Source organism: Giraffa tippelskirchi, chromosome 8 (genome assembly GCF_054371585.1).
Source record: "Giraffa tippelskirchi isolate mGirTip1 chromosome 8, T2T-mGirTip1v1.2.pri, whole genome shotgun sequence".
In the NCBI taxonomy this organism is placed as follows: Eukaryota; Metazoa; Chordata; class Mammalia; order Artiodactyla; family Giraffidae; genus Giraffa; species Giraffa tippelskirchi.
This window is the reverse complement of record NC_137282.1, coordinates 5,309,135-5,525,351: the sequence shown is the minus strand read 5'-3', so window position 1 is coordinate 5,525,351 and position 216,217 is coordinate 5,309,135. Positions and strand designations below refer to the sequence as shown.

The 216,217-nt window shown below is 43.1% G+C and overlaps 3 protein-coding genes and 1 long non-coding RNA gene across 33 annotated transcripts; 2 read left to right on the top strand and 2 right to left on the bottom strand.

Annotated features, from left to right (window-relative positions):
* Positions 1-14,118: 14,118 nt before the first annotated feature.
* On the bottom strand, positions 14,119-101,219 carry LOC145517840 (uncharacterized). 10 transcript variants are annotated; one of them, XM_081521094.1, is made up of 6 exons: positions 100,140-100,257; positions 99,885-99,944; positions 99,315-99,384; positions 92,965-93,086; positions 90,831-90,868; positions 90,419-90,724 (listed from the first exon to the last, which is right to left on the bottom strand). In XM_081521094.1, the coding sequence occupies exons 3-6, from the start codon at positions 99,372-99,374 to the stop codon at positions 90,531-90,533; spliced, it is 414 nt and encodes a 137-aa protein (XP_081377220.1). In that variant the 5' UTR covers positions 99,375-99,384; positions 99,885-99,944; positions 100,140-100,257; the 3' UTR covers positions 90,419-90,530. The 10 variants fall into 10 exon arrangements, 2 of the variants coding, with proteins under 2 accessions (XP_081377220.1, XP_081377221.1); XM_081521095.1 differs by having other exon boundaries at positions 99,892-99,944; positions 100,140-100,256; XR_014062370.1 differs by lacking the exons at positions 90,419-90,724; positions 90,831-90,868; positions 92,965-93,086; positions 99,885-99,944 and adding exons at positions 14,119-14,830; positions 16,256-16,496 and having other exon boundaries at positions 100,140-100,287.
* Positions 101,220-108,140: 6,921 nt separating this feature from the next.
* OXSM (3-oxoacyl-ACP synthase, mitochondrial) lies at positions 108,141-111,604 on the bottom strand. 4 transcript variants are annotated; one of them, XM_081521060.1, is made up of 3 exons: positions 110,174-111,604; positions 109,871-109,924; positions 108,141-108,637 (listed from the first exon to the last, which is right to left on the bottom strand). In XM_081521060.1, exons 1-3 carry the CDS (start codon positions 110,848-110,850, stop codon positions 108,235-108,237), a joined length of 1,134 nt encoding a protein of 377 aa, XP_081377186.1. In that variant the 5' UTR covers positions 110,851-111,604; the 3' UTR covers positions 108,141-108,234. The 4 variants fall into 4 exon arrangements, with proteins under 4 accessions (XP_081377186.1, XP_081377184.1, XP_081377185.1 ...); XM_081521058.1 differs by having other exon boundaries at positions 109,871-110,988; positions 111,536-111,604; XM_081521059.1 differs by having other exon boundaries at positions 109,871-110,878; positions 111,536-111,604.
* A 10,253-nt stretch (positions 111,605-121,857) lies between these two features.
* NGLY1 (N-glycanase 1) lies at positions 121,858-179,071 on the top strand. 18 transcript variants are annotated; one of them, XM_081521046.1, is made up of 13 exons: positions 122,365-122,531; positions 130,163-130,277; positions 130,556-130,622; positions 136,793-137,038; positions 151,422-151,587; positions 159,009-159,231; positions 162,295-162,416; positions 163,567-163,712; positions 165,376-165,486; positions 167,122-167,286; positions 171,798-171,983; positions 177,596-177,773; positions 178,147-179,071. In XM_081521046.1, exons 2-13 carry the CDS (start codon positions 130,171-130,173, stop codon positions 178,320-178,322), a joined length of 1,893 nt encoding a protein of 630 aa, XP_081377172.1. In that variant the 5' UTR covers positions 122,365-122,531; positions 130,163-130,170; the 3' UTR covers positions 178,323-179,071. The 18 variants fall into 18 exon arrangements, with proteins under 18 accessions (XP_081377166.1, XP_081377164.1, XP_081377167.1 ...); XM_081521043.1 differs by having other exon boundaries at positions 151,422-151,590; XM_081521044.1 differs by lacking the exon at positions 122,365-122,531 and adding an exon at positions 123,343-123,543.
* Positions 124,677-128,043, top strand: LOC145517843 (uncharacterized). Its single transcript, XR_014062380.1, has 2 exons — positions 124,677-127,284; positions 127,421-128,043. It is a non-coding gene; the product is annotated as an uncharacterized LOC145517843 (long non-coding RNA).
* Positions 179,072-216,217: the final 37,146 nt, after the last annotated feature.

Below are 216,217 nucleotides of genomic sequence, written 5' to 3'. Positions count from 1 at the left end.
ACAAATGCTGGAGGGGGTATGGAGAAAGGGAAACCCTCCGACAGTTGGTGGGGATGTAAACTGGTGCAACGACTATGGAAAACAGTATGGAAGTTCCTAAAAAACCCAAAAACAGAGCTACCATATGACCCAGCAATCCCACTCCTGAGCATATACCTAGACAAAACTGTAATTGGAAGAGACACAAGCACCCAAATGTTCATAGCAGCAGTGTTAATATTTACAATAGCCCATCATGGAAATAACCTAAGTGTCTGTTAACAGATGAATGGAGAATGGATAACGAAGATATTATATATATATATATATGTTGTCTTTTTAGTGGCTAAGGCATGTCCAACTCTTTTGTGACCCCATGGACTGTTGCCCACCAGACATCTCTGTTCATGGGATTCTCCAGGCAAGAATACTAGAGTAGGTTGCCATGTCCTTCTCCAGGAGATCTTTCTGACCCAGGGATCAAACCAGCATCCGTTGTATCTCCTGCATTGGCAGGCGGATCCTTTACCACTAGTACCACATAGGAAGCCCATATATGTATATGAAGTGAAAGTATTAGTCCTTCAGTCGTGTCTCTTTGCCACCCCATAAAGTGTAGCCCGCCAGACTTCTCTGTCCATGGAATTCTCCAGGCAAGAATACTGCAGGCAGATTCTTTACTGTCTGAGCCACCAGTATTTATATATATATATATATATATATATATATATATATATATATATATAATGGATTATTACTCAACCATAAAAAATGAAATAATGCCATTTGGAGCCAAATGGGTGGACCTAGAGATTATCATACTAAGTGAAGTAAGTCAGAGAGAGAAAGACAAATAGCATATGATATCACTTACATGTGGAATCTAAAATATAACAAAAGGAATTCCTCAGTGGTCCAGTGGTTAGGGCTCTATGTTCTCACTGCTGAGGGCCCAGGTTCAGTTCCTGGTGGGGGAACTAAAATCCCACAAGCCTTGTGGTATAGCAAACACACACACAAATGAACATATCTATAAAACAAAAACAAACTCACTTTGGGGAACAGACTTGTGGTTGCCAAGGGGGAGAAGAGGTGGGAGAGGGAAGGAGTTTGGGATCAGCAGATGTAAGCTATTATGTCCAGAATGGATAAACAAGACCTTACCGTGTAGCACAGGGAACTATATTCAATAGCCTGTGATAAACCATAATGGAAAAGAAAAAGAATGTGTGTGTGTGTGTGTGTGTGTGTGTATACACATATATATATGTATATGTATAGCTGAGTCACTTTGGTATACAGCAGAAATGAACATAACACTATAAATCAACTACACGTCAACAAAAATTTTTAAAAGATTGTTTTCTAAGCTTTTGTAAAACAAGTTCCAAAATAAAGTGTGTGCAAAAAAAAAAATCTCTCCATTGTGATCACGGCTTTATTCCAAGAATTTTACAAGCCATATCACAAATGTCCAATTTATTCATTATTTCTACAAGCAAAATACAGCATGCAAAATCTTCCCAAACTTGCAAGACCACACTTAGAAACTCTTACAAGACAAGATTTCCACATATATTATTTATCCTGACAGTTCATCCCTTTTCAATACAGCAAACTCTCCTGATCAGAATTTCCAGTGTCATATAGACATCCTCAGACTCCAGCACCGCAGATATCACTTTATTAAGTGAGTTGTCTTCCATGATCCTAGTTTTTCCAACCTGAAAAAAAAAAATGCTGTGCACACATTTGTCAACCGCTATTCAAGAGCCTAGCATGTGCTTAGCAATGTAAAAGATACTGGAGATTTGAAGATGAAGAAAATATGCTTGCATATCACCAGGGATTTACTGTTTAGTATAGAAAATGGGTTATAAACAGGAGTCTATATAGCCTGCTGCTGAAGTAGTGCTCCGAACAAGTCTTTATATAGAGAAAAGTGCTCCGAACAAGTCTATATATAACAAGAACTCTGAAGATGTCAGGGGAGTCTTGCAAGTTTGGGAATATTTTGCATGCTGTATTTTGCTCGTAGAAGTAATGAATAAATTGGACTCAGCAGACTCCAGGTCCTCAGTCTGTACTCGGCGCTCTGATGGGCAGCATGAAGGCTACAAGAGAAATAAAATGTTCTAGCCTCGTCCTTGGTGAGTACATCAACCCCATTCGTAGAGCTATAATGTGCGCTGCAAGGCCATGTATGTGAGTGTCGCAACTCAGTGAAAAGAGATATTAATGATGCCAAAGACGAGGTAAGCTTCCTGGGGGAGGTCAGATCTGCAGCTGAACCTTGAAGACTTGTTTTGACTTGGATAGGAGTTGTGCGTGAAACAACTGGATTTTCAGACAAAGGAAAGAAATAGAGTGGGAGAGATCAGGCAAAAGACAGTCAGGATGTGCCTGAAACAGTCAGTAGATTAATCTTTCTGGAGTAAAAGGAATTAGTAGATTTTAATGGAGGAGAGTATGAGAGCAGCTGGAGTCAAACCTTAGGAGCTGAATAGATGAGATAAGATTTAATGAGAATACTTTTTTAATGAACTATTCCATGCCTTGGGGGAGGCTTCTGTAATTCCAAATTAGGATAACCTTTCATGTAAAACATTTCTATTAAGGGAACATATCACCTCTGCAGATGGCAGAGCATCAAAATTTCCTGTTTTTCAGTATTTGGGAGACACAAATATTAATGCTTCAACACTGTTCTTCCTTTGCTAGTGAAAGTGAAAGTGCTAGTCGCTCAGCTGTGTCCGACTCTTTGCGACCCCATGGACTGTAGCTCACCAGGCTCCTCTGTCCATGGGATTCTCCAGGCAAGAATATTGGAATGGGTTGCCATTCCCTTCTCCAGGGGATCTTCCTGACTCAGGGATCGAACCCGGGTCTCCTGCATTGCAGGCAGATTCTTTACCATCTGAGCCACTAGGGAAGCCCTAGTAAAGGCAGATTATTTGTATATATTTGGCATTGTAAACAATATTTGGGAAATATTTTTACCTTTCCTCTAGAAATATTAAAGAAAATCAGAATCCTTGAATCCTAAAAGGGATCTTGTTAATAACATTTATTAGTGATGCTCTTATACACTTACAATTACCAGCCCAAAGCCTAAAATCTTCAAATGGCCTTCTTTCAATCAATTGGCACTCCAAGATTTATAATTTTATATTTCACTGGATGTTGTTTTATTTTCCATGTTATATTGTAATTTTGAAATTTGCTGTTCAGATATTCTCTGAGCAATTATGTTTAAATACACCTTTTAAAATCAAATAAATTACATCAAACCTGATATAATAGTATGAAAAAAGATTATATGCATATAAATTAAGGGACTGTTGGAGCCTTATGAGGAGAGAGACGATTTGATAAAAGCAGACACCCCTGAACTTGTAATGCCCTGATTCCTAAACACTTGTGAACTTCTAACCTGTACATATTCTTTACTTTGAAGAGTTAGGAAGCATGGGTGCTGGCCTGGGTTCTGTCTTGAATGGTCTCACTTTGATCCTCTGGGTTCCTGAAGTCAATATGCAATTGAAAATCAGACACATCCTAAGAAGGGTACAGTTAAAATCTCCCCAAATTTATCATGCTGTTTTCTAAATTATTTAATGAGGTCTCCATGTGGAAATCTATCATAGTTCTCCTGAAACTGCTTATGTCATATTTCCCCCTTTCTGTTCTCATAAGAACAACTTTCCACCTCTATTTTTTAAAGAAATTTGATAGGGTTTTAGTTTGTTTTAAAAAGTTATTTTTACTCCAAATCTGATCACCTTCTAAGGAGATGCAAGTTGATTTCCTGTACTCCTCAGCTTGTCCTGCTGGGCACAACAGGTTGGTATCTCCAGTGAAATGTACTCCTTTTACATAATCCACAACCCTTAGGACTCTAAATGATCTATTTAAAAATCAGACTTTTTTTTCTTTACAAGCAAAACTGTACATATGGACTGGGGCTCCCAAAACAAATCCCTTCAGGATGCTGCTTTTTCTTAGTCCTACCAATTCGGTTGAAATGCCTACAGAAGTAAACCATGTAATGTGCATGAATGAAAGATTGCTCATATTGTTAAAAAAAAAAAAAAACAGGGAGAACTCAACAAGGAACGGCAAAAGCCAGAGTCCAGCCATGAGAAGAAAGGAGGAACGAGAAGGCCTGTGCAAAAGTCATTTTCACGCCCCTTCTAACAGAGCAGCAGCTGCTGAGCTCTGGCTTAGCATCTCCTTGCAAGCATGTTCAGCATTTCCAGATATTCTCATTTTTCGAGAGATGATAGCAGTCAGATTTTTATATAAAACCTCTCAATTTTTTAATTCTGGCAATCACATCATTGTTTTTGCCCAATAGCCATTACTGATCCACCTAACCATTTCCCTCTTCCCTTTGTAAAGGCTGAAAAACCAAGGACCTCACTTTCCAGACTCCCTGCTTCTACAAATGGCCACGTGATCCAGTTCTGGCCTTTGAGATGTAAAGAAAAATTTTTTGGAAAGATTTTTTTTTTCCTTCCCTGATAAAAGAGGAGAGGGACATGAGAAGAAATCACATTCAGCATCCTGGCAATCACTCAGTTTGTTTCCCTTCATTAAAATCAGTTCAGTGGGGCTTCCATGGCGGCTCAGTGGTAAAGAATCCTCCTGCCAATGAAGGAGACACGGGTTCAATCCCTGGCCCAGGAAGATCTCACATGCTGCAGAGCAACTAAACCTGTGCACCACAACTACTGAGGCCTAGAGCCCATGCTCCACAACAGTAGAAGCCACCTCAATGAGAAGCCCTTGCACCACAACTAGAGAGTAGCCCCCATGGTCTGCAAGTAGAGAAAAGCCCTTGCAGCAACAGAGACCCAGCACAGCCTAAATAACATAAATAAATGCTTAAAAAAAAACCACTTCTGTGGTGTGCTGTGCGGGCTGGTGGTCATTTTGCAACCATAGTAGGAAGGACAAGAGAATGATGGAAACTGAGAATTTGGTCAACTCTGGTCAGTTTGGTTAATTATGGCCAACTGAGAATTCTGCATTAGTCATAACAAAATACCATAGGTGGCTTAACAGAAATTTATTTCTTATAGTTCTGGCAGCTTGAAAGTCCAAGGTCAAGGTGCCAGCTAGGCAGGCTTCATTCCGAGGGCCCTTCTCTGGGCTTGAGGATGTCCGTCATCCTACCGTGTATTCACATAACCTCTTTTTTGTTCTCACTCCAGGAGAGAGAGACAATGAACTCTCTGATGTCTCTTCTCATTAGGGCACTAATCCCATCACAAGGCCCCATCCTCACGAACTCCTCTAAACTTAATTATCTCTCAAAGACTCCATCTCAGATACCATCAGACTTTGGGTGAGGGCTTCACAAGATGGATCTTAAAGAGACACATTCAGTCCAGAACAAGGTCTGATGTGGTTGAACCCCTGAGAGAACTCTAGAAACATCTACCTCTACCCTTTGTTATATGAGATAACAAAATGCACTTATTATTTAAACCACTATTAAGTAGGTAGTCGGTAAACACAACTGAAAAATATCCCTAACCGAGATAAAAAAATTTTTAGCTCAACATTGTGTAGAATTTGTTTATAATCTCTCATCCTCACAACACAAGAATTCCTAGCTATGAATCAGGATTGCTAAAGATTCAAAGTCTGATATCCTCCAAAAAGCCCCATCACTTAGGCTGAGCACCATCTGCTTGGAACACTTTTGGTCACTGTGTTATGGGTGGTAATTATAAGCTGTTGGACAGTGAGTTCCTTTATGTCAGTTCCTCTGGGAAGGAGCCATGAGTCACAGCGAGTGGAGACTCTTTCATCACGATGTCCAGTTCACATGCTGGTGCTATAGCTCAGGGTGAAAAGAGTGAAACCCTGTGAGAATCTAATGAAAGATTTGTAATTTCACCTCAGAAAAAAGTGCACTTACCAATATCACACTAAGGTCAAAGTATACTTCTACGAGTTTCCTGGGCTTCCTCCTCTCCCCAAATCACTTCTTGGGTGCCAAATGAAAAACAATGTCTCAAGCCCTAGGTAGGAGGAAATTTATTAAAGTCAGACCTGGAAAACAGTGGCCAGGGACTACAAAAAAATCAGAAGGAAACCGTTTGAGAATGGAGGATGATCATCTCTGTAGAGAAATGGAGCTATGGCCATTTGAGATGAATGCCATATGAATTGGTACCACAACCATGGAAAACAGTATGGAGGTTCCTTAAAAAAACTAAAAATAGAGTTACCGTATGATCCAGCAAGCCCACTCCTGGGCATACATCCTGACAAAACCATAATTCAAAAAGGTACATGCACCTAATATTCACAGCAGCCAAGACATGAAAGCAGCCTAAATGTCCATCGACAGATGGATGAATAAAGAAGATGTGGTCCATACATACAGTGGCATATTACTCAGCCATAAAAAAAGAATGAAATAATGCCATTTGCAACAACACAGATGAACCTAGAGATTATCACACTAAGTGAAGTAAGTCAGACAGAGAAAGACAAATAACATGCTATCACTTATATGTAGAATCTAAAAAATGATACAGATGAATTTATTCACAAAACAGAAACAAATTCACAGATTTAGAGAATGAATTTATGGTTATCAGGGGGGATGGGTTGGAAGAGGGATAGAGCAGAAGTTTAGCACTCACCTATACTCACCACTATATGTAAAATAGATAACCAGCAAGGACCTCCTGTATAGCACAGGGAACTCTGCACAATATTTTGTGATAACCTAAATGGGAAAAGAATTTGAAAAAGAATAGATGCATGTATATGTATAACAATCACATTGTTCTACACCTGCAACTAACACAGCATTATAAAGCAAGTATACTCCAACATAAAACAAAAACTGGATTTAAAAAAAAAAAAGAAAGGCACTGTGGCCGTTTGAGATGAACACCACGCCAGGGGCTGCTCACGGTCTGGAAGCCACAGGCCTTCCGTGAGAAGCTGATATCTGTCTTTGCACACAGATACAGCCTCCAAAAGGCAAACCTTACATTACTTCACCCTCTCCACCTGGATCCTAAGTATAATATACAGCACACCTCAGCAGAAATAAGCCAACAGCAAGGAGATGGGGGAAGGGGGCTCCTGGCTTGCTTCAATCCAGGCCCCAGACTTTTGACACAATAATCACTGGGCAATGCATCCATATGCCTCTATCTGGAAGGAATCTTCAACACAGGTTTCCTTTTCTTCTTAATAATTTTATTTATTTTTATTTTGGGCTGCGTTGGGTTTTCGTTGCTGCATGGGCTTTTCTCCAGTTGCAGTGGGTGGGGGCTCCTCTTCATGGCAGTGCACGGGCTTCTCACTGCCGCGGCTTCTCTGGTTGCAGAGCACGGGCTTTGAGCGCTGGCTCAGTGGCTGTGATGCAGGGCCTTAGTTGGTCCACGGCACGTGTGATCATCCCAGACCCAGGGATCAAAACCGTGTCTCCTGCATTGGCAGGCGGATTCTTACGCACTGTGCCATCAGGAAAGCCCAACATGGACTTCGAAGTAAAGTTTTAATGTTAGCAACTTGTTAGGACTGGTTTTCTCTTTGATTCTCTGAGCCTAACTTTTATGCTTCTGTGTTGATTGGTGTCAAAATGAATAGCAAGAATTTTACTGCAGCATGGGTGCAGGACAGACTCTGCTCTGTGAAACCAACGATTCTCGTGGGCAAAGCTCCCAAAATTCTCTTGGCACAGCCGACCAGCCAAGCAGTATGCAACTCTGCGGTAATCTGAACATTTTCGTTTTTAAAAGTTACAATTCACAACAGTATTTTTCTTTATCTACCTTTTCCTCGCTTGAATTTCAGATATCTTTTTTTTTTTTTTCAGATATCTTTTTTTTTAAGTAAGGAATATCTAGCAGTCCTGTTAAAAAATGGGAAAGCTAATCATTTTAGATCAACAATATTAATTTTCTTTAGTCCTAAATTCTTCTGAAGGAAAAAAATGTAAATGCAGACATATCTTCAAATATCTGGAGACTATTTCTGCTTGAGTTTATCAAATTTTATGGTCAGTATTTTGAGTTTGGCTAGTGATGAGAAGGGCTTCCCAGGTGGCTCAGTGGTAAAGATTCTTGCTCCTTAGAAGGAAAGCTATGACAAACCTAGACAGCATATTAACAAGCAGAGACATCACTTTGCCAACAGAGGTCCATCTAGTCAAAGCTATGTTTTTTCCAGTAGTCATGTACAGATATGAAAGTTGGACCCTAAAGAAGGCTGAGTGCCGAAGAACTGATGATCTCAGATTGTGGTGCTGGAGAAGACTCTTGGGAGTCCCTTGGACTGCAAGGAGATCAAACCAGTCAATCCTAAAGGAAATCAGTCCTGAATAGTCATTGGAAGGACTGATGTTGAAGCTGAAGCTCCAATATTTGGCCACCTGATGCAAACAGCCAACTCATTGGAAAAGACCCTGATGTTGGGAAAGACTGAAGACAAAAGGAGAAAGGGACGACAGAGGATGAGATGGTTAGACAGCATCATTGGCTCAATGCACATGAATCTGAGCAAACTCTGAAAGACAGTGGAGGACAGAGGAGCCTGGAGTGCTGCAGTCCATGGGGTCACAAAGAGTCGAACACAACTTAGTGACTAAACAACAGCAAGTGATGAGAAATTGCCTCTCTCAGATAAAGCCAATAAAATCCGAGCCTTGGTTATAGTTTTCAGTCTACAGAGACAAAATAATTTTCTAAATAAAAGAAGAAATTTCAGGAAAGAAATTACTACATCAAATGTGTTTAGGGGGTTCCCTGGTTGTCCAGTGGTTAAGATTCCATGGCTTCACTGCTGAAGTTTGGGTTCAACCCTAGTTGGGAAACTAAGATCCCGTAAGCCACATGGCATGGCCCAAAAAAGAAAAAAGCTTTTAAAATGTGTATAAACAATTTTTAGAGTCAATGTTAAAGACCTTCTGGTGTCATGTATGGGCCAGTGAGCACAAGATTAAATGCTGAGTGAACAAGAGCTCAACTATGCATTTCCATCTCTTATATATGCCTTTCGGTTCTGTGGAAGCAAAAGATGACTTTGTGAAAAATAATTCACTAAAGCCACCCCATTTAACATGGTACATAAGATGTAGATTGTTTCCAACAAACTTATCATAGACTGTGGCCATTCAACAGCATTGCCCCAGGACTAGCTCGGTCTCATCTGGTTGGTAGTGTGTACCCATCTTTCACAAAACCCCAGAACACACAGACGTCCTGGAAAAAGAGAGTGGAAGCCTAGATTCTGACCTCTTCAGCTGGATTAGTAGTTGATGACATTCCGAGAGCTTTGACTATGAAATCCACTAGAGAATGTGAATCCTCCACCTAAATGTGGTACCCACTGCCTGCCTGTTCAGTCGCTTCAGTCATGTCCAACTCTTTTGCAAGCCTATGGACTGTATCCCACCAGGCTCCTCTGTCCATGGGATTCTCCCAGCAGGAACACTGGAGTGAATTGCCATTTCCTTTTCTGATAGGAGGCACCTAGTACAGTCAAACTCATACAGTCAGAAAGTATGCTGGTAGATGCCAAAGGCTGGGGGTGGGGAGCATAGGGGGTGGGGTGTTAGTGTTTAAAGGGGACAGGGTTTCCATTTAGGGAGGTGAAAAATTCGGGAGACGGGTGATGGTGAGAGTCGCACAACAAGGTGAATGTAGTTAGTGCTGCTGACCTGCACAGTTAAACATGGTGAAAAGAGTATGTTTTATATTATGTGACCTTTATCACAATAAAAAAAGTCACATCAAGTTTAATAAAAACAAAAATGTCCACAAAAACAGAAAAATGTGAATCCTCAAAGATGTGCCTGCCTGTCAATGGGATCCGGTTAAGGACAACACAGAAAAAAACGCCTTGAGTGCTAGGTCTCACCTCTGCTAATCACTGTAACCCCAGCTTGTCATCGTCACCTAGACTCTGAACAACCAGTTTAACATCATGTGTGTGGATGGGTTTATAAAATCCAAAACAAGTTAGATTTGGCTGCATAACAAACTATCCCAAAATTTAGCGGCCTAAACCAACCTGAGGTAGTTCCCTGGCGGTCGAGTGGTTAGGATTCGGGGCTTTGCCTGTCATGGCTGGGGTTCAGCCCCCGGTCAGGGAGCTGAGATCCTGAGAGCCACAAGGTGCAGCCAAAACGTACGTACACTTAAGATTTTTTTAAAAAACCTTTACGACAACTCACCGCCTTAGTAGAACTAGCACTTACAAGAATCTAGGCAATTCTACTGATCTGGGCCAGGCCTGACGGGTCTTGGCTGAGCTCTTTCACATGTCCAAGACCTCTCCTGGGAAACTGGCATGACTCTGCCCCGGTCCGCATGGCACCTCCTTCTCCATGTGGCTGTACCGGCCTGCTCCCACGAGGGCTGGCAGTGTCCCAAGAGAAAGAGAGGAGGTACACAGGGTCTCCTGAGGTCAGGCTCCTAGCTCATACATAGGTACTTTGCTGCATTCTATTTGCCAAACAACGCTGCCACCCAGCCCAAGTTCAAGGTTTGGAGAAACGGACTTTGCCTCTTTATGGGAGAAGCTGCAAAGTTTCCCGTTGCAAGGGGAGAGGTTGGGAGTGGTGGCTGTATTTGCAGTCTGCCACAGAGACCAGCAACCCTTCTAAGCCAAATGTTTCTTTGTGTGGAGTTAAATTTGAAGTGCGAGAAACTCTTTCCAACACTGTGCAGATGTCTAGTTGCTCAGTCATGTCCGACTCTTTGCAACCCCACAGACTGTAGCCCACCAGGCTCCTCTGTCCATGGGATTTCCCAAGCAAGAATACTGGAGTGGGTTGCCATTTCCTTCTCCAGGTCATCTACCTGACCCAGGGATCAAATCCACGTCTCCTGCATTGGCATGTGGATTCTTTACCACTGAGCCACCTGGGGAATCCCTTCCAATGTTAAAAGGTTTGTTAAAAGGTTTTTACAAACCTAAGCATATTCACCAGGTTAAAGCAGGTGCACAGTTGACCCAAATCACCAGTTTTCCCCTCTGGGTTCTGCCACTAGACACTCCCTCTCCCATCAAGTCATGATTCAGCTCACTCCCAGGAAGAAGGGTGTGGAGGACAGTGTTTGTTGAAAAGTAATTCAGGCAGTCTCTGACCTGGAAAGCACCCACTGAACTGGAAGATTCAGGAACTACAAAAATAAAATGCTTGACAGACAAATGAATGCCTGGCCCCTTCTCACAGAGGGAACTGAGGAGCAGAGGGACTGCCAGAAAAGGTCAGAAGAAGAACAGACTCATCAGAACCTTCGCCCAGTTTCCGCCAAGTCCCATTGAGGCCAGAGGGGGGGAGAGGGAAGACCCCTCGCAGAGGGCACAGCAGAGCCGTGAGAAGCAAAGTGGAAAAGATGAGAGAACACAGAGGCAACAGGAGGGCCAAAAATAAAATGCCCTGAGTGTTAACAAAGTTCAAAAATAGTCGTCTTGCTGGAAAATGAATCACTAGCAGACGTGCCAGTTTGCCTGTGGCGTGTCTGTGGTGTGTGGGAAGACAGCAGCAAACACAAACAGCTCCTTGGTCTGGAAGGGCTTTACTCCCAAGCTGCGGGTGATCTGGTCCCCTCGCTTTCCCTCTTGCCCTCGCCTTCAGCCCACGATCCTTTGTCAGGCAAACAGAGGCGTAAAATTCACTAATGAAAGGAAAGAGTGGGGAATTTTAAAAATTACTGACTGCTATATAAGGGAGGACTTCTCTGATGGCTCAGCCTGCAATGCAGGAGACACAGGAGACCGGGGTTCGATCCCTGGGTCAGGAAGATCCCCCGCAGGAGGGCATGGCAAGCCACTCCAGTCTTCTTGCCTGGAGAATCACATGGACAGAGGAGTCTGGCGGGCTATAGCCCATGGGGTCGCACAGAGTCAGACACGACTGAACACATGGCACATATAAGAGAAACTTCATGAATGTTAGCATCCTAACAGCCCAGAGAGGAAGGTGTCATTATAACCCTCTGACAAGCTGAAAACTGTAGGATTAAACTAGCTTCCGCAGTGACCCATGTCTTCAGCATGCCCAGTTTATGTCCATCTCTGCCCGACTCCAAAGCCCAGGCCCTTAACAAGGGTCCTTACAACTCTGAGACCAAGCAAAGGTCTTAGTTTGAGTGATGGGCACCCAAGACCAGCGTGCTCTGCTGAGCTGCCAAGATGAACCCATGTCCTGGGTTAATGACAGATTTAGGCTTGAACCGGTTCTGCCACCTTCTGTTCCAGGGCTCCCCCTTACATCACTCTCTGAAGGAGAAACGATCAATCAATGAATTTATTCATTTATTCCAAGCCTGGGTATGGAGCAGCTGCTATGCTTCAGATCCTGTGGGGGGACACAGTGCCAACAGCGCTCAGAGGTCCCAGCCCCGGCGGAACTTACCACCCAGCAGCTGCAAGAGAAAGGCTCGGCTGGGAGGGAGCCTGAATCCGAGGACAAAGGGAAGCTTGGGGACTTGACGGTGCGGACTATTCTCCTTTTTCCTCCGCTCTCCTTCGGTTCATCTTTCCCTCATCATCCATTCGCGGAGCTGTAGAGCAGCGGTGCTTCACCAGCATTCTTCAACGGTTCCAGAAGGACCTGTGGAGCTCCCGTTCCCCGCGTGTGGGACTTTTTTCCACAATTAAAGGATTGGAAGAAACACCAAACACGACAGCTCTGACACTTTATATGTTCTGAGCATATTGACTCCCATCATAGGAGCCTCTTAATCCTTCCAGTGTGGTGAAACTTCCAGGAATTTTCTGCTTAGCATGTCACTGAAATTTCTCCTTTCTCTCTGTTTTTTTGAAGGAACAATATTTAATTAAGGTTAAAACAGAAATGAACCAGTTAGAAAACGAAAAGCCAAGAGAAGCAGTAAAAAAAAAAAAAAAAAAAGGAAAGAAAAACCATTAACAAAACTAAACAAAAATAAAATAACAAGAGGAAAAACTAAGTACAGAAAATTAGCAATCACGTGAGAGACATAATCATCAAAAGAGAGTTAACTGAAACAAATCTTAAGAGACTGCTTTGTACACCTCAGTGTGAAAGTCTAGACAAATTAACATCCATCAACATGAATGAACAAAGAAAAAATATATATATATATTATACACATATACATGTTGCTTTCTTCATATATGGAGATTATCATATTTTACATTATATTAATAGACTGAAATATCTCCTGCAGTAGTTTCTTTAGCATGACACTAAAACGCCTTGGGGGAAATTGTTGTTTTTGTTCTTCAGTTGCTAAAGAGGGTCCAATTCTTTTGCAACCCTATGGACTGCAGCCCTCCAGGCTCCTCTGTCCATGGGATTCACCAGGCAAGAATACTGGGGTGGGTTGCCATTTCCCTCTCCAGTAGAGGAAGTTAGGCTAGGTAATATCTCCAGAAAGCAAAGCTTGAGGCAAGGGCTGGAGTGTGGATGCTTCTATGGGAAAAGCAAGCAGAACTGAGGGAGTGGGAAATGCCAGACGGGCGAGTGAGCAAAGACAGCAAAGTGGTGTGCTGGTTCCCTCTGGGGGCAACCAGAGCTCACGTCTGCCAAGGAACCTGTGTGCAAGTGTGTGGGCCACACCTCAACCTTGTCCCACCGGAGGACGAGCAGCCCAGGACGCTGGGGCACTGACTCCTACCGGCCGGGGGCAGAACTGCCCCCAGAGGGCACTAACCCCCACCCACTCCCAGGTCCTGTCTCTCTGGCTGACCAGCCTTCTGTTCCTTCACTTCCTCCGCTTGAAGAAGGATGCTGGGACCTCTGGAAATGCCTCCTGCAGCCGCATTAGAATCAGGTGAGCTAACAGGATATCACACAGTGCATCATAAGTAGCTACTAGAAGTAATGCTACTGGTTTTGAAATAGAAATACTTAGAGATACTATTGGGTACCTTATAATTTACAAAGCGCTCTTCACACACACAATTTCATTTAGTCCTCATAGTAGCCATCCTGTGAGACTGGGGTTATTATTATTATCACATTTTCCTCCTGAAGTTCAGAGGATCAGGGATGCTGACAGGGGCAAGAATATCCCCTCTTAGTGAGAGTTCTAGTTGGCTGCCTCAGTTAGAATGAGCCTAATCAGAGCATCTTCATTTGAATAATCAATACACCCTACATCTTCTCACTTTCTGGAAATGCGAAACAGGATTTTTAATTTTCAAATCATTTCAGAACCGCGAACACCTGGCCTCATAGTACTCCAGAGCACAGCTGTCAACAACTCACACTTTTCTAATCCTCCAATACATAAATTAGAACTACAGAGTCCAAGAAATAATTAACAGATTCCACTGTATCTTAAAATAGCCCCCAACATAACTCAGATGGCAATTCCAGCGATATGAACGTTTATCCTTGTTGCCAAAATCCTCTGTAGAAATCTGTTGCTGAAAACATTATGTGGCCTCATTCCCATCTGCAGAGATGCTTGTTTTTCTCTGTTCCATGCCAGAATACTTAATCCAGTCATCATAATAAATTGCTGTTTTCTCTGCCCTCTTTATACAATCATTAGTGAATGTAGCTGAAAGAATCTTGAGATCATAACAACAGAGGAAACTCAACCAGAAATGTTAATAGAATCACTCTCACATTTCACTCCTCTGACCTTTGCTTTTTCAAAAAGTAGGCAGATGATTATATTTTTTTATGAAATGTCACTGTGCATTTAAAAAAAAAAAGATTTCAAATGATATTTATTTTTGTCTGTAGTCAAGTCTTACTCAGCAAATTTTAGATTTTGATGATACAAACAACCATATTTCCATCTGCTTTGCCTACTGGCAGGTAGACACGTACTGACAGGGTCGCAAAATGACACTCTGAGACAGGCACTCACTGTAAGAGAGCAGAGGAATTAATGTAAAGAACGTGAGTTTATGTCAAAAAGCAGTAAAATTACAACAAAATTGCTGAGAAAATAGATATAGTCTATAGATCTACCTGTGCTGCGCTATGCTTAGTCACTCAGTCACGTCTGACTCTGCGACCCCGTGGACTGTAGCCCTCCAGGCTCCTCTGTCCATGGGGATTCTCCAGGCAAGAATATTGGAGTGTGTTGCCAGGACCTCCTCCAGGGGATCTTCCCAACCCAGGGATCAAACCCAGGTCTCCTGCTTGCAGGCAGATTCTTTACCAACTGAGCTACCAGAGAAGACCAAGAATACTGGAGTGGATAGCCCACCCCTTCTCCATGGGATCCCCAGGAAATGAACCAGGGTCTCCTGCATTGCGGGCAGATTCTTTACCAGCTGAGCTACCAGGGAAGCCCCCATAGATCTGCCTACTTGACATAAAACTAAAAGATAAAATTATTCCTGGTTCTTTTCAATAATAAAATTAATTTATTACTGGTCTCAACTATTCTTGTTAAGTGGTATGATTGTGTAATATTCCCACCAAAAGAAAACTGTGTATGTGCTACAATTTTCAATTTTTAGTTATTACTCCTTATTGTTCTCCTTTCATGTATTTTTTTCAACCACATCAAGGCCAGAGAACCTCCTACCAATTTCCTCCCAGTGTTTACAGAGGGTTTTCTGTTTCTCTTCATCCTTTGATATGAGAAAGGTTCTGTCTATGAAACTGGGAGGATTAAAAGGCTGCTTATTAAGAAACTGTTAATAGCGAAGTTCTGAGTGAAACTTCACAGCAAGTTTGACAGATCTGTACATGCCCCGTAAAATATTTGCTCAACTGCAAAGAAATGTTTCACCCAAGAAAGTAACTCATTAAAATCTTCTAAAGACTAAATGGTTTTTATTTTAGACTAACCTAATGAGAAGCAGTTGTTTTCCCACAATATGCATGAAAACCTCAAGTGTTGCTTGTAGAAGTTAGATTTGGATCTTCTGGTCCACCTCAAATCCTTCTGGGATATGAAGACTTCCAATAGTGTTGCAAACTAGCCTCTCATCATCTCTCAGCTTCACTTCCCTGTGCAGACTCAAAGCCCAGACAAGCTTCCCCTTCATGGTGCAAGATGAGTGGCCATAGATCTAGGCTTACATTGTAGCTTGTCAATAATCTCAATAAAAATGTTTCTTCCCTCCTGATAGGTCTGCAAAAGCCTTGAGGTTGGGATTCATTGTGTCCAATAGACTCATTCAATCCTGTGGTACTATGGTCAAGAGGATGTGACACTCTGATTGGCCAGACCTAGATCACAAGTCTACTCCTGGAGCCAAATGTAAAGGGATCTTCACTCAAGCCAAACGGACAAAGTGGAGAAGGTAGGGACCCTTGACACAAGCAAAGACTCACCACAGAAAGCAGCGGAACAGAAACAAGGCGGTGGATCCAGGGCACACCCAAAACACGTGACTGCTCCTGGGCGGGTGTGGCAGCTGCAGGGGTTCGACATGGCTAGGGTGAAGCAGGTAGTCCAGGAAGACAGGAGGTCTGCTCGCAAAACGGCGGCAATAGATTATGAAGAAGGCTTTACAGTGTCCCTCGTGAGTCAGGAGATAAAAGACCAGAACTCCTCCAGTTAATCATTAGTGTCCTGACAACACAAAAGAATCAGATACTTCCCCTAGGATTTAATCTGGGTATTAAAGCAACTCCCTCCTTGGGTCAAAATTTTTTGAATTATGTTTTAATTCTAAAATACATTGCTATATAGCGTGGTTCACAGTAGCCAAGAAATGGAAGTAATCTAAATGCCCATAGACAGATGAATAGATAAAGATGTGGTACACATACACAGTGGAATTATTCAGCCATAACAAGAACAAAATAATGTTTTCTGCAGCAACATGGATGCAACTAGAGATTATCACACTAAGTGAAAGAAGTCAGACAGAAAGACAATTAACATATGATGCTACATTCATGGAATCTAAAATAAGACACAAATGAACCTAACTATGAAACAGAAAGAGACCCACAGACATAGAGAACAGACAGGTGGGAGAAGGGAGGTGGGGGAGGCTGGAGTGGGAGGCTGGGTTAGCATATATAATCTCTTACATAAAGAATGGATAGACAAGGTCCTATATGTAGCACAGAATAGTCTATGATAAACTATAAAGAATATTTTTAAAAAGAATGTATAAATAGATATACATATGCATAACTGGGTCACTCTGTTGTACAACAGAAATTAACACAACATTGTAAATCAACTATTCTTTTTTCTAAAAAAAAATGCCATAATCTATAAGATATCTTTGTTTTAACATGTTTTTATGTTTCATTTCCGTTAAGAAATTAACGATCCAGGAATTGTCAGCTTTCAGGAAAGGGGCTGGTTTTCTGCTATTCATCCTTGAGTTTGCACACCCACAGAACAGGTATTTATTGAGCATCTATTAGGTGTCCAGCCCTCTTTGGACAGGCACACCCCCACGGACCCTAGTCATAATCCTTTTGTGTCTTCTCCCTAGTCTATTTTTAATACTAGCCAGTAAGAGTCAATGACTCTATAGGAGTTGTTTGGACTTGCTTCGTGTGTGTGTGTGTGTGTGTGTGTGTGTGTGTGTGTGTGCGCGTGCGTGTGCATGCTTAGTCATGTCTGACTCTTTGCGACCCCATGGACTATAATCTGCAACCTGCCAGTTTCCTCTGTCCATGAAATTTTCCAGGCAAGAATACTGGAGTGGGCTGCCATTTCCTCCTGCAGGGGATCTTCCCAACCCAGGAACTGAACTCTAGTCTCCTACAACTCCTGCATCGACAGGCAAATTTTTTACCGCTGAGTCACCTGGGAAGTCTGCCTGGACTGGCTTAATCTCTTCTAATATGGAACCACTGTGAACGTCTTACCACCAGGCAACCACATACCCAGAGGAAGAGCCTTGGCTTGTGAGGCTGCTATCCACAAGTTCAGCTTGCACCGAATGGGTGTGAAAGGGTTGATCCAGGAGACACCACTGGGGGCTCCATATACATTAACATTCCCTGACCAGGCACTGAACAGATCTACTCTAAACCCTCAGGGAAGTGGTATTAGGCAGGAAATGGGTCTGCTCCCTGTTGTATTAGGACCTGCTTTTCCCAAAAGAATCTTTGCCTAAATCCAACAAAGGGGTGGAGGTGCATAATTACACAGAGTAGGTATTACGCACGGCTTCCCAGGTGGCGCTAGTGGTAAAGAACCCGCCTGCCAATGCAGGAGATGTAAAAGACATGGCTTCGATCCCTGGGTCGGGAAGATCCCTTGGAGGAGGGCATGGCACCCCATTCCAGTCTTCTTGCCTGGAGAATCCAATGGACAGAGGAGCCTGGTGGGCTACAGTCCATAGGGTCTCACAGAGTGAGACAGGACTGAAGTGATTTAGCATGCATCCAGGTATTATGCAGCTATTTAGCACCCAGAACAGAGATCTGCACCAATCACACGGTAGTGTGTTTGAGAATAGTATTAGTCAGGGTTCTCCGGAGAAACAGGACCCATAAGATATTAGAGAGAAAGATTTAAGAGACTGGGTCATGTGATTGTTGAAGCTGACAGGCTGGAGACCCAGGGAAGAATGGCAACTGGGTTCCAAAGACCATCTGCTGGAAGAGTTTCCTCTTTACCGGGGAGGGTTAGTCTGTTCCTTAAGGTTTTCAAGTGATGGAATGGCCTTCAACTCACTCACATTGTGGGAAGTAATCTGCTTTATTCAAAGCCTACTGACTTAAATATTAATTTTATCCTAAAAAACATCTTACAGAAACATCTAGAATAATATTTGACAAAGTATTTGAGTACAGTGACCTAGCCAAATTGACACACAAGATTAACTGTCACTGCTATTAAGATATAACAGATATTATATTTAGGGAAAAACATGGTTCAAAAAAATACAGGCACCCCGATGTTCATTTCAGCACTGTTTGCAATAGCCAAGGCATGGAAGCAATCTAAATGTCCACTGGTAGATGAATGGATCAAGAAGATGCGGTACATATATACATAATGTAATATTACTCAGTCATTCAGTTCAGTGCAGTCGCTCAGTCGTGTCCGACTCTTTGTGACCCCATGAACCATAGCAAGCCAGGCCTCCCTGTCCATCACCAACTCCCAGAGTCCACCCAAACCCATGTCCATTGAGTCGGTGATGCCATCCAGCCATCTCATCCTCTGTCGTCCCCTTCTCCTCCTGCCCTCAACCTTTCCCAGCATCAGCATCTTTTCAAATGAGTCAGCTCTTCACATCAGGTGGCCAAAGTACTGGAGTTTCAGCTTCAACATCAGTCCTACCAATGAACACCCAGGACTGATCTCCTTTGGGATGGACTGGTTGGATCTCCTTGCAGTCCAAGGGACTCTCAAGAGTCTTCTCCAACACCACAGTTCAAAAGCATCAATTCTTTGGCACTCAGCTTTCTTTAGAGTCCAACTCTCACATCCATACATGACCACTCAAAAACCATAACCTTGACTAGACGGACCTTTGTTGGCAAAGTAATGTCTCTGCTTTTTAATATGCTGTCTAGGTTGGTCATAACTTTCCTTCCAAGGAGTAAGCGTCTTTTAATTTCATGGCTGAAATCACCATCTGCAGTGACTTTGGAGCCCCCCAAAATAAAGTCAGCCACTGTTTCCACTGTTTCCCCATCTATTTGCCATGAAGTGATGGGACCAGATGTCATGATATTAGTTTTCTGAATGTTGAGCTTTAAGCCAACTTTTTCACTCTCCTCTCTCACTTTCATCAAGAGGCTCTTTAGTTCTTCTTCACTTTGTGCCATAAGGGTGGTGTCATCTGCATATCTGAGGTTATTGATATTTCTCCTGGCAATCTTGATTCCAGCTTGTGCTTCCTCCAGCCCAGCATTTCTCATGATGTACCCTGCATATAAGTTAAATAAGCAGGGTGACAATATACAGCCTTGACCTACTCCTTTTCCTATTTGGAACCAGTCTGTTGTTCCATGTCCAGTTCTAACTGGACTTACAACAGTTAGAACTCAGTCATTAAAAAGAATGAAATAATGTCATTTGCAGCAATGTAGATGGGCCTGGAGATGATCATACTAATTGAATTAAGTAATCCAGAGAAAGAAAAATATCATATGATATCATTTATATGTGGAATCTAAAAAAAAAAATGATACAAATCAACTTATTTACAAAACAGAAATAGACTCACAGGCTTAGAGAACAAGCTTATGGTTATGGGGGGAAGGGAAGGGGAGCAGGATAGATTGGGAGACTGGGGTTGACATAGACACATTATGATACATAAAACAGATAACCAACAAGGACCTACTGTACAGCACAGGGAGCTCTGCTAGGGATTCTGTAATAACCTAAATGGGAAAAGAATTTTAAGAAGAATAGATACATATGTATGTATGATTGAATCACCTTGCTACACACACCTGAAACTAACAAAATATTGTTAATCAACTATGCTCCAGAGCATATAAATTGAAAATAAAAATTTCAAAGTAACTGTCACTACTATTAAGATATAAAAGATGCTACATCAAACTAATCCCATACTTGTATATTAATTTTCATATAATAAAAAGTTAATATAAACATTATCATGTTTTTCCATACCAGGACTGGTTTGGGTTTGGTTTTAGCCTTTCAATATGAGTTAGGGTTCTTGAACGCAAGCAACAGAAATTGACTCTGGTTGTCTGAATCAAAAGATAATTTACTGGAAAGCCATGAAGTTGTGACAGAAGCAACAAAAATATGGAAGACCAGGACTGCAAAATGGAAAGGAAGCAAGATAGTTTCCAGCAACCAGGATTCCACCTCCCTGTAAGACAATGCAGCTGCCCGTCCCTAGATGGCGCTATGCCCAAGTGACTATTGAATCAGTGACTTCAATTGAATTGAATAGTCAATGCCATAATCTTTATGTTATTCAACAAAGACTTAAAGTCTTGAGGAAATATTAGATCGTCCAAGTCTGGGTCACATGCCCACTCTTCACCCTCACCTCAGGTAGAAAGAATAGTGAACCTTTCTGGCTTCCCTCGTAAGAGATAACCCCCTGCCTTCAATAAGACTGCAGTCTGTAGATTCCCACTAAATGAGATCGTTCAGTGCTGTAGCCAAAGAATGAGAAATAACTATGAAGCCAGAAGCACCAGGGCTACTTTGTTGTTGCTGTTCAGTCGCTCAGTCGTGTCCGACTCTTTGTGACCCCCTGGACTGCAGCACGCCAGGCTTCCCTGTCCTTCACCATCCCCCAGAGCTTGCTCAAACTCATGTCCATTGAGTCGGTGATGCCATCCCACCATCTCATCCTCTGTCGTCCCCTTCTCCTCCTGCCTTCAATCTTTTCCAGCATCAGGGTCTTTTCAAATGAGTCAGCTCTTAGCATCAGGTGGCCAAAGTATTGGAGTTTCAGCTTCAGCATCAGTCCTTCCGATGAATATTCAGGACTGATCTCCTTTAGGATTGACTAGTTTAATCTCCTTGCAGTCCAAGGGACTCTTAGGAGTCTTCTCCAACTACTGACACAGTCTAGTCTATTTGTGTGCACCTCTTTCTCTACTCTGAACAAATTTCAAGGAAAACATGGAGATTTCAAAGGGATTCTAACTGGGTAGCTGTGACCCAGAGTGCTTAGCTCTCTCATCTGCCCCTTCATCGCTGTCCCATAGTGAGGCCAGAAAATCCACTCAAGGGGATAAGCAGGGGATGGCCAAGAATACAAATTCACAGAGCAGGTAATTTCCCTGCCTTTGTAAGCGGGTATGTCTGTCTTTCTCATTGAATAAATGCTGCCACCAGAGTAACTTGTAAAATGTATCCAACTCTGTGCAACCCCATGGACAGAGCTCCTCTGTCCATGAGATTCTCTGGTCAAAAATATGGGAGTGGGTTGGTATGCCCTCCTTCAGGGGATCTTCTGGATCTAGGGATGAAACCAACATCTCTTGTGTCTCCTGCATTGGCAGGTGGATTCTTTACATTGGCACCACCGGAGAAACCCAACTGATAAAATAGGGACCCTCTTTCCCTAAGATTGTCACACAGAATGAAATGCCATCCCCTGCCCCAATGGGCACTGCACAACTCTAAAACAGAAGAATGAAACTAGAGAAATGAAATGGGAAACCCACCCTATTAACTCAAGGCAGACTCCTTAACCCTTTCAAGCGTTTAAGAAACCCTAGAAGAAGAACTTGTCAAAAGTTGAATCCAGAATGGAATCGGACCCCTGGAGCTCATAAGGCACACCGGGTTATTAATACTTGTTCCAAATGCACTTTTTGCAGACCTCCAACAGAGCAAACATAAAAGTGAAAACATGAAAACATAAAAAACAAAAAGCTTGCTTCTCTTACGGCAGGAGTCGGACCCTGGGCCCTACTTACTGGGTTTTCCTCTTATCCATGTGCTGGAGAGAAAAAAGTCTTCCTAAGGTCCCTGGTTGGGTCTGAAAATTAAGCTGACAATGATTAACAGAAGACAAGCATACACATATATTTATGTTTTTCTTGACCCGGGGCTTCCCTGGTGGCTCAGATGATAAAGAATCTGCCTGCCATGCAGGAGACCCAGGTTCTATCCTTGGGTGTGGAAGATCCCCTGGAGGACGGCACAGCAATCCACTTCAGTATTCTTGCCTGCAGAATCCCACGGACAGAGGAGCCTGGTGGGCTACAGTCCAGGGGGTCACAGAGAGTCAGACACGACTGAGCGACTAACACTTTCACTTTCGCTTACTTGACACTGGGAACCTTCACAAGGAAACGAAGGCCTAAAGAACTGGCTGACCCAGAGTATCTGTCTGTTATGTTTGATGGAGAGTGGGCTGTCTTGGAGGAATTTGATAGGTTGGGAGTATGAGGAATGTGACGAAAGTGCACCTGGGCGTGAACCTGAGCAAACTCTGGAGACACAGGGGACAGAGGCCGGGCTTGCTGTGCCCACGGGGTTGCGCACAGTCAGACACGACGCAGCGACTGAACAAGAACAACAAGCGGAAAGTGCAGTGAACCAGCGGAGCGTCTCGAGGCCTGTTTGTTGACTTCTTCTCGGCCTCCTTTGTCTTCAGAGACGAGGACGCTCCTTCCCTCTCAATATAGGGAGGGCCCTTCACACAGGAGGCTTTTATGACCTGTTTCAAGGTCACAAAAAAGGTAAGTGGGAGGGAGAAGGGCAGTGTGGCCTTCCTCCTTCTGCCCTTTTCTCCGACTTCTGTGGCTTAAAATAGTCAATATGCCAAGCTGTCGTATTCTCGGGGAGGATTTCCTGAACCTTATCACAAGTTTAGTGGCCACTGAGGACATCATTCAAGGGCCCCCGGTTTGAAAGTAAGGTCAAGTTGAGTCTTCATTTTGAATAATGACCTGCCTGACCCAAGCCCAGTTTATGGCACAACTAAAGCCAAAACTCGTAGCTCAGTCAATAAAGAATCTGCCTACAATGCAGGAGATCCAGGTTCAATTCCTGGCTTGGGAATATCCCCTGGAGAAGGCAACAGCAACCCACTCCAGTATTCTTGCCTGGAGAATCCCATGGACAGAGGAGCCTGGTGGGCTACAGTCCATGGGGTCACAAATGGAAGGGCTTCCGTGGCTTTCATTATCAAAGAAATGCAGACTGTAATTGTTAGAGATTAGTTCTGAAGAAAGTTAGAAGCAATTAAAAGAGATTAGTAAAACCACACAACCATCTTTCTGAAAATGATTCTGTCCCTCACATCTTTTTCACATGATTGTATCCTCTGTTAGAGGTAACCTAGTTCACTGGTCTAAGTTTAACCGCTGAAAAAGAGGCCTCAGGTCAGTAAGCAGCAGGGAGTCTTCAACTTTAGAATTCATGAGAATCACAGTGAAATGCAGATTCCTGGGTCAGGCTGCCCTGAGAGCCCCAGAATCTGCATTGTTCATAAGCTGCTTTGATAAACAAGACAGTTACGTGCATACTTCGAGTGCCCTAAATCATGAATATTATGTGAAACCATATTTTCTCTAGAGGTGGCTCTAGAGATGGCAGTAAATGATCTTTTCTTTCTTTGTCTAGGCAGCCACCTCTATATTATTACTATATAAACAGAAACAGAGGGAGATATCTTACTAGATGTATGTATTTTAATTTTTTTTTAACTAACAGTATTGAACATTCCCCAATATGCTAGGCATAGTGTTAGAGAGTTTCACATTTATGGTTGCAAGAAAGTTCATGTCAATGAGTCTAACTCATTAAGACCTCGGTAGGGTCAAGAGTATTTTCACTGGTTTGAGGCATGATGCCATTATAAAATGTAACATGTCAGCTTTCTAACAATATATACAAAACTCTTTGAATAATTGCCATCTTGGAAATACAGAATGAAACAAGGGATAGATGTGCTTTATTATAAAAATAACAGGAGCATGGCACTCCGAAGAAAACCCAAGGAAATAATGAATGGAAGCTGAAAACAAACTTGCCCGACTGTACAAGGGTCTGTAGTCTTGGTCAGGCTTGACTGATTGGCTTGTTCACCGATAAGCTAACGGGTCCCTAGTTTGACCTAACTCCTTACAACCTGTGGTCTCTCTCTCCCGACACACTCAGGGCTCCCCATTCTGGTATACAGGATTTCTATTTACTTCAGGTCAGAGAAGAAAGAAAATTGAATGTATTTTTAATGCAGTCATCTTAATCATAAAAATACATGATCTTAGCCAAAAGGCAAAGAAGTGATTACCTACTCCAGGGCATGTATTCAGACAAAACTCTAATCCAAAAGGATACATGCAGCTTTATGTTCATAGCAACACTGTTCACAGTAGCCAAGACATGGAAGAAACCTAAATGTCCATCGGACGAACAGATGGATCAAGATGTAATGCACATATACAGTAGAATACCACTCAGCCATAAAAAGGATGAAATAATGCCATTTGGAGCAACATGGATGGACCTAGAGATGATCATACAAAGTGAAGTAAGTCAGACAGAGAAAGACAGACACTACGGGCTATCACTTATATATGGAATCTATGACATGAATGAACCTGTCTATGAAACAGAAACGGACTCACAGACATAGAGAAGAGCTTGGTGGTTACCGGGAGGGAGGCGGGAAGGACTGGAGCGGGAGGCCGGGATTAGCAGGTGTGAGCCTTCATATATAGAATGGATAAACAACAGGGTCCTACGGTATAGCGCTGGGAACTATATTTAGTATGCAGTGATAAACCACATGGAAAACTAAAGGTATAATATATAAAACTAAATATATAATATATAACTAAATCACTTTACTGTACATCAGAAATTAACACAACATTGTAAATCAACTATACTCCAGTTAAAAAATAATTACATAAAAAATAAATAAAAATAAGCATTCAAAAAATCTTAATAAAGACAGTAAGTGTATATACTTTGATGGTATGGTCACAAAGTTCCTCCTTTCATTTGTGAAAATACAGCAGAAAACATTTCCATTGTGTCATCCATATTTTGGATGGCAACTCAATTTTTAAACAGGCAAATTTGTGCTTTGAAGATTCTAGAAGAAAAAAATTTAATGGATTGTTGTTAACATACGTGTGGTAGAAATTATATCATTTCCATTTCTCAAGCATCTTTCTTTTAAAATTCAGACCAAGGTATACAATAGGTCTCTAGTCCTCTTTGCCAATAGATTGCTGTAATTCCACAAGACCTTATACTCAGTCATGATACAGGTAAGGCCGGCTGTTTTGAAATCTGAATATGATTATTTTACACTCAGAAAACTCACTGTGGAATTGAAACACTTCTGAGAAAAGCTCTAGCTAGATGTGTTATAGTTTAACTTCATCACTTTAGCTAGCAAAACGTAAGATTGTTTACCTAGGTTACAGATTAGCTAAATTATTGAGTAACTTGAGGTTTAAAAGAATCTTATGCCTATTAAATTATGGAGGGAGTTGGGCAGAGTGTGATAATTACTAAGTAACAATTCTATTTCTTCTATCACTTAACTGGTTATAGGAAAAACACTATAATTGCTTTTTGTGTATTGTGTTGCCAAAAAAAAGTTTCATTCCCAAATCATATGCTTAGCTCTAGGCTAGAGTTTAATTGGCAGCAAAGGCAGCAAACAATAGTTTGCTGGAAATTAATTCTCCTTTAGATGTTTCTCTGAATACTCCATGACTTTGGGGACCAAAGGGAGGAACTTCCAAATAGACCTTCAGAATCATTAAGTCAAGGGAATCATTTCAAAGATGCCACCTGCTTGTATAGCTGAGATGAAGAATTTTACTGTCTTTGGTGCTATGGAGTCCCACGGAAGAGTCACTAAGATGCTGAAATATTTATGAAGTGTAAACAGTATGAGAGAAAGAAAGAAATGAGAGAGAGGGAGGGAAGGAAGGAGGGAGGGTGAAAGGAAAATAGAAAAGATAAAATCTAGAATATTTTGAGGAATCTGCTAGATTGTGTTCCACTACCCCATCATCTCAGACAAACATTTAAGCTACAGAAGATGTGAGAAGAAATACCCTAACGTGTGTCCCTCTTCCTCACTTGGCAGTCAAGAATTCTTCTAGTGTTCCACTTGATTCAAACTGTCCTAAGCCAATTTTCCCTTCAACAGCTGCTCAGCACTTTGTTGGTAAACGCCAGTAGCTTCCACTTATTAAAGGCAGGCGAGGACTTTGTTTCCTCTCCGCTGGACTTTGCCAGGTGACAAGTTACAAGGAAAGTTAAATCTTGGGCTAAATCCTGCCACTCACACAAACATTTATTAACAAGGAGCAACCACAGGGCTTCCCTGGTGGCTCAGATGGCAAGGAATCTGCCTGCAGTACAGGAGACCTGGGTTCGATCCCTGGGTGGGGAAGATCCCCTGGAGGAGGGCATGGCAACCCACTCCAGTATTCTGGCCTGGAGAATCCCATGGACAGAGGAGCCTGGCGGGCTACAGTCCATGGGGTCACAAACAGTCAGAGACGACTGAATGGCTAACACACAGCAACAACAGACCAAGTTATCAGCCTGTGGTAGCCACGTGCTGTTACCAGATGTTTCCAACTATCTGCCCTCTGAACCCAGGTGAGGGTGTACGTGCCAATACAAGCCCTTCCAGAGGGAGCTCCCCTTTTCTTTCCCCCGAGATGGTCTGCAAGTTTCCAGCTGGTGGCTGCTCTGCCGGTCAGGGGCTGAGTGATGACAATAAACCTTTGTTTTTTCAAGCTGCTGAGAGTGCAGCTGTTGCTTGTTCCTGCGGCACAGTCTGGCTATCCTGACCAATACATGATGATCACTGTAAGCTCAGTGAAATTCCCCCTTTCTTGGTCCTTTTTTCATTCCAGTAAGTATTCTGAATGAAAGTTTCACTCTGAAGTAAATGCAATCATATTTACAGTAGAATCAACTAATCTTCTAAAATTACAGGAGACTGAATTCTCCATGCTTGATGTGAAGGAAGGTACAAAGTGGGGTGTAGCTAAATGTTCTACCTTAGAAGCTATTCTGAAGTTAAGTGCTGAGACTCACGGGATTTTCACTCATTCATACAATGACAAGGTACCTTTACAACCATTTTTGCCAACCTCATAGTTTAAAAAACCTTTATCTTATTAATTGAAAAGTGTTTCTAACACCATATTCACCAACTGTCTCTATGAGTCACATCTCCTAGATACCAAAGAGACCCCAGGGGACCAGATGTCCTGCAGGCTCAAGACACAGGTTTCTAATCTCCTTGTCACTATTATCTCCTGATGTCCTTTCAGTCTCTGATCATAGGATGTGAAGCCAAATGCAGCCTCTGTACCCTAACACCGAATTAAATCTCAGAGACAGAGTTTTGGGTGCAGTAGAAAAGAACAGCTTCATTGCTTTGACAGCCAAAGGGACCACTGCAGGCTTGCTGCTGTTGTTGTTGAGTCACTCAGTCATGTCCTACTCTCTGCAACCCCATGGACTGCAGCACACCGGGCTTCCCTGTCCTTCACTGTCCCCCAGAGTTTGCTCAAACTCATGTCCATTGCGTCGATGATGCCATCCAACCATCTCATCCTCTGTCATCCTCTTCTCCCCCCGCCTTCGATCTTTCCCAGCATCAGGGTCTTTTCCAAGGAGTCAGTTCTTCACATCAGGTGGCCAAAGTATTGGAGCTTCAGCTTCAGCATCGGTCTTTCCAATGACTATTCAGGGTTGATTTCCCTTAGGACTGACTGGTTGGGTCTCCTTGCAGTCCAAGGGTCTGTCAAGAGTCTTCTCTGGCACAATTTGAAAGCATAAATTCTTTGGCATTCAGCCTTCTTTATGGTCCAACTCTCACAGTTGTACATGACTACTGGAAAAACCATAGCTTTGACTACATGGATCTTTGTCGACAAAGTGATATATCTGCTTTTTAATACACTGTCTAGGTTTGTCATAGCTTTCCTTCCAAGGAGCAAGCATCTTTCAATTTCATAGCTGCAGTCACCATCTGCAGTGATTTTGGAGCCTAAGAAAGTAAAATCTGTGCTGTTTCCACCTTTTCCCCTTCTATTTGCCACGAAGTGATGGAACTGGATGCCATGATCTTAGTTTTTTTGAATGTTGAGTTTTAAGCCAGCTTTTTCACTCTCCTTTTTTTCCCTAATCAAGAGGTTCTTTAGTTCCTCTTAGCTTTCCACCATTAAAGTGGTATCATATGTATATCTGAAGTTGCTGATATTTCTCCCAGCAATCTTGATTCCAGTTTGTGATTCATTCACCTCAGCATTTCGCATGATGTACTCTGCATATAAGTCAAATAAGCAGGTCCCTCGAAACTGTGTGTCCCATCCCAACCTAGGGGGAGTTGTGAGGAGTTTTATAGTCAAGGGTGGGGTTGCTGACAAGGATCAGGGTACGTGCAGGGCGCTCACACCTTCAATCCAGAAATTCCCTGGAGTCAGGTGACAATGGGGAACTGTGACCTTCTCTGAAATGAAGAGTGTTTCATCAAGTAGTTAACATCTTCCATTTTGTGGGGGCTTAGTTCTACAGAAGACCTCGAAGGTACTGCTACGTGTACCCCTTGAGAGAGAACCGGGATCCTGCCCCAAGGCTGCACTATTGTTTCCTGTCTCTGCGTCCCTCCCCTTCCCTGATTAACAGCTGTTTGAATCTGCCCCTTGGAGCTCAAGGAAGTTTATGGAGGCTGAATGCAGCCTGTTTCCTGTAATCAAGAAACAGGGGATCCAGGAAGGTTTTTGTGCCCAGGAGCCCCATAGAGTCCTGCTCCGTTTCAGGACCATGTCAAGACTTTAAACTCCATGAGTCAGAGACCAAACCTCACAGTTTTCTGAAGCTCTCATTAGTGCCTGCAAGAGCGATCCCATTTTCAAAGACTCTTGATATTTGTTGTTGTTGTTATTGTATCAGAGAAGGCAATCTGGTTTTATCAGAGGCATATTCCATTTAGAGCAAAATTAACATGTAAAACTGCACATTTATAACAGATAAATTAGTAGGTGATTTTATGTCTACCTAGAGAATTTCATGCTATTATTTGGGGATACATCAATTGCACCAAGAAGTGATGCTAAGCTGATATTCTCAAAACAATTATCAATAAGTCAGAAACATATCTGACAATCAGGACTTCTTTCAGAACCAAAAAATAAATAACTATTATTTCTCCAAAGAATACATACCATGTGCCAAAAAGCACATGAAAATGTGCTCAACATCATTAGTCATCAGGGAAATAAAGTCACAATGAGATATCACTTCACATCCACTAGGAAAGTAACAAATATTAGCAAGGATGTGAGGAAATAGAACTACCCACATAGCTGGTGGGGATGTAAAACAGTGCAGCCATTATGGAAGACAGTTTGGCAATTTTTCAAAAAGTTAAACTTGGAATTACCATATAATCCACCAATGCCACTTCTAGTTATATCCTCAAAAGAATTAAAAGCAGAAATTCAGATATGTATGACAATGTTCAGCATGTTCACAAAAGCCAAATTGTGGCAACAATTCAAGCATCTACCAACGGTGAATGAATAAAGAAAATGTGGTATAGACACACAATAGAATGTTATTAATCCTTGAAAGTGAATGAGTGAAATTCTTACACAGGTGACAAATGGATGAACTTTGAAAGCATTATGCTAAGTGAAATAAACCAGATATGAAAGAATGAATATTGTGTAATTCTAGTTATATGTGTATATTAGTCAGTTTGGGCTGCTTTAACAAAATGCCATAGACTACATGATTTGAACAACAGAAACGTATTTCTCATGGTTCTGGAGGTTGAAAAGACCAAGACGAGAACACACGTCCTGGTTTGCACACTGCTGTGTGTTCACATGGTGGAAAGAGACCATCTCTCACTTTTCTTCTAATAAGGGCACTAATTCCTCTATTGAAGCCTCCACCCTTATGACAGTCACCTGCCAAAGGCCCCCCTCCAGGTGGCATCACATTGGGGTTTAGGGCTTTGACGTATGGGAAGCCAGGGGTTGGAAGAGAGGGGAATGGGAGTTACTTTTTAATGGATACAGAGTTCTATTGGGGACATTAAAAAAACTTCTAGAAATGGATAGTGCTGTTGGTTGTACATCATTATAAGCATATTTAATGCGTCTGAATTGAACAAGTATAAGGGGGCCACCTGATGTGAAGATCTGACTCACTGGAAAAGACCCTGATGCTGGGAAAGATTGAAGGCAGGAGGAGAAGGGGACAACAGAGGATAAGATGGTTGCACGGCATCGCTGACTCAATGGACATGAGTTTGAGTAAGTTCCAGAAGTTGGTGATGGACAGGGAGGCCTGGCATGCTGCAGTCCATGGGGTCACAGAGAGTCGGACATGACTAAGCGGCTGAACTTTTGACTGAACTGAGACGGTTAAAATGGTAAATTTTGTGTTATGTGTATTTTACCATAATTTTTAAAAAACTAATTGCTCTTTAAATTCTCTAGACTACTGCTTCCCATCCACTCCCAATTTATGCTAATAACTGAGTAGTATTGGACAGATACAATTTAACAGAATTTGAGTTCTAAACTAGCCTTCAAAGTTGCCATCTTGTCACAGGCATTAGAGTGTATAAGAACGTAAGATTTAAGTAACAAGGCAAGTCATTGAAAACTGTATTATTCCTTTCATTGGTAAAAGACATCCAAAATGTCATAAGCCCAAAGACTAGAAAAGAGTATTATTAAAATGTTTAAAGAAAGTCTACAAATTTGGTCCCAGGATAACACATAGAAATTTGAAGGTTGTGTTAAAACTTAGCACAAAGCTCTAAAACGTGACTGAAATCATGCAACAATTCAAAAATACAAGAGTATCTTAGAGAAACCGTGTCCATCTTGAAGTCCAACAGAAAAAAAAGGTAAATCTTAATCAAGCCTCACAATTTTGCTGCAGTGAGAGCAGATAACCTCCGTCTATCAGAGATCCCTTCCAAAAACTTGTAGCTGAAGAAGTGCTGAAACTTGTGCCCACCCCGCTCCGGCTCGTTTCCACTTTCTTGTTTGCGGAGGTTCCCTGAGTTCCAAAGGGCAGATTCCAGCAGTTATCAGTTAGGCGGGGGATGTGATGAAACACACAGGTGATGAAATAGAAACAAAGGAGACACACTCAGGAAACAATAGTGCAGCCACGGGGCAGGGCCAGCTCCTCTTCAGGGAATATACATATTAATATCTGTGAGTTCTTGTGCAGAAACTCCCACCCAGGTGGAAGACGGTGACTTCAGGCTGAGCGTGAGATCCCTGTTTCCTCACCACCAACCAATCAGAAGAGAGTCACACACCCTGTAACCCTCACTCCAAATTTTGCCTTTGAAAATACTTGCCCCTAAAGCATCAGGGAGTTCGGGCCTTTTGAGCATGAACCATCTGTTTTTCTTGCTTGGTCCTGCCATAAACCTTTCTCTGCTCCAAACTCTGACATTTCAGTCTGTCTGGACTCACTGTGCATCAGGCATATTGAACTTGAGCTGAACGACAGTGCCAGAGCAGTTCATTATATGACAGGTTCAACAGTCAAGGTGGTGCCCCTCTATCGACTCCAAGAGCAACAGTGTTCAGTAAGGTTCCACAAAGCTTTACCCAAGTTATGCTCAGTCTGAAAACCCATAGCACTAAGATCAAAGTCACAATTTCTTTGGGTTTAATTCAGCATCTTAACTTTTGATGAGAATGACCATTGTTGGATTGGCCTGTTCAAAGTAAAAGTAATTCTAGCTGATCAATGCTCACCCTCCAAGCTCCCTCATAGTTCCACCATATTTTGATTCTAATACTATTGTTGAATACATGTTCCTGTGACCCACACACAGTGAGGCTAAATAAACCAAACCGTCAGAATTTGGAGCAAAGTTTATTGCAAGGGCTAAGGAAAGAGTACAGGCAGGTGGCTCACACTCAAAAGACCCAAACTCCCTGACGAGGTTCAGGAAAAGGTTTTTAAAAGGTCAGGGGAGGGAGGGGAGTCACAGTGTTTGTGACCAGCTTGTGCACAATTCTCTGATTGGTTGATGATAAGGTAGCAGGGCAGTGTCACAAGAGTCACCATCACGAACCTCAGGCTCAGTAGGCCTGTGGGCGATGTCACGGTAATCAAGTGGTTAACTTCTTCCATTTAGTGGGGGGTTAGTATCTGCAACACAACTCAGGTATGCGCATCAGACACTGCAACCCATGTCCTTCAGGGAGGAACTAATGATTCTGTTCACTGCTATATGACTGATCTATTGTTTAAATTGTCACCAGTTCCCCTGGCCCAAGTGCTAATTTTTGTTACTACATGTTCACATCCTTTCAATTATTAGTTCTTGAGCTATGTTTTTGTGACTCAGTGGAGGCCTGGTAGACAAGCAGCTTTTCTACAAACAAGAGGCAGGCAGAGGATATGGGGTGGGGGTAGGGGGTAGGGTCTGTCCCCAAAAGGCCTCACAGGGTCTGTCCTCGTAAAGTCCTCATTATTGCAAAAATTGCTGAAATATCCAGCTCTTCCCATCTAAAGACTATTAATTTGGGGACAACGTGTACCCACAGTCTTGAGCTTATGATGACTACTTAACTCAATGCTTAATAAGATATTAGCAACTGTCAATTAAGCTTTAATGATAGTATTAAAATGCAAGCTAGAATAATTCATATACTTTTCTGTGACTTAGAAACAGAACTTTTGTTCCACAGAGCAAAATCTATTGAAACAGCTTTTATGCATAAATCCAAACAGAATAATTTGCATGAAACTGATAATAATTAACTCACATTTGCATAGGGCTTTAAGATTTACAAAGTGTTTTAACATTCATTTCCTCATTTAATCCTCATTACTATGTTGTTTTGTGGGCTATAAACTGAATATTTAAATTTCCTGTTACACAATCTGAAATAGAAACAATGCAAATAGTAGTGGCTCTAAGAGTGAGCTGAGGACTAACTTAAATTTACTAGAAGAAACCTCACAATTTTTTTTCTTGATAAAACCAGCAACAATTTCCTTGAAACTAGAATTATAATGTTTAATGATTCTCGAGCTTAAATTACAGGTTCAAACTGTTCAATAACATTACATTATGTAGGCAAGTGCTGTTCAAATGCAAAGATAAAAATGAATAAGTAGGTATAAGTCCAGTCAAGCCCTTCACCACCACAAAAAGACAAACAAGAAAGGTTGAAGATCTGCTGTTCAAAATAAGTGTGAAATAACCCTAAACTGTTTTAGAAGGATTTCAGTTTCTAAAATTAATTTGCTCTCCTTATGTTTTAAGGACTTTTTGGTTCCAAACATATGACAACAATAAATAAAATATTTTAAAAGAGCATTTAAAATTATGACATTTGAAACTGAGATAACCAACTCTAAGGAGCAAATGAAAACATTCAATACTGCACAGCACATCTGAGGGCCTATGGTTCTCTGTGTACATGAGTAGGCAGAGAATTGGGGGAATCTGATGAAGAACAGATTGGCATGGGATCATGCACTCTTGAAAGCAATAGGAATAGATGCTGTCAGCTGTTGCCTGTGGCTGCTGCTTATATGAGCCTCATGCCTAGAGAAGCAGGTGAACACTCATGTCACCTGGCAACAAGATGCTGAGCCAAGCCACCCCCATCATCACTGAGGGACAAGAGCCAAGAACCACCAGAAGGAGACAGGATTCTGGATCAGAGCCCCAGGGTGGTCAAGTGGGAGGCAGGAGGATGGAACCTCAAAATGACTAAGCAGGGAGAAATAAGTACAGAGAAAGAGATAACAACCCTCAACACACGATGAGCCTGCAAAATAAAAAATAAACAAATTAAACTATAGCTAAGAGAGACCATCCATAAATCAGAATATAAATCAATGCCAATCAAATTGCTTGGTGTGCTCAAAGGGATAAGTAAACCATGGTACCCATACAAATAAACCAGAAATCCAAAGCAGCTAACAATAAAATAAGAACAGATGATGGTAAATAAAAATTAGTAAAATTAAATCTACGAGTGTTGAAACTAAAGCACAATAAATAGACAAGCTAAAGCCCTGGTTGGAACTAAAGAGAAAAAGGAACTAGTAACTGGGAAGAAAACAGCCTGAAGAATGCACTCAGAATGCAGCAGCGAGAGACAGAGATTCTAGAGATACCTACATCCATACGGACACACAGAGAGAAACACACACTCAGCGGCATCACCGGCTCGACGGACGTGAGTTTGAGCAAGCTCAGCGAGTTGGTGATGGACAGGGAAGCCTGGCGTAGTGCAGCCCATGGGGTCGCAAAGAGGCAGACACGACGGAGCGACTGCACTGCAATGAACAGAGAGAGGCTCAAGGAACACCTACGAGTAGTACCATAAGAACAGAATGAAGGAAATGGATGACGGAGAAGAAATCTTTTCAAAGGTAATTGCTCAGATTTTCCAGAATTGACAAGAACATGCCAATGAATTTTAAAGTTAGATAAAATGAAAGTTTTACTAGCGCAGTATAAAAACATTGAATGTGACTCAAGAAAAAAGGTAATTCCTGAATAAACAGCCATTAAAGAAAGTGAATTAATCTTTCAAAATCTTTATGAAAAGAGGACCCTAATTCCCCACAATATACAAGTACATTTACCCCATCTTCAAGGAATAATTTCTGTTACATAAAATGATAAGTTAATGCAAAGACTATTATTAAGCCCTAGCAATTAAATGGTGTGGGGCTTATGCAGGAATGGAAAAATGTCTGAAACAGTAACATCAATATATTAATATTGAAACAGAGATGTCCCTGTAAATCAATAGAGAAAGGGCAGGCTAATTAATAAACATCCTGGGACAATAACCATGGAAACACATAGTTAAACATATGGGAAAAAATGAGACCCCTACCTTATGTCATACTCAAAATACATTTCAGATACATTAAACATCAAAAAGGGGAAATTATTTTAACATTAAAACTTTCAGAAATAAAAGCAGGATATTTTTATAATGTTTATGGATAGAGTACAAACCCCTGGGGATAAAATTATTTTAAAAATTCCAAGTTAAACCTTAAAGTGTCTATGTCTCAAAGAGCATCCTTTTAAAAAGTTAAAATTTGAGTCATATACTGGGTGAAGATAGCATGGAACCACTAAAAGATGAACATCCAGAATATCAAAGGAAGTTCTCCAATTCAAAAAGAGACAAACCACCCAGCGGCAAAAAATACAAACAGACAATTTACAAAGAACCACATATCTGAAAAGATGCTTCAGTTCAGTTCAGTCACTCAGTCGTGTTTGACTCTTTGCGACCCCATGGACTGTAGCATGCCAGGCCTCCCTGTCCATCACCAGTTCCCGGAGTTTACTCAAACTCATGTCCATCGAGTCGGCGAAGCCATCCAGCCATCTCACCCTCTGTCATCCCCTTCTCGGAAAAGGCAATGGCAACCCACTCCAGTACTCTTGCCTGGAAAATCCCATGGATGGAGGAGCCTGGTAGGCTGCAGTCCATGGGATCGTGAAGAGTTGGACACGACTGAGCGACTTCACTTTCACTTTTCACTTTCATGCATTGGAGAAGGAAATGGCAACCCACTCCAGTGTTCTTGCCTGGAGAGTCCCAGGAACGGGGGAGCCTGGTGGGCTGCCGTCTATGGGGTCGCACAGAGTCGGACACAACTGAAGCGACTTAGCAGCAGCAGCAGCAGCAGCATCCCCTTCTCCTCCTGCCTTCAATCTTTCCCAGCATCATGGTCTTTTCAAATGAGTCGGCTCTTCGCATCAGGTGGCCAAAGTATTGGAGTTTCAGCTTCAACATCAGTCCTTCCAATGAACACCCAGGACTGATCTCCTTTAGGATGGACTGGCTGGATCTCCTTGCAGTCCAAGGGACTCTCAAGAGTCTTCTCCAGCACCACAGTTCAAAAGCATCAATTCTTCTGTGCTCAGCTTTCTTTATAGTCCAACTCTCACATTCATACATGACTACTGAAAAAACCATAGCTTCAACTAGATGGACCTTTGTCGGTAAAGTAATGTCTCTGCTTTTTAATATGCTGTCTAGGTTGATATCTTTATCAGGCATCCCTAGATATAGGCATTGAAAATTATACATATGCACGAGAACAGATAGAAAGTTAGAGGTTTGTGTGTGTGTGTGTGCGTGTACATACACACATGTGTAAATGTAGCCAGTTCATATCTTGTCCCTGAAGTTCGTCTGCTCCATACCTACCTACCTACTTGCCTGCCTACATACACGCACAGCCTTTCATTGCATTATGACTTGTAATAGAAAAAAAAAAAAAGCTTAAGGCAGAAACCATCTAAGTATCCACAATTGAAAAACAGACAAAGCACTGTTTAATAATAATACGGAGTAGTATAGAACAGTCTAAATGGGTAAATAAGAACTAAGAGCATTGTAATATATAAATCTGGAAAATAAAGTTGAGAGAAAGAAGTCTAGTTGCCAAATCACACACACAGTTCAATTTCATACGTTTAAAAACAGACAAAATGAGGACTTCCCTGGTGATCCAGTGGCTAAGATGCTGCACTCCCAACACAGGGGGCCTGAGTGTGACCACTGGTCAGGGAGCTAGATCTCACGTACAGCAGCTCAGAGTTCACGTGCCTCAACTAAAGATCCCACGTACCATAAATAAGACTTTGGCAGGATCTCAGTTCCCTGACCAGCAACCAAACCTATGCCCCCTTCTGGGGAAGCACAGAGCTCTAACCACTAGACCGCCAGGGAAGTCCCAGGAGGCGTATACTTGTCATGAGAGTTGCACAGAAGCGCATGGGGAACACAAGAGAGTGACGGGATTTAGGAGGCGTGCGACACAGATGCAAACACTGAACTAAAGTAAATGTGGGGGATATTGACTAGAACTGAGATGCTGATACAAGCCTGTGTGTTACGTAACTGTGTTTGAATATTCTCTAATAAAAATATGCCTTCAATAACTTGTATCAGAATATTCCAAACAAAAGTTAATTGACAAAAAGTCGGTTGACTAAAAGAAAGCAGAACTCTTAATTCACAAATAATATCGATAAAAATGGCCAAGACTTTCAGGCCAAGTGTCATTTATTAAATAAAAATAAATAATAATTTGTAATTAGTGGAGCATGTCTTCAGTAAAAAAAAAAAAAAAAAGAAAGTCTATGAATGAGCTACTGTTTTCTTAGAAATGTAATCCGTAAACTCTTGCAGCTGGTTATAAAAACCTACAAGTGTGTCGTGATGTAATTTCAAGGTTTTATTTTACATCCCTTCTATAGAAACCAGTCTTTGAGAGCTCGTTTGGAGGTTCTAGCAGGGGAGCGCAGCTACGCCTACACCTCTGACCAAACAACAGGCCTCCTCTGTCCGGGAAGGTGGCCCTCTCCCACCGAATGCCCACCTTTGTGGGGGGTGCAAGTGGAGCAGGCAGGGAGGAAGGGGACACCCGCCTGCCGGCCAGACCAGCCAAACCAGCCCCGGCCATCAGTGGGGTGACAGCTGTCGCAGCCAGGTCGCTCTCACATCCAGAAATCACTCTCTCTCCTCAAACATGTGTTCCAAAATCTGCGGAGCCACAGAAACAGCAGCACAGTGGCAGCTCCAAGCCAGAGCCCCAGATCGGCCGGGTCCTTGCCTTACCGGGTCCCATCCAGGTACAGGGGCTCCTCAAGCCCTGCTCAGCCCTGAGTCAGCTCTAACCAAGGTTTCAATTCTAAAAACCGTCACTCCGTGGGCTCTAAGCTCCATCTTACTGCGCTCAACAACCTGACCTTCCAACCCAGACCACCACGGTGGGTGTCTAAAGCGCCGCTCTCTCCTACACTGAATAGATGTGGAAGCCCCACCGGCCCTGTAAGCAAGCATCCCACATGGGCTGCAGTGTTGGCTGTGTTCCAGCATCACCCTCCTAACCCCAGAGGCTCCCATTCTTGTTCCACCGTGACATTCCTGAGTCTTTACTCCAGCGCCGACACGACACGGAAACACCTCCAGGACTGGTTACTCCTCCCTGCATTCCGGTCCTTATTTTCTCTTCAAGTAAATTTTGTTTATTTATTTTTAATATTTACTTCTAGAGAAGGAAATGGCAACCCCCTCCAGTATTCTTGCCTGGAGAATCCCATGGACAGAGGAGCCTGCTGGGTTACTGTTCATGGCGTCACAAAGACTCAGACACGACTGAGTGACTAAGCAAACGCAATATTTATTTATTTTATTTGACCGTGCTGGGTCCTAGTGGTGGCTCGTGGCCTCTTTAGTTGCGGCACGTGAACTCAGTTGGGGCATGTGCGGTCTGGTTCCCTGACCAGGGATCGAACCTGGGCCCCCTGCATTGGGAGCACAGAGTCTTAGCTGCCGGACCACCAAGGAAGTCCCCAGCCCTTACTTTTTTGCCTTTGCCTGCTCCTCTCTTTCAGATACTTCCAATTGTCTAAAGTAAACTTTCTCCTCACCCTTTGGACATCCTGACTCCAGTTCTTCCCACATTCTAGCCTCTCACCAAGCAGTCCAAGCTGGGGTGAGTTTCTAGGGTGCTGAGCAAGGGGAGCCTCTCAGGTTCCCCTTCACCTCCCCGTTCTCCAAAAATGAGGCCCGTGGCCCCAGCCTCAGACCTGCGATCAAGCTTCCATTTAGGTTTGCTGGTTTGCTATCCAATTTCCCTTTCTGGAGTAAAAGCCCTGCCTTGCAAAATTAATCACAAGAACAGTAGCTACGTTTAGCTGCTGCCAAGATGAAGGCAGGAAAGCTGAAGCTGCCATGTGTATTCCAGGAAGAAGGATTTTAATAGAAGGATTCAGAGGTTTCCGTACCTGTTGGAAGAGCCCGGGGAGAGAGCGTTGGGAAGTCCCCACCAGCTGTCTTGGCCCAAGCAGTGATGTGGGTGATTCTTGGGGGTCCCCTGGGAAGTTCTGGGAGCCTCTCTGTCCATGTTTCAGCTGCAACAGCCCCCAAAGCACAGGACCTCCTTCTCTTAGCTCCCAAGTCTCACCCAAGTGTTTGTCTTGGAAACTGCCGCACCCACATGGGGATGGAGAAGCTGAGACAAGGAAGGGCTGCCCCTCCTCTCCTCTGGCAGGTGCAGACCTCAGGGGGAGAGGTACCAACACCTCGCGAAATTACATCATTTAATCCTTCCAACAATTCTACGACTTGAGCAGTTTTTTTTTTCCAAGAACAGAAAGAGAAACAGTATTCAGAACAGTGGAGGAGTAAAAGGTTACACAGCTAGAAGATGGCTCAATTACGATTTGAACCCAGGTCACCTGACTGCAAAATCCCATGACTCAACCACCTTGTTAAATGGTCTTGGAAACTTATCCTTTTTTTTTTTTTTTTTTGAGTTTTAAGACTCTTTTGCTTAATGAAGAAAAATGGCAGTTTATTACTTCTTCAAATTACAACTATCAATCTGAATATTGTTACCCATGACAACCAAGTAGCACAGAAGGACTTTAGAGTTGAAAGCACGCATTCCATAAAAACTGCATGGAGTCCAGAGACCTCTAAGAGGGGCTTTTCATCAACTTACAAAGGGATTTTCAACAGGATTTTGAACCCTATCCTTCTGATTAGAACATCTGAATGAACTAATCCTTGCTAGAACCCTCCACCCCTAGTTGAAGATTGATCCAACACCTCCAACCTCTGCCTGGGGTCCTATTTCAAATTGGATAAAACCTTCCAGAAACAAGCCAGTTCCTCCCAGATGACCCAGTTTTCTTGCTGCCTGAAGTTTCCCAGAACTAAGGCTCTTGAGGACCAAGACGGGCAAACTAAGACATGCACTGGCCACTTTCCTCTGACAGCAAGAGTCTCTCAAGAACGACGTTATTTCCACACTAGTTCACTAGACCTAGGCTGGTTCCTCCTCCCACTTATTACCCTCTCCTACCAACTCAGCATCCTCCAAGCCCAAACCATACATGTTAAAACAGCAAGCCGATTCTGTATGGTTCTTGGGTCTAACTGGAAATCCTGAACTCCTCACCACGCACATACTATGAACACGCTTCCCAATTCAAGTTAGACAACAGGCCTAACATGGTACAACATGTTCAGTAGCCATTATGGCCTACAGAATAACATACACATCCACAGCATAGGTAAACCATTCCCCAAAGGCTCAGACCTACCCCTCTAGTCCCACAGCCCGTTATTTCCCTAAATACACCTTTTATCTTGTCAAAACTCGCCCAGCTACCGTTTCTCTGAAAGAACCTTTGTGGACCTCCGTTCAAGGTGTTCTTTCCACTTAGAAAACCTTGTTTCCTCCGCAGTCACTCCTGGCAAATTATAGCCTATTTCTCAAGGCACATCAGGAACGGTGCCTAACAAATATTATGCTTCTCGATAACAAACATCCCACGGTGCTTGTATCCTGGCTATTTGGGTGAGCGTGTTACCTCTTCTATCAGATGAAAGTCACTGAGGGTATGAACAATTTGTCTTAAGGATGTCTCTCACCCACATCTTCATAGACACCCACAGTGGCCTAAGAACACAATAGAAACTCAATTTTAAAAATCTTTCATATTCAACTTAGGAGTTGAAGGAAGGTCAAGAAAACTATTACCTAATAAATTAGAGTATTTCCTGTTTTGCTAAATTGGAAAAGACAAATTATATATTCTATACATTAATTTCTAGCTAAACAAAATAGGGGCCTCCCTGGTGGCTCAGACAGTAAAGAACCTGCCTGCAATGTGGGAGACCCAGGTTTGATCCCTGGGTTGGGAAGATCCTCTGCAGAAGGGATATAGGCTACCCACTCCAGTATTCTGGCCTTGAGAATTGGCTTCCCTGTTGGCTCAGCTGGTAAAGTCTCTGCCTGCAATGCAGGAGACCCCAGTTGTATCCCTGGGTTGAGAAGATCCCCTGAAGAGGGGAATGGCTACCCACTCTAGTATTCTGGCCTGGAGAATTCCGTGGACTGTATAGTCCATGGGGTCACAAAGAGTTGGACACAACTGAGCAAACTTCACTTCACTTCATATAAAATAGAGACTTTAGATTATACAAGCATAAATAAATTTAAGAAGAAACCACCAAAGGGGAAATTCCCCAGGGTGGGAGGTATCTAGTTTCCAGTTACTAATGGATTTTAACTATCATCCCATCCCAAAGTTGGTGACCCTGAGGAATCAGCACATACACATCATAACTTCTGACCATTAATATAATTATGTTCCATTTCTCTAGTTATTTTCAGCCCAATACTTATTCAAATGCTTGGGGTTCCCCACCTCCCTTCCTAAAAGTATTTCCTTCAATATGCTAAATGTGTAAAAGAAACTTTTGCTGAATCCTTGCCAGAACACACTCAGGCTAGAGGCTGGAGGCTAAAGCTAATATATCTCCTGAGTCATTCAAGTACAGGAATATCCAACATCTAGAGAGAATAACAGCCTAATAATATAGGAAGCCTCAAGGACGGAAGGCACTGGGAAGTCTTAAGGCACTGCAACTAAACATTCTGCAGCAAGGAATCTTTGTTTTCTCCTGAAGGGAAAAATTCTAACTCCACCCTGCTGGAGGTAGACACCAATGGGACCAGGCTGATAAAATTAAAAACCTGAAGAAGCCTGGGTAAAAAGTCAGGCTGAGATAGGAAAGCTGAATATTAAGATTTAGACTGCATCAGAGGCAAGGGTCGGTAAGCCAGGAGGTAATGGCAGAAGCTACACAACCTCAGCTAGCAGTTATCAGGAGTAATCCACAGGTCTGGGAGCCAAACTTGGAAGACAGAGGTGATGGGTCTTGGGGATCAGGACCAAGCCAAGCAATGGAAACACAAAAAGGTCAAAGCAGAGGAAAGGAGGACAACAGGATTTCAGTGACCAAGATAGATACAAACAGAGCATTCTGAACGTCACATTGATCAAGACATGGGTACCAAGAATAAAAATGCAAGAGTCTGATTTGTGAAAGAAAAATAATTGATTTCTGAAACTGACACTCTCTGACTTCCTTTATGCATTTTACTAATTGTGAATCATTCTGAGTTTACAGGTAGATGAAGAAAGTAATTAAACAAGCTGGAGTCCACGACCCTTCGGATACAGGTGAATTCTCCTGGCAGCTGGAACAGGAGTAGTTGAGCAATGCTCATCACAACATCTCCCACCGAACTTGCTCTTCTGTAGTTTGATCTTACCATTTCCCTACCAAGAATCCAAGTCTCAATACCCTGTGGGAGTGGCTTGCTTGACCTATTAAACAAATGTGGCAGGAGAGACACGCTGAGGCTTTTGAGAGAGGATCATGGGAAACCTTGCAGCTTCCACCAGGACCTCTTAGAAAGCCTCTCTTGGACTGCTCCCCCTGAGAATCGCTCTATGCTAGGAGAGCTCTAAGCCATGTGGAAAGGCCATAGGTAGGTGCTGGGGGCAGGGGCAGACAGCCTTGGTGGAGCTCTCAGCCGTCAGCCTCAGCTGCCATTCAGGGGACGTCCCACACCAGAGGAAGCTTAAGATCAATATAGCCTCAGCCTCCACCTGACTTCAGTTGCTTGCACAAGACTAAGAGAGAGAATAAATTGCTTTAAGCCACATGTTATAATGTAGCAATAAGTAATCAGTAGCTGGCGATTAGGTGGCCTTTCAAGGATGATTTAGAACATGACTCCCTCTTTAACTGGTGATGTTGGGGCCATGTCATTTAGAATGATCACCTCCAGCAGACTGAGAAGTTCACTCAGTGCCCCCATCCCACCTCTCTTGATGTTCTAATGAAAAGTTTGGTGGAGGGAGAATTTGAAAGTTAAAATGAGACATGGGGTTATTTGGGAAGTTTGAGTTGCAGCGTCTCCATTATGCCTGTTGCTGCACATACCTGAGATTTGACTAGAGCTGGAAACTGCTGAAAATGTGATGCAGTCTGTATTAAAAGGCTAGGATGGAGAGTGAGCACTGGAGGTAACTGAGTGATTGCCAAGCAACCTAAGAGAATCAACTTTAGTGATACTTAACATATGCAGGGGGGATTTTTTCAGATGTTTCTCAAACAGTTAATACCAGTGACCATGCTGCTGGTTACTTTGTTGCATTTCCTCTGGAAATAGTACAGGTGACACACGATTTCATTTACCTCCAGCCCTTCACTTACTCAGGCAACCTGAGACCAGGACCTTCCCGGGGTGTTCCCGAGCACAGAAGCCTCTCTGTGTCCCTTGTTTCTTGTTCTAGGGAACAGACTCCAGGCTCCAAGACCTTCCCTGAGATCCAAAGGGCAAGTTCAAATGGTTGCTAATTAGGGAAGGGAGGGGATGCAGAGACAAGGGAGGAGCAGCCTTGAAACAACAGTGCGGCCTTAGGGCAGCCATGAAATTCAAAGACGCTTGCTCCTTGGAAGAAAAGCTATGACCAACCTAGACAGCATATTAAAAAGCAGAGACATGACTTTGTCAATAAAGGTCCATCTAGTCAAATCTATGGTTTTTCCCGTAGTCATGTATGGATGTGAGAGTTGGACTATAAAGAAGGCTGAGCGCCGAAGAATTGATGCTTTTGAACTGTGGTGTTGGAGAAGACTCTTGAGGGTCCCTTGGACTGCAAGGAGATCCAACCAGTCCATCCTAAAGGAGATCAGTCCTGAATGTTCATTGGAAGGACTGATGTTGAAGCTGAAATTCTAATACTTTGGCCACCTGATACGAAGAACTGACTCATTGGAAAAGACCCTGACGCTGGGAAAGATTGAGGGCAGAAGGAGAAGGGGACGACAGAGGATGAGACAGTTGTATGGCATCACCACCGACTCAATGGACATGAGTTTGAGCAAGTTCCGGAAGTTGGTGATGGACAGGGAAATCTGGCGTGCCACAGTCCATGGGGCTGCAAAGAGTTGGACACAACTGAGTGACTGAACTAAAATTGAACATCACAACTAATTTCTTTGAAACCTAAACATTCAAACACCTCCCATAAAGATTTGGGCTGGGTGAAAGGAGCACAAAAGAAAACTTTTATAAATTGCCTTCTGTGTATACATTGCTTTACATATGTTATCTAATTTAATCCCTACAGCAACTCTGTGAGGTTATCCTCACTTACAGAAAAAGAAACGGAGGCTCAGAGAGATCAACTTGGTTTGCTTCCTCCCCTTACTTTGGTGCTTAACATTAGAAATATGAGTATAAACTCTAGAGTCAAATAGGTTTGGATTAATGCTCTGTTTTCTTCAGAATGTTTCCATTAGAACTGTTTTTTTAATGTAGACCTCATCTCCGTTTTTATATGGCAGTTTCTCTATGACTTAGCTTTCAGAAAAGTTATGTTTTTCTTAAATGACCTAGTATCTACTTCCTTTAACTCCTGACTTAACCTATCTCGTAAACACCCAGTGTTGGAGGTAAACAGATGACCATTTAATTCAAACAGTAGCAGCATCGTGCACTAAAACAAAACCGGGCAAGAATACAAGTCATTTTCAAAGGCACAGAGGTGTAATTCTGTGGTTGCAACGTTACTGTGCCATTTGGTCGCTGCTTGTACTTGAACACAATAAAGAATGGAAACACCATGAAACATCCACCAAAAAAGGGAGAAAGAGTCAAGAGTAGATAACAGTCAGGAGCGGTAAGGATTTGGGGAATGCCCCGTTTTCCCCCTTTGATCCCGCCGATCAAAGGAGGACCAGGTTGTTTCCCCCCTCCCTCACGAACAAACTCTTTGAACTCCTTTGAGAACAAAGGACTTTGTAAGGTATAAAAAGGCAGGCCTCCAGACTCGAGCCGAGGTCCCCCCCACGCACGGACGTGTGTAGTGGACGGCGTTCCTGCTGGGGATCTGGTGCGCTGACCGTGGGACGTCCCAGCTGCTACAGCCAGAGGGAGGCGCTTCCCCCAGGCTGGGGAGACTCAGTTACTAGTGCTATTGCCAATTTGCTTCTTTCCCTTCGCTTTGATCCTTGATTCTTACAGCCTCAATAGTTAATAAACTGATGTCTGCTACCATCTTGTGGACTGCATCTCAAATTCTTTAAAAGAACCACTGAAGCAAAGCAAAATAAGAGGCCACGTGACCTGGAATTCTTTGACGTTTTCTCCTTGTTCTCAAAACTACAAGTCTACTGGCCACTGTATCCTGAGTTATATTTGGAAAACATGGCACCCTGGTACAGAGAGGAAAAGTAGCCCCAGAATAGCAGTGCTAACTGTTCGGGGCAGGGGGCAGGGGTGGCCTTTTGCCAACAGGCCTTTAATGTGGATCTGTAGCTTCCTGCCAATTTTGCTTCAATTTTTTTACATGCAACACAGGACGGAAATATAAATGGTCTGTCATGCAACTTGCAATTGCTACCTATTAAAAACTTTGTGGCGGTGAGTTTTTCACTAACTAAGAGACCTTAACTCTAGGCCAATGGCTCTAATTCTCTCTCAGTAATGTGCTTTTACCCTGGTTCCTTAATTCCTGACAGCTGTAATTAAGCAAAGACTTGAGTTTCATTCTACAGAATGACAATCTTATGGGAACACTAGGAGGTAAATAAAAAGTTAGTCTACAATGTCTCATAGACTAAAAATCATAAAAGCATCTGCAGGCATCATGAAGATGCAACAGTAGAATGCAGAGGGTTGTAAATCAGACTGAACACAGACTATGCTGAAGAGTAAGTAACGATAGAGCACAAATTAACTTCAGCAGTAATCCTGAAGGAACGCATCTTACTGGGGCAACATCAATCCTGGCATAAAGCAGGCAGGAAGGGAAGAAGCAAATGAAGGATTCAGAGTCCCGAACAAACAGGTATAATCTCTAAAATAAGGTAAAGGAAAACATTAGATCTAACTTTTTTCAGTCTAAATGAAAGTGGGAAGAAATTTAAATTGTCTGTCACTGATAACTAATCAGCCAGAATTGTTTATCAACCCAGAGACAAGTAAAAAAAAAAAACAAACAACAAGCAAAGACAGCACATTATTTGATACTGATAATCAAATAAATATGAAAGAAAAAGTAAGATGTTTGAAAAATTGAGAAAAGCCATTTAGAAAATAAGACTCATTGAAGTAAACTTACCAGGGACGTCTAGATAACTGGTAGATTGATATGAACCACTTTCCCATTACAGGATGAGACTAAGCAGGACCCTGTGGGGCCCGCCCCAGCACAAAAGACTTTCCATGTGCCCCATTTCCTGCTTGTAAGAAAAAGGTTTTGGCCTCCTAGACCTTATCTGCATTCCAAAGAGCAGATTCAAACAGTCGCTAATTAAAAGAGCAAGGACATGCAGAAATAGAGGGAAAGCAGATAGGAAAAAACAGTGCAGTGATAAGGCAGAGTCCTAGTTCCTCCTCAAGGGACATATACACACAGTCTGACACAGATCTCTGAGTCCTTCTGTTGGAGCAAAGGCCCCCATCCAGGTGGAAGATGGTGACTTCAGGCTGAGCACAAGCACGTGGACCCCAGAAGCCTGGAACCAGAAGGCTGGTGATTGAGATTCCCAGAACATCACCCTGTTACCTCCTCAACAACCAATCAGAGGAACAGGGCTTCACAGATCCTGAAGCCCTCCCCTCAAATTTTTCCTATAAAAATTGTTCCAAAAAACCACTGGGGAATTTGGGGGTTTTAAAATGTAGTCACCCATACTCCTTGTCGGGTGCCCTGCAGTAAATGTTGCGCTTTGCTTCACTTTGACCCAATGTCAGTAAATTTAGCTTTACTGCTCGAGTGTGCATACCCACGTTTGGTTTGGTAACAAAACTATAAAAGCTCAAGACGTGGGTGGGAAATAGCTCAACCAGACACTCCAGCAGCCCAGAGTGGTATTGAAACCAGAGAGAAGAAGGCAGGGCACAACCTTTGAAAGAATGACGTAGCAGGTGAGGAAAAAGAGCGAAAACCGCTGAGAACCAACTAGGTCCAAGACGATGGCAGATGTGACTTCCGATGGACCTTGAGCCTCGTTATCTGTTCACTGTAACACGGTGGTAAATGACACACCCACAGGTGCCAGGGCAGTTCTGAGGCTGACCATGAAAAAGACAAAAAGCGGGCAGTGGCCCAGTTCCTGGAAATCTCTGCCCTTCCTCCAAAATAATTGGAATACTCCTCCTATACATTAGCCTATGAAATTACCCAGTCCACGAAAGCTAACCACCCCATATGTGGGGGCCTCTTGCCTTCTGAGATGGCCCACGCACCATCCGTGGAGTGTGTTTCTCCCAAAGCTATTCTCGCCTTTTGAGACACACCACGTTCTGTCTATGGAATGTGTGTCTCTCTAAATAAACCCACTCCTTATCTATCACTTTGTCTCTCACTAAATTCTTTCTGCGATGAGACATAAAGAACCTGAGCTTCACTAAGTCCTGAGACCAGGTGTGTGATGCAAAGGACAATTGGTCTCAGTCTCAATCTGATCTGTGCAGCTTCAGTGTTAGACCCAAATAAAAGGTCTAGGAGATTTTACTGGCCTGAATGGAACTCAGGAGGGGAGACTGATGCTCAAAATGGTATATGTCCAGGGGACTCCCTGGCAGTTCAATGGCTAGGACTTGGCACTTTTACACGTTCACTGCTGTGGCCTGGATTCTATCCCTGGTTGGGAAACTAAGATCCTGAAAGCTGCAAAGTGTGGCCAAAATAAACTAAATAAGTAAAAAAGGAGCAGGATGCATCCAGAAAACCAGAACCCAGGAATCCAGTCCACAGAATAGCAACTAGAGGGACTCTGTCCCCGTAGAAGGCAAAGTGTCAGGGAGACTTGCCTTCTGGATGGGAAAAAAAAAAAAAAAGATTCCTGGAAAAAACAAAAAAGTGAAAACCCAGGCTTGCTCCAGTCACATGTGAAAGATAATAATAATAAATTGTTGTCTTAGTTATAGTTCTGGGGATAGCTCATTATACAGCAGAAGGTAATCAGTATCTAGAATTACAGGAATGATTTTATACTTCTTTCACTGGGCTGGAATTTCAAGCAAAGAAATTAACACTGGTCTGAAACTGATGAAACCCCTGAAGTAAACAAACCCACAAACAGAAGCAAACAAAACCACATGGAAGAGATGTGTCCAACTCATTGCAATTCACACACTGGCAGCTCAATATAAAGATAAGCTCCCAGTGAAAAACAAAATGACAGTTGTTGGGGGGTGAAATAGGTGATGGGGATTGAGGTATCAGTCTCCAGTTATGTAATAAGAGGATGTAATATATAATATACGGCCTAAGGAATATGGTCAATAATACAGTAATATCTTCCTATGGGGACAAACAGTTACCAGACTTCTCATGGCGATCATTTCATAGTGTATGTAAATGTCAACTCATTGTGCAGATTGCTTAAAACTAACATAATAATGTACATCAACTATATTTCAATTTTGAAAATTGCAAATCACTTAAGGAAATAAACAACCATAAGAGATAGCAAACAGAAAGAAATACAGAAAACTTTACACACAGGGAACTCTACTCAGGACTCTGTAATGACCTATATGGGAAAAGAATCTTAAAAAGAGTGGATATATGTATATGTATAACTGATTCACTTTGCCGTACAGCAGAAACTAATACAACATTGTAAACCAACTATACTCCAATAAGATTTTTAAAAAAGGAAAGAAACCTTTACAACCTAAAGACAGGAGTTTATAAGTTATGTATTTCAAATTATTAAAATTTTAAATAATGCACATCTTAGCTACTTCTTAATTTCTGAACCATATCTTCATTCCTTTTGTAACACTGGCAGTAAACTCTGTTTCCTTTATCTGAAAATGGGGGTGGGAAGAGGGAATTAACTAAAAAGGGCACAAGGGAACTTTGGGGTGATGAAAATATTCTATGACTTGACTGCTGTAGGATTACAAAACTGTGTTTTGTCAAAATTTGTATGCATTTTACTTTAAAAGGGTGAATCTTACTCTATGTAAATTAAAACCTCAGTGCATGACACTTGAAAAATCACTCAGTCTCCTGCCTCAGTCTCAGGCAGACAGAAAACAGAATGAAATAGACACTCACTCAGTGAAAAAGAATTTTTGCAAAGATTCCCCATGAAATAATCCCACCCAAACAAGCAAAGTCACGGGAAAAGATTGGATTCAAGTCCTATGGAGGGCTTACGTATTTAAGTCAGTGAAGACTGACCTAAATACCAGGCCCCCAAAGCTGGTGAGGGTCAGAGAGTGTCACCAGGAACCTGCTTCCCTGGTGAGATTCAGGATCAACTTCCGGACACACACATTTTTTAAAAATGTGTAACAGAGACATTTACATTCCTTTACAGCCCTGAAAAAAATAATAATTAAGTCTTTAGGAAACAGGTTTTTCACTGAAAAGTGACTCAGAACACATGAAATCATTCAAACTCAGACTTTGCCAGTAATAAATAATATAACCTTGCACCAAATACATCATTTCTCCTTATGTTTGTGGTCATAAAAGGAACGAACCAGCAGCTCCCTCTGGTCCTGTCCTGCCTTTATGACCCAAAAGTTTATAACACGCTGGACTTAGGCAAGGAGCCACCAAAACTTCAAAGTCACAATATTCAGTTGGAGAAAAATTAGAGACCTGTAAATTCTAACTGCCATGACAGATTAAAGCTGTACCATTTCAGAGACTTGTAAAATCAGGCTTTCCTCAAAATCTCCATTTGAGCGGAGGGGTTTGCTGTGGAAACTAATTTCTCACAGATGCAAACAGAAGGAAAATGTTAATATTTATATGAAGTTTAAGAAGAATTAGAAAGTGAGTCTCATACATCATGTTCCGTTCCTTCTAAGTTCTATTTTAACTTTTGTAAGAGATTATTTATGTTGCAGCCCAATTCAGCCAGTGTAAACAAAACTTGGATTCTATTAGAAAATTACCAGCCTTTTTGCATGATTTATTTGGACTTCCCTTGTGGCTCAGCTGGTAAAGAATCTGCCTGCAATGCGAGAGACTTGGGTTCAATCCCGGAAGATGGTTGGGAAGATCTCCTGGAGAAGGGAACAGCTAGTTACCCACTCCAATATTCTGGTCTGGAGAATTCCATGGACTGTATAGTCCACGGGGTCACAAAGAGTGGGACACGACCGAGTGACTTTCATTTTCATGCTAATTTCTAGGGTAAGCTTTCTTTCATCCCCTCAAATCTACATTATTCCACAGTCAGACTGTGATTTCAAAGAATTGTCTATTTGGTCAGATCTAACCACGCAGATCAGTGATGCTTGTTGTATCTTCAGCTCGCTGAGCATATATTTACTCCCTGGGAAAACAAACCCGCATTCTCAATGTCCTAAGTGCTCCGAGCTTCTCTGTAGCGCTGGATTCCATTTCTGTGTTAGAAACTCTGCTGTCAGGATTGTGACCGTTGTATAGCACAGTCTGTGCTAAGCTGGTGGAGAAGCTTCATTTCTCCCTTCACCCTATGAACCAATTTCTGGTAGTTTCATCTTTTTTCTACATGTCAGCAAACAAACATTTTTAAAGACAAAAAAAGAAAGAAAAGTACCAACCAATCGTATGGAAACCCAGGGCAGGAAGACTAGCCAACCTTCAGAAGGTGCTGAAAGGGGGAACATCAGAGCTGAGGTTCCTCTTGATTACTCTGGAGCTTATTCTGGCACCAACTGGTATACCGCAATTAAAGCCTGGCACCTAAGGGACCAAGCAGGACCCTGTGGGGCTCCTGGGCACAGAAGCCTTGCTGTGTCTTCCATCCCTTGTTTGTCAGGAATAGGCTTCAGCCTCCACGACCTTCCCTGAGTTCCAAAGGACAGGTTCAGACACTTGCTAATCAGAGAAGGGAGGGGATTCAGAGACAAGGGAAGAGCCGCCAAGAAACAACAGTGACCCTGGGGCAGGTCCTGGTTCCCCCTCCAGGGACACACAGTTTTGAGGACATTATCCCACTGTCTGGCATTATCCCCTCTGGCTGGCAAAGCAAGAAAGCTATTCTTGCTACTTTACCCAAAACTCTGTCGTTAAGATTCAATTTGGCACCAGTAAACAGAGGCTGAGTTTTCAGCATAACTAACTTTCTGGAATTAGTACAGAACCCAGAGGTAAAGCCTCAGGCCTCCACAAGACTCCCCTCATGTCAATTCCCACGGAACATTTGGGCCCCACCATTACCTGCATGTATGAAAGGCTGGCTATCAATTCAGTGCCGTGCTGAACTGCACAGTCATGTCCAATTCTTTGAGACCCCATGGACTGTAGCCCACCAGGCTCCTCTGTCCATGGGATTCTCCAGGTAAGAATACTGGAGTGGGTTGCCATGCCCTCCTCCAGGGAATCTTCCCAACTCAGGAATCGAACCCAAGGCTGCTGCCTTGTAGGTGGATTTTTTACCATCTGAGGCACCATGGAAGCCCTTCCATTTGTGACCCCATGGACCATAGCCCACCAGGCTCCTCTGTCCATGGGGATTCTCCAGGCAGGAATACTGGAGTGGGTTTCCGTGTCCTCCTCCAGGGGATCTTCCTGACCCAGGGATGGAACTCAGTTCTCTCTCCCGCATTGCAGGTGGATTCTTTACTGTATGAGTCCCCAGGGAGGCCCAGGGGCTCCCACAAACCCCTCAGCCTTGAAAATCTGCTAGGCTGACTCACAGAATTAAGGAAGCACTATACTTGTGATTATAGTCTTATTGTGGAGGATACAGATCAGGATGAGTCAAAGGAAGAGACACAAAAGCCAAGGTTTGGGAGAGCTCTGAACACATAGTTTCCATATGCTCTTCCTATGGAATCAGGACATGCCACTCCTCTGACATATAAATGTGTTCATCTACCAGGACGCTCCACTGAGCGCCTGAGTCCAAGTGTTGGCTGGCTTTCACAATGGAGCAGTATCAATTAGATGATCAGTCCTGTGACTGAGCTCCATCTCCAGCCCTTCTCCCCTTCCTACAGGTCAGACTGGCCCACAGTCTCAACCCTCCAATCATGTTCTTGTTGTTCAGTCGCTGAGCTGTGTTTGACTCTTTGCAACCCCATGGACTGCAGCACGCCAGGCTTCCCTGTCCTTCACCATCTCCCAGAGCTTGCTCAAACTCATGTCCTTTGAGTTGATGATACCCTCCAACTACGCCATCCTCTATCACCCCCTTCTCCTCCTGCCTTCAATCTTTCCCAGAATTGGTCTTTTCTAAAGAGTCGGCTTTTCGTATCAGGTGGTCAAAGTATTGGAGTTTCAGCTTCAGCATCAATCTTTCCAGTGAGTATTTAGAGTTGATTTCTAATCATGTAGGTGGTCTTTCTGCTGGCCAGCCCCCCACCCTGAAGCTATATTTAAAGACTGACTTTGAGGCATTTCATTAGTATAAATTCAAGTGTGATCCAAGGGGCTTATGAATAACAAAGACATTTCCACCACTTAGGAAATCTCAGGAGTTTTAGAAGCTCTAAGTAAGGAACCTAGAATAAAGATCAGATGAATTCTTCATTACACAACACAGCTCATCTCTGATTCTCTCTGTGCAATCTTTTTTAATAGTCTTTCTCTGCACACAGGTATTTCTGGCTTCCAGATGCTGGTGGATCATGACCATCCCAGTAGCAGAGCTCCAACTACCAAACATCCCTAGGATACTATTTTAAATCTCTGGAGGAGAAAATCCAAGTGCCCCAGCTTGAGTTAAGAGTCCATTGGCCTAACAAGCTGTGAACAGAAGGGCTAAGTCATAGGATGCTTCAAGTTGGGTTGACAATTCTCAGAGACTGATGCCAAAAACTCAGCCTCTGTACACCGTGCTGAATTGACTCTCAGAGACAGAGTTTGGGATGAAGCAAAAAGAATAGCTTTATTGCTTTGCCAGGCAAAGGGGGACACAGAAGGCTCATGCCCTCAAAACTGTATCCCAACCCAGGGGGATTTGGTAAGAAATTTTATGGTGATGGTTCAAGGGTGGGGTTGCTAATAAGGATCAGGGTGTTTGCAGGGCCTGCGCTCCTTTAATCTGGCCTCAGGTGATCTCCAGATGAGATTCTGTGGTTCTTGAGGTTATCAAATTTTGACCTTCTCTCTGGAATGAGTTCAGTTCAGTTCAGTTCAGTTCGGTCGCTCAGTCATGTCCAACTCTTTGCGACCCCATGAACCGCAGCACGCCAGGCCTCCCTGTCCATCACCAACCCCCAGAGCTCACTCAAACTCATGTCCATCGAGCTGGTGATGCCATCCAACCATCTCATCCTCTGTCATCCCCTTCTCCTCTCGCCTTCAATCCGCATCCCCTCCCTTCCCTGATTAGCAGCTGTTTGAACCTACCCTTTGAGACTCAGGGAAGGTGAAGGAAGCCGGTATCTGTTCCCTACAAACAAGAAACAGGGAACACAGAAAGGCTTCCATGCCCTGGAGCCCCACTTGGTCTTGCTTGGTTTCAAGACCAGACATGGATTTTGAAAGGCATCAGACAACGTATCTAAGTATAAGCTTCAGGAGAAGCACAGGATCTGCTCAAAGAGAATTAAAGGAACCAAGCTCCAGGACTGTGGCCTTCCTTCCTACACTCTCTGGGTAAAATAGGTACAGAAATAGTTTGGTTTAGCTTTATACAGATAGGATGTCATTAAGACTAACATTCAAGGTAGGCAAACCCAAGTCGGACCTGTTCTTTTTCTCATACAAATGGTGCTATTTGACTTCAGAAAAGCATTGTAAATGGAGAGTGTAGTTTGTAGAGAATGGGAGAAAAAGAAATTCTATTTGGGAATCAAAATACAGAGAGCCAACAGAAAGCTTAGATAAAAGTTAACCAAACAGTACATATTTGAGCTAAAAGAGAAAAACATAAAGTCTCTTTAGCTGCATATGAAGGAAGCTAATTAAATCTAGATTAAGAAAAATGAGACTGTGTCATAAACAATGTGAAAAAAAATTTTCTTATTTTATGGCAAGACAAGAAATGCTTAAACACAAAAAAATTCTTCTCTGCCCTTTCTTCTCCCGTCTGCCCTCACTGCAGCGTGCGTCTGCATTCTGCATAGACCAAACCCCCCCATCAGCACGAATACCTGCTCAGCCACAGGAGCAACATTCTCCCAGCACCAACAAGATAACTCCTTAAAGATAACATTCTTTCCTGATCTCATAAAGGGCCATGATAACCCACCAGAATGACGCTTAGATCTGGATTATGTAAGCTGTCAATAATACAGCATTCGATGTACAGCCCTCTGTCTCAAGAGCTGTATGCAACTGTACCCTGACTCTGAACAGGTGGAGCAGTTCTCAGAGCTTTCTGAGATGCTCTTCCCAAATTATAATCCTCAAGTTTGTCTTGAGTAAAATTTTCCATTTCTTTCTTGGATTAACTGACTAACTTTTTGTTGACAGGGATGAAGAGATGATTCATGAACTCCAAGTGCATAAATACAATGTGGTCTCCTCACAGCCCTCGCGGTTGCTCTCTGCAGGGTCTGCCCTTCTCTCTCTCTAGCCAGCATTCTCAATTTGCTGTTTCTCAGGCCGCACAACTGTGCCCAGTGGCCACGTCACCTGAGTTTACTCTCCTGTCTGAAAGTCCAGACTAGAGGAAGCTCAAATCCCTTAGGTTCCAGATCTTTAGCTCCAGGACACATTGCCTGGGTGACCCCCCCTGCTTCAATCTGTAATGGCCCAATGCGCAGGGAACCTATAGTGCAAACATGGTGCCAGAGCTATCTGAAAACTGGCTTTGCCTCTTGCTGATGTCAAGTCAATAGATACAACCCAACCAAAGATGGGGAGAAGGCAGGATTTATTACCTGCAGCAAGTAAGGCAAACACCGGGGATCTCTCCTAGAGCAGTTCAGTTCAGTTCAGTTCAGTTCAGTTGCTCAGTCGTGTCCAACTCTTTGCGACCCCATGGACTGCAGCACGCCAGGCCTCCCTGTCCATCACCAACTCCCAGAGGTTACTCAAACTCATGTCTATCAAGTCAGTGATGCCATCCAACCATCTCATCCTCTGTCATCCCCTTCTCCTCCTGCCCTCAATCTTTCCCAGCATCAGGGTCTTTTCAAATGAGTCAGTTCTTCGCACCAGGTGGCCAAAGTATTGGAGTTTCAGCTTCAACATCAGTCCTTCCAATGAACACCCAGGACTGATCTCCTTTAGGATGGACTGGCTGGATCTCCTTGCAGTCCAAGGGACTCTCAAGAGTCTTCTCCAACACCACAGTTCAAAAACATCAATTCTTCGGCGCTCAGCTTTCTTTTTATAGTCCAACTCTCACATCCATACATGACTACTGGAAAAACCATAGCTTTGACTAGACGGACCTTTCTCAGCAAAGTAATGTCTCTGCTTTTTAATATGTTACTTCCAAGGAGTAACTGTCTTTTAATTTCATGGCTGCAGTCACCATCTGCAGTGATTTTGGAGCCCCCCCAAAATAAAGTCCCTCACTGTTTCCACTGTTCCCCATCTATTTGCCGTGAAGTGATGGAACCGGATGCCATGCTCTGAATTTTCTGAATGTTGAGTTTTAAGCCAACTTTTTCACTCTCCTCTTTCACTTTCATTAAGAGGCTCTTTAGTACTTCTCCGCTTTCTGCCATAAGGGTGGTGTCATCTGCATATCTGAGGTTATTGATATTTCTCCAGGCAATCTTGATTCCAGCTTGTGCTTCATACAACTCAGCATTTCGCATGATGTACTCTGCATATAAATTAAATAAGCAGGATGACAATATATAGCCTTGATGTACTCCTTTCCCGATTTGGAACCAATCTGTTGTTCCATGTCCAGTTCTAACTGTTGCTTTTTGACCTGCATACAGATTTCTCAGGAGGCAGGTCAAATGGTCTGGTATTCCCATCTCTTTAAGAATTTTCCACAGTCTGTTGTGATCCACACAGTCAAAGGTATTGGCATAGTTAATAAAGCAGAAGTAGATGTTTTTCTGGAACTCTCTTGCCTTTTCAATGATCCAACAGATGTTGGCAATTTAATTTCTGGTTTCTCTACCTTTTCTAAATCCAGCTTGAACATCTGGAAGTTCACAGTTCACATACTGTTGAAGCCTGGCTTGGAGAATTTTGAGCATTACTTTGCTAGCGTGTGAGATGAGTGCAATTGAACATTCTTTGAAATTGCCTTTCTTTGGGATTGGAATGAAAACTGACATTTTCCAGTCCTGTGGCCACTGCTGAGTTTTCCAAATTTGCTGGCATATTGAATGCAGCACTTTCACAGCATCATCTTTTAGGATTTGTAATAGCTCAACTGGAATTCCATCACCTCTACTAGCTTTGTTCATAGTGATGCTTCCTGAGGCTCATTTGACTTCACTCCTAGAGCAATGTTCTCCCCAAATAAGAAAATCAGGGATGCTCTAAGCTAAGGGTACGTGCATATTCATGAAGAGGCTTGAGCAGAGGAGAATTAAGCATAAAATTGGGCTAAGGTCCACAGAGACCGAGCTTAAACTGATTGAGGTCACCAGGGTCAACATCATCATTCCATTCTCCGCTGGTTAGGGACCTCAGTTCCTGCAGAATTCAAAGATATTTTTACATGCATCCCTTGAGGAGGAACTAGGACTCTGCTTTGTCACTGAGCTATTGTCTGACTGGGTTTTCCCTAGTCCTGCTTGCCTTGGTTCCCTTAAGATCCCTTAATTACTGAGAACTGTTCTAGGGCGAGCATTGTGGCCAGGCTTGGACCACAAAATGGCTTAGGCCAGAAATGGCTTCTTTTATATCAAGAAAGCCCTGCCTGGTTCTCTTTCTCTGGGGACCTTCTAATCTATCTGCTTATACAAGGACCTCATGAGCTGAGAAGTCCCAGAAAGAGGTTCTGACATTATTTCACTTAGTTTAGAAGAAAACAGCATTTGCCCTGGATAAATGACAATGTCCATATCTCTCCAATCTACATAATAGTTTCCAGAATCAGTATTTTAATAAATTATGTGAAGAGTAAATGCTTAAAAAAAAAAAAAAACTCCTCACATTTGCAGATAAACAAGGATCTCTGGAGTTTAAGTAAGCCAAGGTGATGAGAATAAAATGCCAACAAACAGACCTCAGTGAGTGTCAGTGAAACTGACACTGGACCCTGTGGAGCCTTCCTGGACACAGAAGCCTCTCCCTGTCCCCCTTTTTTATTTCTAGGGGAATCCTTCAGCTTTCCCGGCCTTCCCTGCGTTCCCAGAGGGCTAGGGCTAGGGTTAGTCAGGGAAGTGCGAGAATGCAGAAAGAAACAATAGTGCAGCCATGAGGCAGTGTCCTGCTTCCTGCTCCATGAACAGACAGAACCGTATCTTTGAGTCCTTCTGCCGGAACCGAGACCCTCACCCTGGGGGAGGATGACAACTTCAGCTGAGCACGAGACGCCTGGAACAGCGCCCCGTCACCTCACCACCAAACCATCAGAGGAAAGCCACGGCCCCTGCAGCCCTCACCCCAGATTCCCCCTATAAGGATTTTCCCTCGAAACCATCAAGGATTTGGAGTCTTTTTGAACATTAGCCATCCTCTTTCCTTTCTTGGCCCTTCAGTAAGAATTTCTCTGCTCCAAACTCATGTTTTGTTTTGTTTGGCTTCCCTGCGTGTCAGCCACAGGGACTTGCATTTGACAACAAAAGGTGAAGGTGATAAACTCAGGGCAAAGTAAATCCAAAGTATCTAAATCCACTGATTATAAAAAGTCAAAGGAACATGATTTTGGATGCACTGAAGAGAAGTTTCGACAGATAAAGACCTGAGATAATCCAAGACCTGAAATATTAATGGGAGCGTTTATTATTGAATAATTTCTAGGTCTCAAGAGCTGTTACTCATTTACTACTGCAGCAGAAATATAGAGGCAGGGAGTGAGAGGGAAGAAGGGAGGAAGAGAAGCAATGGAAAGAGAAGGAAGGCAGGAAAGGAAGATGGAAGAACACAGGACACATCACAGGTCCCTCAGGAGGCGAGTGTTATCAACATCAGGGAGCATTAAAGCAGCTCAGTGAAAACTGTCGGATAATAAAGTTTTTAAACACTGCCTAAGAGACTGAATATGGGACAATACCCCATTTGGAGCCAGAGTAAGATACTAAAAGAAGGTAAATAAGTTTCTCTACCTACCTACACTTGTACCCCAGAAACGCTGCCCTGTTTACTGGCTAGGGCCTAAAATTTTCAAGAAGAAAATTTTGGTCACAGATAAAATAAAAAAAAATAGCCAAACCCCAAAACAAAGAAGAAATGTTGAAGAAAAATGGATACATCACATGACAGAAAAATTTAAAGAAAGTTATAGGAAAATGATACCAAAAATAAAGCTAAACTAGAAATCATACTTGTAAAACAGATGATAGCTACAATTCTTAAAAACTAAAGGGCTCATACAATAAGAAAGGAGTAAAAAGCCTCAGCAGGAAAAGGGCAAAACCAAAATGTCTGTCGACGGATGAGTGGACAAAGATGTGGTACACATATATCCAACACAGCAGGACCCAATGGTCTCTGTCCCCCATGTCCTCAGCCCGCATTTTCCTGTGGAAAAACTTTAGCCAAAGAATAAATTTAATCAGGGAAGTGAGACTATGCAGAAAAAGGGAAACAGTAAAAAAAAAAAAAAAAGACCAAATAATAAGAGTTTAGTCATTAAGCAAAGTCAAGGACCTTTAATTCTCTCTCAAGGCTACAGATAATATCCTGAGCCATCTCCTGTGAGCTCTCTTATAGAGACTGGAGCCCCTAACAGGTAGAAGAAGTTAACTACATGATGACCAGACTGTGGGCATGACATGAGCCACCACAATGCCAAGGGCTGGCCTCAAGGAAATGGGCACACACTGACCCTGGACCTGAAGACTAACTGTACTGAAAACAACCAAGGTGACTCTCAGAACTGACTGTGCTGTCTCTGCATGGAGCCACTCCCTGCATCCAGAAAAGCTCTTCTCCACTGACATTCACTGGAGGAGTCGGCCTCGGGAGCGGACCTCCCCACTTCCCCCGTGCCAGCACCCAAAATGAAGCAGGCTTTCCTTTCCCCCAACCTTACCTCTCTATTGGCTTTAGGGTAGTGGGAAACTGGACCCCCACTTTAAGTAACATATGGAACACTACTCAACCATAAAAAAGAAAGAGGGCCATTGGCAGCAACATGGATGATCCTAGAGATTATCATACTAAGGGAAGTAAGTCAGACAGAGAGAAACAAATACCATATGGTGTCACTTATATATGGAATCTAAACTGCGATACAAAGGAACTTATTTACAAACTAGAAACAGACTCTCAAACATAGAAAACGGATTCATGGTTACAAAGGAGATAGTGGGAGGAGACAAACTCGGAGTTTGACATTTTATGTGGAGTAGGTAATTTACTATATGTAAAACAGATAAACAACAAAGTCCTAGTGATTAGCACGGGGAACTATATTCAATATCTTAATAAACCATAATGAAAAGAGAAAGAAAAAGGGCAAATGACTAGAAGAGAAGCACATGTGGCAAATAAAATTATAAAAAATGTCAGTCCTTACTAGTCGCCCCACTATTTGTCTATCCAATTGCAGCTTTTCTCTCTCTCTCTTTTTAATGACAGCATCCAGGGTAGTATATGTTATAGTGAAGTGTGCGTTCTTGAATATTGCAGATGAGTGTTTAGAAGGTTACACATTTTCTGTAACATAATTAGTCATCAAAAATTCAGACACCTGACTACCTTTGATGCAACACTTGTACTTCTAGAAATGCATTCTAAGATTAAACAGCAATATGTTCATACAAAAGTATTGACAAAAACTAAGAACAACCAAATGTCCAATGATAGCAACTGCTTAAAGAAAGTTGATCCATCCACAGGTTAACATTCTCTGCAACCATGGGAAAGTATGCTAGAACAGAATAGTAGTGTTCTGAATAATCAAGTGAAAAGAGCAAATAATGAGATTGTCTATGCTTATCTATACAATTTTAGATACAGAACATTACATCTATAACACATATTATCTATAATAACATCTATAGCGCATATTATTATCTATAAGTTATAGGTACATATTTAGATAATTTTAAATACTCATCAGATATACACCAAAATAGTAACAGTGGCTATTTCTAGGTAGTAGGGTTATAGGAGATTTTTACTTTTTATAATACATTGTTCTCTGTTTTTCACAGTTTCCATAATAAATTAAGCTGCATTATTTTTATAGTCAGAAAACAATCATTTTTAAAAGTGCAGACTCTTCAAAGAGGGAGGCACCAGTTCTGCCCATCTTGTTTGTGTGAGAGATGAATTCGGTTTTCAGTCCTCTCTGAGGCGGTCACAAAGGTGGGAGCGTGACTTGGGTAGCTGCATCTGAACTCTGTGTTCTCCACAAACTTGTGGAAAGTTTAAACATTCCTTCCCAAAGCAAAACATAAACATACATTTCTAAGAAGAGTAATTTGGTTTTGATGATGATTTCCTACCAGAATAATCAAGCCATTATTCAGAATCTTCCAAAGCAATAATACAAACAATAACAGCATCATAAAACATATGATGAAAAGCCTAAAACACAAAACCAAAACAAGATCATCTCATTAAATAATACAAGAGATTCCTGTTAAAAATGTCTAGGCTCTTGCAGCTTCCCTGGCGGTCCAGCAGTTAGGACTCTGGGCTTCTACTGCAGGAAGCAAGGGTTCAATCCCTGCTCAGGGAACTAAGATCCCTGCAAGCCATGTGGCACGACCAAGGGGGGAAATGCTATCTAGACTCTCACTGAAAGGAAATTTCCTCAATAATAGTTTTGATTTAGGAATGACAACACCAAAATGCCTTTGTTTTCCTCTCTTCGTGGTGCTTTCATGGACATGTTTGGGTGCCTCTGAGGGCACTCAAGGGCTGTCTGCTAAGAAAAGTGTGATTAGTGGGAGAGGAAATGTATTGTTTGCACTGTTCAAAAGCAAAACAGACCATGTGCTTATGATTCTTCGTGTATTTTTATCTCCTATAAGTACAGCATAAATTGAGTTTAAACAAGTCCACCTCTCTCTCTGTCTCTCCTCTTCTCTCTTTCCCAAATATTTCTCCCACTTCATGCCAAGGTGGCCAAAATACACCACTATTAAGTTACTTCCTGGATCCTGAAAGCATTTACTTTATGAGGAATCTCTCATTTACAAACAAATACTCCCCAAGCCAAATTCAGCTCATTCTTGATTAGATGCAGTCATCTGAGAGTAAGAAAGTGACCAGAAAGGTTGTACCAGGTGAGGGGACTGTATGCCAAGGACGCTTATGTGGGGAGGCACATGGAAGCAAAAGGCAAAGTGAAAGGATCCTAAATGCAAGCACTGTGAATTATCCACACATAGACGATGGATACAAGAATTAAATTCCAGGAAGAAAATGGATGTACTTTTAAAACCTGATAGCTCAGTTGGTAAAGAATCTGCCTGCAAGGCAGGAGACCCCAGTTTGATTCCTGGGTCAGAAGATCCACTGGAGAAGGGATAGGCTACCCACTCCAGTATTCTTGGGCTTCTCTGGTATCTCACCTGGTAAAGACTCCTCCTGCAATGCTGGAGACCGGGGTTCGATCCCTGGGTTGGGAAGATCCCCTGGAGAAGGGAAAGGCTACCCACTCCAGTATTCTGGTCTAGAGACTGTATAGTCCATGGGGTCACAAACAGTTGGACACGACTGAGCGACTTTCACTTTCGCTTTTAAAACCAAGGCAACATCCACTTTCTCTTGTTCTCAGTCACTCAGTTGTGTCCAACTCCTTGCGACCCCACTGACTATAACCCATCAGGCTCCTCTGTCCATGGGATTTTTCAGACAAGAGCACTGGAGTGGGTTGCCATTTCCTTCTCCGGGGGATCTTCCTGACCCGGGGATCGAACCGACGTCTCCTGCGTCTCCTGCCTTGCAGGCGGATTCTTTACCACTGAGCCACCTAGAAAGCCCCTTCACAGGTACTAATTCCTAACAAATATCTTGCACCATAAACTGCATCTCTATGTCTCCTTCCAGAGAACACAACCAGCAACAATGCAAAGATAAATAGCTCAGATCATCTGACAATGGCAGGCCATTAAATCATTTGGAATACTTAGCTTTTGCTTTTGCACACATCTGTACTTCAGATGTTTTCACTGAATTACCATGTATTCATTTATTCAATAAATGAATGCCTTGCATGAGCTGGGCATTGTGCTTAGTGGAGGATGCATGAAAAATGTCTGAAAGGCAGGCCCAGTATGAGAAGTGAAGCAGCCCTCTTGTTAACTGAAACTGAAAGTGACGGTCAAGGGGGTGGGGAGCAGAGGAGAGACCCAGAAATAGCCTCCATGGAGCAGTGATGACTGCTCAGGAGTGCCTATCACTGGCCTTCCGTTCTTTCTATTTGGGGTTTCTACTACATGCAGTGGAACAAGGGCTAACTGAAGGAAACCCCACCACTAGTTGGCACTTACTAGTGCCTGAGGCAATATCATGTCTCAGCCATTGTTTGTTAACTTATTAATTGACTAAATGAACAGATGCATGGTGCACCTTCAGTCGTGTCCAACTCATTTGTGACCCAGTGGACTGTAGCCCACCAGGCTTCTCTGTCCAGGGAATTTCCCAGGCAAGAATACTGGAGTGGGTTGCCATTTCCTTCTCCAAGGTATCTTTCCAACTCAAGGATCAAATCCAGGTCTCCTGCATTGCAGTCAGTTTCTTTACCACTGAGCCACCAGGGAAGCCCAAATGCATGGTAGTCCTCTTACTATTATTCTACCCTGTGTTCCCTGGTCAAACCCAGACAGACAGCCAGCAGTAAGGAGTGAAGAGGAGCCTAGTCCCTGCTTGCCCACCTCCTGGCCCAAATCTGCTCACCTCTTCTTTCCTTTTTCATTTCAAAAACATACCGGTATTATTCCTGTTTTGGTATTACCACATGAAAATGAACAACAAACAAAGCATTTCTCCAGTTATGAGATCAATTTGACACATTTTCATTCTATATCTCACATCAGAAGGAGAGGGTTGCATAAACGTATAGCATATTGTTTAACTGCTTCAGTTTTAGAGGACTCAGAGATAAATGGCATGTCTATAATTATCCCTCCACCATCGGTAAGCTTCAAATTACTAGCTGCTCTCAAAGGTAGAGAAAATTTTTAAGTATTTTTTATGAAATTTTAGAAGTTGCGTATTCAGTAATTTGCTGTTTCATGGAGTTACAGACAAGGAGATGTCTTAGAGATTCTACTTACCTGAAGGGAGATTTTTCAATCAACCTATCTGACTGGGATATAAAAGACCACCAAGCAAAGCCTGACCACCAAGTAAATGCAAAGTCTTTGAGGTGCACAAAAGCATTCCACCAAATGCGTTTAGTTGAACTGTCTGGGCTATTTAGGCATTTAAGTTCTGATTCTTGTTTTTAAAACTGATCTCCCCAAAGTCAAGAAGATCATAAAAGGAGGCACATTTATAATGCCATGAAGAACCACCAACTTTTAAAATGAGGCATCACAGAAATGTAGAGCTGGAAGGGGCCTCAGAAATCATGCAACTGGCTTCATTATTGCAGGTAAGGGACGGAGGCCCAGCTGGTCACACTTTAAACAGATCAGAGTTGCATCTCCCAATGCCCAATATGGGTCTTATGCCATCCACAGAGTGGTCCAAGAACATGTGTCTGCAACAAACTTTGCAATTGGTCAGTTTCATGGCCATTCAATGACTTCCCCATCCCTAGTGTTTTGAAAACCTTTTTTTAAATCTAAATATTAAGAAAATACAGGGCTTCCCTGGTGGCTCAGACAATAAAGAATCTGCCTGAAATGCAGGAAACCTGAGTTTGATCCCTGGATCGAGAAGATCTCCTGGAGAAGGGAATGGTTATACACTCCAGCATTATTGCCTGGAGAATTCCATGGACACAGCAGTCTGGTGGGCTATAGTCCTTGGGGTCGCAAAGAGTTGGACACTACTGAGTGACTAGGCACAACACACACACACACATAATCACCATAACCTAAGAAAATTCACCCAAGAAATCTCGAACTCAGGAAAAAATATTTGGCATTTTTCTTTACATCGCTCTACTCTTTTTTCATATGCAAAATTTTACATATGCCAATTTTTCATATTGGCATCATAATGTTAATAACATAGTAAATTCCAGTTGTTCACATAATGAGTCCAAGCATTATGCCAAATTACTAAATAGGCTTCATGGTGACTATTTAAGATTCTTTTGTACTCTGTCATTATTTACTTAATCTTTTCTCACGTGCTGGACATTTGGGAATTTTCCAGTGATTTACCATGATAAATAATGCTGCAATGAATGTCATTCTCCTCTTTACTTTTATAGGAGTATTTTCTTGTGATATCCCCAGAAGGAGGATTACCAGATAAAAGGATACTAACACTCTTTAATTATTAAAATGCTTTGGAAATTTCCTTCAAAAAAGTTATACTGAAGCAGAATTTTTATTAGTGTAGGGTTAAAACACTGGCCCGTGCAGCAGCCTAGTGCCATTATTGATTCCTGTGTGACCTTGGGAAAGCCCCTTCTATTAAGCTTCAACTTCCCCATCTGTCAAAAGAGGAAAATAATCTATGTTTTCCAGTGAGGATTAAAACAGATAATGTATGTAAGAGTGACCCATAATAAGCAACTTCCTAATACTAGTGAAGATGCTGTGATGATGATGAAGGTGATCATGAGGAGATGGTGATAATGATGATGAAATGATGGTGATGATAAAGGTGATGGTGGTGATGATGAACTTCAGCTTATTTATAAAGAACTAACCTTCAGACTTCAAACTAAGCTCATGGCATCTGGTCCCATCACTTCATGGCAAATAGATGGGGAAACAATGGAAACAGTGAGAGACTACTTTCGGGGGCTCCAAAATCACTGCAGATGGTGACTGCAGTCATGAAATTAAAAGACGCTTGCTCCTTGGAAGAAAAATTATGACCAACCTAGACAGAGACATTACTTTGCTGACAAAGGTCCGTCTAGTCAAGGCTATGGTTTTTCCAGTAGTCATGTATGGATGTGAAAGCTGAGTGCCGAAGAATTGATGCTTTTGAACTGTGGTGTTGGAGAAGACTCTTGAGAGTCTCTTGGACTGCAAGGAAATCCAACCAGTCCATCCTAAAGGAGATCAGTTCTGAATATTCATTGGAAGGACTAATGCTGAAGCTGAAACTCCAATACTTTGGCCACCTGATGTGAAGAACTGACTCATTTGAAAAGACCCTGATGCTGGGCAGGAGGAGAAGGGGACGACAGACGATGAAATGGTTCGATGGCATCACCGACTCAATGGACATGAGTTTGAGTAAGCTCTGGGAGTTGGTGATGGACAGGGAAGCCTGGCGTGCTGCAGTCCATGGGGTTGCAAAGAGTTGGGGGAGACTGAACAGAAAGTGCAGACTTAAGTGTCTCACCGAATGTCACAAAATTAGGGAATAACACCTCAAACTCTAACTCATGCCTTTGGCTGTTTCTTTTTGACGGCACCCAAGGATCGCCTATGATTTTGAATATATAAATGGTTTTGATTTCTTGTTTGTTCTTTTCATTTGCAGACCGACTTCTAAGTACCAGGCACCAGCTCATCTCTTCCTTCTGCATCTGAGGACCCTGTTGGTCCATCTCTAACCTGTTACACAAATCCGGAAATGAGGCTTTGTTCCTTTTTATTTTTTTAATTAAACAAGTAACAAATGAGCATTATGTGATATAACATTTGCACCTTCAAGCCCTCACATCAGCCTAGTCACCAAACTTGCCACACATCCCTCCCCTCCCAACAGCACTTAGATGGCTATTTAAAGCAGGTGTCAACAAACCTAACTCAGAGTTCATTTATATTCATAACCCTTTATCTACAAGCCGATATTTCAAGGTTAATGACATCAGGACTTCTGAAACTGATAACATCCAAGAAGAATTCATATATGAAAAATGTATTACTTCATCCTCTTCTTCTCCTTTTACATAAATATCAAAATTGTAGAGTCAATTAAAACATGAGAATTGTGACAAAACCTATAATCTTTGTCTATCTAATATTCTGAATAGGACACAAAAATGGAGTCTAGAAGCTTTCTTGACAGCTTTTGCCATGCTTAATCAATCCCCGTGAGATGTTTTCTGTAAGTTTATTCACTGATACAGTTGTGTTTCTCAGTGTTGCTTGCACTTGGTAGCAACTTTTATTTAAAATGTTTGAGACAGATCCAGTTCTAGGAATTAATGACACTTGTGGTTACAGATTGGGGAAAATTAGGAGTTCAGTGAATAAGTGACCCCTTCTTGGGTCTTCAGGGTGTGCTAAAAACTCTCTCTATTATCATATTAAATGAATAAATCAGAGAAAGACTGATATCACTTCATCTTTAAAAAATTCTTTAAAAATGATAAAAATGAACTTATTTACAAAACAGAATAGATTCACAGACATAGAAGACAAATTTATGGTTACTGAAGGAGAATGGGAAGAGTTTGGGGTTAACATAAACATACTACTATATATAAACCAGATAAACAACAAGGACCTACAGAATAGCACAGGGAACTTTACTCAATATTCTATAATAACCTATATGAGAAAAAAATCTGAAAAAGAGTGGATATATGTATATGTATAATTGAATCACTTTGCTGTACCACTTGAAACTAACACAACATTGTAAATCAAATATACTCCAATATAAATAAAAATTAAATTTAAAAAATAATAAAAAACGTTAAGAATCATTACAGCAAATAAAATCAAAATTATATCTCTTAATAGTTACAAATTTTTATACTCCATGCTTTTTGTCAATAAAAACTGGCTATTTAATTTGTAAAAGATGAAGACTTTGGCCAACAGTTGGTTCCAGCTATCATTAATTCCTTTTTGCAATCATTGTGACAGCAAATATTAATTTAGTATCTACTGTGTATAGGGTGGATTTCCTTGGTGGCTTAGCGGTAAAGAATCCATCTGCAATGCAGGGGACACTGGTACGATCCACGGGTTGGGAAGATCTCCTGGAGAAGAGAATGGCAACCCACTCCAGTATTCTTGCCTGGGAAATCCTAATGACAGAAGATCCTGGCGGGCCACAGTCCATGGAGTCGCAAGAGTCAGACATGCCTTCTACAGCTAAACTACCACCACTACCATGGAAAGGGAGCAGAACTTCCTCTAAACAATCATCTCAAAAGTTGCGTTGAGATATCTGCATTTACCTTTATAAATATCTTCCAGTCCCATGGGGAAATTTTCTCTAAGAAATGGGAATGTTATTATATACAGATGCTACTGGTCTCATTCTTAAATTTAAAAAATATGGAATTGTATCTCTCTTTTGTACAACTCAGACAATGTATTCCTTGTGGGTTAGAAAACTCCAATTTTATGAGTATAAAATCACAAGAACTAAGTCGGGTCTACCTGTTGACTTAAGAAACCGACTAGAATATAACACATTACTTTGAAAATACAAAAAGAATTATTTATGCTGCATAAATTTGTTTTTCAAAGTAAAATAACAAAGCCACAGTGGCAACATTTCTATAGAAGAAGGAATTTCTATAGAAGCTGCTCTGAAAGCCATACTAACTACCAAGGTTTTGGCACCATCATGTGGCCATTTAGATTTAGCCACTGAAAACTAAAGTACTGCCCTTACCTGCATGGCAACTCCACACAAATCATAACCGATATCTGGAAATAGAGAAGAGACTCTTCAAAACAGTATTTCAATCCACCCTCTTCTCTGTCTGACAGGGGACAAAAGATTATCATAATTAAATTACTGTGTGATATATAAAGGTAGCTTGCTGATTTCGAATCCAGTTACTGTCGAGTCCCGTGGAATTTACTGACCAGATGTGACCTGCCTCTTCTCTCTTCTGTCCCTGCTGCCACCTCCCGAGGGCAGACCCTTCAGTGGGTCTCTCTCTGGACCTGTCTCCTGGGCTCCTAAAGCAATGCCCCTCTAGAGTCCCTCCTGCCATTCTCCACGCTGCTGCCACAGGGACGTGTGTTAAAACAAAACCGATCCTGCCACTCCTAAAGCCCACTTAAAACCCTTCGATAACATCCCACTTCTCCCAGGAAACAAGTCCAGTTCTAACTCAGCCTGCAGGCCACCAGCTCTGCGCAATACAGGAGCCTCCAGCCACGGGTGGTCCCTGAGCACTTGAAAGGTGGCTTGTGCAGATGAACTGCGCTGTGAGTGCAAAAAGCACCCCAGACTTTGAAGACTTCAAACATAAAAAAAAGAATGTCAGTTACCTTATTAATAATTTTAGAGTAAAATGAGAATATTTTGGACATTATGGGTTAAATAGAGTATTTAAATTTTTTTTAATATAATTTTTAAAGGCTACTTTCTGTGTACATTTACTACAAAATATTGGCTAAATTCCCCATGTTGTACAATATATCCTTGAACCTATCTTTCAGCAACTAGTCTGTAGCTCCCCTTCCCTCACCCTTGTATGGCCCCTGCTCCCCCCTTGTAACCACTAGCTTGCTCTCTATGTCTGTGAGTCTGCTTCTTCTATAATACAGTATATTGTTAAACTTATTTCCACCTGTCTCTTTTAACTCTTACAGTTTGGACCCACAACCTGGGGATACAGGGAAGCAAGGAAGCAAAGTGCCTTTCCCTGTGGAGTTTCCCAATCTCCTGGGAGAAACGGAAGACAGACAGCACAGGACAGGAGACGGTACAAGCAAGATAGTAATCCCCGCTGAGGAGAAGGGGCTTCCCTGGCGGCTCAGGCGGTAAAGAATCCGCCTGCCGATGCAGGAGGCTCAGGTTCAATCCCAGGGTCGGGAAGATCCCCTGGAGAAGGGAATGGATACCCACCCCAGTATTCTTGCCTAGAGAATCCCATGGACAGGGGAGCCTGGCGGGCTACAATATAGTCCTTGGGGTCGCAAAGAGTCACTCAGGACTGAGCACACAGCACAGGAAGGGAGTAGGAGCCAGGACGGGTGGGTGACTTGCAGGCAAGCGACCTGAGGCAAGGCACCATCGAGTAGGTGATTTTTGAGTCTTAATGAAAGTGAGGCAAGCCATGCAGAAAAACCACTAGAGGCCGAGAAGACAGCAAGGGGGAGGCGGTAAGGCAGGAGCAGCCTTGGCTTATGTCAGACAAAGTCAGAGGTCAGGGAGGCCAAAGCTTCCCTGAGCAAGAGGAGAAAGAGGAAGTGGGGGTCGGGGAAGCGAAAGGACACATCCCTGAGGAGGACGGGAAAGGGGTCGGGAAGGGACAGGGCGCGTCCCTGAGGAGGACGGGAAAGGGGCCAGGAACTGACAGGACACATCCCTGAGGAGGACGGGAAAGGGGTCGGGAAGGGACAGGGCGCAACCCTGAGGAGGACGGGAAAGGGGTCGGGAAGGGACAGGACGCGTCCCTGAGGAGGACGGGAAAGGGGCCAGGAAGCGACAGGGCGCATCCCTGAGGAGGAAGGGAAAAGGGCCAGGAAGGGCCAGGACGCATCCCTGAGGAGGACGGGAAAGGGGTCGGGAAGGGACAGGACGCGTCCCTGAGGAGGACGGGAAAGGGGTCGGGAAGGGACAGGGCGCATCCCTGAGGAGGACGGGAAAGGGGTCGGGAAGGGACAGGACGCGTCCCTGAGGAGGACGGGAAAGAGGCCGGGAAGCGACAGGACGCGTCCCTGAGGAGGACGGGAAAGGGGTCGGGAAGGGACAGGGCGCATCCCTGAGGAGGACGGGAAAGGGGTCGGGAAGGGACAGGGCGCGTCCCTGAGGAGGACGGGAAAGGGGTCGGGAAGGGACAGGACGCGTCCCTGAGGAGGACGGGAAAGGGGCCGGGAAGCGACAGGACACATCCCTGAGGAGGACGGGAAAGGGGCCGGGAAGTGACAGGACGCATCCCTGAGGAGGACGGGAAAGGGGCCGGGAAGGGACAGGGCGCATCCCTGAGGAGGACGGGAAAGGGGCCGGGAAGGGACAGGGCGCATCCCTGAGGAGGACGGGAAGGGGGTCAGGAAGGGACAGGACGCATCCCTGAGGAGGATGGAAAAGGGGCCAGGAAGTGACAGGACGCATCCCTGAGGAGGACGGGAAAGGGGCCAGGAAGGGACAGGGTGCATCCCTGAGGAGGACGGGAAAGGGGTCGGGAAGGGACAGGGTGCATCCCTGAGGAGGACGGGAAGGGGGTCGGGAAGCGACAGGGCGCGTCCCTGAGGAGGACGGGAAAGAGGCCGGGAAGCGACAGGGCGCATCCCTGAGGAGGACGGGAAAGAGGCCGGGAAGGGACAGGACGCGTCCCTGAGGAGGACGGGAAAGAGGCCGGGAAGGGACAGGACACATCCCTGAGGAGGACGGGAAAGGGGTCGGGAAGGGACAGGACGCGTCCCTGAGGAGGACGGGAAAGGGGTCGGGAAGGGACAGGACGCGTCCCTGAGGAGGACGGGAAAGGGGTCGGGAAGGGACAGGACGCGTCCCTGAGGAGGACGGGAAAGGGGCCGGGAAGGTACAGGGCGCGTCCCCGAGGAGGAAGGGAAAGGGGTCGGGAAGGGACAGGGCGCATCCCTGAGGAGGACGGGAAGGGGGTCGGGAAGGGACAGGACGCGTCCCTGAGGAGGACGGGAAAGGGGTCGGGAAGGGACAGGGCGCGTCCCTGAGGAGGAAGGGAAAGGGGTCGGGAAGGGACAGGGCGCATCCCTGAGGAGGACGGGAAGGGGGTCGGGAAGCGACAGGGTGCATCCCTGAGGAGGACGGGAAAGAGGCCGGGAAGCGACAGGGCGCATCCCTGAGGAGGACGGGAAAGAGGCCGGGAAGCGACAGGGCGCGTCCCTGAGGAGGACGGGAAAGAGGCCGGGAAGGGACAGGACGCGTCCCTGAGGAGGACGGGAAAGAGGCCGGGAAGGGACAGGACACATCCCTGAGGAGGACGGGAAAGGGGTCGGGAAGGGACAGGACGCGTCCCTGAGGAGGACGGGAAAGAGGCCGGGAAGCGACAGGGCGCGTCCCTGAGGAGGACGGGAAAGAGGCCGGGAAGGGACAGGACGCGTCCCTGAGGAGGACGGGAAAGAGGCCGGGAAGGGACAGGACACGTCCCTGAGGAGGACGGGAAAGGGGTCGGGAAGGGATAGGGTGCATCCCTGAGGAGGACGGGAAAGGGGCCAGGAAGTGACAGGACACATCCCTGAGGAGGACGGGAAAGGGGTCGGGAAGCGACAGGACGCGTCCCTGAGGAGGACGGGAAAGGGGCCAGGAAGCGACAGGGCGCATCCCTGAGGAGGAAGGGAAAAGGGCCAGGAAGGGCCAGGACGCATCCCTGAGGAGGACGGGAAAGGGGTCGGGAAGGGACAGGACGCGTCCCTGAGGAGGACGGGAAAGGGGTCGGGAAGGGACAGGGCGCGTCCCTGAGGAGGACGGGAAAGGGGTCGGGAAGGGACAGGACGCGTCCCTGAGGAGGATGGGAAAGGGGCCGGGAAGGGACAGGGCGCGTCCCTGAGGAGGACGGGAAAGGGGTCGGCAAGGGACAGGTCGCGTCCCTGAGGAGGACGGGAAAAGGGCCGGAAAGGGACAGGACGCATCCCTGAGGAGGACGGGAAAGGGGTCGGGGAGCGACAGGGCGCGTCCCTGAGGAGGATGGGAAAGGGGCCGGGAAGGGACAGGGCGCGTCCCTGAGGAGGACGGGAAAGGGGTCGGGAAGTGACAGGACACATCCCTGAGGCTCTTAGAGGAGGGAGGAAGGACTTCAGCTGAGGAGGACAGGAACCACCAGAGGCCTCAGACATCACAGGCAGGCTGACTGAGAAAGCTGTGTTTCCGGCTCCAACTCTTTCCCTGACTCCAACCCATATACCGAAGCGCTCCACTCCGCTTTTTGTCTAAAAGCTCTTTCTGACGTGACCAATTCCTGACGTGCCACCCCAAGACCGGCTCCTCACCCAGGAATCCTTGTCCTAACCATATCTACATGCACCTACATAGCACTTAAATAGAAGGCATTTGCAGTAAAAAGTCTTCTGTCGTCAGCTCCAACATGTAAAAAGATTAGAAGGCATCACTCTTTTCTTACGAAGAGAAAAAGGCGAAAAAACTGAAAACTCAACAACTTCTCTTAGACCTGTCAGAAAACTGAGAGGGCAGGGCAAAGAGCACCCCGAAGTCTGGAGAGACAGGTGAACCCAGAGGGTCACAGTCAAGGCCAGCGGAAGCCACCAGAGGCAGAAATTGGCAGCCACAGTCGCCACATGGCAGCTACAATTAGGTTGAGAATTTGACTCCCAGGCACCTGGCAGGTGTCAATGGCTCTTCTGAGTAAGAAATGAAAACCAAAAGTGAAACAACTGCGCGAAACTTAAAAATAGGTTTTGATTATGTATGTAAAAATGAAGAACCTCTGTACAACAAAAAGGAAGAAAAGTTTAAAAATGACTAGGACACTGGAGGGTTTATTTGCAGCGTAGGTAACAAAAGATCAATGCCCATAACACATAAACAGCACCTGAGTATGAGCAAGTTCCTGAAGCTTCCCAGGTGGCTCAGTGGTAAAGAATCCACCTGCCAATGCAGGAGATGCAGGAGACGCGGGTTCGATCCCTGGGACGGGAAGATCCCCTGGAGGAGAAAATGGCAACCCACTCCAGTGTTCCTGCCTGGAAGATTCCATGGACAGAGGAGCCTGGAGGGTTACAGTCTATGGGGTGGCAAGGAGTCAGATATGACCGAGCGACTGAGTACTCATGCACACACACACACACACGCACACACACACACACACACACACAAGTTCTTGAAACATTGTTTCCAATATAGAAAACCTGGACTATATTCACCCTAAGCAGGGTATAGCCATTCAATAAGGTTCTATGCAATTGATAAAAAAATGGACTGTTACCTTCTGTCTTAGCAAAATATCCATGATTTGTATTTAAATAACATAAGCATGATAAATATTGAAAGTCTTATCTCAAAACAAAGTATGTAATTTATTCAAGACTTTCTTTTATGGTCCCACAATGGAGTTTTCTTCCAAAAGTCCTTTGCACTTTTCATTAGGTTAATTTTCTGGATATTTTCCGTTTCATGATGCCAATATGAATGGAATATATTCACCCATAAGATTTCCTATTTATATTTCTATACAGTTCATATAAAACTTGCTCATGTTTTTATATGAGAAATCTGCTAAATTTCAGATATTAATTTATAATTGGACTCCTTAATGAATTTTCTTGTTGTTTCTAACAGCTTAATAACTATGCCTACCCATTCTGTTTCTTATGTTTCCTCCTCTATACCCAAGAGGAACTGTTAAATATGACTGCAGTTCAGGGGAATTTTACTGCTGAACACCTGGGAACCATAAAGTTGCTCATATTTGAAAACAGAACAGTTTTGCAAAATCGAGTAAGTATGTGGTCCCTACACTAAGGTTCCTAAAGTCTTTCTCAGTCTGGGAAGCAGTGACCACACAGTCTTCAGGCAAGCAGCTCAATCTCCAAATGAAACCTCGAGCAGGAAGGAGCCCGAAACCTAAAACTGAGCTTATGTGATTGACATTGGGCTGCAGCATGCTAGGCGAAAGAGGAAGCTGTCTGAACCCTTGAGAGACTTCCCAGAATAGTGCCCTGAGCACTGAGAACCCCTGCGCTCTCACTTCCCCTTCATCCCTGAGGACTGCTCTCCAAACCCTTTTCTTCCCTAGTCCCCGTCTCTCAAAATTATATTTCTCTTCTGCCATAAAACTTATTCTTTTTCAATGCATGGGGGCCCCAAGATAACTTCTGGACACAAATATAGGGCATTTTCTTACAGCGCCAATGAAATGTTCCACGACCGCCTAGAATATTCGGGAATTTGACTTGACTTCAAGGAAGCAGAAGACAAAATATTGAGCATGATGACTCTTTGCTTTGAAACTCATGCAACTGTTTCTTGAGAATTCCTGCCTGTTGACCTTAAAAACATGCCAAGTGAGTGATTAAAATTCCATTGTTTAAAACAAAAAAACTCCAGTGTTTCTGCTGATTTTATGTTTTTATGATGGTTATTAATTTAACAAAGGTCTGAATGCCCACAGCTGCTTTAGGAGAGAAAACTTCTCCACAAATCAGGAGAATCAAACAAATCAAAACAAAACTGAAAAGGAAGCCAAAAAAAAAAAAAAAAAAAACTTTAAAAATATTCTAAACCCCAGATAGGACTTTGAACAGCAGGGCTTTAACCCAAAACAGTGCCTGGTACAAATTGTTCTTCACGTTCCATTTACTTGACTGGCAGACGGACAGGTCTTCAGTCCAGCAAGCTCTCACCAGCATGCACTGGGGAATCTGGTTCCTCCAGCCCCTGCTCCACAGAGCTGGCTGCTGTGCTTGGAAGCTCCTTGCCCCATCCTGGCATACATCTGTGTGCATTGGCATAAAATTCCATCTGTGCTGTAGGCTGATTGTAATTACAAGACTGGATCTGGCAAGTAGATGAGAGAATGCAACGAAAGTTTTCCACATGATGAAACTGCATCTTCTGGCATTTTACTTTTAGATTAGCTGATGAGGTCAAATTACAATGCTTCTGAGCAAAAGCCTTTCTACTGAAATCATGTCTTATGGGAGAAGGAGCTATCAAGAGCTGAGCCATGGCACTGACCAGAAGGGTCTCTCTAAAGTAAACTGCTAGAGGCTCTATAGAAAGGAATTAAATGAAGAGCTCTGATATCTATTCGGCCACATGTGATACAAAGAGAACAACTACACAGCTGAGGAAAATCACAGGTAGCCAGACTCACAGTATTTAATTAGCTTGGCCACAACTGAACCACCTATTTCCACTTCTCTTTCTTACAAGTTTACTGTGTTCATCTCCAGACTTAGGCTGAATGCTTAGTTTTCTATCTCAGTTAAAGTCTAGATGTGTAAGCTGCAGGAAACCACACTCTTCTCATGATGCATGTGTGAATTCTACTGGTGCCCATTTCTTTCTGTCCACAGAGCCCTGTCATTGATTCTCAATCTACTGCACATTGGTTTTACACATCTAGTATCGCTGATAAAAAGCCCCATATCATTCTGATTTTCTCTCCTCTTGTAGGTAATTTGGTTTTTATCCTTCAGGATTTTCTTTTTATGTCAACTGTTTTGAAGTTTCATGCCAAGGTATTAATTTTTGTGAATGGTGTAAGGTCTGTGTCTAGGTTCACTTTTTTTTTTATTTTAAAAGAAAAAAATTTAGTTGAATAAATGTGATATGTAACATTGTGTAAATTTAAGGTGTGCCTTGTGTTACTTTGATACATTTAAATATTATAACATGCCTGTCATTGTAGTGATGCTTATCAGCATTATTTAATTATAGTACAATATTATTGAGTATGTTCGTTGTACTGTGTATTAGATCTCTAGGGCTTATTTACTACTGGTTACAAGTTTGTGCCCCTAAACTCCATCAGTCTTATCCCCTCAGCCTTCATCCCCTGATAACCACAATTTTGCATTCTGTTTTTCACAAGTTTGACTTTTCTAGATTCCACATATAAGTGTTAGAGTACAACAGGTTCAGTTTTTGCTTCTGGCCTTCCAGTTATTCCAGCGCCATTTGTTGAAAAGGTTGTTCTTTCACTATTGAGTTGCCCTGGCTCATTTGTCAAAGACCTGTTAGGGTTTATTTCTTAGCTCCTTAATCTGTGTCATTGATCTGTATCAATCTACATGTCTGTCACCAATATCCTGCTATCAGCTTGTCCTGCAAGAAAGGTTTACCAATATGCCCTCCCAACAACAATGTTTTACTTTTCTCCATACATCCATCAATAGTGAATGTTATCTGTCTTTTTAAATATTTTTCCAATCCACTGGACTTCCGCCCCAAACTGTTACTTTTTCAAAATGCCTAATAAATTGTTTTGGTTTAATGATTTGTCAATACTATTTACATATTATAGATATTGACCTTGTGTTACCAATATTGAAAATAGTTTCCTAATTTTCTTTTAACTTTGTTTCCCTTTTATCACACAGAGGTTCTGCATTTCTATGTAGTCAACCAGTCTCTTAAGTTTCATGGCTTGGGTAAATGTTTTACTTCTGTATTTCATTTCTTACTTAGAAAAGCCTTTGACACCTGTCAGGTCCCTAGGAGTCAAATTCTCAATCTAATTGTAGCAATCATGTGGTACCTGTCATTTACATATTTTCATTTGAAATTTTTGCTGTCTCATATCATCATTCTAGTTTTCTTAAAGTTATCTAATATTAAATGGAGCTAATACATCTAATATTACCTCAAAACAAATGTTTGTGTCTTACATGAAATACAAATAAAGTGGATAAAAATAAATGTACATTTCACTCTTAGGTACATACCTAGAATAATTGAAACCATGTGTTCAAAGAGAAACTTGTGCACAGCTGTACATACAGCACTGTTTACAAGAACCAAAAGGAGGAAACACGCCAAATGTCCATCAAATGAGGAACAGATGCTAGAAACTATCATACTAAGTGAAGTAACCCAGAGAAACTCAAATATCATATGATATCACTCATATGTGGAGTCTAAAATATGACACAAATGAACTTATTTACAAAACAGAAACAGGCTCACAGGCTTAGAAAACAAACTTATGGCTACCAAAGGGGAAAGTGGGGGCTGGAAGGGATAAATTAGGAGACTGATATTAACATACACACGCTACTATATATAAAATAGATAATCAACAAGGACCTGCTGTACAGCACAGAGAACTCTACTCAACATTCTATAATAACCTACAGGGGAAAAAAATCTAAACAAAAAATGGATATATGTATAACTGAACACTTTGCTGTACACTTGAAACTGACACAACATTGCAAATCAACAATTAGCATGCGTGCACACTAAGTTGCTTCAGTCATGTCCAACTCTTTGTTAATCTGTGGACTGTAGCCCGCCAGGCTCTTCTCTCCACGGAATTCACCAGGCAAGAATATTGGAGTAGATTGTGGTGCCCTCCTCCAGGGGATCTTCCTGACCCAGAGATCAAACCCTTGGCTCTTCTGTTTCCTATACTTCAATATAAAATTAAATTTAAAAAAATGATGACGAAATGTGGTATACCATACATGGGAATAGCACTAGGAGTGAAATACTAATATATAATGAGCCTGAAAAACCTTATGCTATGGAAAAATAAGTCAGACACAAAAGTTCTCATATTATGTGACTCCATTTATAGGAAATATCAAGAATAAGTAAATCCAAAGAGACAAAAAACAGATTAGTAATTGCCAGGGACTGGGGAAAGGCAGCAGGGTTAATAGAAATTGACTGTGTAATGAGTGTGGGGTTTCCTTATGGGAAAATGAAAATGCTTTGAAACTAGAGAGAGGCAATGGTTGTACAGCATTTGCGAATATACTAAATCCCATTGAGTTGTACGCTTTAAATGGTTACATTTATATCATGTATGGAGAAGGAAGTGGCAACCCACTCCAGTGTTCTGGCCTAGAAAATCCCATGGACAGAGGAGCCTGGTGGGCTGCTACAGTCCATGGGGTCACAAAGAGTAGGACACGGCTTAGTGACTAAACAAGGCAACAATATCATGTATTTTTTACCTGAGTTTTTTTTTTAACGTACAGATACATCAATAAATGTTTCTTTCTAATGTGAAGATCTTAATCTCTATCCAATGCAAATGACTGTTATAATTCTGAGATGAAGGAACTTTTTACTTGCCCCAATATTAGCATAGAACTACATCATGACCAAATATTGGGGTGACTAAAAAGTTCCTTCAGTTTTTAAGTAAAAACAAAAGACATATTTTCCTTTTCACCAAGAACTTTATTGAACAACATATTCACCATCTTGTTCTACCTTCTACCATTTTTCAGGCAACTACATAATTCCATCTTCCCAAAACTTTCTGTTTTTTGGAGCAAAAAATTGTCCCAGATGCCTTTTACAGTCTTCCAGGGAATTGGAATTTTTTTCATTAAGAGAATTTTGTAGAGAGCAAAATAAGTTGACATCTGAAGTTGTAGTATCTGGTGGATACAGCAGATGAATCAGAGCTTCCCAGCCAAGCTGTAACATTTTTGCCTGGTCATCAAAGAAACATGTGGGCTTGCATTATCCTGATGGAAGATTATGCATTTTCCGTTGACTAATTCTGGACCCTTTTCATCAAGTGCTGCTTTCAGTTGGTCTAATTGGGAGCAGGACTTGCTGGAATTAATCGTTTGGTTTTCTGGAAGAAGCTTGTAATAGAGGACTGCCTTCCAATCCCACAGCATCACCGTCTTCAGATGAAGACCGGCCTTTTGCGTGGTGGTGGTGGTTCATGGCACTTGTCCCAGATTGATGGGTTGTGCCACTGGCTGCATTTTCCCTGCCTGGTTTTCCTGCCCTTTGCCATGTAACCTTTCAGCTTTCTCCCATGGTGGGCAGCTCTAGTCTCCGATGGCTGGCTTTGGCCAGGGGCTGTTAAAAATGGGATGCAGAGAGGGTCCAGGAAAATCATTGTGCAACTGAGCTTGGGCCATTCCTAGCTGGCCTGCTGGTTCCAGAAGGTCAGTGAAAACAGGACTGCCCCAGTTAAACTGATTCAGTAAAGCTCTGAATAAATCAGCCAGCCATCTGAACCCCAGCGTGGCAGAAGACACCATACCCACTCTTAAGAATTTATCCAAGGAAATGTTTTAACAAGATAAAAATAAAATGATGCACAAGAATGTTCAGCAACATATTGATTACAATACGGGAAAACCAGAAACCTAAATATCCATGAATGGGGGTCTTTTTAAACACATCATGATATAAGAGAATGAAAACTTATGCAGCTATAAAAATTGAAATAGACATTTTGCTTCTTTAAATGGGAAGATACCCACTACATATTATAGAATAGAAAGGGTGAAAACAACTTAGAGAATAGAATGACTGACATGAACTCATTCATGTAGAATGTGTGCATATTTCCACATATGTTACATACATGAGAAATATCTGAAACAATGTTATCCGAGGTTTCCTCCCAATTGCCAGCATTTAGGTGTTCTTTTTCTCTGCATCATTTGACTTTAAAAGTGTACATGAGTAATTTTTACAGAAGCAGTGAAGTGTTCAAAAGCAAGTAAATTACTCATCTTTAACACTAAATATATGGGAACCGAGGAAGGGATAAAGAAGATGTGGTACATAGATACGATGGAAAACCACCCAACCATAAAAAGAGAATGAAATTTTGTCATTTGCAACAACATGGATAGACGGGTGGTATTATGTTAAGTGAAAAAAGTCAGACAGAGAAAGACAAAAACCATATGTCATCATTTATATGTGGATCTAAAACCTACAACAAACTAGTGAATATAACAAAAAAGCAGACTCACAGATACAGGGAACAAAGCAGCGGCTACCAGTGGGGAGAGGGGAGGTGGGGAGGGGCAAGAGAGGGGCAGGTATTAACAGGTACAAACTGCTGTGTATCAAATAAGCTGCAAGGATAGACCGTACAACACAGGGAATGCAGCCAATAATTTATAGTAACTAAATGTAGCATAACCTTTAAAAATTGCGAATCATCATGTTGCATACCTAAAACCTATATAATCTTGTACACAAACTACACTTTAACTTTTAAAAAGAGATTAAATATAGGAGAAAATAGACCTGTGCTCTTAACTTAATTCCTGATTCATTGTCAAGATTCATACTGGAAGTTCCAGTTTTTCTGCACACACAAAAAAGAGCAACTACTCATTTTAAAACAAGTTTAATTTTTTTTTATTAAAATTGGGTGGGAAGTACAAAGGTGTTTGTTATGTTATGCTTTGTACCTTTCTGTACGTCTTATTTCATAAATATTTTTGGAAACATGTAAAACCTGTTTCATTGCTCAATGTATTTTATCACAAAAGCAATTTTTTTAGTTCTGAGCCTCTTAATATTCAGATTTAAGACGATTTTTAATAATTTTCTCAAAGCCTGTAAGAAATAAGCACCTGAAATCCCAGTACTTTGGCCACCTGAGGCAAAGAGCTGACTCATTTGAAACTCTGATGCTGGGAAAGATTGAGGGCAGGAAGAGAAGGGGACGACAGAAGATGATGGTTGGATGGCATCGCCGACTTGATGGACATGGGTTTGGGTGGACTCAGAGAGTTGGTGATGGATAGGGAGGCCTGGTGTGCTGCGGTTCATGGGGTCGCAAAGAGTCAGACATAACTGAGTGACTGAACTGAACTGAATAAAGTTATGATTTACTGAACTCCTACTATAATCAGTACACTATATCAAGGCCATGGGAATTTTTTTTTAAGTACATGACAAAAAGTCAACTTATAAGAGGCAAAAACTTCATATTTTGAAGAATGTTCTTCTAGTAGGATATGATACAAAGAATTTCTGCCTCTAAAATTATCTAAATGTCAAAGCTAGATTTCTTGGAGAAGATGAATCTCATGCATGAGACTCTCAGAATAGACAGCATAGATGTTCTAGGCCCATGCTTCCATCAGCTTAAAACTTGGCTCCAAAAACTGGACAGTCAATAGCTAACTTTAATTACACCCCAGTTAAAAGCATCCTAGCCACAGGGTACCGAAAGGAATACATTCTAAAGAAAAAAAACAAAAACAGTGATATTAAATGGCAAACTTAGATCAGCAACCCAAAATTGGCCAATGTCTCAAGCTGACTGTTCTCCAAGACTACTTGAAGTTGCTGAAAAATGGTTTGTTGTCAAAAAGACTCTAACGTATATACCTCAGTCTTGGCTTTGTATGTACACACAAATTCAGCTGTGCCATTTTCAACTCATTTCCTCTACTTTCTACCAAAAATGAGGACTCAGCTATTTGTAAGAGCTTTGCATCATTGTCAAGGGATATACTGCAGCCAGACTTCTCAGCAGAGGACTGAATTGGTATTATACTCATTTTAGTTCTTCAACACCAAATACCTGCTAGAGGTAATATGTGTTTCTTTAAGCCCCTGCCGGTGATTCTCCAGTATAATAGCACTTAATGCTGATTTGCATTTAATGCATTTTCCCTTGGGTCCTGCCTTCCCTCACTGTCTGTATATCCCTAAAAGTCAAAAACAGCACCTACTCATCCCTGAAAGCCCAGGACACCTACGATCTGTCTGGTAAAGAGTGGTCCCTCAATCAGTCGGTCAGTTCAGTTGCTCATTCGTGTCCGACCCTTTGCGACCCCACGGACAATAGCACTCCAGGCTTCCCTGTCCATCACCAACTTCCAGAGCTTGCTCAAACTCATGTCCATGAGTCAGTGATGCCATCCAACCACCTCAACCTTCATCATCCCCTTCTCCTCCTTCCTTGAATCTTTCCCAGCATCAGGGTCTTTTCAAATGAATCCGTTCGCATCAGGTGGCCAAAGGATTGGAGTTTCAGCTTCAGCATCAGTCCTTCCAATGAACACCCAGGACTGATCTCCTTTAGGATGGACTGGTTGGATCTCCTTGCAATCCAAGGGACTTTCAAGAGTCTTCTCCAACACCACGGTTCAAAAGCATCAATTCTTTGGCACTCAGCTTTCTTCATAGTCCAGCTCTCACATCCCTACATGACTACTAGAAAACCATAGCCTTGACTAGACGGACCTTTGTTGGCAAAGTCATGTCTCTGCTTTTTAATATGCTGTCTAGGTTGGTCATAGCTTTTCTTTCAAGGAGCAAGTGTCTTTTAATTTCATGGCTGCAGTCACCATCTGCAGTGATTTTGGAGCCCCAAAAAATAAAGTCTGTCACTGTTTCCATGGCTTCTCCATCTATTTGCCATGAAGTGATGGGACCAGATGCCATGATCTTATTTTTCTTAATGTTGAGTTTTAAGCCAACTTTTTCCACTCTCCTCTTTCACTCTCATCAAGAGGCTCTTTAGTTCTTCTTTGCTTTCTGCCATAAGGGTGGTGTCATCTGCATATCTGAGGTTATTGATATTTCTCCCAGCAATCAGCCCCTCAATAAGCAGTTCTTTTCAAAGACTTTTTGGATCATATTTATTGATTTATTTTTGGCTGCGCTGGGTCTTCATTGCTGTGTGTGGGCTCTTTCTAGTTGCAGTAAGCTGGTGCTGCTCTCTAGTCTCACTATGGGCTTTTCTTTGTGGTGGCTTCTTGCTGCAGAGGGCGGGCTCTAGGGTGCACAGCTTCAGTAGCTGTGGGCTCGATAGTTGAAGTTCTCGGGCTCTAGAGCACAGGCTCAATAGTTGTAGTGCCCAGGCCTAATTCCTCCGTGGCATATGGGTGATCTTCTTGGACCAGGGATTGAATCCATGTCTCCTGGATTGGCAGGTAGATTCTTTACCACTGAGCCACCAGGGAAGGCCAAAGATTTTGTTGTTGTTGTTGTTGTGGACCATTTTTTAAAGTCTGTATTGAATTTGTTACAATATTATTTCTGTTTTATGTTTCTGGTTTTTTGGCCATGAGGCAGGTAGGGGTCTTAGCTCCCCAACCAGGGATCAGACCTGCACCCCCTAACTGGAAAGCAAAATATCTGAACCACTGGACAGCCAGGGAAGTCCCAAACAGTGGTTTCTTAATCAATTAATACATTCTAAGCCTGTTTCTAATTCTGAGCAATAAAATTAAATCTGATGAGATACAATAAAAAGGGCACTGGATCTTAAGTACAGAGATATAGTAGATACTATTGATTATCATCTCCATATTCACTTTACAATACTGTCATCCCTTATGGCAAAATCTACTTCCCATGACTGAGACTAAAAATGCCAGATATTCATTTTCCCTGCCCTTTCTGCAGTTAGAGATAATAAATGTAACCAAACTCTAGCCGTACCAATACACTGGGAAATCTTAGGAGAACTATTTCTTGGAAAGATGTGAAAGTGAAAGTCGCTCAGCCACGTCTGACTCTTTGCAACCCCGCAGACTATCCAGTCCATGGAATTCTCCAGGCCAGAATACTGGAGTGGGTAGCCTTTCCCTTCTCCAGGGGATCTTCCCAACCCAGGGATGGAACCCAGGTCTCCCACATTGCAGGCGGATTCTTTGCCAGCTGAGCTATCAGGGAAGAGGTACCTCCTAATTAAAACAGGGGGAGAAGGAAAGAACGTGAAAGAGAGAAAGAAGACAAAAGAGATGGAAAAGGAGAAAGGAAGGGAGAAGTAGATGAAGTCAGGCAAGAAGGAGGGAGGGGGACAGAGGGAAGCACAAAGGCAGAAATGGGCAGGAAAGGAAGGAGAAACGAAGAGGGAGGAGCAAAGAGAGAGAGAGATCCTGCCTCTCTCTTCTGCTTTGGATTGATTCTATAATGTGAAGACGTGACGGCTGGAGCTGGTGCAATCATCCTGTGGCCTTAAGGAGCAGGTCAAGAGAATCAAAGAGACACAAGCCTGGCTCCCAGTCTTCTGTTTATGGGAGATTGCTAATGTCTTTTGTGATTAAGCCACTATGATCCAGGTACCTGGTCACACGTAGCCAAAAGCATCCTTATCTGATATAGAAAACATGGGTTTCAGAACCAGGTCTGTCACTTACTATCTGTATGACCTTAGAAAACCTTCTTAATATCTCTGATTCTCCATTTCTCTATCCACAGCCTTCCTCACAGGAATGGTATCATGAATGGTTATGAAAACTATTTTAACTACACATTGAAGCTAATGATATCCTCACTTTATGTCAATGATTGTTGACAGACCATGTCCTCAAATCTCAAAATCAACAGGTAAAGAAAAACATACCATAGAAACAAGATCAGTCTGCTGACGAGCAGAAGCAATTAAATTTCTCACATCTCCAGATTATCTTCTTTTCAAAGAGAATTCCCAGAGACTCATTTGACCCATCCCAAGAATTAGTTGTTGGGTTTTTTTTCATGCAACGCTATACCATGATTTAAAATAACACAGATTTTAGTCTTCTTAAAATATGTTGAATGTGGGCTGAGAAACATTTTTCTGGAATGTAATTATTACAAACATGCACTAATTACAGGAGCAACCTAAGGGCTGTTTTTCTGTACAGTTTGTATATACTCACTCGCTGTGGGTAATGGCTCAGTCACTTAGAGAAGCATATAATTGCTCAGCACTTACAGTTAAGTCTTTTCTATACTTTTACTAAGTGAAACCATGTAAATACTGTAAGACTCGGAGGCAAGCAAACGGTTCAGGAAAAGCGTAAGTGTTTTCCATGCAGATCACTTAGTCTCTGATTCAGGATGGTTTGTGCTCTAGACGCACACATTCCTGTGGGTAAACTGCAGCCTGCTGACAATCAATCAAGCAGAAGTACAACCTGCCCTTGAAATAAAAGGCTTGGGTTTGAAGACTTCCTGCTGATGATAGTAGACTGTAGAACTACTCTTCTTTCTGCTCCACACATACACACTTCTCTCTCTCCCTTCTTCTAGTAACAAACTCTCCCCACCAGTCACAGGCTTTGGCATGTGACCCAATCAAACTGGATCATCATCACACTGGGACTACATCCTCCTGTGTGACCCCAGAGATTGGTTCAGGGATGCGCATGTACAGCCAATCAGAATCCTTTCCTGGGTTCCCTGTATGAATGTTAGGAAAACCCCATCTCCAATAAGAGAGGCTCTGCTGGGACCCAGAAAGGACTAGTTTCATCATCTGAGTCAGGCTTTTAGCTTCTGCACACTGGTAGGCTGTCAATCCACAGGACTTCTGGCAAAAATTCTCTGATTAATTCAAAGACGTGACTCAACTGCTCCTAGAAATAGTAGCAATTTAAAAGTGGGTGGCAAAGTCAGCCATCATCTGAGCTCAGAAAAGTCTTGACTGAGCTGTACCACTGGACACAGTGATTAACATGACAAGCAGAAACAGAGGGTAACTAATAGTAAAGATTAACTGATCCAGAGAAGAATCGAGAGCACCACCATGTAATAGAATCATGTGAGCCACTCATAATTTTAAATCCTCTAGCAGCTATGTTTTGGAAAGTAAAATGAAAGGTGAAAATAATTGAAACAATTTGTTTAACATAGGCAAATCTTATTATTATTTCAACATGCAATTGATATAAAATTATTGGTAAGACATTTTGCTTTCTTTTTTTTTAGTTGTGAGTCTTGAAATCCTGTGCATTTTTTTTTTAATTTACTTATTTATTTTTGGCGGTGCTGGGTCTTCACTGTTGCGTGGGGGCTTTCTGTGAATTGTGGTGAGTGGGGGCTATGCTCTAGTTGTGGCACACGGGCTTCTCACTGCAGCGGCTTCTCTTGTTGTTGGGCACAGACGGTGGTGCATGGGCTTCCGTGGTTGTGGCACACAGGCTTTGTTGCCCAGTGGCATGTGGGATCTTCCCAGACCAGAGATCAAACCTGCACTGTACCCTGCATCAGCAGGTGGATTCTGAAGCACTGGGCTGCTCGGGAAACCCTGTGTGTATTTTATACTCACAGCTCATCTCCATTCAGACTAGCAGTATTCTATGTGCTCAGTAACCTCCTGTGGCTGGTGGTTATCATCCTAGATGATGAAGTTCCAAAGAATAAGATAACCTGGTTTTTAACTTTTGCTGACAGTTCCCTAATATCTGTTTGAGCTGGGAATCAGTGATTCCCCTAGATCCAAAGCCTCATTTACCAGCAAAATACATAGAATCTCCATGTTGAGTATTATAGATGGCAAATTCAAGATTTCATGTGGGTGTGGGTACACCCAAGTGTGTGTGTCAAGAATCTGAAACAGCCTGCGTGGACTATGACACCTGCTCAGCGAAAATGCAACTAGGGATCATCCCTCCTGCACTCACACCCAGGCTGTTGAGCAACTCTCTTGGAGAGAACGCACGTCACTTGGAGCACTGGTACCATTACAAATGCGAGGCTTTAAACCTCAACTGGAAACTCAGTTCTACCCAGAAATTCTGTCCCTGGTCCATCCCCTTCCCCACCGTCCTCAACAGCTCTTTCACACTTTCATGATTTTCCTTAAGCCTATTACCTCGACATACCACCTTCCTCTGTCAGTTTCCCATGGATAACTCTAACCTTCCTTCACAGAGAAACAGAAGCTTCATGTAAGAATTGCATTTCCCTAAACCTATCTCTCCTTCAGATTTCAGACTTCAGCTTTTATCCATCCTTTTCTGCCTCTTGTCTGACTCCTGTCACCTCCCCACTTCTTCAGGGCTTGCTCCAATCTACTGTCCTACTTCTTGCCTTTCTTTGGCCTTTCTTCTCCACTTCCTCTTTCTTTTTTAATGTATTTTGCATTTTTAGTGTATTTTGTATTTTTATTTTATATTGAAATATAGTTAATGAGGGGCTTCTCAGCTGGCTCAGAGGTAAAAATCATGCCTGCCAATGCAGGAGACGTGGGTTTGATCCCTGGGTCTGAAAGATCCCCTGAGAAGGAAATGGCAACCCAGTCCAGTATTCTTGCCTGGAGAATCCCATGGACAGAGGAGCCTGGGGGGCTAACTTAGCAACTAAACAACAATGACAAATAGTTGACTAACAATATCCTCGTAGTCACAGGTGTGCGGCAAAGTGACTCAGTGATACATGTACACCCTTTTTCAAATTCTTTTCCCATTTAGGTTGTTATGCATAATATATCTGCTTCTTCTTTCTCTTCAGTATATAAACGTGTTCAAATTTCTATTGTATTGAAAATTATATACAGCCAACGATTGCTCTTGCTTCCTTTCTCTTCATCCTTTCTAAGAAATCTGTCCTTCTTACTCCATGAAAATGGCCCTAAGATCATCAGAGATACCTTTTCCTGGAGAATCCAAAACAGCCTGCTCTTGGTTACTGTCTCTCAGCAGTCTTTGAGTTGAACACGCTCTCTCTCTTGAAAATCTTCCCACCATTCACTCCGTGACACAATAACTCTCCTGATTTCTTCCATTTCTAGCTACTCTTCACAGTCTCTTTGCAGCTTTCTCCCCCTTTGCCTATTATTTAAAAATCGTAGCTCCTTAAGTTTCAATCATCTATGCCCTTGTTTTTCCAAGCGTGTTCTATGAAACAGTAGCATCGCCATCCTCTGGACCATGATGGAAATTCAGAATCGTGGGCTTTGTCCCAGGCCTTCTGAATCAGAATCGGCATTTGAACAGGATTCCCAGGGGATTTATGCGCACATTCCAGGCTGAGAAGTGCTGCTTTCCCTGGCCTCTTCTCATCCTACGCGTTTCTCCCAAGATATCTCATCTGCCCTTACAACTTTCATCAGTACCCATGCACCCATGATGCAAACATGCCTCTCCAGCCCAGCTCTCTCCTCTGACCTCCTTGCATGTTTATGGGTTCTGTTTGTTTTTTGTTTGGGCTAAGCCATGGGGCATACAGAATCTTAATGCCCTGACCGGGGATCAAACCCATGCCACCTGCAGTGGAAGCAGGTGTCTTGACCACTGGACCACCCAGGAAGTCTCCCCTTACACTTTTATAAAATTGCTGTCAGGATATCTGCCTGGTTTATGTAACTGGGATATTAAATTTGTACGATTCCATGGGCAGATTTGATCCCATGTGTTCAAATAAGGGGAAGATCGTGAGAGAGGAGTAATCAAGGACCTCACCTTGGAGCTGGCATTAAAGTTGACCTGAACCCAGGAAACTCCAATACTTTGGGCACCTCATGTGGAGGGTTGACTCATTGGAAAAGACCCTAATGCTGGGTAGGATTGGAGGCGGGAGGAGAAGGGGACGACAGAGGATGAGATGGTTGGATGGCATCACCGACTCGATGGACATGGGTTTGGGTAGACTCCAGGAGTTGGTGATGGACAGAGAGGCCTGGCGTGCTGCAATTCATGGGGTCGCAAAGAGTCGGACATGACTGAGCGACTGAACTGAACTGAACTGAACCCAGGAAAATGGGGCGGCAGGGATTCAGATAAAGGGCGAGTGAAAGGAAACATAAAGCACGTGTGTCTTTATAACTGATGTGTGACGCTTCCTCCCAAGGCAGTCGCCTCCTGCCAGGAAGTTTAAGGAAGAGGCAGCTGTTCAGGACGTCTTCAACTGGGGTGAGAATTCGCCTAGGTCTCTTGGTTTCTCTCCTCTTCCAATTTCTTTTTATTCATTGAACAGATGTCTACTGAGTTCCTATTATGTTTCAGTACTGTTCTAGGTGCTAGAGATAAAGTAATGAACAAAATGCAAAAATTGTTGCCCTCACATTCTTCATAGAAATATTTATTTTCTCCCCTTAATGAGTCATTTAAAAAAGAGATGATCATACGAGTTGAGTCCTTCAGTGACCAAGCTCCAGGACTCAGGAAGAAATCCAACACATCACATGAAATACTTGAAGGGAAAGGCTCTCCATTTGTGAAACCTACCAGTAAGAGTGAATACACAAAAACGGCCTGGATCCCTCATGTTCCCATTGGCCCTACAGAAAGGCTTGATGGAAGCTGAGCCCCTGGTAAGCCAAAATGACTGATGCATTTATTCAGTGCTTATCTATGCTAGACTCTGAGGTCACAAAGAAAAATAACAGCTCTGCTCTCTAGGAGGGATGGGAGGTGAACTGTGAATGGAACAGTGCAAATCCATCACATCTGAGAAAACTTTTCCAAGTAGATTAATAGATTTATCCGTGTAAATCAAAACACTGTGAGACATCCTGCTGCATCTCCTGTTTAGCACAGATTTCACTTGTGACACAGTCCCCATTCTTTGGACAGGCTAATTAAAACCAGCACTCTAGTCCAATGACAATAGTACATCAAAATATTAACTAATGAAACACACCCACAAAAGTGAAGGGTAGTCTAGCAGAGTTCAGCTATGAGCAGAAAAACATTGATAACAAAACACTAAATCACAGCCAATCTACAGTGGAATTGTAGATTAACTGCAAAAATGGAAAGTTCCCCTGATAGTTTCATAGACTGATCATTTCCTCAAATCCCAAAGACCATGGCCTTAATTAAGTTTGATAATTGCAAAAGTCTGCCACACTTACATCTTCACATTTTTCTCTTTATATTGTATGTCAGTGCTTGTCAGCTACAAATTGGCACTTGCCATGGGCACTTGCCATCTCCCTCTGATTTACAAGGATTTACAAGGATTAAATCATGAGCCGCAGTCAAAGCTACTGACCTTCAACACCTTCTGAAAGGAGCTCAAGGTGGAGAACAGAAATGTTGCACTCTGTGCTCTGGGGAAAATGGGCAGAACAGGCCTTCAGATAGTTATATATTTTCAAGAGAAGATTTTAGGAGCCCAATTCTTGCATCTACTCTCATCTAGAAAGCACTGAAACCCTTATGGTGACGTCTGCTCCTCATGACTAGCAGAAACCTTCTGCAAAAAAAATATGTGTTTCATTGTGTGTACCCACCCCCCTCACCAAAATCACATGTGTCCTGACCTTCCCTCCTGCCTCTGTGGAGCAGTTTCTCAGAGCTATCTGAGCTGCTCTCTTCCAGGCTATAGTCTTCTTTTTGCCCCCAATGAAACTCAACTCACAACTCTTCCATTGTACACTTTTTTTTAAGTTGGCATGCTGATAGAATAGGGAAGAGAAAAGTAGAACTTTGATGATAGGCCTCTTACCGTTTTGATCTCAATCCCAATATCATATATTTCTAGAAATACACAATAGTGCATAATAGGCTTCTCTATCTTGAGTTGGGATTGCTGTACGTTAGCCATCATTGCAAAATTATTGTGTCTCCTACATGGAGACTAAAATTCCAGACGATGGTTACTGACAAATTTCTCTACAGTTCACTGATTCCTCAAAGAAAATGGATTTTCTACCCAGCTACAATTAATTATCATTGTTATAGAAATCAGAATGTATCGGACAGCTTGAACAGAAAACACTGCATGCTCCCCTTTCCGCTGTATTATATCAGTAATCACATTCTCCAAAACCAATCTGTATCCTAGAATCTTTCTAAAGAAATAACTACCCACTATATAAGCTAACTGTGGAAAAGTAAGGCACAAAAAATATCTCCTGAACTGTGGGGACACATTATGGGGCAATTAGAGAAGGCATCAGCAAACAGCAAATGTTTTATCATCTCTTGTTCATCCCAAGAATGTGGAGGAGCTGGGAAAGTGATGCTATGGTACCAGGCAGCCCAAGATGGGATGATCCAGGGTGTTTAAGTTAGTACTTCTGCCTAACATGCCACCCAAAACTTGATGCCTTAAAACAGCAGCCACAACAACAAAGTCCTTCTGTAGAGCACAAAGAACTATATTCAATATCTTATGATAAACCATCATGGAAAAGAATACCAAAAAAAAAAGAATATATATATTTATATATATATAAAGAATACACGTATATATCTGAATCACTTTGTTGTACAGCAGAAACTAACACATTGTAAGCAACTATACTTCAACTAAAAACCAGCACCGTGTAGTACTCCCACCCGTGCATGGGTCAGCCATGCAGCCGGTGGATCTGAGCACACTCCTGTCTGCCGCCAGCTGGCAAGTTGGCTATGCTCTGGCTGACCAGTAGTGGCTTCAGCAGAGACTCTGCCCCAAGTAGTCTTCTCATCTCTCAGCCCGCTCGCCTGGGCTCGTTCTCGTGCTGGTGGAAGGAGAGAACAGAAGCATGCAAGGCCCATGATGACTGGGATTGGCCAAAGCAAGCCACCGGCCAACCCAGATTCCAGGGACAGGGGAACAGACCTTACCTCCAGACCAGAAGAGCCTCAGAGTCACTGGCAAAGGGCTACAACACAGGGACAGAACATTATGGGAGTGTCTTGGCTTTAAGAATAACATCCCTGGGAAACCCCTTGCTAGCCTCCTTAGATATCCCCTTTCTACCTGGCACATCCTTGGGCACCTGTCCTTGCTGAGACTTTACCTTACTGGGACCCTGTCTTGCAGTTGCTCAGTTGCTGTTCCCCTCTAAAGGGCAAGTCGGAGGAGTCAGGGCAAGAGGGGAAGAGGAAGACGCTGCCTGTGTCTGCAGGGCTTTACCACCTCTCGACTTGGACAAGAAACACATCCAAACCCGTGCTCTGGCCCCTGATGGGTGAAGCAAGCTTCCCTGCCCCTCAGCTTTGGGACAGTAGTGTGCCTTGCTTTGGCTGATGAGACGTGCCACCAGCAAAGACTGAACATGTGCTTATGCATTACGCTTATACTATTGTGCTTGAGTCTTTGCCATGAGAAAAGCATACCCTGGGTAGACGTTGCCTCTTCAGCATGCAGCAGACCAGCCCAGCTCACCCAGAGTGTATGAGCCAAAAATAAATGTTTGTAGTTGCATGAAACTGAAATTGGCTGAGTTATTGACAAACTGAACTGAGTAGATGAAGTTGATTTGCAATGTTGTGCCAATCTCTGCTGTAGAGCAAAGCGGCTCAGTTATACACATATGCACATTCTTTTTTTAATATTCTTTTCCACTTCGGTTTATCCCAGGAGACTGGATATGGGTCCCTGTGCTGTGCGGTAGGACCTTGTCCATCCATTCTCAATGGAAGAGTTTGCATTCACCACCTTCATGAAAAGACTTACCGTTATTAAATCTGCCGTTTTTTATTTAAAAAAAAATAATAGAAGAAATGAAGAAGACAAGGAGGAAAACAGGAATTCTGAAGGCAAGAAACCAGCAAAGAGGTGATGAAATCACCATCTTTAATGGGTTTATTCAACACATGAATTTTCTGGAAAGAAGTCATACAGAGTTGTTTTTGCTCACTGAATATTACAAGCATTAAACCAAGAGCATCTTTTCTATCTCTCTGTGTGTATGTGTGTGTGTGCATGTGTACTTCTTGTTTTAATGGTAAGTGCTGCTTGTGACTAATCATTAAGAGAGAACTTTCTATCATTTTCATAAGCATAACGGGATACACTGGTGTTTGTTAAAGATCTGTCCCATATTCCCCCATCTGTGAAATAGAGATGAATATGCTAAGATGCCTCTAGGGTTTTATTTTCTGGGGATTTTTTTTCCCCTAAAGAATAATGGAAAAGATAATTAAAAAAATTTAAGGAAATACAAAGCGTTATAAACACTAAATAATAATTACTTGTAAGAATTGAAATGAGAATTGCTTTGCCAAGAATCTTGAGTAAGATTACAGCTCCATTATTTGCGAGGAACAGCTAATGAGAATCCTCATTAAAATTTCTAATTTTCTACTGACCGACTCTTTACCGGGTCGAAATTATTAGCAAATCCCTATCAAGCATCATGAAACAGAAAGATATTCAGGGCAAGCAGCTTAATTTCCTTTTGGGATACGGTTGACCAGGGTTGTCAGAAGTCACAAAGCCATTGCAGAAAGACACAGTACTTCCAGTTAGAGAGGAAAAGGATCATTCCCAGCAGATAAGGCTTCACAAAGATATTAGGCTGCGGCTCTTAGTCAGTTAGTTGGAATGCTAACTGGTGTGATATTTGTATGCTACCATTCCAGACGACTCACTGCTGATCACTCATGTACACCAGTAATCATAATAACAATAATAATGGCTACTACTTATTCAACAGCAAGTATATGCCAGGAACTTCAAACTATCGTATCCTTGACACTTACCATGTACGCTTCTTTATGTATAAAAGATGCCAATAAATGCTCCAAAAGTGAATGAATATTTATAAGTACTGTTGGCGCCTTAGCTCCTTCTTATAGACAGGAAAGAAATAATTCGGGTGGTAAATGACAGAGCCACTTTTTTGAGTCCAAAGCCTGTTCTCTTTCCATAACATCTCACTTCCTCTCCCACGTGGACAGGAAGAACAGAATGGAAATGAACAGAACCCTTGCTCTTTAGACATTTCCCGTCTCAACCAGGTGGAGACATTACCTGCCACATCCTGAGTCAGGCTGAGTCCATCCTGCAGGTGAGGTGGAAGGCCACGGCCCCAAGCTCCGGTGCCTCTGAGGCTGTGCCCTCTGGAAATCGGTTTGAGGAAAGGTATCCAGGTCCTTCCAAACAAAGAGTCCAGCCAGTAGGGCTCCCAACATCACCCCTGCCCTAACTCTCCTCATTTGTCCCCACCCTGCCAAAGGACTGACCTGCCCCTGGTAATCAAACATGGCCCTGTTGCCCCACAGCAGGAGAACACTTGGGCAAGTCTGGGCCTCCAAGACTCCTTCCTTTTTCTGTCCAACTTTTCTCTTATCTACCGAGCAGAACATCACCCGTCCCCCATCATCCCCACCCCATCCCACTCAGCACCACATGCCGCTCTAGTGTTAACTAAGTTTCATGGGCATAAAGTTTGAAGCCAGAAATCTTGGCTCTGCCATTTACTAACTGACTTTCAGAATGTCACAACATCATCTAAGGCTTGGTTTTCTCATCTATAAAGCGGGGGCCAATCTAAACATTTTTTAAAAGTACTTAAAGGCAGGCCTTTCAAATCTCACCAAAGGTGGCATTAATCCAGGTACTTCAGATGGGCTGTCAAAACAAGTTTGGGTGAAGAAGAATGATTTTTTAAAATTTAATGAAGGGTAGTTGATTTACAACGTTGTGTTAATTTCTTCTGTACAGCAAGCGTTAGTTGCTCAGTCATGCCTGACTCTCTGTGACCCCATGGACTGTAGCCCACCAGGCTTCTCTGTCCATGGGATTTCCCAGGCAAGAATACTGGAGTGGGTTGCCTTTCTCTTCTCCAGGGGATCTTCCTGACCCAGGGATTGAACCCAGGTCTCCTGCATTGCAGGCAGATTCTTTACCATCTGAGCCACCAGGGAAGACCCTGTACAGCAAAGTAACTCAGTTATCATATTATCATATACATTCATTTGACATCTGAGCAAAGGCTTGAAGAAGGTAAGAGAATTGATCATGTGGGAATCTGGGAGAAGGGCACTACAGGTAAAAAGAACAGCCAGAGCAAAGGCCCTGTGAAGGGATATGACAGGTGCATTTAAAAACCTGCAAAGGAAGCAACCTAAGTGTCTGAAAACAGATGAATAGATAAAGAAGTGTGGTACATATATACAATCGAATACTGGGGAAAAAAGAGTGAAAGTGTTAGTCGCTCAGTTGTGTCTGACTCTTTGTAACCCTATGGACTGTAGCCTGCCAGGCTCCTCTGTCCATGGGATTTTCCAAGCAAGAATACTAGAGAGGGTAGCCATTTTCCTCCCCAGGGGGTCTTCCCGTCCCAGGGATTGAACCCTGCTCTCCTGCATTGCAGGTAGATTCTTTACCATCTGAGCCACCATCAACAAGATAAAGGATAAAGATGTGGTGCATGTATACAATGGAACATTACTCAACCACAAAAAAGAAATAATGCCATTTGCAGCAACATGGAGGGACCTGGAGATTATCATGCTAAGTGAAGTAAGTCAGAAAGAGAAAGACAAATATCAAATGATATGGCTTATATGTGGAATCTAAAAATATGGTACAAATGAACTTATTTACAAAACAGAAATAGAACCACAGATATATAGAAAACAAACTTATGATACCAAGGGGGAAGAGGGAGAGGCAAAAATTGGAGTTCAGGATTGACATATACACACTACTATACGTAAAGTAGATAAACAACAAGGACCTACTGTATAGCACAGGGAACTCTACTCAATAACCGGTAATACCCTACATAGGAAAAGAATCTAAGAAAGAGTGGAGATGTGTATTTGGATAAGTGCTTCACTTTGTTCTACTCCTGAAACTAACACAACCGTCTAAATCAATTATATTCCAATAAAAATTAATTTAAAATAATAATAAAGATCTGCCAAGCACTAAAACAAGGCTGGAGTAAAGTGAGGTAAAGTGCTGTAGATTATTTAGAAGCTTTTGAACCACTGCAAGGACTTCAATACTTATTCTGAAAGGGTTTGAGCAAAGGAGTTGTGTGAATGGCTTAGGTTTTATAAGGATTATTCTGGCTGTTGGGTTTGAAAACAGGTGACAGGGGCTCAAGGAGAGAATCAGGGAGACTTACTACAAGGCCACTACAGCCGTGTGGACAGGAGAGGGCAGTGACATGGACCAGGGAGGCAGAACCTGGGAGATGACAGAAAGGGGACAGATCCAGATATATTTTAAGGTTATCAGAATGGGTAGAAGTCTGCAAGGTGCAGCCAAAAATAAAGAAAGAAAGAAGCAAAACAAAAAGGAACATGATTCAAAAAGGTGTCTTATCTTTATAGTCTGGGACTGATAAACCTTAATAGGGGAAGAAAGGACACATATTGGAAAACAAACGACTTTCAGGAAAGATAAATGGCCCCTCCGGAGAACAGATGACAGGTACGGTTTTGTGACAATGTCTGTTTAGATGTGGCTCCAACTTCTCGTATGAGTGATGAGTCCATCTTCCCTGGTTGTGCATTCCTGGAAATTTTACCACCATTGAGTTCTTCTGAGAGTCTCTGCTCTTAGGCAGATAAAAAAGAGTTCAGGGGGAAAAAAATGTTTATTCTCAAATGACTTCATTTCAAAATAATATTTATGCCTCAATGGCATATTCTGAACCCTACCACTGTGTTCTGCTACCTTTATTTTAGAGATACATACTGGAATATTTCAAAGTCAAATGTAGGAATGTAATCCGTTTCAAAATAATCAAGAAGAAGTAAGAGAAGTGAATGGGCATTGGGTAAGACAAGATTGCTTGTAAATGGGTAACTGCTGATGAATACACGGGGGTTATTATATTTCTCTCCAAATATTTTTAAAAATTTAAAATTTTTCCATCATAAAAAGTACAGAGGGACTACCCTGATGGTCCAGTGGTTAAGGCTCCACGCTTCCATTGCAGTGGGGCTCAGATTTGATCCCTGGGATAAGACCCCACAAGCCACATGGTGCAGCAAAATAGAAAAAGAAAAAAAGAAGTAAAGAAGCAAAACAAAAAAGAAACAAAATAAAGCACAATAGTACATATGATTTTTAATTAATTGCTATTATTGAACACGTATTCCAGGCACCATGCTGACCACTTCACATCTATTACCTCTTCAATCTTCCCAACACCCCTGAGAAGTAGGTTCTATCATTATTCCCATTTTATAGATGAGAAGCACAAGGTACATTGCCAAGAACACAAAGTCCTTTGGAGGTCAGAACTAGTGTCTGAACCCTCCTAGGCTGGTCCAGAGCCTATTCTAGACAAGTTACTTATTAGGTCCATGCGGCTTACCAATCTGGGAACTTTATTCTCAGCTACAAAGCCTCTTTCCTAGTTAATATGCTGCTCTGGTGATATCTTTCTGGGGCGGTCACCTCCCAGGTCTTTGTATTCTACGTTATTATTCATTCCTTTTTCTCACCCACAATATAAAAATTAGGCTTAGTTAAATCCTTCTGTATCTGAATGCATTTTTTATCAAGCTTCTCCTTTCTGCTTTAGTCCAAAATATAACAATAACAAGAAATCTTTTAGAGGAGAAGAAAAAGACCCAATGGCTTGTATAAAACATGAGCATTTGAGTCCTGTTAATCCCCAGCATACAATTTTAACTAGGCAGGGACAGATTCAGGTCAGGAGCCAGTATTTTTAACCGTCACTGTGTACAAAGGATTTTACATCGGCAGTATTAGCATAATCTTTAAACAGACATCAGAAAACAAAACCACAAGCTACAAGGAACCTTGAGAGGTCATCTCATCCCCCGCTGCTCTAGGAAGGGGTGGGCCTGAGCCAGCCAAGAGCGGCAACTTTCTAATCTTCATCTCTTCAGAAGGAATGTCTTAAGGTTCTTTGTTAATGCTTTATGCTTTACACTGCTTATTTTAGGGGAATTAATGTCTGGATATGGCATTTTTTACCTTGACAAAGCTTTGCTCCTATTTAATAATAGGTCACATGGATGACACTTTAATAGTAATTGTAATAATAATAGTATTAATAAACCTATATAGATTTAGAAATATGAAAATAATAAAATCCAAACCAGTTGAATTTTCTGGATTTAGCAACCAAGCTCCTAGAGAATTCATTAATGGAAAAGCCCACATTCATCTGTTAACAAAATAGCCACTCTCTGTATAGAGCAGGCACTTAAATATATTGATAACCTTATTTGGAGTTAAAACCATTGTTGGACGGGTAATATTATTGACTCTGAAACCAAGCAGCACCCTGTGGGGCCCTCCTGGGTACAAAAGCTCCTCTGTGCCCCCATCTGTTGGTTATAGAAAAAGACTTGAGTCTCTTAGACCTTCCTTAAGTTCCAAAGAAAAGGCAGGTGCGGTTACTAATTAGGGAAGCATGAGATTCCAGAAACAAAAGAAAGCACCTAAAGAGGAAAAAGAGTGACAATGGTACAGTGATAAAACAGTCCTACTTTCCTCCTCAGGAAAAACACACAACAATCTGACGCATACTGATGCTTTTGAACTCTGGTGTTGGAGAAGACTCTTGAGAGTCCCTTGGACTGCAAGGAGATCCAACCAGTCCATCCTAAAGGAGATCAGTCCTGGGTGTTCATTGGAGGGACTGATGCTGAAGCTGAAACTCCAATCCTTTGGCCACCTGATGCGAAGAACTGACTCATTGGAAAAGATCCTGATGCTGGGAAAGATTGAAGACAGGAGGAGAAGGGGACGACAGAGGATGAGATGGTTGGATGGCGTCACCGACTCGATGGACATGAGTTTGAGTAACCTCTGAGAGGTGGTGATGGACAGGGAGGCCTGGCATGCTGCAGTCCATGGGGTTGCAAAGAATGAGTGACTGAACTGATGCATATCTCTGAGTAGTTCTGCAGGAACTAAGACCTCCCCCAACCCAGGTGGAGGATGTCACTATAGGCTGAACACAAGCTGGAGAGCCCAGATTGGCTGGAACCAGAATGCTGATGATTAAGATCCCTGAAACATCACCCTGCCACCTCCCACAAACCAATCAGAAGAAAGTCATGCACCCTGCAGCCCTGCCTTCAAAGGCTGCCTTTAAAAGCCTTCCCCGGAAGACCATCAGGGAGTCTGGGCCCTTTGAGCATGAGCTGCCTGTACTCCTTGCTAGGTGCCCTGCCATAAGCACTGCATTTTCCTTTCACCACAACCCAGTGTCAGTAAATTGGTTTTGCTGTGAGATGGAAAGTCGACCCAAGTTTGTTCCAGTAACAACTCCATTTATGGATGAGAAAAAGGAGGGTTTTTTCTCCTTTTTCTTAAATAATGACTGAAAGCAATCAGAGGGGTGGTGCATGAGCTGATCACAAAAACTGCAACTCCCCTCCCACATCTGACCTTTAAAATTGCTTTCCTGAAACCCATCAGGAAGTCTGGGCTTCCAGAGAACTAGCTGCCCCTGGACTCCTTGTCTGATGCCCTGAAATAGAGACCGTACTTTCCTTCACCAGAGCCTGGTGTCAGCAGATTGGCTTTAACCGGGCACTCAGGCAGGTGGACCCAAGTTCAGTAACATCGTGAGGATGAAGTTAGAAGATGTTAAGAAAAGTACTTGAAATACTGCCCCACTGCCTCATGTACTACATAAGCACTGTTGTTGTTGTTCAGGCACCAAGGCATGTCCAACCCCGTGACCCCATGGACTGCAGCACTCCAGGCTTCCCTGTCCCCCACCATCTCCCGGAGTTTGCCCACGATCATGTTCATTGAATCGGTGATGCCATGCAACCATCTCATCCTCTGTCGCATCAGCTATTGCTATTACAATTATTGTTACTATTTCAGTCCCCAAATCCAGCTTTCTAAATTTATGCTGCAAAGTTTCTGGATCGCCTACTGGCACAGAAAGACTAGCTGGCTAAACATCTCTGAAAATGCACTTCCTTGAAGACTTAGAGCAGGAATTATGCAACTACAGTCCACTGACCAACTCTGCCTCCCCACTTCCAACTTCCCCTCCCGGTCACGCCCTGCCATGGCCACTTGCTTAGGTATTGTTTATAGCTGCCTTTGCACTAGAAGGGCAGAACTGAGAAGCAGCAATTGAGACCATATGGCCCATAAAGCCAAAAATATTAACTCTCCAGCTCTTTACAAAAAAAAACTGGCTGAATCCCAAGCTAAAGGCATTTTTGTTCAAAACAACATAATGAGGCTTTCAAAATTCAAGGTACACTGCTTTCAAGCAATTCTAAAGAAACTACCAAGATACCTATGACCCTTCCTCCTTGGTCCCAGAGATCAAAGCTGAGCCTCAAATAACTAGACAGAGAAAAGCATAACAGCCTCTGCTAACCACAGCCAAGAGTACCACCCCCTGTACTTACTGCTGACGGTAAAAACAACTCTCTTGGTTTTTCCAAGGTCATGAACAAACTGCTCTTCATTGCTGTCTTCCTGAAACAGAGATATTTTAAGTCACTATTACAGCTAACATTTTTCTGTTTGTATTGGTGTGTGTGTGTGCTGACGTGTGTGTGCCGCGTGCTTGGCTGGATTCTGGGAACACAATTTTTGTTCCCAAGATCAATAAGATTTCTCTTCTCATAAAGTTTACATTCTAACAGAGGAACTTAAATGCTCATAAAAAGATATTTTTAGAAGGAGATCATTTCTAATAGTGATAAGAGATATGAAGAAAAGAAAACAGAGCTCTGGGATGGAGAGAGATGGGGGGGTCTCCCTTCGACCGGGAGCTAGGGAAGGCTCCCTCAGGAGGCGGCATTTTGCCGAAACCTGGATGACAGGAGGAAGCCAGTCTGCACACAAATGAAAAAGGTTGGAGCAGAGCAAATACAGAGGCGGGAAGGAGCTTGATGTGTCTGAGGAGGAAAAAGCACCCAGTGCGGCTTGAATGCAAGCGGTATGAGGCGGGACGGAGCGGGGCCGATGCTTGCCTTCCACCCGCTCTCAGGTGGGCCGCCACGGGCAGCCTTCCCACGGAGAAAAGACACGATCTGATTTACATCGGAAAAAGATCAATTCAGTCAACAGTGACTAAAATTGTGGCAGGCCCTTCTGGGGCCCCAGAGTGGGCTCCTGTCTAACACTCAGAAATTAATTTTCTGAGGAGACACACGTGCTGACAAAGCAAGAGATTTTACTGGCAAGGGGCACCCGGGGGAGAGGGCAGGGGAACCCAGGAGAACTGCCCTGCTACATGGCTCACAGTCGCAGGCTTAACAGTGATGGTTTAGTTTTGGGGTTGTCTCTGGCCAGTCATCTTGGCCCATATTTGTTCTGACTCAGGGTCCTTCCTGGTGGTGAGTGCTTCTCTCAGCCAAGATGGACTCCAGTGCAAAGGATTCTGGGAGGTTGGCAGGACATATTATGGGTTGGCACCTTCTCCCTCCTTTTGTTCCCTCTGAATTCTCCTGGTTAGTTTCCAGGGGCAGCTTCTTGTCGGGGCCTCCTGTTGGGAGACAACTCATGCCAGGGGTCATCATCATGCCTGAGCAAGGCACATAGTTTCAATCAACAGTTCCCTAACAAAATGAATGGTCCTTGGGAAGCAATGGGAAGTGGAGGCAGGGAGACCAGAAATTTGGCTCTTGCAGGAACTCGGGGAGAGTGTCAGCTGTAGTGGAGGTGAAGGACAGGGCTGTGCAGGGGATATTTGGGGGATACAATCAGGTTAAGTTTTGGAAGGAGGAGCTGTGGGAAAGCAAACAGGGGAAGAATCATGGGTGCTTCCTACTAGTCTTACGGTTGGTGGAGTAATTTTCTGAGATCTACTCGTTTGTTCATTCAACAAGTGTTTATCAGGAGCACACTTGGTGCCAGGTACTGTTCTAGACACCAGGGATCATAGCAGAAAATGAGCAGCAAAAATCCCTACTCTGGGGACTTTCCTGGTGGTCCAGCGGTTAGGAATCTGCACTTCAGCTGCCACTGGCCCGGGTTTGACCCCTGGTCAGCTAACTAAGATCACGCATGCCAAGCAGTACAACCAAAAAAAAATCCTACTTTGGTGGAATTTAAGCTCTAGGAGGGAGTAGAAAATTCAGAGGATTAGAGAGGAAGCAAAGACTTTGGGAAGGAAGACGAGGGGAATCATTTACCAAATCCTTCAATTCTCCAATTCTGTCTCGTAAACGTTCCTTGCAGTAGTTCAAGCTGAAAACAGATGGCATTAAAGCCGTATTCAGGGTGTTAATCAAATAGGAAGCTGTTAGACTGATATGGCTCCAATGTCCTGGCAGCCTGAGTCAGCAAAGCAAAATCTAAGGCTGAAATGCCTCAAGGTTATTAAATCGAAACTAAGGACAGCCAATCACATTCAGCCAGCCGGGCTTTAAGCTGTATCCAACCAGCAGGTCCCTCCCTGCCTTGCTTCCTACAAGCCAGTCTCTGAGCTCCAGCTGGGGAAGCCACCTAAATACAGTTTGGTGCTGGCTGAGTTGAATCAAAAAATGGTTCAAATATACTCTTAAAATATTTGAAATGCCTAAGCTTATCTTTCAACACAGAGCATACTTGAAAGACACTGAGAGGGGAAACTTCCCACTGGGCAGAGCTGCAAACAATGCCTCTGGTCGTTCACTTTGGACAGAAGTGAGACTGTATCAGTATTCCTGGACAGTAGCCAAAGGTCTGGGCTTTAGTCAGGGGTCTGGAAAGAAAAAACCTGGAAGATCAGAGACGAGACGATCTGGAGTGGAGGTGCGCAGAGGCACACACAGATCCTCCATGGAGAGTACAGACTTGCGTATCACACACTCACACCCACCAGGAAACAGCCACGTGGTACACGGGTTATTCATCCACTGAACGACCGAGGAGACGAAACGACTCAGTCAGCTGACACCGTCAGCCACTGTCACTGGCCACCTAGAACTTACACAAAAGGTGCGTGGCAGAAGTAGTTACCGTGCCAGAGATGGGGGCCATAGATGGCCCCGCACTGTGGACTCCCACTTACCAAGATGGATCAGCTGCCACTGTCTCTGCGTGTCCCAGCAAGCTGCAAAAGCAGGGCCTGTGGCCCATCCTCTAGGTGTTGGGACTTCCCTCGTGGTCCAGTGGTTAAAACTCTGCGCTGTCCACACAGGGCACAGACACGGGTTTGATCCTTGATCAGGGAACTAAGATCCCACATGTCGTGCAGCATGGCCAAAAAAAAGGCATCCTCACAGGTGAGGATTCCAATTCCAGGGATGGGTTTGCCTTTCCTGCCACTGAGCCTCTACCAGCTCAGCGGTCTGCAGTTCCCCGGACCCCTTATAACGCAGCTTCTGAGTGCTGACTCAAAAACTCAGGAGTTTCCTGGGGGAAATCTGAAGCTGGCCCCCAACACTGAAGGCAAGGAGGAACCAAAGCCAGGCAGGTAGGTGGCAGACAGTAAGCAAGGGCACTTACATGGGAGGACTGTCTTGGGTGCTGCAAGACCAGGAGGTGTCTCCACCCCCCGCCACATCTTAACCTTCATGCAGAGACCTTAACCAGTTCCGTCGTGTGTTCAGTCCAGATGGTCTCAACACCACACTGCTCTCTCTCAAAGTTGAGTCCTTGCAAATGGCTCCCGCTGTGGGAAGGGAGGGCAGAAGGTACATTTCAAGGTCGGGGAGGGAGTGAGGAGCCTCCGATTGCCTGGGGGCAGCTCAAGGGTCAGTCCAAGGTCGCATCCTCTTTAAGACCCCCCTCGACACTCCAGGCCTCCCCAGTGGCTCCCCCAACCCCACTTGCACCCCCATCCCCTACAACGGGCTCTGAGAGGTCAGCAAGCCATTTCACCAGCATCAAGATGGATTGTAGCTTGTTTGGCAGCAATAGGCATATGAAGAGAAAACAGAGATCAGAGCGATTTCCAAATTAAGTAACACCTTTTCCCTATCAAGAGCCACAGGATCCAAACCACGGATTTACCAAAGTTCCCGTGGCTGGGGGTGGATCACTCAAGGTGTACGCTTGTGTCTCCATGTGACTTTAATAAAGAAGACACTCACAGATCCATCAGGTGTGAACATGCAACATCTCGTTTAGACGATAGACACACAGGCACCTCCTTGTGAAACAGTGAGAACGTCCCAGGCCATTTTAATTTGGAGGACGGCTTTTCTCCCTAGAGGCATTTTGGTATACAGGGAGGTCTGGCTTTGCCAGCTACTGTTCAAGGCTTGCTGGGTGAACTGGGGAAGGGCTTCTACGTGGGCTAAAATAGCATCCAGGCCAATGGAGGGATGAAGAGAACAGGCCCGCCTGTCCTCAAGGAGGGGGAGTTGGCAGCTTTAGGAGCTGACCTGGTTGAGCACACCACACATGCTGGCCGGGGGAGGCAGCCCTGCCAGGTGTGAGATGGACTGGGGTGGCGTACACCAGACCAGGACCCCAGTCTCAGTGGGTACACATTCCACCCCAGGAATACTGCATTTCCACAGCCAGCTGGCAGCACCACAAGGGGTCTGGCGGAGACTGAGAAGTTCCCCCGGACACGGGAGTAGGAAGCAACCCTCCTACCTGGGTGGGACATCCCACTGCAGATCCCTGTGGATGCCACCTGTCCCGGGCGTGGGGGCTTGGTGCTCCCAGCAGCACAGCCCATTGACCTGGTGGGAGTCAGGGCACTGCCGTCTGCTGACACTTCAATACTTCCCGGGGTTGAGATTTTCAGCAGGGTCCCCAGGCTGGCCTAGGGGCAACAGTCCCTGCCGGTTGGTCACTCAAGTGCTTAAAGTCTGGGACAGCGTCTTAGTCCACCCAGGCAAGGTGGTTGGACCTGTTAGTGATTTAATCTGCTGCCTGCGGGCTCGAGGGGAGAGGGAACCTCCTTTCAACATCATGCTCCTTTGCTAGTCTTGCACATCCTGGCCTTTGACACATGACCCCCATCACTGATTGACGAGGGAGTCAGTTCATGGCACTCTGCTTCTCTGATCCCCCAAGGGTGGCGGCCTGGTTCAGGTGGTGACAGGAAAGCTTGTGTTAGGCCAGAAGCAGTGTCCACGCAAATTAAGTCATATTTAGGACCCTCACTTAGTTGATATAATCCGATTGCCAACCCAGTCGATGGTGGGGAACTCCCGGGGGTGGCCCTGGATCCTCTGGCAGCTGCCATGGGCACTGTTTGGAACAGGACATGCTGATGCTGCATTAACCAACTCATTGTATTTCAAGGGCAATCCAGGGTCCTGGCAACATGCCACCTCATCCTGGTGCTGCAGCGGATGCCCTTCCTGCACATCCCACCGACTGAGGATTCTACTGAAGGGCCAGTAACCAGGGCTGGTACCTGGACTGGGGCATCAGCCTCACGATCGCCAGAGGTGTCAGCGCCTCATGAGCGGGGACATGGAAGACAAGTGAGGTGCCCGGGCTCTTGCAGGGGGACGCAAACATTCATGAACATCTGCTTCTGGGTCCCCCGTTGTCCAAACCACCAGTTTACTCCCTTTCGAACAGCCCAGCTGTCAGGACAAAGGGCAAACGGCCAGGGCTCAGAAGTGACCATCAGCTCAGTGCTGGCTTCAGCCCCCAGCTGCTGCAGTTCAGCCCCATGACAAGAACAGATTCTTATTGAATTTATGCAAATAACTGTATTGCCATGAAAATAAGAATACTGGTTCTAAGATTTTTCTCAGTTCTGGAGAGATCAAGTAGGGAGAAAAAGATAAATGTTTCATCTTTCTTCCCAAGGGTAGAAATCAACAAATTGCTGATAGTTTCAAAGACAAATGGTTTTCTTAAATCTGGAGAAAACAAAACACTAAAGAATCAACAATGTTTCCAATAAAGAGTCATAAAAATTATAGTCATCCTCGGCAGTTTTCTATCAGAACTCTGTGAATCCATATTCAGTTCAGTGGTGTGATCTTAGTTATCAGAAAGCTATGAAATGAAGTGAAAGTCACTCAGTGGTGTCCGACTCTTTGCGACCCCATGGACTATACAGTCCATGGAATTCTCCAGGCTAGAATACTGGAGTGAGTAGCCTTTCCCTTCTCCAGGGGATCTTCCCAACCCAGGGATCGAACCCAAGTCTCCCGCATTGCAGGTGGATTTTTTTACCAGCTGAGCCACAAGGGAAGCCCATGAATACTGGAGTGGGTAGCCTATCCCTTCTCCAGTGGATCTTCCTGACCCAGGAATTGAACTGGGCTCGATTCTTTACCAACTGAGCTATGAGGGAAGCCCTTCAGAAAAATATACTTTTCCACAAACCTTGAAGCAATGCTTCAGGATTCTTCTTACAGGAACACTTTTGCAAAACCATCAGAGCGTGATGAACATCTGTAAATGACAGGACTTTAAAATGGCCACGGATGAAGATCTGATGAGAGTTCATTATAGCACAATTGGCAAGGAAATCTGGTCATCTCCTTGATTTGCATCCTCCTGATGACCTCCTCCAACACTGAGCAGAGGACTGCTTCGCAGCAAAGATGTGCTATGGGCAAAGGCCAAGGACACAGGATCCCTGGGTTGTGTGACACGCCCTGCCACACAGAAGCAGCCGGCCTCCCAGAAGGCCGAACTGCCTTCCAAAGGGACTGTGAATCACCAGCTTAGAGGCAACCTCCTGAAGGGATGTGGCGCCCATCCTAAGGATGCAGCATATGCTTGAATCAAAGACTTATCTCCCTCTCTCGAATTGTTAACTCGTGTCCGACTCTTGGGACCTCATGGACTATAGCCCACCAGGCTCCTCTATCCATGGCATTCTCTAGGCAACAATACTGGAGTGTGTTGCCGTTTCCTTCTCCAGGGGACCTTCCCCACCCAGGAATCAAACCTGGGCCTCCTGCATTACAGGAAGATTATCAACTGAGCTATGAGGAATTCTGTATGGGGCTAAGTCCCCAGTAAGAAGAACACTTGGGTACAGAAAGGAGCGTGGGGAATGGGAGTGACCCACTTACCATCAGTCCCACTGATCTAATCACAATGAGGAACTTCATGCTTTTCATCCTTGCCACCCTGAGCTCCGCAGGGTTAAAGCTCTGATCTCCAAAGAGGACACATTCTCCAGCCAGGGCACACAGCCAGTGACTTACTACAGCCAGGATACTCTGGCCTCCCAGTGCCCAGGGACCAGAAAGTCAGCATACTGGCCATGGGATTTGACCCCGACCAGCTAGGGGAGGTGGTGCTTCTTTGCGGTGGGACGGGGAGATGTGGACGCAGTCCTGGCAGCCCACTTGGGTGCCTCCTGGTGCCCCCAGGCTTCCTGATGTCAGGGCTCTCTGACCCTGCAGCAACTGCTGTCTGAGAAGGGTGTGTGGTGGGACTGCCAAGGGCTGGCTGCCAGGAGTAAAGGTTTGAGCCACCAGGCAAGCCGCCAAGTCCTGCCAACATAATGGCTGAGGGTGAGGGGAATTTAGAAAGAACAGTGGCTTAGGGAGAGGGTGGCTCCTGACCAGGGCGCGCCTGAAAACAGACGCAGGGCCAGGGGCTGCTGCTGATCCCACTGACTGTCCTTTTCCGAATTTTCCTGCAGAAAGAGAGGCCTGCAGGAACCAGAAGGAGCTGCCCCCTAAACCAGCTGGGAATAGACCCCTGTGGTACAAGGGGTGCAGCACAGTGGCCACGAGACATGAGCAGCTCAGGAACCAAGGAGCATTCTATAGGACTCCATTTATATAAAATTTAGAAAAGGCAAATCTTATCTACAGTGACAGTAAGCTCTTCTGGAGGTAGGGAGACTGATTGCAAAGGGGCACAGGGACATTTTTGCAGGGATGGAAATGCTCTATGTTCTTTTATCTTAAATTCTCAGGGTTCTCTTTATTTTATTGTTTTTGGCTGTGCTGCATGGCTTGCAGAATCTTGTTTCCCCAACCAGGGATGGAACCCGTGCCCTGTGCAGCTGAAGCGTGGAGTCCTAACCACTGGACCAGCAGGGAATTCCTGGAAAAGCCCTATATTCTGATTGAGGCAGCAGTTCCACAAGTGGAACTATTTTTATCAAACTTATTTGACTGTATACTTGAAATGGGTGCAATTTACTGCACGTAAATTATGCCTCAATTTACAGGCTTAGCTGCCGCCTCACCTCAAGGTTGTCAGCCAACAAAGCCACAATCCATGTGAGCTACAAAATCATTGCTGTTTCCCCTGCACCCTGCAAATCTCCTACAAGAATCTCTCAGGGCCAGCCCTGACCAAACATACGGGAAAGCAAATTCTGGGAAATGTATTCACAGTTCAGCCTAGCCAACTTGACACGTTACAGAACCATCATAACACCCCAAACATTCAATGGCTTCCACCTATTCTCAGTGCCTTAACAAAACTTATGAGGTTCTGGGACTTCCCTAGGGGTCCACTGGCTAAGACACCGTGCTCGCAATGCAGGGGGCCCAGGTTCGATCCTTGCTCAGGGAACTAGATCCCACATGCTGCAGCTAAGATCTCACATGCTGTAATGAAGACCCAGTGCAGCCAAATAAATAAATAAATAATATATATATATGTATAATGTATATGAAAGAACAAAATATATATGATAATATATATAATTCATAATATATATGAAAGAAGAACAAAATTATTTTTAAAATGTTAATGTTCTTTGTGACCTGATTTCCATCAGACCTTCTGGCTTTCCCTCCTACCCCTTCTCAGGCTACATGTATTGACATCCAGAGCTGACGCTCTTTCTAAATTTCCCAGTCTTTCCACACTATGCCTCGTGGCTGGAATACTCTTCCTTCCGTCCCCCTATCCTGGCTGAGACCTGTTCACGCTTAAGGCCTCAGCTGCTTTTAGGGAACCTTCCCTGATGTACCACTTTATCCTGGGTGGCCAGTTCACAAAACCACGTCCACAGCTGGCTCCTAATAAACTTCAACTGAACAAACTGTGTGCCAGTGAGCATTACGACTGAGGGTCAGTGAAAGAACATGGCTGGAGACTCAGGCACATAGGAGATAAAGTGCTATGGTCAGTGGGAAGGTAACACACGCAGCCTGTTAGCATCCCACTTCTGTGCCCCCAGCCGCCCAGGAAACGTGGCCGTGCCGAGAGACATTTCTGGTTGTCACTGCTGGGAAAGGAGGGGGCACTGGAATCTAGTGAGTGGGGACTCAGACGCTGCAAAGCATCATATGATGTACAGGACAGGCCCCCCCTTTCCTCAACAAAGAAGTACCCTGCGCAAAACATCCACGGTGCCAAAGCTAAGAAACCCGGACGAGAATAAAGGGTGCCTGGGTATCGTTATATAAAAATATGCATTTATATAAATGTATTATTTCTCAATGCAGTTTATAACAATTAAAAACTTCAATATTTAAAAACAAATGATTTGTCCTACACGCCAGCAATACACAGTGTTGCATTGGTACCACCGAAACCAAAGGAATTGGTGAGTGCAATTCGTCTGTTCTCAGCTTTCCATTCCTGTGCTTTGAGTGGCACGTAATTAAGATCAAACTGCGGCTCTGTGCAGTCCAGGTTTAGAGTAGGCGGCAGTTTCTGATGGTAACAAGCCAGGGCGGTGAAGGCGGCCTCGGCTGCCCCAGCAGCCCCCAGGAGGTGCCCCGTGGCCCCCTTGGTGGAGGAGACGGCAAGGGCGTGTGCGTGGTCTTTGAAAAGCTGTTTGATGGCTTTGTTTTCAGCAGCATCTCCCAAAGGTGTGGAAGTAGCATGTGCGTTGATGTAGGATACCTCTTCAGGTTGGATGCCTGCATCTTTTACAGCAGCGGCCATGCATCTAATAAATAAGAAAAAAGCAGTTGAACTCATCAGAACGACGTTTCATTTTAACAAGGTATTCATCATCTGTGGGCTTCTCCAGTGGTTCAGCGGTAAAGAACCCACCTGCCGACGCAGGAGACACGGGTTCAATCCCTAGGTCGGAAAGATCCCCTGGAGAAGGAAATGGCAACCCACTGCAGTATTCTTGCCTGGAGAATCCCCATGGACAGAGAAAACTAGTGGGCTACGGTCCATGGGGTTGCAAAGAGTCAGACACGACTGAACGACTGAACACGCACTCATTGTCCGTATGACTACAGACAATGGCTACAGAAATATCCAAGTACATTGGATGAAAAGAACCCTTTACGTTCCCATAACAGAACAGCATCTTGGATTACCACGTGCACTAGAATGCCGTCTGCATGGGAATACCAAGGCACCCCCAGTACCCTGGACTGATTCATCTCTGTGACATAAACATATAAGCCTATGGATTTTATAATCTGTGATAAAACGTATTTCTATTTTATTTGAACTGTCCTTTATTCCTGGAGGAAAAAGCCAATGTAGACTCAACCCCAGAATAATTTTTCTTTGTGGAATTTCTTATCAGTGGAGTATGCATACAAAGTTAAAATAAGGAGAAAAGATTTATAAGTATGTTTTAATTTTTTCTTTCACATTTAAATGTAAAGCTTTGCATATTTCCTAATAATCTAAAAAAAATGTCCATGCCATCACTTTAATGCTTCAAATATCTTTCAAAACCGTCTTATTCGGGCCATAAGAATTCTAAGTGAATGAAGAAATACAAAGCCAAACCTCCAGACAGACAATTTTAAAAATAAAATATTTCAAAAAAATAAAATAATAAAACATTTCTCTGGGAAAACCTTTGAAAATCTCATGGGTGTTAACAGCTCCTTTTTCAGTTCTGGGCTGCCTCGATTTCCTTAAGAGGTAGCTCAGAGTATAATCTGAAGTGTGATGAAGGGTTTCAGCGAAACACGACTATCTCCCCACCCAGCTGGCTGCTACGCTTGACATTTCCAGGACCAGCAACTACTCAACAAAACTCAAAAGGATATTCAAACGTTTTCAAATATTTCAAACATGGTAAAGCAAAGAAAACACTGTTCAGTCTAAAACAACAGACAGCACATCAAGGCCGGATACGACCATTTCCGCTAAGCTGAGACTCCAACAGTCTTATCTGAAGAAATGGGAACTAAGGCGCAGTCTTTACCTGAAGGCACCCTCTCCTCCAGGGTCGGGGGCGGTGATGTGCCCGGCATCCCCGGAGAGTCCGTAGCCCACAATCTCTGCGTAGACCCGGGCTCCTCTGCGGAGCGCATGACCGTGTTCTTCCAGGACCAGCACGGCCGCGCCTTCTCCCATTACAAACCCGTCCCTCTGGGGGTGAAACGGTCGACAGGCGGACTTCGGATCCGCGTTTGTGCTCAGAGCACGGGCTCTGGCGAACCCAGCAAGGGACAGGGGGCTGATGCAAGAGTCCGTCCCCCCGGCCACCATCACGTCCGCATCTCCGTGGGCTACGAACCTGAACGAGTCTCCCACCGCGTGAGCCCCGGTGGTGCAGGCCGTGGAGACCGCGTGGTTAGGGCCCTTGAGCTTATGGCGGATGCTGACCTGGCCTGCTGCCATGTTGACCAGAATCTTAGGGACGAAGAATGGGCTGACTTTACTGTACCCTTTGGTCTGAAACGTCAAAGAGGTTTCGGAAATCACTTCAAGAGGAACCATTCCCATGCCGATTGCGACGCCAGTAGCCGCCCGGTCAGCTTCTGATCGAGGGTGCCAGCCTGCATCTTTTAAGGCTAACTCAGCGGCCGCGATGGCCATCACCGTGGGAGGAGACATGGCCTTGGTATCTGACTTGGGCACAAAGTTTTGCTCGTTGAACTGCCCTTCATCACAGCCTCTTGGCACGTAAGCGGCAACGCTGCACGGGATGCCCTGGTACTCGTCGCCAACCAGGGAGACGATTCCACTCTCTCCCTGGACAAGGCGGTCCCACACCAGCTGAGTTCCAACGCCAAGAGGGGTCACTAAACCGATGCCGGTGACGACGACTCGCCGACGCAATCCGGGTGCTGGCGCGGTTGCCAAGAACCGCCTTTCGTTTACTAATCTCTGGCATGATCCTGCACGTATCAGATTACGTTTGGTAATCCTTAGGAAACTCTGCAAGCCGTGTGACAGCATGGTTGAGATTCAGAGGGCTAGCACTTTCCTGTAACAGACCACAACACGCCCAGCAGGTATATGCACTGTGGTTTAAAACACCTTAAAAGGTCTAAGAAACAACATCCAGGGTGTGGTTTTCAGGCGCTCGGTTGTGAGCTGTTAAGGGAACGCAGGGGAAATAACGTTACGCCACTTTAATTTATACTTATCATCGAACCACCTGTTTGGACGCAGGCCTTTTCAGACTCCAATTACCCTAAGATATTCGCAGACAAAGGGGTGAAACGACGATTCATTCGAATCACAGAAACAGAACTTGACTATGGAAAACACACGGGCACTCCTGGCCTGATACACAGGCTGCGGAAAGCATCCTTTTTCAGGATGGCCGGGGCTGTATTGCACTTAATGCTTCTGGTGTTAGCGGCGTAAACCACATTTCGGGGCGTAGTCTTCGAAGTAAGGGTGAGAGGGACTTTTTGGATCATCAGCACGGAGAGAACCAGGATTTCTGAGACCGCGAAGGTCAAGGGGGAGGGGAGGCCGGGGACAAGGGACTGTGGCCAATTCCCAGCACCGCCCCAAACACCCGGGGAGAGCGTGGAGAGAGGAGCAGACAGCAGGCCCCGGTCCTCCACGCCGCTCTCCGCAGCCGCCCCCGACCCGATGCGGCGAAAGCCAAAGAGGGGCGAGCGGCCACTACCTGCACCGGTGCGGCCCGCGCAGCCGCGGTCCCCGACGCCAGGCGGGCGATGCGCACGCGCACACGCACGTCCGGGCTCGCTGGCGCACGCGCACAGGCACGTCCGCGAGGGCGCGCGCGCATGAACGCGAGGGCGCGTGCGTGTGCGTGCATGCCCCCGGCGCGCGCGCCCGCCGGGCCGAGCGCCCTTCCCCCGCGTCCCCTTGGCGAAGGTCAGACCTTCCTGGAGGCGGATCCCGGCTCGGTCCTGCGGCCACCTTGCCGCTCCAAGACAAGCTGGAACGCGCACGAAACGCAGAAAGAGACCATTTTGCCCGTCAAGAGGGAATTTTTTACTTTTTTCTAATAATGCCCAAATATTCTCCTGTTGTGGGGGAATGGGGCACCGTCAGATTCTGCTGGACTCCTGGAGAAGCGTTCAAGACGTTCCTGTGTCCTTCCAGTGATTTCTGGATCGCCCACAGCTGTTTGTAGTAGCACAGTAGGCCGAAATAAAATGCCTAGCAGCAGGAAGTCGGCTGTGAGTTTTGTTGTTGTTCAGTCAGTACATCCTGTCCGACTCTTTCCGACCCCATGGACTGCTTTGTGGCACACCTAAATGCTGTGCAGCCACTTAAAATACTTCTGTGTGTGACTATTAACGTAGGGCTTCCTGGGTGCTCGGTGGTAAGGGCTTGCCGGTGCAGGAGACACGGGGTTCCATCCCTCGAGAAGGAAATGGCAACCCACTCCAGTGTTCTTGCCTGGGAAATCCCATGGACAGAGGAGCCTGGAGGGCTACAGTCCATGGGGTCCCCAAAGAGGCGCGATTTGGGGGCTAAACAGCAGCATTTAATAATGTGGAAAGCCGTTGATACTTTGTTAGAAGATCCAAGTCGTAGCTTGAATTTTTACTTTTTAAAGAGGATTTTGGGGGCGGGCAGGGATGGGAGGAGGTTGTCTGCAAAGTTTGTACAATAATAGTGATGTCCCTCCCACATACACCTTTTTTTTCCAGCGGTGCAGAGAGACTTGAGGGATCTTGGTTCCCCCTCCAGGGGTGGAACCCAGGCCCACCCGCAGTGGAAGTAATGAGCCCCACTGGACCTCCAGGGAATTTCCTCCCACCCTTCTTTTTGCTTAGTTTTGTTTCCTATCTTGTCTACAATATACAAATAAGCCTTTCCAATAATAATAAACTTAGGTTTACTTTTTAAAATCTATTTTCAGATCTTGGGTGGTGCTCAAAATATCACACCCAGTGTCTGACAAGAATGGAGACAGGAACAGAACAAAGAAAAATGTAGACATTTGTTTCTAAGTCTTCGAAAAATTCACCAACTTACTTGCCCAGAGCTGACTGAATTTATCAAGGGAAAAATAACATGAGCGTACTTTTAAAAATGCCAGAAGTCAGCAAGGTAGTATTTATTCGAAGAGCCAACTCATTGGAAAAGACCCGGATGCTGGGAAACATTGAAGGCAAAAGCAGAAGGGGGGAGACCGAGGATGAGATGGTTGGATGGAATCATTGACTCAATGGACATGCATTTGTACATACTCTGGGAGATAGCGAAGGACAGAGGAGCCTGGCGTGTCGCAGTCCACGGTTCCCCATGGACTACGCCCCGAAATGTGTTTTACGCCGCTAACACCAGAAGCATTAAATGCAATACGGTCTCGGCCATCCTGAAAAAGGATGCTTTCCGCAGCCTGTGTATCAGGCCAGGAGTGCCTGTGTGTTTTCCGTAGTCAAGTTCTGTTTCTGTGATTCAAATGAATCGTCATTTCACCAAAGAGTCAGACCCGACTTAGGGACTGAACAACTACAGCTCACGTGCTGTCCCAGGTGAGGTTTGTGTCCTTTTTCCTTTTTCGGTTTTTGCTCCTGCTGGGCAGCTTGCAGGATCTTAGTCCTCCAACTAGGGATTGAATCTGCACCCTCACCCCTTAGTAATGAAAGCATGGGGCCCTAACCACTGGACTGCCGCTGAATTCCCTGTCCTTTTCTCTCCTTTAGATAAAGGGTTGACTAGATACTCTGCATCTGAACCTGTCAGCATATTGCTTCTTTCTGGGCAATGTCTCTTGAAGCATTTTTTTCCAAGTAGAGTGCTTTGCCGTCTTTCCCAGCTCTAGAGGATTTGGGAGAAACTTAGCTTTTCCTGGTTAGTAATGGATTTAAATGTGTCTGGAAATACACTTTTTCTAAAATTGTTCCCTAATATGACCTTGAGTCATCCTTGATCCAAAGCCTAGTCCATTACTTCTTAGTACAACCTTCTTTCAATGATAGTAGAGTTACTTTAAGAGAAATTAAAACAAACGTGGTTATAAAATACAACTAAAACTTAACGAGTGAGAAGTACCCAAATCTGCTCTCTCCTCTCTTCATTGATATACAGTGTTTCCAAGTCACAGTGTGAAAAGACCTAAAATATATTTTATGAAGCCAAACTCATATGCAATATACAGTTTTAACATGGTGTTCTTTTTTCTTTTGTACATCACAAAATTATCTTGGATAAGAAGTGACAAGTTGATTAAAATACTGTAGAAAAGTAAAGCCACCGATAAGTCATTTCATTTTCATTTCTCCCTCTGATCTTTCCTTTGGTCTGGAAAGGGGTGAGAAATTTTGTGATATTCTGATAGCTGCATATGATTTAGTACCATGTGTCTGCATGTGGTTAGTCACTCAATCGTGTCTGACTCTTTGCGACCCTATGGACTGTAGCCCGCCATGCTCCTCTGTCCATGGGGATTCTCCAGGCAGGAATACTGGGTTGCCAGTGGGTTGCCATTCCCTACTCCACGGGATCTGCCCAACCCAGGGATCAAACCCAGGTCTCCTCGCATTGCAGGTCGATTCTTTACCATTTGAGCCACCAGGGAAGCCCTTTAGTACCATATTCCTTGCCAAAATACATTGGTATTTTATCTAAAATAAAAACCTTCAAAACGGCCCCACTTACCATAGTCTCTTGTTCAGCCATAGGTTTACTTAAATTTTTGTGATTTGGTTCAAAACTGCATTTTGAGGTATAGTTCCCACTCTCTGTTAAAATAGATTTCCACCCAAGATGACTGTTCTCTTGCTCTGCTCAACTAGAGTCTGCTTCACCTACATCTGTTCACGTGACTGCATATTTGCCTCAGCCCCAGCTAGTGATTGTTCTAATCTTTAGATCAGAACCCCCTAACGTGACAGTTTATCAGAGGGGCTATGAGGGGTATGCCCCTCTGCTGACTTCTCCTGGTAACCTATGAGCTAGCCTGATGTCAACCTGGGCCCCCTCCCACCGGAAGCAAAGACCCCTGCACGTCTTGCCCACCTGCCCACTGTCTGCAGCACACGTGTAAGATCCCTCTGTCCATTAAACCATTGATGTCTCTGTCACTGACCCTGGACTCTTTTTTCCGTCTTGAAGCTGGGCGAGTACAGGGTTTGCAGGCCTACGGGGTGCAGACCAACACCCAGCAAAACTGAGCTTATCACCTCTAGATGGACTTCAGCTTCTCTTTTTTCATCTCTGTATCTTTGCTTGTACTTTCTTTTCTTCAACATTTCTGCCTAACCTGAGCCAGAAACTGGCACATGAAAACGAATAGGGTATGGTTCTTGCTTTCAAGAAGTACATTGTCTAGTAGAAGGAAATAGCCGTGAAGACAAATACGTGCAAAGTACTGAAACAGGTGCTATAACAGAAGAATATAACAGAATTATAATAATATTAAAGAGACGATATAATACTATGGGTCAGTACTACCTTCCAAAGTCAGGAAAGTCTTCCTAAAAGTTGACCTTTGAACTGCATCCTGAAGATGAGTAAATGTCTAGAATCTTGGTGGGAAAGGGCATCCTGCCAGGCAGAACTGAACAAACTTCTGAGACCTGGTATCTTGTACAACCTGCTGGTAGTAGTTCCGTGTGGCCAACACTGGATTTGAAGTGTGGGACAAAGCAACAGGGAAAGTCTGAGAGTGAAGAATGGGCTGATGGGAACAAGTCTTGGATTTTGTGCAAAAGACTTTGGATTATTCCTGTAGGTCAGAGATGATATGTGGGCAGGCCCAGTCTGCAACCTAAGCACTGCTGCTGCTGCTGCTGCTGCTAAGTCGCTTCAGTCGTGTCCGACTCTGTGTGACCCCATGGACGGCAGCTCACCAGGCTCCGCCGTCCCTAGGATTCTCCAGGCAAGAATATTGGAGTGGGTTGCCATTTCCTTCTCCAGTGCATGAAAGGGAAAAGTGAAAGTGAAGTCGCTCAGTCGTGTCCGACTCTTAGCGACCCCATGGACTGTAGCCTACCAGGCTCCTCCATCCATGGGATTTTCCAGGCAAGAGTACTGGAGTGGGGTGCCATTGCCTTCTCCACTAAGCACTGCAACCTTCTTTTATTGAATCTAAATTCCTCTATGAAGGAAATGGTACACTCTCTCATTCCCTACCCCAGGCCCTCTGCTACTCCTTTTTGTCTTGAACAAAGCCACTTACGTTCAAATTTCTTGCCTAATTCCTGACATCACTTGACTGTAGAAAGTGTGCTGAATTGCTGAAATTTGGTCTCTGTACACTAGTGCTGGATTAAATCTCGGGGACAAGATTCTGAGTAAAACAAAAATAGCTTTACTGCTCTGCTGGGCAAAGGGGGTCATAGTGGGCAAATGCCCTCAAGACTGTGTGTCTTGCCCTAGAAGGGGTAGTGAGGAATCATGGTGTTCAAGGAGCAGGGCGTGGTCAGCTTGTGGATATCCTCCTGATTGGTTTGTGGTGAGGTAATCCAGAGTCAGCATCATCAGCCCTTTCTGGTTCCAACTGGTCTGGGGTCTACCTGCTTGTGGGCAGCATGCAATTAACTTCTCCACCTGGTGGGGGTTTCAGACTCTGCAAAACAGCTCACAGGCCAAGGCTCAGAATATTATCTATAGTCCTTGAGAAAGAACTAAAGGTCCTTGACTTTGTTTAATGGCCAAAGTATTGTTTTGTCTAGCTTGCCTGTTTCCCTTTGACTAAAGTCTTTCTACAGACAGAAGGCAGGTGGAGGACATGGGTGTTGGGGGCGGGGAGTCTATTCCGGGAAGGCTTTATAAGGGTCTTGCTCAGTTACATGTGGGCAAGGGGTAGCCACAGAAGACTTCTCAGCAGAAGAATAACATGATCAGAGGGGTGGTTTAGAAAGAGCATCATTGCAGTATGGGCAGGGGGATTGGAGGATGTGGGAATGGCCATGGGGAAGAGAGTGCAGACTGGTGGGGCCCGAGCGAGGGCAATGGCAAAGAGGAGAGATTGCTAGGATGCTGTCCTTAAGTGTGTGTGTGTTTGGGGGGGGTGGGGGGTAGTCTCCCACAGCTGGGATGTTGGCCCCTTCCTCACATCATTAACCTCCAAATTTAAGGATTCTGTTCAAATTCTTCCTCTTCCATGAAACTTCAGAAACAGTGAAATTTTCCTTCCTCGAAATGAATAGTTCTCAAACTTGACTGGGCACCTGAAAGGCTTACTGCACAGATCGCTGGGTCTCACCTGTAAAGATGGGGCTTGAGGGCTTCCCAGGTGGCTCAGTGGTAAAGAATCCGACTGCCAATGCGGGAGATGGGTTCAATCCCTGGTCCGGGAAGATCCCACGTGCCCCCGAGCAACTCAGCCTATGTGCCACAACTACTGAGCTTGTGCTCTAGACCCCCTGAGCTGCCACTGCTGAAGCCCAAGCACCCTCAAGCCGTGCTCTGCAGCAAGAAGAGCTCCTGCCAGGAGAGGCCTGCACAAGACAGGGAGAGAGGAGCCCCACTCGCCACAACCAGAGAGAAGCCTGTGCAGCAGTGAGGACACAGCACAGCCAAAAATGAATAAAATTATGAAGGGAATAAAAGATGGGGCTTTGAGAACATCCTGATGAATTTCCTGGTGATGCTGCTGCTGGTCCAACCACTGAGCAGACTCACAGGGACTCCAGTGAAGCCACTGGGCCTCTGCTCATCTCCACTGCTTCAGTGTGCAGCACAGCACCTTTAGTAGCCACTGCATAACTATTTGGTGAGTGAATGGATTATAGGATGAATGAATAAACACATATGCATATGCGTACCCCACTTGGTGCATTTCTTACCAAGTGGTTTTTTCACAGCAACTCTTGTTGTTTCATTAACTAAACGGCTATCTGTGTATAAGGTATTATTATTCATCTTGTCCTTCCGACTAGATGAAATGTTTCTTATGTCACTCATCTCAGGCTGCTTTGCATAGTGCGTGCTCAATAAATAGTAATTGGTTATATACGTAATATCATACGATAGTGACTCATCACATACTCCTGAAAGGCTTCAACCCCTCTCCTTGCCGGTAGTCTTCGTTTAGGTCAACATTTTCATGTTTTATGACAAAACCTGTCCCAGAGAAATTTTAGTGAGTCGTATCTTTATTTCATCTAAGAATAGTGCCACCATATGTCATATGTCACCTAAAGATGGTGTTCTTAATAAAGCTGGAATCCTAAAAGGAAATTCATTATTCTGAAGCAAAAAAAAAAAAAATCAAGTGAAAGAACAGAAAGTTCAAACCTGATTTAATACTAGAATATCCTTTTATGTGTTTGAAGCAGTGGTGGGTATAAAGAGATTAAGAGTAGCTTAATATCTTCGATTTTTCTACAGGAAATTGAAAAATCAAAATATTTTCAACTTACGGAAGCAGAAGAAGCAGACAAGGAAAAGAATGAGTCAAGTCCTTTATTATAATAAATTCCTTAATAGCTCCATAAATGGTATCCTAGAGAGATTTTAGTTACTCAAAGTAAAGAGTAATTGGGAAGGAGTAAAATTTCAGATGAATTAAAATAAACAATAACTCAGTGAATTACCCTTGAAATGAGGATTTTTATGACTTTATGGACTGTATGGTATTATAATAGCATTAATTTTGTAGCACTGGTTTTCACACTGTGATTGAATGTTTCCCTTAGAAGCAACCCAAGACCAACAGCTGCCAAGGGAAAAGCTGAGCTGCTAATACTCTGTTCCTCCCCACACCACACGTGCATTCCTGCTTCAATCCTAGAGTGCCTCCACTTTGGTGTTTTATATATACTAGGTTTTCTCCTAAGATTTTATTTGGGAAAAAAAAAAAAGGTGTTCTAGATCTTTAAAAAAAAAAATCCTAACTATTAGATAGTATATGGTAACCTTATATGATTATTATAGAATAAATAAGTTGATGGAAAAAGAAACTCCAGGGGAATACAGCTTGTGATAGAGACAGCTTAACCCCAACCCCCACCCCCATCCTCCCTGCTTGAAGGTTGTGGGTGCTCCCTTTCCAGCTAAGGACTACATTTCCCAGCCTCCCACCCTCCCCAACCCCAGCTGACTTTTACCTAGTTGGGGCTTCCTTTTCACCAGTGATACAGTAAAGAAAATGCTGTTTGTCATTTCTGGGCCCATGAAGCAGATATGCCTTCTTTGTGCCCAGCCACTAAGTAAATGAAGAAGTCTCTGAGGCCATATAGCAGTAGTTAACAAACCACAAGCTAAATCCAGAAGGCTGCTTGTTTTTGTAAATAGTTTCTTTGGAACATAGCCATACCCATTCATTCTAAAGTACAGCTGACTCTTGAACAACATGGGTTTGAACTACCTGGGTTCACTTAATACGTGGATTTTTTTCAATATTAAATGCTACAGTGCTACCTGGTCTGCTGTTGGTTAAATCCTCAGATTCAAAACTACTCAATACGATCTACAAGCTACAGTGGAACCTCACATATATACAGAGGAAGTTATTCACAGAATTTGACTGCCAGGGAGTGTTGGTGACCATAACACCCCATGCTGTTCACCCTAACACCCATGTTAGGAGTGTTAAGAGCAAACTCTACTGTTTGCTGCAGAGGCAGAGTAGTTAAACGGTTGAAACAGAGACCCTATGGCCACAAAGCCTTAAACATTTACTAAATGGCAACCCATTCCAGTATTCTTGCCTGGAAAATTCCATGGACAGAGGAGCCTGGCAGGGTACAGTCCATGGGGTCGCAGAGTCGGATACAACTGAGCAACGGAGCATGCATGCATATGCCCCTTTATAAAGAATGTTTGTTGATCTCTATGCTATGGGATGAAAGGAGCCTGGGGCCCTGAATCATTACACGGAGGAACTGACAAATGAGAACTGCATTGTTAAACTGTTGTGTGAACAAGAAAGATACTTCTTATGTTAAATCATGGAAATCTTTAGTTACAGCAGCTAACAACAAATTATCAGTTAAACACACTATTCTTGGAACCTGGTCCAAGAGTATTATATTTATTAATATATAAATAAATATTATATTTATTAATATATAAATATTACATATTTATTAAAATCTTCTCACATATATCTGGCAATTGAACAATAATTGAAATAGGTAGTTTAGCTCAGGGCCTTGCTCAGAGATACTGGAAGAAAATTTCGAACTTAAAAAGCAAACTGAAGATAAAGCATCAATAAAATTTGAAGAAACTAACTTAGACAAAAATTTACCTTTAAAATCTATTGTCGAGAAATAATACTTATTGAGGTTTGGAAAGGAATTTCTGCAAAGAAAGGAGGCATTGGTAAAGCACATTTTCAAAGGCATGGAGAGGCAGAGCATGGATTAAAGAGGTTAGAATCCATCTTCTAAGAGGAATAGAGGACACTCATCACAGCCTCTACCTGTACAACAAAGTCACAAATTGATACATACTCTTATTATATGGGATGCATAACTTGCTGTCTCTCCTTTCCCCTCTATCCTATTCTGTCATTATTGGGTATGTGTTTTATTTTGGTCAATAGAGTCCACCACCTGCAACCTACAGTTTCGAGAAACACTTCTTTACAGAAGCATCATACTATCTGGGCTGGGAATGATGCAAGAGATTTTCAGTCATTTATCTAGTTCTAAAAGGAATCCATAGAGGGGAATCCCAGCAGAGTTCATAGCCATGCCTTTGGTTTTGAAAACTGTTTGCTCCTTCCTCCTGGGGTCTTTCATCCCCATTTATTTAGGAAAGCCTGACAACCTGCGAGGAGGAAGCTGTAAGATATTTTCATTTGGGAAAAAGCTGGCGGTTGGAGTACAAGGAGTTTCCCCACCATCTTGGCTGGATCTATTGAGGCCAACCTTGGGACACAGAAGAACCCAGGTTTCTGCACTGTACCAGCCAGCACCCACTAGCCCTGGCCAAAGCCCGCCGCCCCACCCCTGGCCCAGACTACTGAGTCAATTCCCAGTCAGGTTGATAAGAAGCTTTCTCTGTCTCATTTCATACTTTAATGAGACTCTGTTACACAAAAGCTCTTGAGTGATCAAGCCTGGTCCCTGGTCCTGAAGCTAAATCTTTGGAGATCACGAATCCGACATGTTCACTGGAAGCTATCACTACCAGACTGCTACTGCTGCTGCTAAGTCACTCAGTCCTGTCCGACTCTTTGCGACCCCATAGACTGTAGGACTCCATAGACTGCAGGACCCCATAGACTGTAGGACCCCATAGACTGCAGGACCCCATAGACTGTATCCTGCCAGGCTCCTCTGTCCATGGGATTCTCCAGGCAAGAACACTAGAGTGGGTTGCCTTTTTCTCCTCCAGGGAATCTTCCCAGCCCAGGATCGAACTCGCCTCTGCTGCATGGCAGGCGGATTGTTTACAGCTGAGCCACTAGGGACGCCCAACACCCCTGGGCAAAGCCCCTTGTTCTGGAGGATCAAGACCCCGTCCCTGTCTGGTCGAAGCTCCCTGGGCCCTGACCACCAGGTTTCTCTCGGCCCAAAACCTCAAAGCTCCCAAACAGCCCCCAGCAAGCGAGGACAAGGCCCCCGCCCCAGCCTAGACGACCCGTCCCTGGAGACCAGCCCCCAGCTCTGGAGACCAGTCCCCTAACACCGCGCCCGGTCAGAGCCCCCGCCCCTGAAGACCGGTCCTCTGCCCTGGAGACCAGCCCCCTCCCCTGGAGACCAGCCCCCACCCCTGGACACCCCAACCCCTGGAGACCAGCCTCTCAACACTGCGCCCGGGCAGAGCCCCCGCCCCTGAAGACCAGCCCTGCCCCGCCCCCCCGCCCCAGCCCCCCAGCCCCCCAGCCCCCCAGCCCCCCAGCCCCCCAGTCCCCCTCCCCCCGCCCCAGCCCTCCCGTCCCCCTCCCCCCGCCCCAGCCCTCCCGTCCCCCTCCCCCCGCCCCAGCCCTCCCGTCCCCTTCCCCCCGCTCCTCCCCTCCCCCCGCCCTCCGGGCCGGCCGGGGGCGCGGCGTGCCGGGGCGCCTGCTCAGAGCGCGCGCGGCGCGGGGCGGGAGCGGACGGCGCGGGGCGGGGCTCGGCCGCGCTCGAGCATGGCGGCGGCGGCGGCGGCGCTGGGCGGCTCCGCCGGCTCCGCGTCCCCGGCCGTGGCCGAGCTCTGTCAGAACACCCCGGAGACCTTCCTGGAGGCCTCCAGGTTGCTGCTCACCTACGCGGACAACATCCTCAGGTGCGGGCCGGCAGGCGGGGCGCGGCGCCCGCTCGGCCCGGGCTTGGGGGGGCGCCCGGCCGGTGGTGCCGGGGCGGGGGGAGGGTCGCCGGTCCCGGGCCCCCCAGACGGAGACCCGGCCCGCCCAGCCCCGCCGGAGGGGAGGCGGCGTCCTGACCTGACCCCTGGCGTCGCGCGGGGCGGGGACGGGGAGACGCGCCCGGGACTTCGGCCGTTGAACCGTCTTCCGAGTCCGGACAGAAGCGGCGACAAGCGTCTCACCCCCCCCCGCAGGCGTTTTACCCGCCGGGCGCCTTCAGCTGCCACAGGCGGCTGAGAAGTTCGTCAGGGGCGCGCCGTCTTCACGCGCGTCTTCACGCCACCGTCGTGTCCGCGAGGGCACCCCTGGCCGGGGGCGCTTTGTTCACCCCTCCGAGGGACCTCGCGGCTTGGGGGCGTCGGAAAGTGGAGTTTGGACGACTTCCCTCGGCTCTTAGTTCCCACGACGTGGTGCCCAGAGGGACCTGAGGTGGGGGCGGGAGACCGGACCTGAGGTGAGGGGCAGAGGGGACCTGAGGTGGGGGCGAGAGGGCACCTGAGGTATGAGGCAGAGGGGACCTGAGGTGGGGGCGAGAGGGCACCTGAGGTATGAGGCAGAGGGGACCTGAGGTGAGGGGCAGAGGGGCCCCAGTGAAGGCCCCCCCCCACCCCCGGCCCCTGGTGCGCTGTGTGTTGGCATGAAGTCTGAAAAGGAGATTCCATCTCAGCTTCAAGGCTCTAGATTTCACCTGACCTGATTTTGGAGACGTTAGTTGTGAATGTAGTGTTTTAAGTCATGGCAGTTTCAATGCTCTTCTTATGAAAGTGAAAGGCGCTCAGTCGTGTCCGATTCTTTGCGACCCCACGGACTATCCAGTCCATGGAATTCTCCAGGCCAGAATACTGGAGTGGGTAGCCGTTCCCTTCTCCAGGGGATCTTCCCTACCCAGGGATCGAACCCAGGTCTCCCTCATCCGTTGGTGGATTCTTTACTAGCTGAGCCACCAGGGAAGCCAAAGAATACTGGAGTGGATTGCCATTCCCTTCTCCAGGGAATCTTCCCGACTCAGGGTCGAACCGGGGTCTCCTGCTTTGCAGGCGGAGTCTTTACCAGCTGAACCACCAGGGAAGCTCTTCATACAGGTTACCTTAATGACTTTTAAAGTGAATCAAAGGAACAACACGTGGAGCCCTTGTCCCGAGCCAGGTGCTCTGAGGGTTGCAGTGTGCACAGCGGCACGATTGTGACCTATGTGGAGGCTGTCTCCCTCCTCTGTGACATCTTCTCGGCTCGCCTTCCTACCCCAGAAGGTCGAGCAGCTCTTCAGAGCGCAAGGCTGATGCCGGAGGACTCTGTCCTGAGTGAACCCCGAGGCAGAGTTCTCCAGAGCCCATCCGCCACCGGGACCTCCCACCTGAGGAGCCACCCAGCTGTTCAAACCCCGTTATTCGAAACAGGGAGTTGGCCTTACAATGAGGATTCACTTCTGCTTTCAACCCAGTGAAACCACAGATGCTGAGATCAAGGTGTTGTGAGGAACGAAATCCTTTTGCATCACAGTCATTGCTATGAATGTTTACCAGACTCACAGACGAAACTTGGCGTACTGTTCATGCATGTTATAGTCTTTACCGTGGCTTATGTTTTCTATCTTAAAAAATGTTTGTCTAAAAAAAGAAATTAGAAGTTGAACTCCTGTAAGTGGAGATGGTGTGAAAAACGACCTGTTCTAGTTTGTCTTAAGTAGTAATATTAGTTCCCTGCTTTCGTACTCTTACAGTTAAAACTCCTTTGGTCTTGGTGGGGGCGGGGGACCCACGTTTTCTTCCCCTTCCAAGCTAGTAACAACTAGCTTACTTGTTAACAGGAAAGCCCCAGACTTCTTGAGCCCTTAGCCTTTCTGCACTACAGATATGCTAGAGAACAGAAGAGACCACAGTTCTCTGTTTGTTTTGATGCTTTAGGAAATCCATTAGTCTTAGAGATAAGGGGGGGTGTTGTCTTGATATCCCTTACAACTACCTCAGGGTAGTTATTTTTTAGTATTTTATAGGGTGAATGATGAAATGAGAATTTCATTTGCAGTTTGTTTTTAAATAGCAGTATTTGTCACTACACACAGGTGAAAATGATACTTTGGGTTAAGTTTTAAATTTCTGCTTCAGATGATGCTTATTCTGTTACCCAACTAAGAGTCATAAAGTTCGTGAAATTATAGAATGAAGTATATGCTAATTTGCATGCACAGTATACCATGGGTTAGAACCATTTTTTTCAGTTCACTAACTTCTAGATAAAAATCCGCAGTCCTCAGTATCTACCTTTCAAGAATCTGTAATAGTTTTACTGACATTCCACATGGGCTCCCTAGAAAATTTGCTTCATTCATTCTTTAAAAAACATATTTTATTTCCCACTAATTTCCTTTGCAAACTGCACAGTTACTTGTTATGAACTGCTCTGGGTATGATTGGGAAGGGCTATGAATGGAAAATGGTTTCTTTCTTCAAAGAAAAGAATGTCTAGAAGAAAGACACAGATACAGAAAATAGCCATAGCATACTATCTGGAGGACAATTCGAGGACAATGTTTAAATGCTTACATATTTCTATAAGAGGAGATAGCAGGGACCTGATGTGGAAAGGTTTTGAGAAGAAAGGTTTATGTGATAGGCGACAGAAAACACTTGTAGTTTATAGACTCAAAGCATAATGAGAGATTCGTGTAGAATGATGATGTAAGAAGACATGGGCATGGGTTTCACGTCTAAAGTTGTTGCAGCCAGCATGTGCGTAACTGGATGAATGGAGAGAGAACTGTAGGCAGGGGCTGGCAATCCTTGAATGACTGAGTGCCAGGGGTACAGCTGATAACGGGAGGAGACAGAACGTCTGCAATAACTTCAGATTTCTCATCTGAGTTACCACTGACACCTGGAGAAACTGAGCCAGGCAGTTAACGGAGAATGGATGAGTTTGTTGGCATCTGTATGGTGGAGAGTGTTTGTAATCAAACCAGTGAGTGGGTTTAAGTCCCAGTCAGCCGTTTCCTAGGAATGTGATTATAGGTGATTTATGTAAGCTCTGGGTATCAATTTCCTCATGTTTAACAACTTATTGACCAGAGATGTATTAATACATCTTTTGTTGCCCAGATGTTCTTGACCAGAGTGTTTGAGTACTCAACTACATAAATCATTGGCCACCGGTGCTAGTGTCTACAAAAATCCCCTGGTCAATAATGTGTTAACAGGACAGAACAATACTTAAATTATAAAACTGTCGCAGAAGATAGAAATAAATAAAGGACATGGCACACATGTTGTTTGTTTCTCTCATTCAGGTTTTCATGTTAAGCTGAGTTACGTGCACATGTTTCCCATGTTGTCAGCTACAGAGAATGGTAAAGTTAGAGCCAGAGTTGGTTCCCAGATGATTCTAAAGGCAGAGTTGTTCTTGAAATTTCACATGTAGGTCAGAATAACAGTTTTTCAGAAGGACTAAGAAATAGTGTTTCAAATGACCTACAAAAAGACTTCTGTGATCAGTGATAAAAATGCAAGATTATAGAATGCATTCATGTACTAAGTTTCCATTTGTGAGAAGTCTTTCTGGGATTGTGCATTCCAAAGAAGAAGAGGACAAGTAAATTGTTCAGATATACTTAATTCCTAGCATTTCAGAAATTCTAAAGTAGAAACATTTAAGTTTTTCTTTTCTGAGAAAAGGAAAGCTGTGACTCAGTGGGAGGCTTTTTGCTAACATGTCTTAAAATCTTAGAAATGCAGTTGATTATGACTTTTAGGGTGAAAAGCAGGGCTTTTTCCTATTACTCAGTTGTAAATTGTTGTTCAGTTGCTAAGTCAGCAGGCTCCTCTGGCCTCCATTATCCCCCAGAGTTTGCTCAAATGTCAGTGATGCTATCTAACCATCTCATCCTCTGCCGCCCCCTTCTCCTCCTGCCTTCAGTCTTTCCCAGCATCAGGGTCTTTTCCAATGAGTAGGCTCTTTGCATCAGATGGCCAAAGTATTGGAGCTTCAGCATCAGTCTTTCCAATGAATATTCATGGTCAGTTTCCTTTAGGATTGACTGGTTTGATCTTCTTGCAGTTCAAGGGACTGTCAAGAGTCTTCCCCAGCCCTACAAGTTGAAAGCATCGATTCTTTGTCACTCAGCCTTCTTTATGGTCCAACATCCAAACGTGACTACTGGGAAAACCATAGCTTTGACTGTATGGACCTTTATTGTCAAAGAGATGTCACTGCTTTTTAATATACTGGCTAGGTTTGTCATAGCTTTCCTTCCGAGGAGCAAACATCTTTGAATTTCATGGCTGCAGTCACTGTCCACAGTGATTTTGGAGCCCAAGAAAATAAAATCTGTTTCTGTTTCCACTTTTTCTTCTTCTGTCTTCCATGAAGTGATGGGACCAGATGCCATGATCTTAGTTTTTTTTTAATGTTAAATTTCAGGACAGCTTTTTCACTCTCCTCTTTCACCCTCATCAAGAGGCTCTGTAGTTTCTCTTTGTTTTCTGCCATTAGTGGTGTCATCTACAGGTCTGAGGTTATTGATACTTCTCCCAGAAATCTTGATTCCAGCTTGTGAGTCCTCCAGCCCAACATTTCGCATGAAGTTATCTGCATATAAATTAAATAATCAGGGTGACAATATACAGCCTTGACGTACTCCTTTCCCAATTTTGAACTAGTTGATTGTTCCATGTCCACTACTGTTGCTTCTTGAACTGTGTACAGCGGACCACATTTTGTGAGAACTTTTCACTATGACCTGTCTGTCTTGGGTGGCCCTGTATGGCATGACTCAACTTCATTGAGTTATGCAAGATCCGTTGCCGCGTCATGGCTGTGTGATACATGAAGGGGTCAGTTGTAAGTACAAAGACTAATTTTTCTATAGATGAAACAATTTGGTGATACCTGTGGGTAAGACAACTCACAAGACACCAAAATGTGTTCAGAGTGACTGTTGAGTGAGATTCAGGAAATTTTGCTGCCCTTTCAAGCCCCTTCTCTTCAACAGCATCATCCAGCAACCAGAAGAAACCTCAAGCTAAGGTACAAAATAATTGCTAACAAGCAAGATAAATACTGGAAGTCATAGAAGTAATTAATGGTCAGCAGAGATAAGAAGAAAAACATCAAAGAGTTATTAGCACAAAAAATTTGAGAAAAATCTGCAGAGAATTAACGGAAGATCAGACAAAACTGAAGGTGATCCTTAGGGCTGCTTTAGACGCCACAGGGTAAGGAGAGTAGTAATGAGCTCAAGTAGAGTGCCTGGAAAATCCCATAGACAGAGGAGCCTGGTAGGCTACAGTCCATGGGGTCGCTAAGAGTCAGACATGACTGAGCGACTTCACTTTCACTTTTCCCTTTCAGGCACTGAAGAAGGAAATGGCAACCCACTCCAGTGTTCTTGCCTGGAGAATCCCAGGGACGGCGGAGCCTGGTGGGCTGCCGTCTATGGGGTTGCACAGAGTTGGACACGACTGAAGCGACTTAGCAGCAGAGTGGCTGCACAAGGCTTAAACTGTGAAGCTAGATGTCTAGGCGTGTGTGTGTGTGTGTGTGTGTGGTGCTTTTCCAAAGGCAGGAAATGGGAGCTGATGGATTTGAGATCTGAAGGTCCTGGAGCCAAGTTCTCTAAGCCTTTGAGGGCTTCAGAGGTTGACTTTCACATCAGTCTATACTCACAACTATGGCTGGTCTGCTCAACACATTTTAAAAGAGGAAGATAGGATTTGGGTAACTGAATGTTATTGCCATCTTTTTTTGTTTGCAATATGCATTGAATGAGAAAAACAGATGAATAATATGTGAGGTTCATAGATAGTGTACAAAGATAGGAAATTGCCTGTTAGATGCTAGAGAGGAAAATCTAAACTGTACAAAGCCCGTATCAAAGATGCTGCGTCGACAGTTACTCTGAAACACATCAAAATAATAAGCTATATCAGAACAGCTCACGTAAGTTTATAAGAATTTTTAAACACTAGTGGAAAGGGGAAGAAAAATTAGAAAATTAAGCAGAGTAAAAGACTTTGATTATGTAGAAATCTGGGAACTGTTGGGAAAAAGTAGATTAAGAGCTCTGGCACTTTGCACCAGTGGAATGTACCTTCCTGGTGGTACTGCTTTGTTTATCACCCTGTGGGATGTGTTGAGAATCATGAAAAGATGCCTCATTTTATCTGTAACCAGCTTTGATAAAGGTAGGGTTATGCTGTCGTTTAATGTTTACATTGTAAGAAAGAGTAGCACACTTGTGACGTAGTGCAGCAGAGAAGCCAGGGATGCTAAACGTTTTGCTGTGCCCAGGGCAGCCCCCACAACAAAGGCCAAAGGTCAGTATTGCCAAGATTTAGAAACTCTGATCTAATACACAGAATAAAATAGTAAGGCACCTGTCTCTTGTGTTTCTGTCATTTTATGGCAGAAAATGACAGTTATGTGTCATTTTCAGATGACCTGCAGTGAAGAACAGTGCTTTTGTTTTTAATTTCCAATCCTTTGTGGACCTATAACTTTTGTAAAATACACTGAAAATTTCATGACGATGTCAAGTTACTGTAATAAATAATAATTGAATGCTCTCAATTTCTGTATTCCTCATGGATGAATAGCAAAGAGTAGATTAGCACCAATCTGGACACTTTAAAGAACACTATTTTAGAGCTTTTGTCTCTGAATATTCTGTAATAAACTTGTGTAGTTATTGAAATTAAGGAAAAGAGGTTTAAAAAAAAGTTTCACGGAGTGTTTATGACAGTTTAGCAACAGGAGCTGCTCGATGTAAAACAAATGTGAAATTTGTTGAAACTTCCACAATTAAAAATCCCTATTTTGGTTTTGTTTTTATATCACAGTATCTAGAGAACATGTGTAAGTTTAGGACTAAGGTGGCTGGTTATCTGTTAGCATTTGGCCACCCTGCCATTCCAGACCCCAGACTGATGGCCTCAGTACTCCCTCTGTGGACACCTGACTCAGCCACAGAAATCGTAATGTCATGCTGATGGAAGCCACTACCATTGGACTTCCCTGGTGGCTCAAGACGGTTAAGAGTCTGCGTGCAATGCAGGGGACCTGGATTCAATCCCTGGGTCAGGAAGATCCCCTGGAGAAGGGAATGGCAACCCACTCCACTATTCTTGTCTGGAGAATTCTACAGACAGAGGATACAACCCATGCGATCACATAGAGTCGGGCACGACTGAGTGACTAACACCATTTTTAAGGGTGTCACTGTCAGATATGAAACCTACTTACCCTAAATTATGTTCAGAAGGCCTTTTTGAGTATAATACCATGATTGTCTTTAACCTTTTTTTTCTTTTTCTTTTTTTTTTTAACAATCTTTCTGGTTTATCAAGATTACTAAAACTCTCACAGATATTTCATGTGTTGGTCTCACCCCATGTATAATATTCAAAATCTTAATCATTGTAAAAGAAATTCATATCTTCATTTTATATTTTTACCATACTTATTGTGACAAAAATATATCTTGAGCTGAAACAAGACTTGTAGTAAAAACAACCATTGGCCTAGGGAAGGAAGAAAAATCAGAGGACTGTTAAGTTATAACTAGGTTCATGTTTGTCATAAGTAAAGTCTTTGAGGAACTTTGGTTCATTTTTATGTAACTTCTTAGTTTCTTGTATTCATTCATTTCACAACCATTTATTAATTTTTAATAAACTATAAATTATTAACACCATCTACATGTCAGGTGTTATCGTTGATGATTACGATCCGTCAGAACAAAACAGGCAAAACTTTCTGCCCCTGTCTGGAGCTTGCATGAGTTTTTTTTCTTAGCAGCCCCAACGCTCGTAAAGGTCTCTAGTTTTAACAGCACAGAAGTAGAAAGTTGCATGTATTTCCCTCCTGGCAGCATTAATATGTTCAGCTGTGAAGGTAAACAGTGATGTTGTGCTAAGTGTGCCCTGAAGGAAGAATCGCCAGATCAGGGTGTCCTTCTATACCAGCTGTCTGTAAAGTCAGGATCTCTCCTGCCTTGAGGGAATATAGCCAGTATAAAACGTAGAAAGAATGTAAAAACATGGTGAAAATTATAAATTGTTATATATAATCAGACTTTTTTTTTTTTTAAATCAGAAACCCTAATGATGAAAAATATAGATCTATCCGGATTGGAAACACAACTTTTTCTACTCGACTCTTGCCTGTCAGAGGAGCTGTTGAATGTTTATTTGAAATGGGATTTGAAGAGGTAAGTGTGTTCGTGGCTTTCTCTGCAGTTTATGTACAGAGCATTCATTGTAGTGTTGATCAGTGATTTCTAAACAAGATAATATTTTTTAATTGATTCATTCTGGAAAGCTGTGGAACTAGTTATTTCTTCACTTATTCGACATTGAAAAATCACAGTAAATATACTTTAAACTCACAGTAAAATATAACTGCTCTCCCACGGGCAGAATTCTTACTATCTCAGTCCTTTAATCTTGCAACCCAAGGACTAAATTGTGGCTCTCTTTAAACTTCTAGCCAAATCTGCTATGTGAGCACAGAGGAATGGCCTCCAACCCCCTGTCTCCAGGAAGAAATGAAAAGGGTAAAAACAGAAAGGTTGAGTTTAGCTGCCACACGTAAGGATTCTCTCTGTGACGGGAGAGAAGACTCTCAGTGTTTTGTGTTTGTTTTTATTTTTAGGTCAGACAAAAAGTTTGGTGTTTCCATCTTGTGGAGTCTGTGGCATAGTTTAATTTTATGACACAGGAAAGTAGCTGTCCAGATGACGAGTTTTCTGTGTGTATGTCTATGCTTAGCCATTTCTAGTTTATGGAGTACTGAAAGACATCAAACCTGGTTCTAGAGATTGAGTGATCAGTAGCAGTCAGAGCTGGCAAGGTTGTGGCCGCTGTTCAGGATGTACGCTCACTGAGTGGCCCTGGGTGCACTTGCCTCCCCACCTCTCTGCTTCCCTCCCCCCATCTGCTTCAAGCCTTAGGAACCAGTGGTGAAGAGGTAACAGATCCCATCTCACGTGGACCTTGCATTACAATAAGGCAGACAGACGTGAAAACATAGATGAAGTAAAGCTTGAAAAGACATCATAAGCCACTGTAGTTGGGGCAGCCATGTAAGGAAGAGTGGTCAGGGAGGCCCCGGAGATCTCGTTTGAGCTGGGACCTGAGCGAGGAGAAGCAGTTCAGGTCCCTGACGCTCTCAGGTGAGGGCTTTCCAGTCACGGAGATTCGCCCGTGCAGAGGACTGCTAGTAGGTGTAGCTTTGGCACAGAAAGTAGCCCCAGAGGCAGGCAGAGGTGTGGGCGTGGATTTTAGGGAACTGTGGTAAAGACAACTTGGTGACAAGTGGAATGGAAAGCCAGTGAAAGGTTTTAAGCAGGGAAGAATATTTTTAGAGATTGCTCTAGCCATTGTAGAGAGAATATTCTGAATGTTCTGCATGAGGGTGAGGGATAAGCCCAGAGGCCAGTTAGAAAGCTTATTGTTTTCGTCTCTCTGAGAAATGGCAGTGGTTTGTGTGAGTTCTGTGAGGGCGGGCTTTCCGTCTGTGTTGTTCCCTGTGCTCTGGCTCCTGGGGAAGGACCAGTACGCATAGGCACTCAGTAAATATTTGCTGGATTAAAGATCGACAGCAACGGAGATGAGGGAGTGGAAGGATCCCGGATTTCTTTTTGGAGCAGAGCCTGTGGGACTTGCTGATGAATTAGATGTGGAGTATGAGGGAAAGGAAGAAGTCAGGGTGACATCTAGGTTTTGGTTTGAGCAACTGCATGGATGGGAGTTCCATTCATTGAGACAGAAAAGTCCTGGAGGGTAGCAGGTGTCAGAGGAGGAAAAACTACTAGCTGTCTTTTGGATAATTGTAACTGGTACACTGTTAAATATTCAAGTAGAGGTATCAGGGAGAGTGAAGAAGGCTATGATGATTTCAAAGGAGAGGGCACTGTCAATTATTGTGTCATCCGTTTGTAGCTGCTCACAGGCATCTGAACATAAAGAAGTTAAAACCATAGACAGGGGAAATTGCTGATTTTGTTCAAGGAAATGCAAATTTTTGAGTCAGATGACAGGAAAATTAAGTAAATGATTCCTCGGTCAGGAAGATCCCCTGGAAAAGGGATAGGCTACCCACTCCAGTATGCTTGGGCTTTCCTGGTGGATCAGCTGATAAAGAATCTGCCTGCGGACAAAGAATTAATTTCCAAAATACACAAGCAGCTCATACAACTCAATACCGGAAAAACAAACCCAATCAAAAAGTGGGGGAAAGACTCAAACAGACATTTCTCCAAAGACAAACAGATGACTAACAAACACATGAAAAGATGCTCAACATTGCTCGTTACTCAGTTCAGTTCAGTTGCTCAGTCGTGTCCGACTCTTTGCAACCCCATGAACTGCAGCACGCCAGGCCTCTCTGTCCATCACCAACTCTCAGAGTCTACCCAAACCCATGTCCATCGAGTCAGTGATGCCATCCAACCATCTCATCCTCTGTCGTCCCCTTCTCCTCCTGCCCCCAATCCTACCCAACATTAGGGTAGGATTTTCCAATGAGTTAACTCTTCGCATGAGGTGGCCAAAGTATTGGAGTTTCAGCTTCAACATCAGTCCTTCCAGTGAACACCCAGGATTGATCTCCTTTAGGATGGTTTGATTGGATCTCCTTGCAGTCCAAGGGACTCTCAAGAGTCTTCTCCAACACCACAGTTCAAAAGCATCAATTCTGTAGCACTCAGCTTTCTTCACCGTCCAACTCTCATATCCATACATGACCACTGGAAAAACCATAGTCTTGATGAGACGGACTTTTGTTGGCAAAGTAACGTCTCTGCTTTTAAATATGCTATCTAGATTGGCCATAACCTTCCTTCCAAGGAGTAAGCGTCTTTTAATTTCATGGCTGCAATCACCATCAGCAGTGATTTTGGAGCCCAAAAAAATAAAGTCTGACACTGTTTCCACTGTTTCCCCATCTATTTTCCATGAAGTGATGGGACCAGATGCCATGTTCTTAGTTTTCTGAACGTTGAGCATGAAGCCAACTTTTTCACTCTCCTCTTTCACTTTCATCAAGAGGCTCTTTAGTTCTTCTTCACTTTCTGCCATAAGGGTGGTGTCATCCGCATATCTGAGGTTATTGATATTTCTCCCAGCAATCTTGATTCCAGCTTGTGTTTCTTCCAGCCCAGCGTTTCTCATGATGTACTCTGCATATAAGTTAAATAAGCAGGGTGACAATATACAGCCTTGACGTACTCCTTTTCCTATTTGGAAAACCACAATGAGATATCACCTCACACCAGTCAGAATGGCCATCATCAAAAAGTCTACAAACAATAAATGCTGAAGAGGGTCTGGAGAAAAGGGAATGCTCTTGCACTGTTGGTGGGAATGTAAACTGATACAGCCACTATGGAAGATGGTATGGAGATTCCTTAAAAAGCAGGAATAAAACCACCATATGACCCAGCAATCCCACTCCTAGGTATATACCCTGAGGAAACCAAAATTGAAAGAGACACATGTACCCCATTGTTCATTGCAGCACTATTTACAATAGTTAGAACATGGAGGCAACCTAGATGTCTATCGACAGATGAATGGATAAAGAACTTGTGGTACATATACACAATGGAATATTAGCCATAAAAAGGAACACATTTGAGTCAGTTCTAATCAGGTGGATGAACCTAGAACCTATTATACAGAGTGAAGTAAATCAGAAAGAGAAAGGTAAATATCGTATATCATATCATAAATTATATGATATAAATATATATAAATCATAAATATCGTAATGCATATATATGGAATCTAGAAAAATGGTAAGAATTTATTTACACAGCAGCAGTGGAGAAATAGACATAGAGAATAGACTTATGGACATGGGGAGAGGGGAAGAGAGGGTGAGATATATGGAAAGAGTAACATGGAAACTTATATTACAATATGTAAAATAGATAGCCAACGGGAATTTGCTGTATGGCTCAGGAAACGCAAACAGGGGTCTGTATCAACCTAGAGGGGTGGGATGGGAAGGGATATGGGAGGGAGGTTCAAAAGGGAGGAGATCTATGTATACCTGTGGCTGATTCATGTTGAGGCTTCACAGAAAGCAGCAAAATTCTGTAAAGCATTTATCCTTCAATAAAAGTAAATTAACTAAAAAAAAAAAAGAATCTGCCTGGGATGTGGGAGACCTGGGCTCGATCCATGGGTTAGGAAGATCCCCCGGAGAATGGAAAGACTACCCACTCCAGTATTCCTGCCTGGAGAATCCCGTGGACTCTGTAGTCATGGGGTTGTAAAGAGTCGGACACGACTGTGACTTTCACTTTCAAGTAAATGACAACTAGAGACTACTGGTTTTTTATTGTTTAAGTTTATTGTTAAAAATTCAGTGGAATCAGATTTATCCTTCACTCAGCAGATATTTGAGTTCCAGGAGAGGTGGCCAGCTGTTGCAGTTGCCTGGGAATGTACTGGTTTTAGCAGTGAAATCCCACACCGCAGACAACCCCTCCACCCCAGGCGGACTTGTTGTAGGTTGGTTATACCAGTACCAGGTGACAAGCCAGGTTGAGACTTGGAGTAGTATTTGACACAAATGGAATCACAATCTCAGAAAAGATTATCATGTTTTCAGACTAATTTATATTTAGAGTTACTGGATGGCTTTGGACTTCACACTTCAGGACCTATAGAAGTAAATGTTTTATCAGTGTTAGTCAGTAGAACTGAAACTGAACTTTGCCTCCAGAAAGAAACTTGGTGGGCTTTGAGGTGCAGTGGGAATCCAAGACCTATCCTGAAATTTTCAGTTGTTCATTAAAATCCTGACACCTTTGGGATCACTTGACTCTGAGACTATACTTTTTTATGAAAATTCTGAGGAGGAGGTGGAGAAAGACTGGGATTCACAGGGTGGGTGACCCATCAGGCCAGCTTAGAGGAGTGGTTCTCACCAGGAGCCGTACTCCCCCCCAGGGAGGAGTGGGCATCATAGTTTTGGTTGTCTGGGTGACTGGACGATGTCACCAGCATTTATTGGGCAGGGACTGGGTTGACTCACACCCAGCAGTGAGAATTGTCTCAGCAAGAATGAGTTGAGAAACACAGATTTTGTCAAATACTGGAATCCTGGTTGGTTTCTTAAAATGTTGTTTGATCTCATGCATTAAGCCTGTAGTTTTGTCCTTTTACAAAAATGAAGTGCTGTTGATTAAACTTGTGGGTACAGACACTTTGTTCGTAATCACACATTCTTTCAGGACTGGTCCTGAGAAGATGGAAGGGGTGGCACCCCCCACCGTATTAGGGAGGCCTCTCTGAGGTGTGGGCCAGGCAGACCACTGCCTGTGGGGCTCCCCTTTGCCTGTCCATGGTGTCATCTGCTTTGCTCTGTGTTGCCCTGCTCACTGTGCGAGATCAGAGGCCTCCTTGTTTGGTTTTAAACCAGGAGTCTGGTTTCTCTTTCCAGACCTTGTCATAGATAGGAGGTGGTTCCTTTCTCATGTTGGAAAATTCATTGTGTTTCAGTTTGTGCCAATCACAGTGTGTGTAATCATCGCAACTGTCGTAATACTTTGCTCTACCCTTCCACCTATTTGTACTGGCTGTGGGATTTGATCTCTGTTCAGTCTGAGATGGAGGTAGTTACAGCGTAGCAATTACGGTTATGTGAATCCTTTCACTGATGGTTATTCAGAACATCAAGCAGGTTATTTAACTTCTCTGAGCTTTCATATTTTCATATGAAAAGTGGGGCTAAACCTAGTACCTACCTTTCAAGGTGGCTATAAGAATTCTTTAGATAATGTATGCACAGTACCTAGAAACACATAAATGCAATAAATGATAGTGATCTTTTTTAATGGCTATTTTGGGTAATATATGGAGATTGCTGGCCTCTCCCAGCTTTTTAAAAAGGATTCACTTGGAATTAATCTTCATGTCATTATTGACTAAGGTCTTGGTCAGCTGATTTCTGTAGATCTGCCATCAGCAGGGAAATATAGTCATTCAACACCTTAAACCTTGATTGAATATATTTTCATTTTACTTTTTGTTTTTGTTTTGGAATTTGCTGACTGTTTTACATTGTGAGCTTTGTTGTAATGTTTATTGTACCTTAGAGCACTCTGTATTATGTGAATTCATTAAATGAGTCACTTCTTAAAGAATTGGATTTTTATTGTTTGTTTGTTTGGATCACCTTTGTATTACTAAATAGCAATCTGTAGTTTTGAAATGACCATCAGGGTGTAATTTTTGTTATCTTGGAAGAATTAGTGGACCCCATAGACTTCTAATCATGCAACTATTCTTAAAGACTTGAGAAGATTCAAAGGTTGTTATATAACTTCTTCATTTTGTGTGACCAGTGATCATTTTGAATGGCCGTATCTATAGTATCATTATCTTGTAGGAAATTTCATGTAGAATAGTTGTATCATATCCTATTACAGAGAAGATAGAAATGTGCTTTTTTTGCAGTCTTTAGGAGGCTTTCTGACTTATTACAGTATTCCTAAAAGATAGAATATTTTTAAAGGTCTTTTGAACCAATAAGATAGGCTAAACATCTGATGCTAAAAAGGAGACGGATTTTCTTAATTTTCTGGTACACCTTTTCCTGTATTTTTTTTTTTTAAGTGCCATAATGGTACAAAGAGAATGATTGTTAAAGTATGATGTATTCTATAGTATTGGCTCCATTTGATATATATTTCCCTAATTTTTTAAACTCCAGGGAGAAACACATCTTATCTTTCCTAAAAAAGCTTCAGTGGAGCAGCTGCAAAAAATCCGTGACCTGATTGCCATGGAGAGAAGTAGCAGATTGGATAGATCAGAGAAGAGCCACAAACCAGAATCCTCCCAGCACCTTGCAGCCAGCTCCCAGCTTCCTACAGCACCATCTTCACACCCTGAGGGGGTGACCCAGCCTCCAGGGAACAGTGAAGGGCAGGCATCCAGACCCCCGTTGGCTTCAATGGTAATGTTACAGTTAACCCTTCCTTGACTTGTTCCTTTCAAAGTGTTGAAACAGCAGAAGCTTTACTTAGATGTCTTCATTTAATAGGAAATTATCCAGCTTACAAAAATCCTTTGTAATAAAGGTCCTTAAGCATTTTACTTATAAATTTTCACTGTCAGAAAAATTGTCATGGTTTTTCTGTAGTACTTTTATCAGTAGCCAACTTAAACTCATGTCCTGTTTTAATTTTGTAAAACACCTTGTCACTTTCCTCAATACAACGGAACCTCACATATAGAGTCAGTTGTTAAATCTATTTTTCTCCAGCTGAATGATTCCAGCCTTTAACCTCACTTCCCTGGTAGTCAGGTGATGGCAGTCATCCCTTAGTGTGGGCTAGGAGTGTCCTAAGCTTGTCTCTGAAAAATAAAGAATAAAGGTGGTAGGGGCCACCAGAGGAAGAGACAGGGTAGAGACTGTTCTTTTATACAATTCCTGATGAGTGGTTTCCCAACTCTTTTTTTTTCAAGAAGACTAACTCTTCTAAAGCATATTCTTTTGTGCCTCAGTTGACTTAGGTTAACCTTTAAGTCTTTATAATATTTTCCCCTCTCATGAGCTTCACAGCTAATATTTATTTATAATAATAAACATAACTTTGTTGATGAATGCTTCCAAGAAGTGGTTACTGTGTAGTATTGAATCAACTGAATCAACTAGTAATGATATTAAGTGGTTGTGGGGGTCAGGTGATAGGGCATGTGTGAAAGCTTAAAAGACTGTGAAGGGCTTAAAGATTTGCCCTTGGTGACAATAATTCCTTCTATAAAGTAACTCAGCTGGTTCATTTAGCACAGAGTTATCATAAGTAACAGAAAAGAGGGACCACCTGTCTCTAGTGGAACAGAATAGTAACCCTAGTCAGTCTGGTCCTTAGAACACTGATTTCCACTCTTTTGTTGGTTGCACATCTTACCAGTGACAGTGTTGAATACATAACCGAATAAGTGTCTCTCTACTCACGAGTCCCGTACTTCTGTGTGTATATGTTAATATACCTTAAACAGGAGTCATGTACAGGATTAAAGCATGTCATTCCCTACACTTGGGGTAACTGGGGTCTTCATCAGTTTTGCAGTTCAGGTTGATACAGGTATAGAAGCATGTTTAACTTCTTTCTTGGTTTTTAGCACCTTATGAGATTTCTAATTAAAGTGTGAAATATATCTTTTAAGATTCCCCACTTTATCTTTTGTTGAATCTCAGTATTACAGTTTAAAATGCACAGTATTGACCAGTCTTAGAGAAAAACATAAAATACAGTAAGATATTTTATTTTACAAAATAGCTCTTTGCTGGACTAGTTAGAATTTCTTTTTTACAAGTGTTCTGGCTCAGAAAATCCATTCAGATTTTCTAAACCTTCTTTAACCTCTTTCCTTTTTTTAAAATTTTTAACTTCAAAATTCAGTTATAGTTTGAGGTCTTTAGAAATCTGCTAATTGCCAGAAAACGTATGGATACTACACTGAAAACAAAATGGCATTCTATTGTCAAAGCAAATGCAGAGTTTAGACGCAGTAAACTTCAAACACATATGCTCTTAGAAGGCTGTTGAATATTTACTCTTATTTCTCTAGTTCCTGGGATATAGTATCTTTTCCTGTGTTTCTTAAGGGAGTTGGGAGAAATTAGGATGGATCTTATATATATATATATATAATTTTATTTATGCATTTTTGTCTGTGCTAGGTCTTTGTTGCTGTGCAGGCCTTCCTCTAGTCGTGGAGCAGGGGCTGCTCACCACAGTGGTTTCTCACGTGGAGCGCGAGCTCTCGGGTGCACAGGCTTCAGTGGTTGTGGCAGGCGGGATCTTCCCAGACCAGGGATCAGACCCGTGTCTCTGGCATTGGCCGGCAGATTCTTTACCACTGAGCTACCAGAAAAGCCCTAGAATGAGTCTTGTTTTTTATAGCCAACTCCTAGTTCTATGGATCACTGAAACACACTGTTCTTAAAAGTATTTTGTTACTTAAGCTCTATCACTGTTAATTGCTATACTACAGAGTTTGATAGTTATGTTCTCCTGCCTTTCTCATTTTGAGTGCAGATATTAACTGAATTAAAATGGACCAAGTCAAACAGCGGGAGAGAGGTTAACAAAGCATTTAACTGCATATAAACTAGACATGTGCTGGGTATTGATGAGCTTCTTAACTAATATTTCTCTGGTTGAAACTATATCAAGTAAAAATTTTGAAATATAAGGCAAGGTGATAGTCACTGATGTAAGATGTAAAATATTGGAATATATTGGTGCTCAATATCAGTAGCTTAGTTAGAAACTTATTTTGTTGCTTTTTCTGGATATTTTATGTAAATAGAATTATACACTGTATATTCTTCTGCCTCAGGCTGCTTTTAATTTGTTTTTGAAGTTGATCCATATTGCAGGCTATATCAGTATTTTGTTCCTGTTTATTGCTGAATAGTATTCTCTGGAGAGCATTTGGGTTTGCCCTGTTTGCCTTGTTAGTGGGCAGTACTGCTGTGAATATCCACAGACCAGGCTTCGTGTGGACATATGTTTTCACTTCTCTTGTGTAAATTCCTAGAAGTGAAGCCCACTGAGTTATATCCCAATTTTTCTGTTTAATGTTTTAAGAAAGTGCACATGGGTTTTCAGAGCTATTACACCATTTACATCCTAACCAGCAGAGTGTGAAGGTTCTAATTTGTCTGTGTTCTCATTGATACTTGTTAAAGTCTTTTTTGGGCTCCCCTGGTGGCTCAATGGTAAAGAATCCACCTGCCAGTGGAGGAGACTTGGGTTTATCTCTGGGTCAGGAAGATCCCTTGGAGTAGGAAATGGTAACCGGCTCCATTTTTCTTGCCTGGGAAATCCCATGGACAGATGTGTGGCATGTTCTTTATCCATTCCTCCATTGATGGACATTTAGGTTGCTTCCATATCTTGGCTATTGTAAATAGTGCTGCAGTGAACACTGGGGTGTTCGTATCTTTTTGAATTATGGTTTTCTTAAGATGTATACCCAAGAGCAAGATTGCTGGATCTTATAGTAGTTCTGTTTTTAGTATTTTAAAGAACCTCTATGCCGTTCTCCTGGAGGAGGAAATGGCAACCCACTCCAGTATTCTTGCCTGGAGAATTCCATGGACAAGGGAGCCTGGTGGGCTACAGCCCACAGGGTCGCAAAGAGTCAGACAGGACTGAGCGACCATCACTCACTCACTCATGCTGTTCTCCATAGTATGTGTACCAATTTACATGCCCACAGACAGGGTAGGAGGGCTCCCTTTTCTCCACACTTGTTCTTTATCGACTTTGATGATGGCTGTTCTGACCAGTGTAAGGTGATACTTCATTTTTAGTTTTGATTTGCATTTATCTAATAATTAGCATTGTTGAGCATGTTTTCATGTGCTGTCTGGATATCTGTATGTTTTCTTTGGAGAAATGTCTATTTAGATCTTGTGCCTATTTTTTAATTGGGTTGTGTGTGGGTTTGTTTCTTTTTTTGAGCTACACGAGCTGTTTGTATATTTTGGAGATTAATCTTTTGTTGGGCTTTTCCTTTACAAATATATTCTCCTGTTCAGTAAATGTCTTTTCATTTTGTTTATGGTTTCCTTTTCTGTGCAAGAGCTTTTAAGTTTAATTAGGTCTCATTTTTTTTAAAATTTTCATGAGTATATGGATCCAAAAAGATATTTGCTATAGTTTATGTCAAAGGATGTTCTGCCTGTTTTCCTCTAAGAGTTTTATAGTATCACTCTTACATTGAGGCCTTTAATCCATTTTGAGTTCATTCTTGTGAATGGTGTTACAAAGTGTTCTTGTTTTATTCTTTTATATGTGGCTCTCCATTTTTCCCAGCACTGCTTATTGAAGAGACTGTCTTTTCATTGTATTTTATCCTGTGGATTTGTTTCTGAGCTTTCTCTCCTGTTCCATTGGTCTATATTTCTGATTTTGTGCCAGTACCATACTGTCTTGATTAGTGTATAGTCAGAAATCAGGGACCTGATTCCTCCAGCTCCATTTTTCTTCCTCAGGATTGCTTTGACTATTTGGGGTCATTGTGTTTCCATATAAATTAAAATTTTTTTTGTTCTATTACTATGAAAACTTCCATTGGTAATTTGATAGGGATTGTGTTGAATCTGTAGGTTGCTTTGAGTAGTATAGTTATTTTGATAGTTTTGATTCTTCCAGTCCAAGAACATAGTATATTTTTCTGTCTATGTCATCTTCAATTTTTTTTAAGCATCTTATAGTTTTCTGAGTATAGGACTTTTGCCTCCTTAGGTAGGTTTATTCCTTGGTATTTTATTCTTTTAGATACAATGGTAAATAGGATTGTTTCCTTAATTTCTCCTTCTGATCTTTTGTTGTTAGTGTATAGAAATGTGTAGATTTCTGTGTATCAATTTTGTATCCTGCAACTACACCAAACTCATTGATGAAATCTGGTAGTTTTCTGGTAGCATCTTTAGGATTTTCTATGTGTAGTATTATTTTGTCTACTGACAGTGACTTTTCCTGTCAAAGTTTTCCTCCTACTTTTCCAACTTGGATTTCTTTAATTTCTTTTTCTTCTCTGAGTGCTGTGGCTAGGACTTACAAAACTTGGTTGAGTAACAGTGGCAAGAGTGGACACCCTTGTCTTGTTCCCTATCTTAGAGAAAATGCTTTCAGATTTTCACCATTGAGTATGATGTTAGTTATAGGTTTGTCATATATGGCCTTTTTTATGTTGAGACATGTTCCCTGTACGCCCACTTTCTGGAGTTTTTTATCTTAAATGTTGAATCTTGTCAAAAGCTTTTTCTCCATCTCTTGAGATGATCATATGATTTTATTCTTAAATTTGTTGTTGTGGTGTATCATACTGATTAATTTCCAGATATTGAAAAATCTTTGCATCCCTGGGATAAATCCCACTTGATCATGTTGTATAAACCTTTTAATGTTTTGTTGGGTTCAGATTGCTAGTATTTTGATGATTTTTGCATCTGTGTTCATTCATCAGTGATGTTGGCCTTTAATATGTGTGGGTGTGTGTGGGTGTAATCTTTGGTTTTGGTAATCAGGGTGATAGTGGCCTTATAGAATGCATTTGGAAGTATTCCTTCCTCTGCAATTTTTTGGAATAGTTTTAGAAGTGTAGGTGTTAACTCTTCTCTAAATGTTTGATAGAATTCTCCTGTGAAGCCATCTGGTCCTGAACTTTTGTTGGGAGCTTTTTAATCACAGTTTCAGTACTTGTGATTGGCCTGTTAATACTTTCTGTCTCTTCCTAGTTCAGTCTTGAGAGATTTTACCTTTTAAAGGATCTGTTCATTTATTCCAGGTTGTCCATTTTATTTGCATATAGTAGTCTCTTATGATCCTTCGTATTTCAATGGTATCTGTTGTAACTTCTTTTTCATTTCTGATTTTTTGATTTGAGCCCTCTCCCTTTTTTCCTCCATGAGTCTGGATAAAGGTTTATAAATTTTGTTTATCTTTTCAAAGAACCACTGGTCTTTTCTGTTGTTTGTTTCTATTTCATTTATTTCTCCTCTGATCTTTATGCTTTGTTTCCTTCTAGTAACTTTGGGTTTTGTTTGTTCTTCTGGTTGCTTTAGCTGTAAGCTTAAGATGTTTGAGATTTTTCTTCTTCCTTGAGTAAGATTATTTTGCCTATAAAGTTCTCTTTTAGAACTGCTTTTGCTGCATCCCATAGGTTTTGGATCATTATGCTTTTGTGTTCATTTGTCTCTAAGTATTTTTTAATTTCCTCTTTGATTTCCTCAGTGACCCATTGGCTGTTTAGTAGCATATTGCTAATCTCACAGCACTGTGATGAGAAAAGATGCCTGATATGATTTCAGTTTTCTTAAATTTACTGAGATTCACTTTGTGGCCCAGCATGTGATTTGTCCTGGAGAATTTTTATGTTCACTTGAAAAGAATGTGTATTCTGCTGCTTTCAGATGGAATGCTCTGTAAATATCAATTAAGTCTGGTTGAATGTGTCCTTTTCCAAATAGGAAAAGGAGTACGTCAAGGCTGTATATTGTCACCCTGCTTATTTAACTTATATGCAGGGTACATCATGAGAAATGCTGGGCTGGAAGAAACACAAGCTGGAATCAAGATTGCCGGGAGAAATATCAATAACCTCAGATATGCAGATGACACCACTCTTATGGCAGAAAGTGAAGAAGAACTAAAGGGCTTCTTGATGAAAATGAAAGAGGAGAGTGAAAAAGTTGGCTTAAAGCTCAACATTCAGAAAACTAAGATCATGGCATCTGGTCCCATCACTTCATGGGAAATAGATGGGGAAACAGTGGAAACAGTGTCAGACTTTATTTTTCTGGGCTCCAAAATCACTGCAGATAGTGATTGCAGCCATGAAATTAAAAGATGCTTGCTCCTTGGAAGGAAAGCTATGACCAAACTAGACAGCATATTAAAAAGCAGACACTACTTTGCCCACAAAGGTCCGTGTAGTCAAGGCTGTGGTTTTTCCGGTGGTCGTGTGTGGACGTGAGAGCTGGACGGTGAAGAGGGCTGAGCGCCTTGGACTAGGTCACTGTTTCCTTTCCCATGTTAAGGGCGTTTTCAGCTGTCATCTCTGCATACATGGTCTCCGGTCTGTTCTCTCTTCTCTGTCTTGGGTCCCTATAATGAGAATGTTGGTGTGTTTAATGTCCCAGGGGTCTCTTAGACTGTCCTCATTTTCTTTCATTCTTTTTTCTTTATTTTCTTTCTTTTTTCTGTATTTTCCTCTGTGGCAGTGATTTCCCCCATTCTGTCTTCCAGCTCACTTCATTCTTCTGCCTCAGTTCTTCTGCTATTGATTCCTTCCAATGTATTTTTCATTTAAGTTAGCTTGTTGTTCATCACTGTTATTTGTTCTTTAGTTCTTCTAGGTCACTGTTAAACATGTCTTATATCTTCTTGATCTGTGCCTTTATTCTTTTTCTGAGATCTTGGATCATCTTAACTATCATTACTCTGAATTATTTTTGAGGCAGATTGTCTATCTCTGCCTCACTTAGCTGTTGTTCTGGGGTTTTATCTTGTTTCTTCTTCTGGAATGTATTTCTGTGCCATCTCATTTTGTCTAACTTTGTTTATTTGTGGTCTCTGCTCCTCAAGTTGCAGGATTGTAATTCTGCTTGTTTCTGGTGGGTGAGTTTGGTCCAGGGGCTTGTGCAGCCTTCTTGGTGGGATGGACTGTTGACTGCCCACTGGTGAGTGGGGCTAGGTCTTTGCCTTCTGGTGGACAAAGCTTGTGTCTAGGGCTATGTTTATTTAGAGGCAGCTGTGGGGTCAGGATGACTTTAGGCAGCCTGTGTGCTGATGGATGGGGTTGCATTCCTGCCCTGTTGGTTGTTTGGCTGGTGGTGTCCCAGCACTGGAGCCTGCAGGCTGTTAAGTGAGGCCAGGTCTCGCCTTCAGGAGAGCTCATGTCAGATGAATATTCCCCAGTACCTCCACCACTGGTGTCCTTGCCTCCACAGTGAGCCAGAGTCAACCCCCACCTCCCTAGGAGACCTTCCTAAACCAGCAGGTACGTCTGGTCAAGGCTCCTGTAGAGTCACTGCTTTGCCTCAGGTCCCAGTGCACATGAGACCTTGTGTGCCCTCCAGGAGTGGAGTCTTCCCCACAGTCCTGTGGAGCTCCTGCACTCAAGCCCTGCTGATCTTCAAAACCAGATGCTTTGGGTGCTCCTCCTTCCAAGGCCAAACTCCTAGGAGTGTGACATGGGGCTCAGGACTCTCATTCCTGTGGGAGAACCTCTGCAATATAACTATTTTCCAGTTTGTGGGTGCCCCCTCCACCCCAGGGAGTATGGGATTTGATTATACTGTGAACCCGTCCCTCCTACCATCTCATTTTGGCATTTTCTTTGTTTTCGGAAGTAGAATATCTTTTTGTAGGTTCCAGTTTGCTTATCGATGGTTGTTCAGCAGTTGTGATTTTGGTGTTTTTGTGAGAGGGACTGAGCCCATAGGAAAAGGAGTACATCAAGGCTGTATATTGTCACCCTGCTTATTTAACTTATATGCAGGGTATTTTCTCTGCCACCTTTTGTCCTCTCTCTTCTGTTTATATTTTTAAATGGACACCAATCCTGTTTATTATATTCAAAACCCTTCTCTAATCTCCACATCAGAGTTGGATTTGTTGCACCTTGAGGATGTTAAAAGAGTTAAGTCAGACTTGGAAAAGCTTGAAATGCATACCTAAGACAGTGGGAGCCCACAGAGAAGAGCAGCCTCCTGTCTGACCTGCTGGCTTCTTCCCCTGGCTGTGCACCTCTGAGTTAGTTGATTTTTTTTTTTTTTAAGACTAATGTTTCCTTTTTTAAAATTTTATTTATTTTTGTCTGCACCGGGTCTTTGTTGCTGCGCAGTCTTTCTCTGCGGATGGCAAGCAGGGGCCACTCTTCATTGTGGTGTGCGAGCTTCGCGTTGTGGTGTGTGAGCTTCGCGTTGTGGTGGCTTCTCTTGTTGCGGTGCTCAAGCTTAGTCGCCCCGCACCATGTGGAATCTTCCTGAACCAAGGCCTGAACTGGCTTCCCCTGCGTTGCCAGGTGAACTTGTGACCTCTGGACCACCGAGGGAGTCCCAGTTAGTTGATTTTTAAACTAATTGAATCTCGTAAGACAACTTCTTAGTCTGGATCTATATGCAGTCTTTTTAAGAGGAGAAATCTCTGTTCCTGTTTCCTATTTGGACAGAGGATTTAAATGTTCAATTTATTATTAACCATTCCTAAGAGTAAACTACATCTACATACCTTTCAATAGGAAGTTGTTGAAATTATGACACACCTTTCAATTGGCATTCGTCATGTCTATTAAAAATGATGATGTTGTATATTTTGACATGAAGATTATTACTATGTAGGAAAAAAGGTAAAGAATCCCAAAATTAGACAATATATGTTATATATATGTGAATATTTCTTGTTTTTCTTATTAAAAATGCTCATACATAAATATGCTTATTTTTAAAAGTTCTGGAAAGCTGTACACAGTCTGATTTTCTTTGAGTAGTGAAATTTTAATGATTTCTTGTTATTTATACCATTCAGTATTTCCTGAATATTTTTTTGCAACATTTATTAATGTTAAATATAGAATAAAGTGGTTTTTGTAAGAAATTTCTCTTTAAGTCGCAAATTGATTTTAGATATCATTAAAAATGTATTAAGCAGCGCTTCTATATTTAAAAAAAAAAAGCAAGTTCTAAATGTAAAAGCCATGGAAGCAGAGGGTTGTAAGAAGGCAGAAAGGGGACTAGTGGGCTTGGGAAGCCTGTCCTTTGCTAAAAATGTAAACTTGCTGATCCAGCTCCCTCTGCCTTTATCTTGTGGTTCAACAGAAATACACATCGTACTTGTTTTCTTATAGTCTTAAAGGTCTCGCATCAGAAACCAAATAATTGAAATCCAAGTGTGATTAGTGAAGGAAAAAAATCTTTTTAATCTAAAACAGACAGATTTCAAATTTTAAACTCCCATTTGTACTCCAAATAACTTTAACTGTTAAGCAATTAACTATTGCCTTATGTACATGGTTACCCAGCTGCTGTAATTGCCATGCAATCAGCAAACTTCTGTTTTTATGACTTAGTTTTTTTGGCATTGTGCCAAAGAAATAAAGCAAAAAAATAACCTTTATTGTTCCAGATCGTTTGCGTGCCATTAAATACCGCAGTGAAGGGGGTAATATCCAGAGCAAAAAATGCTAAATTGAAAATAAAAATTCTTTGGCTGAGTTCTTACCTTCCCAGCAAATGAAACTCTGCTTGTGAAAAATAATAATACAACCATAAAGGTCTCATCTTTATAGGAATTCTTTCAAATGGAAATGGAAAGCAGTTATTCTCCAATGAAAAATAAATAAAATAAAAATGGACACATTCCCTTTGTCTCTGGATCAGTTCTGGTAAGACGTGCACTCTTTCCTGCTGTGAGTGCCCTGGGTCTCCCGCCCCCAGGCCTGCCCCGCTCTTCTGCCGTCTGTTGATGGAGTAAGTGTGTCTGCAGCTGCTGAAGGCCAGCCCCTCCTCTGTGCCTGTTCCTCTCTCTGCTCTGTGGGGCCACAGGGGGGCTGTGCAGTCGTGACCTGCCCCTTTCTTGGAGAGTCCTCTCAGTGGCTTTGAAACCTTGCTTTAGGCCAGTTTTCATCTAAGTTTGGACCATTGGTGTTAGAATAGCCTGGGTATGCAGATTCCTGGGCAAACCCCAGACTGGCTGAACCAGGAGAGAGGGATCTTGGAAACCTGCATTCTTCACAAACAGGTCAGTGGTCACAAGCATTTCCTGTAAGCTCTTAGACACAAGTCAGCACACAAATATCGCTAGATCCTGCCTTCCTGTATTTCTCATTTCCCCTTCACTGCAAGTTTCAGGGGGAGTCCGCAGTATCCACCCTTGTCTTTACTCCTCATATGTTTGTCTAGCAGGTTCCCACACTTTATGTGCCCCATCAGCAAAATATTTCTGAGCGTGTCCTCTCAATATATATTTATTTGTTTATAAATTGTATACTTATATTAGTGCACCATTGTACTGGATACATTGTAAAGCAGTGTACAGAGGCAGCAGAGGATGAGATGGTTAGATAGCACCACGGACTCAATGGACACGAATCTGTGCACACTCTGTGGGATAGCAGAGGACAGAGGAGCCTGGCGGGCTACAGCCCATGGGGTCTCAGAGCTGGACACGACTTAGCGATTGAGCAACAACAAAAGAGATGGGAAATAAGTAATATTTTTAATTTAAAAAAAGATTTAACACTATCATTTAATGAATATAGATCTAAATCTATATTTTAAATGCTCTTTTGATAATTTTGAATTTGGGAGGCTCACTTTATCAGATCTCAGTAGATTGTGATCTTTTTTCACATTAAAATTTGTCTCTTGAAGGGGCTCATACTGAAAAAAAGACATCAGCCCTACCATTTCTTCTTGTATGCACTCCACACATTCTTGCATCGTAAGTATTAGCCTTATTGCTTAGAGGTCTTTGAAATCCTTTTTAAGTCAGGTTGAGGGTTAATTTAGTAAGAACTACATAATATAATCTGCAAAGCCACTGAACCAGGCACATTTGAACTGCAGAAGCTTGTAGTGTGATGAGAGCGAAAGTAGGAGTGAGTGTGCCACTGGGTCCCCTCCACTCTGTGGGACTTTGTTTCCACGGGATGGCTTCTATAGCAGGGAGGGGCCACCACTGATCCAAATGCTCAATATTATAATAACTTAGTTTTATTTGGGGGCAAAAATGATATAAATAGCAGTTGTAATATTTTCTGTCTGTATCCCAGCAGACCACTTTGTACAGCTCCTGGCCCACGTTGGGACACCACGTAAACCACTGAGTCTCCTACACTTTGTTTTCCTTATTAACACTGTTGCAGAACTTACTACTGAGATCACTGCTGATCTCCTTGCCACTAAATTTAGTGGACTTTTTTGGGTTCATTTTTACTTGACCATTCATAGCTTTAAGCTCAATTGACCATTTCCTGGTTTTTTCTCCTCTTGTAAGTGGTTCGACCATTGACCCAGTTGCTCTTCCTGAAAAATCTGTGGGTCATTCCCCTTGACTGCACGGTTCAGTTAGTGGGACCTGTTGATTCTACTTCCTCTGTGATTCTGAATCCACTCACTTTTCTACCACCTCTGTCCTCTCCTGGTTCAAGCCTCTGCTCCCTCAGAGTTTAGAAGTGGTTCCCCTCTGGGTCTCCTGAGACCTGCTTTCCCCCCACCTCAGCTGAAAGCTTGGAGAACACGAAGCTGACCGTTTTACTTCCTTGCTCCTTAGGTCTTGGATAGCTCTCCGTACAGTGGGAAGAGACAGGGAAGACCTGGCTGTTGCCCAGCCCAGTTTCCTGCTTGGTTCTCTGAGCTCCAGACACCCTGACTTCTGTCTGATCCCCCCCTTTGCATGCTCCCTAGCTACCTACCTACATGTTACTCCCTCTTCACAGGAATGGTCTTCTCCCTTCCCTGGTCACCAGCTGCTTCTCATCCTTCATATTTTATTACAGTATCATTTCTCCAGGGAAGTCTCATTAGAGCCCTGGAATAAACTAACCATTATATCCCCCGTATCTAACAGATCATAAAGACTCCTTAAATATTAGAGTAAATTGGCATGGTTGTAGCAATATTGGTTTCTATGTCCATAGACTCATTATCCTGTGAGGCTAATGCCCTTGTCTGGCTTGGCCTCCATTATTTTTCTACACACAAACACACAAAATTTGTTGACTTAATGTGAAGATTCTGTCATTATTTGTTCAGTGTCTTTCCCCCTTAGACCATAGAATGATTGTCTGTTTTGTGCACGCATGCCCAGTGCTTCATGTACTGACATTATAGTCAGTATTTGGTAGAGGTTCTTATTTTTTAAATTAGTCTATTTCTGCCTTTTTTTATACACATTTGATCCATTCCTATTTACGATAATTCTAATATGTGTGAACTTATTTCTGACATTTTGTGTTGTGTATGTCCTTCTTGTTTTTTATTTTTTCCTCTATTTTTGTTTAAATGGATTGTTTTATTCCATTATTTTCCCTCCAAAAGTTAGAAAGTTAAATATCCTCTTTTAGTCTTCTAATTATTGTCTTTAAATATTTAATGCAAATATTTGTTTTATATTTTTCTAGTATGTGTTCCCTGCCACCTTTCTTATGAGATTTTGCTTTTTAATTATTTATTTATAACAGAACTTCAGTTTTACTAGTTTGTTTAGTTTTTATTTAACTCACTTCTGCTTCTTTTATCCTGGATTCTACTCTGTGGTTTTCTATTTATTTACTTTGGTTCTATTATGTTTTTGGGAGACAGTAACTTTTGTAATAATTTTTTAAAATAGGATTTGGGAGTGATGTATTTTCTGCATTGTTACATATCAGAAAATGTGTTGCTTTGCTCTTCTTTGTAATTAGTTTACCTGGGTATGCATTGTATGTTCTCATTTTCCCTCAGTATTTCAGAGGTTTTGCTTCACTGTTTCCAGTGAGATGTCTGATATCATTGAAGGCTTTTAGTATTTTGTTTTTATCTTTACTGTTGTTATAAAATGTCGCTGTTAGTTTAGTCTTTGTTCTGTTTTTTTTTTTTCCCAGTCATACTGGCTCTTTCTTTAACCCTCAGAAATTTCCCATTATTTCTTTGAGAAGTGTTTCTCTTCCGTTTTTTTCTACTCTAGTTTATAGATATTTACTGTTAGCTGGATTTGGGAAGCTCTGAGTTCATCCTTAGCGTCTGTTCTTCTGCACTGTGTTCTCAGAAGAGGCCTCGTCTCAGTCTTCCAATTGATTGATCACTTAACTGTGTTTGTTTTGCTGTTTGACACACCATCTGTGCTTTCTTCTTCATTTCAGTGTTTAAATTTTTAGTTTACAAGATCCATAGGTGTCTTTCTGTGACTCGAGTATACTCTTGAACTTCTGAAGGTAGACATCTTTCAGTCTCTTCGTATTTGCTGCCCTTGCTGCAGGGCTCCTTCTGCTGCTGTTGGTCCCAGTGCACCGTCTCAGCAGTGCTGGTTGTTGTGGGCTCACAGGGATCTGAGAGTTCCTGCTGGCCTGTTGGTGAGCACTGCGTCTGGTTCTGATGACTAAGGGGGGCTGTGCCAGACTAGCACGTGTTCTGAGCTAGGACGCCTCTTTCCTTTTAGAAATCTAGGCGTCCACCCTCACTGCTCAGAGACATGGAGAAGGAGTGACCACAGTGTCTGGCTGTTCCTGCTGCAGAGCCTGGCAGCCTGCTTAACACTTACTCTAAGACCCCTTCCTGCTCTGTGAAGCCTCCGGCCCATCCCTCCTCGAGATTATTTTGAGAACTTTGTTTAGTTTTATAACCACTTTCTCTAGACAGCATATTGCCATTGTTTGTTCCTTTTGTCCATTTGTACCTGCCTTTCTTCTTTCAGGAATTTCTCAAAATTCCTGATCCCTTGAGATCAGTCCTTCTTAGCTAATACTGTATAAAGTAAAAAAAAAAAAAAAAGAAAGAAATGATATTTATCGGGACTTGAAGTGGAAAGAACTGTCAGAAGCGCTGCTCAGAGTGCTCTCTTGATCCAAGCTGTGGTGAAGAGTTCGACATATCCCTGTTTAAATACATCCTCAGTAACATCTATTCAGGTGAAAATATAGACATATCTTAGACTGTGATACAGATGTGGCTATCTCCTAATACTAATTTTGTAAAGGTTTTCAGTATACTTATTATACTTCAGTGAATCCATATATTCCTTTATCTATGAACTCATAGAACCAGTATTTTTTATTATATTATTTTTATAGCATATGAAGAAAAGCTAATTTCATTGTTTTCTTTCTATTAGGTTGCTGACAATTCAGTCATTCTAAAAGTTCTTCGGTCCAACATTCAGCATGTACTGGTCTATGAGAATGTTGCTCTCCAGGAGAAAGCACTGGCTTGTATTCCAGTCCAAGAACTGAAAAGGAGATCACAAGAAAAGTTATCTAGAGCCAGAAAATTGGACAAAGGTAGTGGCTTCATATAACCATCCATTGCTAAATACGCATCATTACTAAGTCAACAAAAATGCTGAAATGGTGCCCTTTACTGTATACATTGTAAATATATAACCCTATTATATTATAGGGTTATATAACCCTATAACCCTATCCAGCTATATTTGGATTTTTAAGAAGTGCAACAATAGTATAATTTTTTGTTGCATATACCTCATGCACACATCTGTTAAAATTTTTGTAACTCAAATAATGTATTTTTAGTTTAATCATTGGCATGTGATTTTTTTAAAGATATAATATCACCAAAACTTTAGTCCATGAAATATGTGATGGTGTTATTAGGGAATTTTAATGTGAATCTGAGAAAAAGCTTATTCAGAATGAATTCATGTGGTTCAACCACTGACTCTCTTTAGCTGGCAGTTACTGATGGAGCGTCTGCTTGCGGAAGCCGGCTGCCTGGGCGTAGATTCAGCTCCACCTCTCACCTGCGTCACTGAGCCGGGAATCTCATCTCCCTGCTACAGTTTCTTCATTTGATAATAGGAATGGTAATCCTCAGGAATAACTAGAAGAGTGCATGTGAATGGCTCAGAACAGTGCCTGCCACATTCATCAACCAATACTTCGTTGTTTTCTTTAATAGTCTTAGGATTTTAGTTGTTAAATTTTTCCAACTTCAACATTTTTTCTTTGAATTTTTATATAATTTTTTTTTTCTGTGAACTCAATTCCTAATACTATATTTTCTAGGGGAGTTCTATAATATTCTTTTGGTGGTTGATCTAGTATGCAATAAACATTTTTTTTTTTTTCAGTTTAAAAAACTGTTACTTAACATTGAAGTAGAGTTGATTTATAATGTTGTGTTACTTTCAGATATCCAGCAAGTTGGTTCAGTTATATGTAATGGATATGTCCACTCTTTTAGATTATTTTCCTATTTATATTATTACAGAGCATTGAGTAGAGTTCTGTGTGCTGTACTGTAGGTCTTTGTTTATCTATTTTATATATATTGATGTGTATATGTTAACTCTGAGTTCCTAACTCATCTCTCCCTTACCTCCACAAGCATTATACAGCTTTCTGTATAGTGCAGGTAAGTTTTAACAGAATGTCTCAATTCTTCCTTCCCGTCCCCTGAGGCCCTGCCGTCCTTCCTCTCACTTACCTGGACCCCGTCGTCACCCCGCAGACTACGAGTGAGAAGAAGGACAGATTTTCTGCCACCTCCACTCACTCGTTCCCCGGACGCTCTTCAGTCGGCAGGCCTGAGTTTCCTTCTTTCTGAAGAACAACCTCTTCTACTGTTTCTTTCAGGGCAGGTGTTCTGGAGGTGAAGCCCCTCAGTTTTTCTCTGCCTGGAAAAGTCTTTCTTTTTCACTAGTGAAGGATAATATCACTGGGATGTAGAATTCTAGGTTGGTGGGCTTTTTTCCTTTCTGTCAGTGACACTTGATTCTCTTTGCTGTTGCCTGCTTGTGTATGATGAGAAGTCTGCTGTAATTTCTGTCTCCATACTCAGGACCCTCACCAACCCCATCCCCAGCTTCGTGCAGGAGTCTCGCTCCGTTGTTTGTTTTCTTCAGTTTGAGTATGACATACCTGGATGGGTTTTTTTGGGTATTTATCCTACTTGGTGTTTTCTGAGCGTCCCAGATCTGTGTTTTGGTGTCTCATTAATTTTGGAAGATTCTCGGCCATTATTACTTCAAATGTCTCTTCTGCTCCTTTCTGTCTCTCTTTTCCTTCTGATATTCCAAAATAGGGTATCCTGTTATACTCTTATTTATCAACTATTTCCACCTTTGTTTGATGTGCTAGACCACTATGACAATGCTCCCACCATAATTGCATGTTCTGGGTGTTTTGTTCCTTTGTTTTCATTCTCTTTCTCTTTGACTTTCAGTTTCTGGTGACCTGTCTTCAGGCTCAGTGATTCTTGCCTTGGCTGTGTCCAGTCTGCTGATGAGCCCATGAAAGGCATTATCTCTGTAACAGTTTTTGATTTCTTCCTATCCTTCTGCTTACATTGTGCGTCTGTTCTTACATGTTGTCTCCCTTTCTCATTAGAGCCCTGAGCATGTTAATCATAGTTATTTTAAATTCCGTAATTCCAAAATCTGTGCTGTATGTAACTGGTCCTGATGCTTGTTTTATCTCTTCAGACTTTCTAATTGTGTTTTAGCCTGCCTTGTAATTTTTTGTTAAAAGTTGAATATGATGTGTTGGGTAATGGGAACTGAAGTGAAGAGGCCTTTTGTGGAAGGCTTACGTGTCCACTTAACTCTGAATTGGGCATGTTTAACTACACTGTTTAATGTTTGCTGTGAGTGTTGGCACCTTCAGGTTCCTCTGGTGTTCTAGGGCCCCTCTGTGGTCTCCGAGCCTCCCTGAGGACTCCTCCTGAGCTCATCCCCCTCCTGCAGATAGCTTATTGTAATCATGCCCTGGTGCTGTACTGGGGTCCTGTTGGTGGAGAGGTGTGGGGGAGGAGCATCCAACAGCCTTAGGGCTAAGTCTCCGTGTTGTAGGGGCCAGTGTGCAGGAGCCTGGGACACCCTCACAGGCGAGAAAGGAAGGCCGGAGGGGCCTAGAGTCAGGGAAGTCTGGGGCTTTAATGTGAACAGGACAGAAGGAATGCATCAGGTAGTTTGCATTGGTATTGTGAAAATCAGAAGAAACTGGGCTTTTTTTTTTTAAAGTTTATGAAAGATACGTTGGATTTACAACCTGAGATGCCAAAGGACACGTGAAGGCAGGGATGAGGGACTTTGCTGCAGGTGCAAGGAGCAGTGTGCGCAGGGCAGCGGCGGCAGGCGTCGTGGGGAAAGGTGCGCGGCGCAATCTGCTTGTGTTGGGTCGGGGGAGACACATGAGGCGGACCAAGACCATGTTTTGTTTGACATTGAATTTCAGGCAGAGCAGAGCATACTGAGTTAATTTTTAATGTTTCAAAAAAGGGAATTAGAGGTAAAATGAAAGAAAGGACTTGTAATGAGGTTTTGAAGTAGAAATAAGGACCAAGGAAATTTGAAGGATGAATGCATCTTAGCAGGCTAATGCTATGGTGTTAGTATGATTGAGTTTATAGCAGAAGTGTTAAATTACCTGTTCACTAGGCAGGAAGAAATAAGATGACTTCTCAGGGAAGTCAGATGTTCTTGATAACATAAGTCGGAGGGTTAGGCACTGAAGCATTAAGCAAGGGAAGGACAGAGGGTGCCCTTCAGGAAAATCAGTCCAGCAATCACTTGTAAGATAAAGAGAATCGAGAGCACGAGGAGAGAAGAGTTCAAGCACAGTAGTAACAGAATTTCCCCAAGAAGAATGAGAAGGCATGCCAGGGTTGTGACTGCAAGGGAAGAGGTGGATGTGTGAGTTGTTGGGGTGTTTGCAGGTGATCGGACATGGAGTCAGGGACATAGAAGGAAAATGTCCAAGAGGACTGCCTCGCTTTGAATTGCAGTCAGTATGGACAGGCTTTGAAAGGAGATGGGTCTGCGTTCAGGCCCCTGCTGGACATCAGCTGGGCCCCCACGTGAAAATGGAGGCCTGGAGCTTTTTTGGAAGTCACACCTTGACCTACACTTTACAGTGATAGGTGAAGCCATGCAAGTAAGTGAGATCGCCCAGGTTGAAAAGACAAGGTGGCGGGGAGAAGGGGAAGGTTGCAAAGGTTCTAGAAAGAAAGGTGGCATTGGAGGGTGTTAACATTTACATTAATTTATATTAAATGACATTAAAAATTGAGTTTTTCAGTTGCATTCAATACATTTCAAGTCCTCAGAAGCCATCAATAGTAGCAACCCTATTGGATAGTGTAGGTATGAATTATTTCCATTATTACCAAAAGTTCTATGGATGGTTGCTGTTCTGACCTGTCTGAGCTCTTAACCTGCACAGACAGGACTCCACTTGGAATTCTCTGAGTCACAGTTGAGGACCTTGCGTGCCCAGGGAGTATTGACCCTCTCTGTGTGATGTGCGTGCTCCTAGCTGGGAAGCCGCACCGCATCCCAGGAGGACACCGACTCGGAAGCAAAAGTGTGCTGTGTTCCTTCCCTCCTCCCATCCTGACTGTGGCTGTTTGCTGAAGAGTGATGCCCCTCAGTGATACTCTGAGGCTTGGTAGTTTGCTCAGTTTCTGTCATTTATTCCAGTATTTACTGAGCACCTACTGTGTAGCAAGCTCAGCTGCTGAAGAGACAGCGGCAAACAAAGTCCCTGCTGTCGTGGGTGAGAAAGCCAGAGACAACTGCTTAGATTGGCAGGTGGTGAGCCGCGCTGGGGAGACAGGCCGGGAGGACGGAAGAGAGAGTGCGCAGGGTGCTCTTGGAGGAGGGTCGTCAGGAAAGCTTCCCTTGAAGCAGCAGTGCCTTTTCTGGTGGAGGCCCTGCCAGCTGCACGGGCTCCCTGAGTGGGCGTGAGCTCAGCATGCTCAGGGGCTGCAGAAGGGAGACGTGGCTGCAGCAGAAGGAGCACGACCAGACACGGTCAGGGAGACAAAGGGGATCTGTTAGCTTTCTCCTGTGGCTGCTGGCGCAAGTTATCACAAACTTGGTTCCTTAAAACAACAGAAGTGCACTGTCTCACAGTTGTGAAAGCCAGAAGCCCGTCATCCGCATCTCTGGGCCAAAACCAGGATGTCAGCGGGGCCGCGCTCCCTGGAGGCCTAGGGAGACTCTTCCCTGCCTCTGCCTCTGGTGGCCGCCTGCAGTCTTTGGCTTGTGCTGCATCAGTCCCGTCTCGAAGACCAACATCTTCAAATCCTCCTCCTCTGTGAAGTCTCCCACTGCTTCCCTCTTGAAAGGATACATGTGATGCATTGAGGGTCCATATTTAGTAACGTGGGAAATCTCCTTGCCTCAGAGTCCTTAACTTCATCATCTCTACAGAGACTTTCTTTTTTTTTTCCTTCATGGTGACATTCACAGGCTCAGGGGTTAGAATGTATATGTCTTTGGGGGGCCATTTTCAGCCTCCACATGGGCCAGCTGCAGAGAGACTTTGGGTTGTATTCTGAATGAGATAGAAAATCATTGGAGGGTTTCAAATGACATCAGCTTGCCTTGTGTTTTTAAAAAGATCACTTTGCTGTAGGGACTCAGTGGAGAAGCAGGATGGCAGTGCTGTTTTTCCAAAAGCTCATTTTTGGAAATGAACATTCACGAATATATCCTTGTTGAGAAGCTTTCATGTTGTACAGGAAAAGCTAAGCTCTTCTTGCCACTCAGTCTACCCTCTTACTCCACACTTAACAGCTGTTATCACGTGATGTGTTTCTTTTCATATCTTTTTCTGTTTATTTACATCCGTAAGTAGCTATATATAAAAATAAACAGTTTATGTTGCAGAGTTTACATACAGTGTGTCAGCCCTGACAATTCAGCCCATGGTGTTTTTCTGACATGTCTTGGAGGTCGCCCGCGCTTCCCCGGGTGCTCTGCGGGGTGCGTGCATTGTTGCTTACCCTATGTCCCAGTGTCCACTGATGGACATTGAGAGGGTCCCATTGTCCTCTATTCTAAAGGCTTCTGCAGGGAAAATCCTTGGAAAGCTGCCTGCCTACCTGACAAATGTTTCTCTGGGATGGATGTAAAAGTATCAAGGGCATGTGATGCTTCTGTACTACAGTGGGTCCCTGGCAAACAGATGGTCTTCCAACTTGTAACTGAAGTGTCTGGGAGTGTTTGTTTCCACTTAATGAAATTATTGAACTTTTTTATGGACTTTGCTCACTTTTCTAATGACTTTGTGAATGTTCTTCCTGATTTATAGATATTCTTTATATATTCTGGATACTTTTCTTTGTTAGATGCATTATATTTTGCTCTCAGTATTCTTTAATTTCATTTACTGTACCTTTTCAAATTCAAAAGTTATAAATTTTAATGTGAGAAAATTACTTTTACAGTTGTGTTTTGTTTTCTCCCCCAAAGTTGTAAACGTAAACTTCTACTTTTATAAGGTTCCCTCTGTGTATGGTGTTTGTATATATGTGTTAGAAGGGATGGAGGAGGAATATGATGTCTGGACAGTGCTTGTCCCAGTACGATTTGTCGAACAGTTCATCCTCTTAGAATTGCTTTAAAGGCCAGCTTCATTAAAGACTGTGCATCACTTAGAAATCTGTCCTTCAGGACTCTTTCTTTTATCTCATTCGTCTGTCTGTTCTTTACCAATATCACAATATTTTATTTAGAATTTTTTAATGTGTCTTGAAGTACTATAGACAAATTTATCTTAAAAGTTGTGTTGACTATTTTGTGAATTTCCTCTTTCATGTGAGTTTCTTGCATTTAGCCTGTCAAATTTTATGAAAAATTATTTTCTAGTGTCACTTGGGATTTCATTGAAGTACAGGTTGATTTGTAGAGAATTAACAACTTGAGAATATTGTTTTCCCACTCAAGAACATAGTATATTTTGGTTTTTTAATTAATTAATCTCTGTAGTTTTTTTCTTTAAAATTTTTTTATAATTTTGAAATGTATAAAATATAAATACAAGAATAGAGTATAATAGATTCAATACCTGTGGCCAGCATCAGATTTTATTAGATCTTAATATTATGCCATACATTTCCTTCATGTATGTGTTTTTTGACTATTTAATAATAAAACATTAAAGATAGGAATGAGAGACCCATCTATGTCTCCCAGATTCTTTTCTTCTCTCCTTTCCTTCTTCCCAGAGAGAACACTGCCTTGAATGTGGTTAGAGACCCTTTTATTTGATACAGTGGATATAATATGATACATCATGTTTACTTGCAAGGGTTGTTATAAATATTGTAAACATGGTTGTGCTTTTATGTGTTTTGTGGTAAGTAGTCTCAGATGAATTACATTGTACAATTGAAGCACTAATGGTAGAAAAGCTAATAGGATGATTTTTAGTATGTCCAGAATTCTGCGATTTCTGCCTGTAATTTTGATTGTTTCATATTTACTTGTGTTTATGTCTGATAACAGGTTTAATGCAGTCATTTAAAAATGTTTTTGAAAATCAGACTTCTGTTTTGGGGGGGTGGTAAAGTAGGAAAGGATAGCTTTTTTACTTTGCTAGGCAACAGGGGGGGACACAGTGGGCTTCTGGGAAAAATTGTGTCCCCAGAGTCAGACTTACTTTCTTACCCTCCCCGTGTGTGACGGTCCCTGAGAGCTGGCCGTGCTGAGTGTGGTGTCGGTCAAAGCACGCAGTACTCAAGCCCGACGGCTTTGAGTGTGCCGTGGACGCTGTCACTGTGTTTCAGCCTGCCTCACAGTGCACGGACAGCTCTGTCTGCATCCTCTTGTGAAGACCTTTTAGATCGTCTTCTGTTTCCATTTATTTCAGCTTCATATTTGAGAATAAAATGTATGTGGGTGTTTTTAGTTTTTTTCTGCTTTAGGTCCTAACTCAGTTCTGTTCTAACCTTTCAGGTACTAACGTAAGTGAAGAGGATTTTCTTTTGCTGGAGCTTTTACACTGGTTTAAGGAAGAATTTTTTCACTGGGTGAATGACATTGTGTGCAGTAAGTGTGGTGGCCAGACTAAGTCCAGAGGTGAGTCGTTACTCCCCAATGACGAGGAGCTGAAGTGGGGTGCGAACAGAGTGGAAGACCACTACTGCGATGCGTGCCAACTCAGCAGTCGATTCCCACGGTGAGTGTCTGCTGACGGAGAAGTCAGAGCCGTCCCTCATGGGATGGTTAGAAGAGAACTTTACTAAACCAACTTCTAATCGTCACTGATTATTAGAAGTATATTCTGCCAGAACAGGGGTCGGCTAGCTGTGGCTGACAGGCTCGATCCAGCCCACGTCTTGTTTTTGTAAATGAAGTTTTATTGGAGCACATGCGTGCTGGTTTGTTAACTCATGGTCTGTAACTGTTTTCATATTGCAGTGGCAGAGTTGAATACTGGCCACAGAGACCATATGGCCTGCACAGTCTAGAATATTTGCTGTCGTGCTTTTTATAGGAAAAGCTTGTTGACTCAATTTTAACTTTCTGATAATAAGAATGCTGGTAGCACATAAAAAGTAATGCTAAAAGATTAGAATAATACTAATCCTTATGATGGTAAATACAGTGCTGCACTTAAATCATCAGATGGTAATATGGAAGATGAAAGTATAGTTAAAGACTCATGTTTTATATTATTTTTTAAAATAGTTTCATTTTTTGAAACTAATTTTATTTTTCCTTTTTAATGTTTATTGTCGTGATGTTACTAATTGAAGCATGCTTGGCATACAACATTACATTATTTTCAGGTATACAGCATAATGATTTGACATCTGTATATATTGTGAAATGATCAAAGTAAATCTAGTTACTTTCATAGTTACTTTCTAGTTACTGTTATACAGTTAAAATTTTTTCTTTGTTATGAGATCTTTTAAGATTTATTTTTTAGCAATTGATGGGTGAATGGATAAAGAAGATGTGGTGTTATCTATACACAATGCAGTTCTACTCAGTCATGAGAAAAGAATAAAATCTTGCCATATGCAACAGTATGATGGACCTTGGGGGTGTTATGCCAAGGAAATAAGTCACACAGAGAAAAACATGTACTATATGATTTCACCTGTGTGTGGAATCTAAGACCAGATCAAATAAACACACAAAGCAAAACTAATAGATACGAGAAAAAAGATTGGTGGTTGCCAGAGGGGAGGAGGGTTGCCGGGTGGGAAGGGAATCAAGTATAACGTCCAGAAATAAAGTAGTCCTGGGGGCATGATGCACAGCATGGTGACTGTAGACAGTGCTGTTGTATTGCATCGTATTATTTTTAAGAAGTTTGGTGCCTCCCCTGCCAACCTAACCTACCCTCATATCTCTTAATTTTAAACTAAAGGAATTGGAACTTTTCTGTTAACTTTTTCCATCCTTTAATATACAAGTCTCTTATTAGATATTCTTAATTGACAATACTTATAAAATTTGGTTGTGTCATCAGGTAAGAAAAGATAGCAAGTTTTTCTTTTTTTTATGTAAGTTTTTGAAATACCTGATTTTAGGGGCCTCAGGACTCAGGTCTGTCCTAAGGGAGAATCAGTCCTGTGAATATACAGAGTCCAAGATAAACAGAATCCAGTATCCAATAATCTGTAATTAATGCCAGTTGTTTCTTCATTCAGCATATATGTGCACAGGTACTTGCAAAGATCTGAAGATAAAAATATATATGACTATACATAAATTGTCTTCATAAACTCGGGGCTGTGGGTATGGACTGACAGTGCATGGGGTGGGGGCAGAGGCTATGGAATACAAAGGTGTTGTATTGGTACCTTGTTGTCCTTTTCCCTGTGAATCGTGCGCTCGTCTTGGCTGTTCTCTGTGTAGGGTTGGGAGTGTGGACACTACTCATTAGAGACTAAGTGGCCTTTCCCTTGACACGGGTGGTGTTGAGGCATGGAGGCACAGGACGCCCTGATTCTGCTGCTGTGACTTCCTCGTGTAAATAGACCACTTGTTTCAGTAACTGCATTACCTAAATTACAAATTCATTTAACTTAGCGCATGCTAAGCAAGCAAGAGCATCTGCTTGATTGAAGACAGGCTTGTCACTGCCAAGCCAGTGCATTTGTGAAGCTGTTTCCTTCCCACCTGAGCTCATGGCCAACATTTCTGCTCAGCTGGGTGCTTTCCCTGTGTAGCTTTTTTAGCCCCAAATTCCTTCTCAAACATAATATGCAAAATATGATGTTCTTCAGCTTTATGGTAACTTTGTAACTGGAGTAACTTATTTTGTTCTTGTCCGCACTGTGCGGCTTGCAGGATCTTAGTTCCCTGACCAAAGATTAAACTCGGGCCCCAGCAGTGAAAACACCCAGCCCTGACCACTGGACCATCAGGGAAGTCCCTGGAGTGACTTTTTAAAGAATGTGGCAAATACATTTCAGAAAACCACTTCCAAATTAGCAAGCACCTTCAAGTGAATTGGAAGAATAAAAGTGTAATCCTAATGATCATTAGAAAGAAAAATAGTGTTTTAAGTATTAATAAAATTGAGTTCAGCTAAGCTTTCAAATCTTTATTGAGCAGTTTGTTAAAGTTGTTTAAGTACAGTGAGCTAATTATACCACTTGTTAGGCTAACACTCATGCTTAAAGCAGATTTCGTGGAGAATCTCTGCTTGTCCAAAGCCTGCCTGTCCTGCAAGGCCCAGTTCAGATGCGGTCTCTCCTCCCTGAACCCTGTCCCATAACACTGATTCTGACCTGTTGTGTGGCTTGTGTCTTGTTCTGCCATGTACTAAAATTATCTGTCTTCTGTCCTTTTCTCTCTTAGGACCATAAGCTCCTGAAGGCTGTGTACCAGTGTTTAGTCATTTTTCACCCAGGATTCTAGCACAGTGCCTCACACATTCTAGACTCTGTAATCGTTCTTTAAGAATATGAAGTTAAGAAATATTACTGTTTAGCACAAAGGTGGCTTCCCTGGTGATTCAGACAGTAAAGAATCTGCCAGCAATTCAGGAGGCTCCAGGTCAATCCCTGGATGGGGAAGGTCCCCTGGAGGAGGAAATGGCTGCCCATTCCAGTGTTCTTCCCTGGAGAATCCCATGGACAGGGAAGCCTGGGGGCTACAGTCCACGGGGTCACAGAGAGTTGGACAGGACTGAGGGACTAACACTTTCTTTCAGTGTAAGTTATTTAGAATTCTTGGTTTTGATAGTGGATCAGCACTTTCTGTTGTCCCTTTAAACCAGGTATAATAATCCCGAGAAGCTTCTGGAGACGAGGAGTGGACGGTGCGGGGAGTGGGCCAACTGCTTTACGCTGTGCTGCCGTGCCCTGGGCTTCGAAGCCCGCTACGTCTGGGACTACACAGGTGCGTGGCGCGGGGGGCCCGAGCACGTGGTGCTGAGGCTGCGGGGCACACTTCTGCCTTGTCAGTTTGACGCTCCGCTTGCCTTCTCTGAGATAACAACGCTTTTTATGGGCAGCACAGGATCTTTTTTTTTAATGGCTAGTACTTTGCATCATAAATATTCTTTAACAATTTGTAGATACCATGCCGCTTTTAGTCATGCTGTTTCTCTTTGGATAAGAACATGTGCAATAATGTACTGTAGAAATTCTTTATTTTTGTAGAGATTAGTATAAAAGATTTAGTAATTTTAACTCAATATACAATAAAGATATAATAAAAGCCATATGAGATTTATATTGTCTTTATTTACTTATAACTTGTGTCACTTACATGTTCTTAGATTTTTTCACTTGTATCTATCTATTGTTTTCTTAGGGTAAAATGAAAACTTCACTTAATAATTACTTGCTTTTTGTTGTTGTTTTTTTTTTTTACAATCAAATAGAGACCATGAATAACCAGACATCCACTGTTAGATCTCTGCTGGTCTACAGTTCCAAACTGGAATTAACTCCTTCACATTAGCAAACTGTGTATATTGGCCCCATGATTTTTGTTTTTTGCTTTTTTAATTTTTTAAGTTTTACATTTTAATACTCATGGGCACCATAATTTCCAAGTACCACGGGCTGCTTGATTGCTATGTGTACTTTTTTTTTAAAGGATGATGTATTGTTGCTTAGTGGAAATTTTATTGATCATTTGTTAATATTTATTTATTGGATGTACCCCCCAGAATGCAGGATCCGAGTCCCCTGCAGTGGGTGCACGGAGTCCTAACCACTGAGCCACCAGGGAAGTCTCAGCTCCATGTTTTTGATGCCGCTGTTCAGCTTGTTTGGCCCTTTTAGAGTTCAAACCTAACACTGACTCTGTTGAAGTAGAGTTTCCAAGACATCTTCCAAGATTTCAGAGAGAAATTAGAACAACCATTCTAGAGCCTTGTATACCACAGAATGGTTAGGCTTACTCATCAAAGTTCAGAGTTGCTTGTTGCTGTGTGGTTCTCCTCTTGGGTGTGTGTACAGTTACCGAAGGTCTTTCTGGCTTTATACACTGAGCTTTTGTTTCCTCCCCGTTGCCTCTGGCCTGCCCGCCACGTGTGTAGACCATGTCTGGACGGAGGTGTACTCACCGTCTCAGCAGCGCTGGCTGCACTGCGACTCATGTGAGGACGTCTGTGACAAGCCCCTGCTTTATGAGGTCGGCTGGGGCAAGAAGCTCTCCTACATCATTGCGTTCTCTAAGGACGAGGTAGGACATGGGGGAAAAAAATGCGTCCTAAGAATAAAATTATTGTGCTCTTTTGGCAGCTTTTAAAGGTATAATTGACATAGACTAAGCGGCATATATTTGAAGTGTACAATTTAATAAGTGTTGCCCTACGTCCACGCCCCTGAGATAACAACATTTGCGGTGGAGTCGTGAACACACCCGTCATCCCTGCAGTATCCCTGTTGCTTTGTCTTCCCTCGTCCTTGCCCCTCTCCCTGCAACCTCCCACAGCTACTTTCTGAGGCCATAGGTTAATCTGCATTTCTGGAGTTGTGCATAAGTGGAATCGTATTTACTCTTTTGATGGGGAGGGCGCTTTTATCTTATCGTAACTGTCTTGAGATTCTTCTGTGTGTTTCATGCATCAGTAGTTTATTCTTTTCATTGCTGGGCAGTATTCCACTGTGTGAATGTACCATGCTTTTGCTTATCCATTTGCCTGTTGATGGACATTTGGGTTTCTTCCAGTTTTTTTACTATTTCCAGTGCAGCCGCTATTGTCTTTATATGACATTATAAAGGCACAAGTCTTTGAATGAGCATAGCTTTCTTTTCTCTTTGATAAATGCTTACAAGCGGAATGACTGAATCACATGGTAGGGGACTTTAACTTTTTAAGAAGTTAGCTCAACTATTTTCCAAAGCAGTGGTGCCGTTTTATATTCTCACCAGTACTATGTGAGAATTCCCAGTTTCTCCATACTCTTGCTAGCAGTATGGTCTGACTTTTTCTTGTTGGCCCTTTTAATAGATGTTCAGTGATTTCATTTTCATTTCCTCAAGGACGAATACTGAGCAGCTTTTTATGGACTTGTTTGTCATTCATTTCTCCTCTTTGCCCTTTTTTTTTTTAAAAAAAAATTGGGTTGTTCATTTTCTTATTCTTGGGTTTTGAGAGTTTTTCATATATTCTGAATACAAGTCCTTTCTCAAATATGTGCTTTGCAAAGATTTTCTCCCTTTCTGGCTTGTCTTTTTAATTCTATTAATGATTTTTGAAGAGAAGAAGTCGATAAAGTTCACTTTATCGATTTGTTCTTTTGTGGATCTTGCTTTTTGATATTATGTGTAAGAGATGTTTGCCTATCCCAAGCCACAAGGATTTTCTCCTAAGTTTTCTTCTAGAAGTTTTATGCTTTTAGTTTTACATTTGTGTCTGTGACCCATTTTGGGTTAACTTTTGTGTATAGTCCAAGGTGTGAATTGAAATGCATTATTTTGCATATGGATAATGAATGTTCTAGCACCATTTGTTGAAAAAAATTATTTTGTCTACTGAATTATCTTTGCACCTTTGCCAAGAAACAGTTCTATAATGTTTATATATATATTTATCATTTAGATATTCAGTATAGTAAAATGGAGTTTTTATTTTTTGAATTTTATCAGATCAGCTTTGTAGATAAATTCTGATAGCTAATTGTTGGGAAAATTTTATCTCCTAATCACAGTCTTCCTTGGATGTGTACTGGTTAGAATATGAATAAAAAGCATATTTGATTTTTTTCTACAGATTTAAAAATTTTAATGAAAAGATTAGCATTTAAAAATTTCTATTTAAGAATTACGTGCATTCTAGGTGTTTAGTAAATCAATATTGATGGTTGTAATCTTGTTAAATATTTGTGTCTTGTAATTCTAGGTGGTTGATGTCACTTGGCGATATTCTTGTAAACATGAAGAGGTAATCTCTAGAAGAACGGAAATTAAAGAGGAATTACTTCGAGAAACTATTAATGGACTTAATAAGCAAGTATGTGATGGGTGTTTGTCACTTTTGAGAGGACATTTGAAATTTTTTATATAATTAAGAATAGCCAATTCTTAACCCATTGCAGTTCTTTAAGTAGTATGCTAACAAAAATATTTAAATATGTTAAACGTCTTTTTTCATTAAAAATTTTGAGGACTCATTTTAAATGTTGTGGGTGGGTGTTTTTTTTTTTTTTTTTGCCTTAAATTGTCACATCTCAAAGTGGAAAAAAAAAAATCAATTCAATATATGTAATACTTGACATAAAAAATATTTTGCCTTGGACGTCCCTGGAGGTCCAGTGGTTGAAGACTCTGCTAATGCAGAGGGCACGGCCTCGAGGCCCATGTTCCCTGGTCAGGGCGCTGAGAGCCCACGTGCTGCCAGGTGCGACCAAATAGGTAAAAGTCTTTACCAATCCTCCTGTTTAAAAAAAATACATATATCTATATATAGCCTTATGTTTCTGAGTGTCACTTGAATATTATTACATGCAGTTTTTCTTACACGTATCCACATGTAGAAATTTCTGAAAGAAGGCACAGGAAATTGTTAACTGTGCTTGTTTCTGAGAATGAGAACTGGGGGCCCAGGAGGGAAGTCTCAGCTTTGATTTTATACTCCTTTTGTGTACTGAAATTTTTTTCACTATATATATGTGTATTATTAATATTTTTCATATTTAAAGAACAACTAAATTTGCATCTGGCAGGCAGTTAGAACAGGGCAGATCACCTTACAGTGGTTGAGATCCAAGGTGAGTCTCCTCCTACTTGGACTTCCGCCATACCTCTAGTATGCAGCCTTTCCGAGTGCCTCAGCTGAAACCCCGGAGTGTTTGCTAGAGCCTGGGCAGGGCCTGGACTCCAGGGACCGACTGCCCGGCACTGGCGGGGCTGCTGCGTCCGTGCCCAGCATCTCGGCGCACCTACCTGCTGGGAGCTTGGCTCCCCGTGCCGCTTGGTAGGTGGCAGGTGCCTGGCAGGGAGTTCAGTTCGCCTCACTTTGTTTCTTCCCTTGGGCCACCGTGGTAGCTTTCTGTTGCATTCAAACAGGTGTGGCGTGAGGGTGTGGTCCCCTACTTACTTGATCTTCTCAGCAGGACAGCTGGTCTTACTCAGAAACAGAACCTTCTGCCTCCGTTTAAAATCTGGGCCAATAAAGGACATGGAAGGGCTTCCCAGGTGGCTCAGTGGTAAAGAATCCACCTGCCGGTGCAGGAGATGCAAGACCATGGGCTCGATCCCTGGATCAGAAAGATCCCCTGGGGCAGGAAATGGCACCCCACTCTAGTGTTGTTGCCTAGGAAATCCTCTGGACAGAGGATCCTGGGGGCTACAGTCTGTGAAGTCACAAAGAGTCGGACATGACTGAGTGCACACAGAGGCACACATACGCAGAGGGCGTGGAAGATTGGATGCGGGTGTTAGACGATTTCTCAACATGAAGTTACAAAATCGTTTTAAGTTTCCACAGTGTCGTTTTTATTTTCCAAATAATTACACGTATGAAGATAAAGTTGGTTAGTTGGACATTGTTAAAATACAAATATCTTAATTATAGTCATGCTTACAGATGGACCCCTGCATTCCCTTAATCTTTAATGACTTTTTTTTTTTTTAACCTGAATTACAGCGGCAAGTATCTTTGTCAGAAAACAGAAAGAAGGAACTTCTCCAGAGGATCATTGTGGAACTTGTTGAATTCATATCTCCCAAAAGCCCTAAGCCTGGAGAACTTGGAGGAAGGACATCTGGGTCCTTGGCCTGGAGAGTCGCCCGAGGTGAAGCGGGTCCAGAGGTATTTGCTTCATTGCAGCCCAATAACCTCTTCATTTTCCCACTTCCTGTCCTGTGCCCTTTTCATGCAAAAAACCCGCTGACCACTACCTTTCAATGAACTTTGCAGAGTAATTATTACAAAGTGTAAACATTTGAGGAGAGCCAGTAGTGGACTGACATGGTATAACTGCATACAGGAGTTAGCAAAGCAGTTAAAGCGGGACTTTTCTATTGTTACTTTATGTAAATTTCTAGTGCAGTTATAACTTTTACTGAAGTACATGAAAATTCATGAATTATAAGTGCACAACCTAACAAGATTTTCACAAACTGGTTCCCCAGGTAACCGATAACCAGAATAAGAAGTAGACGACCAGTCACTGCCTTTCACCCCTAAGAGTCACCGTTATCCTAGTTCCTAACATCATGGACTAGTTTTGCCTGTTATTCTGCTTTATGTAAATGGAATCATACAGGATGAACTCTTTTGTCTACAGTTTTTTTATCTTAACATTATTTAGTGAGATTCATAGTTGTTGCTGCATATTTATAGTACATTTATTCTCATTGTTGTATAATATTCCACTGTGTGAATATAATTTATCCACGTCACTATAGGGTATTTAGCTTGTTTCTCAATTTTGGTTTAAAATTGTGTTACTGTGCTGTTTACAATAATACACAAGATGTGAAAGCGGCCTAAGTTTCCATCAACAGATGAATGGATAAAGAAGTTGTGTTGTATTTATACAATGGAATAGTATTCAGCCATTAAAAAATAATGAAATAGTGCCATTTGCAGCAACAATGGATGGATGTACAGATTATCATACTAAGTAAGTCAGAGACAGATACTATATGATATCACTTATATGTGGTATCTGAAAAATAATACAAATGAATCTATTTACAAAATAGAAACATATTTTGCAGACATAGAAAACAACCTTCTGATTGCTCAAAGGGGAAAGGGGTGGGGGTATAAGTTAGTGTGAGACTGAGAGATGCACACGACCGTACATAAAACAAATAAACAACAAAGATCTGCTGTCTAGCACAGAGACCTCTACTCAGTATTTTGTAATAATCTATAATGGAAAGTAATCTGAAAATAGATGTCTGTCTGTGTTTGTGTATATGTTGTGCTCAGTCACAGCTGACTCTGTGTGACCCCATGGACTGTAGTGCACCAGGCTCCTCTGTCCGTGGGATTCTCCAGGCAAGAATACTGGAGTGGGTTCCCATGCCCTCCTCCAGGGGATCTTACCCACCCAGGGATCAACCTGCATCTTCTGTGTCTCCTGTATTGCAGGCAGATTGTTTACCCACTGAGCCCCCTGGGAAGCTCTCTGTGTGTAAAACTGAACCACTTTGCCATACAGCTGAAATTAATGCAGTGTTGTAGATCAGCTACTCTTCAGTTTCTTTTAAGTGTTGCTGCTGTGAACACATGCAGACGGGTCTGCAGTGAGTGTATTGTACGGTTCAGGTGGGTGCATCCCCGGGGGCAGAAGAGTCAGGTCAGGTGTGAGGACGGGCAGCTTCCAAACCGCTTCACACTCTGCCCAGCAAGAAGTGGGATTTTTCTACGTCTTTACCTGTGGTTCCCTGTCTTTTTCATGTTAGCATTTTTAGTGGCATATAGTAGTATACTGTGATTTTTTTCCATAGGAAATTAATTTTCTCTGGGTACTGTGGTGGTTTTCTGTTCTTTAATTTTCTGTTTCTGACTGTGCTCTCCGTTGCTGTGCCTGGGCTTTCTCTGGCTGTGCCGAGCGGGAGCTGCTCTGTAGCTGCGCTGTGCGGCTCCTTGCCGCGGTGTCTTCTCCGGCTGCGGAGCACAGGCTCGGGGCTCGCAGGCTTCAGTGCTGGGGGTGCACGGGCTTAGTTGTCCCGCAGCATATGGGATCTTCCCGGATCAAGGATGGAACCAGTGTCCCCTGCATTACAAGGTGGATTCTTAACCACTGGACCACAAGGGAAACCCTGTACTTTGACTTTTATCATTTATTTTTTATCGAAGTTTAGTTGATTTACAGTGTTTTGTTGGTTTCAGGTTTACAACAGAGTGATTCAGTTTTACATAAATATCTATTTTTTTCCCCGTTTTAAAATTTGCATTTTGATGCTGAATAATGACATTGAATGTCTGTCTTTAAACTTTCAGATATCATCTTTTGTGAAGTCCTGTTCAGTGCTGTGAAAACTTTTTTAAGTACAGTGGGGAACGTAATAGAAATCTGGGTCATTCCGCTAGTGAAAGTGTTCATTTCTTATTACATTCTCGACCACATCTAGTTTTGGCTAGAAATTGTTGTTGGTGTGAGTACTGTTACATAGTCAGACTTTCTGAAAATATTATCAGTTAATCTCTCAAAATTAAGTGATGAGCAATGGTAATATAATTCCTGGAGTTAGAGGCTAGCTGAAAGCAGTGTGCTCTGTAATGGACATTAAGAAAGTTCTTTGCCTTTAAGGAGCTTAAAGTTGACTCACTAGAAAGCATTTATTATAAATGCCTAAGAAGATAAGTAATGAAAAATGTTTGAAACGAAAATAACCAAACAAAGTTTTAAATCTACTTTTTCCAAATTTGCCATTATTACACCTCATTTCTCTAATAAAGAAGGAGTGGTGAATTATCCCTAGTCAACATTGTTTACTTTTAAATTTATCTCATCATATTTAGCAGGCAGTTAGAAGTGGTGGTTCAGCCATAGAATAATGATCTGAATTCAGCAGATAACTCCAATCACTGCTGACGCAGTGCACATTACAAGTAGACATCTAAATGAAGCCAGTTTGAGAAGAGCCAGTGTCATTCACAGCTGTGTTCAGTTTAAAATATGGGTATTTAGGTCTTCATTTCTTTTTCTTTTCATGGATGAGTGTGCTTCCTCTTGCATGGCATATAAGTTAATTAAACTTTAAAAATAGGAATTGGGCTGTATCCCTAGATTGTTTTCCCTTTTGAGAAATTTTAAAATTTCTCAATTATGGAGATCATTTTAGAGCTGTGAAGTTTTAAAAGTCATTTTTCTCTTTAGAAATAGATGTTTATTTTAAAAGTCAATCCTAAAAAATTAGGGAACCCATATATCTTGAAATCAACTGGACAAAGAAGGAAACATTAGTGATGTTTTCAGAAAAAGTTTTGTCTTAACCTTAAATTTTAAAGCATTTATGAAATATTAACGTTATAAATGATATATTCAGTAACATATATATTTTTCTTTTCCCTTTGTAATTAATTATCCTTTGGTAAAATAGTAGATAATGCTACTTAAAAATTTGAATTGCATCTGGTTTATGGCAGTACTCTGAAATATCTTTGATAAAGAAGAGAATGGGGAAGTATTGTTACCTGCTTGTTTTAAAGTATAGTATACTAATTAATTGGAGAAGGCCATGGCAACCCACTCCAGTACTCTTGCCTGGAAAATCCCATGGACAGAGGAGCCTGGTAGGCTGCAGTCCATGGGGTCGCTAAGAGTCATACACGACTGAGCGACTTCACTTTCACTTTTCACTTCCATGCATTGGAGAAGGACATGGCAACCCACTCCAGTGTTCTTGCCTGGAGAATCCCAGGGATGGCGGAGCCTGGTGGGCTGCCATCTGTGGGATTGCACAGAGTCGGACACGACTGAAGTGACTTAGCAGCATACTAATTAATATTCAGAAAATCACCTTCTAAAGATAATAAACTGCTTTTATTTTTTACCTTATCCTTGTGGCAGTAATAATCACAGGTTCTAGGGAATTATCTTCTTATTTATACATTTGTTAATACTTTCTGTTTCTAAGATATTTTATATTCTACTTATTAATGCTTGTACATTTGAAGTTTTCACATTGGTTAATACCTGGTACCCAGTGTTTAACCAAAAAGAAGCATTACGTACTATCTTGATTGATTAGTTAAAGCAAGACGTTGATACAGACTAGAGCAGTGGTTCTCAGCAGTGGGTGATGTTGCCTTCCAGGAGACATTCGGCGGTGTCTGGGGACATTTCCAGTGTTAGAACTGGGAGGGGTGGCCCCACTGGCCTCTCGTGGGTGAGACCAGGGAGGCTGCCACACAGGCTGCCGTGCAGAGGGCAGCCTCCCCATCCCCACCCCCAGGAAGGACTGACCTGACCTGCAGGCGCCTGCAGGTCCTTAGCAGTCGTTTTGATCTGTGTGCAGAGGTTGAGTTGAAAGCTAGGACTCAGCTGTAGGAGACGACTGCTGTGTCCAGTTCAAAGGTGGTGGTGGTGGTGGTGGTGGTGAATTCATGTTGACGCACAGTCCCCAGACTGTAAGTCACAGCTGCAGTTTATGTTTCTTGTTTTCTGCTTAGTGTAATGTCTGTTGCTATGTCAGCGCCACCCTGATCATGTTTAACCTGTAAGAGAATTTCCGAATGTCCCAATGGCGCCACTACAGTGTCCCACTGAAGGGGTCGCTTAGCCCCTCTCCATGGCAGTGCCTTTCTGTGCACCTGTTTTCTGTTATGTTGAAAAACTAATTCTTCTTTTTTTTTCCAAGAGTAAAGAAACCCTGTTCATCCCCTCTGAAAATGAGAAGATTTCTAAACAGCTCCACCTTTGCTATAATATTGTAAAAAATTATTATGTCCGAGTTTCGAGTAATAACCAAACCATTTCTGGATGGGAGAATGGTGTGTGGAGAATGGAATCCATATTCAGAAAAGTTGAAACAGACTGGAACATGGTAACGTAATACATGAAACTGTTTAAAATCTTAGTCATTCTTTAAACAAATAGAGATTGGCTTCATTTTTCACCTGGTCTTAATGTAAAAACTGATATGAGAATTACATTTAGTTATCCTTAAACTTGTAAAAGAAGATCGTGCTCCCAATGTTTAATGAAAAGTCCATTAGAAATTTGTGTGTTTGTATCAAGAAAGTATCCATTTTCATCAAAGAGGCCAAATTTAATTCTTTCATGGGGAAAAAAAATCAAGTGTATGAGCAACTCATGTAACTAGTTTTTGCATGCATATATGGAGTATATTATTACCCATTTCCTTTGTGGATATGTATTGATTGCCTGCTAAAAAGCAAGCTACTAGATACCATAACATTTAGTTCAGAGTCCCAAGAGCTAACCATTCGACATGCTTCCATTTCAAGGGACTGTGGCTGGTTGAGCAACAAGATTGGTTTATTTCTTCTCTGTTTCCTCTAAAATAACAGAAGAAACGGATGCTGGGACTGTGGGTAGTTCATTATACCAACTTGTACATTGTTGTCACATGTTATCTGTAATAAGTAAGAGGCTTTGCTTTTAAACTACCCTCTGCGTTAGAAAAACTCACCAAAAATAAGTGCAGAGCTACTCACATGCCCTCGCTAGATCTGACCCTGTTACTAGATCGATTTCATGGGAGTAAACGAGCTTATGGGCCTCTTTAACTTGCCAAGCAAGGCGTGTGAAGTTGTTCACTTGTGAGACACTCGAGTGGAGGCAGCGGGAGAGTCGCAGATGAGCAGCTGCTGGTGTTTCTGAGCATCTGCACCGTGCATATCGTTGTGCTAGGCATTCCCCAGCGTGCACAGGGTGCACACCGATAGGTCCCTGCTTGCTTCTCTTTTTCCCCACAGGTTTGTCTCCTAAACTTACCTTGGTGTGCATTTTGACCATCTTTTTATAATAAGCTAAAAATGATTTATAGGCTTATTGAGATTGTGGATGTAGTAATTTACTTCTCTAGTTAGAGAAGGACATAGGGATAAAACAAGATAAGATTTAAAGTTTCAAGACGTGGGTATCTGTAATTGACTGTCTAGTTGATGAGCAAGGATGGACTCCTTCTAGAAGACGCTCCTCAGTTGCAGGATTGCTCTGAACAGAAAGCAGGAAGGGACAGACATGGCTCTTACCAAGGGCTTGTCTGTGCTGGCTCCCGCCCCGAGCCCAGCACGTGGGAGGAACCACTGTGCGGGGAGCAGAGGTGGTCTGCGGCAGGCTCTCGGTCCTGACCCGCGATTGTCCACCTGCACGTGAGGGCTGAGCGCCCGCTGTGCCCGCACAGCCGTGAGCTCACTGGCATGGAAACTCCCGGAGGGAGACACGCCCTGGTTGCGGGAGCCGGGCAGAGAGAGCTCTGTGGAGCGGGCGGCACCCGAGCCTGCTGCTGAAAGGAGACCGGTGCGGTTAGACAGGAGCGGCAGGCGCTTCTCGGCCTCTGAGTGGATCATCACGGCCGGGGCGGGTGTGTTGTGTGAGAAAGCTTCTGAGTAAGGTAAATGAGATGTGAAGGCCATTACATGCAGACACGCCTACTTCACTGTATGCCTTCATATACTTTTGCAAGGAGCCCTGTTTTGTTTGTTTTTTTTTTTAAAGCTGAATGGATACATTTCCAGCTATAAATGAAGAAAAATGCTAGAATTGTAACTGTACTTGTAGGAACTGGTAACTCAGAAGTAATACATGGCCATTAAAAGCGTGGGTTTCCACCTGCACCCGTACTTTCACTCCGTCCTAGGTTCCCCATTAGGGATTCTCTAGCTGCACCAGACACAGGCCCCGCCTCCCCCCACACCCTTCCTAGCAGTCTCCTCGCGGGGGCCACGGCGGGGCACATGCAGCCTGTCTGTGGGTGTTGAGAAAAGACCTTACCCTCTCCCAGGAGCACAGAGACTCGCTGGATTTTACTGCTTACAAATACACCGTTCAGTGATGTCTGGATTTGAAAGGAACATAAAAAGCTAAAGAGTTTACTGAAGAGTTCACTTTTTAAGGGCACTTTTTAAATGTTCTTAGATGCTCTGTATTTTTCAACGGTTTTATTCTCTTTGCCACTAGAGTCATGTTAGCGCTTTTTGATGCATGACATGATGTCAGGAATTGATGCAGTCATTCAGAATCAGACACTGTGCTCAGCATTTAGGATCTAGTGGTGAATTTCGAGGCAGACCTGAAGCGAGGGTCCGCTTGTGCCAGAGGAAGACACGTGGAAGCGGCTGCCAAGTCGAGTGAGGGAAGCGCTGCATGGGACGGAGGAGCCGCCGGGTCCCGGAGGGCCTTGCAGGGGAGGAGGGGTCTGCGCGGGCCCTGGAGGCGGCAGAGGAGCCTCTCAGAGTGCGATGTGAGAAACACTGTATGCAAACGCACCAACCTGAGAAACAGCTGGCAGGTTCAGAGGAGAGGGAGTCGTCCGGAATATGGGGAAGTAAGGCTGGAGGGGTGAATGGGTCAGGCCCCAGGGGCTTGGGTGACCTTGCACTTATGCAGTAGGAAACCATGCAGGCGTTCAGGCAAGGGAGGACCATCGTCACACTGGCCATCCAGAGGCTGCGAATGGAAGCACGGGCAGCGTGGACTAGACAGTGGGAACTGACAGTGTTCATGAAGGACCTCAGCGAGAAAACGGAATAACCAGAAATAAGATTCCCAAGTAAGGGCAATGTACTAGCATTGGAGGAAGACTTGAAATACAGCTGCTCTGCTGGAGATGCAGGCATGACTGCACGGTGAACTCAATTAGAGCTCATTCAGCAGCCTCAGCAGAATGCTGATTTTTAAGAGCATGCTAGAGAACCACTTCAGACAAGAGCAGTACACACCAGACCTCCAGGAAACCGGAGCAGCGGGCTGACCAGCCTGGCGTGTAGTCATCAGAAAATGGTTCCATGAAGGTCTTCACAAGAATGGGAGATACGGAAGGAAGCTGACGCACGTTGTTCTCAGTCCTGAAAGCAGTGGTCATGGCCACAGCCCGCAGGACTGGTTCCATCAGGGTGCCTCATGAGCAGCACGGCCTGGCCTTACGCTGTCCATCTCACCGCTCTTCGCAGGCGGTCCTCACAGGTGCCAGAGCAGGGCCAGGGGCCTCACCTGTGAGTTTAAAAGGCCAGCGCACAGATAGGAGTTTGCAACAGGCAGCAGTTACAAAAATGCTTTTTTCCCCTTTAGAGCAAATAGTTGACTAAGAGGTTATGAAGTATTTTTTCTTCTAAATAAATTATAATTATTAGTTCTGTTGGTTTTACACATAGATAGATCCACAATTGGAGGTTTATGTAAATCCTGTTGTTTTGGTTTCAAATTGCCAAACTGAGTATACTGTATATATTAACATCCTGCCGCCTCTAAAAATGCTGAGTTAAATAAGTTGGATAAAATGCTACAGATAGAATATATTGTGCAAAAAAGATGACATGAATTTTCAATAGAAATAGGACCTGTTTTATCTCCACGTGCTCTTCCTTTAACCTAAGGGATAACAGTGTGTTTAAAGGTTTATTTAAGCATTTAAGAATTCAGTGATGAATTCCGTCTTATCTTTTAACTTTTTAGAGTCATTAAAAACTGATGCCTTTAGAACTGAAAAATGTGAGTCTTAGAAAAAGCAATTCTCAGACAGGTTCAATAGATATCAGAAACCTTTTGTGACAATTAAAACAGTTCTGGCCCAGACCCACCTGCTACAATGAAGGCAGGTCTTGGAGGCACCTCATAATTTGAGGTTAATCTGACTTCAGCCTATCCTGTTTTATATGCCTACACTTTTACGGGGGGCATTTGAAGCTAGCTCTGAAAACACGCAGGACGTAGAGGACACACAGAAGTAAGATCGCTTTCCCCCAGTCTTTTCATTTCTTTCCACCACCTTTCTTCTAGTAACCCCTCTGTTTGGCTTGTATTTTTCAGATGACCCCCTTTACTAATCTCTGCTTTGGAGGAGTAGTTAAATCATGGATAACCCATAGAGGCCCAGTCATTCAGCAGAGGTGAACCCTCTGGCCCCCAGGAGCACAGGTGCCGCCCTGGGCCCAGTTCCCCGTGCAGACAGCTGCAGGGAGGGTGCCGTGGCCACCCGCGGGCCGAGGTCCTGGAGTCGGGCAGGCGGCAGTGCCCCTGCCCGGGTCTGCTGTGCAGAACAGCAGTAGGCGGGTGTGTGTTTCTGGTCTCAGGAGTTTAAGTCGTTTTCCTTGGAGACGGATTGTTTAATGATTTGATTATCACCAGCTTGCTGATTCTGAAAACTCAAATTAGCTGACACATTTAACCTGGAAGAAAACTAACTATAGGTCACCCAATAGAATGAAATATCGATAGCATGCTGGCAGTGATTGACTTCTTACTTGATGACTGAAAACTGGAATAGTACGGAATTGGATGGCAGGTGTGTTTCTTGTGGTCCTTCCAGCTGTTTGCCCCTGGGAAGTAGATGAGATGTTTCTGAAAGAGTGTGTGTGCATGCAGGTTTCCGGTACAAATAAACGCTGTTTATTAAACCCTGTAAATCCAGAACTTGTGCCCCAGAGAGTTTGTGATTTGGTTAAGTCACATAATACAAGTACATCTGAAATGAAATAGTTATACTTGGGTCACAGAGTATTGGCAGTTCAAGGCGGGATGAAACTCTGGAGGACCATGAAAGCCAAGAGTTTGGACATGATGTGAGAGGCAGGCCCTTGCTGTGAGTTCTAGACCATGCCAGCGAAATGAAGGAAGTGGGATTTTAAAAGCGATAATTAGGCAGTTGCAGAAAAATGAGAATAAAGTCATGACCATGTTGACAAGTGCCATATAATTGAGGAAAGAGATTTTTGTTTTTGTTTCCCCCCAAGACTTATAATGCCCAGATTGTTGTGTGGGGAGTTTGGACACTGGGCATAAATGATGAAAGAGTCAGATTCTCAGGGGGTTGAGCTGGGGTGAGTGGATATCCGTTTTCGTATCAGCATTTGCAGAGTGTAGATGAACCTGGGAGAGCAGATGGACTAGAGGCTTCAGTGAGCCTGGGCGCTTCCACTGGGATGTTGGTCAGGGCGCTGATGGTGGAGGCCTGGGGAGCGAACTGTTCAGAGAGGCACGAGAGGAGCGTGGACGTGACCTTTCTAACCAGACCATGACTTTAGCAGTGACCGCGGTATTTCTTGGTTTATAGGGTGTGGCCCATCTCATTCTAGGAAGGCTTATCTGAAAACCCAGGCTTAGAAAAGAAGATAAATTAAGGAATAATTGCATTTAAGAGGATTCTTCATTTTCATCCAGATTCATCATAGAGTTCATTTTAAATGGCTGGACTTAATCACTTAAAAGAGAATATTAATCACCAAAATTTGGTTAGTGGGCAGCCTTAGGGCTGTACTAATTGACACACCTATCATTCAAATAGTATCTTCCATCCCTAGCAAGAGATGGTAGTAACATGAAAAATTGTTAGCAGTAAAAATCTTTGCAGTGGGGAAAAATGAGGTTTTTAGTAACCAGTTGTTCATAGTACCTGTGACAGACTCTGACGATCTGTGCTCTTACACTGTTTGATTATTTCTGACAGTCCCTTTTTTCCCTCCCTCTTTACAGGTGTATTTAGCCCGCAAGGAAGGATCATCTTGCGCTTACATTTCCTGGAAGTTTGAATGTGGGTCAGTTGGCCTAAAAGTAGATAGTATTTCCATTCGGACAAGTAGTCAGACCTTTGAGACCGGAGCAGTACAGTGGAAGCTGAGATCTGATACAGCACAAGCAGAACTGACGGGCGGTAAGCATCTGACTGGAGAATTAATCATGAAGGGTGTGCTTAATGCTCTGAAGAGTAATTGTACTTATTTGAATTGTAGTTAAGGGTTTTTCTTACCCTGGTGGAGTTATTCATACTATTATAGTAAAAAAAAAAGTTTCAGTTAAAACCTGTAGTTTAACCTCATAATAAAAGGGCTTATGTTTCTTATTGTAAAGCACAAATGAAAGGAGAAAAATCATTTCTTTTTCAGAGGACAGATTTCCTCCATAAAGAATAATTCGTATTAATTTTTTTAAGAGTTGATTTTTACCTCTAAGGTAGTTATATAAAATGCATTCAAAGCTATCTCTGTGTTCTTATCAAAAGCAAAGTCTTAATTTTCCTCCAATAGATAAAACTCTTCGCTCCTATCACGACTTTTCTGGGGCCACTGAAGTTATTCTGGAAGCAGAATTAAGCAGAGGAGACGGTGTTGTTGCTTGGCAACACACCCAGCTGTTTAGACAAAGCTTAAACGACCATGAAGAAAATTGTTTGGAGATCATCATAAAATTCAGTGACCTTTGAGAAGGTGAACGTTACAGAGAAGCTGGCAGTACTCGAGGACATGGCTTGTTCTAAAGTCGTCTGTTGGGGCCATGCCTGCTTGGTTGGCAGTCTGCTCCCCTCTAGTAGCGCGTTTCCCTGTTGGCTGTCCATCATGTAACCCTCATGAAAGTGTATCTTTATACCATGGACCATAATGAAACTTCGAATTAAAAGCTCCCTTCCATATGTGACTCTGATTTGGAGTGAAATCTTACTGCCCCACTATGAGAATTTAACTTAAAAATTGTAATTGTGGCTTTAAAAGTAAAGTGAAGGTATTCATGACTAAATGCTATTCGGGATTATGATGAAATCTTCAGCTAATAATAGTAATTTGACAGTTTCTGATCAGCCTTTAATTTTTCCACAAGTAGCAGAAATAGATTTCCTAAGATTTTAAGTTTTTAATAAATGTGAACATGTATCTCATGTTATAATGCATGAAAATTTTTATGATTGTAAATATGTAGGCATTTAAGAAATAAAATAAATTATTTTGCGTTACATCTTTTTAGTGGTTACTTTGGCTAAATAAAAATCTTAAATATGCTAAACATTGAAAACCACTTGAATAGACAAGAATTAGGAAAACAACATTGCATAAATTCAAAGATACATTATAAATCCATGGTATGTGGACACTTCTGAAAATGCTTTACTGTTGAGTTTATTTTTTTGAGTTTTTTTATCTACCTCATTGAATAAAATGTTTTTTCTTGACTTTGAAACATGTAACTGTATTTTTCAGTATCCATACAATGTACAAGAGTTTTCATGCATGTTTGGTGTAACTTCTCCAGTTAAACTTAGTGAACACGTATGAAGTGTTCCTGTGCAAGAACGCTGTGAGGGCGCCGTGTGGGGGTGGTGAGAAAGATGACTCCTGCAGCCCCAACCCCCAGAGACCTGTGATGACAGTCTGCAGAGTGGGTGCCCAGCTCTCCTGGCCAGAAGAGTACATTCTCAGACTTTCTCACCCTGTGTAGCCCAGTAACGTGTTTATAAGAATTGTAAAATACCTACTAAAATTCTGAAACAATGGTATTATACTTTCTTTTTAATTGTAGTGAAACCCTGTTGAGGATCACTTTCTTGCTGAAAACTTACATTTAAAAGAAAAGTAGCTTGTACCTCTAAATTTATAATATGTCTTGAATATTAGAAATTTTTCTGGAATTCTCAAACTCTGAAGTTAATCTCAGATTCTGGAGTGGCCAAATAGGTAAAATTGGGGAGACTCGACTCCTACCTATCTTGTGAAGTGTCTGGTTTCAGCACAGTAAGCATTTGGGTGGTAAATGGACCAGCACTCCTCCTGAGAAAAACTGGAGCAGGACAAGCAGTCTCATAAAGACGCTTGCTCCTTGGAAGAATAGCTATGACAAACCTAGACGATATATTAAAAAGCAGAGACACCACTTTGCCAACAAAGGTCCGTCTAGTCAAAGCTATGGTTTTTCCAGTAGTCATGTATGGATAGGAGAGTTGGACCACAAAGAAAGCTGAGCACTGAAAAATTGATGCTTTTGGACTGTGGTGTTGGAGAAGACTCTTGAGAGTCCCTTGGACTGCAAAGGAGATCCAACCAGTCCATCCTAAAGGAAATCAGTCCTGAATACTCATTGGAAGGACTGATGCTGAAGCTGAAACTCCAATACTTTGGCCACCTGATGCGAAGAGCTGACTCCTTGGAGAAGACCCTGATGCTGGAAAAGATTGAAGGCAGGAGGAGAACAGGAAATTGGTCATTGGTGGTCTGACCAGCATCATCTTGATTGTTTAAGGTACAGTTAGTTTTCACTTCCTGGGTTGATTTGTTCACATTTCACTGAGACCAGTTCTCAAAATTGGCAGCTTATATCATGGACTAAAGAACGGCATGCTGCAGTCCGTGGGGTCGCAAAGAGGCAAACACACCTGAGCGACTGAACAACGATGTCATGGCTACAGTCTGCTCATCATGTAGTTAACGTCTTCCACCTGATGGGAGCTTCAGTCTGAGACAGCTCACAGGAAGTGGCCCAGAAAATTATCTGTTGCCCTTGGGGTTGGTGTGTTAGGCACTCAACCGTGTCTGACTCTTTGGGACCCCATGGACTGTAGCCTGCCAGGCTCGTGTGTCCATGGGATTCTCCAGGCAAGTATACTGGAGTGGGTTGGCATCTCCTCCTCTAGGGGATCTCCCTTACCCAGGGATTGAACCCCAGTCTCCCGAATTACAGGCAGATTCTTTACTGTCTGAGCCACCAGGGAAGCCCCTTGGACTGCTTGTTCTGGAGGAAGATCATTGCTGTGTCAGGAGGCCTCTCAAGCAGGTGTGGAGAGGAACCAAGGGCTCCCTCCAGCCCCGTCCAGACTTCAGGGACGCCTCGTGAGAAGGAGTCACACAGTTGGACCTGCCCAACTGAACCACTACTGAATTCCTAATGCACAGACACCAGATCTACTGAATGACTTTTTAAAAATGTGTGTTTATAGAGCGTGAGATTGCTGTCATGGACTGAATGTGTACCCTCCCCCAAATTCACTCATTGAAATCCTAACCCCCAAGTGTGATGGTGTTAGGAGGTGAGGCCTTTGGGAGAGAATTAGGACATGAAGGTAGGACCTTCATGAATGGGTTTCTTGCCCTTAGAAGAAGAGAGACCCTAGAAAGAGGCCATCCAGAACCCAGGAAGAGGGGAGGGCCTCCAGCGGGAACTCAGCCCAATGTCAGTTTCCAGCCCTGTGAGAAATGCATGCTTGCTGTTTAAGCCTCCAGTCTATGTGATTTGTTACTGCAGCCTAAAGTAGGCCAGTTAATTAAAACAGTGTTGCTCTTTTTGCCAATCTGATGGGTGAAAAATACCTAGTTTTAACTTCCATTTCCTTGATTACTATGAGATTTCAATTTACCTTGTTCATTAACCAGTTTGGCTTCTTTAAATGTTCTGTGTATACAGTCATCCCTCAGTATCCACAGGGGTTTGGTCTAGGACTGTCTACAGATCCCAAAACCCAAGGATACTCCTCAGTTCCCTTATATAAAATGCCATGGTATTTGTACACAACCTACACACATCCTCCTGTATACTTTAAATCACCTCTAGATTGCTTATAACACCTAATACAATATAAAAATGCTATGTAAATAGTTTCTGGTGTGAGGCAAATTCAAGCTTTGTTTTTTGGAACTTTCTGGAATTTTTTCTCTGAATATTTTTTAAAGAGTTTTTTTTTTTTAATTTACTGTTTTTATTGAATGAAAGATTCTTTACAGTACTTTAAAATTTTCCGAAGTTTCACACAATGATCTCATATAATCCCATAGTAACCCTTCTTTTATTCCCCTCCTCTGTTGCCTGTACCTGCTTCTCTCTCCACTGGTAACCACTGGTTTGTCCATATTCTACTTAGAAGTGATATATGATATATTTTTCTTCCTCTTTCTGATTTGCTTCACTTAGTATGATAATCTCTGGTCACATCTATGTTGCTGCAAATGACATTATTTCATTCTTTTCTGTGACTAATACTCCACTGTGTATACGTACTGCATCTTCTTCATCCATTCCTCTGCTGATGGACATTTAGGTTGCTTCCCTACCCTGGCGATTGTGAACAGTGTTGCTGTGGACATTGGGGTGCCTGTGTCTTTTCGAATTATCATTTTGTCTGAATATCTGCCCGCGAATGAGATTGCCAGATGATCGGGTAGTCCTAGTTTTAGTTTTTTAAGAGACCTCCATATTCTTCTCCACGGTGACTGCACCAGCTTCCGTTCCCACCAGCTAAACTCTGTGATTGTTGCCGTTGCGGCCTGTGTGAGACGGTGTCCTGTCGCTTCACTGTGTGTTTTCTGCTGCCTGGTGGCTGGAACGCCTTTTTATGTTTACTGATCGCTCGAGCTCCCTGCTCCGCAGTTGCCTGTTTGGATAGTTTGCCCCCTTTTCTATTGGACTCTTTGTCTTTTTCTTACTGATGCTTAGGTCTTTGTATATTGGGACAGTAGTCTTCTGCCTGCTTTGTATCTGTCTCCATCCGTGATCCATCTTTTAAGTAAATATGTTGATGATCCTTTGTCAGACAGAAACAACTAAGGGGCCCTCTTCTCTACAGGATCTATTTAGGAAGATAACAACCTTTGACTGTACACCCTTTTATAAGCCCTAAAAACAGTCTTACTAGAGAAAGGGCTTTGTGGGAAGAACAGGAACAAAGCTGTGTCTGGTGGCAATAAAGAATAGTGTGTTGAATTGCTGATGTTCTTGAAACATAACACTGAATGAAGTGCCACGTGTGATGGCAGTATGCTTACAATCGGAGAACATTTAGAGAGCTTACAGAAAAACAAATGCTTGAAGGCATTCTCATGCTAAATTCTTTGGTGGAAAGAAAAACTGTCATCTGAAATGTAACGGTATCCCTTGCAGATGTGTAAAAACTAAAAAGCAAAGAAGACCTTTGATCTTCACTTAATAAATATGGAACCATCAAAGCTCTTGTAGTCCTCATAAACTTAAATTTGAAACAGATTAAATGCCAAGGGAGGAGGATGGCAGGGAAACTTTGTAAAATGAATCACAATGTAGTTGAATTAAAAAGAGGCCAGCTGAGGAAAGGTATACCATAATTTCAACTGGATTCAAACCATTTCTCAGGATAAGGAGCGTCCGTACCAAATGGTCACAAAATCAAGTCACATATCTTTGACACTAAAGGGACGTTAAGGTATTTTTTCATTAATAAAATACTATTATCCTGAAAATACTGGGTGGCAGAGGAGTTGCCCCAAAGGGGTGGTGCAAATCTGAGCGCCATTTTCCCTTGTCCACGCCCGCCCAGTGGGAATGGGCGACCACTGAGGCATCACCAGGTCGCGTGCTCGCTGCCAATGGGGGCAGGTGCTGTCCCTCCCGCCCTCCTCCCACTGGGCTGTAGGGCACTGCCACCCAGCCCTATACCCCCAGGAACTGCAGGGATGGCTTGCTAACCAACAGCAATCAACTTGCTAGCCAACTTGCTTGCTAACCAACAGGAAACCATCACTACTTTTAATACATGTGCTCAGTAAGAGAATGGAAGTAGTCTACATTAGATTTCTCAGACTCTCCATATCATAATTCATAAATCAATATTTGAGGGAAACTTTTCATTTTGCTTTGTGAATACAAGTTAATTATTTTTCTTAGTGGGAATGCAGTGTTTCCTTTCAGCCTCCTTTTCTGAAAATATAATTTTGATTTCACTGAAGAAGGAATTACATACAGATTAAACTATACTGTTTATGAAATAATTCCTCCTTTAAACTGTTTGTGATATATTACAATGGGAACATATAAATGGAAACAGGAAGAAAAGAAATGGCAAGTTGCATATTTAATACTTCTGCTATTTCCCTTTTGTACTGGTGACACCTCACACAGCACACAGGATTTTTCAGACAGTGTTCCCCAGAGTGAGGACTATCTTCCACCATCTGAGGGGTTCCCTTAAATGCAGATTCCTGAGCCTTGTGCAGGAGATATTAAGTCAAAATCCTGGGGTTAAGCCTAGAGAATTTGGTTTATTAACAAGTCCCTGATTCTTTTTTTTAAATTAAATCTATTTTAACTGGAGAATAATTACAATATTGTGATGGTTTTGCCATACATCAGCATGAGTCAGCCACCAGTATACATGTGTCCCCCATCCTGAGCTCCCCTCCCACTGCCCTCCCCACCCCATCCCTCTGGGTTGTCCCAGAGCACCGGCTTTAGGGGCCCTGCGTCATGCATCAAACTTGCACTGGCCATGTATTTCACATGTGGTAATGTGCATATTTTGATGCTGTTCTCTTAAGTCATCCCACCCTCGCCTTCTCCCACAGAGTCCTAAAGTCTGTTCTTTACATCTGTGTCTCCTTCATGTAGGATCATCAGTACCATCTTTCTAAATTCCATATATATGCATTAATATACAGTATTTGTCTTTCTCTTTCTGACTTACTTCACTCTGTATAATAGGCTCAAGTTTCATCTACCTCATTTGAACTGATTCAAATGTGTTCCTTTTTATAGTTGAATAATATTCCATTGTGTATATGTAACACACCTTCCTTATCCATTCATCTGCCAATGGACAGCTAGGTTGCTTCCATGTCCTAGCTATTGTAAACAGTGCTGCACTGAACATTGGGGTACACGTGTCTCTTTCAAGTCTGGTTTCCTTGGGGTGTATGCCCAGCAGTGGGATTGCTGGGTCGTATGGGAGTTCTACTCCCGATTTTTTAAGGAATCTCCACACTGTTCTCCAAAATGGCTGTAATGGTTTGCATTCCCACCAACAGTGTAAGAGTGTTCCCTTTTCTCCACATCCTCTCCAGCATTTATTGTTTGTAGACTTTTTGATGATGGTCATTCTGACTGGCATAAGATGATGGATACCTCATTGTGGTTTTGATTTGCATTTCTCTAATAATGAGTGACATTGAGCATCTTTTCATGTGTTTATTAGCCATCTGTATATCTTTGAAGAAATGTCTGTTTAGGTCCTTTGTCCACTTTTTGATTGGGTTGTTCATTTTTCTGGTATTGAGTTGCATGAGCTGCTTGTCTATTTTTAGAGATTAATTCTTTGTCAGTTGTTTCATTTGCTATTATTTTCTCCCATTCTGAAGGCTGTCTTTTCACCTTGCTTATAGTTTCCTTCATTGTGCAAAAGCTTTTAAGTTTAATTATGTCCCATTTGTTTATTTTTGCTTTTATTTCCATTAAAAATAAGATAAGAGTGCCCACTCTCAACTAATATTCAACATAGTTTTGGAAGTCCTAGCCACAGCAATCAGAGAAGAAAAAGAAATAAAAGGAATCCAGATTGGAAAGGAAGAAGTAAAACTCTCACTGTTTGCAGACTACATGATCCTCTACATGCTATGCTATGCTATGCTAAGTCGCTTCAGTCGTGTCTGACTCTGTGCGACCCCATAGACGGCAGCTCACCAGGCTCTGCCGTCCCTAGGATTCTCCAGGCAAGAATACTGGAGTGGGTTGCCATTTCTTTCTCCAGTGCATGAAAGGGAAAAGTGAAAGTGAAGTCGCTCAGTCGTGTCCGACTCTTAGCGACCCCATGGACTGTAGCCTACCAGGCTCCTCCGTCCATGGAATTTTCCAGGCAAGAGTACTGGAGTGGGGTACCATTGCCTTCTCCATCCTCTACATAGAAAACCCTAAAAATGTCACCAGAAAATTAGTAGAGCTTATCAATGAATATAGTCAAGTTGCAGAATATAAAATCAATACACAGAAATCCCTTGCATTCCTATACACTAATAATGAAAAATCAGAAAGAGAAATTAAGGAAACAATCCCATTCACCATTGCAATGAAAAGAATAAAATAACTTAGGAATAAATTTACATAAAGAAACAGAAGTCCTATATATAAGAAACTATAAAACACTGATGAAAGAAATAAAAGATGACACAAATAGATGGAGAAATATACGATGTTCTTGGATTGAAAGGATCGATATAGTGAAAATGAGTGTACTATCCAAAACAATCTATAGATTCAATGCAATCTCTAGCAAACCACCAATGGTATTTTTCACAGAACTAGAACAAATAATTTCACAATTTGTATGGAAACACAAAAGACCTCAAATAGCCAAAGCAATCTTGAGAAAGATTGGAGGGATAAACCTTCCTGCCTTCAGACTATACTACTAATCTATAGTCATCAAAATAGTACGGTACTGGCACAAAGACAGAAATATAGATCAATGGAACAAAATAGAAAATCCAGAGATAAATCCATGCACCTATGGGTGCCTTATCTTTGACAAAGGAGGCAAAAAAAAGTCCATGATTCTTAAATGGACAAACATTTGATATCTTCTGTGTTATCCTAATTCTCTCATTTTTATGAGGAAATTGAAGATCAGGGAGGTTAAAACATCGGTCCAAGACCACACAGCGAGTTAGCAATTCCTTACCCAGTGCCTGGTGTTTGGAATCCTCAGCTATTGCTAACCTGTCTCAGTCTCATTTTTACCAAGATTTTACTGTTGTGAGATTGTTTTGTTCTTTCCCTTGCATTATTATGTGCTAGCATCATTATCATTTGCATCATTATGTTCTTTTTATTTTTTTATTTAATAGAAAAGGGATTTTTTTTTTTTTCTGGTTCTCTCAATTCTTAGAGCAGACCAAGGTTACCTCCAATGGGAGAGGGGAAAAAAGGAAAGAAAAAAACTGGTGTTCTAGATTAACTGAGGCTACTTTGCATCCTGTTTCACTTTGGACTCACTGCAGTTTGTCCTCTACCTCTCTGCTGTTCTGCCAGCCCCATAATTGCAGGAGCTATGTGCTATTCTTTCTTGTTACCCCAGCATCCAGAAGGGGTGGAGTCAGGCAGCAAAGGGTAAGCAGATAAACTCCAGAGTGAAAGGAACCTCAAGTGGTTTGTTCCAGCCTCTCCAGGGAACTGCTACTCTGAGGATATATTTAGCAGTTTTGCCCCAGGACATGTACACATTTTGCACCCACTGTGCTGTGGATTCATTGAAGGTCTGCTTCTCCACTCTTCTGTATCTTTACTAGTCTCCATACATGGGTATCTTCTCCTCCTCCCTTCGTCACCAGGGACTTGCTCTCTCAACCCGCATTCTGGTTCTTTCTGTTTGGATCTATCAGCATAATCCACATTGGTTTTCTGTTACCCTAATCAGTTCAACCAGTGCTGGTATTATTATTATTTAAATTTAAACCTGTGGTTGAAATAATCACTGGGGCAGTTTGGCAGCTAGCGGCACATACCACATCCTAAAACTTTTTTTTGTCGTGGTCAATCCTTATCCATCTTTCAGTTCTCTTTACCCAAGCTCCATTTTGAGTCCTCTTTCTAATTTCACTATTCCCCTTTTGTTTATTAGTTTTTGGCTGTGCTGGGTCTTTTCTGCTGTGTGGGCTTTGCTCTAGTTGCAGCTACTAGTGTGAAGGCTACTCTAATTTCGGTGCGTGGGCTTCTCATTGCGGTGGCCTCTCTTGTTGTGGAGCCACGGGCTCTAGGACTCGAGGACTTCAATAGTTGCAGCATGTGGGCTCAGTAGTTGCAGTTCCCGGGCTCTAGAGCACAGGATCAATAGTCATGGTGACCAGGCTTCATTGCCCTGCAGCCTGTGGAATCTTCCCAGATCAGGAATCAAACTGATGTCCCCTGCATTGCAAGGTGGACTCTCTGCTTCTGGACTGCCAGGGAAGCCCGGCTATAGAACGGCGCATATCTCATGGTCTCACTGATCAGCCCGGACATAGCTGACTCCCACTGTTGGACTTCATGCTGACACCTCAGGAATGTCTGAGATCCCCACCTCCAGCCACAGAGGTTCCTTTCCATGCAGCCACACCATTTGTCCTCCTCAAACCCAGCCTAATCTGTACCAGGAATTATTTCAGGTACGGGAAATACAGCAACAAGACAGCACTCTCAGACCTTGTGGCATTTGTAGTTTGGAGAGGGAAATAGCTTTTAAGCAAGATACACACACACCTTTAGATAGGGATATGCAGACAAACAGATTTTTAAGTAGTGATAAATTCCAGTGAAAAAATATTATGCTACCAATACACGAAATTAGTCTGATGCACCAAGAGTGACTTGCCTGTAATGAACCGAGCTGCCTCCCCAGCTGCCGAGCAGAATGACTGACAGTTGGGTCTGTCTGTCCTGCCTCCCCTCACCTCCATCTGACAGGTGATGGTTACAGAGAGGACACACTACCGTCCATGACCATCTCTCACTGTAACTGATTTTGCACAATTCCTTGAGCTGCCCACAAACACCCCCCGCATCTGTGTGTCCTTGGGATAAGCCCGACACACTTTTTCTCCATACAAAAGACTTCACTCCCCTATGTATCGTGTGAGTGATGTTAACCGCGGCCCCCACGTGTGGACGGACCAGCTGTTGGCTGAGTGGTACAGGAGTAAATGTTGATGATGAACCTGCAGCAAAACAGTGCTTGTCAGCACTTCTCTGTCTTTACTTGGACCAAATCTGCACTTTCGCTTTGGTCTCACTATTTTCCAGTAGTCATATATGGATGTGAGATTTGGACCATAAAGAAAGTTGATCACTGAAAAACTGATGCTTTCAAACTGTGGTGTTGGAGAAGACTCTTGAGAGTCCCTTGGACTGCAAGGAGATCCAACCAGTCCTGAAATGATGCAGATTCGGTCTAGTTCCCCACACTTTTAGTAACATCTTAGTGATGGAACCAATTCGTGACCAACACAAAGGGCTGAATTCCCCCTCCCCCTATACACGGGGTGTGATAGTGGGAACTGAGGTAGCAGCATCGCTTTCATGAACCTGTTCAGCTCCTCAGCACAGGAGTAATACTTTTGGAGGAGAAAATATTTAAACCTGTGTTTTATGAAGACCTTTTTGATTTACTCTAATATAAATTAAATCAGCCAGATCTTGTGGTTTGTGTCATTGCTACAGAGATGCTCTTTAAATTCAAATCTCAAATTTATTAACTATCTAAACACACAGGACATCAAGAATACCATTTCCCAGTCTTCTGGTTTCCTACTTCCTTATCCTGTGGTTAAAAAACAAAATGCAATTTCCTTGCTTATCCTCATGTAATGTAAAGATGAACTGAACGTGCTCGAAACTGGAAAGGACTTCCATGATCTGTAGCTGATACAGTTGGCATCACAGTACACCAGTCATTCAGAAGAGGATGTGAGACTAAAGCAGAGGGTGAGGGATTCCCTGGCAGAGTCCAGTGGTTAGGAATCAACTCTTCCACTGCCAAGGGCATGAGTTCAATCCCTAGTCAGGAAACTAAGATCCCATGAGACATGTGGCACAGCCAAAAAATTTAATAAAAATTAATTTAAAATGGAAAACATTTCTTCAAAGGTCATAAAAACTTAAAAAAAAAAAAACCATAAAATAAAATGGAGGCTGATGTTTGAGTACAGGCCAGGAGGTCCTGGAGCTGTGGACAACAAAGCATGGATGTGGATGTTCCCATTCTTAGAATTCCAAGGTCCACAGTGAGCTAAATACACTGGCTTCTGTGATCTACTTTAAAGAGAACAGCAGCCTGCGACTAACTCAGCAGTAGGTAAGAGAGGCGTAGCCCTAGTCTCTTGACAAGCTGCCCACAGGGGCAAAGTTTGACTCTATTGACTGTCAATTGGCAAGAAGTAGACAGTATTTGCCAACAAAGGTCTGTCTAGTCAAAGCTATGGTTTTTCCAGTAGTCGTGTATGGATGTGAGAGTTGGACTATAAAGAAAGCTGAGCGCTGAAGAATTGATGCTTTTGAACTGTGGTGTTGGAAAGACTCTTGCAAATCCCTTAGACAGCAAGGAGATCCAACCAGTCCATCCTAAAGGAAATCAGTCCTGAATATTCATTGGAAGGACTGATGCTGAAGTTGAAACTCCAATACTTGGTCACCTGATGTGAAGAACTGACTCATTTGAAAAGACCCTGATGCTGGGAAAGATTGAAGGCAGGAGGAGAAGGGGACAACAGAAGATGAGATGGTTGGATGGCATCACCGACTCAATGGGCATGAGTTTGAGCAAGCTCCAGGAGTTGGTGATGGACAGAGAAGCCTGGAATGTTGCAGTCCATGGGGTGGCAAAGAGTCGGACACAACTGAGCAAATGAACTGAGCCAGTATTCATTGTAGAAGAAAGTAAGGTTTCAAAGATACCTCTCAGCTTTCTGTAATAGGTGTTCTCCCTGACCTGCATTCATTAAAGGAAGGTAAAGGTGGGAAAGTGTGCCTCATAGATTGCTGCTTTCAAAACTAATGAATACATAAATTATGGAAGGCATAAAGTGGAAAGCATTCCACGTACTCCAGATTCTCAGTTAATCAAGTCAGTCCAGCAATCATTTAGAGCAGCAGTCCCCAGCTTTTTGGGCACCATGGACCAGTTTCATGGAAGAAAAGTTTTCTGCAGACTGGGGTAGGGGGATGGTCTCAGGATGATTCAAACACGCTACCTTTATTGTGCACTTTATTATTATTACATGGTGGTATATAATAAAATAATTATATAACTCATCATAATGTGCAGTTCACAGTGGGTTCCTACTCCTATGAGAATCTAATGCTGCCCCTGTTCTGACAGGAGGCAGGGCTCAGGCAGGAACGTCCGCAATGGGGAGCAGCTGTAAGTACAGATGAAGATTTGCTGGTCTGCCCACTGCATACCTCCTGCTGTGTGGCCCACAGACCAGTACCAGCCCATGACCCCGGGGTGGGGGACCCCTGATTTAGAGCCACCGTCATCTTAAATTGAAGGTATTCTGTCCCAACCCCAAATCCAACTCCTCATCTCTGGGTGGTTCCCTTTCCATTTTTTCCTTTTTCTACCAATAGTGCCACTTTATTGTGAAACTTTATCAGGTCCTCCTTGTTGGTTATTCCTTTAAAATATGTCTCTCTCCTGCACATTTCTTTGTCTTCCCACAACAGGAGCCAGGCACTCACCCCTTCCTCATTGGTTTTTGTGCCTCTGGTCTCCCTTTTCTAAGATATTCTATATATCACTGCTAACATGGTATGTGATCTTTCTAAATTATTCATTTCATCAGGTCAGCCCTTGATTCCCCACAGATTTAATTCCTGGCACCCAGTAAGTTGTTAAGAACTGTTGAAGGAACTCGATGATTGGTAAATGTGAGGTTTCAGTTTTGTTTTGGCTTAAACATGTGATTCACTAAACTTGAACTCGTAACTGTGGAACTGTACTTCTTTTAGGTTTATTTTACTTACAACTATTAAGTGAGGCATTGTAAAACAACTGCTGATAGTGAAATAAACTAAGGAGATGAAAGCTTTAAGGACATGTCTAGCTTGTGGAGTAATTTGAAGTCACAATCTAACTTTCACGCCACGAAAACTTGGATCATTCACAATGTGTGTCTTAAGTTGAAGACACTGATTTTCATAATCCTCACGTGCAAATCAGCTTCTCCATCTCTGTGTGTGCACAACCCTTCTTCCCATTCTTTTATTTTTAGACCCAGCCAACCTGCCAATCTTCTGTGAGCTGCTCATGAACAAGACCATCCCTAAACAGAATTATAGCATCAGGGATTTCAGCTGCTGTGTAAATGTTTGTAAATTACCTAAATTCATTGAACAAGCTGAGTTGAATGATTTTACATCAAAAAGAAGTTTTCCCTGAAGTGTTCAGTGTTTACGTTTGGGTTGCAAGTGCTTTCTCTTCTTCTGCATTCCCGCATCTTGGATTTGCAAAAGTTGTGACAATGTAACTTTCAAAAAGGTTTCTAAGAACTTCAGATAAATCACAGAGCCCAAAATGATACATGCAATCCAAATTTACAGATTAAACACAACCCATGAGTTGGTTAAAACAGTTCCTGGAGTGATTCTGGTATATTATCTCTTCTCATTTATCCCAGTTCTTTAGCAGGGTTATGTTTTAGAGCCCAAAGTACCAGCTAATAGGAGAGTTTGATTTTCTCTCTCAGCTTAATTTTTGTAGGTACTCCTGAAACTCCACAACTTGCTGATAAGTGACTGAAAATGAGGCAAATGAGATAGATTAGCTAGGTCTCCTCTGGCTGCTTTGGATGAATGTGGATAATTAGCTCCTGAGTGACTGACTGCAACCTGCGCATTTCTTCGGGTCATAGCTGGAAGGTCTTCTAGCTCCCCTGACTGCACTCTACACTTTCTAATTGTGCTCTGGGGGTCAAGTTGCCCGTGTTCCAAGCAGACTGAGAAGAAATGTGGGGAGTTCTCTTATGTTTCAGAGTTATTTAAAACCTGTATGGCTCTTCAGCTGCGGTAGGCTATTCTTGCCAACAAGCTAAATTTAACATTTCTCTCAATGTGCTGCAATGAGTTTGCTACTATAAATTGCTGTTGTGTAGACTGAAACTTCAGAGAGTGATTCTGTGTGCAGAGGGCTCCAAGCCAACTTCTTGACCATCTTGCCTGCAGCCAGTGTGATAATACTAGAAATTACTTACTCTTCAGCACAAGACAACACCTGTAGCAGAGTCTGAAAAGACCCAACAACGACCTGAAGTGGAAATCAGCAGGAATATGTGACATAAAAGGTGAAAAATGCAGGAACTTCCTTTGTATGCCTGATGGTGGGCATTATTTTAAAAATCAAAGGATTATTTTTATGTGGGAGCACTGTTTCCTTCTGAGGGCTTTTTGAACATTCAATTTAGTATTATGAAGGTTTTGTTATTTGAATTAGGAAATGTCAAATGAGTATATATTGTAGATTTGATTCTGTCTGTACCATATAATGACGAGCCTTAAGTGTGGAAATTTGAGGCATATTTTATAGAGACTTTTGAGAAAAATGCAAGGTTTTTTTTCTTTTTTAAAATGAATTAATGCTTCTGATATTCATAAACACAGATTTTAGTTTACTGTTGGCTTGTGTTCCATAAGTCTGATATGAACAATCAGTTATAGTGGAAATGCCAAGGACTCGTGGAAAAAAAAAAAAGCCAAACCTGGTTAAAATTTGGTCTGTTATTTCTTAGCTAGATAAAGTCCCTTAACCTTTCAGAGACTCGTTTTACATGTGTCGGGGAAGAACACTATCTCCCTGAGTTGTTATGAAGCTTAAAGGGAATATATGTAAAATGCAAAGCATAGCACTTGAGACATAGTAAGTATTCAATTAAGTACAGTAATAGATTAGCAGTAGCAGTTGTTGTCAGAACTTAGAATTAATAGCAGGAAGGTAGGTTACTTCTGCTATGCATTAAAATGTGATTTTGTGGATCAGCCTAGAAATCCCATCTAATTTTAAAACCAAAGTGAACAAGATTTTCTTCTTAAATTAAGGTTCAATTCCAAGATACAAAGCTGTTTCAGACCAACTTTTAAAAAAATCTCATGAGGGAGTGAGCCTTTGGGGGAAGAAGCTTGTAGTTTTATAAGCTAAAGAAGCTTGTTGATTAAAAGAAAGCCACTGAAAATACTGGCGGTGTTCTTGACCTGGAAGCCAGACACCTGCCAGTATTTGAGAAGAGGCAAAACAGAGACAGCCTTTACTCCTCTTTTCATGTCTCCCGAGCTTCCGAGTTCATAAATGTGTCCTTGGGGGCCCCTCAGGGGTCAGCCCCACTTTACAGATGAAGAAACTGAAGGTCAAGCAGAATCACTCGCCTGAAGTCACACAATGAGTTAACAGCAAAGTGGAAACTAGAATTAATTTATTCTAGTTACGGAAACACGTGTGGAGTGTGTGCCAGTAGTGGGCACATGGCCACAAGGCCTCCTCCCCAGCCCCTCCTCCCATACCACACACCCTCTAAGCCTCCCTCTCCGAGACTGTAACTGTTCCTTTGGTTTGGACCAAGTAGGGCTCCCTCCCCGTCTTTGTCCATTTGCCACTATAACAAAACATCAGCACCATAAAGCGGGTGGCTTGTAAACAAGTTATTGCTCACAGCCCTAGAGGCTGGAAGTCAGTGCAGCTGGGCCAGGAGAGGGCCCCTCTCTGGACTGCGGGCATCTGGCGGTGTCCTCACAGGGAGGAGCTCTCCGGAGCCTCTTTCAGGAGTCCCTAAACCCTGCCATGAGTGCGCCACCCTGGAGACTGAAGCATCTCCCAACGGCCCCACCCGCTGAAACCGTCACATCAGACATGAAGATTTCAACAAATTAATCTGGGGGTGGGGCACAAACATTTGGAGCATTGCACTCCCTTTAACCAGTGCTCACGTATCCTGGAAGGTCTCAGAAAACAGGAGCGATTTCTTGTTACAAGGCAGAGAGGTGCTGGGAATTCCAGAGTCAGCATCGTGCAGATTTGAGTATTTGTGTTGTTGACTACGTACTAGTTGACAGCTAACAAACTGTCAGTTGGGTACCTCTTGAAGCACCAGAAGTTAAAGTGTCTAATTTTCTACAATTCAGTTACATTCTATTGTTCTCTTTAAAAAGGCTTTTTAACTGTTTGTTTGTTTGTTTTAACATCTTTTTAATTGAAGTTTAGTTGATTTACAAGTGTTTCAAACCTAAAAACACACAAGCAAGAAAAACTCTCATCCCAGTTTTGGAGAGCTGTGGGGCAAGGCCAAGACAAACACAGACGTACATTAGAACGGATGTTCAGGTTTCAAGAGCAGACATACGGCTTCACTTTTTTCTCCCTCCTGCAGTGTTCACAACATTTTAAGAAGAGAATGTCTGATGAAATAAATTGAGGTATTGAGGTTTTCGAGATTCAGATCATGAGTGGGTTTTATTACTTTCCTCCAAAGCGTAATATATTGCTGGGTTTCTCTTCCAATGTCTAAACAGCTATTAGCTTTGTGGAACTGCGTTCTCTTGCCCAAAGAGGAAATTCTAATTAACTCAAAGCACTTTGATTCAACCTCTAAGCCATTTACAGACGGGGGTGTTGTGCTACAGTTAGTTTTCATTTTTTTTTCTCAAGTCCTTTGTTAGCTTCATAAAACTTCTATGGATATGAATCTTAATAGATTTCAGTCCTGTTCTATTTTCACATTCCTGCTTGTCCTAGGGGAGTAGTATAGTGTGCTTAGTGTTGGTCTGGCATGCAGCTGGAAAAAGAATGTCAAATTTATGGGAGAGGGGGTTGGGGTCCCTGCTTGTTTCTGCTGCCAGAAATGTGTGTCTTGCAACTCCTAGGGTTTGTGCAAGACATGGTATGAAAGGAACTGAAACAGCAGAGGCTAGAGCCTTGGCACATGAAATGGGCTAGTTTGGGGAAGGATGTTAAGGGACAGGATCAAGGCTCCGCAACTGGTTAAGTTCTTGGACGTCTTCCTTTTGTCCAAGCCCCTCAGCCTGCTCCCGGCGTTGCTTCCCTTCCCGCCTGGCTGAGCCTCTGGGGCGGCATTTCGGCTCCTGCCTCACTCACTCTACCACCCTCATCACTCAGGGGCCGGTGCCCCCTGCACCCCTGCGTGTGGTGAGTCAGGCGGGTGGCCTGCTCTGCAGCCTCGTCCCGCCTGGCAAGCTCTGCCTGGGCCCCTGCTGCGCGGCTGCACCCAGCGAACCTGTGCTGGCGTGCTGCAGACCTGGGCCTGCAGGCCAGATCTCTGTCCTGACTTCAAGCCCCATCTCCTCCCATTTAGTGCAAAGACTCACTTAGACGTCCTAGTCCGAGTTCACCTACGTCTCTGTTAAACCTCCAACTCCTTTGATGACTGTCAAGACCCTAAAGGTCCTTGGGCGGCGGGTGGGGGGAGGGCAGGGGAAGCAAAGAAATCGAAAAGCCAAGAATCTGGAGTCTTTCACCTCCCCTTCTCATCCAAAGCTAATCAGAGCCTAGTGCATCAGAAGGCTGGCACTCTCTGCTTAGCTCTTCAGTAACCTGGTGATCTCAGTCGCTCTGTGCAGAAGGTCAAGGCTTCAGGATGGGACATGTTCATTTGTTCATGGTGTCAGCAATGATGCCAGATATGGGCCTGGAATAAGAAGAGCTCCTTAGATAAATAAGGACAGGTTGTGCTATTGTCTTTACATGCACTGCAAGATTGTAAACATTTCTTGAATAACCAGTTTCCCTGGGGAATCCACGTTCCTTCTAAACATCTATGCACTGCCCTCCCCTCCTTCTGTGGGAGGAATTTGCATTTAGAGCATTATCTCAATGTATAACTTTTGAAAGGGGCTACCAAGAAGGCCGTAGATTTCCTTTGGAATTGATATAAAGCCAATGTCACATTGCATAGGAAAAAATCGTATACCTCAGCTTCCCTGGTGCCTCAGATGGTAAAGAATCTGCGTGCAATGCAAATGTGGGTTTGATCCCCGGGTTGGGAAGATCCCCTGGAGGAGGAAACGGCAACCCACTCCAGTATTCTTGCCTTGAGAATCCCATGGACAGAGGACCCTGGTGGGCTACAGTCCGTGGGGTCGCAAAGAGTTGGACACGACTGAGTGACTGACATTTTCAACACTTTTAGGCCAGGAAAGAACTACGGGATTAGGAGTGATTAAACCTTACCCGCAGGGCTGAGCTGTTGGGAAGGGCTGAGTTGTGGGGCAGGTTCCAGGGGCCGTTGACAGCCTGGCCCTCGGCTCTCTCAAAAAGGACTTGATGATTTGGGTTTTACTTCTTCAACCAACAAAAATGGTCAAAAAATTCAGGTGCCCGTGTTGAGGTTTGGCTGCTCTGCAGGGATTCGTTCACGTAGAAAGAGCAAGGAGCCAGCAGAGAGCTGGGGTTCCTCTGAGCCGTGTGATCTGAACCGGGTGACTGTCTTCCCAGCTTCAGTTCCTTCTGCTGTTAAATAATGATTCCTGTATTCCATGTCAAGTCAGCTTGGATCTCTAGTGAAACACTCAGGAAAGTCACGCTTTGGGATAAATATGTTTCTACAGCACAGACAGAATATATCTTTAAGACCTTGTGATTCTAAGAATTCCTGTATTTTGGAGGGTTTTTATGTTGTTGTTGTTTAATTTCTTTTTTTTATTGTAGTGGTTTTTGCCATACATTGACATGAATCAGCCATGGGTTTACATGTATTCCCCATCCTGAACCCCCCTCCCACCTCCCTCCCCATTATTTTTTAATTGAAGGATAATTGCTTTACAGAATTTTGTTGTTTTCTGTCAGAGGGGGTATATGCACTCCTGTGGCTGATTCATGCTGTATTTTTGTTTTTAAGAGCAATGCTTGGATTTGAAGTACTTTTATTGTTGGATGTGAAAAATTAATTTTAAATTAATAACATCAGGATTATTGGCTGCGAGCTCCTAGTCGCCAGGCCCCCTTACACAGAATAACGGTATATGTGAAACTGGAGCGTTGTATCCTGGGGGCGTATGAACCCTAAGGAGAGGAGGGGTGTGTCAGAGTCAGGATGAGGGAAGGGCCTTCCACCGAGACGGGGAACGGGCGGCGGGGCAGCTGGGGAGGGTGGCCGGGCTGGAGGTCCGTCAAGTCAGAGCAAGCCACTGGCGCTCGAGACTCAGTCGGCTGCCCGGCCTCGCTGCTTCTCCAGACCCACCTCTTCCTCCCCGCAGTCTGCAATTGACCTCCCAGAGCTCATGGCCTCGCTTTCTTCAGGCTTCTACTCAAACGCCGGCTTATTGGTGGGACCTTTCCTAGCCACCCCAAAGTCAAGAGCACTCCTTCTCCCACTTCCTTGGCTCCTGGCCCCTTTCTTTCCCTTACCCGCCTTTCTGGTTCTCAAGCCCCCACATGCATGTGTGTGAAGGCGCTTCACTCGTGTCCAACTCTGTGAGACCCTAAGGACTGCAGCCCACCAGGCTCCTCTGTCCATGGGATTCTCCAGGCAAGAAGACTGGAGGGGGTGCTATGCCCTCCTCCAGGGGATCTTCCCAGCCCAGGGATCAAACCTGCGTCTCTTATGTCTCCTGCATTGGCAGGCAGGGTCTTTACCATTAGCACTTCCTGGGAGGCCCTCTCATGCCCCTGCCACCACCTAAGGTCTGTTTATCAAGCTGTCCTCCTCAGGAGAACATCAGATGCAGGGGAGAGGAGATACCTAATTATTATGGTATCGTCAGCACCTAGAATTGGCCCATGGTAGATGCTCAATAAACCATTTCTTCCCTTTTATTTCTTAATTTTTATTGGAGTATAGTTGATTTATAATATTGTGTTAGTTTCAGCTGTATAGAAATGTGAATCAGTTATGCATATATCTGCTCTTTTCTAGATTCTTTTTCCATATAGGTCATTACTGTGTAGGCTCCCCTGGTAGCTCGTTGGAAGAATCCACCTGCCTATGCAGGAGACGTGGGTTTGATCCCTGGGTTGGAAAGATCCCCTGGAGAAGGAAATGGCATCCCACTCTAGTACTCTTGCCTGGAGAACCCCACGGACAGAGGAGCCTGGTGGGCTACAGTCCATGGGGTCCCAGAAGAGTCGAACAGGACTTAGTGACTAAGCAACAACACTGCAGAGTATTGAGCAGAGGTCCCTGTGCTATGCAGTATGTCCCTATCAGTTATCTCTTTTATATATAGTAGTGTGTATATGTCAATCCCAACCTCCCAATTTTTCCCTCGCCCCCTTGCCCAATAAACCATTATTGAATGAAGAAAGCAATGTGTCTGAGACTTGCAGAAATAGAGGTGTCTCTGTTCCATCAAAGAGGAGCCAAACACAAGCAGCTGAATACTGCAGGTTCCACAGAGAGGCCTGGGGGACAGACGGGGAGTCTTAGGCATTCGGGGGTTGGGGTGGGGGGTTGGGGCGCCGACAAGGAGTGAGAAGTGGGTAGAGGCCAAAGCAGGCCTGCATCTCAGGGACACCAGCCCTGAGGCGTGGGTGACGGGGAACAGACCCATGAAGGGGACTTAGGAGGGGTAGTGACTGAGGGAAAAACAACCCAGCTGGGCCAGGGGAGCCCTGGGGGCAGGACAGACCTTCCAGCGCTGGAAGGGTGAGGCTGGTCCTTGGAGCAGGCTCCCTTATGCCCTGAAGGGAGAAGCCAGGCGGCAGTGAGCCTGAGACCAGAGGAGAAGCCGGTGGTGGAGGACTGAGCTGAGGCAGAAACAGAAGCCTTCTTCAGGGACGGTGGGAGATGGAAGGTGTCTGCTGATGGAGCGAGACCGGGAGGTGGATGCAGACCCGGGGGCACAGATGAGACCCCGTGGGGAAGCCCCACGGTCTGCAGTTGGCAAAGGGGCCGGGCAGGGGCAGAGGTGAGCTGGGCCCTGAGGGGACTTAGGCCAGGGCAACGGAGGAGGATCGGCGCCTTTGGGTCCCCCCACCCCGCATCACCACCAAATCAAGGAAGAAGGGATGCTCTTGGGTGGCGAGAGGGGAGAAGTCAGGGATGGATTTCCAAACAGAAGGTGAAGTTTGGGGAAGGGGATGACATGGGTGCCCGGGGGTGGCCAAGACCACCTGGGACTGGAGACCACGTTTCTCTTTTCTTTTTAAACTGATTTATTTTATACAGAACACCTCAGCAATCTGTGTGTCGTCCTTGCCCGGGCGGCGGGGGACAGGCTAGTCTTCTCTGGATCGTTCCACGTTGAGCGCATTCGCTGCTGCCGAAGCGAGTGGAGACAGTCTCGGGAGCAGCCCCGGTGTTTCGTGTTTGGCCGGCCAATTTCCCGGTGCAGGGGGATCACCTGGGGACCTTGCTAAACTATGAATTCGGACTCATGGGTGAGGTCTGCGGCCCCAGGAGCTCCGCATGAGGCCGAGGCGGCGGGTCTCCCGTGGAAGGTGTTGGGGGATGTTCTTCGCCTGCATCCAGGGACCCGTCCTGCGTCAGAGCGCAGGGCGCGGGGCCCTGGGGGTCTTCAGGTGGGCTCCGACAGAAGGGAGGGAAAGGGAGGCTGAGGCGGCTGGAAGGCCAGGCCGAGGCGAGGAGCTTCGGCCTGAAGACGCTGGAGATGGACGCGAGCACCGTGGAAGGAGGCGCCTGAAGGGTGAGCGCAGCGGATCCAGAATCGGAGGTGAGTGCGCACTGGGCGGGCCTGCACTCGCTGGACCGGACCGGACCGGACCGGGTCCTGGGCGCCGGGGTGTAACTGAATCTCCCTGGGCCGGTACACGCGAAACGGGGAAGGAAAAGTGCCAGCCGCGGTCAGTGTACAGTGCCTTCCAAGCACACACGAGTAGGGACGACAGAGAATGAGATGGTTGGATGGCATCACCGACTCGATGGACATGGGTTTGGGTGAACTCCAGGAGTTGGTGATGGACAGGGAGGCCTGGCGTGCTGCGGTTCATGGGGTCGCAAAGAGTCGGACACGACTGAGTGACTGAACTGAACTAACAGTATACAGCCCTACATGGCTCAGGGAGCTGGTCAACGTGCTGGGGAATTCCCTGACGTCTGGTGGATGGGACTCGGGGCTAACTCTGTGGTGACTGGTTTCAATCTCTGGTTCTGGAGCTAAGATGCCGCAAGCCCTGGGGAGACCAACAATAAAAACCAACCAACCAAACAAACCAAGTATTGAAATTCTTTTCTTCTGGGCAAGCACATGGACTTCGATGATCCATGACTCTAATCATTCTTTATCAGGAAAATCTGTTACCATCATCTTTACATTGTTTTGCAGTTATTTTTCTGTGGAATATGGGGCATCACCCACATTCCTAGAAACACAACTCTGGTAAAACACTGAAATATGTGGCAAGCCCATAGTCGTAAGAATTACACTGTCCAATTATACTGTGTTTTCAATTATTTTTTGTTGACATATAGTTGATTTACAATGTTTTAAATTTCTTCTGTACAGCAAAATGACTTAGTTATACACATATATACATTCTTTTCTATATTTTCCGTTATGATTTATCGCAGGAGATTGAACGTCTTTCCCAGTGTTACATGATAGGGCCTTGCTGTTGATCCAGTCTCTAGAATAGTTTGCATCTGCTAAGCCTAACCTCCCAGCCCTTCCCTCCCTCCCCCACCTCCCCTCCGGCAGTCATAAATCTGTGATAGGGTCGTTTGTGTCATATTTTAGATTCCACATAAAAGTGATATCATTTGGTGTTTGTCTTTCTCTGACTTAGTATGATCATCTCTAGGTCCATCCATGTTGCTGCACATGGCATTATTTTGTTCTTTTTTGTGGCTGAGTAATATTTCGTTATATATATGTATATACCACATCCTCTTTATCCATTCCTCTGTCCGTGGACACTTAGGATGTTTCCATGTCTTGACTGCTGTGAATATAGGGGTGCATGTGCCTTTTCTAATGATTTTTTTAATAGTTTTATGCCCAGAGGTGGGATTGCTGGAACACGCAGCTCTACTTTTAGTTAGTTTTCTGGGGGAACCTCTGTACTGTTTTCCATAGTGGCTGCACAAATCTGCATTCCCAGTTATACTGTTTTATATCAAGATCTCTTATATTTGAAGGATTCATAATTAACAATCTTTAGGACGTGGTGGTGCATGATGGGAATACAGAGGCCTAAAGTAGGTCCCCTCCCCTCGGCTCTAATCAGAGACTGAGATACATGTGTGTGTAGATGTCTTACAAGCAACATCAGGCAGTATGGTTTATTAAGTACCAGGATGAAAACAATTAAGAGCTTGTACTAAAGGCACCTTGAAAGGAAAGGTGCTTGCTTAGTCGCTCAGTCGTGTCTGACTCTTTGTGACCCCCTGGACTGTAGCCCTCCAGGTTCCTCTGTCCGTGGGGATTCTCCAGGCAGAATACCGGAGTGGGTTGCCGTGCCCTCCTCCATGGGATCGTCCCAGCTCAGGGATTGAGCCCAGGCCTCCCACATTGCACGTGTATTCTTTACGTCTGAGCCAAGTCCAAGTAATTCAAAACAAAAAGCAGTTACCAGATTTTTCTGCTTTAGGATCAATTTGAGGGCATGATTTCCAATTAATGTTAATCCTAACTCTGCCTTGATTGCTAGGTCTTTTTCAAAACCTGAAACCAATATTAGCAGTTGTTACCAACCAAACTAAAACTGAATGATTTTAATTACTCCTTTAAAATCGTGTATCATAAACTCTTTCAAGCATACACAAAAGCATAAAGAACAATATTACAAAATAACTATTCTCTCATACTCACCAATCTTTATCCCAATAGGTACTCAGTTAATGTTTGTTGAATGAATAAAGGATTCTCATTTATTGTTAAACACCTTGTCTCCATATTTATTATATCCTTGGAGCCAAGCACAATGTTTTACATTTGTTTTCTTTTCGATCATGCCGTTCAGTGATGCTTATGTGGTTGGTGTTCAATCAGTACTTGTAGACTGGCTGATTATTTAAGGTCTAGGCTTGCCTGGAGAGTCCCACGGACGGGGGAGCCTGGTGGGTTGCCGTCTATGGGGTCGCACAGAGCTGGACACGACTGAAGTGACTTAGCAGCAGCAGCAGCAGGCTCCCTATGTTTGTAGCTGCTTTTACACTTGAGCCGTAACTGGTAGCTTTTTTTCCCCACTTTAAGCCAATTTTAACTTAATTGAAATGGTTTTAATTATAACACACTATTGATGAAGTACACCTCTAAAACTTGAAAGTGAGAGAAGCTGAAAATCATTTAAGTTGTAGCTTTTACTAAATTTTATTACTACATCCTAACATCTTTTATTGCTACCTTCTATTTTTAATGTTTGAATTAGAAATTTGTTTAAAGCCCTGATTTTTAATTAGAGTAAGAATAACTCGAAAGCTGATATTGCAAAATGTTTAAACACAGGTTTCTCTTGTAAGGGGAAAAAAAAGACTTGGCTTTTTCAAGGTCCTCTTGTGACTACTACAGATGCCCCAAAATCCCAGAAATTATTTCTATGCTGCCACATGCATTTATTTTCGGCTTCTTCCTCTGGTTCACTGTTTCAACATAGCTGGAAATCTCTGGGGTCCTTGTGGTACAGATTTCCAACTCTCATCTCAGCCCTTCTGTGTCCCAAGCAGGACAAGGGGTAGCAGGTTGACACCAGCATCTTTAAGGTCTCCCTGTGCTTCTTAAAGGTGCTAAACTTGGATGAAGTGTTAACTGCTGCTATCTCAGCTCTGGCTTTCTGTTTAGCTTTCCCTCTCACAGTATCTTTCCCTTCCTGTTCCCGTTTTCCCCTTTTCTGCTGGTCCTTCCACACCCCATCCCTGCTCCCACTCTGGCCCCTCCCTCGAGGGTCTCTTCCCTCCTTCATGTCCTCCGTGATCCACCTCCCAGTTCAGAAACTGTGGGGTAGCCCGGCTCACAGAATCACTACCTTAAGTCTCACTCCTCACTTAAGTCTCAAGGGATGTAGTCACCAAAGACACTGGAAATCATTATTCTGTTTCAAGTGTGAAGGGCTGTAGATCAGAGCTACTCAAAGGAGCCTATTCAGGAGATGAGCTCACACTTGGATAATCAATGCACACTTTCCTTATGAGGAAAGTCTTGCTACAGTCTCATATTTTGGTGCAAGCTCAACTCTTCACGGACTAACAATAGACAGTTCATGGAAAGCACAGTCACTAACCACATCTTGAGTATTTGTGCTATAGATTATTTTGGGGGAAAAGCTTTATTGAGATATAGTCATATACCATAGGGCTTCCTTGGTGGCTCAGACAGTAAAGAATCCACCTGCCATGCGGGACACCTGGGTTCAATCCCTGGGTTAGGAAGATCCCCTGGAGGAGGGCAGGGCAACCCACTCCAGTATTCTTGCCTGGAGAATCCCACGGACAGAAGAGACTGGCGGGCTACAGTCCATGGGATTGCAGAGAGTCAGACGTGACTGAGCAACTAAGGACACACACAGTCATGTACCATGAAACTCATTTCAGTACATCAAAAGTGACTCACAGAGTTTGCAACCTCTACCATAGTCAATTTTGGCACATTTTCATCTTCATTGGGAACTTCAGAAAGAAACGTGATGCTCCGTTAGCTGTCACCCATCTGCCCTTTTGTCTCTCTTTCCCCAGCTAATCACTAATCGACTTTCTATCATGGTATCCTTCTCTGGATATTTAATTTAAAGGGAATCATAGAATATGTGAACTTTTGTGACTGGCTTCTTTCACTTAGCATAATATTTTAAAACTTTCTCCATGTTGCAGCATGTATTAGTAGTTCATTCCTTTCATTGTCAAATTCTGTTGTCTAGATATATCCTGATTATTCATTTATCAATTGACGGACATAGTTTCCACCTTTTGGGTATTATAAAACAATGCTGCTGTGAACTTTCATATGCAAGTTTTTGTGTAGATGTACATTTTCAGTTCTCTTGGGTATATGATTAGGAGTGGAATTGCGAAGTCAAATGATAATTCTGTTTAAATATTGAGAAACTGTCAGATGGTTTTCCAAAAAGTGACTGCACTATTTTATGTTCCCATAGCTGAGTATGAGGATTCTGATTTCTCAGTATTCTGCCAGCACTTCTATGACTTTCACGGTCATCTGCCTGGATGTGAGGTGGTACTGTGGTTTTGGTTTGCCTTTCCCTAATGACTGATAATGAGTATCTTTTCATGTGCTTATTGGCCATTTGTCTACATTCTTCAGAAAAATGTCAATCCAGATTTTTTTTTTCCCCTCCTTAAAATCAGCTTACCTTTTTTATTGGAATTATAAAAGTTCTTTATTCTGGCAACAAGTCCCTTATCAGATCTGATTTGCAAATGTTTTTTCCTCTTCTGTGGCTTTCTTTTCACTGTCTTGATAGTGTCTTGTTGCACAAAAGTTGTTAATTTTGAAGTCTAATTTGTCTTATTTTGTTAATGCTCAAGCTTTTGGTGTTTCAGAATTCATTCCAAATTCAAGGTCATGAATATTTACCCTTATGTTTTTCTCTAATAGTTCATAGTTTTGAGTCTGCATGTAGCTCTTTGATCCACTATTTAATTTTTGTACATGGTGTAAAGTAAGGGTCCACCTCCAGTCTTTTGCTTGTGGCTATCCAGTGTTCTAGCACCATTTGTTGAAAAGGCTACTCTTTCCCTATTAAATGATCTTGGTACCCTTGTTGAAAAATCAACTGACTATAGATACAGGATTTATTTCTGGATTTTCAACTGTATTCCACTGACCAATATGTTTATCCTTATGCCAGTTCCACATTGTCTTGATGAGTGTTGCTTTTGTAATAAGTTTTGAAATTGGGAATTTGGGGGTCTTCCAACTTTGTTCTTCTATTTCAAGATGTTTTAGCTGTTTTAAGTCCTTTGAGTTTTGTATGAATTTTAGGATCAACTTGTCAGTTTCTACAAAGAAGCCAGCTGGGATTCTGCTAAGGATTGCATTAAATCTGTAGATCAATTTGTGGATTATTGTCATTTTAACCTATTGTCTTCTAATCATTGAATATGAGATGACTTTCCATTTATTTAGATTTTATTTGATTTCTTTCAACAATGTCTTATAGTTTTCAGAGTATAGTTGGTACTTCTTTGGTTAAATTTATTCCAAAATATTTTATTTTTGATGCTATTGCAAATGGAATTGGTAACTTCATTTTTGGATCATTCATTGTAGTTCTTACTCATTAGGGACACATAGAGGAAAATTCAGCTATCGCAGGGAAAACTTGGCTGGTCTTCTGTGAGCTAGCATTTCCTAAAACAGGTTGCTTGAGATCCTATGCAGAGAAAAAGTATTCCATGTCAAGTAGTCTTGGAAGATGTTTCCTGTCTGAAAGCTTCATGATCCCTGTGAACATATAGAATAATCCGAGAAATCAGGCAGAAATTTTAAACCTAAGAAAGCAAAGTCTTTTGTCTATTTTGAAGTACTTAATCCTGAATGATTTTCAGACCCTTCTTAGGATGTGATAAGACAAGAATTTATGTGGCCAGTGTCTTGAAAGACAAAGTTATGCTATTTCTTAATTTTGCCTAGAGTAGACATTGTCATGGTTGGTCATAATATTATAAAATGTACTGTTAGTGCCAGTGACAATAGTTCTTTTTGAAAGTGACATTTAAATTCACCCAGTAATATACTGTCTTTTGTTGAATTGTTTCCCCCTTGGATTAAGTATCATAAATGTTCATAATCAATACTGTATAATGATAAGGATAAGGTATTCAAGACTGAAGCAAGGGGCCTTGGAGAACTATAGATGAGTAAACTTTGGGGAGCTATTAGATGAATAAGCATACAGTTTTGAGCTTAGGAAGGTAAGGAGTAGAGACAACGTGGCCTGGGAGTTGGACATGCTCGTATTAGAACCTTAGCTCTGTGTCTGTTACTTGAGTGATAGTGACCATTTGTAAAACTGAATCTCAGTTTTATCACTTAAAAAATGGTCTTAAGAGCTAGATCACTTTATAAAATGCATAGTATAGTAATACATAACTCAAATGTAAAATGGCTTTGTTCTCTAAAGTAGGGCTATATACTTTTATATTCCATTTGGCATATGCTTTACCTATAACCTTCAGATTTGTGTCTGATTTGAAGGAATGCTGGGGACTGAATTCCTGGAACAAGTTGAGGGCCTTGCTTCAAGAGAGGGGACCTAAGCACTCCATCAACCTGAACTACACTCCATGCTGGCTGCAGGCCAGCTTTGGTACTGTCGTTGCTTTTAAATTTTCTTTCTTTATTTTGGCTGTGCTGGGCCTTTGTTGGTGTGCGGGCTCCTCATTGCGGTGGCCGGTCTTGTGAAGTACAGGCTCTAGGGGCCGTGGACTCCAGAGCTGCGGCTCACGGGGTCCAGAGCACAGGCTCAGTAGTTACGGCACACACATGGGCTTAGTAGCTCTGCAGCATGTGGGATCTTCCTGGACCAGGGATTGAACCCATGTCTCCTGCATTGGCAGGCAGATTCTCTACCACTGAGCCACCAGGGAAGCCCTGCAGGCCAGCTTTGAATCAGGCAACTTATCTAGAGTGTTCCACCAACATTTTTTTCCATCTTCTTTCCCTCCAATTCGTTCCCTCCTTCTCTCTGAAATACGTCTGTCCTGATAAAACCAACTTTCTGGAAAAGTAATGTCTTTGTCTGAGCTGCTGTTACAAAATGCCAGAGACCAGGTGACTTATAAACAAACAAAATCAGTCTCTTAATTCTGTAAGGTGGTAAGTCCAGTATGATGGGACTGCCAGACTTAGTGTCTAGCCATAACCCTCTTCTGGTTACTCAGTCTTCGTGTGGTCTAAAGGGCCAGGGAAACCTCTGTGTCAGGCCTCCCATCGCCCTTCCCCTCCCTGCTGCCTTCATCTCCCTTAGCATCTAGCTTATTTCTGAGCCGCATCAAGTCAGCTTGGAAATAACTACTTAATCTCATTTCCCTTGTACTTACTGTTTTCTTCCATAATTTCAAATGCCTAATATACTGCACCAATGGATGGTACAAGAAAACTTGTATATTTTCTTTTATTAATAAACATATAATTTTAACATTATAATTAGTGTTACAGATGGTTCTCCCGTGGTTTGTGATTTCTTCAAGGGCAAGGCTATACCGTATTCATGTTTGTCAGGTTTTTTTTTTAATAAGGGCATTAATCTCTGAGGGTAGGCCATTGGGCTAAAAACTTCCACAAGGCCCCACCTCCTAATACCATCACATTGGGCATTAGGATTTTAGTATGATGTCTGGGGGGAACACAGATATTCAAACAATAATATCATGTAAAATATTGTCTAGTCAAGTTACCTGTAGCAGTGATATTCGGCAATTTTTCTGTCTTCTCTAAATATGGACCGAAAGGCATTGTTTCCAGTTAAATCTTGCAACTTGGTCATGGAGGGCAGTGAGAAAGGATGGAATTCTGTTTTGAACAGATGATCCTTTCCTGATGCTTCTGGTCTTATTATGTTTGCCTGATGACTAATTCCATTATACCTCTTCTACTGGGCTCTGAATCACCAGTTAACTTTCTGGGGAAGGAAAGCACCAACTTTGGGGTTTTGATGCTTTTTTGGATTTAGATCTGGTCCTAGGAAGTTGGTGTGGAAGAGGAAAGAAAATAGCTAGTTACAAGAGACGGAGTAGAGAGATGGAAAATATCAACAGAATTCATGTCTGACACTAAAGCATAACAATGTGGGTTCTAGACTTGGTTTTTACCTTCTTCAAAAGGATTTTTTTGTGCTGGAGATAACAACTCTCCAAGCATAACTGCTGACAGGAAGATAGAATGATAGCAAGTTACCAGGAGCCATGGTAGTGCTTTTGTTTTTAATTCTTGACTTTGTTACAATTTAAGTTTATTAGCAAATGATTTGTTTTGAGCTGATTAAAATTAAAAGTAAAAAATCAGTCAAGCGGTAGAACAAGGGAATTTTGGAAATTAAAAAAAAAAAAAATTCAATAGAACTTCACCCAGTACATGCAGAGGCCGTGGAGGGTTTGGGAAATCTAGGTGGATCTTCCTCAGCAGAAGCGAGTGAATAGTGAGCTCATTCAGGGCCTGAACAGCCTGAGCTGAGGTGTCTATCTTGTGCTCAACTCTCTCCAGTGGAGGAGGTTGGATGATGACATGACGTGAATCATGATTTCCAGAAGCATGACTTCTTCCTCCATGATCTTTGAAGAGGACATTTTAATAAAAGGAAAATATGCCAAAATAACATTTTAATAGCAAGGCACAATTTTAAAAAACGCTTTTGGAGTATGGGCTTCCAGATGGCTCAGATGGTAAAGAATCTGCCTGCTATGCAGGAGACCCAGGTTTGATCCCTGGGTCAGGAAGACCCCCTGGAGAAGGGAATGGCAACCCACTCTAGTATCCTTGCCTGGAGAATTCCATGGACAGAGGAGCTACAGTCCATGGGACTGCAAAGATTAGGACACGACTGAAAAACGATCACTTAGACTTGTAGTTGATTTACAATGTTGTGTTAGTTTCAGGCGTACAGCAAAGCAAATCAGTTATACATACACATACATACATTATTTTTCAGATTCTTTTCCCATTTAGGTTACTACAAAATATTGAGTGCAGTTCCCTGTGCTATACTGGAGGTCTTTGTTTATTTTACATATAGTGATACGTACGTGTTAATCCCAAACTCCTAATTTAACCCTTCCCCTTACATTTCCCCTTTGGTAACCTCAAGTTTGTTTTCCATGACTGTGAGTCTGTTTTGTAAGTAAGTTCATTTGTATCATCTTTTTAGATTCCACATATAAGTGACATCATGTGATATTTGTCTTTGTCTGACTTACTTCACCGAGTATGATAATCTCTAGATCCATCCATGTTGCTGTAGATGGCATTATTTCATTCTTTTTTTATGGTTGAGTATGTATGTGTGTATGTGTATGTTGTTGCTGTTCATTTGCGAAGTCGTATCTGACTCTTCGCAATCTCATGGACTGCAGCACACCAGGCTTCCGTGTCCTTCACTATCTGTGGGGTTTGCTCAGATTCACGTCCATTGCATCAGTGATACTATCGAACCATCTCATCCCCTGCTGCCCTCTTCTCCTTTTCCCTTCAATCTTTTCCAGCATCAGGGTCTTCTCCAGTGAGTTGGTTCTTGCCATCAGGTGGCCAAATATTGGAGCTTCAGTTTCAGCATCAGTCCTTCCACTGAATATTCAGGGTTGATTTCCTTGCAGTCCAAGGGACTGTCAAGAGTCTTCTCCAACACCATAAGTCAAAAGCATCAATTCTTTGGTGCTCAGCCTTCTTTAAGGTCCAGCTCTCACATCCATGCATGACTACTTAAAAAACCATACCTTTGACTATATAGACCTTTCTCAGCAAAGTGATGTCTGCTTTTTAATGTGCTGTCTAGGTTTATCATAGCTTTCCTTTCAAGGAGCAAACGTCTTCCAATTTCATGGCTGTCGTCAACATTCAAAGTGATTTTGGAGCCCAAGAAAAGAAAATCTGTCACTGTTTCTACTTTTTTCCCTATTTGCCATGAAGTGATAGGACCAGATGCCATGACCTTAGTTCTTTGAATGTTGAGTTTTAAGACAGCTTTTTCACTCTCCTCTTTCACCTTCATCAAGAGGCTCTTTAGTTCCTCTTCACTTTCTGTCATTAGAGTGGTATCATCTTCATATCTGAGGTTGTTGATATTTCTCTTGTCAATCTTGATTCCAGCTGGTGGGTCATCCAGCTCAGCATTTCACATGATGTACTCTGCATATAAGTTAAATAAGCAGGGTGACAATATACAGCCTTCAAGTACTCCTTAAACTGTCAGTTGCTCCATGTCCAGTTCTAACTGTTGCTTCCTAACCTGTATACAGGTTTCTCAGACAGGTTAAGTGGTCTGGTATTCCCATCTCTTTAAGAATTTTCCATAGTTTGTTGTGATCCACGCAGTCAAAGGCTTTAGGGTAGCCAGTGAAGCAGAAGTAAATGTTTTTCTGGAATTCCTTGTTTTTTCTATGATCCAGCAAATGTTGGCAATTTGATCTCTGGTTCCCCTGCCTTTTCTAAATACAGCTTGTACATTTGGAAGTTCTCGGTTCTGAGAACCTATAGCTGAAGCCTAGCTTGAAGGATTTTGAGCCTTACCTTGCTAGCGTGTGAAATGAGCACAATTACACGATAGTTTGTATGTTCTTTGGCATTGGAATGAAAACTGACCTTTCCCAGTCCTCTGGTCATTGCTGAGTTTTCCAAATTTGCTGACATTTTGAGTGTGGCACTTAATAGCATCATCTTTTAGGATTTTAAATAGCTCAGCTGGAATTCATCACCTCCACTAGCTTTGTTTGTAGTAATGCTTCCTTCCACTTGACTTCAGACTCCAAGATATCAGGCTCTAGGTGAGTGGGATTATCTGAATCATTAAGACCTTTTTTGTGTAGTGAGTGAAGTCGCTCAGTTGTGTCCAACTCTTTGCGACCCTATGGACTGTAGCCTACCAGGCTCCTCTGTCCATGGGATTTTCCAGGTAAGAACACTGGAGTGGGTTGCCATTTCCTTCTCCAGGGGATCTTCCCAACCCATAGATGGAACTCAGGTCTCCCTCATTGTAGGCAGACACTTTACTGTCTGAGCTACGAGGGAAGTCGGAATTTAGATTTCAGAGACCTGAAGCTTTTTTGTGTAGTTCTATGTAATCATGCCACCTCTTCTTAATCTCTTCTGTTTCTGTTAGGTCCTTACCATTTCTGTTCTTTATTGTGCCCATCCTTGTTTGAAATGTTCCCTTGATATCTCCAGTTTTCATGACGTCATTTCTAGTCTTTCCCATTCTATTGTTTTCCTCTACTTCTTTGCACTATTCATTTAAGAAGGCCTTCTTTCCTTTCTATTCTCCAGAACTCTGCATTCAGTTAAGTATGTCTTTCCCTTTCTCCCTTGCTTTTTGCTTATCTTCTTTCCTTAGCTGTGTAAAGACTCCTCAGACAACCACTTTGCCTTCTTGAATTTCTTTTCCTTTGGAATGGTTTTGGTCACTGCTTTCTGTACAATGTTATGAACCTCCGTCTATAGTTCTTAAGGCACTGTCTACCAGATCTAATCCTTTGAATCTGTTTGTCAGCTCCACTGTATAATCATAAGGAATTTCATTTAGGTCATACCTGAATGGACTAGTGGTTTTCCCCACTTTCTTCAATTTAAGCCTGAATTTTGCAATAAAGAGCTGATGATCTGAGCCACAGTCAGCTCCAGGTCTTATTTTTGGTGACTGTATAGAGCTTCTCCATCTTTGGCTGCAAAGAATATGATCAATGTGATTTTAGTATTGACCATTTGGTGATGTCCATGTGTAAAGTCAGTCTCTTGTGCTGTTGGAAAATGGTGTTTGCTATGGCCAGTGCATTCTCTTGGCAGAATGCTGTTACCCTTTGCCCTGCTTCATTTTGTACTCCAAGGCCAAACTTGTCTGTTATTTTGGGTATCTCTTGACTTCCTACTTTTACATTCCAATCCCCTATGATGAAAAGGAATCTGTGTGTGTGTGTGTGTGTGTGTCTGTTCTAGAAGGTATTGTAGGTCTTCATAGAAATGTTCAACTTCAGCTTATTCAGCATTAGTAGTTGGGGCATAGACTTGGACTGTTGTGATGCTGAATGATTTGCCTTGGAAACGAATAGCAATCATTCTGTTTTTGAGACTGCATCCAAGTACTGCATTTCAAACTCTTTTGTTGACTATGAGGGCTACTCCATTTCTTCTAAGAGATTCTTGCCCACAGTAGTAGATATAATGGTCATCTGAATTAAAATTTCCTGTTCCCATCCATTTTAGTTCACTGATTCCTAACATGTCGATGTTCACTCTTGCCATCTCCTGCTTGTTGTTCAGTCACCCAGTTGTGTTCGACTCTTTGTGGCCCCATGGATTGCAGCACGCCAGGCCTCCCTGTCCCTCACCATCTCCCAAAGTTTGCCCAAGTTGATGCCCATTGCATCGGTGATGCCATCCAGCCATCTCATCCTCTGATGCCCTCTTCTCCTTCTGCCTTCAGTCTTTCCCAGTATCAGGGACTTTTTCAATGAGTCAGTTGTTTGCATCAGATGACCAAAATATGGAGTTTCAGCTTTAGCATCAGTCCTTCCGATGAATATTCAGGGTTGATTTCCCTTAAGGTTGACTGGGTTTGATCTCCTTGGAGTCCAAGGAACTCTCAGGAGTCTTCTCCAACACCACAGTTTGAAGGCATCAATTCTTTGGCTCTCTGCCTTCTTTATGGTCCAGCTCCCACAACCATATGTGACCACTGGGAAGACCATAACCTTGACTATACCGACCTTTGTTGTCATGGTTTGTTGGACCTCTGTCTGTTTTTCAATGCATTGTCTAGGTTTGTCATAGCTTTCCTGCCAAGAAGCAAATGTCTTCTGATTTCATGGCTGCAGTCACCATCTACAGTGACTTTAGAGAAAAGGAAATCTGTCACTACTTCCACCTCCCCCTGCCCCATTTGCCATGAAGTAATGGGGTCGGATAGCATGATCTTAGTTTTTTTTTAATATTTAGTTTTAAGCTGGCTCTTTCACTCTCCTCCTTCACCCTCATCAAGAAGCGAAGTTCCTCTTTGCTTTTAGAGTGGTATCATCTGCTTATCTGAGGTTGTCGACGTTTCTCCTGCTTGTAACTCTTCCAGCCCAGCATTTCTCGTGATGTGCTCAGTGTATAGATTAAACAGACAGGGTGACAACAGACAGCCCTGTCGTACTTTCTCAATCTTGAACCAATCAGTTGTTCCATACAGGGTTCTTACATACAAGTTGCTTCTTGACTCACATACAAGTTTCTAAGGAGAGACAGGTAAGATGGTCTGGTATTCCCATCTCTTTAAGAGCTTTCCACAGTTTATTATGATCCACAAAATCAAAGGCTTTGAGGTAGTCGATGAAACAGAGGTAGATGTTTTTCTGGAATTCCCTAGCTTTCTCTATGACCCAGTGAATGCTGGCAATTGGATCTCTAGTTCCTCTTTCTTTTCTTAACCCAGCTTGGACATCTGAAAGTTCTTGGTTCACATAATGCTGAAGCCTAGCATGTAATATTTCAAACATGACCTTACTAGCATGAGAGGTGAGTGCAATTGTCCGATGGTTAGCATATTCTTTAGTACTACCCTTTTTGGGAATTGGGATGGGGATTGACCCTTTCCAGTCTTGTGGCCACTGCTGGCTCTTCCAGATTTGCTGATATAGTCAATGCAACACCTTGACAGCATCATCCTTTAGGGATATGAATAGTTCTACTGGAATTCCACAGCATCCACTAGCTTTGTTAACAGCAGTGCTTCCTAAGGCCCACTTGACTTTGCCCTCCAGAATGTCTGGCTCTGGGTAGCTGAGAATACCATCGTAGTCACCTGGTTCATTTGGATCTCTCTTGTGCAGTTCTTTCCAGCTCTCCTTGATCTCTTCAGCATCTATTAGGTCTCTCCTGTTTATGTCCTTTATTGTGCCCACTTTTGGGCAAAATGTTCCCTTGATATCTCCAATTTTCCTGAAGAGATTTCTAGTCTTTCCCCTTCTGTTGTTTTCTTCTAGTCTTATACACTGTTCGTTTTAGAAGGCCTTCTTGTCTCTCCAGGCTGTTCTTTGGAAATCTGCATTTAGTTGGATATACCTTTCCCTCTCTCCCTTGCTTTTTGCTTCTCTTCTTCCTTCAGCTGTTTGTAAGGCCTCCTCAGATAACCCACTTGGCCTTCTTGCTTTTTTTTTTTTTCCTTTGGAATGGTTTTGTTGCTGCCTCCTGTACAATATTATGGACCTCTGTCCATAGTTCTTCAGGCACACTGTTTACAAGTTCTAATCCCTTGAATCTGTTTGTTACCTGTCCTTCATATTCATAGGGGATTTGATTTAAGCCATACCTGGCTGGCCTAGTGGTTCCCCCACTTTCTTTAATTTAAGCCTGAATTTTGCTCTGAGAAGCTGATAACCTGAGCCACAGTCAGCTCCAGGTCTTTTTTTTTTTTCTGACTATATAGAGCTTCTCCATCTTTGGCTGCAAAGAATGTAATCAATATGATTGCGGTATTGGCCATTTGGTGATGTCCATGCATAAAGTTGTCTCTTGTGTTGTTGGAAAAGGGTATTTACTATGACCAGTGCATTCTCTTGACGGAATTCAGTTAGCCTTTGCCCTGCTCCATTTTGTTTTCCAAGGCCAAACTTGGCTGCTACTCCAGGTAATGCTACTTTAGCATTGCAATCCCCAATGATGAACAGAACATCTTTTTTTTGGTGTTAGTTTTAGGAGGTCTTCTAGGTCTTCATGGTCTCCTGCTTGACCACATCCAGTTTACCTTGATTCATGGACCTAACATTCCAGGTTCCTATGCAATATTGTTCTTTACTGCATTAGACTTTACTTTCACTGCCAGACATATCCACAACTGGGCATCATTTCTGCTTAGGCCCAGCTGCTTCACTCTTTCTAGAGCTGTCAGTAAGTGCCCTCTGAATATTGGACACCTTCTGACCTGGGGGAGCTCATCTTCCAGCGTCATGTCTTTGCCTTATCATACTGTTCCTGGGGTTCTTGTGGCAAGAATACTGGAGTGGTTTGCCATTCCTTCCTCCAGTGGACCATGTCTTGTCAGAATTCTCCACTATGACCCATCCATCTTGGGTAGCCCTGCATGGCATGGTTCATAGCTTCATTGAGTTACACAAGCCCCTTCAGCACGACAAAGCTGTGATCCATGATGGATGTGTGTGTGTGTGTGTGTGTGTGTGTATCACATCTTCTGTATCCGTTTCCCTGTGGATGGTCATTTGGGTCGCTTCCTTGTCTTGGCTCTTGTAAATGGTGCTGTGGTGAACATTAAGGTGCATGTACCTTTTCAAATTATAGTTTTGTCCAGATACATGCTCAGGACTGGGGTCATACGGTGGCTCTTTATTTTTTATTTTTTTCAACAAATCTCTGTACTGTTCTCCATAGTGATTGTACCAATTTACAGTCCCACCAACAGTGTAGGAGGGTTCCGTTTTGTCCACATAGGCACTCTCCAGCATTTGCTGGCAAAATTCATCTTTGACATTACCAAAACCAAGCACAAAATGGAGCTAGTCACATGTCTGTCTCCTGTTTAACTAGAATATTTGATTTTTGAGCCCTGCTGGCAAACAATGGATGCTCTCATTCTGTGCTGCTGAAAGAAGCCTGGTTGTATTCATTTTTTCAAAAACCAACAGTGTGGGCAAAGTATGCAACATTTGGTATCAAGTTACAGAAAAAAAGGTTCTGTCAAACCGTGAAGGGGTAAATGCAACTCACCGGTCCTATTTCTCAAATTACTCTTATATTTGAATAATGGGAGGACTAAAGGAAATGATAGAAATACTCAGAAGGAGTATCAAATCCAAATTCTTTACATTTTACAGATGAAGAAGCCAGGGACCCCGGGAAATTACACTTTGAAATAAATGATTTAACCAATAAAACCTGGAAAACGGAGGTCAGGGAATTAAAAACAGCTGTGAAAAACACTCTTCATGGTTAGTTCCTGCGGCTCATTGAATGAACGAGCTGTAACATGACCAAGTGAAGATGAGAGACAGATTAATTAAAGAGCAAGAAATGTGTGACCAGGGTAACAGGCAAACCGTTTCAGGTTTTTACTCCTCTGTATTATCAGGTGAAGCAGTCCTCCTGTGGTTGTCGGGGGACAGTCTGACATCTGGGTGGCTCCCATGTCTTGGCTGTTACAAATAACGTCACAATGATCATTAGGGTACATGTCTCTTTTTTGATTTATAATTTTGTCCTGATATATGCCCAGGCTTCCCAGGCGGTGCTAGTGGTAAAGAACCCGCCTGCCAATGCAGGAGACATGAAATGTGGGTTCAATTCCTGGGAAGATCCCCTGGAGGAGGAATTGGCAGCCTACTCCAGGGTTCTTGCCTGGAAAATCCCATAGACGGAGGAGTCCGCCAGGCTCCAGTCTGTGGGGTCACAGAGTCGGACATGAGCGAAATGAGTTAGCACAGATATTTGCCCAGAAGTGGGATTGCTGGATCAGATGGTAGCTCTGTATTTAGTTTTTAAAGAATTTGAATTTTGACCCTCTGGAAAGGGTCAGCTCAG

Bases quoted from the DNA above. Each gene is read 5' to 3' on its own strand.
- NGLY1 (XM_081521038.1), top strand. From the start codon at position 121,862: ATGGCGGCGGCGGCGGCGGCGCTGGGCGGCTCCGCCGGCTCCGCGTCC. The intron at 151,591-159,008 runs GTGGCTTCATAT...CTAACCTTTCAG, and splicing joins CAGAAAATTGGACAAAGGTA to GTACTAACGTAAGTGAAGAG. The intron at 163,713-165,375 runs GTAGGACATGGG...TTGTAATTCTAG, and splicing joins TTGCGTTCTCTAAGGACGAG to GTGGTTGATGTCACTTGGCG.
- LOC145517840 (XM_081521094.1), bottom strand. From the start codon at position 99,374: ATGAAGAGCAGTTTGTTCATGACCTTGGAAAAACCAAGAGAGTTGTTT. The intron at 93,087-99,314 runs GTAAGTACAGGG...TTTGTTTGGAAG, and splicing joins AGTTGTTTTTACCGTCAGCA to GACCTGGATACCTTTCCTCA. The intron at 90,869-92,964 runs GTAATGTCTCCA...CCTGTGTTGTAG, and splicing joins CCTGACTCAGGATGTGGCAG to CCCTTTGCCAGTGACTCTGA.
- OXSM (XM_081521057.1), bottom strand. From the start codon at position 110,850: ATGCTGTCACACGGCTTGCAGAGTTTCCTAAGGATTACCAAACGTAAT. The intron at 108,638-109,870 runs GTAAAGACTGCG...CTTATTTATTAG, and splicing joins GGAGGAGAGGGTGCCTTCAG to ATGCATGGCCGCTGCTGTAA.